This window comes from Musa acuminata, chromosome BXJ1-6, assembly GCF_036884655.1.
Source record: "Musa acuminata AAA Group cultivar baxijiao chromosome BXJ1-6, Cavendish_Baxijiao_AAA, whole genome shotgun sequence".
Lineage (NCBI taxonomy): Eukaryota > Viridiplantae > Streptophyta > Magnoliopsida > Zingiberales > Musaceae > Musa > Musa acuminata.
Window position 1 is genome coordinate 38927679 of NC_088332.1, and position 270243 is coordinate 39197921.

General features: G+C 40.3%; 32 protein-coding genes, 4 long non-coding RNA genes and 2 other non-coding genes across 57 annotated transcripts in view; 25 read left to right on the top strand and 13 right to left on the bottom strand.

The window, feature by feature from the left end:
- Positions 1 to 5884, top strand: part of LOC135676886 (uncharacterized) — a 17480-nt gene extending 11596 nt beyond the window's left edge. For both annotated transcript variants that reach the window (XM_065188577.1, XM_065188578.1), the window contains 3 exons: positions 1794 to 1877; positions 3883 to 4032; positions 5587 to 5884. In XM_065188577.1, coding sequence (XP_065044649.1) covers positions 1794 to 1877; positions 3883 to 4032; positions 5587 to 5700 — 348 coding nt within the window. In that variant the 3' untranslated portion in view covers positions 5701 to 5884. The remainder of the gene's footprint in view (positions 1 to 1793; positions 1878 to 3882; positions 4033 to 5586) is intronic.
- A 681-nt stretch (positions 5885 to 6565) lies between these two features.
- On the top strand, positions 6566 to 8701 carry LOC135676887 (E3 ubiquitin-protein ligase ATL42-like). Of its 2 annotated transcripts, XM_065188580.1 has the most exons (2): positions 6566 to 7221; positions 7291 to 8701. In XM_065188580.1, exons 1-2 carry the CDS (start codon positions 6896 to 6898, stop codon positions 8258 to 8260), a joined length of 1296 nt encoding a protein of 431 aa, XP_065044652.1. In that variant the 5' UTR covers positions 6566 to 6895; the 3' UTR covers positions 8261 to 8701. The 2 variants fall into 2 exon arrangements, with proteins under 2 accessions (XP_065044652.1, XP_065044651.1); XM_065188579.1 differs by having other exon boundaries at positions 6569 to 8698.
- A 1533-nt stretch (positions 8702 to 10234) lies between these two features.
- On the top strand, positions 10235 to 10997 carry LOC103989160 (uncharacterized). 2 transcript variants are annotated; one of them, XR_010514463.1, is made up of 2 exons: positions 10235 to 10362; positions 10437 to 10997. It is a non-coding gene; the product is annotated as an uncharacterized LOC103989160 (long non-coding RNA). The 2 variants fall into 2 exon arrangements; XR_010514462.1 differs by having other exon boundaries at positions 10237 to 10348.
- A 1692-nt stretch (positions 10998 to 12689) lies between these two features.
- Positions 12690 to 14088, bottom strand: LOC103989161 (protein SPEAR1). Its single transcript, XM_009407944.3, has 4 exons — positions 13796 to 14088; positions 13583 to 13666; positions 13368 to 13435; positions 12690 to 13290 (listed from the first exon to the last, which is right to left on the bottom strand). Exons 1-4 carry the CDS (start codon positions 13994 to 13996, stop codon positions 13071 to 13073), a joined length of 573 nt encoding a protein of 190 aa, XP_009406219.2. The 5' UTR covers positions 13997 to 14088; the 3' UTR covers positions 12690 to 13070.
- Positions 14089 to 22500: 8412 nt separating this feature from the next.
- LOC135676888 (auxin-responsive protein IAA21-like) lies at positions 22501 to 26838 on the bottom strand. Its single transcript, XM_065188581.1, has 5 exons — positions 26210 to 26838; positions 24781 to 25010; positions 23914 to 24055; positions 23398 to 23459; positions 22501 to 22929 (listed from the first exon to the last, which is right to left on the bottom strand). Exons 1-5 carry the CDS (start codon positions 26575 to 26577, stop codon positions 22892 to 22894), a joined length of 840 nt encoding a protein of 279 aa, XP_065044653.1. The 5' UTR covers positions 26578 to 26838; the 3' UTR covers positions 22501 to 22891.
- Positions 26839 to 31886: 5048 nt separating this feature from the next.
- On the top strand, positions 31887 to 34947 carry LOC135676889 (glutamate receptor 2.7-like). Of its 3 annotated transcripts, XM_065188584.1 has the most exons (6): positions 31887 to 32167; positions 32248 to 32345; positions 32439 to 33557; positions 33623 to 33929; positions 34019 to 34425; positions 34506 to 34946. In XM_065188584.1, exons 1-6 carry the CDS (start codon positions 31912 to 31914, stop codon positions 34815 to 34817), a joined length of 2499 nt encoding a protein of 832 aa, XP_065044656.1. In that variant the 5' UTR covers positions 31887 to 31911; the 3' UTR covers positions 34818 to 34946. The 3 variants fall into 3 exon arrangements, with proteins under 3 accessions (XP_065044656.1, XP_065044655.1, XP_065044654.1); XM_065188583.1 differs by having other exon boundaries at positions 32248 to 33493; positions 33595 to 33929; positions 34506 to 34947; XM_065188582.1 differs by having other exon boundaries at positions 32248 to 33557.
- An 833-nt stretch (positions 34948 to 35780) lies between these two features.
- LOC135676890 (rac-like GTP-binding protein 2) lies at positions 35781 to 38705 on the top strand. Of its 2 annotated transcripts, XM_065188586.1 has the most exons (9): positions 35781 to 36176; positions 36415 to 36502; positions 36593 to 36702; positions 37058 to 37121; positions 37200 to 37264; positions 37365 to 37430; positions 37552 to 37658; positions 38245 to 38297; positions 38464 to 38705. In XM_065188586.1, exons 1-8 carry the CDS (start codon positions 36078 to 36080, stop codon positions 38276 to 38278), a joined length of 633 nt encoding a protein of 210 aa, XP_065044658.1. In that variant the 5' UTR covers positions 35781 to 36077; the 3' UTR covers positions 38279 to 38297; positions 38464 to 38705. The 2 variants fall into 2 exon arrangements, with proteins under 2 accessions (XP_065044658.1, XP_065044657.1); XM_065188585.1 differs by lacking the exon at positions 38245 to 38297 and having other exon boundaries at positions 35783 to 36176.
- Positions 38706 to 39690: 985 nt separating this feature from the next.
- On the top strand, positions 39691 to 48085 carry LOC135676891 (protein tesmin/TSO1-like CXC 5). Of its 3 annotated transcripts, none has more exons than XM_065188587.1 (8): positions 39691 to 40437; positions 41448 to 41555; positions 43849 to 44026; positions 44903 to 45256; positions 45580 to 45674; positions 45791 to 45885; positions 46909 to 47307; positions 47738 to 48085. In XM_065188587.1, exons 1-8 carry the CDS (start codon positions 40193 to 40195, stop codon positions 47938 to 47940), a joined length of 1677 nt encoding a protein of 558 aa, XP_065044659.1. In that variant the 5' UTR covers positions 39691 to 40192; the 3' UTR covers positions 47941 to 48085. The 3 variants fall into 3 exon arrangements, with proteins under 3 accessions (XP_065044659.1, XP_065044660.1, XP_065044661.1); XM_065188589.1 differs by having other exon boundaries at positions 39692 to 40437; positions 41416 to 41555; XM_065188588.1 differs by lacking the exon at positions 41448 to 41555.
- LOC135676892 (protein CURVATURE THYLAKOID 1C, chloroplastic-like) lies at positions 47938 to 51453 on the bottom strand. 2 transcript variants are annotated; one of them, XR_010514464.1, is made up of 8 exons: positions 51312 to 51453; positions 51034 to 51153; positions 50689 to 50783; positions 49810 to 49896; positions 49620 to 49682; positions 49497 to 49534; positions 48361 to 48485; positions 47938 to 48208 (listed from the first exon to the last, which is right to left on the bottom strand). XR_010514464.1 is itself a non-coding variant. In XM_065188590.1 (7 exons), the coding sequence occupies exons 2-7, from the start codon at positions 51131 to 51133 to the stop codon at positions 48431 to 48433; spliced, it is 438 nt and encodes a 145-aa protein (XP_065044662.1). In that variant the 5' UTR covers positions 51134 to 51153; positions 51312 to 51453; the 3' UTR covers positions 48263 to 48430. The 2 variants fall into 2 exon arrangements, 1 of the variants encoding a protein (XP_065044662.1); XM_065188590.1 differs by lacking the exon at positions 47938 to 48208 and having other exon boundaries at positions 48263 to 48485.
- Positions 51454 to 52513: 1060 nt separating this feature from the next.
- Positions 52514 to 55169, top strand: LOC103989168 (probable protein ABIL5). Of its 2 annotated transcripts, none has more exons than XM_009407954.3 (8): positions 52514 to 52910; positions 53018 to 53100; positions 53230 to 53377; positions 53819 to 53918; positions 54130 to 54166; positions 54350 to 54462; positions 54708 to 54796; positions 54931 to 55169. In XM_009407954.3, exons 1-8 carry the CDS (start codon positions 52593 to 52595, stop codon positions 55024 to 55026), a joined length of 984 nt encoding a protein of 327 aa, XP_009406229.2. In that variant the 5' UTR covers positions 52514 to 52592; the 3' UTR covers positions 55027 to 55169. The 2 variants fall into 2 exon arrangements, with proteins under 2 accessions (XP_009406229.2, XP_009406228.2); XM_009407953.3 differs by having other exon boundaries at positions 52516 to 52910; positions 54124 to 54166.
- LOC135676893 (uncharacterized) lies at positions 53263 to 56413 on the bottom strand. The gene is made up of 3 exons (XR_010514465.1): positions 56278 to 56413; positions 53487 to 53558; positions 53263 to 53391 (listed from the first exon to the last, which is right to left on the bottom strand). It is a non-coding gene; the product is annotated as an uncharacterized LOC135676893 (long non-coding RNA).
- Positions 56414 to 57255: 842 nt separating this feature from the next.
- On the top strand, positions 57256 to 59316 carry LOC103975079 (uncharacterized). Its single transcript, XM_009389989.2, has one exon. The coding sequence runs from the start codon at positions 57256 to 57258 to the stop codon at positions 59314 to 59316; it is 2061 nt and encodes a 686-aa protein (XP_009388264.2).
- A 1674-nt stretch (positions 59317 to 60990) lies between these two features.
- LOC135676894 (uncharacterized) lies at positions 60991 to 64976 on the top strand. Its single transcript, XR_010514466.1, has 2 exons — positions 60991 to 62542; positions 64741 to 64976. It is a non-coding gene; the product is annotated as an uncharacterized LOC135676894 (long non-coding RNA).
- Positions 64977 to 68625: 3649 nt separating this feature from the next.
- Positions 68626 to 68710, top strand: TRNAY-GUA (transfer RNA tyrosine (anticodon GUA)). Its single transcript is given in 2 exon segments — positions 68626 to 68662; positions 68675 to 68710. It is a non-coding gene; the product is annotated as a tRNA-Tyr (tRNA).
- A 100-nt stretch (positions 68711 to 68810) lies between these two features.
- TRNAY-GUA (transfer RNA tyrosine (anticodon GUA)) lies at positions 68811 to 68895 on the top strand. The gene is given in 2 exon segments: positions 68811 to 68847; positions 68860 to 68895. It is a non-coding gene; the product is annotated as a tRNA-Tyr (tRNA).
- Positions 68896 to 71788: 2893 nt separating this feature from the next.
- Positions 71789 to 76467, top strand: LOC103989169 (CBL-interacting serine/threonine-protein kinase 12). Of its 2 annotated transcripts, none has more exons than XM_009407956.3 (2): positions 71789 to 73438; positions 76058 to 76467. In XM_009407956.3, exon 1 carries the CDS (start codon positions 71986 to 71988, stop codon positions 73411 to 73413), a length of 1428 nt encoding a protein of 475 aa, XP_009406231.1. In that variant the 5' UTR covers positions 71789 to 71985; the 3' UTR covers positions 73414 to 73438; positions 76058 to 76467. The 2 variants fall into 2 exon arrangements, with proteins under 2 accessions (XP_009406231.1, XP_009406232.1); XM_009407957.3 differs by having other exon boundaries at positions 71789 to 73430.
- An 875-nt stretch (positions 76468 to 77342) lies between these two features.
- On the bottom strand, positions 77343 to 80653 carry LOC135676895 (uncharacterized). 2 transcript variants are annotated; one of them, XM_065188592.1, is made up of 4 exons: positions 80143 to 80653; positions 78808 to 79997; positions 77912 to 78715; positions 77343 to 77830 (listed from the first exon to the last, which is right to left on the bottom strand). In XM_065188592.1, exons 2-4 carry the CDS (start codon positions 79930 to 79932, stop codon positions 77792 to 77794), a joined length of 1968 nt encoding a protein of 655 aa, XP_065044664.1. In that variant the 5' UTR covers positions 79933 to 79997; positions 80143 to 80653; the 3' UTR covers positions 77343 to 77791. The 2 variants fall into 2 exon arrangements, with proteins under 2 accessions (XP_065044664.1, XP_065044663.1); XM_065188591.1 differs by lacking the exon at positions 80143 to 80653 and having other exon boundaries at positions 78808 to 80126.
- A 1817-nt stretch (positions 80654 to 82470) lies between these two features.
- Positions 82471 to 83494, top strand: LOC103989172 (uncharacterized). Its single transcript, XM_009407959.3, has one exon. It carries the CDS (start codon positions 82664 to 82666, stop codon positions 83162 to 83164), a length of 501 nt encoding a protein of 166 aa, XP_009406234.1. The 5' UTR covers positions 82471 to 82663; the 3' UTR covers positions 83165 to 83494.
- Positions 83495 to 85489: 1995 nt separating this feature from the next.
- LOC103989173 (trihelix transcription factor ENAP1) lies at positions 85490 to 90574 on the top strand. Of its 2 annotated transcripts, none has more exons than XM_065188593.1 (2): positions 85490 to 87010; positions 88614 to 88835. In XM_065188593.1, the coding sequence occupies exons 1-2, from the start codon at positions 86161 to 86163 to the stop codon at positions 88652 to 88654; spliced, it is 891 nt and encodes a 296-aa protein (XP_065044665.1). In that variant the 5' UTR covers positions 85490 to 86160; the 3' UTR covers positions 88655 to 88835. The 2 variants fall into 2 exon arrangements, with proteins under 2 accessions (XP_065044665.1, XP_009406235.2); XM_009407960.3 differs by lacking the exon at positions 88614 to 88835 and adding an exon at positions 90384 to 90574 and having other exon boundaries at positions 85498 to 87010.
- A 6556-nt stretch (positions 90575 to 97130) lies between these two features.
- LOC135676897 (phosphoenolpyruvate carboxylase 2-like) lies at positions 97131 to 103533 on the top strand. Its single transcript, XM_065188595.1, has 10 exons — positions 97131 to 97498; positions 98005 to 98396; positions 98962 to 99046; positions 99189 to 99411; positions 99652 to 99755; positions 99858 to 99945; positions 100531 to 100685; positions 101029 to 102027; positions 102507 to 102893; positions 103038 to 103533. Exons 1-10 carry the CDS (start codon positions 97337 to 97339, stop codon positions 103332 to 103334), a joined length of 2892 nt encoding a protein of 963 aa, XP_065044667.1. The 5' UTR covers positions 97131 to 97336; the 3' UTR covers positions 103335 to 103533.
- A 627-nt stretch (positions 103534 to 104160) lies between these two features.
- On the top strand, positions 104161 to 108631 carry LOC103989175 (14-3-3-like protein C). Its single transcript, XM_009407963.3, has 7 exons — positions 104161 to 104333; positions 104442 to 104748; positions 104833 to 104920; positions 106055 to 106164; positions 106256 to 106404; positions 108155 to 108207; positions 108457 to 108631. The coding sequence occupies exons 1-7, from the start codon at positions 104261 to 104263 to the stop codon at positions 108457 to 108459; spliced, it is 783 nt and encodes a 260-aa protein (XP_009406238.1). The 5' UTR covers positions 104161 to 104260; the 3' UTR covers positions 108460 to 108631.
- A 3419-nt stretch (positions 108632 to 112050) lies between these two features.
- LOC103989176 (ubiquitin-conjugating enzyme E2 36) lies at positions 112051 to 115195 on the top strand. Its single transcript, XM_009407964.3, has 8 exons — positions 112051 to 112241; positions 112390 to 112417; positions 112541 to 112627; positions 113509 to 113567; positions 114125 to 114166; positions 114246 to 114319; positions 114734 to 114831; positions 114985 to 115195. The coding sequence occupies exons 1-8, from the start codon at positions 112206 to 112208 to the stop codon at positions 115020 to 115022; spliced, it is 462 nt and encodes a 153-aa protein (XP_009406239.3). The 5' UTR covers positions 112051 to 112205; the 3' UTR covers positions 115023 to 115195.
- An 8769-nt stretch (positions 115196 to 123964) lies between these two features.
- Positions 123965 to 126570, top strand: LOC103989177 (interactor of constitutive active ROPs 1). Of its 3 annotated transcripts, XM_009407966.3 has the most exons (5): positions 123965 to 124339; positions 124681 to 124723; positions 125045 to 125125; positions 125202 to 125352; positions 125419 to 126570. In XM_009407966.3, the coding sequence occupies exons 3-5, from the start codon at positions 125112 to 125114 to the stop codon at positions 126412 to 126414; spliced, it is 1161 nt and encodes a 386-aa protein (XP_009406241.2). In that variant the 5' UTR covers positions 123965 to 124339; positions 124681 to 124723; positions 125045 to 125111; the 3' UTR covers positions 126415 to 126570. The 3 variants fall into 3 exon arrangements, with proteins under 3 accessions (XP_009406241.2, XP_009406240.2, XP_018682781.2); XM_009407965.3 differs by lacking the exon at positions 124681 to 124723; XM_018827236.2 differs by lacking the exons at positions 123965 to 124339; positions 124681 to 124723 and having other exon boundaries at positions 124730 to 125125; positions 125422 to 126570.
- A 219-nt stretch (positions 126571 to 126789) lies between these two features.
- LOC135676898 (uncharacterized) lies at positions 126790 to 131592 on the top strand. Its single transcript, XM_065188596.1, has 5 exons — positions 126790 to 127103; positions 127270 to 127413; positions 129575 to 129814; positions 131102 to 131161; positions 131259 to 131592. Exons 1-5 carry the CDS (start codon positions 126984 to 126986, stop codon positions 131361 to 131363), a joined length of 669 nt encoding a protein of 222 aa, XP_065044668.1. The 5' UTR covers positions 126790 to 126983; the 3' UTR covers positions 131364 to 131592.
- A 6577-nt stretch (positions 131593 to 138169) lies between these two features.
- LOC103989180 (gibberellin 2-beta-dioxygenase 3) lies at positions 138170 to 139666 on the bottom strand. Its single transcript, XM_009407969.3, has 3 exons — positions 139216 to 139666; positions 138780 to 139125; positions 138170 to 138683 (listed from the first exon to the last, which is right to left on the bottom strand). Exons 1-3 carry the CDS (start codon positions 139617 to 139619, stop codon positions 138444 to 138446), a joined length of 990 nt encoding a protein of 329 aa, XP_009406244.2. The 5' UTR covers positions 139620 to 139666; the 3' UTR covers positions 138170 to 138443.
- An 11088-nt stretch (positions 139667 to 150754) lies between these two features.
- On the top strand, positions 150755 to 161854 carry LOC103989182 (uncharacterized). Its single transcript, XR_010514467.1, has 7 exons — positions 150755 to 150893; positions 150999 to 151048; positions 153089 to 155448; positions 155593 to 158561; positions 158787 to 158887; positions 159207 to 160026; positions 160908 to 161854. It is a non-coding gene; the product is annotated as an uncharacterized LOC103989182 (long non-coding RNA).
- Positions 152863 to 156696, bottom strand: LOC103989181 (potassium channel KAT3). 2 transcript variants are annotated; one of them, XM_009407972.3, is made up of 11 exons: positions 156527 to 156696; positions 156219 to 156434; positions 155922 to 156077; positions 155783 to 155840; positions 155392 to 155709; positions 154768 to 155007; positions 154581 to 154679; positions 154437 to 154469; positions 154168 to 154353; positions 153326 to 154064; positions 152863 to 153118 (listed from the first exon to the last, which is right to left on the bottom strand). In XM_009407972.3, exons 1-11 carry the CDS (start codon positions 156694 to 156696, stop codon positions 153000 to 153002), a joined length of 2334 nt encoding a protein of 777 aa, XP_009406247.2. In that variant the 3' UTR covers positions 152863 to 152999. The 2 variants fall into 2 exon arrangements, with proteins under 2 accessions (XP_009406247.2, XP_065044669.1); XM_065188597.1 differs by having other exon boundaries at positions 155392 to 155618; positions 155710 to 155840.
- A 15798-nt stretch (positions 161855 to 177652) lies between the features above and the next one.
- LOC135676899 (basic leucine zipper 61-like) lies at positions 177653 to 179760 on the bottom strand. Its single transcript, XM_065188598.1, has 4 exons — positions 178868 to 179760; positions 178690 to 178780; positions 178442 to 178568; positions 177653 to 178107 (listed from the first exon to the last, which is right to left on the bottom strand). Exons 1-4 carry the CDS (start codon positions 179359 to 179361, stop codon positions 177980 to 177982), a joined length of 840 nt encoding a protein of 279 aa, XP_065044670.1. The 5' UTR covers positions 179362 to 179760; the 3' UTR covers positions 177653 to 177979.
- Positions 179761 to 183132: 3372 nt separating this feature from the next.
- Positions 183133 to 184232, bottom strand: LOC135677820 (E3 ubiquitin-protein ligase ATL41-like). Its single transcript, XM_065190230.1, has one exon. It carries the CDS (start codon positions 183985 to 183987, stop codon positions 183268 to 183270), a length of 720 nt encoding a protein of 239 aa, XP_065046302.1. The 5' UTR covers positions 183988 to 184232; the 3' UTR covers positions 183133 to 183267.
- A 10768-nt stretch (positions 184233 to 195000) lies between these two features.
- On the top strand, positions 195001 to 196473 carry LOC135677821 (senescence-specific cysteine protease SAG39-like). Its single transcript, XM_065190231.1, has 2 exons — positions 195001 to 195736; positions 195817 to 196473. Exons 1-2 carry the CDS (start codon positions 195208 to 195210, stop codon positions 196410 to 196412), a joined length of 1125 nt encoding a protein of 374 aa, XP_065046303.1. The 5' UTR covers positions 195001 to 195207; the 3' UTR covers positions 196413 to 196473.
- A 2632-nt stretch (positions 196474 to 199105) lies between these two features.
- Positions 199106 to 203928, bottom strand: LOC135676901 (3-deoxy-manno-octulosonate cytidylyltransferase, mitochondrial-like). The gene is made up of 8 exons (XM_065188600.1): positions 203570 to 203928; positions 202863 to 202908; positions 201817 to 201903; positions 201612 to 201736; positions 200457 to 200596; positions 200316 to 200367; positions 200044 to 200154; positions 199106 to 199501 (listed from the first exon to the last, which is right to left on the bottom strand). The coding sequence occupies exons 1-8, from the start codon at positions 203801 to 203803 to the stop codon at positions 199409 to 199411; spliced, it is 888 nt and encodes a 295-aa protein (XP_065044672.1). The 5' UTR covers positions 203804 to 203928; the 3' UTR covers positions 199106 to 199408.
- A 4256-nt stretch (positions 203929 to 208184) lies between these two features.
- On the bottom strand, positions 208185 to 208946 carry LOC135677525 (protein E6-like). Its single transcript, XM_065189884.1, has one exon. The coding sequence runs from the start codon at positions 208944 to 208946 to the stop codon at positions 208185 to 208187; it is 762 nt and encodes a 253-aa protein (XP_065045956.1).
- A 1394-nt stretch (positions 208947 to 210340) lies between these two features.
- On the bottom strand, positions 210341 to 228164 carry LOC135676900 (homeobox-DDT domain protein RLT2-like). Its single transcript, XM_065188599.1, has 18 exons — positions 227394 to 228164; positions 226784 to 227290; positions 224925 to 225004; positions 224268 to 224789; positions 224092 to 224181; positions 223858 to 224022; positions 223563 to 223785; positions 223256 to 223356; positions 222858 to 222944; positions 222025 to 222177; positions 221705 to 221860; positions 219748 to 219957; positions 218969 to 219676; positions 218359 to 218889; positions 215524 to 216159; positions 215309 to 215413; positions 213120 to 213380; positions 210341 to 211709 (listed from the first exon to the last, which is right to left on the bottom strand). The coding sequence occupies exons 1-18, from the start codon at positions 227506 to 227508 to the stop codon at positions 210888 to 210890; spliced, it is 5472 nt and encodes a 1823-aa protein (XP_065044671.1). The 5' UTR covers positions 227509 to 228164; the 3' UTR covers positions 210341 to 210887.
- Positions 228165 to 234739: 6575 nt separating this feature from the next.
- On the top strand, positions 234740 to 238143 carry LOC135676902 (receptor-like protein kinase HSL1). Its single transcript, XM_065188602.1, has 2 exons — positions 234740 to 237390; positions 237463 to 238143. Exons 1-2 carry the CDS (start codon positions 234747 to 234749, stop codon positions 237822 to 237824), a joined length of 3006 nt encoding a protein of 1001 aa, XP_065044674.1. The 5' UTR covers positions 234740 to 234746; the 3' UTR covers positions 237825 to 238143.
- Positions 238144 to 244668: 6525 nt separating this feature from the next.
- LOC135676903 (NAC domain-containing protein 73-like) lies at positions 244669 to 246886 on the top strand. 2 transcript variants are annotated; one of them, XM_065188603.1, is made up of 3 exons: positions 244669 to 245388; positions 245594 to 245828; positions 246221 to 246886. In XM_065188603.1, the coding sequence occupies exons 1-3, from the start codon at positions 245302 to 245304 to the stop codon at positions 246787 to 246789; spliced, it is 891 nt and encodes a 296-aa protein (XP_065044675.1). In that variant the 5' UTR covers positions 244669 to 245301; the 3' UTR covers positions 246790 to 246886. The 2 variants fall into 2 exon arrangements, with proteins under 2 accessions (XP_065044675.1, XP_065044676.1); XM_065188604.1 differs by having other exon boundaries at positions 244690 to 245388; positions 245594 to 245789.
- A 740-nt stretch (positions 246887 to 247626) lies between these two features.
- On the bottom strand, positions 247627 to 257678 carry LOC103989193 (E3 SUMO-protein ligase MMS21). 3 transcript variants are annotated; one of them, XR_001978251.2, is made up of 8 exons: positions 257516 to 257674; positions 257317 to 257388; positions 257141 to 257251; positions 256922 to 257032; positions 251026 to 251165; positions 248272 to 248357; positions 247995 to 248202; positions 247627 to 247871 (listed from the first exon to the last, which is right to left on the bottom strand). XR_001978251.2 is itself a non-coding variant. In XM_009407985.3 (7 exons), the coding sequence occupies exons 1-7, from the start codon at positions 257612 to 257614 to the stop codon at positions 248066 to 248068; spliced, it is 756 nt and encodes a 251-aa protein (XP_009406260.2). In that variant the 5' UTR covers positions 257615 to 257674; the 3' UTR covers positions 247627 to 248065. The 3 variants fall into 3 exon arrangements, 2 of the variants coding, with proteins under 2 accessions (XP_009406260.2, XP_065044677.1); XM_009407985.3 differs by having other exon boundaries at positions 247627 to 248202; XM_065188605.1 differs by lacking the exons at positions 247627 to 247871; positions 247995 to 248202; positions 248272 to 248357; positions 251026 to 251165 and adding an exon at positions 251182 to 251634 and having other exon boundaries at positions 257516 to 257678.
- Positions 257679 to 260731: 3053 nt separating this feature from the next.
- On the top strand, positions 260732 to 261485 carry LOC135676904 (monothiol glutaredoxin-S9-like). Its single transcript, XM_065188606.1, has one exon. The coding sequence runs from the start codon at positions 260805 to 260807 to the stop codon at positions 261309 to 261311; it is 507 nt and encodes a 168-aa protein (XP_065044678.1). The 5' UTR covers positions 260732 to 260804; the 3' UTR covers positions 261312 to 261485.
- Positions 261486 to 264659: 3174 nt separating this feature from the next.
- On the top strand, positions 264660 to 267060 carry LOC135676905 (zinc finger protein NUTCRACKER-like). The gene is made up of 3 exons (XM_065188607.1): positions 264660 to 265025; positions 265109 to 265505; positions 265774 to 267060. The coding sequence occupies exons 1-3, from the start codon at positions 264929 to 264931 to the stop codon at positions 266546 to 266548; spliced, it is 1269 nt and encodes a 422-aa protein (XP_065044679.1). The 5' UTR covers positions 264660 to 264928; the 3' UTR covers positions 266549 to 267060.
- The last annotated feature ends 3183 nt before the right edge of the window (positions 267061 to 270243 follow it).

The following is a 270243-nucleotide window of genomic DNA, read 5'->3' on the forward strand; positions in this document are numbered from 1 at the left end:
ATGATTGGTATTACGAGGACAAATTGAAAAGAGAGTTTGTAATAGTTTGTTTAATCAATTATAAGTAGAGGTAGTGCCATATGAGTTTTAAGGTGTAAGAAAATTGTTTGCTATGGTCTTGTGCATATGCTTGTCTAAGTCCAAGTTGTGAAACTAAGATATTTGGACTTAGTTTTCGTAAGTGACGGACCAGAGAAGACTTGGCCAAAAGAAAATAATCCGTGTATTATGAGAGGGCATTACCTTTAGCAAAGTTAAACAGCAACAGAGATTAATGCAGCCATCACCAGCTTTTCTATGAATAAAGGTTGTCGGTATTCTAATTTTTCATTTCTTTTTGACCGGTGGTTTTAAAAGGCGCTCGGGCATGGCGAGGCGCGAGCACCTCACAGAAATCCCAAGCATTGTGCTTCAATGAAGCGCTACTCGGGTGTTCGCCTAATCTTAGGCGCCAGGCGCCTCGGGTGAGCACCCATGCCAACTTTGGTACTTGGGTTCAATCGTTGGTTCGATTGGACTTATAAGTTGGTTCAATCGAACCAACTAACTTAGTCCAACCCCCTCCCTCACTTGTCCCAGTAAAAGAAAACAAAGGTGAAAGAAACCCTACATCTGTCGCCTTTATTCGCTCTGCCAACCGTCGTTGGCAACCTCCAATCTCGTTCACCGCTGTAGCTCAGCTGCCGTCGTTGCAACTCGTCCGTTGTTGGAGCTTGCCCGCCATTGCAGCTCGTCCGCCACTACAACTCGTCCGTCACTAGAGATCGTCTGCCACTGCAGCTCGTCTAAACCCTAAACCTCTTCCACCGCTATAATTCTGTCCGCTACTGTCGTAGCTCTGTCCGCTGCCGATGGCAACCTCTTCCATTGCCTTCATTCGCTGCCTTTACACGCTTCGTTCGATGCTGCAGCTCCGTTCAACGTCGTCGACAACATTGTCTGCTGCCTTTGTCCGCCACTGCAGCTTCATCCATTCGCAGCTGCTGTTTCGTTCGCCGCCCTTTGCTTCCCCCACCTTCTTGTTAATTAAACTGCTTCGTCCATTGCCCCACTTTCCTGTTAATTAACTGGTTGGCTCTTGTCCAACTTTGGTCAAGAAACTCCCTGGTTAACAAAACATTCTTGGTATACATGAAACTCTCTTAGCTTTTACTTGATGATGTCTTAGAGCAACAAAACATTCCTGGCTAACAAGATGCTTTTGGAGCAGTTTAATTCGAATATAGGTCTTCATAAACATGCTTGGCATATTTTTATTTAGTTGTCTATTATTTTAATTATAATATTTGGGAGTGCCTCACTTCGCTCGAGCGGGCGCCTAGCGCCTTTTAAATCACTGTTTTTTGAGTAACCAAGACTGTAATTGTTCACTATATTTACTTTCTATGGACTACACAATGCTGTTACATATGTTCTGTGAAATAATGTTACAAGTTTTGCATAAGTTAAAAATAAAAATAGCTATATAAGTGATATCTTGTGGCTCAGAGACAAATATGATAAAATTGACATGGGCTTAATTCTAAACACCTTGCTAATTGTGGTTTGACAGATTTGATAGACCTAGGTGTCATTTACTTAAAAGTGCAGCAGTCATATAGAATTATAGACATCATAGAGCTGTTTATATGACACATACATAATTCTGATGCTATCTGTGCCTTGATAATTCAATTGATGGCAGAGAACAGACTAAAGTGTATAGTCGATAAAAATAATTTGCCTAATGTAAAGATTTTGATTTCTTTCTTCCATGTTTTATTCATTAACACTCAGTCGTTTCATCTTTGTAGATCTCAGATATCACATTTGTTGAAAAGAAAGTTGCCCAGGGGATTTTATACAAGCTTTGGAATGATGATTACCTGTATATGCAGGTGAAGTAACTTTTATTGGGACAATATGCACTTTCATTTATTAGCATAGAGATTCATTATTGGCTTGTGTGAAAATCTGTTTCTTGTATGCTTATAACCTTGCAACATGTGTGATTTATTTGTAACAGAGAAAAGGTTATCACAATCATGTTGGCTTCTAGCTTATATTTGCATTTTTTAGGTTCATTTACCTATTTTATTAAATACTTCTTACTGCTTCATTTGGGCATTTGGAATTTTGGTTTGAGGTTTTTAATATATTTTACTCTTTGTAAGATTCTGTGTTTATGACATTGTGTCAGTGCTTGTTGTCCATTGGCTATAACAATGGTGTAAGAGTTTATTCTACATGATGAAATCTGTTAACATCTATAAGGGATTTCTTGTGCAAAAAATTAGTCTTTTATGTGCTAAGTGGGAAGTCTTTTTGGTTTGTTGTTGTCGTTGCTAAGTGGGAATTTTTTTTGTAATAGTCAGCCAGATGTCATCTGTCTCGTTGTTATTGTCCTGGCCCTTTTCAGATCAAGTGGGTTTATATGAGATGACATTATGCAACTTTTGTCAATGTGATGTTAAAATTGCAAAGATGTTAGTAAATTCCTAGTGAGGGTAAAATTAGCAAGAAAGACACCTCTTCAGGAACCCTATAAAAAAGCTAATTTGAAACTGTTTCTTTTTTCTGACTGCCATTCTTTTTCTGACCGATCATATATGTTTAAACCCATCATCTAGCCTTAAGCAATTTCTATCTTCATTTTCATGTACTAAACAGATGATTAGTTTGTGTCGAAATAATTTCCAACTGATCATCCTAAGATTTGTCCTAATCAACTTCTGCATTATTTATTCTTTTTGTGCTTCTGTATCATACTTTATACACAGGCTACTATGAAAAAATCTGATTACTCTATGCATGGATTGTTGAATCGGTCCGTACGTATGTACCGACCATGTGTTGGTACGGTACTTATCGTGCATACAAATATACCATATGTCGGTACATGGGCGTACAGATGATATGCCAAAGATCACCAAAAATGGCTCCAAAAATACTTGAAAAAAAGAGAGGTTAAATTAGGATTCTAAAGTGGAATTTGATCGTTATTGACCTGTACCATTCGATAATTATCGGATTTCGACTGTTACTGATCGGTACAAACCTCGTATCGGACAATATGGGGTCATATAACTGTACTGCCTGGAATAGGGCGGCCCATGTACTGGTTTCCAGTTTGATTGGTACGTACCACTTGTACTAGGCGGTACACATCAATACAACAAACCATGATTCTATGTGAACAGCACCTAAATATGATTTCAAGATGACCTATAATTGAGTTCACTAGCAATGAGCATTTCATAAATTTAATTTATTGATGGAGCAGTGTAAGAATCTAGCTGACAAGCAGTTCATTAATATGAGAGTATATACCGATCCAAACTCCTAGATATAACATTATTCTTCAGCTACTATGTATTAATTGGGTGAAGATACCACACAAATCTGGTCGCAATTGTGCTAGGATCTTAGTACTTGTCCAGTGTGGTATGAAAATTGGAATTTTATGAATATTTTTCAAAGAAAATTCATGTTATGAAGAACAGAGTTGTTTACAACAGTTATATTATAAGGGTCCAAAAATGTCAAATCGAATGACATCTAGCTTGTGTAGGTTCTGTTTTTGGTTGTTTTCAGATTCTTATCCAGTATGTTCTGTGAACTCAGATATATCTAAGTCCTGTTTGCATGTACTTTAACCTCGGAGGTGTGTTGACCAATGTTATTGGTTTGTTATGTTGGTTAAAGTATATTATGCCATGCAAATTATGCACTTTATATTGATTTTGTAAATTATATATACACTCTTAAAATACTAATTGTCTGCACATGACTATGATATTTTATCTACTTAAAGTAAATATGAAATGCAGAAATCTTTTTTGGTAATTCCAAATATAGTAACTCGCTAGTAATCTGAATGGGGTTTCCTTGTTCTGTTCACAGAAAGTTATTTCGATTGGTGCTGGACAGTTGCAACATTTCTTGTGGAAAGTGGAAAAGCATTCACTTTGGGAGCTTGTCCTAAATCATATGTATCATGCTGCACTTAATTTGAATCAAAAGATTGCTCATATAGTTGAACAGGAACAAGAGGTTGGTGATTTTTATTCTTTGTTATGGACTTTTCGTGGTCCTATTTTTCCCACCTGTTCTGTTTATTTTAAGCTACTTATTATAATCAGTTGAATGTCTGTAATAGTAATTATTTAATTCAATGATGGTGTAATGGGTTACTTTGTTCCAATTAGTCATCATGACGTCAAGGCCACTTGATCTATAACAAATAGCATGATGTCAATGCCACTTGACCTATTACAATTGGCCTTTAGGTTCTAGATGTAGCCTTGTTACCATGTCATTTGCCCAACTTTTATAGATGGGGAAAACGTCATGTTAATAGCATGCTGAATTGCTGATTTGGACAGTAACCAAATTGTTAATTTCTGGTGATGGCTGTGCTAAGTCAATAGCTGCAATTGCCTCTGTACGAGGACTGTTGCTTTTCTACCTGACTGTTGAAATCTAATTTTAGCATTTGTCAGACAGAAGTGTACATCTCAAGCTATAGTCATACGTCATCTATTTATTTATTTTTTGGTTTTCTAAGTACTGTAACTTTGATATATTCTGTAATCTTAGATGCTGTATGTTATGTTAATGCTCATTTCTCTTATGATTATTTGCTTTTCCTGTTCTTGACTGCCTTGTCAAAGGTTTGTACTTAATTTTGTCCCCATTGTTTGACCAATAACTTTCGTGAGGATCAGTCCTAAAGGAAGATAATTCTATTAATCTTTTGTACAGCCTTGGAATTTATTGCTCCAGGAACTTTAGTTAAACTTTATGCTGGGATAAATACCATGTAACATTCCAGATTTATATTTGAACACTGTTAAATATATATTTCTTTTGATAGTGCAGCCTTACTCTTGTTTTCTTGGCTTCTGATATCCAATAGGTCTTGTCATGGTTTCTTAGTGGCACTTGGCACACATGGTAATTGGCGAGTGGCTAACCCATGCTGTATGGTGCCATGCTTGCTATGTGCTTACATGTTTTGTATTTATCTACAATGGACCATTGTTTATAATTTTGGTTTAACTAATTGAATAATTATTATCTTCACAACATAGTGTTGATTTGGAGTCAGCTTGTTTGTTAAATTTAGCTTAGTTTGTTAAATTTATCACAACTCCGGTTCAGAGCGTAATTTTCATTTACAAAGGCTTATGCTTGTAGATATGAAATCTTCTCAACTTCCAAAGGTGCTAAAATTGTTAGCTAGCATAAGATATCCAAATTTTCAGGCATGCATCAGTTGCTATTTTAGCATCTACAGGTACTTAAAAGAGTTTTCCAAGAAACGATCTGCTTCTGTTTCTGCCACTTTATGTTGTATCGCTATAGATTTTAGCAATTAGTGAGTTTTCCAAAATTGATTGTTTTATGTTTCATTGCAAATTACGTTGCCATTGACTGGCAATCCAAAAGCAAACCAAAACAACCTGATTTTTGTTTTATGGTGCCTCGTAAATCATTCATATTACTGCTGCAAGTCATAAGTTGGCTTTGACTGTTGTGCTATTTCAAGGAATAGCTTTTCTTCCCCCATTTATGGCGTCACGTTTGCCGACTTTGTTGTGGCAGGTTCTGCAGGCTAGGGAAAAACGTGAACAGCTGAGGAAAAGTAGGATGATATTGGAATTGTCCCTTCTGAAAGTTGATGATGCTCTGATGTTATTCCACGACTTCAAACGTTAGGGCGTGTAGCTTTTGTCATATACGTAGCTTGAGTTTTTTTTTTTTTAATCATATTTGTAAAGGAGGTTTATGACAACTTTGTTGTGGCAGGAAATTGTGCTTAACCAGACCAACAGGGTCGTCGACCCTGGGATACGTTGTTACATCATCAACTTTTGTTTCTGAAAATGATTTTTTCGAATCATTCCGTCGCTGTACTGTATATATATATATATATATATATATATATATATATATATATATAGAGAGAGAGGCTTAAAAGTGGGGGACTGCCTTATAAAACAAGTATCTTACTTGAACTCTGTTCTCTTCTTCAAATGTGTAGTCCTCCTCAGGTGATGGCGGTTATGTCTTTCTTCTTCCACCACAGGTTGAAATCATCATTCGATTTCCACTGTGTTGTGTCAGTTCCATGTTCAACACACTTGGAGGTTGCCCTTTGGTTCCATGTGCGGAACCTGTCATGGAAAGATTGTCTGTTTCTTGGGCAAGTATATATGCCTTGAGTGCATTAGGTAACGTGTTGTGGTCTCCCATTGTCTATAATACATCTAAATTGTTCCCTTGAATGAACAATTTGTATTGGATGCCACAAGTGGGACCTGTGGGAAATCTTCCAGAGACTAGGTCTACTTCTACAAGCTGATTCCCCTACATGTAGTCTATTCCCTGCTACAACTACAAGTCACCCACCCCATGTGCTTTGCACGTTACAAACATTGCAGCAACTTACCATATATATATATTTCTACATATATGCAGTTAGTTCCTCATCAAACATATACTTTCTCCAAGTTTCTGATTCATGACTCTCTACTAATTTTTTTTATATGGTAACAGCAGGAACAACTACTTATTCTTTTGTTCGCAGCACAAATAAAAACCATGTCCGTCGACTTCTCTCCTGTGCGATTCCTCCTCCGTCCAAGCCTGTATCGATGTACATCACAGACTCGTACGAATATTAAGGCAGCATCCTACCCGATGGACGGTCATCTTGCAGAGGACCGGATCCAACACACAGGAGGAGAAGACGCAACACTGGAGCTAAAGGACAAATCATCCACGTTACAAAGAGACGAGAGACAGAGAGACCAAAGCCTCTCCCCCCGCTGCACAAAGCACTGACGCAGGCATAAGGAGAACAGCAACATCACCACCCCCGGCAAGCCAAAACGCCCTCCCAAATTCTTCCATGCCAACCTTGGATCCAACTCTAAGCTTCCCTTTGGCTCACGCAACTCCTTCCCTTGCCATGCCTTTCAACACTTGCGATGTTTCCTTCATCTGTTTCTTCTTCTCCGCCGCTGTCGTCGCCGCCCAGCAAACCGATACCGACACCTGGACGCCGTCCAACGTGGCGGTGTCCTTTCGCCCCAGCGTCGGGATCGTGATCGGCATATTCACGTTCATGTTCTCCCTCACCTTGCTCCTCCTCGTATACGCCAAGTTCTGCCGATCCGCCGCCGCCGCCGCCCCCGAACCCGACTCCCTCGGCGCCGACGCCGCTGGCCACGGAAGGTTAATTCTGCCCCAGCACCGCTTCTCTGGCATCGACAAGACCGTCATCGAGTCCCTCCCGTTCTTCAGCTTCTCGTCACTGCGCGGCGTCCGCGACGGCCTCGAATGCTCCGTCTGCCTGTCCAGGTTCGATGACGCCGACGTCCTCCGCTTGCTTCCCAAGTGCAAGCACGCGTTCCACGTCGGCTGCGTCGACCGCTGGCTCGAGGCGCACTCCAGCTGCCCCCTGTGCCGGTGCAAGGTGGAGGCCGATGACGCCGCCCTCTTCAAGTACTCCACCAGCTCCCGCTTTCTGTTCCCCTCCGACCGGCTCGAGACCAGCGGCCGCGACCTCGAGCTGTTCGTGGAGCGACAGCCCAACGACGACGGCGATCCCCGCGGTTTCTCGAGATTCGGCATCGGCAGTAGCTTCCGGAAGACCGACAAGGTCACCAAGGACAAGAAGGATCAGGACTTGCCGATGCTCGAAGAAGGCGCCGACGGAGGCCGGTTCTTCCACAAGTTCAAGCACAAGATCATCGTCTCCGACGTCGTGTTCAAGAGCCGGTGGAGCGACGTGAACTCGTCCGACTTGATTGCGTTGAACTCCGAAATGCTATCCGGGAAGACGTTGGCAGATGTGTACTGGAACGTGGAGCCAACTGGCGCTGCAAGGATCAGCGGGGGCTCATCAGAGGGAAAAGCTTCGGTCGATGAGAAGGTGCTCAAGATCAAGGAAGAGATGGAGAAGAAGAGACTGCTCGAGATCAAAGCCAGCCAGCTAAACAAGAGCTGTTCGACGGCGCTCCCGAGAATGTCCTCGAATTCTGCTCACGACGCCAATCTAAACAATACCAATTCGAGAGCTCTGATTTCGTCGGGCAACAGAACAATGTCGGAGATCACAAACTTATCGAGGTTCAGGCAGGTCAAAGATCCCGGCAGCATCGGCACGACAGATGAGAACGAAGATGAAAAGGTGAGGAGGCTGTGGTTGCCGATCGCGAAGCGGACCGTTCAGTGGTTCGCCGGAAGGGAGAAGAGGTCGCCACTGGTGTAGCCAATCTTAGCATCAAGATCGACTGCATTCTCTCTGGTTTTGGTTAAAGATAGCGACAAACACATACACACACCTTGTTCCCATTTGTCTCCCTCATCACAGATCTCTGAGTCTCTCTGTCTGAGAACATAAGCAAACCTTGTAGCAATCGGATCAAAAGATAAACATATATGTTATACTAGCATAGATGATCAACACAAATTCATGTCTCCGACGCAGGAGCACATGTCCCTGACTTCTTCTCGGACATCAACCATCAAGTGTCTGTATTTGGGATAAGAGCTCGGTAGAGACGAGCAATTAGTAACGTAAGAAACAACTTGCAGCGCGTTGCCATCAATCACGTAAGAAACAACGCTGTCATCGCCCCCTCCCCAACTTACGTGTTTCCTGGCCTTTTGCTCCTCGGTCGGTAACGGAGACGAGGAAGGCTTGTAGTCTATCCCAGTACGTTTTGGTTGGAGCAGTTGAAGTCTGCAGCGACTTGGTGACACTAAAAGATGCCAAGAACAAAGCTTCTTAAATCAATGGTGGCCTGCAGGCGTGATGGATGAGATATGCTTCGTTGTCCGCTACAACAGAGGATCCAATCCACCATCTCCCCGTGACGCAGACAGAGCTCTCTTCTTCCCCATTCTAATCCTCCACCAGTTCTTCATTGTATATAATGTAACAAAAGAGAGAGAAAAAGTGCACATCTATGGTTGATGAGGAAACGTGGATCCCCAGAACTGCGTGCTCAGACGTCCACACGATCCATGGCGACAAAGATGGTGTTCATGAATGGTAACTAAAGATCTTTTCTCCTTGAGTGGCTTGACTTTGTGCAGCTCGGCTTTGCATGTATGTGACGAGGCTATTGTTTAATGCAAACTGTCTCTATACCACACTTTGGAAGACGACTTGCTCGATAGGTACCGTAACCTACATGTTATTGGATTCGGTATTTGACCGGTAATACCGGTGTGTTGTAGGTTTGAACTGACTTGCCCAATCGAAGACTGACTTTTCATAAATGATTTGCGTCATGAAGCGTTTTTAGCCACAATTGGCCTCCGACAGAAAGATGCTGACTTCCCAGAAATCAAGGCCATAAGAAGTCAACTAGTGATCGCTACATCTCGCGGAAATCCAGGAGTGTCGATATCCTCTATCTACCAACCCAACAAACAGACAACGGAACGCTGTGCTGAGTGGCCCAATCAAGACGAGCCCAACACGGGTTGCCTGGTCGACCGAGTTAGCCGGACAAGTGAGTGTCGCCTGTGCTTTGCATGAGCCTGAGCGCCTGCGGTCTTCTGCTATGTTGCTTTCTCGCTGTCCTAATCGGCTACCGCGCTGTGGGGATAAAAGCGAAGGGAAGCACACGCCGCCTTTTTGACTTGGGTTCAACAGGACGTCGAACACACGTACGACGCCCGCCGTCGGCTCTTGTCCGATGTCATGCGCGCGAGCGACGCGTCAATTCGAGTTCCCCGGCGCGCACTCTGTAGAAAGCGGCGTCGCGTGCCTGCGTGCGTGCGTCTCGCTCACCCATTGTCTCCTCCGTCCGCGCGTGCGTGCGCCCCGCTTGCCTTCTGCGTCGGGCCCGCCCTCTGAAACCCAGCCAATTGCACCATTCGCAGCGGACACTCGTAATCATCAGGTAGCAGAAGAGGTATCAGCATGGAGGCACGTAGCGCTCAGCCACTGGAGTGCCCGCGGTCACCAGAGCAGACCCTGCGCTTCACCCGTTCATGGCCACTCCCTTCCTGTTGTCAGGACGCCCTACATTGGAAACAGAGGGAGTGAGAGAAACAAAAAGGGCAGGGCAAAGAGGAAAGCCCCTTAAACGGGGAACATGTTTTCTGGAGATGCTGGTTGGGCTTCCATTTGGATGTCAACTAGCAGCACGCTGAACACTGTTGCAGTACTACATCACCAAATATATATATATATAGGACCTCAGCGTGTGTCCCCGTCCATCCCTCTCTTCTCCAACTCATTTAGTCCATTATAATTTTGTTCTCCACAGATCAAGGTAAATGGCAGCCATCCTATCAGCAATGCGTTACGTAAGCCATTAAACATCAATCTGAATTCCTAAATGTCCGTCTCGAAACGTAAGAGCAAAGATTTAATTCCTTTCCGAAGAGTCTTGGCTCTCTAACTATTTCTTTCTCGTCTTTGCTTGCAGTCGTATGATCATGGAACCGGCATCAGCTACACATGCCTTATTCGATCTTTCTGACTCCACCTTGACCTCCTTCGATCTCGATGACGCAAGGGTTTCAAGCGTTGATGCACCGGTACAAGCAAGACCAGCTCGATCTCGCTCCCATGATGCTGCCTTCGACTCGGCAAAAGGCTCCGCAGTTGCTGATGAGGATTCTGAAGGAGAATTAGGTGCGGTGTCGAACGCTGGGACATGCTATCATCGCGAACAACCGGAGGAGGGTTCCGAGGAGGCCGAGGATGACGACGGCGACTCCGTTACCGACCTTCTTCACGTGGAGACTGTAAGGCAGAAGATTGAGGTGTTGGCTGCAATGGTGGGCATGGAAGAATCAGATGAACCTGGGGCGGTGTTGGGCGAGGTTGTGAAGGTTCTCAAGGAGTTGGAGAGGAAAGCAGAGCGTGTCGCTTGTAGGATGGAAACAACAGAGGAATAAACCCTGCACTGCAGGATTCCAATGCATTGCAATTGGACCAAATGTAGCTTTATGTTATCTATCCTGAGAAAAATATTGTTCCTTGATCTGTCTCTGTGCTTGTTTCGGATTAATACAATGCATTGGAGTTTGCAACATGATGATCAACGGATACTCGAAGGATCATTACTGGAAACCAAAAGGTAGGAATCAGCTTCGTCACCATTACCATTACATACGTGGACACGGCACAAGTGACACTACCTGTTGCATCATCGGATATCTAATAGCGGTTATGCCACTTCAGCTGTCACAACTGCCCAATGTTCCATCATCCACAATTGTCACCGCTAAGACTATTGTACCACATCATCAACCATCTCGATAGCAATTATGCCACCGCTATCCTAGAGATTAATAGTACTATGGAACCATCACCTTAGTGGTGTAGGACACATCATCATCAAGACCCTTTACTAATTACTCCAATCGTCTTAATCGGAAACCATTAGAAATCTCTAAACTACAAATATTTTTTTTTCTCTTTTGGCACACATAAATCCACTATGTAGGTGTTCATCCGCCGAGTCATAGTTCAACAACAACTATCTAGATCTATATCGATCGAACAACCCTGACAACTTATCGATGTTTTAGGTCAAATCAATTTACTTTTATCTTAGGCTTAGAAAGTCATCTATAGGATTGATTTTGAGGAAAACAAGTATATTCTTCTTGAAAACATATACTTCTAATCCAAATAACACAAAATAAGAGATCATGGAGAAATCATAATCCTTATATCTACATGAATAATAACACTAACAAGTATATTCTTCTTGAAAACATATACTTCTAATCAGAATAGCACAAAATAAGAGATCATGGAGAAACCATAATCCTTATATCTACATGAATAATAACACTATAAATTCTCTCTATTATTAACGATCCTCTTCATTGAACACCTTTCACTGAAAAATACTCATTTTAACCACAGAAGTATAGTGTAATATATCAAAAGAATTCTACAAACAACCAAAATTACTACGAGGAAAAACAATAAACGAATGAATTAATATAATAGTTTATTATTACTTTCAATCTTTCTTCACAATATAAACTCTTTGTTAGATTACATAATTTTATTTAATTAAGTAAGATATATTATATATTTGATTAGATTCTGAACATAGTTATCAGTCAATACAATGAAAGTCTAGGATTAGATGAGAGAAAATTTTCTAATTACTTATTCTAAATCTTCAATTGGCTACGAGAAGATTACATATCTACTTTTATGTTTTCTTAGCTTATGTTTTCTTAGTTACTTATTATAAGTTTTTTGCACTTGCCTATAATTATATGGGACGCGACTATGATATACAAAAGAAGATTATAGATCTACTCTATTTTTTCTTAGTCTTTATTCTATCGTTTATATTAATAAAGGGAACTTTTGAAGGTCTAATAGAGGCAACTTGTAGTAATTTGCTGGACTTCATCTTAAATGCCTAATGATGTGCATAAAAACTAAGTTGGATATTCAAACAAACCACCCATAAGGTATCAAAATAGATGTGTTTGTGTGTGAGGGAGAGAGAGGCACACTATCAACAACACGTACCTGTTGCACCAAATAAATCAAGGAGCCAAGTCCGACGAACCAATGCTTGTGGTTGAGAGAGACCTCAGCATGAAATGCTGATCAAGCGATCAAGTTTATATCTCTTGTCAAGATGTAAATTATCAGGAAATTTACTAACAACATGACCTAAAACCCTACAAGTGTCACCTTTGTATCCTGAGATACTTCGCCCCTGAGTTGAATCCTCTCCTCTCTGGCTGGCCTCTCTTCATTATGCAACCAAAAGCATCTGCTGCCAAACAAAGACGCACAGAGAAAGCTTCTCCTATTCCAGCAGAAAGATTCATCCAGTACCATTACATCAGATCTGTGCTTCAGATTATCGCCCTTTATATGAAGTCAGAATAAGACTTTCTCATGCACTATCATGTAAGACTACTACTACTACTACATGGAATTAGCATCTGCTTGTGCATTTTCTGGAGTTCATTGCAGTTTCTTTCCTGCAGAATATACATAAATGTTCTTAATAACCTCCGAAACTACGGCAACTTCACAAAAATATCCTTAAGGAGGTCCGTATTGCAAGAATTTAGAGTGATAGTTTAAGCTCCAAATCTAGTTCTTGTGTCTGGTTTGGGTCAGAAATTTGGCCGATTGAACCCAAAGAGAGGCTTCGATCATGCCGTCTCCTCTTCTGTGCTGAGTCCTGTGCAGTGAATGCATCCTCGATGGATTGTTGGAAGAGCGGCAGTGCCACAGGATGTGCATGGTAATGGTATGGATAGATACTCGCTTCATTCAATTGTGATCTGTTATTGATGCCATGAATATGTAGTTGAGAGACGATGAGATCTCTTTAGTGATGAAAACTCTACAGCAAGATTACCTTGCTGAAGCATCAGACCAGTGTTCGACATAGTTCAAGCATCTTTTGTCATTGTTTCCATGTCCCACCTACAATTACAACAACAAGAGTTATCGATGCTCATGAACATATGCATGACAGATTCTGAGTTATTGATGCTCATGAACATCTTCTTTAAATCGTGGCTTTTACTTAAATCTGTGCTACTTCATCGTGGAAACTCGAGTTTGACGTACTGTCATGTTTGGATGCAGTGCAAGCGTTGGCGATCCTGATGATGAGGGAGATGATGGAGCTGCCGCTTTTACTTTCGAATCTTCCTGCATGAGACAAGCCATGAAGATGATCTGCATGTGAGAAGCTGTATATGCAAATCGAAGCTACACAAACTCTGGACAAAGAACAACACATATACATGGATGGAGATGGAGATGGAGAGAGGGAAAGACCATGTTGAGATCACTGGGGAATGAGAAGTCAAGCGCAGAAACGTATCCGTTCATCTGGCTTTGTAATCGGATCTTCTCCAGCTGAGCCACCCCGAGTCCTCTCTGGGGTTGCTTTGGTCTCTTCGAGCTGCTCTTCCTTCCCTTCCTCGAGCCACCCGAACTCCCACTTCCGAAGCCAAATCTAAATCGTTTGCTCTCCATCTCTCCTCACCTTTCCACACCTACACCAAGCGGCTGGGAGAGGAAGAGGAAGAAAGGAGAGGAAGAAGAGAGGAGGAAAAGGAAGAGCAGACAGCGACGGAGAAATAAAATACTAAGCATTGAAAAAGATGGGTTGCCAACAGCCATTTAAAGGGTGTGCTGTTCCCTGAAAGCAGTGAATGCATTGCTGGTTTATATTTATGTGGATTTGGGGAGATCTTATTTGCTTTTGGCGTGCATTAATTGTGTGGTCAAGCAAGTATTTTATCCTGAGACAGTAGTAGCATGATCACCTAAAGAATGCTCGTATCCAAACCCAATCACAAGAAAGATGTACTTCAGTTTTCTTTAACATGTCTGTTCTAATGCAATAGTATTAGAAAAATGATGTACAAAACATTATAGTGAATTATTTCCTACGACAAAGAAGTTTCCTTCGTCGCTCCACGAAGCATGTCATGTGGCGAGAATCTCGTCGTGGTTTGGGTTAGTCTCGAAATCTGATGCACGAACGACGAGGTCCGGGCGATATGGGGTTGACTTGATCCTGTTCCACCTGCCTTCTTCTAATGATCTAATCTTCTATCATCGGAACAGTTCTTTTAATGTCGATGGGAAATCTTATCAAGAATATATGTGTGTATAACATTCACATTTTGCATAAATTTATTTTCCTACTTATTTGTAGTTGAATAAAATCTCGAAAATAATTTTTAAGTTTCAAAACTTGAGCACTTCGAGTTTAAAAAATTATTACGTGAAAAGATGATTTTACCCTCGTCATTTTAAAAAATTTCTACCTAACCCTAATCGTATCTCCACCTACACCATCATTGGTTGTGTCTCTGCATCATGCATGATCGCTTCGCCCACTAACTCTCATCGTTGTTGTTGGCCACGAGGGTGAACCACTCCCCGCACCTCCCTTCGCCCTATGGCTAATGACAAGGAGTGTGAGGAGACAACATCGATGAGGTTTTAGCATGAGGAGGTTAGATAGCTCTCATAAGATTCCGTTGGACCCATAACCTTCACCCTACAAAAGTGTTGTACAATACGCCTTTACTCGCGTGAGGACGACGAGGGTCATCGCTTGTGCCCTTGGCCACGGAGGTGCCACACAATACTACCTACACATTTACTTAATTAAAAAGGTGTCTTGTGCTCTACTACGAGAAAAAGATAATTTTTGATGGGGCAAAAAATTAAGTTCATAAAAATTGGTATCTCCATCCATCCATGTTTATCACCGTTATGATCCTTTCCCACTTAAGCGTAGAGTTTGAGGTCGTATTCCTTCCTAGTGTATAAATAATTCACATAAACTCACTTTGATGGCTACGTTATGGTCCTCATTTGATCCATATCTAAAAGAATATTATATCTCACGAGACGTAATGGAAATATTAACAATGGCTTACGAGCTTGTCGAGCAAACAAGGCATCTTCCTCCGTTTGTATACACTAAAAGCTCATGTAGCACTTTGTAGAAAAGAATAAAAGAAAGGAGAATAAGTGTGTTCCTTTATGAAATTATTGGCGTTTCTTTATTATTGTGGGACGAGGAATGATGGGAATAAGTGATGTTGCTCCCTCTCCAGCCTCGATCGATCTTGGAAGACCATATAATTATTTATCTTAGTGTCTCAATCCAATCGAAAGGAACCATGTCGAGCTTATTCTAAACGGGATAAAAACCCTCTCGCATGCAAATGTCTACTACGTAACATAAGACTCAATCGCATACCATTCGTCGTATGGGTGTTTTGGCCTTGTGAAGTTGTCCTGTCTTATCTTGCCAATGAAGAGACGTCTTTTGGAGTGGGAAAGGAGATCACAAATAATAATAATTTGCTCAACCTTTGCTGATCACTAACTTGTTGGACTACGATATGAGCATCCTAACGCGATACCATCAGATCATGCGATGGGGCATGGGTGCACCTCGACCTCCTCCTCCTCTCTCGAGCCAGACTCAATGTTGTAGTTGAGTCAGTGCCACGAGTTCCTTACACCCGCGACATGCTACAACCTAACCTTTACCACGGTTCCCAAAATTTTGGATTTTAGTTCCAATTCGAACCATTCAATTTTTATTACTTTTAACTAAAAATAATTTAAAATATAAAAAAGTTTTAAATTTATTTTTGAATCATTAAAAATGATTTAAAACTACTATGAAATCAATGGTTGAAACTAGAACCATCGATTCCAATTCATAAATTATCGATTCCGGAATCGTCTGAGTTTTGGAATCACTAGATCTAGTTTATGAACCGTTAGTTTCGCAACCAATGATTCAAGTTTTCTTTATAGCCCACTCTTTACTATCGGTAATTCCCTTATTATTCATGTGCGTGTGTTATTTTACTATTTATAATCTCAAAATTATTGATTATATTCTTCTTCTTTTTTTATAATCCTTTATTTCATTTTCATGGTCGTTGAAATTGACGCCACTCGATTGTGTTCTTCTCTTTTCCTGTTACCTCTCGATCTCATCCTCAACGGAAGAAAAAGAAAGAAGAAAAGGAGGAAAAAAAAAGGACGACGAAGACGAGAAAAGAGAAAGGGAGGAGGAATAAGATGATATTTACCTCAATTTAGAAAGGATAGTTTACAAGTATCAAAAAATTTTAAAATAAGATTGTAAATAATAAAAAAATATTACAAATAATAATCTCATTTTCTAAATCTAGAAACTGGAATTGAATTGCTTAGGGTCTAGCGATGGTTCTAGTTCGATTTGAAACCGACAAATCATCGGACTGATTCCATTCTGATTCAGATTAAATCGTGATCAACAGTCAAAACTACAACTAAACTACTCTGAGGAGTATAATTTTCATCGACTTTGGAAACCTTCCATTTTTTGCCAACTTGTGGAAGACTCTTAGGAGGACGATTCCCTGTCAACATCATGGTCCCATCATAAAGAGGTCACGGCACCTAAAATGATCACTAATAGACTTACAAGGAGACTAATCCTTCGAGTCATATCTATCGATAGGTGAATGTCATGATAAGCCGTTTCAATTACTTGTTGACGATTAGGGTTTTCTTCGAGTTACGTGTCGGAGGGAAAACAAACACGTACGAAATGTTCATCTGCCTTATAATTTAATGTCCACTAGAGAGAGAGAGAGAAAGAGAAAGATGCAGGAGTAATAAATTATCATGGCATTATCAAATAGAATAAAGCAATAAGTATCACTGTTGTACGCATGCTTTCGATAGACAATGCACAGATGGAGGCAAGTGTTCATCAACAGAGATGGGGGAGTCTCATGGTGTTGAAGGTGTGGAGTCCTTCGCTTGAAGGTTACTAAAGCAATATTAAACTGTGAACGTGGATAACGTGCTCCGTCATGTATAAACAATTTGATATGGTGATCCGATTCCTCTTAGATAAATTGGAGAGTTTGTGTCCTCCAAAGATGGCTCTATCTTTGTAGCAACTGACTATAATAACAAGGGTTGTGGGTGGAGTGGCCGCATTCCTCTACCACCGATGTTTCCGCTTGGCCCATTTCATCGATCGCTATTAAAGAGGGAAGTAAATAAGCTAGCGGTCAGATTGGACTATTTGATGTAGAAAGAAATTAAAATTAAAAAATATTATTAGAAAAGATTCTTATAAATTCATTTTATAAAAAAAATTGAGAAGAAAAATTAACTCTTTATAATAAAGAATATCTTTAGTTCTATACGAATAGAAGAGACCTTTATTTATATTAGTTTTAGGGGAATAATTGAAAGGAATATAAAACTTAATAATATGAGATAATAAAAATAAAATAAAAATGATAATTGGGTAACTTTAGACTCTTTGAAAATATTCTGTTCCACATTAATCTCGTCTGGAAAAAAACTCGTCTTACAATTTATGTTTGGATATATTGGATTCTTATTTGAAAGTAGTTATATAATTATGCAAGGTTTTTGAGATCCCCTAATAATTTAATAAATCAATTACATATATACTACTATTGATTTTATTTAAGACCTCGTAGGATGATACTTCTTCTTCGTCTTCAATTTGTTATAAGTACTTAAGAGAAATATCTTTTTTTGTAAGTATATCATAATCATATCTTCTTCCTTAAACACTTTCTTTCTCTTGTGCTTATTAATTGCTTCCTTGTATTTGCTATCAGTAGCTTCCAACTTCTTCTTCGCTATAGCTTGGGTTAATTATATCTACTCAGCCATGTTATTAACTGCCACATTCATTCCAAGAGTCTTTGACAGGTGAACGAAATTTAGAGCATGCTTCGACACTTTCTTGTAAATAACAAAGGATGATGATGTTATAATAGAACTATGACTTATGTTGTTATAGGTAAATTTAGCTTGTACAAGTGTAAAATCCCATTGTCTTAGTTTGTCACCACAAATGCGATGAATCAAGTTTTCCAAAGTTCGATTAGTTACCTTCATCTAACCATTAATTTATGGGTGAGCTATACTGCCAAACTTCAAACTTGCATCAAATATTTTCTACAAAGTCGACCAAATATAAGTTAGAAATTCAGAATCTCTGATTGATTTTAGTATCCCATATAGGCACATGACTTCTTAAAAGAATAACATGATAATACGTATCGTATATGAAGTCTTTTGATATGATATGAAATGAGCCATCTTGGAGAACCGATCCAAAACTACAAACACATAATTAACTCCCTTTTGAGTTCTTGACAATTTTAATACAAAATCCATATATAACTTCCCCCGAATATCTTATGTTTTGGAACTAGTAATGACATATATAAACCAATATTTTGTGATTGGCTCCTTGCAATTTAACAAGTCGAATATTTTCTTACAAAATTATTGTCATTCCATTTTAATTGTGGCGAAAAGTATCTCACCTCAACACTTGCTATTGTTGTCTCACTCCAAAGGTTTACTAAGTTCTCCTTCATATAAATATCGAATAATATTTTTTTATAAGGAATTCTTGGAATGCATAACTTATTTCCTTTGAATAAGTAAATATCATGGATATGAAAATCACCATACTTCTCCCAAACATCTTTCAAGTCCTCGTTTTCAGCATACAAATCCTTCCGGCATTTAAACCCTATAATTTTATTACTTAAAGAAACCAGTAAAGTTGCTTTTTTACTCAAAGCATCAGCACATGATTAGAAGTGACTTGTGTTTGATTAGATAGGCAAATTGCTCTATGTAGGAAACTTATCTTGCATATATCTTGTTGAAGTGTTTCTAGTTCTTGAAATACCTTAGGGCTTCACAGTTTGAATATATTATAAACAGATTAAGTAATATTTCTAATTCTATAAAGCTTGTATTATAGCATACAACTCTTGTTAATAAGTGGGACACTTTTGGCATACTTCACTTAGCTTCTCACTAAAAAAAATATAATTAGTCTTCCTTCCTATGAAAGTACTGCTCTAATCCCAATTAGACTTACACCACTTGGTAATGCAAGCACCGGTGTAGTACTCAACTTCTCCTTAATCTCAACTATGCTTTTCTCAATTGCCTCAGTCTATAGAAACTTTTCTTTCTTCAAACATTCAGTGATAGGAACAATAATACTGCCGAAGTTCTTAATAAATCTTTGTAGAAAATAGTAAGATCATGAAAGCTCCTCACTTCTATAACAACCTTTGGTGTAGGCCATTCTCAAATGGCATGAATCGTTTCTTAATCCTATTAGAACCCATAATGAATCATAGAAAGATTAGTCGATTTGTTAAGAAGACACTTCTTCAAATTAATATATAACTTGTTGTCTTGCAAAACAGTTATGACTTACGGTAAATAGTCCATATATTCTTCCCTACTATGACTATACATTAAAACATCATCAAAGTAGACTACTATCAATTTTGCAATGAATGAATGATTTAGTACCTAATTCATAAGCCTCATACTTAATTACTTAATGCATTTGTCTTGAATATAGTCTTTTATTTGTCTCCAAGCCTTATGTAAATTTGATGATATCTACTACGGAGATCTATCATTTGAGAATATCTTGGAGCCTTGTAGTTAATCAAACATATTTTCTAATTGATGTATGGGAAAACGATACCTAACCATGATTTTGTTGATGGCTCTATGCATATCCTCCAACTTCTATCTTTTTTGGGTGTCAACAAAGCCAAGATAGTACATGGGCTCATATTTTCTCAAATATGTTCCTTCTGCATCAACTCTTCCACCTTCTTCCTTAGCATCTCATTCTTTTTTGGGTTCATTCGATAGCGAGATAAATTTGATAGACTTACTCTTGGAACTAAATTAATTTGGTACTGAATATCTCTCACGGGTGGAAGTCTATCTAATAACTCTTCAGGGGTGATCTCTTTAAATTCTTCTAATATCGATTTTAGTTCATTTGAAATCTTTGTTTTAGGTGCCTCTTCTCCCTTCAAACATATTATACTCTTATTTCATTAGAACTAGTAATGAATTCCTTCACATAGTTGAAAATGGATAATAAAGACTTTCTCTCAACTTTAGAAGTATTGGATTCATCTCCTGTTTTGTTAGTCGATAGAATGACAATCTTTTCCCATTCCATCAGAATATATAGACATTCTTTCTTGGGTTGTATTCACATCATACTATCATGGCTTTCCAACTACCACATGATATGCATCCATGTCAACTGCCTCATATATAACTTCCTCCTTGTAGATTTTTTTAATTGAGAGAGGAATTTTATATATCTTATAGTGATAATTGAGCCTTCTTTAATCTAACCTAGCTTATATGGTATTTGATAGCTTTTAAGTTTCTCACTAGTGATTTGAATACACTATTGTCATAGCTTCCATTGTCTATGATCGATGCACATAATTTATTATTAATATTATGTCGAGAATGAAAGATTTTCTTAGAGTGAGTAATAATCTTTTTACAACACATGTAACGTGTTCCCCTTCTTTATCTGTTATTTTAGCATTGTTAATATCATTAATCGTATCATTTTGGGTATCTCCTTCTTCTTCAAAGTCATTATTATGATCAGTTAACGATTTTACGAGCATGACACTCATGGGAACGATGACTAGGCTCCCCACATTTAGAACACTTCTTATCTAAGGGTCGAGCATATGGATTATTTATGGTAGTCGAGATATGCTTAGCTTGCCTTGTTGCTCCTTTGGTATTTATGCCTTGATTTGTAAGTTGTATTGACTCAGTCACAACTTATTTCTTTTTGTTAAAAGTAGATCGTGTTGTCGAAGTAGAGAATTACTAGGTAGCAATTAGACGTTTAGTCAACAATATTTCAGTCTTCAATGTTATATTGTAAGTTTCATCTACTATCTATATAAGAGTTAAAGGTATTTTATCTTTAATTACAAATTTTAGTCTATTGACACACCTGGTTGTTTATTGGTTTTTTTGACTCTAATAAGTTATAATTAGCTGAAAGACGTAAGAATTTATCAGTATACTCGGTTATAGATCAAGTGCCTTGGATATAGTTTAATATTATTGGAACAATAGTTATTCATAGTCTAGGGTAGGAATCTTCCCTTGAGAAGTTGTTTTATTTTCCGTCATGTATATATCGATGCCTTTCTTTGTCTTTCGTATCTTTTATTGTCATTTTCTAAGTCATCATCATATACTATTAGGTGTTGCAGACGGATAATACTACATTGGTTGAAATATCAAGGTTGAGCTGTACATGCACCTCTTCTTGGTTGGTTCTATAATAGTCCATAATTCCTTGGTTTTCATCTGACTCATCACGAACTCTGGTATGATTAATTCTACTATCATCACGAACTCTATTGACGCCAAAACACAAGTTAATGAGCATGTCATGGATTTCTCAAAGTTCCCAATCATCCTTGCTTCTTATGCTTCCCATAGGGCTAGACCTATTATTGAGATTGTTGCTATTGCCTTTATCATGAAGGCCATCAATATCAAAATTGCCATTATTATCATCGATAATATCATCGTCATTACTATCATTATTGCCACTAGACCTCATCTTGATAGATTATAGGATTGTATTTAGCAAATTAAGTTTCGGATACATAAAATCACAAGTGTAGAACATATTTCTTAATTTTCTAACTACAAACTAACGAAAATAAAATTTAAAAAATACTATTAGAAAGAATTCTAGCATACTAAACTTATAAGGGGGATGAGAAAAATCAATTGGAAGAAGATCTTTACAATACTTGAAAAATATTATTTCTTAATAATTATGTAGGTTTAAAAGAAACCTTTATTTATACTAGTTTTAGATGTTAAAAATTAGCTAACTAATAATATAAAATAATTAAAAATATATAAAAATTAATAACGTGAGATAATTGAAAGAAAAATAAAAGTAATTAGTACATAACTTCACATCATAGCAAGAGTTTAACCCTTTGACCTACCGAAAAAAGGATCCAGATTCACACACTGAACTTGCTGATTGAGGGCTTTTACCCCAAGAACACCATGAACATTGCGAATCATCTAATTACAACAAAAACATGCCAAAGACATCGATCGAAATCATCAATGCATTAAGCTTGAGCTTTCACCTTGTATATCGTATACAGATACCGGTAGGTTATAGTCATCTCAGAAACTGAGTGTATAGAATTGGACGATTCACAACTAAAAACCTTCCTATGTGACATAAAAGGGAAGCTCAAACCATACAAGTCGAAAATGACAACCACACTCCTAGAACTTACATATATTTGACAGGAAACAGATACAATGACCAAACAACACTACTATGAAGTCAACTTGATGCTTAACTCCAATGTAACAGACCACAAGATAACAAAACATAACACATAGACACATGTAGCTTTCATTTTACTTCAGGTCAACTGCAGCCATTTGGTCCGCATGCGCTCAAATGGAAACTTCAAACTTCAAACACCGCTAATTCTGGCTCTTGGACTTCTCCATGGCCCTTGGGGCTGCAACAAGTGTACATAGACTATTAAACACATATTACTGACAAGATGATGCTCAAAAACAGAATTTTGTCAGCAAAGAACATTTGCTAACATCGGGATCTTCAGCTTAAATCGATTGTTTCGTTAAATGTGATGCTTTATGTTAAAAAAGGAAGTCTATGGATGCTTTATATATTGAAAAGTCTTCAAAAAAGCTCCATGCCATTTACGTAGAATTCTTTTAAAGTCGCAATTAGAGTTTTGCCAATATTGTTTCGTGTGATACCTGCCGTTCTTAGAAATATAATGCATTTGATATTACATGGATGTGGGGACACAACGATCAAGTATCATAGACAGTTTCTTTCGAGTTCAACAATTAGTTGTCAGCTAACCCAAGAGAGGGTGGATCCATTTATCAATGAAGAACCTGCAAAGAGCTTAATAGCAACCAAACATAGATGAGGGCTAACGGATAGTCTCACATACCGATTCCAATTGCATCTGAACCCTTCATAATCCTTAGCCTCCTACAGGAATCAGTAAACATGCTGCAACGGCAAATGCATACAATCAGTTGCTAAATGAGAATGTAGCATCACTAGTAAAAATGCAGAAATTGAATTATGACAGCCGATAAATCGAGATGGTGTAGTTTAGACAAAAAAAAAATTCTAGACCTATATATTTTGCATCTCACTCATGTATGAAAATGCTTCCAATCTGCATAGATATTAAACATTAGAGTCGGCGAAAGGCCCTTCCCAATCTACCAAACCACAAAACTTGTTCCCACTTTAAAATTGTTATCTTTTAGATGAGGTTGAATCATGGTACTAGCAAGATACCATGAGGGGTTTATGTTTTTGTATCCAAATCTTAGCCTGCTGTTACACTAACAATAAAAATGAAAGGGGAGAGCATAATTACATTTGTGGTAAAATTTTACTGCCCTTTCATCATTTACAACAACTAGGCAGTTCATAAGTCTGATATTTTACTTACTCCCAAGGAACATCACCGACAAGCATCCAATCACTGTCCTTGTCCTCATAGGTAAGAACATATTCGGACCCTTGAAGAAGATCCATCACTCGACCCTCAGTTAGTGTCTCTCTGCTCGACATTCCATGTGCACCACACTGACCTGAAACCGCATGTACAGAAATAAGTAAACATCTCCTTGCATCAAAAATATTTTTCTTTAATAGTCCTTGAATTGGATATGTCAAAAGTCATTAAATAGTACATAAATACAAAGCCTTACATGGAATAAATTATAATGTTTGAACAATCTTATATTTACTAGTAGTGGTTTAAGGATAGAAAATAAAGAACAGGCGGAGTTCCTTGAGAGAACTCTATTAATTAGTGTCTAACATCATGAAGCAAGGGTAATCAAACAATGTAAATTATCTTTTAAAGACAATACTAAATGTCGTCAATATCTCTAAGGTGAAAGAAACTTTCTTTCAAATATTGAAAGTACTGTTTTCACGTAATAGGATTCTTGTTCTCTTTAGTAGGGCATCGTTGTATTTTTAACAGGAGAAACATTAGGGAACTCTCAAGGCATAAAATGCTCCAGGCATCACACAACCATTGGATGGTAGGATGAGAACAAAAGGTCCCCACCAGGATAGCCGATCAAATTGTTATGTGAAACCCTGACTACATATTCTAGAAGTATTGTATTACATCATTCATATCGGCCATGGATCAAGGAATTTCCTGGACAGGATACACAACTGAGATCCAATAGTTGGTGACAGAATATGCAGTAAATTTGTCATGCTTGCACACAATTTTTCCCAGGAAATCACAAAATATGTAAAAAGGAAGTCCATGTGTGTGACAAACAAAAGAGCTTACCAATGGTAAAGCAGGTAAACATTTTCGCAAGAGCCAGTGAGAGATCTTTGTAATTGGCGTATGTTTTTAGGTCAACTTTTCTGAGATATGGAGCTCCATCCATGCTGACCTTAATATAGAGGCAGTCCACCCCTTGTTTACCTTCCGCATCCTCCTTGTTCTTGCTTGGGTTTGCAGCCATTGTATTCCTTCTGTAACTCCGGATGGGTGGCCAACCAACAACTTGTGCCCTGTCACATACAAAATGCTCAGGCATTCCTGATGAAGGAAGGATGTGGCTCTACATATAACGCTGATGAACGAGAAAAGGAATCAACTTCTTGTCAAAAATGGGGACAAGCAACAGGAAAACAAATGCAACTTAAAATTGCACTACATGGACAGATAGGCCTGCATAAATGATTCATGTTTTAGATGTCACATAGCAAAGAACTGAATAGAACAATGTAAAAAAGTTCAACTGGAAACAATCTTCAGATCTGCAAAAAGAAACAAAAAAGACTACAATTTTAGCACCACTGGTAAGGACAGATTTTATAAGAAGATAGGAAATCAAAGCATTCCCAGGCATCACTTTTAATTCACAAAGGAAACAGGGAAGAAATTTTGTATGCATCGGAAGGAGTTGAGCTGCAGAGTTACAGAAGATACAAGTCTTAATGCTCTCCACCCAAAATCAGGAGAGTAGCACTTGAACATAAGACAACTATATGATTGGCATCTTTCAACATAACTATTGCACAATGCAGTCGAGAACTCCATTTACCATTTCTTACCGATGCGCCAAAACAAAACAAAATGGATGGTGCCTATAGATCTAGTTGTCAAAAGAAAATTTTCTGGAGTACATCATTACAGTGGGAGCTGCTTATCTTGATTTAAACTCTATTAAACGTGATGGTTCAAAATCCTACACCAAACTTGCTCCTTCGAGGCTCACTTAACTGATGAGCAAGAAATTAAAGAACTAGATTTCCTTTTGGTTTCGGGACTGGTCCAAATACTCAAGTACTACATGATAAATTCACCATGGGAAATCATAAGTATTATGTTCTATACCGGCATTCACATATCCATATCTGCGTGATCAAAGCTGCAACATGTGAAAAGATGCTGCTAATCAATGACAAGTTCTTAACAACTAGATCAAAGCAGTTGGCATACCAAATAATTAGCAAAAATACAAACATGAATATAAGAGAAAACAACGGAATCAACAGGATTTCAGATTGGTTCCAGCATTATCAACTTTCACCTCCATCTAAGCTGGACAGATAACAGTTCAAACTTTGCATTGCAAACTTCACCATTAATATCTCACCCCGAAAAGTCCACAGAAGAACAAAAAGAACTTTAAAATGTGCGAATAGAAGAATTTCTTGGTTCACACCTATCTACCAAGGCAGTTAACATGAATAGAGAGACTTACTTCGCCAAAGGCGCCACCTTTGCCGCTCCGCCGTCATCCTTCCCCTCGATCGTCGGCTTTCCACCAGCGTTCTCACCCTTCGCCGAGAAGGAAACCCCGCCCTTCCCCTGTTCCACATCAGATCTGTTGACTCCTGTGAGCCCCCACTCCCGCGGCTCGTCGATGGCGTCCGAGAACCCCCTCTTGGAGCCGGAGACGAAGTTCTTAGGAGGCCCAAGCGTCAGGCCGGTCCCTCCTCCATCGACCCTCTCGGGGGAGTCGGAACCCGGGAGCCCAAGCCGGAGCTCCGTGTCCTTGAGGTTGGCGGAGGAGAGCTTATCGGGGCCCTCCGAGAGGCCTATGTAATCGTGCTCCAATGGCGGTGTCATCGAGATCTCTCTCTCTCTCTCTCTCTCTCTCTACCTTCTATTCACTGCGATTTCTGATCGACGCTTGAGCAGGAAACGGTGAAGGAAGAAGAAAAGAAGGAAGCGAGCTTTGAGTCCAACGGGGGAAGATTCCTACTTGTATAGCTCTCAAGAAAAGAAGCTCTTTTGGGTCGACTTATTCTTCTACAACGAAATGATAAGAGCTCCAAACATGGGGAGACAGAGGAGCAGAAGACCAGAAAATAAGAAGTATAATGCCAAAGTGACTTGCGGAGGAGATATTTGTATGGTTTTTAATGGTTGGGTGTGTGAGGCCTTCACCTATCGGGACCGCAAACCTACCGACAACGGATTGAAAGTTCCCGACAGGATGGCAGATATCGCTCCAATTGCAAATCTCCCTACTTCTAACCCAATCTCTCAGGATAATTGATGGGTACTGCTTGTTGATTCCCTCTCATCTTCTCGGTGAAGAGACGAGCACTACCACTAGGAGTCTGGGAGCCACTCGTGCTTGACCAGAGTTGCATTAAAATAAGCGACGACTGAGCGAGGGAGGGATCACATCGGTGGGGGGAGCTGCTCTCTTCTTGGCAGCAGAGCCATTACGAGGGGGAGAGGCGGTAGCAGTCGGGGTTTCTGTCCGCGGTCGACCACGTCATGTTGGCAGCGACAGCGACACCTACCAACCCACAAGGTCAAGAAAAGAGAAGGAAAACCATTAAAAATACATCTTTACAGAGTGTGTCGTCTGTGCTTTGCATGTATTATACGAGCGAGGGGTCGGGAAGAGAGAGAGGGTGGGGGTGGAGACGGCGACACGACCTGCGAGTCTCACCCCCCCATACACGGCACAGCCCCACGCCTGCATCATCCGTCATTATTATGTTTTGGAAGCATCGATCGCCTCACCTCACCGAACGGCTCGCCGTTTGCGGAAAGCCCCCCCATGCGTGCCCAGAATCTCGCCATTTTTCTGGTTTTCTTTGTGTTTTTCTCGTCATATCACTGGAATTTTTCCCCCCAACTTGACTTCGGAATTGAAACGCAGATGAAGTGTTCGATTCATGTCCTCCCTTAGTGGACACGAACGCTGGTAACGTGGTCGCCGAAATGGCGAAGCAGGAAGGTGAGGGATGGTGATCAGCCGCGCAGGGGCAGCAGGATCTTTGGCGTAGCTTGGAAATGGATCCCCTCGCTGCTGCCTCCAGTCTGTTCCTGTCATTTTGCCTGCAGCTCCGCCTCCCCGTGGCCCCAAATGACAACCACCATAAAATAGTCGAGATTAACACAGCGAATTTTGCAGTGGCAACACCATCAATTAGAACTGCACACTGCGAGAATCCGCCACTGAGGGCCTTCAAAAGTGCAGAACATATCATGACGGGCCACCCATCAACATCATCCAGGATCAGGTGGCTGTCGCCATGGTCCACAGGTCACGGTTGTCACACCGGTCAACCCCAAAGAATCTTTTGGGACAAATCGATCAACATAGGAACCTCCAATGCAGCAGAAATTTAGCTTCGTTCAGATGATCTGCGTGCAATTATCTTTAGCTTCGCATAATTTGCTGGAACTGAAACTCTCATCGCTGCCTCTTGAAAGGAACACGACGAGGAGTGCAGAGGGACCAACGACCGGTAAAAGACCGAGAGGATCTGAAGTCATACATCAGTGTTGCCCATCCCTTCTCCTTGATGTCAGTCATTGTCCGAGCACCAAGCATGAACAAATGGTGGGAAGAGTGGTTCGGTGCTCCGGGCAACCGATGGCTTCGACACAGCGATGAGTCTCCATCTTCCACCTATTTCGGTCAACCCTCGAAAGAAAGATAGCCCTCTTTTACAGGCTGCCGATTCCGGAGAGTGGCTTCAGCTACAATGACTTGGGTGCCTCTGCATGTGCACTGCTCTACTACTTGCAGTAATTTGCCATTGCTGTTCCTTGCTTCAGCTCGTTCCTGCAAAAGCTTCTATCTCACATCCCCAGCGAGCAGGGACATAACCAGCTAAATGTCTCTCTGCACCCTTCCGAAGGAATAAAGTCGTGAAAGATTCTATCAAAATGAGCATTGAAGTGTTTGCAGAAAGAGGGTGCACAGTAACTGATGAACGTCAGATCCTTGTTTCTGCAAGAAGGATGGGACAGGATGCCCCCATTTGTCTCTGTCGTTTCCTTTACATGGAAGAGGACTTACACCACAAGTAGCAGACAACCATTGTGGCAATCTCGAGCATCTTTCTTATTGATGACGCAGAGAAGTTAAGGTGAAATCACGAGGAAGAACACATCAACCAAGTGAGTAAAAAAGGATTGCTGTGGGTGCATATAGTAAACACTCCGCGCTGCCACCACATTAAAAGATGATAAAATGGATTGGCAGATAATTTTCACTTTGCTTTCGGATCAAAATATTCTTCTCTTGATTCGTCTTCTTCTCGCAGGAATTACTTGGTTTGACTTTGCTATCCGTTGAAGAGTTTCTGATTTGTGTTTTGGCAGCTCTACTGCAAGAGTCATGTCTTGCGACAACACTCGCTGACCAGTTCACGTCTGATCATTGTCACGCACAAAAGTCTCGGATTACCACCGTTGACTAGCGCAAATGTCCAAACTCGGATGACTGGTAGTGTTACTACGAGACATTAAAGTGAAAAAGAGAGAATCCCATATTTCAATTATAAAGATTGAAATGAAAGATTAATTAATATTGACTTGATTTTATCTCCAGAGGATTTACTTACTAGTCATCGAGTTCCAAGCAACTCAGAGAAGAAGTTCTTCTTCTTTTTATTTGAGGAAAATATAGAGTAAACCTATTAATGAGTTGGACATAAAAGATTCTAAAAGGAAAGAGGAATGAGGAACACAGGATTAAGAAGAATTGCCAGAAAATGGGGGAATTTTTTCTAAATACAATTGTAAAATCCATGCTAATTTAGGAGAACAAGAGAGAAGAAGCAATTACTAATTTGATACTTCACTCACAAGGTTATAAATATTTGGACATTGAAGATTCCACTGAAGATTAATATCTTGGCTTGATATATTAGAACATACTCTCCCAATTTCCTACAAGGATGGTATTGCTTCCTTTGCAGTCTTCTCTTGATCAAGCCATTCCAGATACTCCATTTTGTTTACCAGCGAGAGAAGGCATCCAATTAGATGGACTAAGGTACTGTCACAAACAGTAATTAGATTCCATTTAATCTTTGAAAACGATACAAGTTGATCAAATGCCTGAGATTTAGCTTAGTTAGCCTCAAATCAATGCAGCTGTGAGGCTATCATAAAGGCTGGGTAACTGCAATGGGTCTCCATGCATATACCACAGAACAAAAGCATCTTGAATTGCAAGATTTGAGTACAAGGCACTCCATGCATCTTGTCATGTCCTCATATAATATCCTTTTTCCTCATTCTGCAGTTCCCAGCTTACTGCGTCTTCTGGGCCAATGGCGCCTAACCTGGAGCTTCTCCTCCTGGCCCTTCTCCATGGCGCCGTCATCTCCTGCGTTCTCCTGCTGTTCATCATGCTTCTCCTCGTAACCTTCCTCCTCGCCTCCTATATTCTCTTCCTCGTGATCGCTGCCGCCGATGCATACGATACGCTGCTTCTGTTCTCGTGGTTGATAGGTTCGTTCAAAGCCAACCTGCAGCTGGGACTGGTGCTGCTTCTTTGGAAGGGGCTCAGCTGCACGGTCGGAGCCTACTCCGCTGCGAGGCCTCGGATTGAGTCGATGGGTTCGGAGGCCAAGCGACGAGCTGGGCGTAGCATGAACAAGCTCAAGAATCTCACGTTGGTATCGCACAGGTGATGTGATTACTGGGAGACTTGCATGCGATCGAACGTTAAAAGTTCGGAACAAAGGTGGCAGTATTAATTTGACAGTCTTGCAAGCTGATGCATATTGTCTTCACATGCATGGGCATGTGTACCTTTAGAAATGACATTGGCTTTTGTGTCTTCTAAAACATAGTATATATTTGATAGGAAAATGAAGGTGCAATTATATTCTAAATTTGATAGAAAGAACAATAAATTTTCAGTTTTTAGAAAACACAATGATAAGGCATATTTCGGATCTCAGTCACGTCGCGATCCACGCCATGTCACCCCCTGCAAATTCAACACAAGGGTTACCTTCGTGCCATGTCGAGCTGGAGCGAGGCACGCCCTTAGCAAGTCCCATCCCGGAAAGCTCGAGACGGCATCGCATAGTGCTATTCCGCGAATACTGGACAGCAACCACACGAAGGTACAAACTCGTTACTCGGGAGGATCGATCACCACGCTAAATCTGCATACGACCAATCCTCGGACAATAGTATAAAAGTCTTTGATTGGCATCTGGTCAAGGAACAAAGAACATAAGAAAAAAAAATCACTGACTTAATCTATGAGGGGCCCAAGTCAGGAATCTTCCGATTAAGACCTGTGTACAAGAACATGACCACCCCCGAACAAGCTCCATCCCTTATTGGAGACGGGGTCTCCCCTGATCCAGCTCAACCTCAGTGCTTCTTCCAAATGATCGAGAGACGCATTCTCGAACGTTGAAAACTCTGGACATTAACTCGTGGACCAAGTCATGTTAACTCCTCGATCACGATGCATGAGTTCACTAACACAGAAAATGATCATAAGTATAAAACTCAGAGAATGTGAATAACATAATGTTATTGTTTAGAGAAGAATGGTAACAATTGACATGAAAGAGCACCATTCCTTTTGACCAAAGTTTCCAGTCGTATAACTCGTCATGCCTCGGCTGTTCCGTAGATTCAACTTCATCCATATAAAGACAATCGTGACGTCCCGCGAATGACGTCGGTCCCAAGTTGCTGCCTCACCAGCCGATAACGTTGATGGTAAGTAAACCATACGTTGCCTCCACCAATTGTCACCTGTTGAACATTGTCATGTAAAATTTCGAAGTATGAGATGCCTCGATATCGTAACTTTGGTCTTTTTAATATGTCTTGTGGACGGTATGCGGTGAGGTACAGCTAATATCTACAATTATCTTACAGTAGACACCGATTTTGACTTGTTTATCCCATTCAAACTGACGTGAAGCCCACCTGACATCTACTGAATAGATTCGGTGGGAAGCATGTGCAGATGGAATCAGCTGTTCTGCACTCGTGAGTGCATCTCTCGCAAGATCAGCACCATTGATCATATAAATGCACACTCATTCAAGCACTGCGCGGCTCCAGCACAGTTGGGAGATCTGATGTTGACCGTATGTGTCCCTCGAGTCTTTATAAGTCGGCGTTGGTTGGCGACTCTTGTCGGAGAGGAGAGCTGACGGTGGGGTCTCGATGGGGTGGGCAATTCATCTTCTCTTTGCTTGCTTCTTTGGCGCCCTCCAAAAGGCGATGGTTTCGGCTCACGATGCGGCGGTGCCGGTTAACGTGGGCGTGATCCTGGACGTCTCATCCTCGGCCGGGAAGAAGAGCTGGACCAGCATTTCCATGGCGGTCGATGATTTCTACGCCACTCATGGCAACTGCACCACGAGAGTTGTCCTGCATCTCAGGAACTCGAAGAACGACGTCGTCGGTGCAGCAGCTGCAGGTAGTCCCTTATCCTTACTGCATGGCTTGAAGTTGCAGCCAATTACTCACTACGCTGGTCATCGTTTTCCTTGCATGCAGCTGTGGACCTACTCAAGAACTTCCAGGTGCAGGCAATCATCGGCCCCGAGACGTCCACCGAGGCCAGCTTCGTCATCAACTTGGGAAACCAGAGCCAGGTCCCTGTCCTCTCCTTCTCCGCCACGAGCCCTTCCCTCTCCCCCGCTCGTGCCCCCTTCTTCGTCCGCACCACCCTTAATGACTCCTCCCAGGTCGGCGCCATTGCCGCCATCGTCCGATACTTCGGCTGGCGCGAGGTGGTCCCCGTGTACGAGGACTCCGAGTACGGCGCGGGAGTCATCCCCTTCCTCGTCGACGCCCTCCAAGCCGTCGATTCCGGCGTGCCCTACCGCAGCGTCATCCCCTCCGCCGCTGCTGACGAAGAGATGGACAAGGAGCTGTACAAGCTGATGACGATGCAGACCCGGGTGTTCATCGTGCACATGCTTCCCGCCCTCGGAGCACGCTTCTTCCAGAGGGCCAAGAACCTGGGCATGATGAGCGGCGGCTTCGTGTGGATCACCACCGATGGGATCACCGACGTCCTCGAAGAACTTGACCATATCCTGAGGATCACCGAAGCGATGCAGGGTGTGATCGCCGTCCGTCCCTTAGTCGAGAGATCGGAGGACGTCGTCAACTTCACAGCTAGGTTCAGATCCAGGTTCCGCCAGGAGAACCCGACCATCAAAGCGGCTGACCCCTCGGTGTTCCAGCTGTGGGCCTACGACACGACATGGGCGACCACCATGGCCGTCGAAAACTTGGGCCCCAAAAGATCGAGCTTTCGCAGACCCCAGTCCGGGGATCACTCCACCGATTTGGACGTGATCGGTTCGTCCGAATCAGGGCCGGCGCTGCTCAAAGCCATCCTGAATACACGGTTCAAAGGTTTGGCCGGCGACTTCCGGCTTCTGGGCGGTCAACTCCAGTCGTCCGCGTACGAGATCGTCAATGTTATCGGAAATTCTGCGAGGGTGATCGAGTTCTGGACACCAAAGCTCGGGATCTCGAAGCAACTCGACACCGCCGTCGGTGCCGGCCTAAATTCCATTATATGGCCGGGAATTTCCGCCGCCGTGCCCAAAGGATGGGAAATACCAACCGGTGGAAAGAAACTCCGGATTGGCGTACCGGTGAAGAAGGGGTTCAACCAGTTCGTCAACGTCGGGTGGGAGTCGTCAACCAACCGAACGGTCGTCACCGGCTACTGCATCGACATCTTTAAGGCGGTCATGGAAGCCCTGCCATATGCAGTCACCTATGAGTTCTTCCCCTTCCGCCCTTCCGCCAATTCCTACGACCATTTGATTTACCAAGTATATCTAAAGGTCGGTAACTACGTCTCATGATTCAAATCACTTTCAGATACTTGACCGGCTGGATGATGGTACAGAACTTCGACGCTGTGGTCGGCGACACGACGATCACCGCCGAGCGGACGCTCTACGTGGACTTCACGATGCCGTACACCGAGTCGGGGGTGTCGATGGTCGTCCCGGTGAAGGAGGACCCGAGAAAGATGTGGGTCTTCCTGAAGCCGCTGACACCCAACCTCTGGCTCGTGAGCTTTGCCTTCTTTGTGTTCATGGGGTTCACGGTGCTGGTGATCGAACACTCGAACGCGGAATTCGGCAGGCAGCCGTCGGAGCGACTTGGCAAAGTCTTCTACTTCGTGTTCTCTGTTCTCGTCTTCAGCCAAAGTACGCGCCGCTCACAACATCTTTTCCCGAATTAGCTCCCGTTCTAACCATAGTGTTTCGAGTTGTCTGACTCGGGATTTTGGTTTCAGCGGAGTCGTTGAGGAGCAACTTTTCGAGGATTGCGATGGTGGTTTGGATGTTTGTGGTGCTGATACTGACATCGAGCTACACGGCGAGCCTGACATCGAGGCTGACGGTGCAGCAGTTGCAGCCCACTGCGGCCGATCTGAAACAGCTACTGAGCACCGGGGCGTACATTGGCTACCAAGATGGATCTTTTGCGGCGGAGATACTGAAGAGGATGGGATTCAAAAGCTCCAAGCTCAGGCACTTCAGCACATCCGATCAGTACGCCGAAGCTCTACTACAAGGGGGTGCCAAGGGAGGGGTGGACGCCATTTTCGACGAGATACCGTACCTCAAGCTCTTCCTCTCGGAGCACTGCAACGGCTTCACCATGCTCAGCTGGACCTACAAGACCGACGGATTCGGCTTCGTAAGCTTCTCAGCCTTACATGTCACGTAAGAAAGAACGAAACACAACACGTCGAGGATTCATTCACCTCCGCTGTGTAGGTCTTCCAAAAGGGCTCGCCGCTGGTGCCCGACGTCTCGAGGGCGGTGCTGAACGTGACGGAGGGGGACAAGATGGTGGCCATCCAAAACAAATGGTTCAGAGACACGATCTGTCCGAGCCAGAACAACGCCGTCACCTCCGCGAGCCTCAACTTGTACCAGTTCTCAGGCCTTTTCCTCATCACAGGCGTCGTCTCGACGCTTGCGGCGCTGATCTTCTTGTTTCTGCACTCTCGCAATAGTACTATAAGAGGACCATTGATCAGGAACATTCTCCATGGCCCGCAGAATCCAAATCAAGCACATCCCTGAATCAGGGATGCGAGACCAATCGTGTTGGTCTTTGCTCTTCGTAGTGATGATGTCTCAGAACTTCATTCACTTTCACTTCGAGGCACCAAAATAAAGATCGTTAGTTCTTATGCTTCAGCTTACTCTTGCTATTTGAAAGCCATGTCAGTAAATAAATCTTATATATATATATACATGACTGTCTTTGTAATAACTCAAAAGTAAAGCACGAGGATCCAATGCGAATCTCGATTTAAGAACATCTTCGATTGAGCTTTTGTGTCATAGTTTCAACATAGGATCACAGAAAAGCTCCAAATAAAAGACATATATCAGAGATCAATAATCAAATAATAAACCAAAAAATCAAATAAAATTTCATGGTACATAAAAGAAATCAAACCTATATATATATATATGATTATACCATATATTAATTATATTACTGCAACAATGATAAGCTAACAGCGACATGTTTACTGATTGAGACGGCCACCGAGGGGCATTCTGGGGCTGTGCCACAATGGATTTGGCAGATGGACGACAGCGAACTTGGCGGACACGACTTCCGATGGGACAACACCGTATCTTAAGGCAGCAGGTGGTGGTCGTCTATGTCAGCGAAAGGAGACGCGGCAGCAGCAACGACCGCAACGGATCCCTCGGCCCAAACGGTCGGATCCGATCCCCTCTTCCTCCCCCAATTCAAAATCAAAGGGTCAACCACCCGATTCCAGGTTTGAAAATTGAATCGTCCGACCCGCAAAACAAGCGACCGAGTCCAAGCTTCAAACCACGAGCCACTTTTGCTCTCTCCTTTTCCAGCGCGTGACAGCCGACTCCCGCGGGGCCCTCCTGCGGAGCCACTATCGTCTCTACACGTCGAGCTGGTAGCCAACGGGTCTTCTTTCTCTTTCTTTTTCATGTCAAGCTCCGTTTTCTTGGTCGTAAGTGATTCTTTTTAGGCCATGGAGGATTCGAGAGTTGGATTCGCCGGATTTACGTGTCAGTTCTCCTTTTTGCATGTTTAAGTTAAACTTCATGAACTCCGAGAGCTATACTTCATCTTCTGCTCTTACCTAAAACTCCACTCTCCTTGTCCTGCTGTCCACCAAGAAGAACCCAAGATCGTGATTAGCGCGCTTCTTCTCTTCTCGCCCAAAGCTGCTCCTTCTGACTTCAAATCGAAGCAACTCCGTCCTCGCCCTTTTGGTTTGTTTATAGCGCGGTTCGTCTTCCTTGCTCTCCACCGCCAGGTAGCTCGAGACCAGAGGAGCGAGGATGAGCGCCACCAAGTTCATCAAGTGTGTGACTGTTGGAGACGGGGCTGTGGGGAAGACCTGCATGCTCATATGTTACACCAGCAACAAGTTCCCCACTGTATGTGCTGATGCCCCTTTCCCGTTCCTCTTAAGCTTGGCAAAATTCTGTGTCTGGTCTCTCTGCATTCCTCTCAATTCTGGTCCATCTTTGGTTCTTGTTCTTCTCTTATTTAGTTTCTCGTCAGATAACGTGGTTTCTGCAAAAGCATTCTGATAATTTGCACTTTCTTTTGCATACATTTTGTAATCTGGCGTTGGTCATAAAACCCAACTCGGTGTGTTCTGGTTTTGAGCAGGACTACATCCCGACTGTGTTCGATAACTTCAGCGCTAATGTCTCTGTTGATGGCAGCATCGTCAACTTAGGATTGTGGGATACTGCAGGTATGTATATGTATCTCTTCGACATCTTTCCCCTTACTTAGCTCTGCATCTAGATTTGCTGATTTAACATCGTTTGATCTCCCATTGTAGGACAAGAAGACTACAGCAGGTTGAGGCCGCTGAGCTATAGAGGGGCAGATATATTTGTTCTGGCTTTCTCGCTAATCAGCAGGGCAAGCTACGAGAACGTTCTCAAGAAGGTGTTAATCGAGGGCCAATTTTGTTGTTTCATCTACATTAATGTTTCAGACATTGATTGCTCTTAGAAATTTGGAACTGGAAATAACTTTTACTTATTTCTATCCAAATTATGTTGAGATAATTTCAGATCTAAGCATAAATCTGGTCAGATTGTTGTTGCCCTTCTTGTAAGCTTACAAGATATTAGGAAGCAGTAGTACTATGTATCTGTTCTCATTATGTTTTCACTAAACAACAGCACAACTATAAGCGTATTTTAATCACTGATCTCTGGATTGAATTATCATGATGAATTCATTGGTTTCGGGGATTTGATTCCTCCTCTCACCCTGTTCTTTCCATGTTCTACTTCAGTGGATGCCTGAGCTTCGACGCTTTGCACCAAATGTTCCTATTGTTCTGGTTGGAACAAAACTAGGTGTGTGGTCATCTTGAGTTCCATAATGAGTAGATCGATTCATGTACATAATCTCACCTTGTTACTGACAAATTACAGATCTTCGCGAAGACAAAGGATATCTTGCTGATCATCCAGGTGCAACTGCAATAACTCCAGCTCAAGTAAGTAGCTTCTGCACCAATAATTTTTGGATCATTTCTCTTGCACTGAAATTTCGTAGCTGGTTTGGAGAATTCAGAAGTACAATCTATTCCTTTCTAGGGAGAAGAGCTCAGGAAACAAATTGGTGCTGCAGCATACATCGAGTGTAGCTCCAAGACACAACAGGTGTGCATACAGAAACAACTAGACCGACTTAGAATTACCTATCAAATGATTCAGTGCTTCATAAACAATGGTGAATTACTAATAATTGTGTGTGTTGTATTCTTTGCCTTGGAATGGCTAGAACGTCAAGGCTGTCTTTGATACTGCAATCAAGGTAGTTCTTCAACCTCCACGAAGGAAGGAGGTACCCAAGAAGAAAAGTAAAAGAAGCTCTGGTTGTCTAATGGCGTAAGTAGCTGACTACATAACATATTAATTGTAGTTAGAACGCAAAACAACTTGTCGGCATAAGTAGCTGACTACATAACATATTAATTGTCGTGTTATGATGCAAATTAGTGTCTGCATGCTTATTTTGTTTTTGTACTCAACTTCGGATATAGGCTTGTTTGCTTTGACTTTGCAATGTTGATTTAAATTCATATGTTACATTAGCTCGTTAGAACGCAAAACAACTTTCAATCTGACTGCATAAGTAGCTGACTACATAACATATTAATTGTAGTTAGAACGCAAAACAACTTGTTGGCATAAGTAGCTGACTACATAACATATTAATTGTCGTGTTATGATGCAAATTAGTGTCTGCATGCTTATTTTGTTTTTGTAAACTTCGGATATAGGCTTGCTTGCTTTGACTTTGTGGTGTTGATTTAAATTCATATGTTACATTAGCTCGTTAGAACGCAAAACAACTTTCAATCTGACTGGCCACACTCTTCATCACTCAGAATGAGATGCTACACTTCATATTGTAGTTTTCTCTTGCCATCCTTGTGCTGAAACACCTTCAATTGCAAACTATTTTTCACAGGAACTTCATGTGTAGAGGCACTTGCGATGCCTAAAACAGATGAACTCATCGTGGTATGCCGATGGCAGTAGTAGCATTTATCGTGTTAGATCGTTAGAACTTCAAGCGAAATTCAATCTTACTGACCGCACTCTCGATCACTTAGAGAGAGATGCCACACTTCATATTGTAATTTTCTCTTGCCAACCTTGTGCTGAAACACTCGGACGATTTTTGCAGGAACTTCATGTGCGGAGGCACTTGTGATGCCTAGAACAGAGAAGAAACTCATCTTGGTACGCTGATAGCTGCAGTAGCGAGCAAGTTAGCAGGAACTTGTGACACTACCGGGTCTCATTCCCTGTGTTTCCTTCCCATCGTTTTCGAAGGAATCAGTTCCTTTCTGGTTTCTGTAAGAAGTAATTAATGTACACTTAATAGTGCAATTTTAGTCTCTATTAGTAGTATCTGATATTGATGTATGTGAGTGAAGTTGAATGTGTTGTTGTATTACAAGAATTGCAGATGTCCTTCAATCATCCTGTGATGTATGTGAAGTTGAACCAAACACTGTTTCTAGCTACTTCTCTGCATGCTGCTGATCTTCACACTTCCCAGATGATAAAAGTATCTCTCATTAAATTAGTATACGTTGGCAATCATCTTAGTATTTGTTTAATTAATTAATTTTAAATGATATATATATTTGAGAAGATCGTTATTCTTATAATGATATCGCAATTAAATTTCACAGAAGTCAAGTTAGATATTTAAGCCCACATATCTGCATCTTGACACGCATCTGTTGTATTGGCAGACAGCAGCGGGGCCCACTTTTGGTTTACACGGTGACCGAGAGACACCAACGGATGAAGATAAGAAGACATCGCTCGCATTAGATAGAAGACAATGTGGTCATCTCGCGTCTTATTCTGGCGGCCATGTGGAATCTCATCTTGCTGGCCGACGCCAAATTGGCGCATGGCCCGCGGTTGGCCGAATCCGTGGGCTCCACCGGCGACGGTGATGCTATGTGAGAGAATGGTAATTTTTTGCGACGTTCGGGTTGGTGACAACTCGATATTATGCGGACGGTTTGCCCAAAAATTAATATCTGTCTCATGTAAAAATCGACGATCACAATTATATTTTAATTATAATTATAAAAAAAAATTGTCTTATCTAAATAATCATTTAATCGATACAAGGCTGTAAGTCAGTATTGGTTGAACGACATGCGTGAGTGAAAGGCATATCAATTATTCGATAAACAAAATAATTATTTCCAATAGGAAAAGAAGCCTCTTTCCCTTATTGAATCCGACGGTAAAGAGGGTGACATCTCGAACCCTATGAATGTGGACCACTTGATCTCTCTAAGAGGACTCATCCGTCCGATCTCTCCTAATACCCAAATCCGTCCGTCAAATATTAGAATTTGATTTCAAAAGCAGAGAGGGGGAGTGAGATAGAGTGAGATAGACACCCAGTTTCGTTCGCTTCGTCCTCCGTTGCCCGTCGCGTGCTCGAAAGATTTCGCCCCACCCCAACAAGAATCCCACCCTTCTTCCCCTCCGCCACCGCCCGCAGCTGGTCTTCGCGGGGGATCTCCGCCTGCTTGATTCCATCTCTGACACTGAAGATCCCCCCAACTACCTCGGCCTTTATTCTATTTCCAGCTTCACCGGCGATCTCCGAGCTCTCTTAACGCTCGATCGAAGGGGTCTCCGGTTGTTCGGAATCTATGGAGATTTGGCTTCGTCCAAAATGAGTATAATTCGGTAGGAATTTTTGGCAGTCTTCTTGCCGCGGGCCTTTATTTTGTTCCCAGCTCCTCCGACGATCTCCAAGCTTTCGATAGCTCGATCTAAGGGATCCCCAGTTGTTCGGAATCCATATAATTTATTACTTGTTATAAAAGGAGTAGAATTCCGAGGAAAGTCTTTGGCCGTCTTTTTTGAATTGATCCATGGATCAGCGTTTACGGGCTTCCATGGAGCAAAGTGTTCAACCTGTTTCATCGGCGTCGTCCGATTTCCCTCCAAGAAAGCTTGTTCGCCATCTGGATTTCACGGCCGTGGCGTATGGTGGTGTATCCCCTTCCAACGCATTATCAATAGCCCTTGATTCGCCGCAGCAGCTGCAGCCGCCGCCGCGGGCCACTCCAGCTTCTCTGTCCCTGTCGCGCCCCTCAATTCCCTCAATTACCGCTGGGTGAGTAATGGGTTTTATATAATTTTCGAATTTTGAGTCTTTTGGAATCAGGCAACTCTTTTCAAATTTTAGGTTAGGTTTCGATGCATCAATCATTTGAGCATGTTCCTAGTGTCTAGGTTTATAAGCATGAGAGTTTCCCCTCTTTGTGTGAATTGGTTCCTTCTGTGCTCTTATTTCAAGACTCTCCTTTTTTAATTGTATATATAACTTGAAGACATGGTCTCGGAATGTTCTTTCCTTTCCTTTTTTCCCCCTTAATTTGTTCTTTAGGGTTCCTCAACTTTAGATTACGAGTTTAAATCTTGACATGGTAAAAGATGATGGATTATTAATAATAAGATCTAGTTTATATATATATATATATATATATATATATATATATATATATATATATATATATATATATATATATATATAAAATTCAGAATCAGGAGTCTTTAACAGTTATAGTCATGCTTCATATGGTTACCATTATAGTGGATTGTTTTCCGTAGTAGACAACAGTTTTGTAATAAGACTCCTACTTTCCTTTGGGAATAATGGAGGGGACAAAACGCCCCATAGAAACGTGGGTCAATTACTTGTGCATCACCTTAACAAGGACTCAGTCCCAAAACCCCTTTAACAAAAACAGGGAACCTGTACTTTTGCTTCATATTGTTAGTGTTTAAATTGCTTGAGTTGAATAAGTTCTCTCTCTCCTCAGTCTTCTGCTTATTGTCAGTCAATTGTTAGTGGTTTACATGTAGGTTGTGACTTCTTCAACCCATTTCTTCGTAATAATGTCTTGTCAAGCTTCGAAGTATTTCTGATATATTTTGGTACTGAACATGCCCAGAATATATTAGTTAATTGTATCCAGTTTTTCAGTGATGAATTTCTTGGTATACTTACCTATTATCATTTTAATGGTTGCTTACAGAAGTTTTTACATTTTCCTGATGTCTGTATGTATTATTTTTATTGATTGCAAAGAATCAGCACAGTCTTATAGTTAACCTCTTCAGCAAGCCAGAGTCTCCCAAGTCACGGCCACGATTGTTGTCTGATGCAAAAGATGGTATGCCAGCAAGAAAGAAGAATTGCAACTGCAAACACTCAAAATGCTTGAAGCTGTAGGTTGAATTACCTTTTGTTACAAATGCTTCGACAACTTACTTGTTAATGGCATTTGTGCACTATGCTGTTAACAATTGTATGATTTATTCACATTAAATATCTGGTATTCATGTGTTCTAATACTCGTTGAGCATAATTAGTTCTTCAAGATCATCTAGAGTCCTAGGCATACACAGATGATCGATATCAAATGCCATAAAACAGTGCTTTTTGGCAGGATAGGCCTCCAAAAGTTATGGAATCTGGTAATTTTATCAGGAGCTGCCAATTTTTTCTCCATTATGTTCCTTTAATCCTTGCCCTGCAGGACAATCCATAAAATAGTTGTTTAATAAGGCATCTTAGTTCTGCAACCATTTTCTTATACCAGTTACTATTTGCTTGAACTTGCTACCCAAAGAAAGATATTTCTAGAGATGAGATAAAGAACCTCAGGCTGTGTCTACACCAAAGTTTCAAGTGCTTGCTCAAGTTGGGACAGAGACTTATGCACCTAGCTTAAAGTTTGTCCATTTTCTAGTAAATTGTCAACTTAAGCGAGCTATGAAATACCATGGTCCATGATAATAACTTCATTTTCCTTTTCTTTTTTGACATACCTAAACAGCAACCTGTATGAAAGTGAGGACCACTGAAAATCACCTTGGAGTTCTGTACATGTTTCTTTAACTGCAGTAGGAATTAACAAAACAAATTTTGTTGCACAAATTCATGAGACTTTTCTGAGCATAATCATCAACTGGGTTAATAATGGTTTTTGGATGGACTGGTTGATCAGATCCCAATAGCAGTCTATGTATGGTGATCATGTATATAGTTCATCAAACTACCAGCCTGTTTAACACATATTCCTTGTCTCACCCCCACCCCTAATTTAGCTAGTTGCAGTTGCAGAACATTAAAGTCCACTCATATGAGCCTTGGTGAATCAAGTACAGTGTCTTTCTTGTATAACTACTATTGAGAAATTCACATTGAAACTTATTCAAGTTCATTAATGCAAAACAGATTTCTGATAAATGAAGTGTACAATGTGGTTGTTTAACAACTCTGATAAGACTAATGCAATGAGTTTGAGTTTGTATGGTTGGTCAAGTATAAAATTCTTTGTTTTGGTACTTTTGGATATTTAACCTTGGCATGGGAATAACTTGTTTTCAAGATCAAGCTATGGTGATTTATGAATAATTTTCTGGAAGAAATGTGGTAATGTTTAATTGAACATATCCATTAAATTCATTATCCTTATTATGATTTTTAAATTAAGAGCAATCCAATCACTAATAGCCCACATAATGAGTCAATGATGAATGAGAAATCTAGACAAACTTTAGGTGATTACTGCTAGACAGGGCTGTATATTAGTAGAAGAAAGGTTGGTTATTTCCTTGAATTTATACCAGTAGAAGAAATGTTGGTTATTTCTTGCTTTTCTGAAATAAATTTTGTCGTGCATGTTGAATAGTGTTATGCCTAGAGACTTGCAGTTAATTGTATCTCAAATATGCAATCAAAATATTAGGTTGCTTGACTATGCTAAAGCTTCAATTTTACTGGTCATCTCAAGTCTTTGGGGAAGGAATGTGAAAATATTAGTAGGAAGAAAATTTCATGTTAAATTTGAATCTCAACTTGTTTCTATTAATCTTCTGGAGCACTTTACTGCTCATATGAAAGTTCCAGTGCAGGTATGTGCAGCCAATTTTATGTAGAAAGTTTCATGCTGATGCTGTCTTTATTTACATTGAACTTGGCTTCACGAATTTAATACAACAACAAAAAAAAAAAATCCATGAGTCTCAACTATTTGGGGTTAGCTACATGTATCTTTTGTCGCCATTGAGATATATAAAATGTCATATGTTTAGTTACGTTTAGAGTACTTAAACTTTTATTTATAGTTTCCACTAAAGTCTTTTTAGGTCTTTCTTTATCTCTCCTCGTATCATTAATATTAATCATTTCATCTCTTTTGATTATCGTAGTTAGAGATCTCCTAAGCACATATCCATATCTTCTTAAATGATTTTATCTAATCTTATCTTCTATCGAAACGATATCTAGTGGTTCACAAATAACAGTATTTCTTTTCTTATTTTTTTCTAGTAACTCCATACATCCATCTCAACACCCTCTTATCGGCAACATAATTTTTTTATATATGTTGTTTCTTAATTGCCTGACACTAAGATTCATAAATTTAATGCTTGTTCATACAGCTGCAATTTCTTTTTTTTTTTTGCCAAAATTGCTCATTGTCCTTTTGTTATTTTATTATTTCATGCTTAGATATTGTGAGTGTTTTGCATCTGGAGTTTATTGCGATGGCTGCAACTGTACAAACTGCTGTAACAATGTTGAGAATGAAGCTGCTAGGCATGAGGCTGTTGAAGCTACTCTAGAGCGCAATCCTAATGCCTTTAGGCCTAAGATTGGCAGTAGCCCACATGCATCACGGGTTACTAGGGTATGTACTTGATCTTCCAGAAGAACACAATTTGGTTAAATGTTTTTCTTTCCACAAGGTGCACAAGTATTCAGCATATCTGGCACCTTCTTAAGTTGGTCATCATGTCTTACATGATGCTCAGCATGTGCTGAAACCTTGTAGCAATTCTGACCTGTGGTGGCAGCAGATCTTTGTGAGTTTAAAGTCTTTGAAGGACTGGGTAGAACCACTGGTTTCTAATAAAGCGATAATATTGTAATCATCCCATGTTTGTATGTGGTAGCTTTCTTATTTTGTTCTTGATGATAATTGCTGAATTGTCACCTGCTGACTGTTTAACTAGTACAAATCCTTCATATCAATGATTAGTGACTTCCATGTCTCATCTTTCACCATGTATGCATGTCTGGAATCTCAGTCATAATTTAGTTTTTAAAGGTTCAGGGTAAGCTTAAAGTGCTTAAAAAAGCTTTCTTGTGGCTTGAGCCATTCACGAGCTTTATGGATCTATTAGACACTCCTTTAAATTTTAGGATTGTTTTAATTCTCATTTCATATGAGTTATTGTATTAACTTTTATTTTACAAGGTTGTAGGTTATCTAGATATGAGACTCTTCTTTCTCCTAACTGCTCTCAGAAAAAGAACATAATGTATATGCTCTCGAGGAGGTTTTGATAAATGAAGAATTGATGAAATTTAGAGGAAGATATGTTTCTCGGTATCCAAGAGAAACAGGCATTTGAGTGGTCACACAAATTTTTGGTCATCTTGTTGGGAAAGATCATGTCCTATCATAAGACCCACTTTAGCTTCTGTTAGAATAAAAACTAAAGGTGTTTTTTTAACAATATTATTTGCCAAAAACTTATATCAATATGCTTGTATGTGTTAGGACGAGGCAGGGGAACTTCCTTTGGTGGGAAAGCACAACAAAGGATGCCACTGTAAGAAGTCTGGGTGCCTCAAGAAATACTGTGAGTGCTTCCAAGCCAACATTCTCTGCTCTGATAATTGTAAATGTATGGACTGTAAGAACTTTGAAGGGAGCGAAGAGAGGAAAGCTCTCTTCCGTGGTGATCATGGAAGCACTCTTTACATGCAGCAGACAGCCAGTGCCACTGTAAATGGGGCTATTGGTCCATCTGGATTTATGTCTCCTTCACCATCTAAGAAGAGGAAAAACCAGGAGCTCCTCTTTGGTGCATTAGTAAAGGAACCCATTAAAAGGCTTGCACAACTTCCACAGGTAATTTTCTGATATTCACAATATTATAGAGATTAACTGCACTTATACTTGGTATCTTCAAAAGGTCTGTATTAAAACAGTTTAACAAGAAATTTTCATTCCCTTTATAATTCTGCTGCATCAGATTGTTAGTTTGATAACTCTAAATGATTGCCCATGCGAGGTCTGTCTTAACTTGCTTTGTCACAATGGCTCTTCTAATTTGGCATTTTCTTTTAATTATAATCAACGACAAAAGATGAAACCATGATTTGCTACCACTCTTTTTGACTTGCATTTGGCTTGTTAATCAGTGACATTACCGAGACATCCTATACTTTCAGGCAAAGACTTCAGCACCTTCCTCCTTTTCTGCTTCTGTTCCTGCGGCCAGTGCTATCAATACTGCTCCAGTGGTATCTACTAAAGTCACTTACAGGTAAAGATCTATCCTCCAATATTCTTATTCTTTGATTTGATTTGTTTTGAATGTGGAACTTTTAAAATTGTAGCTTTCTATGCTTTTAACTTGTTACTTTTTTTTATTGTCTGAAGATCTCTTCTAGCAGACATAGTCCAACCAGAGCACATTAGGGACCTGTGCAAGCTTTTGGCGGTGGTGTCTGGGAAGGTTGCCAAAACATTTGCTGGTATGACATACTACACAACAGTGTGCAATAACTGATGCATATAATGTAGTAGTGCATCCCAAACTCAATTGGAGGATGTTGTAGCACAGATGGAACAAGCTACACCTACAAACACCTCCCTCATTTGTTAGCTTGCATAACTATCATGTTACCTACACGTCTCAAGACATTGACATGCAACTCATATTATGAAAAGAATGAAATGAACAATCAAGAGGAGCATGTTTCTCTTTCATTCTTTACAAAACTTTCCAACTATCCCTAATATTCCGCTCAGTGTTTTCAGTAATGAAATAGAAAATCATAAAAGCACCTACTGTGAAATAGCCATTGCTGAACAAGAGGGGGATGCCTCTCATCAATGGGCTGGATAATCTTCTGCTGTGGTTGAAGTGCAATATAGGTAAAGGAAGAGAAAGAGCAGGATTCGTGGAAGCGAGGAGGAAGAGATGGGGACTAAACAAAGAGGCTGAAAAGAGGAGGAAAAAGAAGGAACAAGGGTGATAACAGGGTGAAGAGTGAAGAGTTAATTTGTGATTCAAATTGTCAATGGGAACATTCAAATGATCAAATATTCTGTGAATTTATCCTTTTGGGTCTCACAAATTTAACACAAGGGGCAGTGCTTAATTAGTTTGGGTGAAACAGAGTACAGGACTCAATCTTTTATAACTGAGGGTTCGAAGAATCTTAATGTTGGCAAAAACAGAAGATATAAAATCATTTTTTTAATAAACAAGTGCATGTTTTGTTCCCTTCGATGTCATGCAAGACTTTTAGTAAAGAATGAATTATTTGGAGTTCCATAAATATTAGAATTTAAGACTTCTGATAGAAAGTTTTGGCCTTGGCTATTTTGGTAGTGACAAATTTTGACTTGATCAAAATTTTCTTTTTCTAAATGTTGATGTTAATTTTGTTCACTGAATGCCACCTTTGCCTTGTAATTTTTTATGAACTGCTTAAACCATTAATTTTTTATTCTATTTGTATTCTTATCATCTCTGAGTTCAAACTATCCAGATAGAAAAGCTCAGAAGTTAACAGAGAAGGGAGGCCAATCTGAAAGGTCTCCCATACAATCAAATGATGACATAGATCAGACATGGCATGATCTGGATATGAAGAAAGCACCAGCGGATGAGTTTTCAAGTGAAATTCCTGTGGAGAAAGCTAACACGGAAGAGTCTGGATCTGATTGTAGGGATGGACAGAAGGGTGGAAGGCCAACGTCTCCTGGAACACTGGCTTTGTTGTGTGATGAGCAAGACACAATTTTTATGCCGTCTCAGGCTACCGATGCAGTTTCAAAATCTTTCAGCAACCAGAGCATAACAGAGGTCTATGTGGAGCAAGAGAGGTGTGTATTAATGGAGTTCAGAGACTATCTCCTCAAGCTAGTCACCTATGGACAAATGAAAGGTAAATACTTCTTCCATGTGCAATGGTAGTAGAGATTTCTAATTAAATTTGATGTGCTACCCAGTATTCTTCTCAGGATGATTCATGGACCATTTTGTGATTTTATCTATTTTCTCTTCGCCTCTGAAACAAGTGTCTTTTATCTAGGTGAGGTTCGTGTCGCCTGGACTCCGAACCTGACCTGATCTGTTGTTATCGGAAAGATGTGATTTGTTACCTGATTTGAATGTCCAGGAATTTTTTTAGAGTTTTCATGCTACAACATTATGAATTTTGAGGGTTTTTAGTCCAAAATTGAATTGAAACATAAAGTCATATGTAAAACCATTTTCTCTAGATGATCAAAAGATTCTCTTGGATGATGATGATGTTTTCCTCTTGTTGCAATACAAGTGCTGTAACTAATATTTTCTTCTCCGACTTATTGCAGAAGAGAAATACTCGTCCAGGTCAGCAGAGCATGAGAAACCATGTCATTTGGAATCAGCCATTAATGGTGTTGCTACAACAGTAGTGCCAGTTGCTATGGAGACTCCTCAGATCGCTGCTTACTCTAGCAAGTATTATCGTGTTGGACAGCAAAATATAGGGAATGGTGACATCAAGCCTAAGACCGAGAAATCAGAGGTATGAACAAGCAACCAACACTAGTTTGTTCTGTAATATTTCCAAGGCATGGATTTGCTCAGTCTTATTATTACAAGTCGACTGAGCCCATTTCCAAAGTTTGTACTCGTTTTAGTGCAAGTTATAGATAGCTTTTTCATCTTTCTACAGAGCATCAGATGTAGGGTGGCTGCCGCCACTGGATTGTCTTCTCCTTTTGTAATCACTGGATCTCACAGACTTAATAATTCATATGATAGGGGATTGATATCATAGAAATCCAAGCATAATTTTCCTGCAATGTGTGTCACAGTTATTGATGCCAGGTATAAGATGGGAAGAACAAAAATTGGTCAATCAACACATGATAACTTGGCTAGTTGTATCGATTATAATGTCACACATACTTCCTACATATCAGTACATTCGGACAAAGAACTTAAGTACCCAAAAGTCGTCGAGCTTTGTTACAAGTTCAGTTCTGGCCTTCCAAGATGCTGGTTCTTCAAAGGATACATCACTTGCCAAGAACAGTTGATATTGCATTCTTGATAATTTTTGACAGTTCTTCCCTGAAAAAAGATAACAATGCAACTCATAAAAGTAAAGATCATCAAAAAGATTAGAAAAGACATCCTGATAAATAATGAAGAATTTGAGATATTTCTATCCAAACAGGACTAGTAGCTCTTAGAGCTGCTTTAAGTTCGGCGGAGGACAAACGACAAATAAGGATCAACGTTATGATCCAAATTAAACCACCACTAAACCTCTTAGCCAACTTGTTTAAAAAATTTGAGCCACCAAGCAACTTCAGTATGATTAAGCTAAAAGGAAACTTTCTAATTGTTATTGCATAAGGATTATTGCGAACAAGGGTTTCAAGGGTTTCAGAGACTAGCACGGTGATAGCAATCACTAACGGATACCCAATTCCCTTTCTTCAGGTTCTCTGTGAGAACTCATCCTAACAGAGTTACCTAGGGTCCCTATCTAATTCTAGTGCCAGTCTTCTCCACCTATACTTACTATGCACCGCAAACCACTACCATAATAACTTGTAAAAGAGCGTAATGGAAGGAATTAGAGCTGTTTCATCTCCAAATTGCTTTCTTTACAGGAAATGGGACGAGGATGAATCCAATGCCTTCCACTAATGTGGCGGCTGTGAGAGTTAAGACACTATCTTACCTCAATAAATAGAGAGTCCGTTTCAATGTCTAGCACCTTGGTCACCGAGGTTGCAAAGGAGCAATCTTAATATTATATAAAAGTTAAGTCTTCAAAATGGTATCAATAAGATTACTAATTCCATGAGAATCTGTGCTTTCAGTTGGTTTTCGTTTAATAACCTAATGAAAATTAGAAAATTATTTCACCATGGAAAAATATTCAAGCAATTCTCTTTAATGTTGCTAATGAAAAAGGTCACAGGTCATATGTCATTTCCATTACAACCAGTGGTATACTGAAACAATTGACTAAGTATACAAACTTACACAGTCATTCTATGACAGAATATCAACAAAGATAACTAGGGAATTGGTTATCGAGCAATAATATCAGATCAGAAAGCTTCTCACCTGTCTGGTTTAAATAAAAGGTAGCGATATATAAACCACTGTAAACATAGAAAAGAGTTAGAATGCAAAGAAATCCATGTTCATCTTCTACTCTACAGCAGGGATAAGTTTTGATTAACTCACCCATGAAAACAATATCCCAATGAATTCAAACACACTTGGGAATAGAGGAAGCTTGTCAACAGCCTGCAAATCAACCAGTCCAACTTAAAGAACAAACATCATCCATACTAGCTATTATAGGAGCCAATGGAAGCCTTTCACTGACAAGAACATACACTGTCTTATCAAATACAAAGATAACAACAATTACCTCAATTAGATGACCGGAGGCCCAAACTGCAACGATGGCTGCAAATCCTAGACCAACAAAGGCAATTCGATCTTCATAGTTGCTCCACTGATTCAAAATAACAACAAAAGTTTCAGTTTATAATGCATCCACTACTCTCATACAAACATTTATTAGTTAACCAAGCCAATAACTAGTTTGTAAAGGACCAACAGAATTGTGGTTAGACCTAAAGATGACAAGCAACAACAATGTATATCAAAAGACAAAAATCGAGGTTGTCAACTTGATGCACTCATCCAGCGTTCGCTGGTTTCCACGCAATGAAGGTTTTCACAGTCAGCATAGCACTATTTCCTTGCCTCGATCACTGTTTATAAAAACGATTCACGAGTGTCTGATGATCGAAAAGGACGGTCACAATGCAGGTTCAGGATATGTATAAACTCCTCCAAAATTGGCCGATGGAGGAAACGATTGTCCCGAAATATTTCAGGTGGTTGCTTGATGCACCATCTCCATCATGTTCAAGAATATCTTGGAGACAGATGATTGACATATTGAGAATTCTTCTGCTGTTGATTATGTGACCAATGCAATGAGAGCTATATTTTTGCCTTATGGAGTGGAGATTTAATCAAATTCTAATCCTCCACCCCGCAAGCCAGATTATTAGAATTTCACCCATTTCTGCTCGGTTATTGAATTAGGCTCTGCTGAATTCACACAAGCACACACTCAAATTAAAAAAGAAAGGCCTGCACAAAGATCCTATAACCAGTCCTAATTAATATTAGGTCTTCATTTATGTTTAACGTGCTTGCTCTGAAACAAGAAGCTGAAGAAGAATCATGCTATAAATTAATCATCGAATGAGATACTCAAATGAGTACAACTCACAGCATTCTGGACGTCTTTCACAATGCTAGCATCAGAGGAAGTATCGGAGCTATCTCCAATGGCCTTCACGACAACCGACAGACATCTTCGCCCGCCTAGTTGGAAGATAATCCAAAATCAGTTTGTAGAATCTCCCTCGTTCATAGAATTGGAAGATGCAGATTCAATGAACTTATTTGACGATTACTCCAAAAAGGGAGATTAAATTATTATGACAAAAAATAAAAATTGTTGCTACTTGCTCATATAACAAAACCACATCATCAAGCGAGTGAACAAGATCACATTTTGTGCACCAAAAGAAAATTACACAAAAAGAAACCAATCCATAAAGCGTGGAATTACCCGTTACAGCAGGCACTGGAAACTTTCTAGGGTTCGTGACGATGGGTTTGCTTGGAACCAGAAACAGAGATGGCGGCGTGACGGCAGAGGCAAAGGCCATTACTTTCTACCAGAGAGAATCTGAGAAAAGAAAGGATCGATCATTTCTCACAGGTATTCATGTTGGGTAACCCACAAATCAAAAGAAGAAGAAGAAGAAGAAGAAGAAGGGGGAAAACGAAACCAAAATGAAGTTAGAGATGGCAAAGATTTGACTAGGCGACAGCTTCGATCCGTACCTCGTCGTGGAGATCGGGATGCGGTCTGAGGGCAGCGCAGGCCACTATTTTTCGTGCGGTCCTTTATGGCGAGCAGACCTTTTATCCTACACATTGCAGATTGCGCCGTCACATCGGAGTAATTAACATTTAGGGACAGTTCTTATTCCTCTCCGTTTTGCTTTTATCCAATATTTTACCTCCTAATCTTATATGCCAAATCAACTCCTTTTGCCTAAAAAATTACTCTCATTTTTGCACATAACATATGTAAGAACAAGATTTAGTCCCTATTTCATCTCGCAAAGAAAATATCAACTTATTTATTAAAAAAGAAAAATAATTTTTTTTTCCTAACAAGCCGTGGAATTTTCTTCTTTTCTTTACCAAAGATTTTTTTATGACACTTCTGATAAATAATCTTTTTTTTCCCCAAAAACATAAATTACTTCTAAATTGAATGTTTTCTTTATGGAATAAAATGGATATTGGGATTTGACATAGGGCACCAAAATTAGTACTATGGGGGAATACATAATGTTGATGAATATTTTATTAGAAAGTTAATTTTTAATAAATATAAATTTAATTATAAATAATCTCACGTAATTAATTATTTTTAATATTTTAATATCTATATTTATAAAAAATTATATTGGGATTCCTATATTGTAAAATATTTATTCTTGTTTCTCTTTACATCATCGATTTTGTTGACAAAAATATTATAGGATTTACCACTGTAACATGTACGTTAGTATTGAGCGCATGCAATATTTTCGTCTACAAAATTAATAACGTAATAAAAATAAAATAAAATATTTTTTTAAGTATAGAGATCCTAACTCTTGAAAGTGTAAAAATTAAGATACTAAGAATAATTAATTATGTAAGATAATTTATAATTAATTCGTAAATATATAATATATAAATACTAATAGAAATTATTCCCATGAGCGACAGAACATGGCTAAGGAAGATGCTAATTTGACTGGCTGGCTTGGTGGAGGACCCAAAAGACACTCTGATGCCATTTGGATATATATAATTGAGGCCTGCAGTATCATCAGGAGATTTTGCCTACAGGAAGCCATGTGAGTAGGACTTTGCAATGGCTGTCAGCACCAGAATTTAGTACCTCATATTATCAACCCTTTTAAATCTGATCCAAATATGAAATTGGCATTGCAATGTAAAGAGCAGCCAAGGAAAAGAAATGGACATAAATCTAAGTGTGATATGCGACTTCCATTATATGTTGCTGTTACTGCACCCTTGTGATCCTTTGTGAGCCGCGGTGTCATGTTTCTGCGAACCCAAGAAAAGCTTGTTTGTCCTCTGGCTTCACAGAAAATAGATTTGAAGGGAAGTGATCACGGGGCTCAGAACACTTGTTGTCAGCTTCTTCCCTTCCTGCATCATCTCCTCCCCCCCAATTACTCCATCCTTGCGCTCGGTTTCTCGCTCTTCTTGCTTTCTTCTTCTTGCAGAGTAATGGGGAAAGGCAAAGACACCAGGGACTCAACAGCAGCCATTTCCACGGTGCCATTGACCAAAACCCCATCCAAACAATACGGAGAGGATGAAGGCGAGGAAGATCGGTTTCACAATGCTCTACTGGTTTTGAACCTTTGCTCCCTTGTTCCAAGTGAAGCTTTCTTATCTTCTTCTGTGTCACGGTGTTGCAACTAAGGTGAGTTTCTTTTTGCATGGCTAACTCCTCGTAGGAACTGAAGGACCTCCGCTCTCAGCTCTACCATGCTGCAGATTACTGCGAGACTGCATTTTCAAAGGCCGAGCAGAAGAAAATGTGAGTTGTTTCCTTCTCTTCCTTTCTTTAAGTGTCCAAAGAAGAAAGCTTCTTGACCATTCGGGAAAAGGTTGAATTGTACCATGGCACGACCATAACACTAAGATGATGTTCTCCGGTGACGAGTAGGATCTTGGAGGGAACAAAGAGCTATATATGTGAAGCAATTGTAGCAGTCGTGGACCATTTGGGAAATGTTTCCTCCAAGCTCGAGCAGAGTCTCCTTGCCAATACTGCAGATGTGCAGACGGAGCGAAGGATTGATTGCTTGAAGCAGGTCAGCTTGTTCCCCTAAGAAAACAAACAAAACAACACCAACAGGTTACATGGTTGCTCTGTGCTCTAGCTTAAAAGGTGCTAGTCATACTTTCCCCGGTTGAACTAACCTCAAGTGATGCAGCCATTGATGTTGCGACGATCTTTCTCATTTTTGCTTGGTACTTGTTTCATGTAAGGTACTATCAGTAAGGTCATCAAGCAGGTTAGCACAGTAAAGAATCGATTGGCTAAGAACACACTCTAAAACAGAGAGCCCAGACATCACAATGGCTAAAAACTCATTCTTTTCTAATATCTATAAGACCATGCACTGTGGGAATTTTATTAAGCATGCAATTTTTGCTTCTTCTTTTTTTTCTTTTCTATCGTTGCTATTTCAGTGTCTGTCGTATGCTTATGTCTTTGAGAAAACACAATCTAATGGGCATCATGGCACCAGAGGCTTCTCACTTGTCAGCAATATGCTGTAAGTCTCGAGCTGTCTAGCATGCAACTGAGCCTGAAGTTCCCTCAACATCATGAGCATTATGTTTCAGCAGGTACTGTCTTTTGTTCTTACTCTTTAGGCAGATTATTCAATTGATTTCCTAACCACCAGAAAGGTAAAAATGAATGTTGTTATAACATCATAATACATAACATTTTTTAGCTCAATAAAAGTTTTCTTTACCCTTACTAATAAAATCACCAACTTTTGTTCTTTGATTTACCACATGCTATTTAATCTATTGATGATTTCCACAGAAACAGTGACTCAGCATATTGAAAAGTCGAGTGATCTCTCCAGGTTTGATTTCTTTTTTTTCCTCCAGCTGGTTTGCTCTTGATTCATTATGTCCATCTTCATATGTTCTTTTTCTTTGTGACATTCAAGTTTAGGTTCACGGTTCATTTGATGAGTATTGAAATGCATAGTATAATTCAAACAGAATTTGTCATGCAAAGAATCTAATTCAAGATAGACATACAGGCCTGGTGGATCCGAGACTCCTACCAAGAAAGATCATATGGCTGCGATGGCTCATTCGCTTGAGTCCGGTGCTACTGACCACTTCTTTCCAGCAAGCAACCAAACCATTTTGGGTATGGATATTCTACTGAAATGCTAAGCATACTAGCTTCCACATTATAATCTTTAGGAAATGCTTGATTAACTTGTTGAAAGCAATTGAATCACCTGGATGAACCTCTATTTCTATACACAGAATTAAATCTAGTCTCTAGCTTAGCATCAGATTGCTAATGTGCTTGGTTAACCTAGAATTTTCTGGGTCACTGAAGATAATTTTCTCCCTGTGTGCGACATTACTGTATTTGACTCCTAACAGGAGTAGAGCTTGCTAAGGCAGCCCCAGTTGTCAAAGGCCCATCTGTACTCTCGAGAACAAGAAATCCTTCACTTAAATTCAAGCCTGAGGTACTCCTGAAGCCACTTTCAGTATTTCAGTGGCTTGTCATCTCAATGATAATACTCTTTTGATTCATAAACTATAACTGGTATTACTTTAGCAGAGCTATCTAACTACATAATGAACTATGAATTCTCTGCAGGATTTATATATGCTGGGAGGTGTCTATCAAAAGAAGAAGCCCATGCAAGTGAACAACATCTTGTCATTTTTTAGAGTTAGTAAAAGAAAGACATAAAAAGTGCATTGTGGGGACTTACTGGATCTTTTATCCAAACCTCAAATCACTGACTGCCTAGTTTTGCACTTAGTTAAAACCATCTGTTTCCTATGTTTTTATGAATGTGACACACAATGTGAATGTTTAGCATGTTAAATGCATCCAGGTTGTGATTCTGTCAAGTAACAAGAAACTCCAGCCAAAAGAAAGCCTTAGAAAAACCAGTCTATATTTCTTGTTAGTAAAATCCTCTTATAGAGCCTTCCTAATTTGGTCCAAAATGATTTGCACTTTCTAGTTGTTTGCTCTGGAAGAAATTTTACTTGCCCATTGTTCTTACTATAATAGGTAAGTCATACTTCAGCACTACTTTGTTTTTAACTTCATTAGCAGGCTATTTTGACCAGGTAGCAATGCCAAGTCCAAGAAACTGATGTATCTTTTTCCTTTTCATTCTCACAATCACAAAGGATTATTTGCAGTAATAATCAAATGTCAATTACGATCTTTTCTCCAATACCAATATCCAATAACAACAATCAAGAATGGACCAATATGCAACTCTTGGAACCCTTGTCATCTCTGAGAAACACACTCAACATCCAACTGACCTCTAAATAGACAGAAGATGCAGATTCAAATTTCCTCATAACCCCCAAAAGCAAATACATTACTCTATGATTAATTTGTTGAACAATCACTGCTGTAAATAGTGAGGTGTCCATTCTTCTTCCTCCGGTTCTTGAGGCTTCAGCTAACATGGTATGCTCCTAATCCTGATACCAAACTGTCTATTTCCAGGATGGCACTCAGCTGCGGAGCCTAACGAGTTCATATGCTATCAAATAAAGCCAGCTAGTTTCCCACTTAAAAACAGATGATATAATGCAAGCAATATACTGGCAATTATTAGTAGTTGTGGCAATTATCAGTAGTTGTGATTCTGAAACGTTCGATCATAATTGAGTTGATACATCAAAGTTCTTCTGACACATGAAGACAGATACAAGTCATATATTTGGGGGAAAAAGTAATCGTTTTTCTCTTCTTTTTTTTTCGATAGATCAAAAGGTATCCGTATTCTTCCTAACAGTTTCCGCTTATCTTTCACTGCCATATGGATCATTCTTTGTCCTTTTAACAAACTATAGGTTTCCACAAGATATTCTCTCAAAGAAACAGTGACCAAATTCACAAGAAAAAAAGGCAAATTCTAAGTCGGATTGCACGAAAGAAATCATCAAAAGAAGAGCAGTGATGAAGGTTTACCCGGCAAGGGTCGAGATCCAAACTTCCACTGCGAAACCAGGTATGACCTTGATCACCGTCCGCAGCCCTGAGAACATACCCGCCGTCCATTGTGACACCGCCAGCGTCAACCTCGAGGCTCCGCTACAGGTTCTTCCACGTCATCCCCATCGACGACATTGGCAATGCTCATGCTCTCCGGCTCTATCATCGCCGGAGGTTGAGAGATGAAGCGGACGACAAACGATGACGGATTTCTCAATTACTGGGAACGATTGGGCATCAATGGGTTTCAGAAAGAGCCCAAATATTGTAATGAACCTGATAAGGGAGTCACTGTAGAATCAACAGTGATACCGTTGGTGACGCAAGACATCCCGTGGTTGGTCAACCAAAATGACATCCTCCGGGCAATAATGACGATGCGACATGCCACGACATCAAGCACGCGTGGCCCACACTCTGCCCGAGTAGGAGGGCATTAACGTCGATCCGACGTCGCCAACGTCACTCGCTCTCAGTCAATAGCTCCGTCGCCTGACCCTGCACGCTCGCCCAAGGCAGAGGGCGGCGACCGAGGCCGCCCATACCCTGCGACAGGGTGGTTTGCCGCGCGACCCCAATGGTGATGTCAGATACAGTCAGTGGCACGACCCTGCTCTTACAGGTAGGAACCTCAAGTAACATCAAACCAAAACTATAAAAACCCCAGAGTTCTAAGGGACAAGGGGGAGGGAAAAAGGGAATCAGTTCCTCATACAGAAATCCCCTTCAAATCCCCTGCAAGTACACGGTGACTGCTCTACCCCGACATTACAGCGAGCCAGCTCCCCACGCAACGCCCCGATCGGACTGTCGTGAGCGCCCCACCTGCAGACGCCGAGGAGCGCTACCTACGATCCCCAACATCCGGACCCCTGAACCAAGTCGTGCCGTCCCCGGGACCGCGGTTAGTGAAGGTGCGGACCGCATCAGATTGGCGCTAGAAGGAGGGCCCGAATGTCGAGAGATCATCACACTGACCCCGTCGAGTCCATTGCCCCCGGAGATAGAGAAATGTCGACGTCGACACCAGATCGCTATTTGCGCATGTTCAACGACTTGGGGATGCCGCCCCCGTTACCCGCAGTCGACCCCCCGACCGTACCGCCCGAGGCATTCCTCGCCCTCACTAAGCAAGTACAGGGAATGGCGAAAATAATGCAGACCGTTGTCCCACTCATTCCAGAAATCATGCGACTGACGGACACCTCGGTCGGCCCGACGCAACAAAGGCCGAGCACGGGACAGGATGCGACCGGTGAAACCCGAGATGGGGCTGTGCACCATGAGGGTTCACCCGCACGCGACTCTCCCGCGCCCTCCCAAGCCGCACGACGTCGCTCCGAGCCTGACACCGTATCATCCGACTCGACGGACAGCTTCGTTAAGGTACAATTCTCCCGAGTTAATCACCGCCTGGACGAATTCCGACGTGAACTCCAGAAGTCACGGGGCGAATCAAGCGAGGGCGCCTCGGGCGGATCCCCTTTTGTTCAGGAAATACAAGAGAAACCTGTTCCCCTCAACTTTCGGGTGCCAGCTCTAGAAACATACGACGGCGGCTCCCACCCAGCGGAGCATGTCGCCGCGTTCAGGGCTCAGATGGCCTTTTATGGCACATCCGACGCGTTGATGTGTCGCGCATTCTCGACCACTTTCATAGGACCAGCACACACATGGTTTAGCCGGCTGCGCCAATCCTCAATCGCATCCTTCGACCAGTTCGCCAAGGAGTTCGAACAAAACTTCCTTATCAGTGCGCGACCTCGACCTTCCATAGCCGCCCTGCTCGCATTATCGCAGCATGAGGAGGAGACGCTCGCGCAGTTTGTAACATGCTTCGCCACGGAGATCCGCGGGTACTCGGATACTCACCCTTCTTTGATCATGCAGGCATTCCTGACGGGGGTGAAGCCCTCAAGATTCTTCTGGTCACTGATCGAGAAGTCGTCGGCCACTATCCCTGAGATGCTCCAGCGTGCCAGCCAATACATCGCCGGCGAAGCGTTGGCAGCAGGAAGACGCACGATCGGGAAGAAACCGCAGATCGAGCAATCCCGACCCGCCACCTCGTCGGCCACCCCACAATCCTGTCGGAGGCTCGATCATCCTGAGCAGCGGCCCCCGAGGCCTTCACCCCTCCCACTCAACACACCTCGTACCGAGATCTTCCTCCAGATTAGGGAGAAAGGTCTTTTGCGACCTCCCAATCCCATGAAAGCTACTTACAAAAATCGGTCGAAATACTGCAGGTTCCACCGAGACCATGGCCATGACACAGAAGACTGCCACGACCTCCAGAACCAGATCGAGGAGCTGATAAGAAGGGGGTACCTCGGTCATTATCTCAAGGAACCCCGAGAAGCAACCCCGCGTCCCCGGATGCCCGTCGAAAGGCAGATCGATGTCATCATCGGAGGACCAGCGACGGGCGGCAGCAGCTTGAGCGCAAGGAAATCCTATGCCCGGAGCTCGGTCGAGAAACGCCCCCGACCCGAGCTAGAACCCGAAATCTTTTTCGGGGCCGAGGAGGGGGAGCGTTCCCATCATGACGACGCTCTGGTGATCTCCATCCAGATCGCCAACGCTCAGGTAAAGAGGATAATGGTCGACACTGGGAGCTCCGCTGACGTCCTGTACCTCGACGCCTTAAAAAAGCTCGGCCTGCCCACCGAGGACCTCATTCCCATGAGCTCGGCACTCAAGGGATTCACCGGGGACTCAATCTCCCCGCTCGGCACTACCACACTCCCTGTCACCATTGGGGAGGAACCAAGGACCAAGACAATAATGACTACGTTCATGGTGGTCAACCTGCCCTCGGCCTACAACGTCATCCTCGGTCGCCCAACGCTCAACAAGCTGAAAGCGGTGGTCTCAACCTACCACCGAGCCATCAAGTTTCCCACCTCGGCAGGGGTCGGAGAATCACGAAGCGACCCAGGGGAGTCAAGAAGGTGCTACCTCACCGCGGTCTCTCTCCCGAAGAGAGTACGCCCCCATGTCCAAGATCCCTGAGAAGAGGCCGCAACACCAACGCACCTCGAACCCCCAGAACAGCTTACCTAGGTCCCGCTAAAGGGAGACCAGTCCGGTCAGACTGTACAAATCGGCGCGGCCCAACCCAAAGAAAACCAGCTCCAGCTCGTTGAGTTCCTGAGGAAAAACGCCGATGTATTTGCATGGTCGCCCAAGGAAATGCCAGGGATCGATCGGGCGGTAGCCGAACACCAGCTCAACAACAATCTCGAGGCCAAGCTTGTGAAGCAGAGGCCACGGAAGTTCGCCCCCGACCGGCAGAAGGCGATCAGCAAAGAAGTCGACCGACTAATAGAGGTCGGATTCATTTCTGAAGTAAAGTACCCCCAGTGGCTGTCAAATGTAGTCCTTATTAAAAAGCCTAATGGAAGCTGACGAATGTGCGTTGACTACACCAATCTCAACCGGGCGTGTCCCAAAGACTACTACCCGCGCTCGAGGATAGATCAGTTCGACGCCACCTCGGGTTATGAACTCCTTACATTTTTGGACGCATACTTGGGCTACAACCAAATCCACATGGCGACAAAGGACCAGGAGAATACCGCCTTCATCACCGACAGAGGAATACATTGCTACAAGGTGATGCCATTCGGCCTAAAGAAAGCTGGGGCAACCTACCAGAGGATGGTCGACAAGCTGTTCAAACACCAAATCGGCAGGAACATGGAAATATATGTGGACGACATGATCGTAAAGAGCAGAACCGCAGAGGTGCACTTGGCCGATTTGGCGGAAACACCAAAAGCAATTCAATATGCATTTGAACCCCGCGAAGTGCGTCTTCGGGGTTAGCTCGGGAAGATTCCTCGGCTTCATCATCCACCAGAGGGGAATAGACGCCAACCCGGAAAAGGTGCAGGCCATAACCCGGATGCACTCGCCCCGCTCCATCAAAGAGGTACAGCGCCTCACGGGGAAACTGGCGGCGCGTAATAGACTCATAACCAAGTCGGGCGACAGATGCCTGCCCTTCTTCCAGGCCCTGCAATGAGTCAGCGACTTCGCCTGGACCCCGGAGTGCGAAGGAGCTTTTGAAGACCTAAAGACGTACCTTACCCTCCTGCCCCGACTCACTTCCCCTGAGCCAGGAGAAACCCTGGGCCTTTACCTAGCGGCGTCAACGCGAGTAGTCAGCTCGGTGCTGGTCCGAGAAGCACCGCCGAAGCAGTAGCCTATCTACTACGTCAGCCACGTCCTCGCCGGAGCTGAGGTGCGGTACCCCTCGATCGAAAGGCTGGCTTTGGCGTTGGTAAAGACAGCGCGAAAGCTGCGCCCATACTTCCAGTCCCACACAATCAAAGTCATCACTGACCAGCCGCTGTAGCAAATCCTATCCAAATTCGACGTATTAGGCCGAATGTTACGGTGGTCGGTCGAACTCGGCGAATTCGACATTCAATACTCTCCTCGGAGCGTCATTAAAGCCTAAGTATTTGTAATATCCCTCACTTTTGAAAATTATTAATAAGAAACTATATGTAAATTTGAGGACCTATATGTAAATATAAAAATTTGAAAGACTAAACTGCTAAGATGCAAAATGAAAAGAAAATAAAGAAAACCGAAAATTTCGGTTTTATCCCACCGCCTCCCACGCTCTCTCTGTTTCTTCGAGAAACAGAGAGAAGCGGTGGGGCGTGGGGAGAAGAAGTAGAGAAGTAGAGGGAGAAGAGAAGAAGAGGGAATAGAAGAGAGGAGGAAGAGGGAGAAGAGAAGAAAAGAAGAAGAAGAAGAAGAAGAGAGGGAAGATGGAGAGGAGAGGGAGAGGCAGCAGCAGCAGCTAGGGCTGCTGCACCTCTGTTTCCTGCAGGTGGAAACAGAGGAGAGGATGTGTGGGGCGTTGAGGAGGAGAAGGGAAGAAGAAGAAGAAGAAGAAGAAGAAGAAAGGAGGATAGCTGCGGCAAGGCTGCAGCGAGGAGGTGTGTGGCGTTGGGGAGGAAAAAAGGAAGAGGAGAAGAAGAGAAGGAGAAGAAGAGGGAAAAGAGAGGGAAGAGGGAGAGGAGCGAGAGGTGGCAGCAGCTAGGGCTGCAGCACCTCTGTTTCCTGCAGGTGGAAACAGAGGAGAGGTGTGGGGCGTTCGAAGAGGAGAAGAAGAAGAAGAGGAAAAGAAGAGGAAGAGGAAGCAGGAGAAAAGGTTGTGATACCTCTGTTTCCTGCAGAGGAAACAAAGGAGGGAAGTAGAAGAGGAGAAGAAGAAGAGAAGGGAAAGGAGGAGCTGCGGCTGCGGCGGTGGAAGCTGCAGCTGGAAGAGATGGTGAGGAAAAAGAGAAGAAGTAGAAGCGGGTGAAGAGGCGGCACCTCTGTTTCCTGCAGGAGGAAACAGAGGAAAGGAGGTGCTGTTCGTCGGGGAGAAGAAGGGGAGGAAGGAGAAGAAGAGAAGAAGAAGAAAGGAAGGAGGAGGAAGAGGAGAAGGGAAAGAAGTAGCTGCGGCTGCGGCTGTGGCAGCTGCAGCTGTGGCAGGGAAAGAGGAAGAGGAAGGAAGAAGGGAAGGGGAGGAAGAAGAGAAGGGGAAGAGAAGGGGCTGCGGCTGCTGCGATGGCAGCTGCAGTTGGAAGAGAAGAAGGAGAGGAAGATGAGCAGGGGAGGAAGAAGAGGTTGTGGCCGCGGCTGAGGCTGCGACTGCAACCGTGCAGCTGGGAAAGAAGAGAAGGAAAGGAAGAAGAAGAGAAAGGGGAGGAGAGGAAGAAGAGAGGAAGAGGAGAAGGGGTGGCAGCTGCGGCAGTGACAGCTGCAGTTGGAAGAGAAGAAGGAGAGGAAATAGAGTAGCGGAGGAAGAGAGGCTGCGGTTGTGGTGGCTGCGGCCATGGTTGCGACTGCGACTTTGACTGCGGCAGTTGCAGCTGGAAAAGAAAAGAAAGGGGAAAAAAGGGGCTGCGGACGGGATTGCGACCGCAGCGGCTGCGTATGCAGAAGTTATTGTCTGCGAGAGAAGAGGAGGAAGGAAGGTAGTGCGGTGGAAGGGGCTGCGATTGTGGCAGCTGTAGCGGCGGTGGCGGCTGTGACAGCTGCGTTTGAGAAAGAAAAAGAAGGAATGAGAGTAAGAGAGAGCAGGTGACTGTGCCTCGATGTTCGACACGTGGTGTAGTTGCGAAGAAAGGAAGAAAACGGGAGCACAAAACGAAACAGAGAGAGGACACGGAGGAAAAGTAGAAGGATTTGGGCTAGCACCTTCTTTGGATCTTCGGATCGAAATCTTTGAAAGGCAAGTTCCCTGATCGTTTCTCCTATAATTGCTTTGATATTTCTTATTGCAAGTTCCCGATTCGTTCCTCCTGTAATTGTTCTAATCTTTCCTATTGCACGTATCCTGATCTTTCCTTACTGTAATTTGATCTCTACATTTGATTTGAATATGTGGAACTTGAATTGTTCTAGCCTTGCATTTGATATATCTCTTGTTTAGACATATCGATCCGAATCTATGCAACTTCTGATATTCTGACCCTTCTACTTTGTTATGGCTATAACTTCATGTATTGACCTCTGATTTGGACGAAACTTATTTGATCAGAATATAGACTCATAAACCTTTGTTTTGATAGCTTATTTTAAGAATTCGGAATAAGTTTGTCTGCCCAAACTTCTGTTTCAAATGAGCCTACAGATTTTGCAAAACAGGGATCGTAATTTCTGACCTTTTGATACTGAACTGCTTATAAGTCCCTGTTGCAAACATTGATTTACTCAAAGCTTATTTCATTGGAAACCAGACTCATAGATCTTTCTTTTGATATATGGATTGAAAGATTTGGAATCCAAACACCTGCCCAGTTATCTGTTGAATCTGACATTATGAATTATGCCAAACAGAGATTTTGTTCTACGACCCTTGTTTACCAAATTATTTGTAACTCTCTCTATTGGACAGTTCAATTCATATGAAGCTAGTCTTATCTGAAAGTATAATCCAATGATATATTTCTGAGTCAATTGGAGCACGATTGATAGTTTGAATCATTTGTTCAATGTGCCTCTTGTATTTTGCCAGAAATCGAGCTTTGGTCGATTTCTAATATTCTGGTTTCATTCCTTTGGAAATTGATATCCTTTAGCTTTCTTATTCAATTGAGCTTTATAATACTGCTCTGATTTCTTGTATGCTCTTGTCCTTAAAGTTATTTGCATTCTTGAAAACTATTGTGTAACGTTTAAGCTATATCGTATTGACTTCTATAGGCACATGTATAACCCATGATTCCGCATTTGCTTTCGATGTGTGCCTATTCTAGTTTCATTTCCTTTGGATATTTGAATTCGTCTAACCTTCTTATTGGAATTGAGCTAAATATGATTGCTTGGAATCCCTGTACACTCTTGTTTTCATTTCATTCCAAATCTGAATACATTTGTGAGAGATTTGTTCTTTGTTTCCTATTATCTCGAAAAGGCACATGCACGTTTCGTTGTTCCGCGTGTGTTTCCGATATATGCTACTTATTGTTGAAATTGCCCTTTTGTACTCTGGTGTGTGGGATTGTCTGGACCTTTGCCAGAAATGGTAAAGGGTATGCACTATTTGCCCGCTATGTGGGGTCCCGTTATGTGGGATATTCTGGACCTTTGCCAGAAATGGTAAAGGGTATGCGCTTGTTGCCCGCTATGTGGGTATATGATTAGAGCCTGCGATGCTCTGCCGACCCCCTTTGACTTCACCTAGACGTGGGTGGATGGAGCTCCCAGACGTGGGAGACTTTTGTCAGGTGGTCATTCAGAAATGGATGAATCACATTCTGACTGAGATCCCACTACACCTTCTGTATGTTTGATATGATATCCAGAGCTTTGGTTATGTGTTTTTGTACATGCTTTGGATAAGATTGATATGTTTGCAACGTCAAAGACGACGTTTGAGCTTCTGTACGACATTTGTTATTGATATGCTCTGAAATGTTTCATCCACTGTTGATATATTTCGAAATGTTCCATATGTCGTTGATATGCTCCGGAACACTTCATACGCCATTGATATGCTCCAATTACTCTGTGCTTCATTTGCTATGAACTGATATGTTCTGAAATGTCCTATCTGCCATTGATATGCTCCAATTACTCTGTGCTCCATTTGCTATGAACTGATATGTTCTGAAATGTCCTATCTGCCATTGATATGCTCCAATTACTCTGTGCTCCATTTGCTATGAACTGATATGTTTTGAAATGTCCTATCTGCCATTGATATGCTCCAATTACTCTATGCTCCATTTGTTATGAATCAAATATGTTTTGAATGACCTGATACATATGATTTTGTATCTAATGAGATGGTATCCTTGAGAATTTTTGTATTCTGCCTTACATCATGATACCTTACTCGTTTGAAACCGTTCCTTTTGTTCTGAATATATTTTGTCACTTGCTGAGCCGTTTTTGGCTCACTCCGTTGTTATATAAATCTTTCAGGTCAGCGTGTCACTCTTCGAGATGTTTGATTTGGGCTGAGGCAGTGGATAGCTATTTAGAATTATGGGCAAGTCTTATTGGTTGTTATGTTATTGTTGCATAAGCATATTTTGTATGTAATGAAATGTTGTTGATGAATCGAAATGGATATACTGTGTAAAAGTGTTAGAAGATCTCTCTTATGTGGAATTTCGAAATGTTAAGCCTAATTTATGATGATATGAACTTGTGGTGAATAGTCGGAGTTCTGATTGTATAATTTATTTAGCTTGTGGATTTATAAGTGTTGTTCATGTTTGTCAAGTTGGCTTGGGTTACCATAAATGTGAATTATCGAGTGATGTGATATATAATTATAAACTGCACAGGTTTTATGGATGTGAATTTGATAGAATGTTTTTCAGTATCCTCAAATGTTAGTTCGGATCCTGGATTGGTCTGTGATGAAAATTTTAAAAATTATGGATATTTTGAGGAGCGTGACAGTATTGGTCGACTTCATCTCTGAACTAACGCCCGAGGATTGTGCAGATGGACGGAAGGATATCGACCGCGCGTGGACCCTGCACGTCGACGGCTCGGCCATCACCGGCGCAGCCGGGGTCGGACTCGTCCTCAGAAGCCCTACCGGAGAAATCTACGAGAGGTCCATCCGGCTACAATTCCGAGCCACTAACAACGAAGCCGAGTACGAGGCGCTACTGCACGGCCTACGCCTCGCCCTGGAGATGCAGGTAGACAACCTCGAGGTATTCAACGACTCTCAGTTGGTGACAGGACACGTGAATGGGAGCTACGAGGCCCGAGACCCCACAATGGCATCATACCTGGCAGAAACGCAGCGACTCACCCGCCTCTTCAACCGATTTTCAATCACTCAAGTACCTCGGGCCCAGAACGCATCGGCCGACGTCCTGGCGAAAGCAGCCTCCGCACGGGGTTTAGAAGAAACCTCCGCGACCGAGCCCATAGCGGCGCCAACCATACCATCCTGCGACGTCATCGAGACTCAAACCACGCCCGACTGGATGGAGGAGATACTCCGCTTCAAGAAAGATGGGACGGAGCCCGACGACCCGACGGCAGCAAGACGACTAAGGCAAACACAGGCTTGGTATAGCTTAGTTGGTGGGAAGCTGTACCGCAGAGGTTTCTCACAGCCCCTCCTGCTCTGCCTCGCACCACCCGAGGCCAAGACCGTCCTCGCCGAGCTTCATGAGGGAATTTATGGGGAACATATCGGAGGTTGAACCTTGGCCTTCAAGACCCTCCGATAAGGATACTACTAGCCAACGATGTGTCGAGACACCGCATCATACGTGCAACAATGCCAACAGTGCCAAAAGCACGCCCGACTGCAACACCAACCGGCGGTCCCTCTCACCCCGATGGAAATTGCTTGGCCTTTCGCCCAGTGGGGACTCGATATCCTCGGCCCTTTCCTCATAGTCGGGGTTGATTACTTCACGAGATGGGTGGAAGTCGAACCCTTGGCCTCCATCACTGAGAAGCAGGTCTAAGGCTTTACTTGGAGAAACATCATCACCCGATTCGGGATCCCGAGGGCTATTATCATCGATAACGGGGCTCAATTCAACAACGACAAATTTAAAGCCTATTGCGGGTCGTACGGAATACAGTTGAAGTTCAGCTCGGTGGCACACCCCCAGACCAACGGACAAGCCGAGGTGATGAATCAAGCAATTCTGGAAGGCCTCAGGAGAAGGATCACGGGCGCACACGGAACCTGGGTTGACGAACTGCCGAGTGTCCTATGGGCAATGCTGACAACCCCAAAGACCGCTTCGGGCGAATCCCCGTTCAGCCTTGCGTTCGGAACTGAAGCGGTCCTCCTGCCCGAAATGGTGTTACCGACCTTGCGCACCTCAGGCTACAAGCAAGAGGATTCCGAGGAGGGCATGCGGGCACACTTAGACCTCCTCGAGGAAAGGAGAGCCGAAGCACACCTACGCGCCTTAGCATATAAAAAGGTCGTGGCACGGATATACAACCGAAGGGTCCCCCCCCAACCAATCAAGATCAGGGACCTCGTCCTACGCAAAGCGGAGGTATCCAACCCGACCCGAGTGGGAGGAAAGCTCGCACCCAACTGGGAAGGCCCGTACAGAGTCTACAACATGGTCCGAGAGGGGACCTACCGACTCGAGACCATGGAGGGAAACCGCTTGCCAAGGACATGGAATGCAGCAAATCTGAAGAAATTCTACCCCTAAAAGGAAGCCAGATCGGCCGGCCCCAGAAATCCCACCAGGGTCGCGTTCAAACATATCCCGAGCCGCTCCAGTTCACTTCCCGACTTGCGGCTCGGCGATTCAGTCATATTACGAGTCGCTCCAGTTCGGTTCTCGACTTGTGACTCGTCGGTTCAAACATATCCCGAGCCGCTCTAGTTCACTTCCCGACTTGCGGCTCGGCGATTCAGTCATATTACGAGTCGCTCCAGTTCGGTTCCCGACTTGCGACTCGTCGGTTCAAACATACCCCGAGCCGCTCCAGTTCGTTTCCCAACTTACGGCTCGACGATTCAGTCATATTACCAGTCACTCCAGTTCGGTTCCCGACCTGCGACTCATCGGTTCAGTCATATCCCGAGCCGCTCCAGTTCGGTTCCCGACTTGCGACTCATCGGTTCAAACATACCCCGAGCCGCTCCAGTTCGTTTCCCGACTTATGGCTTGGCGATTCAGTCATTACGAGTCACTCCAATTCGGTTCCCGACTTGCGGCTCGGCGGTTCAAACATTCCACAAGGACGTCCTTCATCCACGAAACTCTGAAAAACCAATACAACACACCTCCGCATGGGGGGGGGGGGGGAAGTGATAAGGGAGTCACTATAAAATCAACAAGGATACGGTTGGTGACGCAAGCCATCCCGTGGTTGGTCAACCAAAATGACATCCTCCAGGCAGTAATGACGACGCGACATGCCACGACGTCAACCACGCGTGGCCCACACTCTGCCCGAGTAGGAGGGCATTAACGCCAACCCGACGTCGCCAACGTCACCCGCTCTCAATCAACAGCTCCGTCGCCTGACCCTGCACGCTCGCCCAAGGCAGAGGGCGGCGACCGAGGCCGCCCATACCTTGCGGCAGGGTGGTTTGCCATGCAGCCCCAATGGTGATGTCAGATACAGTCAGAGGCACGACCTTGCTCCTACAAGCAGGAACCTCAGGTAACATCAAACCAAAACTATAAAAACCCCAGAGTTCTAAGGGACAAGGGGGAGGGAAAAAGGGAACCAATTCCTCATACAGAAATCCCCTTCACATCCACTAATTGGACCATCGGAGGGGTCGGGCCGAACTTCCGGTCTGACCTGTGTGCAGGTACACGGCGACCGCTCTACCCCAACATTACGGCGAGCCAGCTCCCCGCGCAACGCTCCGATCGGATTGTCGTGAGCGCCCCACCAGCAGACGCCGAGGAGCGCTACCTGCGATCCCCGACATCCGGACCCCTGAACCAAGCCGTGCCGTCCCCGGGACCGCGGCTATTGAAGGTGCAGACCGCATCAAAACCAATCCAATAAAGGTCGGAAGGCCTACGTCTCAAGACTACGAATCCTTTTATCGCCGTCGAGGCCTCCATGTTTGAAACCCGCATCAAATTGTTTCTTCCGATCGCATCGCAAGCTCGGCCACCAACCCACACTTCTCGTGCCGAAGATAGGCACAGTCTCTTCCTCTGATCGTCGAGCCGCACCTCTGGTCTGAATCGATTCAGATTCGAGCTACCTTACTTAAATCGAACCGACCCGGAAAATTAATTCGGTTTAGTTCCGGCTCAAACATTCGTGTAAGTTTAACCGTGGGTGGAAAGTTTCATCTAATCTAGATTAATGATCAATCAAAATACACTTCCGACCTTAGCTCAGTTGGCAGAGCGGAGGACTGTAGTCGTTCAGATAAATCCTTAGGTCGCTGGTTCGAATCCGGCAGGTCGGAAATTTATAATTACAATTTTTGTCTTTTTCTTTGCCACTTCTTATAGGATTTGGGTGGAAACTAAATCTAATATATATTAATGATCAACTAAAATACACTACCGACCTTAGCTCAGTTGGCAGAGCGGAGGACTGTAGTCGTTCAGATAAATCCTTAGGTCGCTGGTTCGAATCCGGCAGGTCGGAAATTTGTTATTACAATTTTTGTCTTTTTCTTTTCCACTTCGTATAGGATTTGGGTGGAAAACTAAATCTAATATATATTAATGATCAACTTAAATACACCACCGACCTTAACTCAGTTCGCAGAGCGGAGGACTGTAGTCGTCCAGATAAATCCTTAGGTCGCTGATTCGAATCCGGCAGGTCGGAAATTTGTTATTACAATTTTTGTCTTTTTCTTTTCCATTTCGTATAGGATTTGGTCCTGCATACTAATTTGAAAATCTTATAATTAGATTTACATATATTTTCTACGTTTACTTAATTTTTGTTATTATTATCCCTCGTTTGGAACAATATAAATCATACATTGAAAATCTTATATTTTTTTAAAAATAAGATTTTTTATCTTGTATATTAATTTGAAAACCTCGCATAATGAAAATGATGGTCAAAAGCGACAAAGAAAGAAGGGCAAAGGGCAATGGGTGAAAAGCACCAAGGTCGATGATCACAACCCATGGGGATGATCGAGCGACCAATATGACAAAAGGCAATGAGACCTCACGATAAGTGATCGATAATGACAAGAGACATTTATGAGAATATAAATATCGAGAATATCATTTGAAAAAATTGAGAATAAGAGCATCTTCATAGAAAAGGTCCAAAAAGAGAGATTTTTTTAAAAAATTATCCATTATATATATATATATATATATATATATATATATATATATATATATATATATATATATATATATATTGTACTTCATTTGAAATAATATAAGAGACTTTTCTTAAAAAAAATCTTTCTTGTTTATTTTTCTCAAAAGGCATTCCTGTTTTTGTTTTTTCCAATTAATATTCTTTATTTTGAGTAATATCTAAATTACTTCTCACCCATCATAGTAGTATCTTTTTGATTTGTTATAGTGTTATGGCTTGTTATAATGTTTTTGATCTATTGTAGAATTTTGACTTTGTAGCATCTTGGCCACCGTAACAAAATACTATAAAGTCTACTTAAAAATATTATAAATGATACAAATAAGCTCATGACCATAATAAAATCAACTTTGAGCTTAAAATTTTAGTATCATAATGATTTGAGCCATAACAATCAAAGTGAAAAATATGATATCACTTATCATGTTTTTCAATAGTTTTACCATGTTTTTAGCACCTCAACCAAAATAGGTAATAAGGAAAACATTAAAAATGAGTTAAATGGGATCAAAACACACTAAAAGGCATTTAATATATGATACTAAGATTCAAATAAATATTTATAATACTTAGGAATAACATAACCTAAATAGGAATAAAAAAATAGTTTGTTATAATATTTTGACAATCACAATAAAAACTCCATAAAACATACCCAAAAATACTATAAATGATCTAAATGGAATCTATTATAAGCCTAAAAATATGATATCATAAATTTACCTCAATAAAAATGTTGTGATGCTCTTGAAAAATCATTATAAATGAATCAAATGAAAACATTATAAAAATTCAAAATTTATGAAAAAAATAAGGACAAGAGCCTATGGGTATTTTAGATATTATTCAAATTAAAAGATATCATTTTTCAAAAAAAAAATGTCTGTCTGTCTATGGGGAAAAAAAAAGAAAAAGAAAAAAAGAAATATTTTTTTTCTGAGGTAAATCATCCAACAAGCCACAAAGCAAAATCCTTAATTGCAGAAGTCACACAATAAATTCAAAAACCAGAGAAGCACCATCCATCCTACCATTTGATTATGTTGGCAGATGTGAGTAAGAATGGTTAGGAATTTGGGCGAGATGAATTGTATTACTTGTATTCAGAGTTGGTAGATTATTTTAGATTATTTCATTTATGAGTCATCACCAATTGTGCAGTTGCGTGAGTAGTCACAACTCATAAATTCAAGTGTTCTTTGAAATGCCTAAGTTTGCTTTAATCTTAACAATGAATTATCATAAAATATTATAAAAAATAGTTTATACGAAATAATGTTGGATCTAAGAAGAGGCATTTCTTAGTCAAAACGTATTTTAAAAGAACCCTAAAATAAAGTCAAAGCCAGAAGCTCCATTGCAAGCTAAGTCTAAATGTCAATCGTCCAATGGCCATCTACGAACGACGAGATCATGCACGCCTCGTAAGACAAAAAATATAATATCCAAAATCGATTTATTTATTTATTCTGATCTATCCTTGTGGTGTCCACGTATTCAACTACTAAAAATACGTATATGACGTGTATTTGACTGTGTATTTCACCTTATCCAAAATGAAGTGGAGACACCTAAGCAGTCTCAGAGTGACGTAAAGGTTTCTGAATCGTACATCAATTCAAAATCCCAATCTACAAAAAGGAAAGGATATATTAATTCAGTAAAATTCGATAATCAATTATAATGCAATATACACTATGATAACTATCTATCTATTTTCTCGAGATTCAAATAAAATATGTAGGAAGAACAATATTTAGACGACCAAATTAAATTGAAGCAACAACTCACTCTTAACGCACCGAGTTTGTCATGCGTTGGCATCCACTCACTCGTTGCGCCGCTCGTCGTGCTTCAGGGCCAGTCGCGAGCCTTCTTGGGCCAACTTGAGGCACGAATCACCTCTAACTGGGGGGGGGGGGAGGGCGGGGTGTGTTGTGCCGTAGGTCGCGACTCAAGCCTCGTTCTTCCGTGATCCCGTCCATGAATCGACACCCGCACAATGTACCAATTCCCCACTCGCCGAAGAAGGTGGAGCCAACTGTGTGTTTGTACACAAAAATATAGGGGGTGGAGAAGATATCCTTAAAGAACTGCTAAGGCGGTGGTGTGTCCTAAAGAGTGGCACTCGATGACGACTTCTTTTCCGTCCCTTCCGATTCAAATCGGCCATTTCTTCTTCTTCTCGCTCTCTAATCTACCGCCGTCGCCTCTATACATACCACCACAAATCCCCACCTTTTCCCAATCTCTTGTTCCGTTTGCTTTCTTCTCCAAAGCCCCTTTCTCAGTTTGGGTTCTCAAGGAGAAGAAGAGGAGAAAGGGACGGAGCTGCTCCTCGACAGCTTCGAGGTCGTCGTTGGAATAGCAGAGCCCTCGTTTTCCATGGCGGCGTCCTCGACGGCTGCGGGGAACCATCCGGAGAAGAGGAAGAAGGAGCCCAAACTCCTGCTCGGTCGCTTCGAGGTGGGGAAGCTCCTGGGCGCCGGGACCTTCGCCAAGGTCTACGTCGCCCGCAACATCAGCACCGACGAGCTTGTGGCGATCAAGGCCCTGGATAAGGAGAAGATCATCAAGTGCGGGCTCGTCGCGCACATCAAGCGCGAGATCGCCATCCTCCGCCGTGTCCGCCACCCCTACATCGTGCAACTTTTCGAGGTCATGGCCACCAAGACTAAGATCTACTTCGTCATGGAGTACGTCCGCGGCGGTGAGCTCTTCTCCCGCGTCGCCAAGGGCCGGCTCCGGGAAGACACCGCCCGCCGCTATTTCCAGCAGCTCATCTCCGCCGTGGCCTTCTGCCACGCCCGCGGCGTCTTCCACCGCGACCTCAAGCCCGAGAACCTGCTGGTCGACGAGAACGGCGACCTCAAGGTCTCCGACTTTGGGCTCTCGGCCGTGGCGGAGCAGAGCCGCGGCGGCGACGGCCTGCTGCATACCTTATGCGGGACGCCGGCGTATGTCGCGCCCGAAGTGCTGTCGAGGAGGGGCTACGACGGCGCCAAGGTCGACATTTGGTCCTGCGGCGTCATACTCTTCGTGTTGATGGCCGGCTACCTCCCGTTCCAAGACCAAAATATCGTCACGATGTACAGAAAGATCTACAAGGGCGATTTCAGGTGCCCGAGGTGGTTCTCGCCGGACCTCGAGCGGCTTCTACACCGCCTTCTTGACACCAATTCCCGGACCCGGATCACCATCTCGGAGATCATGGAGAACAAGTGGTTCAAGAAAGGCTTCCGCCATGTCCAATTCTATAAGGATGACGACCAATTACATACCCAGGACAATCCCCAACTCCAGACTAACGATGAACTCCAGGGCGACGCGACATCCGTGTGGGAAACCGACTCCGACTGCTCGGCTGTCTCCTGCTCCGCATCATCGTCCGCTGCGAAGCGGATGCGGCAGATGCCGAGGCCGCCAAGTCTCAATGCGTTTGATATCATCTCCTTCTCCAGGGGGTTTGACCTCTCAGGGTTGTTCGAAGAGGCCGGAGAGGAGACCAGGTTCCTTTCCAAGGAGCCTGTATCAGCGATTGTATCAAAGTTGGAGGAGATCGCCAAGGTGGTGAGTTTCACGGTGAGGCGAAAGGATTGTCGAGTGAGCTTGGAAGGCACGAGAGAAGGGGAGAAGGGGCCGTTGACCATTGCAGCAGAGATATTCGAGCTCACACCATCGATCGTGGTGGTTGAGGTGAAGAAGAAAGCAGGAGACCGAGGGGCGTACGAAGAGTTCTGCAACGAGGAGCTGAAGCCTGGGTTGCGCCATCTCGTGTACGAGTCGGCGCACGCACTTAAAACCGCTCATTAACAGAGACAAGAAAGAAGGTAAGAAGGTAAATAACTTCTTTCAATACCACAACATTTATGTTATTTCACAGGTTTTTCATTTATGCTGTTACTATTTTTTTTTTCTCTTACCTTTAATCAATGTTTAATATTATCGATTAGATAATAGGAGGGCTATTACTTGTACTTAAACCCTATTAGCATCTCGATCTCGGTTCTTAAAAAAATTATTAAAATTTTATAGTTCTAAAAATAAAATAAATAATTTCATTTGTTCTAATAGAAAACACAAATACCACACACTAGATAATTTCAATATTTTCTTCATTTCTAATTATTTTATCAAATAATAATAATTTCAACGTCCCAAGAGATATAGAAATTATTCTTTTATATATCGCTTTTGCATTGATCAAACACGTAGTGTTACGTTTTATATTTTTCGTCAATGCAAATGATCACGTTAAGATAAATAAAATTATTTATTTCACTTTTAAAATTATAAGAATCTTAATATAATTTTTTTAAGTATAGAAACTATGTAATTAATTTGATAATAAGAAGAAGAATCTTAGTTTGTGCATGCACACCTTAACTGATATAATGAGGATCTATAATTTCACTTTTGGTAGAATTTGAAGAATATACAATTAAATTATTTTTTTGCATTGTGATTTTTCAGGAAGTCCACATCCTAAATCAAGAATAATTTATTTATTTTTATTTCTTTAGTAGTTGAGATAATGACTCATTCCTTCACAACCACAAAAGGTTTTTTAGGCACTATAGAATCATGATTCTTACAATTTCAGAATTATGTTGATTTGTCAGAAAATTGTTACCTTCACATCCTAAATTAGTAACAACATATTTTGTGATTTTTTTAAATTTTTCTTTAGTTGATGAGATAGTTACTTATTCCTTCACAAACAAATAAATAATTATCAACAATATGATTATGTCTTAGTGAAATGACCTTCAAGACCTCATTGGAATTGATGACCTATTCCTTTGATGTGATAAGACCTTAGTAATGCTTATCAGAGATTCCAAATGATAGTTTAGACAATCACTTGAAGTTTAGGAATAAGCCACCTAAATATATGATTTAATTTTAGCTTTCTTGATGAGGTATTAGAGTTTGTATATTCAAGTGTATTTTGTTTAGCCAATTTGTTCCCTGTAGTTAAAGACTGCATACCATCTATGAAATAGTGATGCCAATAAAGTTCTGAGGATAGGAAATAGATGATGCTGTGCCAGGATTATCGAAGATATGAAGAAGCCAAAAAATCCAACCTCTTAAAATTATTAAACAAAAGTTCATATCAGATAAGAAATATTCGGTTGTTAATTACAAATTACTTTAAAACACTGGAAAGATATCCCTAGAAAATGACAACTCTTCACTTAAAAAGTAGTGATTGTGCTAAGACAGAAGTGCACAAGGATGCACCTTTTTAAACAATGTCATGATAGAAGGAACTTTGTGGTGTCATGATTTTTCTTTTTGATCCAATTAATTTACTATACTGAGTTAGGACTCCTGAAGTTCCATACATGCTTAGATCTTTTGATAAATGATTTGTTTATATTGAAGACTTAATAATTTGAAATATCCTAGATATTCCATTTATTTCATGTCTCTTTAAGCTATTAGCTGCATAGTCTTGCTGGGCACACAGGATTACTTTGAAAGATTCAACGCTGGTTATCCCGAGTGTCAGACTTCCAAATTTATAGGCAATCCTTTCAATAGGGACTCTGCAAATAGCTTTAGACCTATCTGGATATCTGGCCATTTATAGTCAGCATGCATTTCTTTTTCCCTCCAACTTGTACAACATTACTGTTTTTGGAGTGATTATTGTGTAAACCTTGGCATGTATAAGACAGTTTGCCTCTGCTCATTGATTATGGCTACTTGCAAGTTGATTTAGCAGAGCAAAGATAAATCAGGTCGCCTCATCTGATACTACTGAATCTGTGGCCTTGGATTCTATTAGCTTTTGTTCTTGGAGAAATTTGTTTAATAAAGGCAGCAGAAAAATGCAGAAACACATTCTAACATTCCTTTTATTTCTAGATTTCCTTTTCTATCTTCCTTTTGAGCACCATATGGATTATTGCACCGGAAGTATATCAAGTGGATACAGACCTCTCATTAGGCCTTTAAGACATTATCATCATTTCATTCTTTTTTTTTTGGCTTTCAGATGGGAAGATAACTCAAATTTTGTGAAATTTCAGCATTATTGCCAATGACAATCAATCTAGTTAGTTCCACATAAGATTAGTTTGGGCCATCTTAACAAGGCTTGAGTGTCTCAGGCTGCAGAATACATCTGCATCCCTCTAACTTACCCTACATTGCACATCTGGCATGCTTGAAAGAGTCTATTCTCATTTAAAGCCTTCTTATTAATGTCTGCTATGACAATTGAAATGGTTGATACATGCATTGGATGGTTATCTTTTTAAGCACAACCTGACTTGGCTCTGCAAGCAGCTATTGAATTCTAACCTCTTTGATAAGTTGATGTGGTTCCGACTAATCCCCATCTTAAACTACAACATTCAATATTATGCTTTGCCCTTTTTCCCCAAAATTTTTCCCCTTAAATAATACTCTACTGACTATTTAACAACTTCCTTCTATTCTACAGGTTTATTTGAGGCCTTCAATCTCAAAGCTTTGGTTGCCAGTTCAGCCATTGACACAGGAGCTGGGGAGGTGTTTTTTTTCGGTCGATGACCGGTTAATTCTAACTTGGTGCACTAGACCGTTCTCGGTGAGCCACTTCATGCTCGAAGCCATTGGGGGAGCTGCCATCAGTACCCTCATATCTAGCACTACCTGATGAAGAACTACAAAAGCTTTGGGAAACTACTAATATTATGATGTTACAATGTGTTGATCTTTGTGGTTGTCTATCATGGCCTGGTGGTTTTATTTTGAGCCATTAGTTGAGGTCTACTTGTGATGTTGCTGCTTGCAAGAAAACAAAGAGATCTGTGTAGATATCATTTGAATGACATGAAGAGTTTTTCTTGAAAGGATCACAAGAAGATACAAGCTGCTATGACACTGCATTATAATCTGAAATTGGCATGCATCCTTCTAATCGCGCTGCTGCTAAATCTAACATTTACTCAAAATGCCTTCCTAATCATGTCTTCCTCCAACCTCAAGAACTCATCATCTCTTTTGATGAGCATTTCTTTTCCTACTTACATGTAGTTAATGCTGCTTCTATCTAGAAATCAGCTACTGTCTACTGGTTATTACTGCAACTGTGTTTATCCTAATCGCCACTTCCTTACTGCAGAAGCCATCATCTTCCGAACTCCAAAAAGCTGCTCTATATGGTATGTATAATTCTTATGTGCTTCTTTATTTGCCCTCTTGTACACAGATGTATCTGAGTAACTCTACAGGAAGGATCCTTTAAAATGTCAAAAAGACGGATAATATGAATTTATCCCATAGATGATCAGCCTTTTTCAATCACAGATTAGATCATCTAATCTACTAACTACGATCGACCAGTCCACCAGAAGCATTCTAGGCTGGTTAGACCTTATTTGCAGATCTGCACAGCAAAGAGTGCTTTTATCCAAGGAAGATACAACAAGAAGCAGTTCATACAAGAAATCTAACAACACATCCTAAAGAAGGATGTGTTTGTGGTCAAATTGTCTTTGAGAATATGGGTGTGAATTCCACCAGTTTACGAATGCCCTTTGTGAATGGATTTCTACAGAGATGGAGGTGGTTCACACAGTAAAGTGATTTTGTTTCTATTGCTAGGCAGAATCAAGGCTTGTTCATGATTATTTGCAAATGGTATGTGAATATCAGCTAAAACATTTCTAATCTTCAATACTGCCAGCAAAAAGATATCTGAACTTCTCAGTAACTCATGTTATGCAAACATTTTCTGCCATATGTGAAAAAAGGAATCATATGCATTTCAACAAAATGATTCATAAATACACAATCGATTCATGGAAACATATACATCTTCTAGTATATTACGTACACCCAGTTGAGAGTTGTAACTGGATTACAATGACACGCATATTGTATTTGTGTTACAGCTTTGATTAACTTAGACGATGTGTCGAGTTATCCTTTCCTTGAAATGTATTCATAATTGTACAAGAAATTTTATATTGTTGAGTAGCTATGAAGTGGAAACATAACCTGGCAAGTGCATTTGAGATTACCAGATGGAAACAAAATAATTTCATGCCATTTACAATTATAGTAGTTAAGTACAGAGGAATGTAGAATCCAAGTCAAAATTGGATTCTGTGTACCTTTTCCTGTCCTTTTGGTATTGCGACTAGCAGGTGGCGTATCGATGCGCCTATGCGAGAAACCAAAAGCTTGCACCTCAATTTTCTGACTTTGGAGATTCATATTTGGCCAGCACCTATAGAAGGATACAAGAACAGACTGGTTAGGCAATTACAACATCTCATAGCCATAATTGGTTCCAGAAAGGAAGGAATACCTCAGCAAACAGAATCTGGCGACGTAGTGGTTCTGAAGGTTCAACACTTGTTTCCTGTTTAATATCAGCGGAAGATGCCTGCAAGGTTTGTTTCCTAGGCAGAGGTTGAACACCTAGCAATGACCGGGGAGCTGGATTTTTAGACCTCACAGAAGGCAAAGTGCGAGAGAGCCAGGACTCAGATGGTGACTTGGGCAATGGTGGAGGCAGAAGTGACCGCAAAGGATTGAGGTCATCGTCGCTCAGATGCAGTGGATCTCTATCATTATCAACATGCTTATGGTTATCATCACCATTCATATCCATATGATTTGGTTTCTCTGAAGAGAAAGGTAGAACAGGCTCAGCAGCCTTGGGGACTTCACAAGCTTCAGCAACGAAACTCTCATCCATCCTCCTACTTCCTGCACCAACCTCACCAGAGCTCAGCATACTCCTTGTATCTTTGACAGTGTTGAAAGAACTCGACTTCGAATCCGAAGATCCTGGCCTATTCGCTAAATCAATATAAAGAGTCTTCTCCAGTGCAGGGCTCATGGAGCCCAAACCAATTCGGCTGCTGCTATGATTTGTTTCCCAACGGTTGATGTCTTTATCACCCGCATCAGAATCATCAGTCTTGCTACTCTTGCTTCTTGGATTTCCAAGAAAACCATTCCCTTCATTGTGATAAGGAGATGACCCTCCAGTCACTGAACCATCAGCTGTCTGGGAATCAGATTCACTCCTCAATTTACTCACTTCTGCCACTCGAGGTCGATAATTCTGCCCTAATTTGTGCCTATAAACAGTTTCCCACGAATTCTATACAAAAAGGTTGCAAAATCACAGTGATCAATAACAGGCCAAAGCAAAAGCAAATATTCAGATAAACCAACATCTACACCACTAATTACCTCATCTTCAACTGGACCAAGAGAAAAGCGATGCAAGTTCCATATCTGAGGGTCTCTAGTTCTTCCCCTTGGTGGTGGAGGCAGGCGTCCGCGATCCTTAATTCCTGAGACTGGATTTAGCAGACAAAAGGAATTCTTTAGACAAAACCTGGAAAGCAATCCACAAGCTTTCGATGGCAAATGGCCAGCATCATCATCAGAGTACTCGTCATCCTCATCGTCATCATTGCTATCCCCTTCCTCAAGCTCCTTGGCATACTGCGGAAAGTAATCAGGCTTGTTATGATAACGCATAGGAGCCGGTGGCCTCCTATTGCGATCATTGATTGCAACCCTTTCGACGGGTTTGGTGGCTTCACGTGGAGGCCCAGCGGCTTTCCTGAAGGTGTATTGCGTCGACTCGCAAACCATCGCCTGGGCAGCGGGCAAGAACCTCTCCATCATGAAGTCCCGGACCTGGGGATCCTTTGGAACGCTTCCAGAGAGCTTGGCCGCATCTGGCATTCCACTGACGCCACTGACGCTGCAATTCATTAACAAGGACTCCGCCCGTGATAGCGTATCGAGCGCATCGGAGAAGGCATCGTCGTCGTCATCTCCTCCTCCTCCTTCTTCTAGGTTGTTTGCCGCTGGAACCGACTCCTGTATCAGCTTATTTTGTACCTTCCGAACCTCTACATTCTTAGGAGCTTCTACTGGCGACTCGGGGGATATGGCAGTGCCAACATCGCAGGCAAAGGCCACAGCTTTACGAGTCCGGACGCTATTGCCAAACTTCGCTGCCGACGCCGCAGCGGCTTGCGATAAATCCGGCTCCTTTTGTTTCATAATCTTACCAGGAGGCGGCTTCGGCGACGGCAGAGGCTTCCCATCGGAGGTGGGAACGGACCCCTCCTTGGGCTGGCCAGGCGTCTGCTCCCAAACGAAGGGGACGACACCGGGGACGCGAACCGGGCCCGACTTCAAGTCCGACTTGTAGAAAGGCAGAGACGACCTCCTCGGTGGTGGAGGCCTTTGATCGCCCTCCTCCTCTTTGGACACGGACGGAGCCGGAGAAGCCGCCCCGGCGGAGAATCTCCGGACGGAAAGGAGCGGTGCATCCAAGTCGATCCTCTTCTCCTCCATCAGATTCTTCAGAATCTCTGCGCATCGATCAGTATCCAAACCCTAATCCTTTATTCGATCAAATCCTGGCAAAACTAGGACCAGATTACTCCTCAGATGGAAGGATGGAGAGCAATCGACGAGATAAAAGATTCTTTCTAATCTCAACTACACATTAAAAGGAACAAACAACGGGAAGGAAGCGACGCAGGATAGTCTCCTTTTGGTCACCTCTTATATTGATGTGAGTCAATCGCCGGGACAGAACAATAGTCGCGGGTGGAAAGGGTGCAAGGAATATACTGTTACAGTGTTCGTGGTCCGGTTCGTAAAGGCCTAATGATCGTGTCGAAGACAGACGACCTTCACAGTGTTTCGTCGTTCCAACGGCCACGTCCCAGACCACTGGGCGCCACCAGATCCTGCGAAGAGACGGCACGTGAACTTAGAAATCACCTGGAAGCGAGTCAACGGTAGGAGGAAACTTTGACTTCGGCATCCATTTGAAGTCATGGTGCAGTTATTCCCGTCGGTCGTGAGCACGAGGTTACCGTTGACCGACGACGATTACTCATTCATCTGATCTCCATGTTTGCAGCCCAAATCGAACATTCCGGGCTGGTCCAGATTCTATTGGATTATCCCTTTCTTCGACGGCTCCTCTACCGTACAAATCTCAAAGCACGCACATATCTCAAAGCACGATCACCGGATGCTGTTCCGCCAAATCACAGGAGTATGGAAGCCAGACATCTCATCGCCGAAATGGATCCTTGCCCGCGTAGTACGTACTGCTCTGTCACAGTCTTGATCGTTGCGCGATGCAAAAGATATTATGCTGGAGGTTGATGACAAAGAAGAAATAATGCGATGGGTTAATTGCGAGAGATATGTCCATATCTAAAACAGATATGAAGCTGCAAGTTCATCCATAAATGCAATGTAATCATGGAGATGCCGGAACATTATGAGCTATAAAACACGGCAACAACTTTTCTCGGATTCTTGTGGACATATCGGTAGATACTTGTCTTCTTACACCGTCAATGGTGACCCCGAGTTCTGCAAGCAAGATCACGGTTTGCCTGCAGTGCTGACTTGCAGCAGCTCAGGGAGGACAAGAACAGGAAGCTGCTGCTCCCCACCAGCCTTTATTTCTGTGCGATCGGTGGCGTCTATCAATCAATTTTGAGGCTATCAACAATCATGGAGAAGAAGAACAATTGAAGTCCCCACAGGCAAAGGTGAAAAAGGGAAGAAATGAACCTGAGTTGCCACCAGTACCATCTTTTCAAAGAGCATCGCATCCGAAACATCAAAAAGCATGGACCGATACATCAACCTCGAATGCAAATATTATCTGGGAATTTAGTGTCATGTTTGAAAGACGAAGCTTGCATGCAAGGAATCGAGGAAGAGTGCTGCCGTGAAAGCAACTTAGAGGATTCATATCAAGAAAAGAAATATATTTCAATGAAAACGAGGAGGATTCAAATACGAGAGTCGAGCATTTCGAGTCTGAGACATCTGTTCCTTCAATTCCTCCATACTTTATGGTCACAGAGTTAGGCTCGATTATATTGAGACAGCAATAAATAAATGATGATGACAGGCTGTGCTTCGAAGCATGCCAAGCAAATCTGTCCAAGACTCTTCGCTTCAGCCACTGGGAGATGCATCAAAAATCTATGAGGATAATGCAACATATACATAGATGAGTAATTAATTATACGGTAAATATAGAGCGAAGATGATGCATGAATAGAACGCCAATTGTTTGGAAGAACTAATGATATTAATTCTCCATTATTGCCATCGATTTAATTGGTGTTGACGAACAAGCAATGGACATGCGTCTAGTAGAACGCGTATAATATATCTCGGAAGAGGGAGACGATGGGATTTTTATATAGAATCTTCTTGGTGGATCAGAAGCACTAGCATGGAAGCAATAAAATACCATCTAAAGTAGTACTACTTGTGCACTACTGTTCGTCCATCATGTACTATCGGCTTTCGATTCATGGAGTCCATTAAAAAGGACTCAGAGATTTCAGTGCTCCAATAGCTGTTCCTTTGCTTCATCATGGAATTTAGAACCTTCTTCATCATGATGGATGTTGCCGAGAGAGTTGGCAAACTCCTCATGATTCACAAACCATCACCTCCACCCATCACTCGCCGCGTTTGTTAATTGGTTCAGATGCATCGGTTTCGCCACATCCATGTGAGCGACACCACAAGCGCGGCTTGTCGTGACGACTGAGTCGGCCGAGCGTAGCTCCATCCGTCGGCGCGAGTCAGTCCATCGATCGACACGTTTGCACGCGTTCTCTCGCTGCCATCTTTCGGAGGAAGACGCAATCGAGATGGGATGGTGGTCGACTGAGCTTGATTGTCCTTTCGAATCAACTCAATGTGACATGAACTTTCTATGGGTCCACAGTGTTGTGACCTGGTTGAGAGAGATTGATGCCTATCTCCTCACATTCACACTCTATCCTTCCTCCACCAAAAGCAAAAGAGCACGCCATCATGTTTGGCAAAAGCTCATCTTTCCAACTATAAAACCTGGAAAAGGATGGAGGAGAGTTGAGGACACTCATTCCCTCTTTTAAGGATACCTTTTTCCTCGGCCATTTCTTTCTCCTCCTAGTCTCCTTCCTCTACTGTCCACTGTACTGGATCTTAGCCAGACCGAGAGAGGGGAAGCGGAAAACGAGGGAGGAGTACATGCAGAGAGATAAATAGGATGATGAGGGACACCATAAGGTGCTGCATCTCCTGCATCCTCCCCTGCGGCGCGCTCGACGTGATCCGCATCGTGCACGCGAGCGGCCGGGTGGAGGAGATCAGCGGCACGGTCAGCGCAGGCGACATCATGCAGGCTTATCCAAAGCACGTCCTCCGCAAGCCGCCCTCGGCATCGCTGGACGGCGTCGAAGCTCCCAAGGCGGTGATACTGCCGCCGGACGCCGAGCTCCAGAGGGGGAAGATATACTTCCTCGTGCCTGTCGCGTCGTCGGCGCCGGTGAAGGAGACGACAGCGGCGAGGGGGAGGAGGAGGAGGAGAAAGAAAGAAGGAGAGAGCAATGCGGCCACAGCTGATAAGACCATGCTTCTCCTCAACGAGCGGTATCTGTCGGAGATCCTCTCGGAGAAGGCGTCGAGCTATCGGGACAAGCGGCGAGGAAGAGTTGGCGTGTGGCGGCCGCACTTGGACAGCATCTCCGAGGGCTCGAATGAGCTCTGAACATGGTCGTCTACCGCTTTCCTTTGTTAGCTCTTGTTTCTTCAAGCTTCTTCATGAGGTGATGATATGTGTCGCTATAAAGATCCATACACTTCTTGGATTCTGTTCCATCCTTCTTCGATGCTACAAAACTTTCTTTGGTGCTTATTTCTGTCTCGGGTTTCAGAGATCCGAAGAGATTGTTACACGGAGGTAGATTTAAACTGAGAGACAGAGAGAGGCAGGCCAGTAATCCAAGGCAGAGATAGCATGGTTAGGAAACCCCACTTCACTGTTCATCTTCTCCTTTGCTCAGTACCTGAATACAATAAATGAATCATTGTTCTTCCATTGGCGCATCGTTCTCTTTACGAATCTGATACCATATTCTGTAAGCCATGAATTTACAGCAGAGAGAGAGGGAGAGGGAGGGAGAAAGATCAGATCTAAGTAGATTCTAATGGAAGGATGAATCTAGAAACTTGATATGATATGCTTCTGTATCTTTTCAGGTTACAAGAAAGACCCAAACTACTACTAACTAAACAAAGAGATTTATGTATATTATATAATGATAAAAAGTAGAGGAGCCACCTTTTTCTTATATCAAAGGAATACTCTGATCTTAACATAGTTTTCTATGTATAGAGTTGCTTTAAACTGGGTTGGCTAATCTAATAACAAGTAGAGCAAGTTGAGAAGATGACCAATTCAAAATGGTGCCCAACTTGACGTTTATCCCACCTCTCCTACATTATGCATCTCTCGTCCAAATCTCCTGTTCAAATTCCCAATCCATGGTTCATGTATATGCCATGGAGACCTCAGACGTGAATGGCGATGACTGAAGCTGATATCTGAGAACGGATACTATATCTATCCCATATAGTACACCAAAGGCAGTTCCACATTCTGGATCAGAATGCACACAGCTGGACCACAGCCGCAGCAATGATCATCTCCTTTACACCCTCCACTGTCAAATTGGAGTCCCTACGTCTCTCTCTTCACCTTTTCCATTATTGATTTGTATACATTGCAACCCCACTGCCTGCTTCCTATCTCCTTTTCTTGATCTCGTTGTGGTCCTTCTTACCAAGATAAAATCCTGCTTCATGCCCGAAACCGATGCTCCTCTGAATCCATCCCACTGGCCATAAGACACTTAGAATTACCCAAAATCTGCCATCGTTTGACACTGATAGCCACTATGCCCACAGGCTAATGGAGAAGGCAGAGTAATATCAGATGGAGACCATGAACCATGGCCACCGATTCCTGTTCCAGGAAGTCTGCAGTGTTTAACCATGCTACTTACATGCTTTTGCTTCGAACCATGGAAGAGGTTTCCTCTGCAACCAAGCACATCTAACAAGTGTTTAGGGTGAGAAGGAAGGAAGGAAGGAAGGGAAAGCGAAGGGCAAGGCGGACTTGGTGGACCATCCGAAGAGAGGAACTCGAATCCAATAGAATATCTTACATGTGCGTCACACCAGCTCATGTCTGCAGCGACATGAAACGTTCTTTTCGAGGCTTTGATTACAGCTACCTCAATAATTTGACTCGTCCTTCGGCGTTCTCCTTCCTGCCATCTTTACGACGTCCCTGTCGCGAACTTTAAAGCAATCAGAAGTCGGTATATCTTGTAATTTACTGTTCACCAAACCATGGTGTACAGGGATCTTGTTTTACACATGTCAGCTGAGTCGATCGTGTTACGAGTATAGAGCGTGTCGACTGCCGACATAGACGTACCATCTACAGCACGCATGCCCATCAATATTTGGGTGTACAAACGAGGTTGGATTCATGTCGACTGGACCACTTGCACATTAGAATTTATGCCATGACAGTGCCAGCACAACCATCGTCTTCAGTCTACATATTATGCGTGTGCCAAGTAATCTGAATCCATTTCTGTGAGGCGCACTGGAATAGCTATAAAACAGGCCCACGATAGCTCAAATTGGCACAACGTTGCGATGTGGTCGCCGTCACTCAATTTGAGACTATAATGAATCCATCCATGCAAATTACTAATACCAACCTAATTAAACGGGTCGGATTTTAAATCCGACCCGGAATGAACCTTAATTTTGAAGCAAGATCTCGCCATCCGAGCCGTGCCGTTACCGGGCAGAGCTGACAGAGAAAAGGAGTGTTGGCCAGCGTCAACCACTCTGAACCAGACTGCGCCGGTTACTCGCCGTGGTCTCGGGTGCAGGGGGCCCACTTCTCCCGACTTCCCTCGCTCCGTGAGATGCCCATGTCTCGGTGCCCCCACGCGCGCGCAAAACAAGCCGACGACAACCAAACGCCAACCCAACCACACCCCCCCCCCCCCCCGCCCAATCAACGGCGAAAGGTAACAGCTCACGCTTCCGCCTCCCCACTCCTTTGTCTTTCTGTCGACAGGCGACGCAACCGAGGCTCTCAAGGCGTCCACCCACCACCCATCGTCCCAACTCTGCCCCTCGCTCCCCCGCGCCGTTGACGCCCTCTTCCGCCAGCCTCCGTGATACGTGGGGGCAATTACGTAATCTCCGACGGCACCGCATGTCCCCGGTGCGCCTCGTCCTTATCCCATCGTCGCAACCGAAAGCAAATTTTACTCCCCATCATCGCCCCCCTCCCGCCCCTCGATGATTCCCCCCGTCAACCCACCCGCCCGTCCCCCAAAACCAACGGCGGTGATGCCCCGTCGCCTCGATGGACCCCGCTCCCCGTCCTCCACTGACGCCGTCCCATCACACGCCCCCACCCTACCCGCGCGAACGTCGGCGCACGCGTCCGCCCGGCGACTCCCAACCCTCCCTCGCACGCCCCTCACGTGCCACGCCTCGCCTCGCCAGCCGGCGCCCCCTCCTCGCCGCTCTCTCTCCCCCTCTCAACCCCACTCTTTTATTGCTCCTCTCTTCCCCCTCCTCCCTTTCCGTCGCCAACACGCCAAGGGAGGGGGAGACGAATTAGAGAGAGAATAGGTTTGGATCTGAGATAGATCAGAGTATTTGGTGGTGATGGAGGGTAGGGAGACGCCTCCGACGCGGCCGCCGAACCCGGCGCTGCCGTACCGGGAGGACTGCTGGAGCGAGGGGGAGACGTCGACGCTGGTGGACGCGTGGGGTGACCGCTACCTCGAGCTCAAACGCGGGAACCTCCGGCAGAAACACTGGCAGGAGGTCGCCGACGCGGTCAACTGCCGCCGGGGTGCCTTCGGCCGCCGCCCGCCCCGCACCGACGTCCAGTGCAAGAACCGCATCGACACCCTCAAGAAGAAGTACAAGATCGAGAAGGCCCGGGTCACCTCCGCCTTTGCCAGCCAGTGGCAGTTCTTCTCCCGCCTCGATGCCCTCATTGGATCGGCCGCCGCTCCCCCGGCGAAGAAGCCCTCTCCATTACCCCCGCTCGCCGTGCCGCTCCCCTACCATCGCAAGGGCTCCACCTTGCCATTTGCTGCCGCCGCAGCAGTCCGACCGGTGGACCCGAGGGAGAGGCGCGGTGCGGCAATCTCCATCTCCGTGGACGACTCGATCTTCCAGCGGGCTGCCGCCGCCGCTGCAGCGGCAGGGGATGACAACGGCGAGGAGGATGATTTGGAGTCGCCGTCAGGTTCTTCGTCCAGGTCTGGAGGTGGATTGCGAATGGCTCGGGGCAAAGAGGGGGATGGGATCCGTGAGCTGGCGAAGGCGATAGAGAGGTTTGCTGAGATATACGAGAGGGTCGAGGGGGCGAAGCAGCGGCAAATGATGGAGATGGAGAAGAAGCGGATGGAGTTCGCCAAGGAGCTGGAGTTCCAGCGGATGCAGATCTTTGTGGATTCACAGGTCCAGCTTGCAAAGATTAAGCGTGCCAAGCGATCAGATGCTGGTAAGTCAGCTGGATCCTCCATCTTCTTACCCTGTTGTAATTGATGCATATTATCATATTTGGATTTTTTAGTCTCGTTTGTTTGGTTGCTGCTGCAGATCGAGAGTCATATTATTTTCCTCCAAGTAACTTGTTTTTCTTTTTCCTTCTCCATTTTGGTCGTGCAGTATTCATTTGTGTTAGGCACATCATTTATATGTGATGGTGGTGGATCACTTTTTAGTTTTAGTTTGTCAGTGAGAAATGTTCTAGCTTTAGTTTGATACTCCTGAAAATAATTTATTTTAGCTGCTGTGCTGCATGATTATTCTCAGAAGAGCTTATAATAATTCAATTGACAATCAAGCTAGTCCCTACATACTGAGTTTATCGTCTTCAGGCTGTATAATGGATGCATATAAATGATAAAGCAGAGGCACATGGTTGGATACGTTTTTCTATTATGTGATTGGTGATGGTGTGCTTAGCATTAACACTATGAATGGACATATTGTTATCTACTCTCTTTCTGACAATTTAGCGAAATGAAGCGAGATCATTTTCATCTTGTGTTTTTCGGAGCTTACATTGGATTTCCTTGGTCAATCTCTCTAGTACGCGATAGACAATGGAAGTCAAATACAAGTAGTTTCATGGTGAACAAAACAAACTTTACAAATTGTGTGTTTTAGGATTGATTGAATTTTGTTAACTTGATATTTCTTTTACCCCTATTTTCTGAGATATCTATGTTCTAACGGGAAGCATGATCCGGTTTGTTGGATCGGTGCCAACAATAATAAAATAGCTCCAAAGCCACTAAATTCTTTACATTCACAATGATGAAATTGTTGTACATGTTAATTATGAACTGTTTAATTAATTGGTGTTCAAGTCAATATTGGTTTGGATGAGAAGTCTAAAAATGTACATATAAAATTTAGCTTAAGTAGGACTGGCAAGGCCTGCTTTTCGTTTGTTGAATCGGTCTGTTATGAGCCAGCCTGAAATGGCATATTTTCTGTGGCCAATGGAGACATTGTGTGCATTCTCACTTCAGCTTATCACAATGATTTTTGGCAATAAGGTTATTCTTCAAGTGTTTATGTTAAGAAATTCTTTGGATTTTTTTTTTCTGCTACTTCAAATATTCTGCTGAATTGTTTTATTAAGGAATCAACATAGTAGATACTAAATAGTACTTCTGATGTATCAACGGCTGAAGAGGGAAAATGATGTCAGAATGAGAAAGTGGTTCATCCAAGTTTTGATTTCAAAGATCGAAATTACTTCATGAGAAATGTCGTTCATTGATAAAGATTTTGTTGAGATGTGAATTCCTAATGTCTAAATCTAGCTCTTTATTGTACTCGTTGGCTACCTTATGGATGTGAGAAATGCTCTGTGGAGCAGTTAAATTTTGTTCTCTTAGTATTGTATTTCTTTCAAACCATCCAGCAAGAAACAATAGTAACAAACTAAATTGTAGATTGAGTATCTGGGATTTGAAACGATTTATTATTTTGAAACATTTTTACCATCTACCTCCTATTTTATGGTTCTCGTTCTCTTGGCATGGAAGAGATATCTTTGAGTTTTTATTTCTTTTCATATGATTCCACAGGGTTGGGTCTGACTATGTACCAATCTTGGTCTTGTACTTGATTCTTCTTTCGTCCCTTGATAACTGGAGCAGCACCTACACAAGCGCTGATGCAATCATAATTGAATTGCCCTTGTTCAAACTCTGTGCTGGTTTATGTTTTGTTCAAGTTGTATCAGTGATAGGTTTGGCTGATATTAAGTTTAGACGAGCCCCCCTCACCCCCCCTCCTCCAGTTGACTTGAGCTAAAACGACATGATATTGATTGTGTCAAATGAGTCCAGCCTTTGTGCAATCATCAAAGATTCCGCTACATATGACAATGAAGTATCTCTTATTTTCTCATTCCATTGACCTTAAACCGCAGCAATTTCTGTGAATATATCTGAAAAGGTTAATCTCCTTAGAAACTGTCTCCCAGTTCATTCTAATGGCCTCTTATAATCGATCTTTTGGAAGTTGGTCTTAGAAAAGTTGCTTTTCTGATTAACATCCTCTTCTTGTCATGCTATGTGGCAAATTCTATTTACTAGTCTAACTAGCTTTGTCATTGAGATTTTTCCTAGATTGCCAAAATGTTACCTCCGCCTCATGAAAGCAAGTTCATGCAACTCTTTTGCTTGTTGTTAGAACCAAATTTGATAGGATCTCACTTGTTTTAGATGAAAAGCAGAACAGTCCCAGTGGCAAAGGTATAACAGGAACATTGTTTAATGTTCATGACATTTTTCTCGGGCTTCTTGTGTGCTGATGGATGTGCATGTCTCTGTGTGTCACAATGTGCTCTTCTGTTGCAATCAACCATGTATTTTCTGTGATTTTTTCTCTCATGTTTTTGTTTCTGAATCTTGAACACTTTAGCTAACCTACCATTACCAGTAGTTATCTGTTTTATTTAAGGCAGACCATAGAATATGAATGTCTGAGTTTTAACAAAGGCTAGTTAGTGATGGATGTGGCTATGTTCTGTGTGACCTTTCCTGCATCATATTTGCAGTGGTTCTATCATTACTGACTGGGTAATGATGGTCCAGTCATTCTTTAATTGAATAGCATATATTATTTCTACGTATCTTTCACAATATCCTGTTACCTTGGTGTCACATAATGCTTTCACGATTTCCAATTGCCTATGCTTCCCGACAGCCAAGCAATTTAAGTATTTTCTCATTGTTTTTTAGGATTTTTTTTTTCCAATTAGTCCCATGTTCTAAAGAATCTAAAACTATTGTCTTTTTATATTTGCATATATGTCCATGCTACGAGGTTTGCATTTCCCTACCACTCGTCTTTGTCTTTCTGTAAAAGAAAATTTGAGCATGTGTCTTCTTTTATGTGCAAATTCTACTTAAGTTCATATGATATTTCTACATATTTGAGTTGGGGAGATTGTCCTTTATTAAGGACATATTAACAACTCAAATTTGACATAGGTCACTTTAATATACATGGTACCTTAGGGCATATTATGACCCCCATAGATGCTAATCTCATCTTTACAAGCTTTAGTTGCTCTTGTTGTGTAATATGTGTTTCGAAAACAACTTATTGGTGATTGTTGTTAAAGTAGCATATATATTATTGGTAATATGTGTTAAAGTAGCTTGTGCTGGACCTTTCATTTGGCAGAAAACTTGCAATTTATTTCTCATGCCATTGCTTTTTCTGCCTTTTGATGGTTTAGATTGTTATGGTTACTGATTAGTGGAAATAATTCGAGTTACCGCCGATTTTGTTCATTAGAATTCTACATGATTGGTACTGATAAATGATACTTGCTCATGTTGCAGATGGTTACATGTAGGTCTTTGGAAGGAAGGGTTCACAGTTATTCTGCTACTTGGATGTGTGTTGAATCCATGGTGCTCCATCTTCATCCTCAACTTGGAGGATGTGTTTGACATCATAACATCGCCACCACTTGTTTGTTTGTATGCACAATTATTGACGACTTTTAATATATTTTCATTAGGCAGCAGAAGAGGCAGAAGCAGATGCACAGTTTGCATTGCATCTGTCAAGACCACGAGTGCAGGTATGGTTTTTTTTTTTTTTTTTTTTTAATGTGAGTATATATTATTGGATAATTTACTTATAAAATTTTCACTAATTTATTTTTATCAGATGACGTTCTTAGAATTCACTTAGGGTCTATTTTTCTTGTAAATCTCAGTTTTATCTTTTATATTTTACTTATTTTTTTGAAAAATAAAACCCATTCGTATTAGTTCTTCTTCCTTTCTTGTTCTCCTCCTCCTTTCTTACCCTTTCTTCTTCCTCTTCCATTCCCTTGTCTTTCTCCTTTTTTACTCTTTTCTTCCTTCTCCTCCTCCTCCGACTCCTCTGAGAAGAAATGGTGGAGCAACATCAGAGGAGGAGGAGACGGAGGGGCAGAGTGAACAGAGAAAGGAGAAGATAAAATCAGATCCATCTGGTTTGGTTTGATATAGTTTGTTTCTTTGATTTTACATGCATCATGTAAAAAAAAAAAGAAAGATGAATGACATATTTGTTCATTTCTGTAGAAAGGAGGTCTCATGGGTGGTATATTCTCAGTAAAGATCAGTGACTTGTTGTTATGATGGTTTGACACATGATCTAATGACTCATTAATAATGCATATAATCGTAGTTTCAAATGTTTTGCTATGTATGTTCTTAGGGATTTTTCTTCATTGGACACTTTTGTATTTGATTGAGTCATTGAAATGATTTTGTTAAATATATCTTCAAGATAGTAGTATTTTATAAGATTTTCATCGGGATAAGTAAATCTTGATTGATTCTGAACACAACCCATCTGATGCACCATCAGATTAGGAGGCCAACATGCATGTCGTTCAGATAAATATGGTGATGAATCTGTGAGATCCAATGTTTTGGCTGTGCACTCGAGAAAGTCCATTAGATCGAACACGTGTGCACCGCTTCGACAACGTTTTGGACCAATCACTCGCACAGCTCGCTGTTGGGTCAAACACGTGTGCCACACGTCGCAGACCCCTTACTTAGCATACGTGCCGCTATCATGCATTTAGTTGTTGAATATGAATAAAGGACTGCGAAAGGTCATCTCTACGTATAACATAAGGCACGTGATGGGAGGTGACGTCCAATAATTGAGACCACGTGTCCCACCGGACACTTCGGGAAAGTGATTAGAAAGAAAACTACGTCTCCACCTTTCCCTGAAATGGTCACATCGCAGGAAGGTGGGCAGTCCACCGGAGGGTGTGGAAATGCATTCGAAGGGTATATATATATATAAATTGGAATATAAGATTCTAAGAAAAAGAAGCAAAAACTTAGATGCACTTAGTAAAGTAAGTTTGTTTGATGGAGTCACTTTCTAGATTCCAAGAAACAAGAGGTCCAGATGCAGATGAATGACAAGTATTATAGATTTCTGACCTACTACAGGCTGTCCTTGTGACTCTAATAACAAGTATTATAGAGTGGCACGGGTCATGAATGATTGGACCGGCTTCTGTATCCTTAGCAGCAAATAAACACTCACAAGCAGATGCATAAATCGCTGTCACTACTGACATCAAATGTATCATCAGAAGGTAAGTCTAATAATGTCTAACTGTGTTCTGTCGATGTCACGAAAACGAAAACGAAAGAAGATTAAATAACCACACAATGGTTTTTGAAACGAGCACGCAATTCTCTCTCGACTTATCTTCACGTACGACAAGTGCAATCGGTGGATGTCTTGCTCGGTGTCATGTTCCAAGAATTTTCTATACGTATCAGAGGGTGCTTCGTCAAACTTGCCTGCTTGCAGTTTAAAGGTCACAAGAGGCTGCTGGCTAAGCTTTCATTTTCAGACGCACTTATTCTTCCTGTGGTGGTGGATACGTAACTTTGCCGCCACACCGAAGCTAAAGCTGAGCTGACTTATTTGATAAGAACTGCACTGCTTTCTGATATCCTATCGTGGCTGCAAAGAATCTGATAGTTGGAAACACGTTTTGAAGAGCTATCCAGTGAGAATTTTTTATAATGTTATGGTTCCTTTTCTTTGTCTTTTTTTCTTTTTCTTGGGCTGGAAATTGATGGTACGGGATGCAGTCAAAGTTTGACCACATTTTCATCCATATCGTCGCCATGATATTTTTAGGATTGCTATGTCCAACCAATTAGTCAAGCCAATTAATTTATTTCTAATATTAAAATATTAATATCTATAGTACATCACGAATTGGTAGGGAATACATAATCAATCATTCATCGCTTGCTACACAAGGATCACATAAGGTCCGTGAGTAAAAAAAAAATCAGACAATATGTTATCCGCTTGCCCATGCAGATAGAAATTTAAAGGGTAATTTAGGATGATTATAAGATACATACGAGAATATTCATGGGAATCTAAGGGGTAGATCGGGATTATTACAAATCGTCTCCCTCGTGAAATCTTTGTAGAAATATTTCATTACTCCAAGGTTATGTTTAAATATACACCCTCAACAGGTAGGGGGCATTGCAATCGAGAACATAGACTCACAAAAGTTGACCCCTGGACTAACTTAAAAGTCAAAGGGATCGACTCTAGAAACCTCTCCCTACTTCAATCTTCGTATAAGTAATATCTCGAGAAAATACGCTTTCTACCTTAGACGACTCTATGCATACAGATTAGAGCCATATTGGGTTGATAAGGACGTCAACGATATTTTTTTTAACACGTATGATATTAAGCATGACAGAAAAATATTAAAATAATTTGTTGAAAGAACTAAAATGTTGAAAATTGAAGCATCTATCATATATGCCATATCAATGAATGTGATATTTTTTTTTATTAAATTAATATGTATAAGAATGAAGTAATATAGATCAATCTTTTTAGATATATTTTTCTTAAAACTGAATAGACGAACATATGTAAGCTTTACATACGCATATTAACTTGATTGTTGGAGGGTAAACCCTTGACATAACCTTCTACATAAAGCAAGATATTAAATACAGACATCTTTGACCATGAACAAAACGGGGAGAAGAGACCATAATAAATAAATATTTTTTAACTTTTAGAAAAGTTTTTTCCTTACCTAAGTTCCTCGTTTAAGGTCAGAATACTCAATGGCCTCTTATGTTTAAACCAAATTTGATTAAATTAAATTGATGATCAAATTTTTTTTCTTATATAATACTCGAAAAACAAGTCAAATAGAATCAATTTTATCAAATCAAATTTATGATCAAACTTAATCTTATCATCTGCATTGGATTCATGATCCAAAGAGAAGAATAAGTTTGACAATTTTTGTTCGATGGAGTAAAAGAAAATATTCATCTCGGATTACTAACTTGAGAGTCAGATAGATCAGGTCGGAAAACCTCTCTCGACCTCAGTTTTTGTGACATCTTAGGAGTTTAGTGTTTTCATCTCGAACAATCTTTTGCACATGGGTCTAGACTATATTAGACTGACTAGGATGTTAATAATTTTTTTATAATATTTTTAGCTCTAGAGGAAGGGTTGGATATCATAGGAATGATCCCCTACCAACCATCTTAATGAATACTCGAGTGAAGAGGCATTGCCCCCGACCCATAATACTTTCACCTAAGGGAGATAGCAACCACCTTGTCCGCACATGAGTGCATTCACCTCGATGCAGACATGACTTGTATCATGTCTATTCAACGACCCGAGTCTCTCATCCCTAGGGATGACCTCGAGCCACATGATCGTCCCCCGTCGAGGTGTTCCTAAATCTCACTCACAAGTACAAAAACTAATATGTATGATATAAATCATCGCTCCACTTTTGTCTACGTTAGCCCAATAGGCAATGCCATCAACTCAATTATGGCCCTCGGCTCAATTGCCACCAAGATTAGCACTCGTTAAGGGAGCTTCGAACAACCCCCCTTTGCCCGACGTGGGTTCCTTGGTGATGGAAGGGTAGGTTGGCTATGAGGAGCTTTGCATGATCCTCATTATAGATCTGTTGCCTAATGTGGGTCCCTCGGGGACGAGCAGAGGAGCCCACCTTAACACTACATGCAGCTTATTTCGACTCCTCTCATAGCCCACCTTGACGACATAGAAGAAGAGGAGCAGGTCAATGATAAGGAGCTTCACAACATCCCACATGGGTCCCTCAAGGATGAACAGGGGAAGTGCCCACTTTCGCAATACCTACAACTCGCCTCGACTCCTCTCATAGCCTACCTCGATGGCAAGCAGAAAAAGTGGGGTAGGGTCGGTAATGGATAGCCGCCAGTAATGCTTGCACCCCTCGCTTGTAGTCCTCACTAAATTAGGGAGATTAGAAAATCCAATCCACCCCTTCGCTTGAGGCATGATGGTTGGGAAACATGATTAAACCCAACCTGATTAGGAAGAAACGACCTCCCCTCTACTTGAGGTTGGTCTCTCAATGATGGGAGGGGCTAGTTGGTAATGAACCATTGCTAACAGTAATTGCACCCCTCGCTTGCGGTCCATACTGAGCTAGGAGGTCAGGAGACTCGACCTCCCTCCCCTACCTCAACCCGAGACATAGAGGTTGAGAAATTTGACCCCATTTTCTATTCGAAACATAGAGATTAGGCACCCAACCCTCCATTTTTTCTATCATCGAGCCATGAAGGTTAGGAAATTGACTCCATCATTGTTGACCATCCTGAAGGAGGGTCGAGTTCATCTTAGCAAAGGTTGATATACTATTGAGGAGGGCCTATTAGCAAGGAGTGACCTCTTACCAAGGGACAAAAGTCATCGATTCAAGGTGCAGTCGAGGTACCCCTCGATCATATTAGTGTTTGTCTAATGCATAGAATCGGAGAATCAATAAAAAAGACATGAGCTTAATGTATCGGATAAATTAAACGTCGCACTTCAGATTTCTCTTATAAGAGCCCCCTGCCTTGGAGAGAGGCAAATGATAGAGAGAGCATCGTTAGCTAGTCTTCACCCGATACATGATTTTCATGTGGTGTTCAAAATGGAATGAGAAGACATAGGCCACATTCCGCTTATTTGCCACATGTACAAGGGCTCAAGATAAGTGATTACAAGCTATTGCCCTCATGGATAAAAGATTAAGGGAAGATTGTTAGAGGCAATTAAAGACTGCCTCATTGTAAAATATTTTATAAAATAATTTATCCGACTATGTATTAAAGTTCATCTTCAATATAAGGGAAAAGAAAATTCATTTTTTTGATAACTCATATCTATACTCATGTATATCATTTTACTAATTTGGACATCGAAGTGATCAAGTCAAGAAACCTTTTTTTATCTCAGTCTTAATGTAGGTGACACCTTGAGAGCTTGACGTTTTCATTTCAGAGGCACCTCGAATAATTCTACATATACGAGTCCAAATCATATCGGACTGATTAGGATACCAACGATATTTTTTCATAACATATTCTAATCTTACCCAAAAGAAAAAAAAAATCAAACATGAATAGAATGTCGTCATCATGCGCTAATGATAGCTTAGCAATAAATAATTAAACGTTACGAGAGCTTATCATAGTCCCATATGAATGATAGGAGCGCATGCTATCCACCATCAGCATACACGACCACTCCATTCACGGTGGTTAGCATACATCAAGAAAGAAACTGTGTAGTCTTGTACGAACTAAATTATCACGATGATAATAAAAAATCTATAAAAAACCATCCAAATGGTCAAAGCATTACGTACAATCACAGTAGACCTACACTTCGAATGACATATAAAAATATATTCTTTATCAATAAGTAAAATTTTAATTTATTATTTGGTTATTGGTTTTTGAGAATTTTTTTTGGCTTCGAAACCTTCACTTCCCAATAATAAATAATACATATTATAAATCTCATACACTAAAATATATTTTTTAACCCATAAAAATAAATAAATATATTTTTAATCTCTGAAAGAAAATAAACTGGGCTTTTTTTCCGTCTTGCTTAGACATGTATGCGGGCCACACAGTCACATCCAATGGTCAACCATAGTGGGCCCGACTTGGTGCCGTACTCTTTTTATACTCGTTTCGCACATGGGACCTGTCAACGTGTATCTGTCGCTTCTGGGGCCCACGACGTCTTCCATTCCCATAAGCCGGGAAACGTACGTCAGTGCGTACCAAATAACGCCGTGGCCGAAAGGGATGCCCACGTTGGGAAACGGCATCTTCCATGGCATATTCCCCCTCCCCCCTCACTCCATCAGTTCATGCCACCTGCCTCCGTGCTCCGTGTATGGAATTCGCCGGCCCCACCACACAACAGGAATCGTGTTTCCACCCAAAGTAGTTGTTAGTGTCGTGTTGCTTAGCCGGGCGTCTCTATGATTCCGACATAATCGTGCCAACCCGGTGAACCTTGAACGGGGCCAAGTATCGAGACTCTTTCCCTACCGCACCGAGCTTGGAAGTGGCATCTGGGTCCCGATCACCTCGTAAAGGACGCGCGTAGGGTTTGCCCGTGGAAAGATGCCAAAGGAGAAAAAAAAAGGAAATAAGTGGTTGCTCTCTATAAATACAACCCCACCCCCCACCCCCAACGCCCCAGTATACTGCCGTCAGCTTCCTTTTCCCATTCCCTCTCTCTCTCTCTTCCTTCACGGGCTTCTCGCTCCTCATCTAGAGAAGTGATCTGGGGCTTGGAGGCGGCTTTCTCGCACTCCTCGCCTTGTTGGTTTAGAGATCATCTATAAATCTATTCATATATATTTTGACTCAGAGGGAGAAGGGGTTTTGGTAGATCGGTAGTGGAAATGTCTCGCTTGGAAAAGATGGCATCCATTGATGCCCACATGAGGCTTCTTGCCCCCGGGAAGGTATCCGAGGACGACAAGCTGATAGAGTATGATGCCCTCCTCTTGGATCGGTTCCTCGACATCCTTCAGGATCTCCACGGCGAGGAGATCAGAGAAACGGTAGACGAACTCTGTTCTCGTACCTTATCCTTTTTACGATTATGATTTTCATGGCACTTTCTATTGCATGAGGTTGAAAAATTATAAATAAATTGGATTTTCAAAGATCTGATCTATTGGTCGGTTGAAGTGGGTGATGACTAATACTTGGTAAAGAATTGGATCTTGTTCATTGTTTCAGTCTCCGCTAAATGGTTGTGGAGATGTCATTCTAGGTATTGAATGATTTTGTATTTGAATTTAACTACTTATACTATCTTGTATAGACTGATCTAAGATTTGTCTGACTGGTGTCGGGAAAATGCTAATGCCAATTCCGATGACATCATCGTGACTCTTTAAGTAATTATTAGCACGAAAATGAAGCGTTTTACGTGATTTTTTATACTTTTTTCTAGACATTTGTTTTCTTTCAATTTCACTCTTTGATCTGATCATTTGATATTGTCTTTCTTGAATCCTGATAGAGCTAGTTGATTTATTGTGGGCTGTGTTTACAATGTTAGGTTCAAGAATTATATGAGCTATCTGCTGAATATGAAGGCAATCATGAACCTGAGAAGCTAGAGGAACTGGGGAATGTTCTGACTAGTTTGGATCCAGGTGACACAATCGTGGTCTCCAAGTCATTCTCACACATGCTTAACTTGGCCAACTTGGCTGAGGAGGTGCAGATTGCCTATCGAAGACGGATCAAGCTAAAAAAAGGAGATTTTGCTGATGAAAATTCTGCAATTACTGAATCGGACATAGAAGAAACACTTAAGCGTCTTGTTGCGCAGCTGAAGAAGTCCAAAGAAGAAGTTTTTGATGCTCTGAAGAACCAGACAATTGATCTTGTTTTCACTGCACATCCAACTCAGTCAGTCAGAAGATCCTTGCTTCAGAAGCATGGAAGGTTTGTTAAATTATTGACAGTAACCTATTTGCCAAAATGCTTTTTGAAGATACACTTTTGAACTCATGTTCAATTAGCCGTCATGGAAGCATCGCTTGACCTAGCCCATTGTTGGTTGAAACATCTGAAAATGATGTCTTAAAATTTTCTTTTTTGTACTATTTTCTTATATCAACCTATTCTTGTACATCTCATGATGATATCTTAGCTTCATCAACGGCGCTAAATTTTCTGGCATAGTTTGTTTCTTTTTTAAACATTCTATTGCAGTTATAACTGGACAACATTTGTTTTAATCGTCCAGCATGTGTAAATTTCTAGTATCCAAGAAGTTTTTACTCAACAAATTTATCTGCAAGTATACCATACTCATGTTTTAATCTTCACAATGCATCTAAGATGCAGAGATATGACCGATGTATCTTTGGAAGTCTTAGAAATGCCTCCTTGTACCATTCACTGTATCCTACTTGTGTACCAATGAAGGGAAGTTGTATGATAAGGAGTCAGCATATTCTAAACATACGATACCTGGTTTCTTACATGTGCTGGATGTTTGGTTCAGGATAAGGAATTGTTTGACTCAGTTGTATGCCAAAGATATTACTCCTGACGACAAGCAGGAGCTTGATGAGTCGCTTCAGAGAGAGGTAATTATTTTTAACATGCACTTAATCAGTAGATCCTTGTAAATTTTCCTTGAGCCTGAAGCTACATTCTAGTATCAAGCCCCTTTAAGTCCTCTTATGTATTCACACTTCTTCTTATTGATTGGTTTGATATTTTATGTAGATTCAAGCTGCCTTCAGAACTGATGAAATCCGAAGAACTCCTCCAACTCCTCAAGATGAAATGCGGGCTGGGATGAGCTATTTCCATGAAACTATATGGAAGGGTGTCCCTAAATTCTTACGTCGTGTTGATACAGCACTGAAGAACATTGGGATAAATGAACGTGTGCCTTATAATGCCCCTCTTATTCAGTTTTCTTCTTGGATGGGTGGGGATCGTGACGGTATGATTCATCTCCCTGATTTCTAGACGAGTCCTATATTTGGCTTATGATTACTTGTCTAAGACTAAGTTTTGTACATAATTATGTCAGGAGAAAGGGATACTTCTCTTGAGTGTGAGATAATTCAGAATCAGTAGTCAAATTAACATATTTTTTTGCACACATCTAGAAAATAATCGATGAATTTATGCTGTATGCTACGTATTTGTTGTCCTTACAATTTTTTTTTTATGCATATAGGCAATCCTAGAGTTACTCCAGAAGTAACTAGAGATGTATGCTTGTTGGCTAGAATGATGGCTGCAAACTTGTACTACTCACAGATCGAGGATCTGATGTTCGAGGTACTAAAACTTTCTTGTTGTGGGATATCTGAAACTTCCTTTGATCTTTTCCGAGTGCAAGATATTTATGACATATATTGTTGGTTGGTATTTTTCTTATAGCTGTCTATGTGGCGCTGCAATGCTGAACTCCGGATACGAGCAGATGTACTAGACCGTTCCTCCAAAAAAGATGCAAAACACTATATAGGTACTAGAAAGATATATTCACTTTGTTTTATGTTAGTCATATGATTTTTACAAGCATAGTTTGTATTTCCTTGCAGCCATGTTCTTAGCTTATTTTGCTTGACATTTAGTTTGTATACTTCAGTGCATCTTGATATTCTCATTTTTGTTAGGACAATTCAAACACTTGAAAGGCATTAAACTTCATGTATCTGCTTAAGACTATTTAGCCTGGGAATTTTGTTTCGAGTGTGGTGTCCTTGATCTCCCTGCCAAAGACTTCTCCTGGATTCCTTCGCCATCTGCCAGAGATCTTGTTTTCTTTGTTCTCCTATGCCTGTGCGTCAGACAAATTGTCTGCTGTTGTTATTGTATCTTACTGAAAGGCTGGATTTCGTTTGTAGTAGTATGTGTAATTATGCTGCACATTTGGTGGTAAAATGACAAACTGTTGCATTGCTTTGCTGTTCTTAGTGGTTGTAAAGTCCATTGACATTTCTGTACATTGATCTTATCTGTTATGTACTATATTAGAACAAGTGTCTTGATGAATGTAACATCATTATGGATGTTAATGTATGCATTACTCTTTTTTTTTGTGACACAGAGTTCTGGAAGCAAGTACCTCCAAATGAGCCATATCGTGTTATTCTCAGTGATGTGAGAGATAAATTATACAACACACGTGAGCGCTCACGCCATTTACTTTCAAATGGATATTCTGACATCCCTGAAGAAGCAACTTTCACGAATATTGAACAGGTACCATGTTGTATTTGTATTTAATGGTAGCTAAAATAGAGTTGTACCAGTATTTCTAGCTTCCAAAATGTATCTAGAGCTGCATCTATCTGGGTAGGTGGTGTTCCACATATGTGGTGGATAACAAATAGTCTGAATGGCTGAAAGGAGTTATGTATTACTGCACTTACGCTATGCTTAATGAGTGTTCTTTCGTATCACATACTTTTTGAAGAACTGTTGTGTCACACATTTGTACAGCCGAGAAATTAATAGCCAAAGAACTTGCCAATGTGTTCAGTTTGGTGTTTGATTCCTTCCAATTTGCTGTTCTGTTTTAAATTTTGCATTGGTTTTCCTGCAGTTTTTGGAGCCTCTTGAACTCTGCTACCGATCACTCTGTGACTCTGGTGATAGACCGATTGCTGATGGAAGCCTTCTTGACTTTTTGCGCCAAGTGTCAACCTTTGGCCTGTCGCTTGTCAGACTTGATATTAGGCAAGAATCTGACAGGCATACTGATGTCGTTGATGCTATTACCAAACATCTGGGAATTGGATCCTACCGTGACTGGCCTGAGAAGCAACGCCAGGAATGGCTGTTGTCTGAACTTAATGGAAAACGCCCTTTGTTTGGTCCTGACCTACCCAAGACAGATGAAATTGCTGATGTTTTGGATACTTTCCATGTCATAGCAGAACTTCCTTCTGACAACTTTGGGGCTTACATCATATCAATGGCTACTGCTCCTTCAGATGTTTTGGCTGTTGAGTTGTTGCAGCGTGAGTGCCATGTGAAAGAGCCATTGAGAGTAGTCCCTTTGTTTGAAAAACTTGCAGATCTGGAGGCTGCCCCTGCAGCTTTATCCCGACTTTTCTCGATAGAATGGTACAGGAACAGGATTAATGGGAAGCAGGAAGTCATGATTGGATATTCGGATTCAGGGAAGGATGCTGGCCGATTTTCTGCAGCTTGGCAGTTATATAAAGCTCAAGAGGAGCTCATAAAGGTTGCGAAGGATTATGGAGTGAAATTGACGATGTTTCATGGGCGAGGGGGAACTGTCGGAAGAGGTGGTGGTCCTACTCATCTTGCTATACTATCTCAGCCACCAGACACGATCCATGGATCTCTTCGAGTTACAGTTCAAGGAGAAGTCATTGAGCAATCTTTTGGCGAAGAGCATTTGTGCTTCCGGACACTCCAACGTTTCACAGCTGCTACTCTTGAACATGGAATGCACCCCCCTATTTCCCCAAAGCCAGAATGGCGTGCATTGATGGATGAAATGGCTGTTGTGGCTACCAAGGAATATCGATCCATTGTCTTCCAGGAACCACGTTTTGTCGAATATTTCCGCCTGGTAAGTAATCGATCACTTTAATGATAGCATACCTTAAAATAGTTCATTGAGCCTGTTGTTAGCATGTGTTGTACATCATTGAAGGTGACCATTATGTTAGTGGTTTTGATACTTGGATAAATATGAGAAATCTATCAATTTAAATTTAGCTATGGGAGCCCCATAGAGAGAACTAAGCTGCTGAGCATGATAACATCAAAATCTTCGACAAACACGAACGATCATAAGCGGTTCTTTTGGTGTATAACATACTTAGATTTGATGAACATTATGGAAATTCAAAAAATAGCTGTGTGCTGTTCAAAAGATTTAGATTAACATCCCTGTACATATTTTGGTGAGCAAATAACTTTTGCATTTTTCATGTATCTTGACTCATTGAACATCCATCGAATCATATATGCAAAACATCCACAAATACATATCTTGTTTTTAGTTCCTTCCCCTATTCATATATGCAATGTCGTAATGTTTTACAGGCTACACCCGAGCTGGAGTATGGTAGGATGAACATTGGTAGCAGGCCATCAAAACGAAAGCCCAGTGGGGGCATCGAATCATTACGTGCAATTCCCTGGATTTTTGCGTGGACACAAACACGGTTTCACCTACCAGTGTGGCTTGGTTTTGGTGCAGCATTTAAGCATGTTATACAGAAAGATATCAAGAATCTTCATACTCTCCAAGAGATGTACAATGAGTGGCCCTTTTTTAGGGTCACAATTGATCTGGTTGAGATGGTCTTTGCTAAGGGAGATCCTGGCATAGCTGCTTTATATGACAAACTGTTGGTTTCCCAAGATTTGTGGAAATTTGGGGAGCAACTCAGAGCCAACTATGAAGAGACAAAGCATCTTCTTCTTCAGGTAGATTCTTCACGACAATTTTTGTAACTCCAATTTGGGTTAATACTACAAAAAGTGCAAATCCAAAACATGAAATGTTATTCGCTCAATTTTTTTAGCACTTGTTCCAGTTATCAAATGGCAACAATGGTTCTTTTTTTGTAGGTTGCTGGTCACAAAGATCTCTTAGAAGGGGATCCATATCTGAAGCAGAGACTACGCCTGCGTGATGCTTACATTACAACTCTGAATGCCTGCCAAGCTTACACTTTGAAGAGGATCAGGGACCCTTCCTACCATGTTAATGTCAGACCTCATCTCTCCAAGGAGATAGTGGAATCCAGCAAGCCAGCTGCAGAACTAGTGAAGCTCAATCCGAGCAGCGAGTACGCCCCTGGATTGGAGGACACCCTCATTTTGACCATGAAGGGCATTGCCGCTGGACTGCAGAACACCGGTTAAATTATGCATTCGGGTACCATATCAATAAGGCATTGCAGAAAACTATCATATTATGTGATCAATTTTTGTCTTGCTGTTTTCTTCAGTCTTTTGAAGATTAGCGTAATTGACAGGAACAATTTCAGCTTTGATACTTGTCATAATTAGCAAGCAATAAGCCTCCTACAATAAGATGATGGCAAAGTTTATGTTTCCAGTATTTACAGTTCTATTTGCACTTTTGGTCAGGATGATACCATTTATGGAGTTCTCAGTGAAGTTGTATCGTAGGGACGATTATATTTCGCTTGCGTAAGTTAGTCGAAGAAGCGGCATTTTCTTCGAGTCATGCAAGTCGATCGAAGAAGCAAATGACAATGAAAATACTGCTTCGATCCTTTTTAATTTGTAATTTTAGAAATTTAATAGCCATTAGGAGAAAATTGATAATTTATGTGATAAAATATGTTTTAATTGTTTAGTTATGTACATTAACGAAGTGAATAAAACTGTGTTCGTTGAAGAAATGAATCACGCCTGATGAAAATATCATTGACAAATAGTTAATACATAAAAAGTATTATAATACATACGATTTGCAGATGTGTGATGCGCATCTGTAATCATCTTCGCTCATCGAATAAGATGAATAGGAATGTATATAGACGTATCGACACCACGGGATTTGATTCAGCGAATCCGTGTGGGTTCTACACGCTCCCTCCCTCCCTCCGTCCATCCACCCACCCATCCGAAGCCTATGCGTTCGCGCGCACTTCCTATTCCAATCCCGTCCCACGGTCAATCCCCAATGGCCATAAATAGCTCCACGACCGTACCCATCCCTCCCTATTTTTTAACCATCCCTTCCAACTATTCTCTTGTTTCTTCCTCGAAACTGAACCAGGAGGGAGAGATCGAGGCGACGCGCTCGGAGTGGATCGGCAATGGCGTCGCAGAAGGAGCGCGAGAACTTCGTGTACATCGCCAAGCTCGCGGAGCAAGCCGAGCGCTACGACGGTTGGTGTTTGCTTCCCCTCCGATCTCGAAGCCTAGGGTTTCCATCTCTTCCCTAGATCAGGGCTTTTGCCGCCCGCCTCTCGATCCGATCCGTGTCGTTCGCTGCAGAGATGGTGGATGCGATGAAGAAGGTCGCGAAGCTTGACGTGGAACTCACCGTGGAGGAGCGGAACCTGCTCTCGGTGGGCTACAAGAACGTGGTCGGCGCTAGGAGGGCTTCGTGGAGGATCCTGTCTTCGATCGAGCAGAAGGAGGAGGCGAAGGGGAACGATCACCATGTCAAGAGCATCAAGGAGTACTGCCAGAAGGTGGAGTCGGAGCTCTCGAACATCTGCACCGATATTATTGCCCTGATCGACGAGCATCTCATCCGCTCTTCATCGGCCGGGGAATCCTCTGTCTTCTACTACAAGATGTGGGTCATATCTGAAATCATCTGATGCTGTGCCATGGATGTTTCTGTTTTTGGGGTGTGAAGGTGTGTTATGTTTGATTACAGGAAGGCCGATTACTATCGTTACCTGGCTGAGTTCAAGTTTGGCGATGAGAAAAAAGAAGCTGCAGAGCATTCTCTTAAAGCTTATCAGGTTGAAAATCTGGTTTCTTCTCTTTCCCACATTTGAATCTTATGTATTTTGGCTTTACCTTCAATGGGCTTTCTGCAGAGCCGTTTAAATCTCTATTTTCATTGAAATTTGTTGCTATTACTTGTTTTTTTTTTTTTAATGTTTTATTAGAATATGTTACTGGAATAATTTATGATATCTAGAAAAATTTTCTTGTACGTTCGTATTTACAGTTATAGAAGCTTTCTTTACTAGTTAGATTGCTATCGGCATTACTGTTAAAAAATAGTTTAATCATGAGCAGCAATGCCACACTAGTTTAATCATGAACCTATTCTTTTGTCCCATTTCTTTCATTAAAGTTCACATTTATTTTGTTTTCTTGTGGAGACTGAGTGTTCCAGAATGCCACTAGTTTCAATGGTTTCATTGTAATCACTTCTTCCTGTTATCTATTGATGTCTGAGGATTTTCATGTTACCCGAGGGATTAGTAGCTGGTTACTTGGTGATAATCTCTTTCAGTAGTTGATGGATACAGTAATATTTCATGTATTTTCAGAAGCGCATGACTATTTTTTATATTTCTTGTACTCAAGGAACTGAAGCTTGCATATTTTATTGTATACAAGTCGATTGGAGATGCTCAATTTTGCTTTTGGATTTGCAACTTAGTCTTAAATGTAATTCATGTTCATTTCTGTGGCGAGCTGGCCGAGGCAGACCAGAAATTGTGGGAACTAGGTACCTGTCCCTTTTATGTAGCTAAGTAGCAAAGTGCAAATTTTGTGAGCTTCAAATTTGATAATTGATCTGTAGTTAAAACAGTCACTTGGTTTTGACTCAAGCTCATATTGGCAATTTTTAGCTGCTGGAGGTTTATCTGTTTTATGTTATAGTTTGCCCAGTACATTTGTAAATACGACCACCCCATCTATAAAGTGGCTTTGTGATTCTTGAATTGCTCTTAGGATGTTTGTGGATCATGCTTTTTGCAGTCTTGTTTGATGTGTAGTCTTTGCTTCTTGATTTTCAGGAGAAAATGTTTTCATGTTTCGTGGACTTCTTGGATTAACATTTCTATCTCCAGTGAATTTGATGTTGCTCTAATATGCTTGCTTCTTTTTACTTAAGTATTAGCTCTATGTGTTTGCAGGCAGCTACGAGTACAGCTGAGGCTGATCTGCCTCCTACTCATCCAATTCGATTGGGATTAGCATTGAATTTCTCTGTATTTTATTATGAGATCATGAATTCACCTGAACGGTATGGCATACATTCTACTATACAGTGAATCAGATGTATGTCCATTTTCTGAGATTTTCTCCTCCTTTCTAAAGAACTTGTCTATACTCAGGGCTTGCCACCTTGCAAAACAATCTTTTGATGAAGCTATTTCTGAGCTTGACACACTGAGTGAAGAATCATACAAGGACAGTACTTTGATCATGCAACTGTTGAGGGATAACCTTACCCTATGGACTTCTGACATCCCAGATGATGGAGGTAATAATAAACCTAATGCAAAGGAAAATTTTCTGATATCCGAGAGAGAATGCTTTCCTGATTAGCTTTCTTTAGATTATTGTTGTGCCATATTTGGAAGCAAAGCTCCATGTATATGTATAGATTTTTACTATACTAGTAGTATCACTGTTATTTCTAGAGTTTTATTTTGACGTCTTTCGTATCTTTCAACATAAACTATAAAAGGTATTGGTATACTGTTTTGCATTTGTCCTTTATGGCCAAAATATGCTTCTTGGATTCAGCATCTCTTAACTTTGTGGCTCAAGAACATGTTGGTATGTTTGGCTGTTGCTAGTTGCTCAACTATTTGCATTCTAGGTAAAAATTTCTACTAGGCATGTAAAAACTTGATATAGGTTCAAGTCATCATAACTTTCTATTTCTGTCCTTAAGCATCAAATGATATTAACATATCATTCTAAAAGCATTGGTTTCAAATCATTATATTCTGGTGTGCAAATCATTATATATGGAGTACAGTTGCTATTTGTTTGACTTTTGAAATTCGGACCCTACTCTTTCTTTTTAGGAGATTTACATTCTAAAACAATGTCCGGTGCTTGCATTGAACTTTCAAGTCTTCTGTTGTGTGTTCTTTTAAGGATTTATTCAAACTATATACTGATGCACGAAAGGGACCTTCTATTCTACTTAAGAGGAGTTGATCTATGGTTCATGGAAGCGGGCCTTTTAAGTCTCAACATAGTTTATTTGATTTTCTGCATCGTTTAGGGTCATAGTCATTGTAGTCATAACATGACATAGGGCAACATGTAGAGAGCAAAGGCCATGGAAAGCAGATCAGGAGGGAGGACTAGGACAAAATAATCAGCAGGATAGTTAATGCCATTTGACCAGCAAACTCAAGATTTTTAATTAATTTATCATGATTATGACATTCTAGAAGACTCCAACTTGGTTAACTCATATGAAGTTATGAACCATCAAGAAGAACGAAATAATGAATTTACAATTGAATTAACTATTTCAGAGCTTTCCTTTCTTGGTCATCGCAAAATAATGAATATGCGGCTGATAAGGGAAGGCTGGATTTTTCTCCCATGTTTTCTCCTAAGAAAATATATGTTAACTGTCCCTCTATTGATGTGATATGATCTTTCTCTGTGTAACTGTGATCTGATCTTCCTTTTTCTGGATGTTTCATGCTATCCACTACCCTGTAAGTTAATAACAAGGTCTTGGATGATCAGTTCATTTGCTTGATGTTCTCTGGAGGTGGAATAACAAATACTGCAAATATATAATATCATCAACCAGAACTACATATATAACGAAGGCGTAGCATTTCCATTTTAATGATGCTTCTTCCTTTAGGATCTATGCTATGCGTGTATAAATTTAAAGAAAAGGTATGAAAAGAAACCTTTTACATCTTTTACGTTAAGCGGATTGACTCCTGAAGCACAATGATTGTTTGTTATATTGGACACAGGATTTCTTGGTATGAGTTTCATGGCATGTTATGTCTACAAGGCATTCCTAGGCAGCACAAATAATCTAAGCTCTTGATGCAACTTTTTTTCATCTTCATGTAAAAGCTTTTTCATTATTGCAGTAAAAGCTCATCTTTGATCTTGAATTTTTTGTATATTAAATACCAAAATGATTATTTCAAGTTTTGCATCAGCATTTGTTTGATCTTTGATGGGTTTCATTCATTTGAGTCTAAAATGCTCTATAATGTTTTGACCCCAATTCTCAACAGATGATGCTATCAAGGAGAGTAATGGGAAGCCTGCTGCAGTTGAAGATGCAGAGGTTGGTTTATATATTTGAACTCAATTAAGATACTGATCCAATTCACTCTTGAGTTCTTGCAAAAGCAGGAACGTTCATCATGAGTTGGAATAGACCTCATCTATGTCCATGTTCCCCATAAATACACAACCCAGTGGTGTCTGCCAGACACCATTGTACTAAATAATTCCCGCAACATGTTTTTATATTATCGTAATTAATGGCATGACATGAAATCTAACTTTCGGATGTTGGAAATTTTTTTTGCAGTGAAGAAGATGGAACCTGGTGGATGACTATTCAGATGATGTCCTTGTCGTTTCAGTATCAATGGTTCTGGTTTTTAAATTATCTGTTATTGGTTCCTGTTCCTGTTCTCTTTTAATTGAACTTAATTTGAGAAATTTATCCCAACTTGGAAATTGAAAATCCTGTGGCTTGTGCATCTCTTTTGGATTCTGGCATGCGTACTAGTGTGGCCTTTCCTTGAAAGTTGCACTAATTCCTTGATCTTTTCTTGACCCTTCTTTCGATTACTCTTATCAATCAAAATGTGACTGCAAGGGCAGTCGTGGAGGATCCGTTGCCTTGCTTTCACAACAAGGGATATGGAAAGCGCGTTGAGATGCTTAGAGTACGAGCAATTATGAGCTGCTGTTGGCGTAGGACAGACGTCATCTCCTTCACTCATTCTGCTATGGATTCTTAACCCATTTGGAGTAGGGGCTCCGAATAGAGACTCCTCTTTTCTAGTGTAAGGTTGTACATGAAGTGTATTAGGTCCACATAAAACATATATTTTTGTCTTCTAATTTTTCTTGATTTTCAGATGTTCCATATTTAATTCAAAAATATTTTCGAAATATATACAATTACAAATTATATATAGTAAGTTTTTTATATATTAAAATCAATAAAAAGTAAACGATCTTAGATAAAATAATTAATATAGAACTAATCTTACTCCACCTCTTGTGCTCGCTCAGCTCTCTCCTCTCGGATTAGAAGGAGTTGGCACACCTTTTTCTTCCCCATGCTTTGAGACGATCATAAGCATATTACCATGAAAGTTCATATCTGCAAAACATAAGGCACAAGGGTCAGTTCCACTTAGATCAATAGCAGACCCCAAAAGCTTCAAGGGGAAAAGCTCGAACACCAACTCCTTACTTCAAAATTTAGTCCTACTTCAACGAATCACACTACTTACTTATCTGCTAAGCCCTAATACCAACCCCCCTGCTTCAAGAATTAGCCCCGCTTCAACGAGTCACTACTTGCTTATTTGTTGGATGATAGTGGACTTAGAGAGAGCGTGAGCAATTGCTCCTCGTCGAACTTGTGCCTCTTTGGAGGATGCATTGACAAAACTTCTGGGCAGCCTGCCCAACGTAAGCTTAGGGGTCAACCTTTTCTTGTAATGATATAAAAGAACATTTCTTTTTAGTCCTTATTGAGGCTCGATACCACTTTGACTTTTCAATCATTTTGGACTTAAAGTATAATGAACTCATGAAGCAAATGTTAAAACACAAATACAACAAGAGCATTGTCAAGGAAATACCAATCCTTTTAACATTCCCCAACAAAGGCCACCGGAGGAGGAATTAGAGCTCATCCTCTAATACATCAGTTTATGTGTAGAGATGTTGATTGGATGTGTAGGTCGATCACTTACCGAGTAATAATAAGCTTGAACTTAGTTGGAATGTAGAAAGTATTCCTAATTTCTTCCAAGTCCTTGGTATGAATGCACGAGTCAAAGTTAAACGATCCTATCAAAGACTGTGGGATCTCACTACTAGAGGCATTCGATCTTGGAGGAACAACCTATCTTATGATAGCAACATCGACCCCTTCAAAGGAACAAGTTTGCTCTATCGATATCGAGGTAATGGCATTGATGACTCACCTGAGTTAGATCTTAAAGTGAAGAAGGAAGAAGTTGAGCTAGAAGACATCTTAGACCTTAGTCTTTTGAGAAAGTTCTAAAATCTAAAGAAGACACTTAACTCTAAATCGAATGCTTTGAATGTGCTTAAAAGTATGAAGAGAGAAAGAGAAGGGAGAATCCGATTTATAGGGCTCGAGTGATCCTTTGGCTACCAATTATCAAATCCTTCGGTTATCCAATAATCCATCACGATTAAGGAGGTGATAACCTCCTATTGATCAAAGATTATTCATCATAGAAATTATAATCATTCTGGATCTCTAATCATATGATGCATCACTATATGGAGTTCCCCAATTGAGTTACATATGTGAAATCTAACTCATGATTATGACATATTACGAGCCAGGCCTCCCTTGGCATAACTTTACATATGATATGTTTATTGAACGTTGAGGCATCAAAGGTAATTCACATAAGACGGTCAGACCTCTTAGCAAAATTATCATGAAATCGCTCTCTACAAACAATAAAAGCCATGAGGCATGCATAGTAGGAGGATCATGCCCAATAAGCCAACTCCCTAAAGAGAGATTATCTTTGACGATAACGTGATTAAAATAACTTAAAGTGCTATTTTTGATAATAATATAATTAAAATGATTCAAATCATTATATGTGACAACAATACAATCAAAATGGCACCGAGTGCTACCTTTGATAATAATACGATCGAAATGACCTAAAATGCTATCTTCATCAACAGTACAATTGAAATGACCTAAAGTACTACTTTCAATGACAATGCAACCAAATCGACCCGAAGTATTATCTTTGATGATAACATGATTGAAATGATAGGAAGCACTACTTTTAGCAAAAATATAACTTAAAACGACTTGAAGTGCTACATTCAATGATAACATGATCGGAACAACATGAAGTGCTACATTCAATGACTCCTTTATCAAATCGAGCCAAGGTGTTATATTTGATAATAGCACAATTGAAACGATCCAAAGTGCTACATTCGACAACAATACTATCGAAATGATTCAAAATACTACCTTTAACGGTAGCACAATCAAATCACTTTATATCGCTACTTAAGTAACCCAAACAAAATTACATTAGTTGCAAACTGTGTATCCCACCACTACTTCATATGCCAAAGCATGAGAAGTGATAATGGGAAATGATACACGACAGGCTATTGACATCTTAATAATACATGATTGATAATTTAATATCGTATTAAAAGGTGATACTTGTACTAACGAGTAATTGTGATGACTCACGTAAATACCTTATTGATAATTTAGTATTGTGTTTGGATTCAACACATAATTAGACACATAATAATGATAGAATAAACTCACGTAAATACCTCAAATCTATAAATTCTCACATACACTCATTAAATTATCATAATCATCTATCCTACTATAAAAACCTTTACATATATTGTCACCAAACAAACTCCATCCCTATTTTAGATTTTAGTTAAATTCTCTTTTGATTTGATATTATCTTCCAAACCCTACTCATATCATAAATATTAAAGGGATTTTGTTAGACATGCTCCGAACATAATTTTACAATACGAGGATTCAATGCTTTTACCCCTGATTAACCTATAATATTCTCATAAAATGATCGCGATTGAATCAAAGTCCCATTCCAAATCGAACGACTTGAATTTATCATAATAATACTTAACATAAATATCCTCTAAAATAAATAATAAGAAGGAACTAATTTAAAGGTATTTAACTAAAATAGACTATATTATAAAACAGGATCAATTTCCATTCTAACAATAATGATGCTACCATCAAAATTTGACACAAATTTAAAGTTCACATTTGCCACAAAAAAGATTTATTATTCACGTCAAAGATCACCAACTGCATAGTCCACAAAAATAGAGTAATTAAGTTACCGGCAAGGGGAGAGATCTATAAATACCACCGCTCTTCGCCGCAAGGAGGCCGCGGCGGCCTTCCCTCGTTACTTATTCCCAGCCAAGCATTCGGTCACGTTTCGCCTCCTCACTTCCTCCATCGATCCGAGAGAGGAGTGCTTCAAGCGAGTACGATTGAAGCCGGGGCATATCGCTGTCTCGATGGCGAACAGAAATCTTCCCGGACGGATCATCAAGGTAAGCCCTCGATCGATGCGTTCCCGATCGTCTTTCTTCATCTTCTCTCCGATCTGGAAAGATCGTTTGTCGTTTGTTAGGGCTTTGATCTCTTTGTTTTGGGAATCATGTGGTTTGATTCATCTTGGCTTGTTGGTTCTATTGGCAGGAAACCCAGCGGCTCCTTGGCGAACCAGGTACTTCTTTCTTCGTTGCTTTTCGGAATGTTTCGTGCAGTTTCTAATTGTTTAGATGCTTAGGGGTTTGAACATCGCGACGCTGGAATTATAGGGTTTGACGCATCTCTTTATTTGCTACAGAACCTGGCATAAGTGCATTGCCGTCCGAGGACAACATGCGCAGCTTCAGTGTGAAGATCCTCGGGCCAAATCAGTCTCCATATGAAGGTGATTTCTTTGCCATGGGTCTTTTGCCTCTTAGTATTATCAATTCCGTTGTTTGATGATCCTTCACATGATTTCCTCAGAAAGTGTGAGGTGATCGTCACCTTTTGTTTAGGAGATAACGTTCCTTCGGGAGGCAGAGTATGAGTTGTAACTATTTGATGCTTATTTGTGGCTACACTGATAAATATACATATTGCAAATGATGCTGCTTTATATGGTGCAACATCCAGAAAAGGTGCTTTGATTGCATAATCGATAGTTTTCAGGACCAGAACATTCACAATGAATCAAGCAAATGCTAGATGCAGCTTTCTTTTCCTTGTCACAACGTTGACCTCTGGCTTAAGCAATCATTCCTTTTACTAATGTAGATAATTGGTGTGCTTTCCACCAGACTTTTACTTGGAAGTGAGAAGGTTCATTCTCTCAGTTCTGTGTTCATTATTGTGCTCTGAGAGTTATATGTAATAAAAGGTTTATTTCAATTTATTGATTCTTCGAAACTAGTTTTCGGTTACTTTGCTGCTTCCTCCTCATAGACATGTGATTAGAATCACTCCTCCATTGTGTGAAACTAGAATATTATGTAGATATTTGCATGATTAGTAATGCTAAACCTAAGTTGAATATTAACTAGAGTAACATAAATGAAAGATTTATATATATATATATATATATATATATATATATATATATATATATATATGTTGAAGTGCTATTTCCAATCTTCGAAAGGATATATATGTATATATATATCGAAGTGCTATTTCCAATCTTCGAAAGGATATATATGTAAAAGCCTCAATTTTCTGTTAGCATTTTTTATCATTTATTGGATACTAATATGAAGCATGATTCTGTTTTTGATAACCTTTAATCAGGAGGGGTTTTCAAGCTTGAGTTGTTTTTGCCTGACGAATATCCAATGGTTGCCCCAAAGGTAAGATAACCACAAGTTAATATCCTGCCAATTGTGTGTGACTGTTGTGGATATTTATAGATATTGTTCCTTGGTCACATTACATTTATGGAACTTGTTCATTTAAATTTAACCAAAATAGAAATAGGATATGACTATTTACTTGTACAGGACCATTAGTCATGTTTTGCTTCTTCGTAGGTGAAGGTTGTGTTGTTATATGGGAAAATAATGGAAAAAGAGAAGTTGGTAGTTTGTGTGTAATTACTTGTTGCCATTATTTAAGATTTTTTCTTATCGGCTTGCCTTTTAAAATTTAATGCAACCTAGGTTTTTTCTTTTTATTCCTGTCATCCATCACTACACAAGACAGCCTTGTTTATTCCAATTTAATATGTTCGGTTTTGTATTTTATCCTCCTTGGATATAGGGCTATATTTCTCCTTGTCACTTGGCATGACAACAGAAATTCTACTACCTAGCGTTACTTTCTTTTAGCAGCCTTTGTTTATCTTGTTATGCTTGTTTTATCTTGCTAATTCATCTATGCCCATTTTTCTTTAACGAATTTGGAACAGGTCCGTTTCCTCACCAAAATTTATCATCCTAACATTGACAAGGTAAGAAGTCCTACTATATTCTCTTTTTATCTTTTTTTTTCTTTTGTAGAAAATGCAATTCTAAGGATTTGATTTGCAGCTTGGAAGAATATGCCTTGACATTCTGAAGGACAAGTGGACTCCGGCCCTCCAAATTCGAACAGTACTACTCAGGTGATGTGACTGTTTAATTCATCATTATAACTATGCTGCCACCAGAATATTATCGTTCTCAAATAACAGATACCATGATACGATAGAATTTATTTTCCTTGTTGAACTTCTTTTTGGTTTACTGTGTTTGCTTATGGCAATCGAACAACCATTGGTGAATATTGTAAACCGATGGATGTCCTAATTCCTTTACCTTCTCCCGACTTTTCAACCTAGGCTTTTGTTTCCGAATAAATTGAAAGAAAAAGCTATGATAACCACATACATCCGTCCCTTTTCCACTTGAAAATACTGTTGTTGCAAATCTACTTGATAAGACTTGTGTTAAGATCGTACCTCTCCTTATCTTGGAAAACGATAATAATTCTCAAACTTTGTTTATCTAATCTTTCGTGATTATTTTTTCCTCCTCAGTATTCAAGCACTTCTTAGTGCTCCAAACCCAGATGATCCTCTTTCAGAAAATATTGCTAAGCATTGGAAGGCAAATGAAGCAGAAGCTCTAGAAACAGGTAAAATTATGTTCAGGTTGTAAATTATGTGCCTTGACTAATTAATTACTCAAGCCCGTACTTTTAATTGTTCTCAATACAAATAACAAAATTAAGGTTATGTCTCTATCAAGCTTCTCACCATAATTCCGTTTGTGATGTTGGTCAATGCAGCAAAAGAATGGACGCATGTTTATGCTAGCGGTGGATAAAAATCATTGCAGACAGCCGTAATAACATGTTCACAGGGAGGTTATTCATCCATTACTAACTATTAACAGTAAAAACACTGCTGACATACTGCAGGATGTGTATACATATATATGTTTGTATTAACAGTAAAAACCAGAAAGGTTTATTATGGCAATAACATGTAACTTCTCTAGTCATTATCTGTAATTTATGTTGTCACATGTTGCAATCTCTTGCCGCATCCTAATGGCATCCTGGTAGGCAGGAGCATTGACATAATTAATATCCAAAGTAATAAGACTGTAGTTGGGCAATGAAGCCCTTTTTTTGTTCTCCAAAAACACTTCTAAAATTTAGGATGCGGCAAGAGATCTCTTCTCATCTTTTATGTTCTCCAAAAACACTTCTAAAATTTTTAATTAATTAATTAATTAATTTTATATATATATATATATATATATATATATATATTAGATCATTCAATTTTTTTTAAATGAATGAGTATTATAATTGAACATCCACGTTTAAGGTGTCTTAAATAGATTTAATCGAAAGACACTTAGATTGCATAATCCTCAATTAAATGAGTTATATATTCTAGTTTAAATTTTAGTATAACATGTCAATTTAAATCAAAATATCTCAATCGTTCATCACTCTACTATGATGTCATTCTAACATCATTAGTAATTTTTTTTATTTTTAAAAGATTTAAGGATAATTAATTATTGAAACTTAGATTTTTTTTATTAGGTTTATAAATGGGTATATTTGAGTTTATTTTCGAGCATACCCTATGTTAAGATCGCAAAGGCAGTGGGAGGGTGAATTAACAATAAGTGCGTGTAACTTGTATCGGAAATGTGATTAACAATAAGTGCGAGTAAGGATTGTTCAGTAAGTTCGTTCTTTTTTACCTACGTCCACTCTAGATTATTCTTCATTCGAGACCATCGACTTTTACTATTGATCTTCTTTCAATGGACGAAGATTAACTAACCTTGTTAAAACTCTTTCTCCTTTTTACAAATTTAGGAAAGAACCCTTATACCCGTCTTTTACAAAAGACCTCTCACCTCAGAATAACTTCTAGAATCAAGGAGGAAGAGACTTGATATTTTTTAAGAGTTTATAATACTTTAAAATCATAAGTTTTTCATACTCTTGCAAGCAAGCATGATAAAAATATTTATAGGCCCAAAATAACTTTAGAAATGGAGTCAAAAATTTAAATCCCCAGCTTTTCGAGGTATTAGCAGTACCACCACCTAGCCTAATCTCAGGTTCTTTAATTGGTCTTCCAATATGCCCAATTCAATCTTGATTTAAGTCCAATGGCTTCTGATTAAGTTGACAAAGTTACACAAAAAAACTAACTCAATTAAACTCTAAACTACTTCGATCAAGACATAACAACTACAAATCATGAAGCCTACGTTGTCCGACATATCATTAGTTCATATGGTACTTTGTTTGAACTTTTGATTGTCGTCTTTTCTTTCGGTATATTGTTTGATCCATCGACATATTAACCTTTTGCAACATTCGATCTTGACGCAATGACCGATCCTTCTAGCCTAATGCCCGATCTTTGACATGAACCACTCCGACCCAACGTTTGATTCACCTGCTTCAATCGATATCTTTCCATAATCGAAGTTTATCCTACGTCTCTTTTATTAAATTTTAATTAGTTCACAAACTTATTAATTGATTTCATCATCAAAATCCGAGATTCAACACCCTAGTCAATTTCAACTAAACCATCTCAAACTTTTGCTCGTATAATAGGATATAATTCTAAGAGGTCAATTTCGATCAAATCATCTCAAAGTTTCACATTTCTACTAAAAGATGATTCTAATATCATTAGTAATATTTTTTTTAAATAAAAATTGTGATAATTAATTGTTAAAATTTAAATTTTTTTATAGGGTCTATAAACAAGTCTATTTTTATTTATTTTCGAATGTAACAAAGTCAACTTCAATAAAACTATCTCAAACTTTCACTAATTTACTAGGATATCATGCTAATATCATTAATAATACTTTCTATTTTTAAAGGATTTTAAGATAATTAATTTATTAAATTTTAGATTTTTTGGATATAATATGTGAATGTGTATTTTAATTTATTTTCAAGTATAACATGGTCAACTTCAATTAAACCTTCTCAAACTTTTAGAATTATACTAGAATCTGATATTTCAGTTTAATCCCAAGTATAACATAGATTTTTCTATATAAATTATGAATATGAGGTGAGTGATGAAGTGTAACGAGAGAAGGAGGAGAAGGCGAAGGTGGACAAAGAGCGGGAGGAAAAGGAGAAGGAGACGGAGGAGGGGATTTAAGAATTTGACATGAACCGATTCACAAATTTTATAATGGTATAATTGATATTTATAAAAAAAAATCCTCGGATAAAAATGAATATGTGGGATTTTATTTTGTAAATTGTCTAAAAAACTTTGTAAGATCTTTAATGGCAGATTTATTTTTTTCTTTTCTATTTTTATGTTTTAAAGCATTTTTTTTTTTTTGCTCATAAATATTTCAAGAACATTAACTATTTTTAAGTATCAGAAAATACATCATGTTTCATATTGTGAATTGGTATGTGTTTGTTTCATATTGTGAATTGGTATGTGTTTGGATGGGGTCTCTGAATATGCTCCTTCTTCTGATCCCCAAACCAATCTGGTTAACCCCACGGCTCTGTTAGTGAACAAAAGTATTGTGACTGATGAATCAGTATGGTTAGGTCCGCAGGTCGATATCGGGAGTTTCTTGCGGAGTGAGTAGGATGATGAGGTGGCCGGGCCATCGGGAAGAAATGTTGGTCGACGTTGGTCGAGATCCGAGCCGGCTCATTGCTCTCCCTTGTGCGATGGAAGGTATCTCTTGGGTCGAGACGCTCGCCAATCAGGGGTGTCCGCCTTCCTGCAAAATGACCTTCGTCGAATGTTTTTCGACTTTGGCCCTTCTGACGAGTAAGTCAGTGGAGTATTTTTATATCGAGTTTTTTCCTCTCCTCTGGTCGGGCGTCGGCCAAGGGCTTATATACTATTGTGCGAAGAGTGGTTGTGCCTCGGTTCGGTGTGGCCATTGACCTTTGTGGGATCGAACGGCTTTTCTGACGAGCTAGTGCCTTGGGGGATGCCTGAGCGGCATCAGATGACATCGTCCCGAGCCCTCGGGATAGTCGTGTCCCATAGTGTCTCGGTACGAAACTTGACTTGACGTGTTGTAACGGACAAACTTCTAAACAAGATGTTGGATGTAATGCTTATGTCTGTCCGTTGTCTTTTGGCATGTTCATGCCTTGTATAGCAGGTAGAGGGGCGGCCGAAGGCTTATAAGTCCCATTTTAGTTGGGTTGGTGGCCTCTTTAGGCTTGTAAATAATGGTTATGTCATGTGGACACGTTCGAGAGCTTTTCGGTCTGTAATGGACCATTTTACCCTTTGTTGTGCAACTATTCAGAGCTTGTAAAGTCTGTTTGTAATTTGCATTGTCTATGAAGTGTTTTTCGGACATGTTTGCTTGTGGATCCCGATTGAGGCGTTCTCTTTAACCCGTTCTCTCTTTTGTTGGTCCTAAGGGACAATGGGAGGCTTCGGGGAGGCTGACCTTTGCGGACGGACGCGCGAGGGTGCCGCACGCCTTAGGCAAAACCAGCTAAGGTCGTGACATTATGGTATCAGAGCGGGACAAGCACTCATAGAAACACTTGACATGCAAACGTGGGGGACCTAGCGGGGCTGCGTTGAGGGCAGTCAGCACACGCGCGACCGTTTGAGGGAAAACGGGCATGGAGATGTAGGGAAAAGAGTCGCTCAGAGGAGCGAGCATCCGAGATTGGCATTCAGAGGAATGGCCAACCCTTCGCGCAAGAGGCACCACGAGAACAGGCAAGCTTGGTTGAATTTGGAGCTCACAAAGGTTGGGATTGCTGAGTTTGAGCTACGGCTCAACGTTGACAACTATACTTGATGGTGCTCTAGGCAGGCGAGGCGCTTGGCAAGAATGAGACCATCCAAGGTGGAATGAGTTGCTCAACGACCAAAAGAGTTATGCAAAGCTCACAGAGGTGAGGGAAATTGCTAACTCGAAGAATTTGGTACTCATGCATGGGCTTGTATGCGGACGATGGAATGTTCGTGGCCATCCCAAGGCGATCGAGACTCGGCGCCATGGAGCATTAAAACTTTCTCTTCGGCATGTGAAGGATAAGTCCGTAGGAGGCTGAAGTGTGCAATGAGTTCAGCATGTTGCTAGGCCTTGAGGGGTGCAGCGGTGGCTGTATTGACGTGGAGGCGTAATCTAGCAAGTGCGTCTGCAAGAGGCAGAACAATGCACAGTTTGTTCAGCAGATCGGAGTAGTCCAAGGGGATGGTGGTCTCCGTAACGAAGAGAGATGTTGCTCCAACGGGATAGTTATCCAGGAGGGATAAGTCTCAGCACTCCAGAGGGAGAATCATGTGAGACGGACTTCACATATTGAGGAGGAGTACCTCACAAACAACAACCCCACGAAGCTCAATGGACTGAGCAAGCAGCGAGGAGTTGCTGCATGATCTCGCTCGAGAGAATGCATTGGTGGATGCATTGCGAGATCAAGTGGGGGAGCGACCTGAAGCAACTTAAATGAAGGCACACTTAGAGTCGATATGGAGATCGGACTCAAGGGAGGGCTGACCCGTGGAATGGTGGGCGCGAGGGCCACCATCGACTCAATGCAAGAACGAGGAGCGGAGCAACTTGGGTGTAACTTGGCGAAGTACCCAAGCCGCATGAAGGGAGCCAGCAGTGAAGTTCGAACATGGAGCAGAAGCACAGTGCTTTCCTTAGACAGAGGTCAAAGACATGAACTCTTGCAGAGGCAAGGGTAGGATCATGTTGTTCCATGGGTCCTTCTTTCTGACGGAGCGGACTCATCTTGCATGGTGCCAAAGACGAAGGGAGCTTTGCGGCACATGCACCTTAACTCAGAGAAGCATTTGATGGAGGAACTAAGGCGACTCAATTTGCGGAGGCGAAGTTGGGTTGAGAAGGGCCTTAGCACGGGGCAAGAGGACGCAGAGGCGGGTACTCTTGAAGAATATGCCACAGTGTTGCCATTTGAGTTGCTATGAAGGAAGCAGTGCGCAGCGGAGATTGTGCTGGTAGGGGCAGAGGCCCAGGATCCAGACAATGGTGCACAGATCAGTGAAGTCGGTGGACTTCGAGAGCTACTAGGCGACGGACTGTCCTAGAGCGGTGCTTCATCTAGGTGTGACCCAGGAGTGGGTGGATGAAGATCGATTGCCAAAGGAGCGAACAAAATCGAAGGTGGAAGGGACCCTACGATGTATTTGCAGAGGCCACACATGGAGGGTTCACAATTCGAGTTTATTCCACAAGGATCAGAATGCAATGGAAATGTCACCAGGAGGCGACATGGTGCAGCGGATCGTGGTGGAACAGTTCGTGGCAATGAGATACACACAATCTGTCCCGTGAGGGATGAGATCATATGGAGGTATGATCGGGAGCTACTGGGAGCTCCGCTTTGGTGAACAACACGACGGCAAGAAGGGCTATGGATTCAAGGAGTGAAGGCCATGGTACCGCAGAGGCGGGTCTTCCAGGCGTGCACCGAATTTTGCATCGGATGAAAACCTTGGTCATCAGCATATGGGGGCTGGGTTCCACCAAGGGAAAAGTTCGAATGCAAGTACCAGTGAGTTCCATGGAAGGGACTTGATCATGCAGAGGTATGATCGAAGCAGCTGGAGAGTTGGACTTCTCCAGAGCTCATATTCGCTTAAGGGAGCCCGACAAGTCAGAGGACAAGGTTGAGTAAGCGAACGTTGCTACCAAGGAAGCTAAGGAGAACAGAATCGGTGCAAACTCTACAACATGATGGCAGAGGCCATGCATGGGAGTTGTAGTCTGTCTTTCCATCGACCAAACGGACTGCTTGGAGAACATAGTGGTGTTGAAGCAGGGGGTCGAAAGGGGCGAGGAAGCGATGACGAGTCCAAAGGGACTTAGCTACCCAATATCAAGCATCAGTTAGAATGGAGGTGGACTCAGAGGAGTGCCACGGAGACATCTCTACTGATTGTGAAGAAAAGGGATACAGAGGCGAGGCGACGGATAATAGGGCCATGGGCATAGCAACGCCATGGTACCGTAGAGGCGGGACTTCCGTGCAAGTCATTGATCCCTTGCTCTCATGGAGTGAGAGCGCTTGGTCGTGAAAGGGGCCGAGGAGGTGGAGCATGCAGAGGCAATCTCCAAGTACCGAGACAAGGCTGAAGGGCAGAGGCCAAGAAACTTCGTAAGACCGGTGTCAACAAGTTTCTCATCAAGATAGCCGTAAGTGAAGGACTTCGGGTCATGCAAGAGTGCACGACCAAGGAACGAAGTAGGCAGTACGCGGTGCTGTACCTTTGCTACTCAGTGGAGTAGGCGGCAGGGTTGATGGAGAAGACGGTACAATCCCAGAGGCGACCTCATCTATCAGAGAATTACTCCAAGTTGGGGTGAAAACTTCCTGCATTCCAGAAGTTCAATGGCATTGAGAAGGTGAATCACAGTAGCCAACTCAACGCAAGGAGTGCAAACACTTCAAGTGCTTCAGAAGTGTGAGCAAAGAGCGAGCAGGCGAAGACTAGTAACCAGCTCGATGCATGAAGTACAACCTCGAGGAGGCGGGCGAAGTCAAAGTAACCTTTGCCTTCTCAACTCTTAAGAGAATGGGCGAAACCGAGTACCCCAGTTCTCTTATCTATCCAGCAGAGGAGCTCTGCACAAGTTCAAAGACCCTTCGAAGATAATGGAAGACAATAGTTGTCAAATCCTCACCAACGGTGATCAGTGCTACTGAGAGTAGATCGTCCGCTTCATTTCCCAACGAAATGCCAATCGAAAGCGGAAGTGATGCGAACCTACTTGGATGTGACAACTAACTGAAAGAAGAGTCAATGAGCAAATTTTGTGGAGGAAGGACCCAAAACTTCAAAAGTTTGCGAGGCGATGCTCGTTAAAGCTCCAACAAGCATCCACCCAGTTCAAGCAGCATGTGGAAATTTTGAGAGACTGGCGCAGAAAAGATGGTCTTTTCCTTCATTTGGTGGATCCGCAAGAATCGACAAGGATCAACACAACTCAGCCAACCCCCCAATAGAGTCATAGTCATTGGTGAGTTGTAGCAGCATGGCGGATTAAAGGGTTGACTACTCAAAAACAGCAGCGTAGAGCAGCTGGGAGCCAGGAGGCGCATTGCAGCTGGAGCGGAAGATTGAAGACTCAGCAAAGGCGAAGAGTTGCAGTGTTCACAAAGGCTTCGACGAGGACGTCGAAGGGATAAGTGGGGGAGAATGTAACGGACAAACTTCTAAACAAGATGTTGGATGTAATGCTTATGTCTGTCCATTGTCTTTTGGCATGTTCATGCCTTGTATAGCAGGTAGAGGGGCGGCCGAAGGCTTATAAGTCCCATTTTAGTTGGGTTGGTGGCCTCTTTAGGCTTGTAAATAATGGTTGTGTCATGTGGACACGTTCGAGAGCTTTTCGGTCTGTAATGGACCATTTTACCCTTTATTGTGCAACTATTCAGAGTTTGTAAAGTCTGTTTGTAATTTGCATTGTCTATGAAGTGTTTTTCGGACATGTTTGCTTGTGGATCCCGATTGAGGCGTTCTCTTTAACCCGTTCTCTCTTTTGTTGGTCCTAAGGGACAATGGGAGGCTTCGGGGAGGCTGACCTTTGCGGACGGACGCGCGAGGGTGCCGCACGCCTTAGGCAAAACCAGCTAAGGTCGTGACAGTGTGTCACGGGGTTCTGATAACGTGTGACGTCGGATTCTGACACTGGTTGGGATGTAGCGTGTGACATCGGTGGTGACTCTCATCTGGGATCAAAATATGTCTTATCATGTATGATCCAAGTCAGTATTGTGTTGCCGTTATCTCTCCAGTTATGCGTTGTTTTGTCAACGCAAACGCCAAGGAGGACAAAATGTTGATCTTCCCAAGCTTCAATCGTCCACCCTTTTTTGGTTCGCACCATTATAGTTGGTGAGCTGCTGCTAATGTCGGGTGGGGTAGTTCTGCGACTGTGTTGCGAGAGTAAAGAGAAGGACCATCGTACGCTGCTACCACATGCAGCGGTGGCCTGGAATCCAACCCTCCAGCTTCGTATGCTTCACTGTTCATCCTCACTCGTTTGATCGAAGAGCATAGGGTTATTCGTCACATCCTTTGACGGAATTCAAACGGCATGGGTTCCGTAGCCCACAATTAACACAGGTTTAGTCGGATATCAGTCGAGAATGGAAAGCCCTACAAGCACATGCCTCCATGTTCACCGTCTCCAGCTGCATGATGAGCTGCAACCATGGCAGAGGGAGTGCAGTGTCCTCGTCATGAACAAGAAGTCCCCGTGGGGACACTACTCGATTTGGCCCTCCGGCCAGCACTGACTCCCTTCGTTTAAGCAGGTGATCTATACTTGGCAGTAAGTGGAAAAGTAGAGGAAGCCACAATCGTCGCACCTCAGTCTCTCTAATCACACAGCAATGAGTACAGATTAAGGCTTATGTCTATCACGGAGAGGAGAGCGCAACCTCTCGCGAGCAGAGCTTCTTGGAGACCTCTTTTCTCGACGTAAGATGCTTCCTTCCCTTGAACTCTGTTTGTACGTACGTCCTTTCCGGTCTGCTGTGATTTATTATTGCTCACGGAGATCTCCCCTGCTCTCATGCTTTTAGTTGGGGCGTAGGAAGGGAGCGGTCTACTCGAGCCGGCCGGCTGGACGAATCGAGACGATTGCCGGAGGGTTTGGGTCAACACGTACTCTCACGTTGCAAAAGCCGATGCGCGCGTGAGAGAGAGAGAGCGTCGGACTCCCCAACTTTCCAATAAAGGAGAAGGAACAGAGGCACGAGGAGATCCTCTGCAGATCTATCGCTTTCTCTCTCTCTCTCCCTCTCTCTTCAAGGACACTTTTGAGACAGCCTCGACCGCAAGGCACGGCTCAGTCCGCGAGCCACCATTACGCTGTTTGACGTGGAACAGCGAAGGCGGTATTCACCGCAATCACGACCATCGATCGTCCTCATCTCGTCCGCTGCTCGGTGTTCCCAGAAAGTACACAGCAGTGGATCCATTTGCTTGGGGAACCCCAGCTCATTGCCACTGCTGCTCCCTCTCTGAATCTCTCCTTTTAATGCCTTGCTTCTCCTCTCCTCTCCCCCACAAAACCCCAGCCTGGACAGATAACATCATATGAGGTGAACTGGCTCAAGGGTTTGAGGAATCAGTGCTGAGAAGCTCATTCGATAGGTGAGTTGACTTGTTGGTTTCTTTTTCCCTTTGTTTTCATCGATCTTTTCTCTGAATAGAACATGTTTTTGTAGTGTCTTTCTATAATTTCAGCATAAAAATATGAACTTCTTTTCAATTTTTCTGAGATGAAGAGTGACACAGTTCTGCATTTTGAACACAGTACCGTCGTAGATGCCTAGAAAGGATGACCTTTAGAACTTTGTCTAGCATCTAGACGAAGTAGATAAAGTTGTCTAGTTTTATTTGCATTTATTCCTTCACATCTCCAATGTCTTCATCATTAATCTTCTCTCATCTGGGTGGGCATATTCCCCTGTTATTCCAATAATTTCTTGCAGTAGGCAACCTTCTCTGAGAAGACCCAAAGCAATAGGCCACGAGGTATGCGTTGATGGTTCATCATTCTTCTTTTGAGATGCTCAAAGCTGTCTCCCAGTCTCTTATGTGATCAATGGAGAAGCCATTCAGTTGTTCCCAACCCATTTCATTAGTTAGAAATGGAATATGGGATGTGATCAAGTTAGATCTATTACAGAGTACAAACAGTTCCTGCTACATTGTCATTTTGGTGGGTAGCTTTCATGGCTGATGATCACCAGCTCCGGAAGCTGTCTAAATCTCTTTGGCAATTGCATAACCAATACTCACCTTGCCAATTCTTGTTGTTGTTGCTCCAAAACCAAATCTTGTCGTTCTTGGCAGCTGGGAGTCGAGTCGACATTGTTGAAAGGAAGAAGTGGGAGTCCTTTCATCTTTGAGCTTCAGACCGATGTCGTGGTCAAGGTAATCTTTGTCTCAGTAGGTTTTTTTGGTTTGAACTATTGATCCCTCAAATGTCTTGGGGCTTTTGCTTCACCAGAGGGTCAGATTTGCATCAGCAGCAGTCCCCGCGAGCCCCTCTTCACCTTAAGACTAGTGTTATCTCTGAAGCCAACATCCTTCACCGGATGGTTGTCGACCGCAGCCCGAAGCTCGAGGATGGACGGTCCCCTCGAAGTCCCCTCCATGAGGTATCTTCTGTAATTGTCACTCCCAATTCTGCGGCATTTTCTTCTTTCTGACAATAATTTCTCCAGCAGAAGAAGCGAAGCACCAGGGTGGCAGATTTGGAGACCAAGTTGAGCAAAGCTCAGGAAGAGCTCAAGAAGCTCAGAGACCAGTTGGGCTCTGCTGAAGTTGCCAAGGTTGATGCCGAACAAGCTCTCGAGAAGGCAAAGAAACAGGTTTTTTCTGTGAACCGGAACTCTGAATTAGACAAACAGAAACCTCTTCCTCAGGAGTCGGAACCGGCATCAGAGCCTAAGCCACAACCAGCTCCCAAGTCTGAAGTGGAGGATGTCAGCTCTTCTACCGCTTCTGATGTTTCCACACTAGCAGTGCAAATGGAACCACTTGGTCAGGTTAAACACGAGGAGGAGGCAGAGAAGGAGAAGGACGAACAGAATATGGAGATAATCATGAAGAAGGATGATGATAACAACATTGGGGGAGGAGTGGTGGAGAGAAATGAGTTAGTAGATCTTCCTGAGAGCCCAGAGGAGGTCAAGCTCAAGTATATGATACTGAAGAAAGAGAAGGAAGTGGAGTTTCTGCTGGAAGAGAACATGAGTTTTAAGAGAAGAGCAGAGGAAGAAGCCGAGAACCTTGCTGCGGATGCACGAGCCAAGGAAGAGGAGCTGAAGGCAAAGATAAGCTCAATGGAGGAGGAACTGAAGGAGAGCAGGGCAAGAGCAGCACATCTGATGGAGCAATTGGCGGCAGCCGAGGGAGCAAAAGCGACGCTCGAAGTGGAGATGAAGAGGCTAAGGGTGCAAACTGGGCAGTGGCGCAAGGCAGCAGAGGCAGCAACCGCGCTGGTGGCTGCTGGGGACAGAGCTGCCACGGAGATGGGAGGGAAGAGAGTAGCGGAACGGTGTCGGTCGATGGACGGTCATCACGGCGGATTTGACGGATGGGATTTGCCGCTGGTGGGGGGCGAATCGGAGCAGGATGGGGTGGTCGGAGGGAGGAGGAAATCCGCAGGAATTTGGATGTTTGGAGACCTGTGGAAGAAGAGACTGCAGCAGAGGTGAGCAGAACCAGTATCCGGGGGGGAATAACTGGAGCTCCTTGTTAGTTAGTTGCTCCGTTAGAGTCCTGTTTTGTTTTCTTTGGTTTGGTGGTTGTGCTGTTGTATCTTGCTGCTAATGTTCCTGAGCTTAGTAACGTACTGTGAAGGTGTTGTTACATCTGAAAACTATATATATATATATATATATATATATATATATATATATATATATATATATATATATATATATATGTGTGTGTTGGTTCATCCTAAGCTATATATATATATATATATATATATATATATGTGATTTTGCTATTGAAATAAGAAATATCTACAGGATTGATTGGTACGATCACACGTGTACATATGGTTCCACTCTCTTCTCCAGAATCTTCCCGCCCTTCCTGGTGACCGAAAACTCTGGAAATTAGGAGGTAGCCGTCCTCGCTGGTCCACGTTATTAGCCCACCATCTCACCGGCCCCCAAATCTCCGATTGCATCCCTTCGCGGAGAAGCCGAAGCGAGCAAGCGATCGTGACGAAAGCGTGTCGGAGTAGAAGCTGTCCAAGAAAGAGAAGCGGAGGGCGATGGCGGAGGAGCAGCAGCTGAGGCTGGACTTGGATGAGCTGAGGCACCTCGAGAGCATCGCCAAGAGGCCCCGTGTCCTATCCCTCCTTTCCTCCGAGATCCGTGACCTGGACGCCAAGGTATCCTCACTTGCTCTTCCCCGTTCCATCCGTTGTCCGTTCCTTTCCGATTATTCCACTTTTGGTGTGGCTTCTTAGCACACCATTCCGATGTTGCATACTCGAATAGGGTTCTGTAGGTCTATGACTCAGTTGTCTTGGTGGATTGGATTGGTTGTTCTGGCAGTTGTCGAGGGTGACTGCTGTGACTGCAGCGGCACGGCAGGCTGCAGTCGCTGCGGAAAAGGTACCCGTTAATGTTGATGCTGTGAACAGAAGCTATGTCACTCTTGGATCGTTTAGTTGGGATCAAGACAACGATAAAATCAAGGTAGGTCCGTCTTTTCTGTTTCAATTCAGCAAACTCGACCTTTATTTTTTTTTATTCGGTTTATTTCTTCCTTCCTCACATATTCTAATTTGGTTTAATTTTGTTATTGCTGATGACACTGATAATTTGATTTCTGTTTTGCGTGTGCTCTCCTGCACGTAGATTGAGGATTCAGAATGCGTACACTATATTTGATATTTTTACTCATCGAATTACCCTACAGACTGTTTGATGTTTGTCATGGTGTGTTCGGTGTATTCAGAAATTGTGAATCAAATAGATCCATTTCATACCATCGTAAGATGATGTATTATGGAGAATGGGGTGAGGTGAAAGTTTGAAGTAATATTGAAATTGGATGGATTTTCAACCATGAACTCTGGGTGATTATCTGTACCCTATGTCCATGTGAAAGCTTTCTACCTTGGTAGGACGACTGACATGGTGTGACATCCACTTCAAAAGCATATGACATCATGCAAAATGCAGTACATGTGGTTCATGACGTGCTTAGCATGGGCCTTGCTCACTGTTGTTGCCTAAATTAGATTGTCTTTGATAATTGACATAAAAGATTTATTGGTTATAAAGAGCTTTCATAATCACAGACATAGGAAGATGAAAGTATGAAACTCTTCTTCTAAAATCTAAGTTTGTAGGATGATTGACATTGGATGCTTAAAAATACGAGCAACTTTGTCCAGGAGTCTGATAAGATGAACCATGAAAAATGTGATTGTGCATTCTCATTATTCCCTATCCTTACCTCATGAATTTCAGGCAAGCCATGTAGCAGAACTAAAATTGTGAAGGCCCCAACCCTACTGAGAGCTTTCATGAGGGCAGTTTGCACCTGATATCAGCCTCTTATGTAGATAGATTTATTAATACATCCAGTACAGATTTGAATAGAAAAGGATTGTTGAAGGTTGTAAGAATTGAAGAAAAAAAAAAAACTGTAAACCTGAATGGTTGTGCCTGCATTAATGGAAACTTTTGACATCTGTAAACTTCAAGGTCAAGATTATTGTGATGCAGATAACAGCTAATTAGCTTTCATAGAAAATAACCGCCTGTAACATCTCCTGCAAAAACGTTTTTTTTTTATTCCATGTGTTGTGGGTGATGATTATTTTTGTATTAGAAGATGGTATACTTTAGTGTTTGGTCTGATGAGTTCTAGAGCTAATGTCAAAAAGGTATAGGGACTTGGTCAACACATTGAGACCTTGTTTTTCTTCTTATTATGATTTTAGATTATTTAATTTACTAGCTGCTGCTAGTGGTGTTGTGGAAACACCTCTCTGCTTGTAAGGGTATGATTGTATAAACCTCATACCTCATGTTGGTAGGAGGCTTGGACATTATGCTTCCCGTTTATTTTTTTTATCCTGTTATTGGTGTTCCGAATTTCAGTGACAGAACTTTCTACATGTTAGCATGCAAGTCGGATGTCAGCCTCTTATGTAGATTGATTTCTTAGTACATCAAGTACAGATTTGAAAACAAAAGGATTGTTGAAGGTTGTAAGAAGTAAAGAAAAAGAAACTGTAAATCTGAATGGTTGTGCCTGCATTAATGGAAGCTTTTGGCATCTGTAAACTTCAAGGTCAAGATTATTGTGATACTGATAACAGCTAATTAGCTTTCGTAGGAAATAACCGCCTGTAATATCTCCTGCAAAAAAAGTTTTTTGTTTGATTCCATGTGTTGTGGGTGATAATTATTTGTGTAATAGCAGATGGTATACTCCAGTGTTTGGTCTGATGAGTTCTAGAGCTAATGTAAAAAAGGTATAGGGATTTGGTCAACACATTGAGACCTTGTTTTTCTTCTTATTATAATTTTGGATTATTTAATTTACTAGCAGCTGCTATTGGTGTTGTGTAAACACCTCTCTGCTTGTAAGGGTATGATTATATAAACCTCATACCTCATGTTGGTAGGAGGCTCGGACATTATGCTTCCCTTATATTGTTTAATCTTGTTATTAGTGTCCCGAATTTCGACGACAGAACTTTCTACATGTTAACATGCAAACTGGATTACATTGACCACTGATTTATTTTCCCATCTTTCATTTCACTTCATATTCCTATTTTCGAGTCTAATTCTTTGTTTGACTACTCTAAAAGTGCGAAGATTTATACTTTTGCTTCAGATTTATATATCTATTGAAGATGCAGAGCAAGAGAAGGTGGATACAGTTTTTAAGCCAATGTCTGTTGACATCAAATTCCATGACATCCATGGCAAGAATTATCGATTTTCCATTCCAAAATTGAACAAGGAGATATTGCCTGAGAAGTGTAAGCTAGTGGTCAAGCCCAATAAAGTCATAGTTACACTTGTTAAAGCTTCCAAGGGAAACTGGTTAGACCTGCACCTTAAGGAAGACAAGGTACTCAATTCTGATAATTTATTAGATATTCGCATGGTAAACTTAATTCATTTTGTTTTATTTTACTGGGGAAAATACGCATTCATTTATAAGATATTGTCATTTGAACTTCCCATTACATGCATTACTACATTTATTTGCCATGAGTCATCTAGCATGAATGAAATAGTCATCATGCATTTTCTTATTTTGTAACTTATGGTGTAATAATCTTTTTCAAGGTGTGTTGAATCATTACTCTTTGTGGATGTTTCTTTTAGTCAGCAAAATGTATTTTTAAGTCCGTTGTTAAGATTTAGAAACAGATATAGAGTTGCTTAAGTCTGTTTTAAGATTTAGGAGCTCTAGCACCTAATTTGATTGGATCTAAGATTTATGGCCTATTTTCTGGAATATGGTTGGTTCTGATGGGGATTAATTCCTTTTCTATCACTTCTTGTATGTTTGTTGAGCTTAATTGTGATATTACTATGATTTGACTATTGCACTAGTCACCTCTGTTTGCAAAAATTATGCCATTAGATCTCCTCTCGCTTCTCTTTTTACACTGTTGGTCTTCTCACTTTGCAACCAAAATTTCTGAACGAAATAGGTCAGCTTGCATCAGGCAGACTGAATGTTTGTTCTCAAGGACATGTATTTCCATGGCAGCCTTGCTCGGTTTAACAAGTTTTATATGTGTGCCATAGGTCTCTATAAAGCATCTAGCTAGGTGCCTAACTCACACAAATAAGATGATTGACTTCTTTATGCATGTAGGTTTATGTGCTTGCATATGGGCAATTTGTGTTTTCCCTTGTGTGTGTGTGGGAAATTCACTTAGGTGCATAGCCACCTCCACAAGTTTATGGTGTTGGTCTGTATTGGTTACTGTGCTTATTGAACTGTTTATGTTTTCTCCTTGGAACATCACATGCTTATAAAAAAGAAAGTGAAATTCATGACAACATTTCTCGTTAAATTCTGAGAAAACAATGTAGCTCCTGTTCAGAACGCTATTTTACTATGTTTTTCACATTAATCCTGCACCTCACCACTATCTTTTCTTTTGTGTGTGTGGATGTTGCTGACAATGCAATCTTAATATTATCAGAATTTTCTTTCTAAAGTGACCTTGGGACTTGACATCGGAATTCGAGCACTGATCTTCTTTTCCTTTTAATTTTTTTGTTCCCTAACAATGATATTTTCCTAGTCAAACAAAAGTCATTTTCAAGGCCGGCCTCTAAACCTTCTGATATACCTATTACAAACTCGTCTGGGCTAAATTTACTTGATGATTTGCAGCTAAAGTCGAACCTGGACAAAGATAAGGACCCAATGGCAGGAATCATGGATTTGATGAAGGTGAGTTCTTCATTCACTCTTAACTACCGTCGCCTCTTTGGTCAAGTTTAGTTGTGTAGGTTTGCATTTTAGTTTTGCTACTTTGGCCTCTTTGCAGAACATGTACGAGGAAGGTGATGATGAGATGAAACGAACAATAGCCAAAGCTTGGTCTGATGCAAGATCTGGGAAAACAGCTGACCCACTGAAAAATTGCCCATGAAAAATCCTGATCTCTGTAATCACTGCTGTGGTTCTTTTGAGCGTCTACTCTTATCGCCAGCATGGGCTGAACTGTTCTTGAACTTATGCCGTGGTTATCCTTGCGACTGTCGCACCTTAGGTGGCCTTGCATGTGTTTATATTTGCAGTATTCCATGCTCCTTCCACGTTCGATGCCTGGGAGCTATAACTTGTTGGTAATTAAAGTGTTTTTGGTGCTTCCTGAGTGAGAGAGTATCTTTTATTTCTGATTGAACTGTGGATTCTCAAGTTCCAACGTTAAGAGACGAGTCTTCTGCCGATCCATTTCCAACCATATCAAAATTGCACGGTGCTTTAATAGCTCCATTGCACCAATCGAATCACGATCTACATGTCCGTCAGCCTGCATTAATCTGTCTACGGACAATGAGGTCAATGTTCTTTTCTTATGTATTTTTCTTGGCGAGAAATCAATTCTAAGCCTTTAATTATGTATGATTCGGAAGCAATCTACTATGCCTCATTATACTAAAAATTCTTTTTGGAAAATCAAACTAAAAAAGGAAAAGAATCCAGAGAATCTAAACTTTTTCCGCCTTTGGAGTGCGATACTCATGTCAAACATTCAGTCCCGAGCAACGATGGGGACAACGATGGGGACGACGACGACGAAGTCAAACCTCAAGACCAGTCAAAACCCTGAGGGGTTCCAATCGCAAGCCTCGTCCTCGCACTCGGTACGATTTCAAAGAACTGCAAATGTTTTGGGAGGAACAGATGGCAATCGGCTATCGATCCCAACTCGCGCGCGCCCACTGACTTCGCTGTCTTTGACTCTCCGCAGCCACGAAGCAAGCTGGCGAAGAAGATATGGCAGTGTGTGTGTATGTGATGTCTCGGTCGTCGTTTCCTGCCGCACCGTGGCTGTTGCCATCACAGGCAGAACGGTCGACATGGGCGTGACACCGAGTTACATTCTTCCCTCGGGAAGTTTGCTGCGCCGTGGCGGTCGCTTTCGGAGACAGAAACGTGAGCATGGGTGTCGGATTGAGCTCATTGGTTCTTCCCTTGGAAGGTTGAGGGCAGCACAAGAAAGCTTTCTGCTCTCTTTGTTCTGGAGAAGTCAAAAAGGTTTGCGTCGTGGGGGAGCTTGCTCTGTCTTCCGTCCATAATGATCTCAAGAGCTTTCAATTGCATTCCGAGGTTGACACATGCGTTTGGGTTCAGTAGCCTCTCTAAGCTCAACACCAAACGTCATGAAAAGGAGGCACTTCGGCATGACAAGCTACTTTGCCTCCAATAATTGTCACCTGTCGGCGCCAAGTTATTTAATTTGGCTTCTCTACCGTTAACATAACGAGCCATATGGTCATTATTTTGGGTTAATCATGATTTCATACACGCAATCCAATTAATGTTTATTGGACATACTACATGTCCGATGAATACTTTGTTAGACATGCCACATCAACAGAATATCTAAAGAACATATACGCTAATTACAAAAAAAAAGAAAGATGTGTAGAAAATAGATTACTTTAATATGTTTTCACATTCATAAATCACAAAACAATTGTGGACTTTTTATGCTCGTATGCTAATTTGGTCGTCCAACATGTTTTATTGGACACGCTCTTGACATAAAATTTGGCATGAAGAAATATTCGGGATACAGGATATATGCCCCCTTTAAGAAATTTTTTTTATATTCCAAGTTCATCATACTTGATAAGGATAAATCTCGATACCCTCTAGCTTCCCGTGCCACATAGGTAACATCTAAACGAAAGCCTGGAACCACCTACTCCCTACGAATGCTAACAGAATGTCATATCGCCAACCTTGACTTCCTGAAGTGAGCTCACAGGACCCGCTCCTCAATGATCTCACAGTTAAGAAAATAAACTTGGCTCCGCATTAATGATTGATATCATGGCTCGGCTTTATCAACCTTCTCTTCCAAACGAATGATAAGAGGACCATGCCTTGCCTAACCCAAAGAAGCAAGAAAGCCTGACCGAAGGTGTCATGCTAATAGTCCCCAGATGTTGTTCCCGGGAGCACATGTCGACAAGCCACTCGCATTAAATGTTTTGGCTATATAAGGTAATAAGGGTCTCAATGAAGGCATGTCTACTCCACCCAATGCCCAGGTATAAAAGTCATGCCCCGAGCTAAGCTGGGGTGAGTAGGCAAAAGAGACTCTTTACTCACTTAATTACACTACTAATACTGTTGTCTTTCTCCTTCTTTGTTTTCCTGACTTAAGCATCAGGGGAGTCGAGTCGGGACACTCCTAACGTAGAATTGTTATGCAAGGTCATTGACGTAGCCCAAAAGCATAGCTAGAAGACTACTCAACAAAGGGGATCATCCAACTCCCGAACTAAACTTCACCGCTCCTAACGAACCACCTCTCCTAATAACTTTCTTTGTCCTATCCATAACATTTGCTCTCCCGATAGAAAATCAACCGGGTAGATGGTATCTGTGTATTAACAATACTTAATAATATTAAAAAAAATAAATTAGATCGAAATAATTTTGACAATCTAACTAATGATCGAATTTGGCCTATAAAAAAGTCTATCTATCTAAAGCCTGACCACTACCCACATGTAGTTTGTAGCATCCACTTCCACCTCATTGCGAAAGAGAATTACAAGGTTATAATACATAATAATAACTTTCCTCACGTTAGTTAGAATAGGAAAATCTAACATATTCATATTCATACTGATAAGGGGAGAACTCACCCCCAATTGCAGCTCACCATGTCACTGTCAACTCAGATGACATGATCGGGCTCGGATGATATAGCGATTACCCAATGGTAACAATTTACCTAAAAGAAAATATTATATGATATTTCCTTCTGCTACAAAGGCTCACTAATTTACTGTTACCAATAATTTACTGTTATGGTCTTATTACAGGTTAGCCCATTTAGCAAACACTTGAAGCACTTTCTCTTAATCATTTTTAGAATTGTGCACACATGACTCAAGAAGAGTCACATATTGCAAGACTATATCACAGACATTCTCAATGAGCACTTAGTGCGAGTGTTTCGCTACCGACCATAACACATTCAATATATATATATATATATATATATATATATATATATATATATATATATATATATATATATATATATATATATATAAATAATATTTTAATAATAATAATAATCAAAAGAAATTATATAATGTATTGCATGTGTAATCACTTATGTAATTAGTTTGTAGGGCAACCTATAATTGGTATTTATCAAGTCATTAAGGTGATTTGAGATGAACCTATCATCTCATAATGATAAAAATTATAGGAAAATCTAGGGGTGCCATCATATGCGCAGTGGAAGAATAGAAAATAAAAACCTCAAATTTTTCAAAAAGGTGTTCATTGTCGTGCAAAGATTGGTACACAAAAACTCATGAAACCTAAATCCACGTGTGAGATAGTTGTGTTTTATGTAGGGAGATCTTATATCCCTGAATGCCTGCAGATCTGTAGGAGAGGATGAAGGAGGTCAAGCGCCCTCCTCTCTAGCGGTGATCTATATAGCAAGGCTGGGATGATGCTTCCCAAATCACTATCCAAATCTTCACACCTACTATCTGAGGAGGAGAACGAGAGAGGAGAATAGGATATGGTAACTAAGAAGTCTCTAGGTTTATGAGTTTTTGATCCCCTCCTATTTATAGAGGTCCACTGTCTACTTAACCCTTATGGATCTTATCCTATTGGGTATTTGATCTCCATCTAACTACCCAAGTCTCTTAGATTAGTGAATCTCTATCCAATAATCTTTTATTAGCTATTATTGTATCTAGTCCATAGGATCTAATAATTTATGGGCTTATTAAATATCCAATAAAATATGGGCTCCGATGGATATCTTATATCTGAACCTCTACTCGATGCAATGCCTACCATATGTGTGTGACCCTTTAAGCTTAATATCGAGCTAGCCATGAGTCATACCTATCAGAACTCCTTTTGAGCCATCGACTATGAATGTACTATGCTACTACACCGCAGCCCCCAAATAATACAGGGGAAATCCAATTCTTTGGACATATTTATCCTCAGTTACTATGTACCTATAGTCTCTCATCCATCTAATATCCTAGAGATCAGGGTATAGTGCTATCAAACTCATATGGTTTCTACTCGAGTCTTGCTCTAATTGGATTATTTCGAAGAACTCTTTCTCTCTCAATCCGAATGACCATAGTTAGGGATTTGTCTGAGCAAGAATACATGAGATATTTCTCTCATAACACCGAGAGTGGATGATCCTTTATCAATACTCAATAGTCCTCGTAAGATTGATTGTCACTCCCGATGACCGGCTATCCTAGATCTGAAATTTCTAAACTTATAAGTTTGATATCAAATAGTAGAGTACTCATATAGAACATCCTTGGTATCAAAATCTAAAAACTGATTGAGGAGTACAATCACTCATACTATCACTCATATTATTATAATCTCAATACTATTGACTTGAGAGTCGGCATAGTCACATTCGTCCTAAAGACGCAAGCTCATCCTAGAAGCCCTCCTATCACTCTCAGATGTTGATGGGGTGGGACGAATCGACTAGCACGATCCTAAGGTGCTACTTGTTCGCTCGAGGTGGTTGGAGCTTCCTCGGGATTCTAGAGTTGAACCAAGGTGTGCCTTGGCTTCACTCAGGTTCTTTCATAAGAGGTTAGCATCGAGAGAGTTCTTGACTCGACCCCTCCGTTGGTAAAGTCAGTAGCAGGAATGAGAATAGTATTAATTTTTTCTTATCCCCCTTTTAGGTTTCGAGGGTCAGCTTTTATACTTGCACGGTCAATGGTAAGAGATTGATGGCTCCTATCTTAATCCGTGGTCCTTCGAGGGCTCATTTATAACGATGGATGGTTAGTTCCTTTCCTTCTCAGTGAAGGATGATCATACGGGGCACTGTTTGTTTGGGCTCATTTGTTTGTTTGACCTTTTCCGAAATCGTGGTTGACTAGGGTGAAATCTGTGGTCCTTCAAGGGCTTATTTGTTTGTTTGACCTTTCCAATCGTGGTTGACCTTTCTCGCTGCTGGGCCGCACGGCAGGGGAGGTACTTGAGCTCTTCTGCCCTAATTACTGTAGTGGTGAAAGTGAATCCACCGTTCACGTCTCTTTATTCCCTATCATATACTTGCGTGGGACGGGGACTAAGTTTTCGTCCCTGAAAACCACCACCATGCCATTTGCCATGTTCCAACGTGTTGCACGCATGAGTTGTGGTACGTCGGACACTGCAACAACGCATGCAGACCATGGTACGTGCCACACTATATAGTGAGAATGCAGGAGATGTGATGAAGTTTTAGGTAGTGGTTGCATGTCCCTCCCTGTGCATGCTCATGGTAAAAATACGAGGAACACTGCATGCAACTCCAACCGTGCATGTTACCACATACCTTCTTTTACATCTGAGTTAATTATGTGGAAGCAAGTGCTGCATGCACCGATGCCTTGCCAAAGTATGGACTACTATATATGTAACAAATTGTACTAATGAAGCCATAGTCACTGTAATTCTTGTTGCAGAAATAGCTACTAGTCTGCAAATTGCCAGGACTAATTGGCCATGGAGAGAAAGAAAACAAAATTGCCATGTAGATCTGAGCAAATAATTAGTTCATTTATATATATATTTCCCATATGATTTTGATCTTATCCAATTCGATGAAGCACTCGGCAATCATTGCATCTCCCAACTCAAGTATGTTTTGGAATGTCAACTTGCTGTATAACTATTATATCGAAAATAATCGACCATGAAAACGATGGACGACCAGTCATGCTGCAATTGGATCAAATATTAGGGTCTTTTATGTATCTTCTTCCGAGGAATTTCATGATGTTTTCGAAGCTACAAGTGGATTGAAATGAACGAACCCTAACGGGTTGAAATGTTCATCTAGTTATAAAAAAGATATTGCTCGAATAATGATCAAGTGATTAGATCATTTGCAAGTAATCTACAAGTCTAATCACATCATAATAGTTCTCTCTTTCTTCCTGTGTCATGTTCGTTATTATTCATATCATTCGTGGGATGTGCATTTTGTCCACAGAACCTTCATCATCTCCAGGATTATGGCAGGTGGAGACAAATGTTCGACGCAATATGATCAGAGTCATGCATGCACAGTAGCTTCTTCTTCCTTCTTCGCCATGAGTCCAATACTCTTTCGAGTGTCATAAAGCAAGGTGGTATTGGAAGAGGATGGATGGAGCTTTGTAGCCTAACCATCAATATGGCGAGTTAAGAGGGTTTCAATCAGTACTTGCATGTGCCAGGGGTCTACACTGTGTTGACTCCATTGACAAACAAATAGACCACCACAACTTGAGGTAGTAGCCAATGGTCTAAAGGAGGTCCTCATCTGAGTTCTTCATGAAGATCCAAAACTTCGACACACACATAAATGTCTTGTTATCCATCTTTGAACCCTAACCACCACCATATTTATTGATCTGTCTGGTGTAAGCATGGCCAGTTGCTCCCAGCCAGCTTGCTGCTGCAACTCGTCCCCCGGAGGAGAAACCATGCCTTCTTCCTGTACGACTATAGATAGGCTGCTTCATGGCAAGACAACCAGCTTTTATGACACTAATTTGACTGGCCTGATAAACAGATATATATATATATATATATATATATATATCTCTCTCTCTCTCTCTCTCTCTCTCTCTCTCGAGAGAGAGAGAGAGAGAGAGAGAGAGAGAGTAAATAATACAATGTGTTAGAATTATTAAAAGAAGGATGTGGACACTTAGGTTTGAGAAGGACCTCTCTGAGGATTTAGTAGTAAAAGGGTTGGATTTGTACATGAGAAAAAGGCTTCTCCTAAGGAGGAGGAGAAGGGAGGAAGAGGAGGAAAAGAAAGAAACAAGGAGAACATATTTGTTGCTAAATTTGGTGAGAAAAGAGCAAAGCCATGTACCCGCGCCTGCCTTTTGACCGACCCAAAAGCTGAGCGCAGGAAAGCTAGCACAGAACGGCACGGCAAGGCACGGCACGGCAGCACCAGCGAAGCATCAATGGCCTCCTCCTACTTCTCGAACTGGCCGAGCCTGTCGTCGCTCAGCCTTGATTTATAGGAAGCCTTCTTGTACTCGCCCCATGTGAACTCCCTGTACTTGCTCTGCTCCCCTTCCCCCATCAGCTGTGGCAATGGTGCAATCCTCTCTGCGGGAGATGGCCCAAAGAAGTAGATCATCGACACCCTCGACTTCAAACCGTTGGCCAACACCCTGTGCCTCACGCTCCTGAACCTCCCATTCGTCAGAACCTGCGTACCAGCCATCACATACACAGTCTTATAGCTGAGGGCTACAGGGAAGAAGAACATAGAATGATCGATAAGATGGATGGGTTAGATTCTTGCCTGGAGAGCGTCGCCGACGTTGATGAAGAAGGATTCTTGGTCTGGTGGGACTGCAACCCAGCTCCCATCCTTCAGCGATATCTGCAGGCCGGTGCTACTGTTCGATCTTAAGACGGAGATGATCTGCGGGTCTGTGTGCTCCCCGAAACCAGTCAAGCTGCAGTTGAGCTTCTCCAGAATAGGGCATTTTGGGTAGTGATTCAGCCTAAATATTCCATCACTCTGTTCACCCATCACTAACCTGCTAAAAGCATCTCTTGGTTCGATCTTTAGCCCTTCGGCCATCAGCCTTAGCAGGTCAGAGGCCAACTTCCTCATAGCTAGTAAGTACTCCTTCAAAGCAGAGCTGCAGCGTCGTCCACAAAACAAAGCAACAAACTAAGAAGAAAGCAGTGGTTGGCAACTTAGCAGTGCTTATTACTCTTGCTGTTCTTACCGAAAGGAACACGCCGAGGGTTCCTCGAGGAAGGACATTGATGTATAAGACAAGGGCGCCGAGGTGATGGCAAAGAGGAGGTACTCGACCCACCCGACATCACCATTAGGACCAATTGTCTTATTCCCATAACCGAAAGGATTGGGAGGACCGGACTTTTCCTTGTCCAGCTGAGGCAAGGCGAAGAACTTGATGGCCTCCGCCTCCAACCTCTGCGCGAGCTCTACGGGGACCCCATGGTTGACGACCTTAAAGAAACCCAACTCTTCGCAGGCCCCGACGAGAGCTTCCGCGGATCCAGGCATCGATAGGTCGACGACGGGGATGTCGGAGACGTTAGACCCGTGTTTCGGAGACCTAATGAGAGGTATCTGATCAAGTACTTCGTCGGCTAAGACCACCATGGCTGTAGAAGAACAGAGTAAGGACAGAGGAAGGTGTTTGTGTTGGAACGCTGGGGAAGGATTTGCATGAGTGAGGAGTGGTTTCCTAGGCCTTATATAGGCAAACCATACATACCGGTGACAAAAGAAGATTATATCTTGTAGATTATACTGCATCAAAGTCATTCTAAAAAATTGCTCATCCTAATCTTAATCTTTATTTTGACCAAAATGAATGGTCGAAACGAAAAGTAAAAATATTTGGAAGAAATGTCTCATTTATTGCACCATCAACGCTCTCAAATCCTCGTATATCATCAGACTAATATTTTAAGTATACTCATAAAAAAATTCAAATTGAATGATTTTAAGGATTCAAGTGGACTTAGAATATAGCCGAAAATACACTGAAATCCATAGTCATTCAAGGTTTGATGGTGAAGAAAGATTCGGCATGTTGAAAACTATGGTAACGACATCTTAGAATAGGAGTAAATAAAATGCTAACGCAGTAGGAAAGATTAGGTGTTGAATGAATCAAATGTCTCTTCTCGAAGATGCAGTGCGGTAGTCAAAAGCATATCGGATAACATGGAGTCATCCGCTGGCAGTCAACTCACCAAATATTCACGTGTGTAGAGATGCCGATCCGTAAAGAAGGGAATGTTTTCTTGTTTATGGTTACGTAATCGATTCAGATTAATTGCATTCACAGTCCACACCATCAATGCACAAAGAAATGCCGCAACCTTCGAAGCATCCGAAGTCAACACAGCTTTCTGCCATGAAGTGCCCATCACTGTCCTCCGTGACTCGCAGAGTGAGTCATAGTTTGACCTTCTTTTACGTAGGGATAAGTAGTCGTTGCAAACAACCGCGCACACACAGCAAGTTCCTTATGCTGTCATTCTCCATGGAATTGCACTGATCACGGAGTGTCGTAATGGGATGGAGGGATTCCTACCTTGCTTACACTCCTCGTCTTCTCGAGCCTTTATTAATGCGGTTCTGAGATCTTCCATGGACCTCAGAAGTCAACATCCCGAGCTCGGCGTGAATGGCTTGGGGGTCAAAAGGAGAGGTGGTCTTCCTTCTTGTTTGACCGGGGGAATCTCCGCGACACCCATAAGGAAAAACCACATGCTCCGAGTTGGTAGGGATTGCTTTGACCAAGGAATGCAATCGGCTTATTACTCGTTACCCATCCTATCCACGTGTTGTGCACGTATTGAGTGTGCTATAGGTTAAAAAGGAGTAATGTGTAATCGCTGAGATCTCCGATTGCAAATGTGTAATCACATATTAGTAATCGTATACTAATTAAGCTTTTATGAATATGCTAATGTCGGCCTTCCACATTCGATTTGGATTAAAATAAGATATTATCATCATCCTCATTTCTGGATAAAACACGATCAAGTAAGATGTTACAGTCTTCCTTATTTAAAGGTCAATGTTTTCGCTAATTTACAAACATAACTCATTCTAATAAGTAGGTTTGGTCGCAAAAAAAATGTATAATTAAGGAAGAAGCAATTTTAGCGTTCTTTATATTTTCATATGTGGTTATAGAAGTAAATCTTTAAATTCCAATCATATGTTTATTTGGTGTAAATGAGAGTAATATTATTTATTTAGACCCTTATGACCAAAACTATTTGTGTAATCAAATCAAATAATTAAGTTAGGAATTATTTTTTTTCTTACGAAAAATCTTAATATATTTTTCTTGTTTATTAATATAAATTAGGAAATAACTATTAAGCATTTCAAATAGGGTGATATCATATTTGTTAGTATATTAAATAGAAATAATTTATATTAAATAAATATTAAAAAAAAATCTTTAATAACCTCCTAGGGAGAGACGAGAAGTTACACCTTGCTGACGAAAGTAGGTTTCCCTATCTTTCTTAAAAATAAAAGTTTTAGTTTTTATTTTGATTCTTTAATATTAAAAGTTTTATAGTTTGAAAAATATTTATCAATTTTTTAAATGTCAAAATTTATATTCTTACATTAAAGTCAATTAGTTGAAGTTTTTATAATATTCTTTAACCCATGTTTAAGGTTTTTATTTTTATATTTAAATATGTTAAAATGTTACATATTTTATGTATTAAATATATGATATTTCCTGGCATTATAACTTATCTTTAATCTCATTTGGATTAGAATTTTTATTAGATTAAAATTTATTCTCTAAAATTTTGATATTATTTTATCTAAAATTTAAAATGTGCTATTTTGAATGATTTAAAATTTATTTGATTAGAATATGTTGAAATTATATATGTGTTAGAAAGTATGATTTCTATTTGAATTTAGAAAGTTATTTTCTTATATTAAAGCTTATCTTCCGATCTATCTTTTAATGTGTTATTATACTTTTGTTTATATAATTATTAGTTAATATATATTGTGATATGAAATTGAATATATATTAGATTGAAATTGCTCATAGGTCAGGCCCAACCCATAAGCCAAGCTTAACCTATGGATCAAGCCTTGGCTTGTAGGCTAACATAGCCCAACCATTATGGGCGGTCACAGACACACATAACCAATCCATGGGCTAGGGCTTGACCAGCTTAATGTGATGCATACCTAGTTATGTGCAATGCACATGACCAGTAGATGGGCTGGCCCAATCTAGCCCAATATTGTTGTTGGATTTGAGTTCAAATATTAATTGAATTAAACTAGGCTTGATTAGTCTAGATCGATTTAGGGTGATTCCGAATTGATTGACTTATAAGTTAGTTTTGTTGAATCTCGGATTTTGATGATGAAGTCAATTGTCATTTGTTATCTAATCTATGTGTTGAGATAAGTGTGCAGGATTAACTACGATGAGAGTAAGACAAGCAGCAGGTGTTGCGCCGGAGTCAAGATCATGATCACGTTGGGAGTTCGAGAGTTCGACGGAAGTTCGGATGGTCGTCGGAGGTTCAGCGAGAACATATCCGAGAAGTCCAGAAGCTTGCCAAGCGAAGCTCGTCGGAACTCGCCAAGTGGATTGTCGCAAAGTCCAGGAGTATGCCGGATGTCCGCAGAAGGATCACCGAGGGCTATCGGATGATCGACGGAAGTTGGCCGGAAACTCGCCGGAAGAAGCGATTGACGCAACGGAGCAAAGCTGCAGAAGTTGTCTTAGAGTTAATCGTAGTTAGCATGATGATTAAGCATGAAAATGGGAGGTGATCCCATTAGCTTAATCTTGGGGCAATTGGGCCCCTGAAAAGATTCAAATTGGGCCGAATGGAGTGAACCATTCGGACCCTGATTGCACCAGGAGGTGCAACCGCCCCAGCCAGGAGGTGCAACCGCCTGGGCTGTGGGGTTGGGAGGTGCAACCGCCCCAGCCAGGAGGTGCAACCGCCAGGGCTGCGAGGCTGGGAGGTGCAACCGCCCCAGCCGAGAGGTGCAACCGCCCAGAGCTCAGTCTTCGAGCTAGACTGGGCGGTGCAACCTCCTCTGCCAAGAGGTAGCACCGCCAGAGCTCAAGTTTCGAGCTCTGCCAGGCGATGCAACCATCGAGCTCAGTCTTCGAGCTCTGGCAGAGAGGTGCATCAGCCTGAGCTCAGTCTCGAGCTCTGCCAGGTGATGCAATCACCAAGCTCAGTCTTCGAGCTCTGGCAGAGAGGTGCATCAGCCTGAGCTCAGTTTCGAGCTCTGCCAGGTGATGCAACCACCGAGCTCAATTTCGAGCTCTGCCAGGTGATGCAACCACCAAGCTCAGTCTTCGAGCTCTGCCAGGTGATGGAACCATCGAGCTCAGTCTTCGAGCTCTGGCAGAGAGAAGCAATCGCCTGAGCTCAGTCTTCGAGCTCTGCCAGGCGGTGCCACCTCTCCAGTCAAGAGGTGCAACCGCCTGATCCCAGAATTCTGGGATTTGATCGATTTGATCGTTTTGAGCTCGAATTTTGAATTGGGTTGGGGCCTATAAATACCCCACCCATTCAGCACTGAAAAGATACAGACCTACACCGAAATCTTGATCTTTTCTATGATTCTAAGAGCTCAAAAGTGTTGTAAAGCCTTTAAGTCTCCTCCTTCTGTTCTTCAAGTTTTCAGTTGTAAAGTGAGGAGAGAAAGGTCTGTAAAGGTTGTCTCCTGAGCCTGTCAAAAGGAGAGAAATTGTAAAAGGGCAGTTTGGCCTTCGCCCATTGAAGGAAGGCACCTAATTGATGTCGGCAACCTCGTCGGTGGAGGAAGCCAAAAGTGGAGTAGGTCAAGACTGACCGAACCACTCTAAATCTCTGGTTTGTGTTTATTTTCGAGCACTTTATCATTACTGCAAACCTCCCTCATTACTACTGCTCTCTGCGCTTTCACGAACAAGTTCTAAGTGCTGTTCTTCCGAATCTGCATTCAGACGTAAATTCGTATTTTCATACGTTACTGTTTACGTTTACATTTGATTCTGCAGAACTGTCTTCCGTGCTTTTACGAACGAGCTTCTTTGCAGTTTATACTTACATTTTGATCCTATTGATAACTGCAAACTTTCCTCTACGATTTTACGAACGAGTTTCAGCATTTAGACGTAAAACTGCATTCAGACGTAAATCGGCTTTCCTTGCTCAATCATCAGATCTCAGTTCACGTTTACGTCTTGATTCCAACTGCATACTGCCTTCTGCGAGTATACAAACAAGTTTCAAAGTTTAGACGTAAATCTGCGTCTAGACGTAAATCTGAGTTTAAGACGTAAATCTGAGTTTAGACGTAAATCTGCGTTTAGACGTAAAACTGCGTTTAGACGTAAGTCTGCGTTTAAACGTAAATCTGCGTTTAGACGTAAATCTGCGTTTAGACGTAAATCTGAGTTTAGACGTAAACTGCGCTTAGACGCAAAACTGCGCTTAGACGCAATCTGCGCTTAGACGCAAACTGCACTTAGATACAAACTGAGAATTTGCTTTTGCATCATAACAGTTTTTGAACGAACGCAGCTTTTTGTTTTTTAAATCGTTGTAAGATTTCCGCTGCACTAATTCACCCCCCCCCCCCTCTTAGTGCTCTCGATCCTAACAAGTTTAACCTAAATTAAACCTAATTTAGTCTAAATTATATTAGTCTAGGGTGGTTCTAGATTAGTTAAATGAGGATTAGAGATCGATTAAGTTATGTTCTAGTAAATTGAGTTCAATTGGATCGATTGAACAAGGATTCAAGTCAATGAGGGCTAATTTGTATTATTTGATATTGATAATATTTGAAAGATATATTTTAAACGTGTTCTTTCATCCCGATATGTATATGGCCAGTGTGAGATTATGTTATTTCCCAACCGAGAGCAGGTAGGGCGATTTCCTTCGGGGATTAACGGGCCGTCAAACGTGGTGGCTGGACGACTCCTCCATTCGCTATTAGAAGGAATGTGTCCCCACTTTGATGGGCGAGGGACACCACTCCATTCACTGTTGGGAGTGCGATATTAGTTTGCCTCCATCCACTATTGAGATAACACAAACTCATCCCGTAAGATAAAATCTCTCAATCCGCTATTGGTGGAGTGCTCGTTCGCATATTTAATATATGTCAATGGGATGATTGATTGAATTTTGATCATATATACATTTTGAGTTGACTTTTGGGGTTCCTACTCAGGGTTGTTATTTTTTTTTTTTTTTTTCAGAGCAACCTCCATCTAGTACAAAATCGAATTCCAATAGAGATTGGACATTTCTCTATCGCTAGGTAGAGCCACTTGGATAATTTTTGAAGTTAACATCACTATGTTTATTTTTCTACTTATGATTTGATGAATAAAATATAATAAATATTTATAAATAATAAATAAAGTGATGTTTATCTACTTGACTCTGAATGTATGGAAAAAAAAAAATTCAGGATATGACAATTTATTTCGATAATTTGATATGACTATTAAAAGTCCAACATAACCTAAAATGAAACTTCTATTCTCACTTCTAATAATATTTTTGTAATCAAATCCTTTTATTTAAGTATATTTTTATTTTTATTTTCTTATTAATAAAATTTAGAAAATATTCAATATTTCAAGTTGAGTGATTCTAATGTTATTTCAATATTCTTATTAATAAAATTTAAAAACTAGATATAAAATGAATAACATATTTTTTTTATTTTTAAAAGGCAGTTACTTTATGATATCAACCACTTTTTCAGTCCATTAGGATTTAAGAATAGCTCCCTCATATTATTTTAGTCTTGAGTACTACTTAACTATTATTAAATGAATGTGATATTTAACCTTTGTTTCTGGATAAGAATCTAAGAAATCAATATTAAAGAATATCCTTATTTTACGAGATTTTTTAGATATTTTTATTGAATATCTACTTAGATTATCACTTAAATGAAGATTGAATTTATATTGATCTTCTATGTAATACTTTATCTATTTTTAAATCTCCTTATATAATGATATTAATTGAATTGAAGAAGTTAAAAGAAGTAGATTTATGAGTTTTTATATAAGAGCTTTATTCAACTCAGTATTGTTTGTGAAAATAAAGGATGAATCCATGCGATTATGCATTGATTATAAACAGCTCAACCAAGTAATAATAAATAATAAGTATCTTCTTCTTTCAATAGATGATCTATTTGATCAACTTTAAGGTACTCAAGTATATTGGAAGATTGATTTGGGGTTTGCTTATCATTAATTGAAGATAGGAAAAAGAAGATATACAAAAAAATATTTTTAGAATAAGATATGATTATTACAAATTCTTACTAATGCCTTTCAAACTCATGAATATATTAGTTGTCTTCATCGATCTCTATAAACAACTATTGGAGGAGGTCTACAAATCAAGATTTACATCAAAGCTACTAATAGTGTGGTACAAAGAGATACGGTAAAATTTATCTCTAAATGTTTGGTTTGCAAGCAAAAGCGGAACATTAAGTACTAGTAAAAAGATTACAAAAGATTTCAATTCAAGTGGGAGCTTATTGTTATGGATTTTGTGATAAGACTACCTAAGACTATAAAATGATATGATAAAATTTATATAGTAATAAACAAACTCACTAAATTTGTTCACTTCCTTCCTCTTAACAAGAGGTATCTCTCAGATAAATTAACAAATTTATATATTAAAGAGATTATTCAATATCATATGGTATCAGTTAGTATTATCTCTAATAGAGATCAAAGACTCACTTACTTTTAGAAAATTCTATAATAATCCTTGAGCACACATTTAAAGTTTAGTATACTATTTTATCCTATACTTAATTTGAGAGAATAATACAAACTCTTGAATACTTCTTAAGAGTCGTGTCTTAGACTTTAGTAAAAGTTAGGATATACATTTATACCTAGTTAAGTTTACTTACAATAATAACTAATACTCTAGTATATATATGATCATATTCGAAGCTCTTTATAAGAGAAAGTGCAAGTACCTATGTATTAGGATGAGATGGGAGACAGAAACCTTCGAGGCCTCATTTAATTCAAATAGATATTGATAATGTTTAAACTATACATTAGAGATTATTAACAATCCAAAATTATCCAAAATAAGTTATGCAAATCAAATAAAGTTTAAAGTTGATGATCACTTTATTTTTTTAAGGTACCGTCAACCAATGAAATCATGATGTTTGGTTAAAGAAGGAAGTTAGCCCTTAAGTTTATTGATCCATTTGAGATCTTAAAGAAGGTTAAACATATGGTATACAGATCGACATTATTGCTAACTTTAGCTGGTATCCATAATATAATTCATATATCTATACTTTAAAGATATATCAAAGATCCATCCTATGTCATTTCTTACCTACAGCCGTAACTAAAAGATAATGTCATATTTGAAGAACAATCGATCTAGATTTTGAAAAGAAAATAACATGAGAAATAAAGTTACACCTTTGATAAAGATTCATTATCATCGTCACTCGAGAGATAATATATTAGGCCAAGTAAGCAAACTAGGCTCCAATCGGTAAGCTAGCTCAACCCAGCCCAACATAGCAAGTAATGTATAGTGCACATGACCAAAGTTATAGGCTGGCCTAGCTTGATATAGTACATGCATAGTTATGTGTACATGATCAATACATGGGCTGACCTAATCAAATCTAGTGTTATATAGTCTAACTCATTATCCTTTATTTAATTTGGGCTAGTATTAATTTAGATTGATTCAGGATGATTCCGAACCACTTTGACTTATTCAATACTATTTAACCTAAATTAAACATAATATAATCTAAATTATATCAGTTTAAGATGGCTCTAGACTAATTAAATGAGAATTAGATATTAGTTAAATCGAGTTCAATTAGATCAATTGAGCTAGTGTTATGTTACAATCAATTGAGGAATTAATATTAATGATATTTAAAAATAAATTAAGATATTTTAATATATTATTTTATCTTAATATGAACATGTCTAATATGAAATGATTTTATTTTTCTATTAAAGGCAAGTAAGGTGATTTCCTTCATGAATTAATGAGTTATCAAACATGATGATTGGACAATTCCTTCATTCACTATTGAGAAGAATGTATCCCCACTTTGATAAGTAAGGGACACTATTTTAACTATTGTTAGGAGTACAATATGAGTTTATATTATATGTTGTTGAGAGAATATAAACTCTTACAACATGATAAAGTCTCTTTATCTATTATTTGGAGAGTGTTTATCTTGGTATTTGATATATGTTAATAGACTAATTAACTTTTGAACATGTATTCATATACATTAATAGAATATTTGATATATTCTACTTAATGTTACTGAAATCTTTTTTTTTATTTTTTATTAAATTTTAATGAAGAGTAGACCTTTCTCTATTATTAGATGAAGTTAATTGGATTTTTTTTAAGTTATTTCTAAATAAAGTCTATAACTACTTTTGACTTGTATTTTGATAAATAATAATAATAATAAATATTTATAATTATTATATTAATAAAAATAATATTTATTTATTTGACTTTTATTGTAACTATGGAAGATGTGACAATTTTCATAACTCAATACAATAGAATAGAATAACCATTCTATTAACATAAGGAGCATCAAGCATTGACTAAAATGTTAAGTCCAAATTTATTCTAGTAGATTAATTTAGCGTTTATAGATTGTCTCCTATCATTTTGATGAAGATGATGAATGCGCACTAGATTTCAATTTACTTCGCAAGATGCCCGCAATCACTAATGACGTAAAGGCTGTTGTGAGCTGTACTTTGTAAAGCAAAGGAAATGCGCATCACTAATAATGTAAAGGTTGTAGTGCAGCTGTACATTCTCAAGCACAGGAAATGTGGCTGTGTTGACTTGCAAATGGCGATGCTAAAGAGAGGTAAGACAGCACACGTATTCATGAGGAGAACCAAGTGGCGAGTTAAACCCTTTGGATAGGGACCGTGCAGGATGTGGATCTTGTGGCGAACAATATTGGCCGACGCAGTTCATGTGGTCGGATGAAGAGTCTGTGAAGATAGACACCGGAGTGCAATCCAGCATTCCTGAGATGGTGGGACCATTGACAATATCATCTATCAAGAACATAAGTAGGATGTGAAGAGCTACTCATCCTGGGCTTCACAATACGCAGCACTTGTAAGCTACAGGAACTTATCATCAAGTCAGATTCACCTACAAGATGAACTCAAGTACGAAATATAGTTACTATTGAGGCCAGCCTTTGTTTTGGATCTAATAATTTTAGACTTGTGAAACACTGAAAACATGTCTTTGTGTGTATTTAGGATGAATCTGTGTTATCAGATCATATTCAAATCAAGTAAATGGATCCTCAAGACATATTAGAAAATACATCGCATTAGCAAAATGTGGTCAATATGGATAGTATATATATAAAAAGAAAGCAGTAATTTTTTTATTTAAATTGCGTTTTTAAATTAAAATTGTTGCTTGGACTAAGTCCAGTGTAACCTATTGGGCTTTCAACATCAGCCCATTCTCCAACATGAGGACTTTGTACTTGGAATTATGTAAATTTATCAGTATCAATTAACTGCATATTCGGATTTTTCATCACCCATACACTGTATTTTTCAGAAACAAAATAGTTTTGCAAACTTGAAGCATATTAATTGAAACGGGATCAAATAATTCCTACACAAAGCAGCACAACAGACATGTAGTAGTATAGCCGCACAAGAACATAACGGGCGCACAGAATCGGTGTAATCCATGTGGAACGAGCCATGAGAGGATGGCCCTCAGCGAGTCAAGGCCGCGAGCAGAGAAGCCATGGTGGTGAGAACCAGCACACAGAGACCAGGTACCGCCGCGGTCGATCCGCTCTCCATGGTCGGCGCTGGCGCTGGAGCTTCCTGCGCATGAACGACTGCGATCGATACAAGTAGCAGAAGAAGCAGAGGTACCTTCATGATCAATGCTTCCATTTCTCTCTGATACACCAGTGCCAGAGAGAGAGAGAGAGAGAGAGAGAGAGCGCTTGGGTTGTTGTGAATGTGAGAGAGCTTGGGAGGCATATATAGATAGAGAAAGGATGGGAGAGGACGAGACAGAGCCGTTGGGAAGGGGGAAGGGGCGAAAACTTTCGAACGACGGCGCGAGAGTGGGACCCTCTTTTGAGTGGAGTAGCCGTTAAAACTAGCACGCGTGGCGCGTCGTGAATGGTCCTACGAGAGGGGGATCAAATGACAGCTGAACGAACCGTTGTAGAAACGTACGGTTGTAGCTTTAGGTGGAGGGGGCCAAAGTTAAATATGAGACCGGAAATTAGGTGGGCGGAGATTACCTCTCAGGCTGAAACAGGAAACACAGTTTCTCTCATGTGTGGGGAGGACCCACGTAGCAAAGTTTCGTGACATCGCCTCCTATTGGTTGCCAGCGTTGGGCTCCTGTATTCGCATATCAGCATTACAACATTCTGTAGTGTGGTGTCCGCATGGAGAAACACCCAAAAATCACATCATTAAGGTGAATAAGTCAAGTGAGATCCTGTACAACTGAGCCTTCAATTAGAAGCTTCGAATTCCAACCTCGATAGCCTTCAACCATGATCTTCAAATACTACCGAGAAGATCCCAACTCAAGTCGTGCCATTACATCGGTGGTGCAACCTTGGTGTGGCGAAATTACACAGATCCCTGCACGAGATCATCAAGACTCGAACTTGTTAATAGACCACACGATAAAAGAAGCCCAACGCCCACCCACTATAAGCCCACCTCGATCGCTCGAGCCTATGTCGAGTTCGCCCCACCTCGACGCTCCCGGAAGAAGAAACGGAAGCTGTGGCGATCGCGACACGTCCAGGACTCGAAGCTGCTTGGTGAATACTTTTTCTTTTTCTTCCCCTTCCTCGTCGTGTTCGTGCTTGAATGATGGGGAAATCTTTAGCTCCTCATAATTCGTTCTTGTTGCTGAATCGCTGTAGCTGTTACGCCTTCTCGATGATCTTGGTGGGAAGAATCTGAATCGCTACAAGTTAGTCGTTCTGAAACCTGCCATCTCTCGTTACCCATCGATATGTTCTTGTTGAACCCTAGGAATATAGAGTTAGGTTTGGCTATTGTGAACTAAACGTCGTTGTGCTTTCTCCGTTTCATGTTTGATTGCTTAACATTTTGCTGTAGGATAAAGGCAATCAAATAATGGTAAGTCGAGGAACTCGAATTGAGTAAGAGATATGTGATGCATATTAATTGCTTGGAATACTTTTTTCTTACCAACTATCTATAAATGAGAATTTGTTAGCTGATCATTGAGTCGTTTTCTCCTGTAATCGATCCGGAGTTTCTCCACGTCTTGGACGCTTGATTTTCATTTTTCTTTGTCTCTTTGCTTATTCAAGATATCATTTAGCGAAAACGACAAACATCAAAGAGTAAGAAAATAATTAACTGAGCGTCAGGCAAATTATATTCATAATTCATCTGTAGGTGCACACTACAAGTCGATTTAAGCTGGAGTACTGAAAAGGGGGGCCGCTGAGACAGAAGAAGTGTTTGACAAAGTCATGTAGAAAACGGTGATGACATTTAATTCTTAACAAAGCAGTTTCATTATCTGCTTTAGTAGGGTTTTACTATCATTATCCTAGTTTATTAGGATACTTTGCTATTATTTCGGTTCATTTAGGTAAAAAATCTCAAGGAAATATCTAGGGATGACAAGAACATCATTCTTGTTCCTAGAGTGAATAACATTAGATTACAATACAAAAATGTTGAAGATACGTAACAATAATAATCTGATATATACATATATTAGCGGACGAATATATGGAATTAATACATAGCCTAATAGCTTAAGATTTTCAGGTATAGTATATTTTCTAATTAGCATGTTAATGCCTCATCCTATTTGGCATTTTATCTACAAGGATATCTGCCAATCAAGTGATGTCAAAACCCAGAATTCTGCTTTAAAATGGGTAATGGTGGACTGCCTTAGCCACATATAATTGTCTTCTCTGCAGTTACTGTACATCTGTATATGAAAATATATAAAATGAATTTGTGCCTGTATATGACTACATGCACATTTATCTACTTCTGAATGATCATACCTACCTGCATGCTCATGTTCAAAATGATATTGATCACTTTATAGACTTAATTATCTCTTATAAGTCCTATTACTTAACATAAAACAATCATTTGTATCTATGTCTGCCAACTATGTTGTATTTGTAGTCAGCTATATCTATATATTATATGTTTATGAAAACATTTGCATGCATGCATGCATCCTGATATATGTATAATCACTACAGCATTCTATTCACAGCAGTTGTAACAAAAATATAATATCTGATAAAAAAAGCAAGGACATATATCCCATGGGAAAAATATATATTTGCAATTGATATGTGTAGGCTGGTTAATTTTTTTGACAGTACAGAAGTACTCATGTAATCAAACTTCTTTTCTGGTAAGTTTAAGGTTTGAAGTATCCTGATTTAGCCTTATAAGACATAATGAGCAACAGTCATCCTATCATGCAAAAGTCATAGTCATTTGATTTTTTTTTTTTAATCTTCATAAAGTCTTTCTATGTGCTAGGCTCTTTATATGGAATGTCCACTCTTAAATGTGTGGGTTATAAGTAAATTGTCTTCTTTTCTGAAGTGACTGGAAGTAACTTATCCGATTTGGATTATTTTTTAATTTAACAAAATGTTCTAGCATATGATTTTTATTGGTTTATCGTGTTGCCCACAAGGAATAATCTTCAAGAATGCATAGATCATATAGTCTAATAGCAACTATTCATTTAGTTATTACAAGCAAAGATAATTTAGTTGGAAATTGTGACATAGTCTGGCATTTATCATAAACATTGCTCAACTTTACATCTTTAAGTGTGTGGGAACAATGCCTTTGCGTTGAATCTTAAATGGGTCATAACCTTTCTGACAGTCTTGCTATTACTCCTAAATCTCTAGGAAATATAAATGATCCCCATCACGAACTACACTAATATCATCAATTTCTGCTTTCTCTTGGTTGATCACTTTTGTAGGATGATGTCCCACAAACTTCTCACCTGCAACTTTTTGCAAGACCCTGATTACAGCAATGAAAAATGTAACACATGAACTATTTCTGACTTACACTTTGAAGCGTATTTTTATTCTTCTTTGTCTTCATAGATTATTTAAGTTAGAAAATTAATACTAGCCTATAATTGTCCAGTAGCACTTGCATATTTTTCTTCTTTTTTTTTTGCTGTTGTTAAAAATTAGGTCAGAATACTCACCACCAATTCTTAGGAGCTCCTCCATTGTGCCAGGTAATTTTATCATCTTTGCAGTTGGCTGTCTTGCTGGATTTTCCTTTTGAGAGTACATTTGAATGGTCACTCTTTTGCTAGATAGTTTCATGATATTGTTCTCTGAAACATGGCTGCCACTTTGTAAATAAGAAGTTATCAACATTTGATTAATATTTGGATAATGATACCAGGAATTCCTTTCCCTGCTGCCATGGCTCTTAAAGTTAATTCCATTTTCAGATGCTATCATGTCAACAGATTCTAGTTCATGTTCTCCAAGGAAGCTTTTCCTGTGTCCAATACTTGATAAAAGCTCAAATGCACCCTCATTGTCATATTTCTCATGTTTGTCTTTTTGTCTCCACCTGATACTATCAGCTTTGTCAACTGCTTCTGCTTGTTTGAGTGGAATGTTGTTGCTTTTGTTGTGTCCTCCCCATGTAGGGAACCCAGTTTGTTGATCAGCATGGTCTACTTTTGGATTGGCCTGACCAATTGGAAGTTCATCAACAATGCTGATATCCTTGTTATTTTCTGCCTCAGATAGCAAGTTTCCTCCATCCATCTGTTCTAGTGCATGTAGGTTCTGAACTTGATTATTAACTCCATCTTGAGCATGGTTCCCGTTCATGTTCGTTGGTCCTATGTCAAACCATTCTTTGAGGAGTGCTCCTGGGTCATTTTGCTGTACTCCGGGATATAACCTTGCATGTAGCCTTAACTTCTATAAGATTTAAAATAGAGAAACATCAACTCCTACAAATGCCAAAAATGCTAAATCATGTTCTATATTTAGTTAAACTGTTCTGGGTGATTCTTGAATATACCTGGAAAAGATTTCTCATGACAATAGTTGCATCCTGTTTGCTTTCTCGAATAGTGCTGAAAAATACAGACCTGCTCAGCCTGAGAATTTGTGCAAGTTCAATGGTTCTTATGGTGAATGGCTGTGGTATGTGACAGAGAACTCCTATCTCCCCAAATACTTCCCCTGCAGTTACCCTCTCATGAACCTGAAATTGGTATGTGGTCACACTTGATATTGTCAACATTGGACATCCTAATGTGCTATCGGTACTCGTTCTATGAGTCTTACCTTGTCAACCCCATCCACATGTGTTCTCATCTCCTACAGACAAGATGTCAAGCAAAAATTAGTCCTATTTATGGGAGGAATTGATTCAAATATCTTCACGACAGGCTTAAGCAAAGAATGCAAAAGAGACGAAATTGTACTAACCACTGTTCCCGATACTACTATATATAGATCCGTTGGGGCTTCATTCTGAAGTATCACATCTTCTTTTGGTGGAAAATACTCCGCTTGCATTTCTGTCACCTATTAGTTTCACAATGGTCTTATCAGCACAATGCATAAATTCAACCTGCCTAGGTTGTAATTGATCACTTGGGATTGTAAGCCTCACCAGTTGAAAAATGAGATTGTAGGAGACCTCCTGGAAAAGATATACTCTTCGAACAATGGGAAAGAATAGACATTCAGCTATGCTTGAGCGAATGGCCTTTGGGAGACCATCAAGAGTCTCTTGCTGTTTGAGTTCCTCTGTCTTGAATCTTAAGCATATGTGAGATAGCATCTGTTCCCCTATGTGTTTTGGTAGCTTATTTCTTGATGCAAATTCAGAAGCAGCGTGAATGGTGTCCCTCTGAAGATCATAATGAACACTTACTAACAGAATATGAAATCCAAATCCTCTGTTGAATAGTTCTGGTATATATTCTTCAAGCTATTTCAATAGTTCTCTTAACCCTTTGCCAAAGTGATCATGCATTTCAATTGATCCTATCAATGAAATAGATTTAAGAAACAGAAAATCTTTTTTATTAGACTAGTTCTCTAGAATGACTTGTGCAACCAGATGATTAAAAACGACACACTTTATGTTCTGGGTTATGGACTTTTTACAGTATCTTGCAAGTACTGGTGATGCATGCTATGATATTTATTCTTATTCTAGTAAATAAGCAGGTATAGGGTAGCTGACGCAAAATAAGACAGCTATAACAAACTTGGAGGAGATAGGACATACAAAGCTTTTTGTGCGACTTGTCCCATGGACAACAAGGTTCGTCATATTTCCAATGAGGTAAGCTGTCAAACCCAGATTGAAGAACATGTAGAAAATATCAAATAGCATTTCTCTTGTGTTTTCAGCATGCAAATCACCATAACCCGTAGTTGTTAGTGTTGTAATTGACCAGTATATCGATGTTACATATCTGCTCCACAGGCTATCTTCCCTGAAGTTTGGTATCACTGCACCGATCCAGGTTCTTCCTGGGTCAGGGTATCTATCGGCAATCATATAGTTAAAGCATCCAGAACAGTGAACCGTGAAAAGAGTCACCTGTAGTACAAAAAGTTATTGTACTGAGAACTTGTGGAGTTGTTTGAGGCAACACACTGAATAAGAAGCTTACAGAGAAAAGCTTTGTGCACCGTGTCCAGAAATAATTCAACCGAATATCCTTCTCAAGTCTGAGGAAAGAAAAATTATCAAAATAATATTTGTTCTTTTATTGGTGATATATATACTGCAGAATGGGAGGAGAAACAGACCTAGCAAACAGGGAACTGACACGATGCAGCCGCCACAGCCTAAGCATACTTAGAAGTTTAAAGCCAAGGCTATTACCATGTCTATTGAAGAAGAAGCTGATTGTTTGAAAGGGAAATGTCGAACATACATCAAACATGAACCATGTGGACAGGTACCTGTGAAGTCAGATTGTATGAAGCTCAAACAGCATCTAAGCTTCACGTCATACATGATTCACATAGAATTTAGACACTATAGTGAAGTAAATATTAGTACTTTCAAAGAAATAGAAGACAAGTAATAGTTAAAATGCTAACCTGATCGCTATTCTTTTTGGATCATCAACAAGGAGATAGGATTTGTGGTCGATGAAAGCAACAAAGAAGGTAAGTACAATGTCAATTGCAAAAAAACTATTGACTATGTTGTCCACAAGAAAGATTGTGCTTGGCAGGTATCTTAGAAATGCAAACTCAAATGGGCAGATCCAGGCTGAGTAGAGAACCAGGAGTATCAGAAACATCTCCCACAATCTGAAAGTGATTGGTGAAAATGGAAGAAAATAAACTGCCTGATTCTACAAAATGTAAATGTTAGAAACAAAGGGGCTGTTGAGTTGGTATACCTGTAACGAGGATCATATGGCGAAACAATGTGTTTCCTGAGCTTAATTGTATTGTTTATTGTTGCCCCAAGTGATGGCAAAAGATCACTGTGTGGACTGTATGCCCCGTTTCCCAATTGGAAGCCATCGCTGCAGAAGTGCTGAAAGTAGTTTGTGCAAGAGAATAGCATGGCTGCACTATGATGCTTTTGTAGTCTGATTGATATTTCAGTGGTGATGGGAGTGGTTGTATATATAACAAAGTGAAACTTGCTGTCTGTCTGTTGCCCTCTATATTATGGGCTGGTTGGTAAATGCAAAGCAAGGGGATGAATAAAGATAAAGGTCATGAGAGGGAAAAGGCATCAGGAATTTACTTGAATTTAATCATTAGGGGCAAGAAAAACCACAGATTGTGTTTTGAATTGACGTCAGAACATTAATTTTCTTGAAACAATGGATGGAGGCTTTATGTGAAAGATACAAGTTATGTGGTGGTGGAAACTCTACTTACATGTTTGTGGTGGATGTAATTTTAGAATGTCCATGTAAATTGTTGATTTGAAGCGACTCTTCATGAAACGTCATACCATATTGAGGCCTTGTGATGTTAAGTCGCTTTGGAGTTAATTTTGAGGAATTACATCATTTTAGAGTTTCTGAAACATGTCAGAAGATGGACGTGGCACCACATTTTACAATGATGCATGTTTAGTTTAGATTGCACCAACTCTCAGTAGAGGTATTCAGCTTATCGTGATGGATGGTCACAACAGAAAGACTTCATTTTCTTGTAACTCACTCACCATTTTTGAGTTTCCTGAAACTTGCCAGAAGATGTTCATGGCACCACATCTGGTGATGCATGTCTAGTCTATGAATGTTCCAAGATGCTCAGAAGAGCTATTCGTCTAATCCTGATCGATGGTCATGACATAAAAACTTCATTTTCTCTCTTCACAGTGAGCTTCATAAGTTTTCCCTGAACCATATTGTTCTTCTTGGCACAATGACATTGCATTCTGATGGCAGTAATCTAGCAAAGTTCTATTATATTTCTAGTGTTGGCCTTGGAATTTGTGACATTGTGAGAAGTAGCAATTCAGTTCATGCATCATAAAACAGTAATTCGAAGATCAAGTCAGATTATGTGGCAACTCAAAAGGGTTACAAGTGCCACTTAACTTTGTGAAGCCATGTACTATGTCGGCAGATGGTTATCACAGAACTTCAATCCCAGCCCTTTTGGATGAACTGTTGCTCAATGAAAACCATGTGGTCGGATCTTTGTGAAGATCTATCTATCCATCCATGATGAATGTCTGCATAATGTAGAATAACTCAGATGTCAAACTTCGTGGTGGGTGTCATGACTCAATGATTGATGCAGAGGAAGAATGGGACATCACCTCTTTGTCACAGGGTCTGTTGCTAAGGTTGTCATGGTTATCAGGAAGAGCCGAGGGTTTACAGCATTCAAATGCGACATTTGAGTTCTCTGTACTGACTGAGCACACAGGATACAGCACCTTAGAGCTTTTACCATATTAACAGCTTATGTTCCCTTCTGTCTTCCCCTCACTGGACAAAGAAGCTAGGGGAAAGAACATCTTAAATGCCATAGGTCTGGAACCTGATCCACATATTGGTTGGTTGGTTCTTTTATTTTTAACCTCCATCACTAAATAGCTCGAGTCCCCGATGCTCTGTACAATAATTTGGGATATCTTCCATTCTTTGGTTAGCTCACCTCTCATGTCCCATCTCATGGTCCCTCAAAGTGAATTGGTCCACATAATTGAAAGGTTCTATGGCCTAAGGATTAGCCCACTGCTTCATTAGTGCTTCTGTTATCATTCAAATGGATACTGCATAACCTGATCGAGATTTGTAGATTGGTGTTATTGTTTTCTCCTTCATTTTTGGTGTGAGACGAATACGGTGGCAAGACTCTCCTTTAGCTCTTTGTGGTTGCTTTTTGAGATGTACCATGACATTTGACACAGTGTAGCTTGTGAGTTCTACATGGCACCCCAGTTACCTCATCTCAACTGAGGTAAGAAGGCTGTTGTTACGTCGGTGACTAGTAATCCGCTGTTATTCCGCATTATCCACTGTCAGCTTCATCTTGTGCAATGTATTAGCTGGGGATGATTGATCATGAAACATTCTCTTAATCTCTGTTGTCTTTCATCAGGCACGTTTTGGTGCCGTAGCATGTTCTTATATTCTATATGAAAAAGATGCACCATCATTAATTTTTTGGCTGTTGTCTTAGCAGTGGAACTTGGTGGACAGGCAAAGGCAGGGTCAAGGTGGACCAACAAAGTATGGCTTTCCCCTGGAGTCCTGATGTTTGGTGGTCCTCTTGGAAAATTGGAGGTGCAACTATTATCATGCCTCAATATTCCTTGGTACTGTGACATGGATTTTTATATCCGCACCTGCAGATATTGTGTGATATTTCATGATTATGTCGACCCAAAGGACTGGTTCATCCTTATCATAGCTATCTAATATTGTCTCTAATGAATGTTGCAGCTCGTGAGTTCCTTTCTTTTACATATCAGTGAGATGCTGGACCATTAGTTTCATTGTTTAGGTCATCTACTGTTAACATCACAGTTACGCGATGCTTATAAGAACTAAAGTGGAATATCACTACCATCAACTAACAGTCCTTTCTTTTTATATTTCGCAGGAGTACAACACTATTCATCAGCAATCTTTGACGGTCTCTTGAGCATTTTAGCTTTGCAGAGGTGTTGTAGCGAGGACCGTTCACCATGCTGGTATCGAGTGGTTTGATCATTCAAGCAACCAATCTCCCTCATCCTGCGTGGCTCTCTCACAAACCGCAAACCATTCATGTGCTGCTCACAAGGAGATCATGCCTACCCCTCGTCCCATGGTGGCAGGTGGGAGTTGACATAGATCACTTTCCAAGATTTCTGATGTTTCTGTGGAGTGAATCAGCACCCAAACATTTTGTCACCTCTCACCAGCTTGATGAGTGGGATTGATCTAGTGGATTTCCCATCCCCCAAACTGGATAAAGGAAATCATCTGTTGAAGACTGTTGATTGGACTAGATCATGAATGACATGGAAAGCTTGGTCATCTACGCAAGAGGATTGAGTGTTGATCGCACTAGATTATGGTATTAAGTGATGCAAACACCTGCATGCGACAAGTGCCGGATTTGTTGCAAGGAATAACATCACGGAAACAATTATTGTGATGACTACCCAACACCTAAACAGCACACTACTCATGGCAAAGACTGTTGTGGCTTGGGATGACGGCCAACCACCTTCATGTTTAAACTCCTGCTGTGGAAGGAGATTCTATCACACAGATTATTTATGTCGAAGAAAATGGTATCCATGTGCCTACCACATGATATTTCTGAGTATGGTTTACCATGGATCATTGTCGTCGGCATCCGACTGGGCTGCAACTTTTGGGACCGCCATGACCGTCTCCAGAGATGGACCGTTTGTTTCCCTGTGGATATTCGGGTATGAATACTTCTCTTAGCTTCGCAGTAAAATTCATTCCCTCTCTTTTTCTTTCTGAAATAGATGTTCCATATTGTCATCCTCTTGCATCCTTAATCGTCTGTCTTTTCCTAGTGAGCGATAACTAAGATAGAATTATGCGAAAACTGGAGTCACATAGATTACGGTGGCAAGAACACTCGTAAGCTTGCAATTTTTGTTGGAACAAGTGGAAGTGGTCTGATTGACCTAAGGATCTTTTGGAACATGATATGTAAGAGGAACGATCATATGCTTGCTGGTACTAACTTACCTAGGGATCTTTTGGAGCATGATAGATATGTATTGTTGATTAGTCATTGAATGAAGTGATTTCTTTTCAGAAAGTGAAATATTGATAAAAACACAACAGTAGAGTGGATATTTGTCATGCAATCCATAAGAACTTTAAATGCACTATGTAGTCAGAAAAAACACAACTTAGTACCACCCATACGATGAGAGAGAGATTTTATCTTGTTCCAAGTTGCATGTACACCCGAAAGGTGTGATGGTCAAAGAATGCATCCGGAGGACAAGTCATCTTTGTGCATACAAGTCATATCAATGTTCCAGTGTTCCCCTTTAGGTACAAGTCATATATATCATCTCGAAGCATCGTAAAATCCCCTTCCTTTTGGTTGATGGCTTCCTACGCCATGCATCTTTCTACAGCATCGGTTCATGTTAACAAAGGTACCTAAGGGACTCGTCCAAGCTTTGCCGTACCTAAAACGGATGGTTTTGGTTCATCTACTTCTTTTTATATCTAATCCATGCTCTCCATGTCTATGAATTTTATCGTTTTCAATGTCTAATCTGTGGATATGACTGCATAGTTGACCTCCACTCAAAATCTTCAGGCTCAAGATTAGCTTGTGTCGGTGAGATTACTGTTTGAGCCCCAGGAAAGTTTCAAGATTTCCCAACTCCGAGTCGGCTCGACTCCTGCCGTGCCGGACTCGGTTCAGAATGGCGTCGACGTCGTCGTACCACGACGACCAGGACATCAAGTGGTCCGTGTTGCCAAGTTGAAGTAGAGTACCACCTGCTTGTCAAAATGCCACATTGGAACCATATGCTACGAGTCCTATTCACCACTGCATTATGGAGCGAACCCGTCCATGGTGGACGGCCGTCGTGTTGTAAGAGTCCAACGTGACTGTTCCCTCTCTCTGGAGCCAATGGAGACTGTACTCTCCACTTCTTCAAGGATTAGGCAGAGGAGTGAGATTCGACTCTCCGGGCGCCGAGAAGCTGTGTTCTCTTTGCTAGCTGTGGGAGAGGACTGCAACCAGCAGTCGCACAAGTAAATAACAGGGTGCATCTAATTGAGGTTCTCTTTCCACCTTCTAGTCATTTTGGAAGTAAGCTGGGGGGGAAGGAGGAGGGGGAGTTGACCTATGACTTAAGGTGGTCCTACCATATCTACAATAATTTGCCGAGCTATTCCCATCCACCTTCCATTCCATGGGAAACCTTATTTTGGTTAACTCGTGCAATAATTGAAGGGATACCACTAACTCTGGTTCATCGTCAGGTTTAAGGTCACATCTATAGTGGGTGCATGTTTCGCTTGATCGAGGAACAGGACATTTCTCTTCTCGATAAACGTGCGGCGGCAGACGACCGGTGATCATGGCGAAATCACCCTCGTCACTCACCTTTGTCGTTGTGACAGTTCATATTTTGTTCGTTGTCATCCTTCTCCGTCGTATGATTGTAAGTAGCAAGGCTAGGCTTGTGACATCCGGGGACTTTCTGCCATTTTGAAACTGCAGCTGCCGAATTAAGTTCTTGTTGCAATCAATTATTGCACCATTTGGAAGACGATAATATTTTGTATGTCATTTGCCTCTTCGACTAACTCTTTACCTTTTTAGATGGATGTTTTGGGACTACATAAGGTTGAAATCTAGCTAACGCATGCTAACAAGTGTTGCAGAGGTGTCTCACTACTTATAGAATCGTAACGAAGGTCCGTGAAACATGTATTTGTATAGATGTTTCAACATCCACTACTTAGCAGAGAAAGTCTCACTGAAACACCCAACTGCAATGCATAAAGTATTTTTTTGTTTCCTAGTAGTATACGATCATATTGTTTGTTTCACTTTAAGAGTGCCTTCCTTCCTTTCCTCCCCTCTCTTATTCTTCTCTTGGCCACCGTGACCATTGCTAGTGTCCACGACCAGCACTCGGAGCTGGTTACAACCTGCTCTTCACGTCGATGGTCTCTGCTCATATCTGTTCTTCGTTGTTCTGCCCTGACGATCTCCTTCACACGTTGACGGTCTTCCTCGTAAGCTGGATATGCCAAGTTCTACTATGTGGTCTTTGTTTTGCTTAGCGATCATAGCAATATCTCACCAGAGGTCGACCTCGATCTGATCATCATGACTCTCCTCCATAATAGATATGTCGAATATTATTGCATCTCACACGACAATAGGACTTCTTGCCACTGCCTCGTCATTTTCCTTCATTGCATCTTCGATCTTCCTCGTTAACATCATATCCCATTGTCGTCCTCTCAAATCGAGAATGGTAGACGGGTTCCTTCTTCATTGCACATTATCGAAGCCTAGGTTGTTGGTCTTTCCACATCAACTGGTGCCTCCTCATCTAGATCCGTTCCACCTCATAAAATCTGATCAGATTAGAAGATAGACAACAAAGACCACTACTTTATCAGATCTGATCTATTTGATCTCTTCTAGATCTAAGCTACTTTAGATTTATTCCACCTCATTCATCATATATGAACCATTCTAAATCTGATTGAAATTTATCAGAAGGTGACATCACTCATCATCAAATATGTCTTCTTCCTCTCACATTTCAATTATTATTTCATCCAAAAATAATAGTTCTTCTCGATCTACTAGGCTCAGATTCATTAATGCAGCCACTCTTCTTTCTTTCAAGCTATCTAAGGATGGTAATTATACATCATGACAAACACAGTTCACCAACCTTCTCATCCGATATGATCAATTGGGCCACATTGATGGCTCCCTCAATTGTTCATCCAAATATATTCAAATGCTATGAGAACTAATGTTAATAATAAATCCTAATCATAAATTATGATTACATCTATTTTGTAAGTCGTTCAAGCTTTGATTATTGGCTCCATAGCATCACTAATCTCTTCATATAGTACTATAGCATATGCATGGTCTAAGTCACAAACTACCTTCGTCAATCGTTCTCGCACTCGAGTCTTTTATTTACTATGAAAAAAATAATATAAGAGTAAAATAATGTTACTTATTATATTCAAAATCTAAAAGTTATTATAGGTGACTTAACTTTAATATATCATCCCCTAAAAGAAGTCATTGTTCATATCCTTAATAGCCTCGGAATATAAAGAATTGGTGATAACAATTTAAGCACGTGATCCACCAATGTCATTCAAAGAACTATATGATAAGTTAATTTATCATAAAACATATCTGAAATAAGAAGAGAGAAAGACAAGACCAACTATCACATATCAATTCAATTAAAATCTAAAGAAAGAATAATCAAAGCAACATGAACTGATTGAGCAAGATGTCTCCTAGGCACATGGGTAACACACAAAGTCATCATCCTTCATTACACTATCAACTCTTCAATTATAATGGCAACTTTAACTTAAATAACTTGGAAAATAACTTCAATAATAATCACTATAACTATCAATAGTTCTGACATCCTAACAATAATAATTAGTAAATGGCATCTTGAATGGCAACTTTAACTCAAATAACTTAGGAAATAACTTCAATAATAATTAGTATAACTATCAATAGTTCTTTAACTCAAATAACTTAGGAAATAACTTCAATAATAATCACTATAACTATGAATAGTTCTGGCATCCTAACAACAACAATTAATAAAAAGTCATATGTTAGCTTTGTGATAAAATTGGACATAATAAAAGTTTATCGATCTCGACCTAAGCGTACTACTACATCGTACTAATCTCAAGAAAACATCATGACTATTTCGATTGCTCATCCAAGCAATTAGATAGTTAACTCTGGTGCTTTCTACTAGTCATAGGTGTCATGCAAACCAATCATGTGAATGATGACACGTGTGACATAATACACACTCTTTTTCTTATTATTTATTTGGTATTTTTCTCACTTTATATTGTTTGTTGCATGTATTGTGCTATCCATGGATCTATGCGAGAATCAGATTGTGATGAGATCACGATAATGAGGCTGATTCGTCTTTAAACATAGACCCTAAATAATCCCGGTCATAGGTTACTCAATGTCCCGTTGCTCATATGGGGACACTAGGGATGTAGTGTAGGTGCTCATTGGAGAATGAGTTCACTAATTAATCCGCTTATGAAATGTTTAATAGTTGATGATACCTCATTGTCAGATAGTGATTTCGTCGTCCTAGTTATGTACATGATCCTTAGACTTGAGACACCAAGGATATCTTGTATGAGTACTCCACTCTTTGATACCAAACTTATAGGTCTGAAAGTTTCAAATCTAGCACAGTTGGTCATCAAGAGTGACAACTAACCTTACGAGGGCAATTGAGTGTCGATAGAGGATCATCCATTCTCGGTGTAATGAGAGAAATATCTTATATGTTCTTGCTTAGGCAAATCCCTAGCTAGGGTCATTCGGATTAAGAGAGAAAGCGTTTTTCGAGAGAATTTGATTAGAGCGAGACTCGAGTAAAAATTGTACGGGCTTGACAACACTATGCCCGATATACGGTCTCTAAGATATTAGATTGATGAGAGACTATAAGTACATGGTAACTAAGGACAAACAGGTATAATGGATTGGATTTCCCTGTATTATTTGGGGACTGCAGCATAGTAGCCTAATTCGTTTGTTCGATGAGTCGAGTGAATTATTATGAAAATAATAATTCACTAAGTTAAAAAAAGTTTTGATAGGTATAACTCATGGCCAGCTCGATATTGGGCCTAGAGAGTCACACATATATGGTAGGGTGCTGCGATAAGTAGATGTTCGGATATGAGATATCCGTTGGAGCCCCTATATTGTTGGATATCCAATAAACCCATGAATTACTGGATCATATAAATGAGATCCAATAAGAGCCAGTGAGAGATTATTTAGTATAAATCCACTAATCTAAGAGGCTTGGTAGTTGGATGTAGATCCATTACCCAAAATGGCAGGATCCATTAGGGTTAAGTTGACAAAGGATCTCTATATATATTAGGGAACCAAATGACCATAAGTTAAACCCATTTTTGGTTGTCACCTCTTATTCTCTTCTCCCCTTCTCCTCCTCAGCCAATAGCCCTTATTTGGGGCGTGTGGAGATTTGGGTAGCGATATGAGGAGCATCTTCATAGCCCCTAATGTATGAATCACCGTTAAAGAGGAGGACAATTGACCTCCTTCATCCTCTGATCTGTAGTATTTCAGATATATTCGATCTCCCTATGTAACACATCTTTCTTATCTGTGTAGTTTTCGGTTTCACGAGTTTTTACGCGTTAATCTTCACACGATGATGAAACATTTTTTGTGGAAATCTAGGATATTTTTTTTTCTGTTATTCCATTGTGCATGTAATGTCGCCCCAAGATTTTCCAACACTTCCCATCATATCACTTATGATCTATAGATTTTATCTATCTGCACCTAACTATGGACACAATGTAGACATCATTATTGGTGATTATAATGAAACCTCTATCACTCATACTAGTTCCACGATACTTAATTCACACACAAATACTTTTATACTTGATGATATTTTTTGTACATCTTATATAAAAAAAAATTTATTTATATCTCTCAATTCTGTAAATAAAATAATACCTCTATTTAGTTCTTTCTTGACTCTTTTCTTGTAGAGGATTTGAGCATCGGGGTATCTTTAGTCCGAGACAAAAAATAATAATAATAATAATAATAATATCTACATATGACCATCAACTTCACAAATCACTCAACCAATTACTCTTGTTTTAGTTGTTTTTCTAATAGATGTGTGGCATCATCGCTTTGGTTATCTATTATCTTTTATTCAACAATAGCTAATTTCTCATTATTCCCTTTTAACTTTCAAATCAAATAGAATTATAACTTAAAATTCTTGCTCCAAATCACATAAAATTCTTTTGGAACGTCTTTGATAATTTTAGATTTTATTATATTTTTTAGATTACTTCACTAAATATACATTAGTCTATCCTATCAATCATAACTAAATATACATGGTTCTATCCTCTCAAATATAAATCCGAAGTCACTATAGTCTTTACTTGTTTTAGAAAGGTGATAAAAAAAATTAATATACAATTAAAATAGTTTACTACCCTCATCATATGATGTACAACATCTCAAATCACTATTGCACATACCTCAACTAGTTGGCTCTATCAAACGAAAGTATCGTTATATATTTGAAATTGATTTCACTCTTTTACACCAATCATTCATATCACTAATCTTTTGGTCAGCAGTCTTTTACACTATAGTATAATCATTAACTATATGTTTACCCTAATCCTATAACACTAGTCATCATTTGAAAAAATATTTCATAAACTTTAAACCTTCAAAAACGCAAAGTATTTGATATTTTATATTATCCTCGGCTATACTTCTATGCTTCTCACAAGTTAACACTAAGATCTAAGCCTTGCATCTTCATCGAGTACTCCCTTGAACATAATATTTTTCAATGTTTTTCAATGCTATGATCCTTAAACTCAAATAATCTTTTATACTACTATCTACATCATGAACCGCATGATTACCCCAATTTTACAACATCAGTCATCATTTGAAAAACTATTTTACAAAACCTCAAACTTTCAAAAACTCAAAGTATGTGATTATTTATATTATCCTTGGCTAAGGTCATATGCTTGTTACAAGCTAACACTAGGATTCAAGCCTTGCATCTTTATCAAGTAATCCCTCGAACATAATATTTTTCAGTACTATGATCCTTAAACTCAAATAGTATTTGTATCATGTCATATTATTTTTGTTGAGTCTATCTTTCCTTTTCAAAATATTGCTCATTCAAAATACGAGCTACTATAATAATTATATATCACTTGGTTCATATAAGTACACCTCAAACCCCCCTCAAACGTATCTCTCATTGTACCAACCAATAATTCTTCTCTAGACTTATACTCTCTTATTTCTTCAATTCAACAATACATCGCCTCTTCTACAATTTCTTCATCTACATATCCACCAAGTCACTCTATAATGCATAATAAAACATTACACTCGATGCTATAAATGATATTTTTGTCCTTTTCTTGATTAAGTGACACCAAAATGCATCAACTTGATTAGGTATATGTCACTAGTTAGCTTGATTAAGTATATATTACTAATTCTTCACTAATTTTTATACCTTTAACACGACTAAATAGCATCACCAAACATCACATGACAATATGGTTTAAAAATGATATCTTCAAACTACGTCAAATCTTTAATCTCTACATTATCGTAAGCTTTCCATTTGGCCCTACTGAACCCACAAGTATCACCCAAGTCCAAATATCTTCACACTAATGTAAAGTCATGTGTGAGAAATATGATGTCTTTTCTCCATAATGTTACATGGAATCTTATAATATCTCACCTTGTACAAAATATTATCAGGTGTAAATGGATCTTTCGAATTAAACGAAACCTAGATAGATCTATTGTCAGATACAAAACATGTTTAGTAGCTAAAGCGTTTCACCAACAATTGTGTTGATTTTACAAAGATCTTTAGTCCAATTTTTAAACCAATAATAATTCAACTCATTCTAAGTTTTGCTATCAATCAAAGTTGGCATGTACATCAACTAGATATTAATAATACTTTTTTATAGGAACCTTAACTAAAGATGTCTTTATATAGCAATCTCTTAGCTTCATCCACTCTCAATATTTAAATCATATTTGTAAATTATGAAAAACTATTTATATACTTCGTCAAGCTACAACAGCCTAATATATCGAACTCGACTCTTTTTTTATGTTAGTCGACTTTGTAACTCAAAATTGATACATTTTTATTCCTACAATAATAAAAGAGATGTATTATATATCTACCGGTATATGTGAATGACATTATCATTACAAGTAATAATTTCATAGAGATCAAATAATTCCTTAAGTAATTGGTAAATCGATTCTCCATCAAAGACCTACGAACCTTAAATTATTTTCTAGGAGATGAAGAAACACATATATCTTTTGGACTTTTCCTATTTTAAGAGAAGCACATTCAAAACTTATTATCATAGACAAATATGCATAATATCAAAAAAGTTATTACCCCACTCTCCACCACTGAGTTACTCAAAATATATAATAATAGCTCTAATAAGGATCCCACATAGCATCGATAAGTACTATAAAGATAAGTACTTGTTTATTTATAGTACTTATTGCTAGTCATAGGTGCCCAGCAAGCCAATCACGTGAGTGATGGCACGTGTGACTTGATACAGAATATTTTTGCTTATTATATTTTGGCGTATATCACTTTATAACTATTGCATAAATGCATATATATATATTGTGATGTCCTTGGATTTGTGCAATGGGAATCGAATCGTGATGAGATCACGATAATGAGATCGATTCACCTTTAAACACATATCCTAAATAATCCCGGTCATAGGTTACTCGAGAGGGACATCGTGATAACCGGATAGACTGGTGTGCTGTATACCCGTCCATATGATGGATGCAGCTGGTCTCATAGCTGCTCGTGTAGGGACACTAGGGATACAGTACAGGTGCTCATTGGAGAATGAGTTCACTGATTGATCCGCTTACGGAATGCTGGATGGTTGATGATGCCTTATTGTCAGACAGCGATTCCGTAGTCCTAGTGGTGTATCTAGTCCTTAGACTTGAGACACCAAGGATGTCCTGTATGAGTGCTCCACTCTTTGATACCAGACTTATAGGTTTGGTTGTCCCAGATCTAGTACAACTGGTCATTGGGAGTGGTAGTCGACCTTACGAGGGCTATTGAGTGTCGACAGAGGATCATCCACTCTCGGCGTCATGAGAGGAATATCCCATGTGTTCTTGCTCAGACAAATCCCTGACCAGGGTCATTCGGGTTGAGAGAGAAAGAGTTCTCCGGGAGAATCCGATTAGAGCGAGACTTGAGTAGAAACTGTATGGGTCTGACAGCACCATGCTCGATATACGATCTCTGGGATATTAGATGGATGAGGGACTATAGGTACATGGTAACTGAGGACAGACAGGTCCAATGGATTGAATTCCCCTGTATCGTCTGGGGACTACGGCGTAGTGGCCTAGTACGTCCGTAGTCGATGAGTCGAGTGAATTATTACAGAGATAATAATTCATTGAGTTAGAAGGAGTTCTGACAGGTATGACTCACGGCCAGCTCGATATTGGGCCTAAAGGGTCACACACATATGGTAGGCATTGCGATGAGTAGAGGTTCGGATATGAGATATCCGACGGAACCCTTGTCTTATTGGATGCAGATCCAATACCCACTAGGGAAGGACCCATTAGGGTTTTGACAAAGGATCTCTATAAATAGGAGGGATTCACAGCCTCATAGGCTAGAGTCTTTGCTTACCCTTCCTATTCTCCTCTCCCTCTCCACCTCAGAGTAGGCCTGGAGTTTTGAGGAGCGTCGTCGCAACCCTGTTGTGTGGATCACCGCTAGAGAGGAGGACGCTTGACCTCCTTCACCCTCTCCTAAGGATCTGCAAGGAAACATGGATATACGATCTCCCTAGGTAATATAATCTCTATACGCAGTTTTGTGTTTTGCGGATTTTTGCGCACCAATCTTCGCACGACGACGAACATCTTTTTGGGAATCGAGGATTTTTGTTTTCTTGTTCTTCCGATGCGCATATGATGTCGCCCCCCATGATTTCCCAACACTTATCTTTTATACGTTTAAACATTTCATTTATAATCAACAAATTATCATAATTTATGCATCGACCCTCCACTATGCATTAGTCTACACTAAAATATATCATATGATGTCTTAAAGGGACTCTCAATCATAAACTTCGTAAACACTCATCATTTCATCTTCATGCCTTCGTCGTTGCTTATTGGTAGACAACATTGATGATATAATATCTACATCAGCTTATATTATCTTCGTCAGAGTTCCAAAAAATAGAATACAATCACAATATCCAATATTAAAGCTGAATACTAAGCCATTACCACCATAGTTGTAGAACTTGGTTGGGTCGCCACTTTCCTACATGAACTTGGCATTATCTCCTAATTCACTCATATAATATACTATGATAATATAGATGTCATCTATCTATTTCTAATTCGATGTTCCTACTCTCGAATGAAAGATATTATCACCGACTTTCACTTTGTTAGATATTAAGTTATCAAACATTAATTACATATTTCTCACATTCATACTTTTGATCAACTAATTGACTCACATCCTTAATCTGATAGAGATATGATAAAAAATCATAATAGAGACAAATATAAAAATAATAATTTTATATTTATTAAATATTCTAATCCTCAATTAATATATAATTTAAAGATTAATCATCAAGATATATATTCATGATTTGAACACATGATTAAAAAAAATTCTCTTTTAATCTATATAAATATTTATTATCTCAATAAATCTTACTCTGATGCCACCATCGCTCTCTCTCTCTCTCTCTCTCTCTCTCTCTCTCTCGTAGCCACACATTCCATTCCTTTCATATGCTTGGTTTGCCCTGGTGTGGTCTTGTCAAGACTGCAGGGAAGTGGGAGGTGGAGGAATCCACAACGAAGGATAGAGAAGTCTCGGAAGGATTCACACCCCATCGTGCTGCTGTCTCCCTCGAGACCCATCTCAAGGCACAAGAGAAAGAGATGGAAGGTTCAAGGCCTTCGGGTTCACAATTCTCTTGCCCAGTCCCCTTTCTCCCTACGCCAACTCCTACTCTTCTTGTCTGCTCTTTCCCGGATGGTATTAGCACACCATTTCGTTCGAACCACACAATCCATGCCTAGATTTAAGCTGGATTGTGTCCTGATGAAAGTTCGGTAAACGTGTTCTTGCTGGTCAAATCTAGCAATTATATTCTCTCTGGGAGCACTAGGTTGTGCCTTTAGTGGGGCGGCACAAAGCTGCCAAACCCGACACGACAACACGATGATTGAGTTAGATTTCTGGGACCTATATTTGGGAAATCTTAACTCGGGTCGGGTTGGGTTAGAGTTGGCTTACGAGGCATGATTTAACCATCAAAATCAACTTGTCGAGAAAAGACGTGTTGCCATCACGTGTATTACCTACCTAGTACTTTTATGACATAAGTCACCCGATCCGATCCGACCCGACAAAACCAAACTGATTGGTTGTTCATCCGATCAAACCATAGCTTTTTGCATGGCTCGAAATTTACTGTTGCATGGAATAAAATAGATAATCATGAAACATTAATGGACCTAAATATTATATTATGAATGAATTGAGTCTTTCTTTTGTATACATTTATAATGAAAACACGAAGGTTACATGTTGTTTTTGTTAGGTCGGACAATTAGGCTTATTGAGCTCAAATCAACAATTAAAAGAGAAAGATGTGAGATAGAGTAAAACACTGTAGAGGAAAGTTTTTTTTTTTTTTGTATGTGCACGATCGGTGGTCAAACGTTGTTAGTTTTAATCCAACTTTTATATGGAGAATCCTTGCAACTAACTCTACAATCTCAATGGTGTTATCTATAGTTTACTCTCTTTGAGATACTTTCCTGATATACCCACTTTATGATACCTAGAATTCTCTTTTGAGAAGATCCATCCTATATGATGATATGCTAGAGCCAAGATCTATGTTCTTGATGTTATTATGATCCTCTAGTTATTCTAAAGAAGATTTACCGTAAACCTGTTATTATTATTATTGATAGTGAAAGTTTGAGGTGGACTACGGTCCCGTGGTTTTTCTCATATTGGTTTTCCACGTTAAAAGATTTAGTGTGATTGATTAATTGTTCTATTGTTTATACTGTGCTGGTTGATATTTACATTTTGATATCAAGTTGGTATTTTGATAAGGAATACATTTTGATACACAAAGAGGGAAAAAAATTATTTCACTTTAACAGATTTTTCCCAACAATTTTTAAACATAAAATAAAATCGTTATGATGGAATTATGACGAATTAAGTGGGGAACAGTCTTGTTTGCCAATTAGAACGCCGTGATGCATCGTCTTTTACAGGCTGAAAAGGCCCAATCGAGCCCGGCCTGTAGGCCAACTTCTTAATTTGGGCTTCGGAGGTCCTAAACAAAGCCCAATCCCAAGCATCCTAAGAATTCTCTCTGCCTCTGTGGCTTACGATAGACATGGAAGAATCGAACCAAGTAAGCATCTTATTGGTGGTTCACTTTATTATTCTTTTATCATCAACATCTTTGTCATGGAGTTATCAGCACACAGTGGTAAAACACTGTGTTGAGTACACTATCGATTCAGTCCGGTGTGGATCGGATTTATAAGCAAAAAAAGATGATATGAACTGCAGGAATATCTCACTTTCTCCATGGCAAATTCTTTCCTGGCATATCATCTAACCTGTCAACCTCATGGGATGAAGAGTCCTCGGGGAGGAATCCGTGTCTCTGGGCATCTCTGCAACCATGGAATAGTGCACCAAAAGCAAATACCTTGCCGGTCAAATCTGCCACCCCACCAAGTGTTTGCTATGAAGTCGAGTGCCTTCAATAATTAGCACCAAGCGTAAAGCAAGAAATGTGCACCGATCGTTTCATATTCTATCTCGATTGTGCTTGCACAACTCCAGAATAGAAGCTTTCCTTGACGTAACAAAGTCTGTGCAAGATTCTGAAGGTATCAGAACGAAAGCACCGAATCTACTTACATACAATTGAGATGGTATATGCTATTGGCTTGACGTTGGAAACATCAAAATTCCTTTTTATCAAGGGACCTCCTCATAATAGAAAATAAATATTAATAAAAAAGCATAAGAAAAGATCAAGCATAGCTAGATTATTTGTTGTGAGAGCATAGACGTTCCTTTCGTTCCCCTTAAGTTCGTCCTTCTCTTTGAGTCTATCGACTGTTGGCAGATCAACGAAAACTATCGCGATGAGAAAGTCTACCGACTGTTGGCAGATCAACGAAGACTATCACGGTGAGGAAGATAAGGATTGGCCTTGGTCGTTGGCCGAAGGCAAAGGCGAAGCCTTCGCCCTTGTTTTTCTCAGCAGCGTTGGTTGCTGGCCGAAGGCAAGAGTGAAGCTTCGTTTTTTTCACTGCTCTGATACCATGATGAAAATAATAGAAGATAATAATAATTATTAAAAAAAATATTATTGAAGAAGTGAAAAAGCTTAAATACATTAACATGTCACTCCCCTCTACAGAATAGAGGATTTTTCTCAACAAAATAACACGGTAAATTAAAAGATAAAAGAAAAATGTTTTCAAATAACTTAATATTTTCCGAGGTGTTATGCTTTATAGATCAATTCGGAAGATTTGGTACAAACAACTTTCATAGACCCAATTGGATAAGAATATGTACTTTCGTCATGCATATCCATTCATTCGTGCTCTTATAGTTTAGTCTCTAATATATATAATGAATCATACTAGCTTGAAGTGGCAATGATCTTTGTCCAACCGCAGATATACTGCATCACTATATCTCCCCTTAATCAAAATAACATATAGAATTGTTAAGATAGATAGATTTTGATTATCTAACACGTTAATGTGGTTTGAATCTAATCTAACACGTTAAACGATCCTTTAAACCTATACTAAGGATGTGCTCGAGAAAAAACTCTTTGATATCTAATAAATTTAGAAGATTCAGTGTCGGATAATAATGCATCCGAAGAAATCTCACTTTCTTTCTTTTTGAGGTTTTCTCTTTGACATTACTCGGCAAATGCATCCTTTTAATCGTACCAACCACCCTATGGATCCTTGACCTTCGATTTGTCTGTGGTGCTGTCTAAACCTATGCCATAGACAAATTCAAAAGAAAGGATTTGGTTGACTCCTTGCTTTCTACTCGAGATGGACAATTAGAATCCAACCCATCATGACTAATAATGGCTCGAATTGTGTGACGTTTTATCAACCATTATGTGGATCTTATTTGATGAAAAGAGACACTTCAGCTGCTCAATGATAACTACAAGTAAATTTTCGCAGCAGGAGGACAACTTAAAGAAATTATTGATGCCAAATATTGAGCGAAAAGGACCAGTCAAGCAAATTAAGAACATTGAAGTGCAGTAGTTTACTCTTTTGCCTCCGAAGACAACTTTCTCCGTCCTTTGACATACAAATATTCCATGTTATCTATCCTTTGGTGCTCCTCTCACACTGCTTGGTTTTTATATGTTGGATTCTCTCCCAAAGATTACTACTCAAACTGTGTCTACAGCTCATTTGGATCTACAATCTTAAAGTGAGGTTCTATTTCATAGGACGAAAGCTACTAAAAGAACCAACCACTCTGTCGGCAATACTGATTGGTTTTCCTTACAGGAAGAAGACATGATCTGACTTTGTCTTGTAGTTCATGCTAAATGGAACTTCTCTTCCAGATCTGCAGTTGAAATTGCTCATTAAAGGTAGGATATCATGGTTCTTCCCATGCGGATCCAAGCCCGGGTCTACAGCGACAGAAACATAGTGCAACTCTATAGTGGGACTCGTACATCTCCATTGATGAAACGACTGCAGCCACTTAAAACTCCGCAAGTACGACAGGTAGCTGAGCTGCTTGTGATGAAGGCTCCATGATGGGCGAGGAATGGGTTGGTGGGTTCACGTCTCATCGATCCCTCGTTGCCGCCAAGGACATGCCATTGGGAAGCGTCCTCAGCTTCTACCCACCCTCCCAACATCATCACGTGCTTCTGTGTGCAGACACACCTCAAGCAAATTGACTCACTCCATGGAAAAGCTCCCATGTAAACCGGTGTGTCTCTTGATCACCATGGTGGTGTTACTCACCGCTGTTTACTTGGTGATAGGAATCCGACTGATTCATCAAACATCACCCACATCACTCGCTAAAGCTTGCATCACTCTCTTGACAGCTCTTTGGGTTTTTCTTATATGATTTCTGAATCTTTGACTCGGTCAAATAATTATGAAGCCAGTGCCACTGCCTGCATGCCTTCCATTCCATTGTCTATTTGCGGTGTCCCACCGGCTAATTTATTCCTGTGCCTCGTGATGCTTGCCGCCCCTGTCACATGCGTTTCCAGACCCACTCGATACTGAGCTGTGCTGGAAAAGCCGGTCGGGTTGATGAATTAGGCTCTTCATCCATCATCTCTCCACATGGAAGATGGCTACCGAGTTAGGTGCACGTCGCTTTAGCCATGTCAGTGGGAAGTTACCCATGATGCTTGCGTTGGAAACCCTACCTGCTCACCATTATATATGGCACCGGAGGGCTGGTCGTGGAGTCATCATCATTTCCTCATCTGTCCTTGGTGATCCTTCTGCCAGTATGGAAGCAGCTGCCGATGATAAGTTGTGGGATGATGAGGGCTTGGATGTGCTGACAGAGCTCGATGGCGCCCTTCTCATGGAGCTGTTGGATGAGCAACGTGGAGAAGACGGCGATGACGACAAGAAGCTCGGGTTAGCAGCCGAGATCTCGGCCGCCGGCCCGGTAATGGGTAGCAGCGGTGAGGACATGCTGCTGGAGTCAGTCCGTCACCAGGAGGAGTTCGAAGACTGCAGACTGGACGACGTTCTCTCAGGTCTCGGGAGCCATGGCTTCTGGGCGGCGACTGAGTCGGCGGCCATCGAAGCTCCATGCAGTGACATGGTTGATTGGTATTTGGACGAGTACATCGATGAGCAGGTTGGGATGGTGGGTTATGGCGAAGCAAGAGATCACCCTACTTTGTACTACAGTGGGGATACCTCCGTAGAGCAATACACTTCCTTGTGGGAATAAATGCTCATCGCTATAAGTATCTCACTTACACCTCCGCAGAGAAAAACACCTGTGGAAATAAATATTAATATTAGTTTTATATATCCTTATAAAGTTTCAAAACAAAAGATTTGACGTTGTAAAGTTGGAATATATATATATATATATATATCCTCTGCAGTAGCCACTGCAAACCATAAATTTAGTACATCTAATTGTTTTTGTATCATATTAATGTATTATAAGCATTGATATAAATTAGAATTACAATGAATAATAAGTAAGATCGAATGCAACAATGTATTATATGCAAATTTTTAGGTTGTGCAAAGATGCGTCGATGCTGCTAAACTTAAATTTAATCAAATAGTTACGAAGATCACAGACTTTGAAGATACATATTTTTATATGAAGTCAAAATATTTGTTTGACTAATTTAGAGCGAATCACACCCATTGTTATTCAAATAGTCAACGGGTTTGGTATTTTAACAAAAGAATAAAATATTAGAAAGTAATAAATATGAATCCGCAGACACGAGCGGCAGATCTTATCTCACCGCACCAATCTCATAACGATGGAAATGGGTGATGTTATTATTATTATTATTATGGGAAGGAGTGCATTTCCATTAATTTTAGAGATGATTCCTTTTCTATCAGCATTAATCGAATTGTAATCAGCAGTAGCGGACTATAATGTTTTAACTGTTGATGGACCGGCCTGTCATTTTCATATAACAGTGGCTATTAATGGGCCGGCCCGTATCAGCCATGAAAATTCTTCTGATTTTATATGTGAAAAGATAGATGATAACTCAGACGAGCTTATAATTTATTTTTATTCAGTAAGAAATTTAATTTATTATTATTATTTCGGAGTCTTTATTTTAGTGTTGATTCTCTCAATTATTATTATTTTTTGGTATGAAGATTTTGCCACTTACAAATGAAAAGGTGTCATAATTCTCTTTTTTCTTGTGCTTACTTTATACATCTTCTCAGTAAAACTAGCCTCCAACTTTGCTGCATTTGTATCTAAAAGAAGGGTTGCTTTCTGCATCCAGATTACGTGCATTAAAACAATGGGAAGTGTCTAATGGTGAGAGGAATCCTTCCTTCTTCCCTGGCAAGTGCAGCCAGCTAAGAAGATCCATGTTCTGTTCCCCAAAATGCACATGCAGCAAGGTGAGGCCACAGTTCCATGCAATAACAAAGTCCAAATGGAAAGGGCATGTCATGGATAGATAGATTGGAATCTCTTAGTGCATTCCACATGAAGCCTATGAGGAGGAGGTTCGTTTGGTGTGCACAAAATTTGAATTTTTTTTGTTCTTCTTAATCTGTGAATATCAACTTTGTGTATGTTTATCTTGATTATAAATATTTGATATAGCTAGATTATAGAACTAGTGATGTATATATATATCTGTCTATCTCATGATGTTTTACTCTCCTTCTCAGAATTTACAGAGGAAAAAATAATGAGCTTTTGAAGATGATGGAGGCAAGCAGCGGCCCAACAAAGTTTTCATCAATAATTATTGATGGAGGTGAACAAATAAGAGAAAGAAACAAAGTTCATACACTTATTTGTTTTGCTCGGTTTGTCACTTCATTATCTGGATATCAGCAGATTCAGCAATCGAAAGCGTAAACAACAGCATACATTCACAACATGGAATTAGCTTATCAACAATGTTCAATTATACATCAAATGCTTCACAGGCCTCCACACTTGCAGCTTCAACATCCAAAGGCTTTCATTGTTTTAACTTTCATCCTGTTTTTGTTCTTTGAATCGAATGAAATGCACCAAAAGAAAGAAAGAAAAAGATCCTGCAGAACCACCAAAATCACAGAGGCTTTTTCTTCTGGGGCTCCAAATCGATGAACACTACCAGGATCACTGCAGTGAATGGACGAGCATTCTCCTGCTGCCATGCATGATGGCCTGCGCTGCATCAGCTAAGCAGCTCTTTTTCTGTGCTCACGGTTGGTTCCGATGTGGGCGGTGCCATTTTCTTTAGGTTTTGCTGGTGATAGACTTGTCTGAGTCTCTCGATCTCCTTCTTTAGTGCCTCCTGGTGTGCTACAGCATCACGTAAAACCTCATCCACTTGAGAACATTATGAATGCAAACCAACAACAGCTTTACAATGGTTAAGGCTTTTTAGTAGCTTTCCTTGTGTTACAGTTAATATAATCACCTAGGGTTAGGGTTACATTTAATATAATTACCAAGTGGAAACATGTATGCAGTCTGATCTTGAAGTTTACGCTATAAACAATTTGAATGGTAGATCCACCGTCATTGTAACGTTCACCATATGTTCTTCTATGTAGAACAACAAGCACAGAAGCAGCTGTGCGTAAATAGGCTTAATTTTCATCATATTAATGTCCAAGGATAAGCAAGAGCTTACCATCCTTAAATATCTTGTCCTGCGCCAATGCCGCAATGCGTTGCTTCAGGTGGCTATTGCCCAACGTCAGCAGCGATCGCTGGTGATCGAGGAAGGCGACTCGAGGAGACAATGCCGATACTTCGGTCTTCGTTTTGGCACCGCCGGATCGAGTATACGAACAAAATGGTTAGAAGAGAAAAACCTAGAATTGCTCCAGCTTCCACACATTCTTGTTTTGAACAGAGGATTCTGAGAACGAAGGTTACCTGCAGCGTCGTCACGCTGCGTTCGAGCTCCGAAATGTACTGAAGCTTCCTCACCCGCGACCTCTGCGCCGATTGCCGGTTCGCTAAGATCCTAATGTGATGCAAATAATGCAGCGGCAATGCGTCAGAAATGGAATGGCCACAACGAGCTGCATGCGTTGGTGTACGTAATGTTTACCTCTTCACCCTCTTGGGATCCACGATTGTCTCCGTCCCGGTGGCCGGCTGAGCCACCGCCTGCGGCTCCTCCTTGCACGCGCTCTGCGCCTCCTCCGACTCGTTCTTGGCCTTCTGATCGGTCGGCTTGTCCTCGTTGAAGCTGTTGTGGTCCGAGGGCGTGGACGACGAGGAGGCCGGGACGGCGCCCGAGAGGGACGACGGGGGCACGTCGTCCGAGAACATGGACATGAGCTGGTCGTCGTCGAAGCGGTCGAAGTCGGAGCCCTCGCCCTCGAGGGGGTGCTCGAGGAAGGCGATGGAGTCGCTGACGGAGCGGCGGTGGTTGCCGCGCTTGGCGGAGGAGAAGTCGAGGAACTCGTCGACCCAGGAGGGTTGAGAGCCCGGGGCGAGCGGCGGCGCGATCGGAAGGAAGGATGGAGGGATCGCATGGTGGCCAAGGTTGGGCCAGTTTGGAGACATGTTGCTAGGGATCTTCGGAGGTAGCTGTGCCATTGCTCTTCTCTCTTCTCTCTGTGTTTATATCTCTCTCTCTCTCTCGTTACAGAGAGAGCTGAGAACGAACGCTACGCAATGTTGTTGGCTACATAGATGTAACAACAGCATCTTGCATTTCTAGTTGATGATTGAACTTATCCTTGAGACAATTAGAGTCTCTCTCTCTCTCTCTCTCTCTCTCTCTCTGGAGTTTGCGATACGAAGTTGGAGGTGTTGGTGGCAGGTTAAGTTAGCTTTGCTGGGGGAAGGAGGAGAGGATTTAGAGGAGAGAGTCACATGACAAGGGAAAGAAGGAGGAGGACAGCTAGCACCAGCTGTTATAGAGAGAGAGAGAGAGAGAGATAGAGAGGGAGAGAGGGAGGGGAAGACAGAAAGATGAGTAGAGGCGAGGCGGAAATGGAGGGGAGTTGGAGAGATCAACGGTATTGCAGGGAAGTCGCAGCATTCAGCGACCACGTGCCGATGTGACCGTACCTTTTGGCCGTCAGAAACCAAATCCTCCTATAGACATCTTTACAGTTTTGGTGATGGCGTCCGATAGTTTACAAGCTCATTGGGATCCGAGAGAGAAAGGTGACGGACAAAAAGTAATCCTTGATGATACGCAAATGCCTAATGGGACGAGTTCACTCGCCACCCTTCATCAAGTTCATCGGTAACGAGATTGTATTGTGATGAAATAGCGAAAAAGTACAACACCATTTGTTCGTTCCGACGTCTTCTCATTTTTGGTAGATGTCTGATAGAGTGCATCTTGAATGATCCATAAGCTACTTGGACATGGCAGTAAAAGGGAAGAGAGTGATTTACCATAGTTGTTGGTTGGGTAAACTGCAACCAATGATTAAAGATGGCATCCATCTGGGGAACTGTATCGAAACCAGCGTAAACATCTGATGCCGAATTCACCCAACAATCATGTCTTTGTTCCGTATCTACAATGCTTTGGATCTACAATGCCACGTTCTGATAGGCGCAGGAATCCCGCCATTGATGTTCTTCTTCTGTTGATGTTGGGAGTAGATAAATGAGTGCGCAAATGTAAGTTATTGGAGTGGGGGATGAGCTGTTCAAGAGGTGGAAACGAAGAGGAGCGCAGGTGCATGTGGTAGTCGTAGAATCGCATCATGCCTTCCCATGTGCACAGTTTGCCTTGCTGCTGCATGATGCCCTCTTCAAATGTGCTTTTCTTGCCCAAGAAATGCGTCTCTCACATGCACCACGCCTTGGATCTCCGTCTGTTTCTTCATTCTTCTTCTTCTTCTTCCATTTCCGCTCTATTCTCCCACTCATCTCGGTGGGTTTCTTGGCAACTTCGGGCTATCTTGTTGGCCATCTACGGCTGTTCTCGGGATTAACAGTGTTTTGCGCCGTCGTGGGAGAGTGGTTGTGGTGTGCACCTTGCTGCTAGTTTTATAGTAGCCCGGAATAATTGGCAGTACGACCATACCAGAAAGAGAGAACAAAAACTCAGAACTGCAAAAGAGAGAAAGGCAGTGCATCCCTCTGGATATTCTAAGATTTGGAGAATACAATATACTCGTAAACCATTCTGATGGTACAATATGTGGTCAGAGAGGCATGTGTGATGAACTAGCATTGCCAGTATCGTTCAACCTGGTAGCACGGAGAAGCTTAGATACACAAGTTGAAGAAACAAACCTACCCAGTGATCGATCAAGAGAACCAAGTCTTTTTGTTCTTCCGCCTTACGAACAAAAAGAGATTAAATGTGAGAAAGGTGGCTGCAAGGATGGCCACGAGAAATGGTGTGTGTGTGGGAGCAGCAGCACAAGAGACCAAAGGGGGGGGGGGGGGGGGACATGTACACCTTGCTGCATCTAAATGTCTTCCCACGTCACACGTGAAAAAGTGAAAGGGCAAAAAGCAAAGGAAGAATACTGGTTCTGAGCGGGATGAACATGGCGGTGTCGGAAGCACTGTTTGGGGTCCCGTTCCATTCTTATGGACAGACACTTCGATGCATGATGTTGTTCATCTCGCTCTGCGTTCTCTCTGGAATGAGCATGGAGCACCCTCTAACAAGCATTAGAGATTGTTATCGATCACTCGTATCACCTACTTCATTAGCGTTCTATTATATTGTCTTACGGTCGACCATCTTCTCGTACAAGCGGAATTAACTTACTTTGGATCGATGTGGGGTCCGGTGAACACAAAATTGGTAATGGCTGGGCGCGTGGGTGGGGGCCCCAAAGGAAAAGGACAGCATCGATGACAGCTTGCGAATAGGTTATCAGAAAAGATTCGGCCTTTTTTGCATACTGCACATGTAAATAGCAGCCACCACAGGATCCAGCTGTTCGCCGAACTGCACCATCTTGTGGTGGTGGCACCAGATGTCGACCTCTTACAAGCTGACACTTCTTAGAACGAATATATGTCATATTTTCTTGTCACTGCCATTTCACTCTTATAATGAATCAAACTTAAACTTAATATATGACATTTTAAAAAAGATTTAGTTATAATCTTAGCTCAGAAATAAATCATACAGGAGTATATTTTAAAATTAAAAACTCATATGATAACTTACAATCTTTTAGATATCTGATTTCTGATCTTCTTTTGACTCTATCTCATCTCTTCTTGATTCTAAAATATTAATGATCACTTTACTAATAGAAAAATAAATTCAAGACTTTGAATCCATAGAAACTCCAATCTCAACTAAAAATCCTGAATCAAAATAATATCTAATAAAAAAAGTTTGATTTAATATTCAAAATAGAAGATAACACCAAATGTTTTATCTACGATCAATTCAATCGGGCCTCAAACAGGTGGTCAGATACTTGTTGCTCACAATCGGCCCGCTATTAGCCCTGTCAAATCTAGAGGATGGCTTCAGTGCTTCGGATATAGAATAATGCTTCATCTCTCAGCTTGATTCGTTACCTAATTCCCGACTTGTATATAGAGTCTTAGATTCTGGTAGGACAAGGTGGCATGCATCAAGAAGCGTTCTGCCTGATTCCACCTTATCTCTCTCTAAACGCAATTGGCTACGTAGGGGAGTTGGCGTGTTTCATGGCAACGGAATCTGAACTCCACATCAACTCGTGTTAGATTAAGATTACTCAATTTCGGATCTTACACAACGTGATCCGACAAGGCGACATTCAAATTGATTCGATAAAATGTAGGAAATATTGCATACATCCCATAAATTTTACTTACAGTTGCATCTTTACATAAGATATGTTGAACACGAATAACCTGACTCGATTTCCTTGATGTGATCCGTCTCATCGTTAATCTAATCAACCAGTTTGGTTGGGTCGAAACTGGAGTTGGTTGGGTTTCGATCTGATCCAACCTACTCTAGTTGATGGCATGAGCAATAATGTATCTGCGACATAGACAATACACATGGTATTAATTATACCTAAACTATGACAACACAAAAGAATCGAGAGCTGTGGGTTGGCTGTCATCCAATCAATATCAGCGTACATACAGCTGGCTCGATGTATTAACTCTCAACCTCACTGTTGTTAAAGCAATTGGAAATATACGCAATCACAAGGAGTCCGAAACCAGCATGGCAAAGTCCACCTTACAACTAAGCCATGTGAGTTAACTATAGAAAAGGTAACGAAGTGGTCTCTCTCTCTCTCTCTAAGTCTATATATCTATCTTTCTCACCCTCCCACAACGGGCCCCACACATTTCCGTGGGAGGCCCCATCTATTAGTCCTATTGACTAACGAGGAACTCTGCAGTCGTCGATATGTGCCTCACCACAACAACAATCTGCTGTTCGAGGGTGGTTGCAATATGTTCATGAGTCAGCAACTCCAGTAAAGAAAGAGAGAAATGTAATCCAACAAGTATGGAGTAAATGCATTGTGTATGTGAAACAAGTAACATATGAGGTTTTCACTGTCTCTCCATGTCTTCCAACCCTTGCCCTTGAGCCCTCCTCGCTGTTGACCTTTCCCAGCTCAACATCATCCTAAACGACGAACTCAGTCGCGAGGATGCCGAGACCAAGTCCTTCCGTCCCGACGGTGTGCTTTCCTGAGACGCCGGAGCTCTCTCCGACGGGTCCTGCGTATCTCTTGCAGGTGGCACGGTGGATGCCTCGTCGACATCGACTGTGGTGTTCGGTGGATGATCCACGGCCGTCCGACACACTGGGCATGTGGAGTGGGAGCCCAGCCACATGTCGACGCAGCCGACATGGAACAGGTGCTTGCAGCTGGGCAGCGCTCTCACCGTCTCCCCTTCCTCCACTGCGCTCAAGCAAATGGCGCACTCCGCCCGTCGCCCTTCGTCTTGGCAGCCGCCACGCTCGCCCGCCATTCGATAAGGTTGCGTCGGGAGGGCGGAGATGGCAGTGGGATCGAGCCCCTCGTTGCTGGGCTCGTCGTTAGCGGGGTTATTCACGTAGAAGCGGAGGGAGTGGCTGGTGGTGAGGCCACCGGACCGGCGCCGACGTAGGAGGAAGTGGCGGACGTAGAGGTGGAGGAAGACCATGACGACTAGGGCGGCAGCTAAGCAGATGACGGCCGTCTTCAGGATCCTCGTGTTCAGGTCGTAGCTGTTGTTGCTTTCGTCGTAGACAAGCCACCCGTCGGATGGAACGTTAGTAGACATGGCGGCGCTTCCTGGTGGCTGTGGCGGGTGCGGGAGCGCCCAACTCGTCCCTCTCCTCCGGTGTACGCCTGTCTCCTTGCAGCAGTTCGATCTTAAACGCTAAATGTGGACTAGACTTTGCTAATTCTACCATAACAAAAGTACTAAAAAAAAGAGAAGTTTAATTGACTAACTAATCCATCAAATTTCTCTCTTTAAAAGGGGAACTATGATTGCTTTCTTTCGATAAGTCTGACCAATTCTAATCTTTCGCATCAGTGGAAGTGCGACATCCGCAAATGGTGCAACTCTTTAAATGCATATGCATCCGTGGAGCGACAGTGACACGCCGGTCTTAGCTTCTAAGAAAAACAAACAATTAACAAAACAATATCGTCAGTCTTGGACCCTTTTCGTCCTTTTCGATTATATATATATATATATATATATAATGGTATATCTAATTATTATGTTTTCAAAGGTTCATATAACAAAACACATACAATAATAGACCATTATAAGGTGATTTGGTACATGTAAAAATGGTAAGTTCCACAAGTTGGTCTTCTGAGGAAACGGTACCCTTTCATTCAATCCACTGTGTTACAGCAGCGTTATAGGAAAAGAATCATAGGTGGGCCTGATTGAAACTTCGTGGGCCCAACACGATCTCTCGGCTCAGCGTCCCGAAACAGATCAGACAGTCCAGAACGAAGGACAATTCTTCTCTCGTAGAATTATGTGGCATATTTGTATTCTCCGGTTAGCTCGACGCCCGTAACCAAAACACGGGACTTTTCCCGCCTCTCTCCTTAGCCTATAAATAGGACGGGAGGGCAGCTAATTGAGAATGTTATCTTTTCTTTCGGCCGTCTCCATGGCTTCCAGTGAAGTGGAACGAACAGCGAAGAGAAGGCTACGGTCTCAGGTTCGCCATTCCCTCTTTCTCTCTTTCTTCTCCCTCATCAGATCTCTGGAGAAGTCTCTGTGTTTTTTTGGCGATCTTTGATGGAGATCGGATGGATCGTGATCGAAACCCTATTTTCCGCATCTTCAAAGTAGAAGATACCAGTAATGCCGCGTTTCGTATTCTATTTGACACGGATCGAGAATGATGTGGCAGAGGATCGTAGGACGTTATGGGCCGAACTGGATTTGTATGAACTTGAGGAATTGTGTTCTTTGTTTTTCCCGGTGGCATTTGGTTCGTGACGCCCCAGACACGTTTAATGTGCTCTATGATTTGATATGTTTCTGTTCCTTTCTCAGAATCCCTTTGCCATTGTTAAATTGATCCGAGTAGCTAAGTGTTAGTTACATTTTCTGACATTGTTAAATTATCAGTTTTCTCGGTTGATATACTTCAGGAAAGCCTTAGATCTAATTTGGTTCTCAGATACCCTGTTTTCTTTATGTTGATTGTAGTTTGCAGTAAACGCCCATACAGAGAAAACATTTGTTCACAGAGAAAAAGTTATCGTAAGTAACCCATTAAATTTGTCGGATAGCTAGAAATCAATCTGAAGGAAGACTGCAAAATGCAGGAACTGAGATCCATATATCAATTAACTAGCTCCCTAACCTGAAAAATTCAAAACAGTCCTTTTGGAGGCCAATATTGTATTCCCATCGGTTTAGTCTTATAATGAAAATTGGGAATTAATAAATTAAATTATAAGAGCTTGATGGATGTATTACTATTAACTTAGGCTTAAGTATCTATCTCTAGTTTCACCATATTATCTTATGTGGGTTTTAATCTTCTTAGGTTGTACTGTGATTAATGTGACTGAAATAAATTGGCATTCTTTTGAAAGTCCGCTAGTTTTACGAACTATGATTTGTCGTGTCATGTATTCGTTCGTTACTGATTATTTTTTGTATGTTTCTGAGAACCCAAATAATGTGTTTCAGGCTTTTTAATGCTCTACTGTCTTCTTTCAGCAGCCAGTGACAGATCCAAAGGATGCCAATTCGTTAAAATATGTACTTCACTAAAAGGAAGGTTAGTTGATAATACTGAAACTTTTTTTGTTTTTAATGATGATAAACGTGTTGCCATTACATCATGTAAATACTTAAGATTTATAAAGTTGATCTTAAATAGTTGTGACTCATGGTCTTATTATTGTAGTAGATGTTGAAATAGTATAAATACTTAGATATTTGAATTCTTAATTTTTAGATTTCTTTTCGTTGTATTTGTGTAAGAATGCAGAAGATATTAAGTCTAATTTACTATTTGATTGACCATATTATCCAAAATTATATTCTTAGGTTCAATGTGTTCAAAATTTGGAAGATGCTGAGCTAGAAAACGTGGATTTTGAATTGCATAGGAAATCATGGAAATGTAGAGAAAACTGAAGCCCAAACAAGGTAACCTCATGATACAAGTATAGATACTACTACAAAAGGTTCTTGCATGGTTTCTTACGAGTCGATAATCAATTGCTTCATATACACATATTAGCACCTGATAAATTAAAAATTTCTGTTTTACTTTTGGCATTTGATGATTGCATTTAACAAAAAATTTTGGACCCCGTTTGTTCGAAACCTTTCGATTCGACTGCACATTTATTGTTTATTCACTTATTTCTCACGTCATTTCTCTTTAGAGATTTTAGTTAACTGCAACTCCCCCATTCTTATATTAGCAGTTGATTGATTATCATTATGTCGGTAAACTTCTTATTTTTCTCTGCACAACTGATTAGTGTACCTCTGATTGATGCATGGTTCATTATCATGCTCTCTATGAAAAATGTGTTTCGTCCTTTTTTTTTGCTCTTTTTTTGCAGTCTTCGTGGTTGTGTATATGCACTTAATTTAGTAGTAGGATTACAGGACACTGAGTGTATTCATTAAATAGTTGGTGAGGATCTTTAAGCACTTTAACGAATTCTGAACAGAGTCGTAATAGGATTAGAGAGAAAAAAAGGGGCAACTTTGCAACAGATGTATCTTATTATGAATATATGTTTATGCCTCCTGTCTCATTTATTGGGTTTAAATTTTAGATGGATTGAGGAGGATCAATAATTTAACATACTAGTAAATTAGAAGGGTTGTGTTCAAATCTTACCATTCACTTTAAAATTAAGTATAGGGGTGATAAGGCATGTTTTGTCCCGTGAACACATCACGTCAGAACTAGTACCCTCAAGACATTGTTTGACACACTTGGTCTTGCCAATCCCGAGACGACAACGTCCCGCACATCAAGTCAGAATCCGTACTAATGTCGTGCTGTGTCTACACCAATTCATGTATAATCGACCCTCTCACGTCAGTATAAAGACCTTTATCCTCGCCTCCAAAAGGGAAGAGAAAAAAAAAGTGAGACAACTGACTTGCTCGTCGAAGGGGCCAAACTCTGGGAACACCCGACGAAGGTTATTTTTGTAGGAAGGTAGCCTAACCTCGAGAGTCGTGGATCGGTGCCCTCGTGGTAAGCCATCAACCAACCTACCCCCTGACTCGAGGATCTAGTCGGCTCCGACAACTAGCTCAACCGGCAGGAGGCTCTCGACATCGACTCGTGGACCAAGTCGTGATGAGTAACTCATCAGCCACATTCGTTCCCCGACAAGGGGCATAAATGAACAAGTTTTAATCTAATTTAATATTTTAGATGAATTGAAAATAATAAATAATTTGACATATCTGTTCAAATCTCAACCTTAATATTTTATATGATCAAGGCCCATGTAAATTATGTGCTCTAAGGCTGGGTTTAGTTTACCCACCAGAATGATGCTCAGCTTTGGTGTATATTCAGGTTGAGGTATTAAGGTTATCACAATTAGATACATGCTCCGTCACCAAAGATTATGAAGGTAAATAAATTTACAATAGGAATATTTACTGAATGCCTTATAAAAGTCAAACGTAAATTCTAAAAAACGGTTGTAAATGGCCTCTTCAAAATAGCTCAATTTCCTGAGAAAAAATATCATATTTTGGGTTCCTTTGGCATGGTGCCACTGTTTTCGTATAGAACTCCTATATTTTTAAAATACCAAAAATACCCTTTTGAAAAAAAAAACTATTTTTTTTTGCGTCCAAACCTAGTCAGTTGAAATGATCAAGAATGAACCAAACCGATTACAGTATATTTAGTATATTTAAATGGAGTTGAAATGTCTTAGTTGATTGGATTGATTATCGTGTTTTGGTTGGTAAAAAGAAAATTGAAGAATACTACAATCAAAATTCAATTACCTTAAATCCTCGTCAATCTTAATTATTAATCTTATCATATATTTTTGAGATTTATACAATAATTTGTTTTTGAATTTTTTAATGCTTTACAATGAAAATTAATAATATTATAATATATTTCATAATAATTGATAAATCCTCATTCTTTCCACATAGTTCTAAATTCAAGCATATATTCTGATTTTATTTATTATAAAAATAATAATATTAGAGTGTGAGATACTACCTATCTATGACGTTGAACCTGTATACTTTTTTGGTCACTGCACTAAAATATTGTAACCATATTTAAAAAATACTGTGATCAAGTTTTGATTAATCTAAATCTCCGTCAACTTTAATTAGTGGTTTTAGATGAAAATTAAGATTTTGATATATTTCAAAAGAAACGAGGATAAAAATTCTTGCCTTTTCTCACATATCTTTAAATTTAGATCTATATATTTATAACCAATTATTATGAAAGAATAAAAATAAATAAGGGCAAAGCATTGTCTAATTATAATTTTTTTTATTAAATAACAAAATAATTATAATTATATTCAATAACAATATCTTAGATGAGTCTTAGTTAGTTTACATCCCATAAATCTTAGTTATTAACCTTAATATAAGTTTTAAGATTTGATAAAAATAATTTCTATTAGAGTCTTAGTGGTTTTGATGGAAATAATGAAAGTTTTGACATATTTTTAAAAATAAAAATGATGTTTTCTCACATAGTTTTAAATTTAAATTTAAATTTTAAAAATATTATAATATTTGTATTGATTCATTGTGTATAAATAACAATAATAATGAAAGATAAGTTGCATTTTTGTTAATATTGAACTAAAACATTATAGCTCCATTTGGCTTTGAGTGGGAAAATAAATTTTTAATAGATAGTCATTTTGAATATTTAAAGAAGGTAGGATGTTTTTGCGGGAAATTTGAAAATAAGAGCACCATTCTGAAAAGTCCAAATGTCGAGCTTTTTCCCGGGAAAGTCTAAGGTGGCATAAAGTCATAGAGGGTCATTTACAACGGTCCATTTCAAAAAAAAAAAAAAAAAACAGGAGCGCGATGGAGTGTGGTGGGAAACTTTTTATCACTTTTAATTCGACGTCACGAAGCAAAATTTTTTAGCGCCTGGTGGCGGGAGCGGGTAGCTGGACCTACGAGGGAAGGCGGTTGAATCTGGAACACCTTATTGAAACATCTTTCGTAACCGCAGTTGCTTAAGCGGGACACATCGGAATTCGAAATTCCACTCTCATGCATTCCAGTTTCAATGAATCGGACCTGTGAATTCTTTGGCTTCCTTCCCGGCAAGAAACCAAAATGCAAGCTCCCCTTCGTTTCCCTCTTCTCTCCCGACTCCCGAACTCCCTTCATAAGTACACCGCAATCCCCCCCCCTGCCACCTCCTCCTCCTCGTCGCTCTCCCCACTCATCCAGTATCTCATCCATCTCTGTGCCCCTTGGCAATGACCTGCGACTCTCTCCAAGACAAGGAGAATGTCCCTCCCTCAACGTCGAGCGCCGCTGCTGATGTTCTTCCATGCAGCGCTTTGGGTCTCTCCCTCAAGAAGCCGATCTGTAAGCGGAGGAGTTGTAGGAAGAGGGTGCCCCTTGAGGATATCACCCACCTCTTCCTCAATCTGTCATCGCCTCCCATCCCCTCCTCCTTCGGGTCCATCTCGGCCGGCGCCTTGGCACGGTCCACCGTTCTGGCATCGTCGCGCCAAGCTTCCCATGGAGGGAGCCCTCGAAGAAGAAGAGCTTCGGATATCTCAAGCGCGGCTTCTCGTGCGTCTCTCCGCAAAGGATTCCGGTAGTGGCGCCTCCGGGATATCCACCTCTCGATTAGCTAGCATACGTCGGGCATGCAAAACAAGTCTTCTACTGGGGACATCTCCGAATGAATCTGCATCCGTTGGGCACGCAAAGACGAGTTCTTCAACTTGTTGGTATCTCCGAGTGAATCAGCCATCCATCTCAAAATTCCAGTAACGCCTGTCTATGGGATCTTGCTTGTTTAAATAACATTTTAGATTATAGTTTAGGTGTTGTCCTACGGGTTCTTTTTAATCCCTTAGAGATCTTTAGTGATCAATAAAATCACGGTAGAGTTTCCAATAGAATAAAAAAAAAAATTGATTGATGGGATGCGATGACTCGAATTTGATCTGAAGTTTCCGAGTTCGCAAGACTGATGTATAAAAAGTTTCTCTATAGTTCTTAGGCTATATCATATCTACTTTTGATAGATGCTATATGGGCTCGAGTGGGAATGATAGCATAAGGTTCATCATCCATTGTCGGTGACGCTGTTTGTTTTAAGCGGTGAAATACCGCTACGAGATTTATTTCTGAATTGGTACAAATGCTAAAAAAAAAGAATTAGGTGAAATCGCCCCCCTAAGGATTTTCAGGGCTGATAAGGCGGGGCCCGCATATATGTATATATCAGACTTGTGAGAGGTGACATCGCCCCTAAAAATTGTCCGGGGTGATTTGATTCGACCAGCTTGTCACGGTCCGTGTCGCTCTTGGAATTTCCCACGTCGGGCTGTGTCAAGGCTTTTGGTGGACTTTGGGCCTCCGAATGCATTTCTTGTAGGCTCTGAGAAGAAGCCCGCCATGGGAGAAAATTTCTTGTAGAACTCAAACCAAAATTTTCTTTTAGAATTATCAAACTTTTCTCTATCTCTAATTTAATTTAAATGAGTCTTAGTGCTTCCCCACCAGCAGTGGGGAAGACGATTATAAATGTTTCCGAAGGCTCCCAGCGACCCCCATGAACATGAAAGACGACACAGATGTTGAGATGGCGCCTTGGAGTCGCTGCTTTGCTGCTGCTGCTCTTCTTCGTCGCTAACACTGCGGAGGCCCGAGTTCTCCCTTTGGAGGCGTCGTCGTATGGTGATGGCCTTGTTAGCTCGAAGACGAGAAAGCAGGTGGCGTTGGCAACGGGGTCGGTGCACGGGGAGATGGCAGAGGTGGTGGAGGGCTCGGAGAGGCTGAGTCCCGGAGGGCCCGACCCTCAGCATCACTCCATGAATCCATGAACGTGGATGTTTTTGCCATTGTGGTCAGTTGGCGGTGGGGATGTGCCTCTTATCTTACCTTGTGACTCTATTAAAGCGCAGAGTTGGCATTTGTATTCTACCTTGTGATTCTATTAAATAAGCCACCACTTTCCCCTCCCCTATCTACAAAGATTGCCTTCTCAGGGTTTCCACTCCAATCAGCATTCAAAACAACAAACACGGCTCATTTAAATATTACATAAATGTATCTATCTCTTATCAAAATTTTCTTGAAATATCAAAATAGTCATTTAAATTATGATTATCATCATTTAATTTGAGCTAAAAGATAGATACAAAGTAGTATTAAAAAATAGATAATTTAACATCATAATATTCAGCAGACGACTTTGTAATTTGCCTAAGTCTGTTAACAAAACACTTCACTTCTTTAAGCCTCACACACTATCATAGCACTCAGTAAAAGAGAAGAACAAATGCAGAAAAAAGAAAAAGACTGTGAGGACAATTACTCAATGATCATTTTGTCCTTTTGATAATCTCTGTCTTTTTGTTGAATTTCTTACAAACTTAAAAGGGTTACAATATTTATTACTAAGGAGATGAGATGTAAAAATATGATATGTTAAGGAAAAAAAAGAAGAAGAGGAAAATTATGTTAAAACGTCCACAAGAATTGAGAAGAATTATTGTAACTATATATGTGTTATAAATAACCAATCTGGTTGGTAAAAACTTTGATAAATCATCATAAGTCATTTATTCTTTACAGATAGAAAAATAAAAAACACCTACAAGACTATCAATACTTGAGGATCCAACTTTGAGCATGAAAGATCAATCCATTTTAACTGAAAGTGCATGGAATCCTCATACGTAAAATGAGCAAAATCCTACGACACATTATCGAGACAAAAAAGAAGATACATAGATTTTTGTTATGCATAACGATGAAAGCCACAAATGAATAATTGTGAGTGATTCACTCTACCTGGTGAGAAGAGGATAACCATTTCAATTCCGTCGAACGCTTCCCGACCTCTGACATTAACAACGTTATCCACATTATTCAATGCACGATAGAAGATAAGATGACTTTGTTTTCTTGCCGTCCAAAGAACAACAGAGGCCGAAGGAGCAAAAAAGATTTGTAATACCAGGAAAAATAGTTGATTAGGTTGGTTTCATACAGGAGGGTTGACGCACGTACGGACAATTATGAGACCTTTGCTGGCCACATCTAACTTAATTGGAGACGCATGTGAATTCGGACGCTGCGCAGATAAGCTTTGTTATCAATTGCAATGTGGCGGATTAGTCGGGTGCTTAAACGGATGATGTCGTTATATTCATGTGGAGGCAACGCGAAGTGGGGAGGTGGGATGAGATAAGAAATGGTGGTGTGGTACGAATCATGTCAATTACTAGTTTGGTTATAAAAATTCAGACACCTTATCGTATTGTTTTAATTTTATTTTCATTATTTATTATTTATAAAGAAAGGAAGAGATTGATAAAAATAATAGAAAATAAGAACAATTATTGAAGAAGCTTTATTGAAGATGTTTTAGCTTAAATACATTAACATGTCCCTCTCCTATTTATATAAATTAGGAGGAAGAATTTCTCTTAACAGAATAAAGGATTTTTCTAGATTTTCTCGTATAGCTAGGGAAATATTATCTTCTATAAGAGATCCTTTTTAAACAATAGTAAAAAGGTATTACGAGCCCAAGATCAAACCAGATAAAAGAAAAAACTAAGATTTATATTAATTTTTTTTTTAAAAATTTTAGAGAAATCTTGAATTATTGTATGAGCTTAAATACTTGATAAATTTGTACACATAGATGTCATCTATTTATAGATGTGAATTATAATTTAAATCGAGAGTCCCCTATCAATGTAACTCTATTTAATCAACTTATTTTAGATCTTTCAAAAGATAGATATACTTTAACTTTTTTTACTTTTTATAATTTTATTATAATTTTTTTTTATTCCTAAGATATATCTTCATAAATAGACATAAATGATGTCTATTCCTAAGATATATCTCTATAGCTCCCTTATCCCTATAATTCTATAACTTATCACTTAATTCTAATAAACTCTTTTAACTCCTTCCACACAAGCCGCATTGGAGCAAAGTCTTCCTAATCTCGCTTATTGTTGGAGTGGAATCGGACGATGGAGTCTTCCTCTTTTACAATGTGGTGAGTGACAGACAACGTATGGTAATGGAGTTTCTTCTACAATATAATGGGATAAGAGATAGGTGGCATCCGACAATAGAGTCTTCCTCTTCTAAAATGTGGCAAGCAGCATCCAATAACGAGTGACGAGCGAAATCAGTATTATAATGGAGTGTATCATAGTTCAATTTGAGGATAACTTAGTCAATTTCTACTAAACCAACTTAAACTTCCTATTTTTTTTAGAATTTTATGATTAATATCATTTTTATTTTTCCAAAATTTTATGATAATTAATTATCAAAATTAAGATTTTTTTTTTTCGATTATATTATATGTTTTAGTGTAACTTAGTTCAGTTTCGAGTATAACTTGGTTAAGTAGGAACTAGACTAAATTGATTCATTCTAAAAGAATCGATTTATATATTATGACTAAGTTCGAAAGTCATTTAAACAAAAAGTTAGAAGCTATTTTATCCAAGTGAAAAAAAAGGTGCCACCAAGTAAAAAAAACGAATATGAAGGCTTCGTCTAATAAAAATCAATAGTGAAAATTTTTTCTGATAAAATACTCTATATCTTTCTCTTTTACTAAAATTTTCAACAAAAGCTAGAGAATTTTTATTTCAATTTGTAGCTAATAAATGAATAAAAAAATACTTTAATATTTCATTTTGAAACAAAATAAATAATTTCTATAATTTAAAAAGGCAATTATCGTTTAGTTTTAATATAGATTCTTGATATATTTCTTAGAAATAAAAGAAAGCATATGTTAAGCATGAACTACCTATAGCCATTGATCACACTAGACTTCTTTCGTTAATTAGTAATGTATGTCTCCCTAATATATATGTGATAAGTATGCTTAATCGCATATCCGATTGAGACATAGATGATGAATTAATACCTTATAAATGTTAGAGTCATCCTCTATTCTTAGATCGATTATTGGATTTACTCAAATAGGTAAATAATTTCTTGGAACCTGACAAAAATAAATAATAACTTAAAAGGAGAATACCTCGATTCCCCTTCGTCTATGTTTGTTGCGAAAGTTGAAACGACAACACTCAAATTTGTTGGGTGCTCGATTGTTAGTAATCCACATAAATCATGAGGATTTGAAGTACACGTAGAGAGAACAGTCGCGTCGGCTACTGTTACATGCCATCCAAATCGCAAATCGATATCCGGATGATAGCGGACGCTCGTGGTGGAGTGCGCGAGGGATTGCGGCCGCGTGAGTTGCAAGGCACGACGGACCGCTGCGCGAACATGCACAAGGCAAGCGTGGGATAGCCAGCCCCGTGGTGATTCGTGCCACAAGTTGGGATGATCACGCAAAGGACCACGTATGATGTGATGAGGTGGACCATCCCCTATCTTGTTCGTCGACAACACCCGCGCGCCGAAGAGACGGCTATGACGGCCGGCTCCATCCATCACGTCCATTGGAGCCCATGCAATATCCGACATCGGCAGCTCTCTCTCTCTCTCTCTCTCTCTCTCTCTATCAATCTATCTATATATTCACACCAACGAACGTTCTGTGATAGGCCACCAGAGATTCGAACTCACGTAGGATCTCCCAACCTCTTGAAGCTACTACAGCTTCCGGACAAGGTCGAGCGTAAGAGTCGGAAACTATGTTCTCCGCATGACGACGGAGGAGGAGGAGACAACATTACCCCCATCCCCATCCCATTTCATGCAAGATTTCAAACTCTGCGGCTCTGAGAAGCTCGTCCTTCTCGTTCTTTGCATTCCCTTCCGTCGATCATGCCCTCCTCGCTCTATATAATCGCCATCTCCGCAGTGTCATCGCCTACCGAATCACTTCGCTCTCTTCCTTCCTTCCTTCCTTCTCCGAACCAGTATAACATCATGACATCGGCAAATCGCCTGTGTTTCTTGTTTGCCTTCATTGTGTTAGGTTTCAGGGCGTCCGGTGTCGCTTGCCGCCGCACCGCTGCAGACATGGCCATGTCCCTCAGGCACGAGCGGTGGATGGCGCAGCACGGGCGCGTGTACAGGGACGCAGCGGAGAAGGACCGCCGGTTCCAGATCTTCAAACGCAACGTCGAGTACGTAAACACCGTCAACGACGCCCACCGCAAGTACAAGCTCCGCATCAACCGGTATGCTGACCTAACGAACGATGAGTTCAAGGCTTCGTACGGTGGATTCAGGCCGACGCCTACGAAGGCGGCTCCAACCTTCAGATACGAGAACGAGACGATCGTGCCTCCCACCGTGGACTGGAGGAGTAGGGGAGCAGTGACGCCTGTCAAGAATCAAGGAGAATGCGGTATACTACTAGCAACGGAAAGGAGTGTAATTAAGATGCTGTTGCATTTCCTGAGTCGAGCATTGCTATTAAAAACGCAGGATGCTGTTGGGCCTTCTCGGCTGTAGCCGCAGCAGAAGGCATCATCAAGCTCAAAACCGGAAAGCTGATCCCTTTGTCGGTACAAGAACTCATAGACTGCAGCGTCTACGGCGAGGACCGAGGATGCAATGGGGGCGCAGTCGAGGATGCCTTCGAGTTCATCATCAGCAACGGCGGGTTGACGACCGACGCAAACTACCCTTACACAGCATCCGACGGCACCTGCGACGCCGTCAAGTCATCCTCCAAAGAAGCCACCATAAGCGGGTATGAGAGCGTGCCGGGGATCGGTGAGCCGTCGCTGCTGAAGGCAGTAGCACGCCAGCCCGTCTCAGTCGCCATCGACGCCGGCGGACCGGAGTTCCAGTTCTACTCGAGTGGCGTGTTCACGGGCAAGTGCGGCACCAACCTAGATCATGGAGTGACCGTCGTCGGCTACGGTACGACGGCCGATGGAACTCAGTACTGGCTCGTGAAGAACTCATGGGGTGCGTCGTGGGGCGAGAGTGGGTACATGAGGATGCAGAGAGGTGCTGCTGGTGCACCGGAAGGGCTCTGCGGCATTGCTATGTACGCTTCTTATCCAACCGTGTGAGGAAGCTCGGAGGCGTCGCCTTCGAATCCAAGTCCAATAAAAGGGCATTGACTGTCTGTCATACGTCATCCATAGTAAACCATGGTGCTGACAGTTATCAAAGTGGCACAAGTACTTTGGCTTGTGAAATGCGTAAATGAAACGTTGAATGCCACGTCGACACCAATCCGACACCAAATGGGATGGCTAGTCAGCCATGCGTGTCAATTCCTACTCCATCAAGCTCAATGATCCAGACAACTCTTCACGTCAGAGTATTAGTTCAATGTTTCAACATTTCTATCGTAATTGCCAACTAAATTTAAGTGATTACAGGTCAGCTCATCGAACACTATAGCTAATAAGCTTTCGGTGTTGCCACAAACCCTTAAAATTCATTCTAACTTGAGCATCGATAGAAACTCATCGGGTGCGCTCCTAATTAGTTTCTTGTAGGTCATTATTGATCGAATCCTCCCCTGATATTAATCATCTTGTGATGAATGATCTCAGAACCGATTAGCTTTGTGACACTAATCGGCATGTCAAACGATCAAATAAACTTTATATGCTTACAATTACCAAATTCTAAGTAATAATTGCAACACAATTCTCTTCGACTTAACACTAATCGCCAACAAATGGGAATTGGGAATTCTAAAGCTTTGCACTATACCTTAGTTTTGTTCTGATAAGGCTGCAAGATGGCCTTTGGCGTGTGAGCGAGGTCAAGTAGAAACCAGGCGTGGAGAAAGGGTCGGTTGTACGAGGACAAAAGAGGAAGAAGATCCTCGGCAGATTTCTGTACAAAATTTTATTGCACGTTGGTGTGTGCTGAAACATATTAGTAGGTGATCGCAATTGCTGTTTGCCATAAGAGCAAATTGGGTCATAAAAATAATAAAAGTGGCCTTCTCCAGTCTGTACCACCTTAATCTCGTATAAGGTGGCGGCTCTTAATGATCATGATCCAACAACCTATAGCATTTAGCTATAGCTAACTATATTATCATTATGTATCACACGCATTCTGTCAAACAGGTGATGCGCACCTCGACATGGAAAAGCGAGGAATACGGTGTAGGGGCATACCTCGTCTAGAAAGAAGCAATGGACCTTGATCTCCATCGCGTGCTTAGCATCTCAACGAGCTACTGATTGTTTATGCATATAGAGAGAATAATGGAGACTCACGACGTGGTGGCGATTGCGGCGGGAGCGTCGGGTTCGTGCATCTGATGCATCAAGTGTTTTGTTGGCTGGATTTTTCTGGAGCCCATGCCGCCATAGACCGATGGAGACACTGCCGACATGCTTACTTATATAAGGAGAGAGGGAGGCATGGATGTACCATCACAACTCGGTGCAAACGTCGCATGGCGGCTTGGTGCAAAGCTGCGCTCTTCCTGCTCCTGTGTGTTGGTTTCCTGCGCACGGATGAAGCACGGCTCTATCATTGCGGCGGCGAGCGTTGGGATGAGAACATCAAAGTAAGTGCGATCGAATACCACAGCTTAGCTTGGAAGCTCGAGTGGAGGGGGAGGGCTTTGATAGTCGGTGACAGGAAGAGAGAAGTCCCGGGAGGACCAGATCCCCAGCACCATTATTAGCCCCACTACGGCCATTGCCGACGACGCCTTCATCTGCGTGTTCTTCTCTTCTTTCTCCTTCTCTTTGGCGTATTTCTTCTTCATAGTTTGTCTTGACGTTCATGCATCGACTTTTTAACTTTCCTTTGCCAGTTAGTTATAACGATCTCGAGATTTGTTGGAGTCGATGATGATGCATTCTGAAGGAAGAACAAACACCATAGAATCTAATTAAATGCCTCTCTTTTACGATGATGAATCATTCATCTTACGGCTACACAACAACGCACAACTGACGGCCGAATCATTCAAAAAGAAGCACTAAGGAGTGAAGCGAATCAAATTGCCTTAAAATACAACTTTCCTTCTCCCTCGAGATTAAAAATAAGCTGCACCGAAAGACAACTCACAGTTCATTAGTCTATAAAGCAGTCACAAACCGTTGCATTAGGCTCTAACACCTCCGCATAAGAAAGGCACATATCCTGCAAGCTAGTGGAAGTCTCAGAATAAAGCAATGGGATTAAATAGCAGCATAACGGATGATGCCAGGAAGCTGGTGTTGGATCCAGAAGATCGAACGGGGTTAAATTCTATGTTACTAAGCACGACAGTGATGGCGCACGAGGACAACAAACATATGAACTTTATGAAGCTGGAAATGTTTGATATTATATCTCGAGTTGATTACCATAAGGCCTTTTGTGCAGATGGACTTTATAGAAGATATATTATTTTTATTTTGATGCAAAGGAGGACTACTTTGACAGATTATTAAAAGATAAAAAAGATAACTTTCCTGCATTGTCGAACACCACTCTTCCGAGAAACATGCGACCGTCTGACAGTATTCCTAACAAGCATCACTACTATCTATCACCATCAAGAGCAGTCAATGGTTTCTTTACGGACAGGAATCATTTTTAAGTAAACTCATCATATACAAAAATTCGAAACAAGTTGCATCTAAACTCGTATGACACAAACAAAATAAGAGGCTTAAATGAACAATTCTGAAGCTGCTGAGTTATTAGAGATGTTGATTTGGCACATGTTTTCTGTAGACCAAATCTACCATGAATCATATTGCAATTTGGCTAGGTTAGTATAGCATGGAAGCAAAGGTTCGAAAGAAGATGCAAATACAGAAGTTTTCTCATTATAATCTCATACAACATAGCTCACCGAGCAATCTCCCTTATTTTGATTGAGTTGGTAGTGCGATACTACTACCGATATGATATAAAACATACCTTGTCAAGATAAAAGCTACAAATTGAGTGAGCAACAACAATGGTATAGTCGCTAAGAGGTAGAGTAACATATGAATCATTTGGTAAAGATGTTGATCCACCCTCTGAAATGCTCGTTTCGACGCTTAATTGCATAGGAATGCATCAGATCTCTCATACCGTTTCAGCCATTCCACTATGCAATATTTCTTTCTCGCATCAATGCTTCTATTTTTGCAACATCCTCGGGAGTGTCTACACCATGGGCGTCATGATTCACCTTGATTACCTGCAATACAGAAATAGGAAATTATGGGATGAGTGACTTACTTTCTCAAACTAAGTGGAAAGAAGAAGGCCAAATGTGAAAACAAATTTGCAGCATAGAGAAGAAGCATTGTCACGTATATTTATGCTTGTGAACAAGTCCAAACCAACTAGTTCTAAAATGTTGCATGTGTTTTGAGGAAATATAACAACCAAAATGACGTATCATCTTCTGTGGAGAGTCATTCGAGCATCATATAAAACTAGGCAAGCTATTCTCGCAACAACTATAGACCAGAAATTGTTGACATGTCAGTTTTAAGATGGTCAAATTAATGCTTTTTTGTCCTGCTTGGAAAATGTGAGTATGTCAGAAAATTTTGAAATTTGAAAAAGTATACTTCCATTGCACCCATTACACCAAATTTATTCATGAAATGGTAGCAAGCATTCATTATCATCAGGTCAAATGGTTTGAGAAGACGAAACTCAGTTCTCGGAAAAGACATAAAAAACCTTCACCCGGTAATAAGCCCTCTAATAAGAGATTGGTATCTCAATTACCTTCATCTTGTACCCATTTTCCAGCACTTTAAGTTGCTCCAGGTCTTCTTCCAGTTGCAGAGGAGTAGGTGGTAGTTGTGGGTAGATCTTCAAGAACTTTGCATCAAAGCTCTGACCAGACAAAAAGCTTCAACAATGAGAATAAAAGAAGTAACATCAAGATATCAACCAGAATAATAGCGGATCAAACTTAGGAGGAACTACCATTAGAAAACTACCTAATGCAAAATACTAGACAACAAATAAGCATCTTCAAGGAGTAAGATATAGACCTGAATGCCTAAATGAAGTAGATAAGGAAATTGTGGATTAACTTTCCCTGACCTGGATTACACAAGCATATGATATTAATAACAAAGGAGCTATGAAACAATCCAAGATGTGTTGTTATATGAAAGAAAGATAACACTAACTTGTTGAATGGGATCAATCCCCTTGAGAAGTAGATCGCATAACCATGATTATCAACCACACACTTTACCCTGTTGGGATCAAGTCCATCTTCAAGTTTCAAGGACGTGACAGCAGTACTGAAAACAGCATCAGGAGCTCCCTATGACATACAACATGCTCCAATAAAAGTAATAAAAGGAAAATTATCCTGTGAAATCATAATTAGTAAATTGTATAATAGAAGTATACAACATAGAACAGTCATAATGATGCAGGCAAATGAATCTAACTGTTGTACAAAATTCTGAAAATTGGTATTGATAGATCTGAACCAAAGGTCCATTTGTGAGAATAAGGATATACCAGTGAAGTGAACTATTAGAAAGAAAGAAAAGTTTTGCATATTCAAGGCAAAATGTCTGAATTTGTTGCAGCTTGCAAATTTCTAACTTCTACAGTGTAATATGGCACCATTGTGTTTGCAACAGCACATATATTTTAAATACAAGATCATGTGTACCATATGTCACTACTGTTAAAACAAAGCAATTTACTCTGTTGCCATAACTCATCATCGACGAGGACAAAATAAGAAAGATGTGATTATTCAACAAGTTAACCAGGGGATGGAAGGCAAAAGGAAAGTTAATCAAAAGCAAACATTTAGTTATTGATGAAAGAAGATATATGACTAGCTCTAAGCAAATGCAAAGCACACTAGAAAAAAGATGGAGGCAGCTAAGTTATTCATGGTTACACTTACATCATCAAATAATAAGTGAAACAAACCCTTCTAATCCAGCGTAGTCACTGATATCTCCCGAATCTATTGAAGATACTGGATAATGCTAGATTTTTTATATATTTTTTTAATTACAAAATGTTGCACAACCATAATATCATGAGTTCTTTCATTTTATCTCATGTTTGAGATTTTTTCCTAATAATTGCCACATCAAACAAAGAGGATCTTCCTATGTTCTTATAACCCTTATTATCTAGGATCTGCAATTTGCAGGGATCAAATATTTAATCATTTTGGCCTCTGTGGCTACATATAAAGTAAATCCATCACCCTGTTTTTTAGTGATGCATGGTATTTTGAAAATGTAGCACTACTTTTGCAAAAATAAGGAAAAGAAAACGAGTCAGCAGAACATAGATGTGGTGACCACCTGCAATGCTTTAACAATACCATCTATTATCTCAGGCTCAATAAGAGGCTCATCCCCCTGGATATTGACAACAATGTCATAATTCTTTCCAAGTTTTTCAAGGGCTTCATTGCAACGCTCAGTCCCTACAAATCGAACAAACAGTAACATAATAAGCAACTAAACTTAGGATTCCATGGAACATAAACAAAAAGGACACAATTACCATTTCTGCATCCAACTGATGTCATTACGACATCTGCTCCAAATCCTCTACAACATTCTGCAATATTTTCATCATCTGTTGCAACAACTACAGATACAAAGAAAACCAAATCAAAGAGAATATGGACTTCAGGAAGAAGAGAGAAGACAAACTTTCAAATAATTAATAGTTGCATCATCATACTTTAAGCACGAATTCTAGGAAATTGCTATGTAAAAATTTATGTGATCTCATATAATTAGGACATTGATAGAATATGATTTTCAGTGAACAAACCTCTGATAATACTATGTGAGAATTCTTTGTCCTTGTTTTGTAACTCAAAAAGAATGACAAACATGAGGATTAGTGTATGGAATGTCACATATGTAAAATTTAAAGTCTTTAGAGAGATTGTAACTGACACCTTGCAGCATAGCTCTAGAGAAAGTAATTGTCTTCCCAGAATCATCTTCTTTGCAGAAGAAGATTTAGTTCTTACATCTTTCTTATATTAGTGTACAAGATTAAACCACACATTTTTGCTTAACTGACAATCTACTTTTGAGTCAACAGCAAGTATCAATCTTGATATAAGTATCCAAAAACTTTCCATTTCTCAAATACTGGATTCTTCACCAAGTAGACTGCCATAGACCAAAATAGAGAAAGAAAGCGATACTATTGGCTGTTAAATTCATAAAATGACTTGGATGAACGTATGATAGAAATATATCTTGAAATAATTAAAATTCCATGGAAGCTGACACAATTACCACTATTTTGTGACAATAATGAGACGAGAGCCAATAAAATGACTGAAAGAGCCCTTTTCTGTCATAAGAACTCATACTTATATGTAATCCAAGGTCTAGACATGTGAAGACTTATTTTAGCATTAACAAGTCATTTTGAATTTTGAATGTAGTAATAAATTTAGCACATAACACATACCTAAAATTCATCTCCATAAGAGAATATTACCATATACAGTAAAGAGAACCATTGATGTTTTCTTTGAAAGGAAAGATATATTTCATGAGATGTACTTGTTTACGGACGCTTACCAACATTCTCCAAGGTTGAAGCCAACTTTGCTCTCTCCCATGTTCTCTATAAAGATATTGTAAAAACATCACAACATAAGCAATAAATAGCATTCAGCAGATACTTAACATAGAATTCTATCCAAGAATAAAGAGTGATTTTTAATTTTTTTTTATAAAAAAGATGAAGATAATAGTACAATTCTTATAACAATTCTAATTCTTAAAGATATACAGTTATGACCCCCGTATTGCCATGAACAGAAGTCCGCCAGAACCTCTAGGAGTTAGCCGAATGGAACAAGTAAGCTTATAGATGGACATCGTGGAACAAACCAAGATTAAACCCATTGACTCACATACATCCTGCCTCACCAGCCTAATTCTCAAATATTCAGTGTTCTCATCCATCTTTGTTCCTATTCCCCACAAGCAGCCACATTCCTACATGCAGAAAGCATGGATGAAGCTCGTCACACGCAGAAAACATGGCGCCTACCGAGTTCGAACACCCAACCCTTTCAGCCAAGCTGAGGGATGCCTTTCCTATCGTTAAGTTTTTACTATAACAAACCCACTGGTCTTGTACATCTCAAGATCATCTTTTCTAGCCCAGTAACTTCTCCAAATCCCATCTCGGAAGAGAAATCTCTCCAACATGAATGCATTACCTGGATCACAATAAGCAAGATCTGAAAGTGAAAACAGATCAACGAGGGAAGTGAGACCTGGATCATGGGCTTGCCGAGGATTTGAGCGAGGGGTTTGCCCTGGAAGCGGGAGGAGTCGAACCGGGCGGGGATGATGCCGACCACCCGGCTCCGGAACCCGCTGGACCAGCGGCGGAGGTAGAAATGTGCGCCAGCCGCCGCCGCGATCGCCGCCCCGAGCAACGCCGCGTGGACCACCCACGCCCTGGATCCCGACGACGAATCCGAGGAGGAGGGAGCGCAGATCGCCATCGAAGAGCAGACAAATCAAGATTCGGAGTCGACAACGCGAGAGGAATAATTGGATCAGAGCGTCGGGGAGATATGGTGACGCAGGCTCCTCGGTTCTATGACGTCGGCTTGGGTTGGGGGTGTCGATGGATCTCCTGTAATGTCTGCTGTTTCATGAATCAGTACAATTCGTGTGGTCTGTTAGGATGTCCGGTTTATTCTAATTGGCCCGAAATAATTTTGGAGTGAATTATAACTCACTTTTACAAACAATAATAATAATAATAATAATAATAATAATAATAATAATGTTCAGTACACTATATGATATGTTCTTTTATTATAAATGATCATTTTCAGAACAGTTCATCCAAACAACTATAGGATTTAAACAAAATCAAATTTTGCCCTCCTTAGTGTTGTCACCAAAATTTGTTTTATGCACAGAAATAATAACATGAGAAAACTTATCAAAAAGAACAGTATGAACATATCCTCACCAATATTTTCCATAACTGATATGACACGTTTTGACATTATCCACATAGTAGCAGACAAAGAACTTTCGAGCTGATGAAGAATGATACTTCATCGACGTCGTACAGGTAGGCAACCAAGCGACCTCCACGTTATTCGACGTCGTACGGGTAGGCACCAAACACCCTAAAGTCGCTCCACAAAATACAAGACGGTGTCGAACGACGTCAACCCATACAACGTCGGATACCCCAAGGTTGTTCCATAAAACTCAAGACGGCGCCATACAATACTGACCCATACGGGTCGATCAGTTGCAGGGTACAAGTCATCCTCCCGAGGAGTCGATGATCATTAAAGGACTACGTACGACTGATCACCCTACCACAGGTATAAAAGCTAACTCTCTTACCAATAAGAGGGGACTTCGAACACTCAACTCTCTCTCATTCCATCAAAACCTAACTTAAGCTTCGGAGAAGTCTGAGTCAGGAAATCCTCCTCTCGACCTTGACCTATGTGCAGGAGTCCAGCGACGGAGAAGCAAACCACTCACCAAGAGAGAAGGTTGTACTCAGGGGACGAGGCTCGAACCCGACCCGATGCTCACCCTCACCACCCAAGCATCCACATGGGCAACCTTATACATCCGGGACTCAATCGAGCCGTGTTAACACCTCGACCACGGCGTAAAAGTTCACCTACAATAACCAAACTTGAATAACATATTTGTTGACTTTGCCGATCTAATCAACTTCAACCCGCAATGTTTCATACCAGCTGCTAAAATATAATCAACCGTTCCGATATCTGCAAAATATGAGAAAGAAATTACATGAGACAGGAAGCTGCAGCCAATTAATGAATATGACCACAGTGCTAAGAGAGGATTTGGAGAATGAAAAATCTCTGTTCCGAGACACTTTCCCATGCTTCATTCCACGGCACTCTTAATGCTCACCTTTACCTAATATATGTCTCGACTTTTAACATCTTAAATGACAATCTATAATATAGAGTCTCTTCCTGGGCAGCGGTTCATCATCCCCATTCTCAAACTGCTGGTTCACCTGCCCCAAAAGCAGGTTACTAAAGTGAGATAGATGTCCACCATTTTTGTCTCTCCGACGTAAAGGCAGTGTATCTGGTCTAATTATTGTCCCTAAAATGCTCCTTCGTGGGTCCAACCGTGAGATGGCTTTCACATGCGTTGATGCAGAAAAGCCATTGCAGAAGCAGACTTTACCTGTAGCATCTAAAATGTTAGAAAGTTTAGCTTCGAGTTCGGGATTAGAAAATGAAGTTACATAGGCAGCAGTTTAATACTTCAGAAAAAATGGACAGTAATGCAGAGAAACAAGGCTCATGGACCAACACAGAGAACCGACATATCACAGAACAGAATAATATGATGATAGAAAATAAGTGCTCTGTTTAAATTATATCCAACCATACAATGAGAAGGCATTTGAAATGTTCACAAACACCAAAATTGTTAGAATTTAGCGACACAGCAGCAAATCCTGCATTAATTATGATATAGCAACATAATTATAACCATGCATGGAAAACTCTAAACAAATGTCAAAATGCTCTAATGCAATTAAAGATGTATACTTTGTTATTGCATATACTATATCAGAAATTAGGCAACCACCCTCCAAGGTGGAAGTTCCAACTAAGCCACATCAGAAATTTCTTAAAAGTACAGTTATCTGACCATCTCATGACACACCACAGATCAGGAAAACCCTCAATGCATCGTTCCATGTCCTAAAGCAATATAAAATAAAGCACGCAATGCTTTAGGTGCTCAGAGCCACAAAAACCAAGTTAAGCCTCAGTATGCATATTATTTTGTCTATCGGAAACATTGTCATTCATTTGGACTTTAGGGTAGCAGATGTTAGTTACCTGTGACATTGTAGATTTCCCATTTATATGTACAGCCGAATATCAAGAATCATCGTCAAACGGCCATTCAGGTTGTAAGTACTTGGAAATGTGTGCCGTTTGGAAGCCTGCTGATAAGGGTGTTGGAGTAGCCTGGAGGCACCGGACTAACTTGACCATCAGATGATGTGCGCTAAGGTCACACATTCCCCAATAAATGTGGAGCCATACAGCAATGAATGAAGCTCTTAATGGAACTCATGGCACTCCATTTTACATGTTTTAGTCTCACCATATTTGATCTCAAATAAACCTGAGACCGCTATTGACATTGTTGACTACAGTGCAAAAGCAACCGAAAGGAACAAAGAAGACGTCACCTGCCTTAGATTGATGTGAAACTATGTCAAGCTTTGTACTTAGTAGTATTGATTGTGCAAAGCAAATTTCCACATGAATATTAGTGTCTCAAACATTAATAAAAAGTGTGGTCATTTGGAAGACCTCAATGAAAAATATGTGGTGGCACTAGGGTTTGCCCTAATTGTCCAAAGCATAGATGAGCGATTAACAATGAACTACCTAAGTGAACCAGGTAAAATGTGTTGCAAAAACACAGACCTAGAGCTGCAAGTGCAAGCTTCTCAAAATGCAGCACAAAAATTACAAAAATGTATCAAATTTTGCAGCAGAGAAAAATTATGTTGATAGGCTGAAGTACAGAAAGCTTACCTTACAATAGTTGCAAGAGTTCCTCCTGATGTCATTGTCTGGTGCCTAGTTCATTTTTATTGAATTCAAATAAAATAAATATTCATTAAATACAATTCACCCGACCAAGCTAAAACTATATCTGAGCAGATATGGTTTCTGAGTTTCGAATTCCATGTATAAGATGAGGACAAAAGACTAGCAAGCATTATACAACGCAATAGGATCAAGCAAGAACACATGGAAATGAAGGATATTGAACCCCCTAACATAACTTGATTTTGCAGAAAGAAATTCACTATACCCTTTTATCACTCTGGACCTGTTCCAAATCTTAAAAGTGAGGTTGTTCCTCCGGAGTTGGAGTGGTGAAGTCAGAAAATTCAATTATTTCTGCAGCAATCGCAACATGTTCGAATGATATCACCATTTGCAGGGGCAGATTTTGCATGCATAGTGGTCAGTAAAGTAATAAAAAATCCATATCAGATGATGACAAGAAAAATAACCATAAATGTGAAAGAAAGTCGATGAGTACACTAGAAAAATAGACGTCTCAATCGACCTACTCGATAGATTGATTCGGATTGAAAGACCGTAGATGCACAAAACCTAAACTCACGATAAACGGAACACCATCTCACGGTCAGCTTCCCACATCTCTAAGAAGAAATCAGTAATCATGATTAAGATAGATTAAAAAACATTAAGAACAAATTGGAATCAACACAAAGCACAACCCGATCGATCTTCTGATAGATAGATAGTTTAACCTTTTGGGGCCGGATCATGCGGCTCCCGGCCGCGGGGAACGTGGCGGCGACGGGGGTCCCAATGGGGCCGAGGATCTCGTCGAGGGAGAGGTAGTCGGTGGCGGGGATCTCGGCAGCGGAGAAGGCGAGGAAGCGGAAGGTGTCACACAAGAAGCCCTCCTCTGGGCGATGGGAGAGGGGTCTGGCGCGCCGAGGCCGTGGGAGGAAGGACTTCGGCGGCCTCGTCGTTCTGCCACCGATGACCAAGTGGATCGTCTTCACCAGATCGAGCCGACCGTGAAGGGTCGGACTGGACCACGGTTCGAGTCGGGTGGTCTCCGGTTCGCAAGATTTAATCGAAGCAAATGGCACGTTAGTCTCGCGTCTCTATCAATCGACGAACCACTGATACTTCTCGATATCTGAAACATTACATTTCGATCGCACTACCCAAATGCATGATGAGAAGCATCAAGAAAGAAACATTGAGAATGACTCGAACCATCAACACACTTGCTGAAACCAAAGGCTATGGAGAGTCATTAGCTACTACAATGGCGGCGGGTCTATCAAGGAACGGAGTCCTCTTGGCTGCCCTGGTACTGTTCCCCGGCATTGCTGTGTCCGTAGCCGCCCCTCCAAGAACCATATCTTCTCTCGCCATAGCCGCCAGTTCTTGCGCCGGTGTACGGCTCATATCCTTCAGGGTTTCCCCTCCACTGGTAGGAACGCTGTGCGTAGTGTTTCCCTTCGGCATTAACGTCGTAGAAGTACTTGCCGTTCTCCAAGAACCGGGTGTCGCTCATGCCGTACAGATTGGTGGGATCGGTCTCGCCCTTCCACTCCGCCGGCGTCGTCGTCGTCGGCGTCGTCTCGTACTCGTTCGAGAACGACGAGGGGCGGTTGTTGTCAGGCTTCCATCGCGTGCCGTAGTTGTACACCGCATGATACTCCTCCCCGTTCTCGAATTTCTCTTCGCCGCCCAGCTCAGTGCCGGCCGGGACGCCGGATTGGAAGGTAGAATCGCGATTCCCACGGGCGCCGCCGTTGTAGTTGTAGGTGCCGTAGCTGCTCGTGGTGGTGGGCGAGAACCGGTAGGGGCCACGCCCGTAAAGGCCATGGCCATTATGGCTTTGGGGAGGGAGCGCAGGGGGGTCTTCCTTCTTGGTGGCCGCAGGAGCCTCTCCCTTTGAGGGTGCAGCGGCTTCCTTGGGTTCTTCTCTTGAGGTCTTACTGAAGAACTGGCTCTCTCTTGCATGGATTGATTGGGACGCAGAGAAGGCGAGGAGGAGGAGGAAGAGAAGGGGCAGTTGCTTCACCAAGGTAGCCATTTGGAGTGGAGACGATGATGCTGGTGGGAGGGACACCAACACTTATATAGATGATGCTGATGATGATACTGTATGGTGTTATGGGTGTAATTAACGTAGGGAAGTGGCAATCGTCAAGGCCGGGTGATGATGCGAGGATTGTGGGGGGAAGTGGGCCGCACATCATGGCCTTAAGGCACGCTGCATGTGCTCTTCCATGAACCTCATTGGCCATAACTAGAAAGTCCACATCTTAGGAATAAAGAAGGAGGAGGAGGAGAAAGAGGACATATGAATCACTCAATTATCCTGAAAGGAAGAACACCCCTAACAGTGAAACCGAGGCGGGTGTTTTATATATGGTATTATCTGCCCTTTCTTACCAACTTGAATGATTATAGTGATCAACCATGCAATCGAAAACTTAACTTAAAACTCTTAATGTGGCCCTTTAATTAAACACATGGATACAGATGTGTTGGAGGATAGTAGTGTAAAGCTAATGGCGGCTAAAGGGCGTAACAAATCTAACTTGACCTACATCTGAGCTGGGGCAAAAGAAAAGAGAGAGAGCAGATACGTGACTGGCGGAGAGTAGTTTGTTCGCAGTTTGAAGAAGAAGGCATATGTCCCAGAGGACTGGCCATTGGAAGACAACACATCATTTCTTACTATAGTGAGCAAGACACTATTATTATTGGCGCATGCAGCTTGTGGAACCTACATGCCCAAGCCTAGCTTAAATATATTTTCTATATATAAAAAAATGACAAAAGGAGTGTAACATTATTTATAATCCGATTCGATTAGTCTGCGACATGCCAGAAGAGGTTCGGATCCAATTCTGAGTCGGATCGGGTCACACATACGAATCGAGCGCAAATTAGAAAGCGATCGCATAGAAAGAAAGATGGATAAGAGAGGTAGGAAGAGGAAAACAAGAGAGATAGAGAGAGAGAGGGTGGCACGGCATGGATGCTTGCAGGCTTGCCGGTGGCCGCCCTCGCGCTCGTCTTCTCGTCTGTGGGGTCCTCAAGCTTCTTCTCACGGTGATGCTTGCTTTATATCCTCTGTGCCCACGCCAAATCTGGCCATGGACCTCGTTCAGCTGCCCCGTGCTTCATATATCAGATTACCTAGTAATGGCAAGACTTCAGGAGTGCATAGTTGTTTCAGGATGCATTAGTACTAGTTGATGTTTGGAGGTCGATGCTTTGTTTGATTAGTGTTTACAGGAACGGTATCATTTCTTCAACGTTCACGAGAGGAATAATTAGTCATCGACTACCGCAAACATCTCCTATTTTGATACAAAGTAAATGGAGCCACAGCGCAAGGACCATCAAGTCCGCTCATGTCATTCAATCCCTTCTTTGGGCTCAGGTTTGTGTCCAGTGTAGCACGAAACGATGGCCTTGACGTAAAGCATATCATAAATCTTACAGAATTAGAATTCATTCGATACTACATTTATAGGACCTCAGTTAAACTCAATTTGCTAACACAAATACAAGTTCACCATTGTCCCCCTGTTGAACCCCCTATCGAAGTAACACGGCTGAGTTCTAACCAAAGGTTGCCAGTAGATGCGAGAGCAAAATTCTACAAGAAAAAAGAAAAAAAAAAACATGAAATATCTTACTACTAAACGAAGAACTTTCAGAAGGTGAAAATCACCCCACAGATTGGACTTAGGAACCTGACTTAATAAGCTTATATGTTTCTCACAAAGCAGTCTCCCATGGCTTTTTTCTGGGGCACACGGTCACCTTTATATGTTTCTGACAAAGCAGTCTCCCACAGATTATATGTTTCTCACAAGGTGAAAATCACCCCACAGATGGCAGAGAGGTAACTTTCCTAGTCCTCTGGTTAAACAGCCACCTTTTGTGAGAGAGAATCTTCATATTCATAGTTATTAACTGGACTGCTCCATGCCTCTGATGGTCTGTGCTCCCCCTCCTAATCACTGTACTCCGAAGAAGCTGACCATGCTACATCATCATCTTCATCTCCATTTCCCTCTGCATCCCCAACATCATCTGCATTATCCCCAATCTCTACATCCTCGTCATCCATATAAGTATTCAAGTCGTTCCCATCGTGATAATCATCATCCGCTTCACCCTCTTCATCCCCCTCCATGTCTCCTAAGTCATCTTCAGTTTCATCATCAACTAGTCCTTGAGGCTTGTCTGCATCACATTCATCTCTATCAGAGGATACTACTGCCTGATCATCATAATCCTCTCCTGAAGCTTGACCATTTTCACCAGATTCCAAACATGGACGGCTGTCATCGTCTTCAACGTATGTCTTTTCTGTTTCACCGATTCCCCACTGTTCACCATCTGAGCTCTCAGGGGATGCCTCAATTCTGCACTGCTTAGAGCTGCTGCTTGCAGTGACAAAACTGCCCAAACGAGAACGCTTGTCAATTGTAGCTACCCTGTTCTCAGATCTTTGTCTAGGCCTAACAGTTCGACGACCACGACTATGACCTTGGCCACGTGTTCGACCCCTTCTGGTGTATTTTCTTGTGGCCTTCTCAAAACTACAATTATTTTCAGTCCGAAGCTCAGTTCTGGAGGAGTTTCCACTCCCAATCAACCTTCTCCCTCCTCGTCCACGACCGCGCCCTCTCCGACCACGACTACTTCGGCCCCTGCCTCCTCTTCCCAAATGCAGCCACCTCCCTTCATTTTGATGGTCAACTTGGTCAGGTGTTCCCATTGACTCTACCTCTTGCTTATCGTGGACAACAACATAACATGATGGAAGCGTCTGCAGAAAAAGATACTCCAGACCATGAAAAGCAACCAAGAAATGCAAAAGATACAAAATCTCAACGAAGCATAAACGATAGAAAAATAAAGAATGACCCATTTTTCTCTCCATCAATTCAACCAATTTTTTGATGGGTAGAAGAGATTGTGCATCTCCCATATTCACATGGTACCATGTGGAGTCAATAGATATAGAGCATGGCTATAGGGTAGTAAAACATCCATTGCCTCTTGGTTGCAACAAAATTTTTGAACATAAGAAATTGTCATTCTAGATTAGATAAAAAGCATTAAATTTTTGAACACTTAAGTATCATCTGAAGGATAAGTATAAGCAAGCAAGACCAAAAATTACCCACAATGGCAGCTATAATGTCAATTAAATGTATGTCAAATGATGGAAAGAAAAATGCATTAAAAGTGGACTTCACCAAAGAAGAAAATGGCTTTTCTAGATAAGGAATCTATAGACCAGCCCATATTGAGCATTCAGCCCACATAATGCTTAAGATTATCAATATTATAGCCACAAGACTACAAAAAGTTAAAATGAAGCAAATAAAAGTAATTTTAATCAGAGAGTACAAAATAGGAACTTAGTGGCATTTCCCTTTACTTTTAAGGTTATGTATTGATATTGTGGTGTTATTTCCTTTGTGATAATAATAGGATTGAAAATCAAATCAAAATTTCATCATTTATAGACAAAAAAAGGACTATAGATGTTGACATACAATTTCAAGCTTATACATGTAGATATTTATTAACACTCTTGCATGTTGCCACAAACCACACTTAGAAACTGAGAATTTCCACTAAAGATTTCTTGCAGGTAATCGAGGAATATAGCATAGAGTTTATAAGCTACCTGATCTGTAGTCTGTTGAAAGTTGTGAATCAATTCTTGCAAAACTCATATTTCTCCTGATTTCTGAATGTTCTTCATTAATGGAAGACCTCTTACAAAAAACCTGTAATGGCTTAATAGAAATACATCTGACCTTATCTAGATATTGCTGAGTTTAGGATGTCTTTGGCAGAGAAGGGCTGAACAGACTTGGACAAAGTTGCAAAATGAAATGTCAGCATATGTTCAAACTTCAATTTTCTTAGATGCCACCATGGGATGGTATCACTTCATTTAAGGTGAAAAGTGAAAGATCAACATAGCTCAAACTTCTATTTTTGTGTAGACACTACCAAGGGTTGGTAGGAGCAAAGATCCATTTTACAAACTAAAAGTAACAAACAATGAATTCTATAAGTTAATCTCTATCATTAGTAGATGAAAAACTAATAATCTTATAAAGTCAATGCTCTACAAACATTAACTATTTCCTCATTCCACTCCACAGAATATCAAGATTGCAATCCCAGAAGTAACAAAAAAGGAAAAAGGATAACTTACAATATAATCTCCTTCCTTTCCTTTATGAGACTCCAGCTTCGGGTGCAGCATATAAGAAATTGAAGAATCAAGATCCAACAGCCTTAATGCCACAGCTGCCGAGGTACTAGGCACCCATGGCAAAACAGGAACTGATCCCGAATGAGCAGTGTTGTTGTCTGCAGCAACTCCTGGATTAGCAGAACTCAACAATTCAGCTGTTGTTTCAAAGGTTGTAGAAAGAACACCTCGTTTTATTGCACCCTCCAACAAAGTTAGAATCTGCAAGCAGGGAACACTAAATATGATAAGTTCTAGAGTTCCTACTTAAGAAAATATTACCGACAGACCAGAAATATATATAAGCACTGAAAAATGTCAATACTTGCATCAATTAAAATATCATAATACAAAGAGAATTTGACACCACAGGAAACTGCATTTCAAAACCAGCAACACCAAGTAATTCAAGCAACAACCGTAAATGCAAGACAAATAACAACTCATGTGCTTAGGTAGATCAAAAACAAAACAAAACAAAACTTTAAGCTAAAAAAATGTCATCTAATTTAGACCATCACTGGTAAAATGTTAAAAACATTGATGTGCTCCTTTGCAATCTGGGAACTAGGGTTTAAGTCATGTAAACAGCTTCTCTATATTTGGTGTATAAGCCTGAGTGACCCTCCCCAAATCTTGCATTGGTGGGAACCGTATGCCCTTTTATGTAGATATTGAAAGCTCTGTTAATTATAACTATTAGACGCAGTTAGAAAGCCAGATTACTACACATTCTTCCATGTTGAGTCTTACCTGTGCTTAGATGTAATTCACTTGGGAGTCACATGAATCCATGAACTTTTGTAGGTTCATTAACAATTTCCTAGTCTAGAACATGATCAGGGAACATTCATTATTCATCCCATGCACACTGAATATGATGCTAATAACTGTTTTTCATAAAACATTGTTTATAAATAAGTTTCCAACTGTGCAAGCAATGCAATGATAACAAGGACAAACTTTGCCTTATTGATAAAGAATTATTAATCTAATGAATCAGATTACTCAAAACTATCAGATTAGAGTATAATCACCATACTTTGAAGTCATCCAAGTTCCAAATAGTGTGGAAACTCAGAGTGATTACATTACCATGCCATTCTGCTTGATCTTTTGCCATTAATTTGTTAAAATTAAAGATTTGTTAGATTAGAGTCCCAGCCACAATATACATGCCCTAGGAGCAAAGTAGTAAACAAATAACAAAAGAGACAAAGCTCTAAGACTGGAGAATGAATGACTGAAGAATTTCAAGGCCTGTCAACATGGCAAAGATCTTATAAATTATAAAACGAGATGGCTTTGATGCAACTATCAATAAGTATATTCTAAATCTAGAATTTTATGCCTCCATCTACTCTGTACAATTTAGACAATATATCATATATAAATTTAACAAGCACAATAATAACTGACAAAAAAATGTCAAATACAAAAATATCTATAAAGAAGATTATCACATTTTTCATAGTGAGTCAAAAGGCCAAAATACATTGGTCACAAGTATTTGGAACACTGAGAAGCTTTATGCAGATGACACAAGTGTTGTACATATATGCCATTACCAAGTTAATATTATTGTAGATGATACAGCATACACAATAGTTCTGAAACATCCAACACAAGAGGCTTCCAATAACACGGCATGAACATGTAAAACATTTTTATGTGTTCTTGCTTCATAGAACAAAACAATGGATACAATTTTTTGCAAATTTCAAAAGAAAGATAAACATATTTCATTGCACATTGTTCGACTTATCAGTGACCTTGAGAGTGCTATACAATTATCGCAACAGTAAGCAATTGCTCCCAATCAATGTAAAACAAATAGCTTATAATGTTTTTTTTCAATTGCAATGTTATAGAAACGCTCCAACGACCAAACAGTTGCCCATATCATTACAGAACAGGTATCATTACTGTTGCATTTACTTCAGGAAAATAAAGAATGGGTTGTTTAAAACCTAACATTTGAAAATTAGCAAAGGACATCTCGAAAGACAAAACTTGAACTGATAGCACTAAAGAAGTCATTGCTTCATCTGTTTGTTACTTTCAGCATTTAATATACAAAATCCATTAGTTGTTCTACAGTGGGGTAGAAAAACAAGTTTCTGCTGTTAATTCATCAAACAATTTAAAACCTGAAACAGTTCCTCAGCAGATGATGAAGACTGCAATTTCACACCCCAAGATTTCCTATATCCCTCGGTCCAAAATGCCTGAAGAGCTTCTGCTGGAATTGAAACCTGTAAATTTTAGAAAATTTAAAAATACAAAATTAAACAGAGATGCAAATTTAACAATGTAAAATAAAACAAAGGTGATAGAGATTTAGAAATCAAGAAGGGTTTCCCACCTCAATCATGGATAACTGTGCTTTCAACAGTCTGATCCCTATGGAAAGAGAGGAGTCAGAGACTTGGAGTTTCCATTCAGGGTCTGATTTTCTTTTTTGTTCACACAAAGGCATATGCTCTGAAAAAATTGCATCAGAGTTATGGAATGCCTTAAATGTCTTGTGGCAAGAAGGGCAATGCCTTTCTTCAGCAGAAAAGGACTGGAAGCAGGAATCACAAGTATGAAGCAGCTCAGAGCATCTTTTCTTCCCATATTTCATTGCACACAATTGGTAAGGATTATAGCATTCTTTCCACATCCATCTGAATAAACCTTGGTATCTCCTAACAGCAGCACTTATCTCAGCTTTGCTCTGCCCAAGTTCAATTCTGAAAGATGATGAATTCTCCAAAGCATCAGAAGCGAGACCACAGAGGGAACTGCTAGGACTGTCAAGTTCCATGCTGCAATCTGGACTTGATGACGTTTTAGTCAGCCCTGTTATAACCGGATCTCCAACTAAATCAGAGCTGACAAATTTCTTATTCCTTCTGATTGCCTCTTTGAAGGTTGACTCTATTCTTTGCAACATTGAATGCAAATGTGATTCTCTAATCCCACGTGTATCCAGAGCAGCTAAAAGAGCATCAAATGCCTGTTCGCATTAAAGACCACATAAACCTCAACATCATGAAGACAATACGGCACTTATGAAACTCATCTAACATGTTAACCTAAGTTTATCTGATAGTAAATTTAACTGGTCCTTCACACTTACATTATTTTCTAAAACGGAACGAGATTTTCATTTTTGTTGCCATGGACATTTTCACACTACTCAACAAGAGAGTGGGAAGTTTTCTTAAGTAGTAAGTGATACACTATAAGTGGCAGAAATTTCCAGGCAATAAGTTCAGCAATCCATAGAACTACTAACTGTTAAATCGAGCTCCATTATGTAATATAGCTATTACATCAATTGATATACTTAAGAATTAAGATCTAAGTATTCAAATATAGAATTTACATCTGTTTAGAAGTTCTTTCCTGAACTTGTCACCCAAACATAACTGATCGAAACTTTACTATTCTCATATCTATTACAAAATATAAGGGACAAGAGAACAACAGTACTGAAATAGTAGCAGCAGATCCAACAGCATGTGGATTAAGATTGTGCTAACTTGACATTATTTATTAAAATGTAAATAATATTATAGTTCCAAGTACATGATGTAAAAGTAATGGTACCATTGTGAAGAGTGGAAAAAAGCACAGACAAGCGTAACAACTGGAACAAAGGAAACAAGGAACGTAATAGCCAAGGAGGTTTTAAACCAAGGCTTAGCAAAAGCAATGGCAACACAGAAAAGTTAATCAAGCGAACAACATTGCAATTTTTATGGCCTACACACCAGCCATCCAAGCTGATGCCATCCAGGCAGATATCAAACTTATCAATCACTGCCCAAAAGCTGATGGTTGGCAAAATTAATGACACATGTAATAGTGGTTTGCCGTATCGAGGAGTACCACTCGGTATGAGCGATATATACCGGTCTGACAGGGGACCGGTATAGACAGTACATATCGGTTTATCGGTATGTCCCACTGTATCATGTGTTGGTATATTGATACATACCATACAGATAGCCGATCGGTACACGGTTCAGACCGGTAATGCGAACTATGAGTGGGATGTCCATGAAGATGATGAGATTGGAGGAAGAAATGGATGATGGAAGAGCAAATACTACAGATTCCAAGTGGCCACAAGGCATAAGCCAAAAGCTACAGTGTCCAAGTGCATAATGCAAATAAAGGATTCATGGATAATATGCATATGCCATGATAATTTTAAAATGTTTTACTTGAAGAATCAATTATAAATTGAAACCCAAAACATAAAATTGCTAGAATCTCAAAGGAACATGCATGGATAAACCACTTAAGCCGAGAATCCCACCAAAACTAAACCAGTGAATTGAAATATGGATCTAACCATTTATTTCATGTAAATTATAATGAATAGAGAATGAGAAAAGCAATGACACAAACACAAATAACAAAGGCATTTGTCTGACAAATAAAATTGTATGTACCACCTTACATGATACCTTTACATGACAGTATTATATACACCAACTAGTCTAAATAATATCTTGTTGACCAGAACTAGGAAATATTCTTCATCGTTCACATTTGACTGACTTCAGTTATTTATAAGTTCCAAAAGACAAAATAATAAGGTTGATGCTTTATTACTTAATAATAATAAAGAAAAATATTTGGATATTTGCAGGCTAATTAGCAATAAAAGTCTCACTGTTTCCTTCATTAAAAACAAGTGCCAAGTCCCAAAATATGAACTGGCTGAAACTAATCCTAAAAGAGATTGTCTAGGACCTAGATGCTAGTATGCACCAAGTGTTAGAAATGTCTATAAAATGGTTATATTTACAGAGAAGTTTGGTAAATAAGAAACTAGTTTGACAGTATCATGTGAGTATTGTATTAAACTCCAAAAACTATCAATATCATCTATTCTTTAAAAATTGTGGGCATTATCAATAAACTGAATCTCATATGGACTACAAGGCTGCAGTGCATAAGCACAGCCCCAAAGTTCCCATCACTGAAATTACATATTGCCACTGACACTTACTGGCTTGCAGTTTTGTTTCCCATTTATGATTGTGGGCAATGTAGCAGAATATGTATATAGTTGTATCAACTGCTCCAGCTTAATGTGATCATACATCAATAACTACATAAATGTATAAACCACCAAAAAGATTTAAAGTATAACAGGATATTTCAAACATATTTAAGGAAAGGTTGGATATAAAGCTACCTCCTCTGAATCGATAAGCCGCCAATGGCCATCTTTGGATTCAAAAAAGATTCTCCCAGAGCCAGGATCATTTGGTGAAGAAGATGTTGAAAATTGCCAATACCGATTTCGCCTGCGGTCTTGACCTAGGGGTAATGATCGGTAAACATAAAGTTGCTCTGCCTTGTGACCAATAAATGCTTTTAATTGGGAACGTGACTTTTCAGTAGCATATACATGCTGGTGAACTGGATGAACATCCGCAGTTGTAAGTTCATGTCCTATAGACGTGTTACCAAAATTAACCCGATTCGGTTCAAAAAACAGCTCATTGCTGATGGCTTCTAGATTACCATCATTACCCTTATCAACATTGTCTAGTGCCATTTGACTTCCCACTCTTGCACCATTACTTACAGCTGCCTCAGCTTTATTTATACTGAAGGCAGTACCTTGTAATCTGCCAGGACACTCTTCTTTAAAACGCCTTTTATCAAGTTGTGCCTCTGCCCACATTTGTTTTTTGAGAGCACTTGCAGCTTCCAAACGTTCCTGTAAGTCCTTGAGTCAATTACCTAATGACAAAACAGAAGGAAACAAAAGGGAAAAGACATTATTATCTCATTAATACCTCAAGAACTATTCGTATAGAGTTTCCTTCAACAGCCACTCCTACCAAAGCAACAAGAGCATGCAAGCGTTCTTCAACACTCAGTTCAGAATAATCGCCTTCTGACAATCCCTGAACCCATGGTTCACCAAAGTTGCTTTCATCAATTTCTGTGTCCTCCATACCAAGGTTACTTGCTTCAATGTAATTTGAGTTGCCATCTGGAAGATGGGAAACACCTGAAGTGCTTACTGTTTTTGATTTCTCCGAAGGCATTTTAGGACCTTTTTCCACAATACCAAAGCTAGTACATGCAGTTACTCCATTCTCTCCCCCTTCTTCCTGACATGACAAAGTCAATGTCATAGAATCTTTTAACTCGCTTGCAAAAGGATCATTCTTATCCAGCTTTGCATCAATGCAAGCATCATCAACTTCAGGATCATCAGCAGCATCACCTTCCGAATCTTCATCTCTTTCAGCTTCATCTACATCTTCTGTATCCTTTTCAGCTTCCTCAGAGTCTGAAAGTGCACTTAGAAATACTTGTATCTTTTCCCGAGCAGCAGATAATACAGCATCTGCATCAGCAGGATCCTTCCTGTAAGGTGATCTTACACAATATGTTGAAGGAGCAGTTCTCTCAAAAAGTTTTGTGTCTCGCGATAATGCTGCAGCAATAGATGCCTCTGGTGTCTTGCTTGTGGTTAGGTCCCGTAGTCCAGAATTCTGATAATGTGGCAAAAAATACAGGTTAACCAAATCAAGAACAAGCAAACAATCTTACAAAAGACATTTACCTGAATCTTGTCTGCAACTTCTAGTATAGTAAGGCCATTGCTTCCCTCGAGAGAAAGAACATGAAAAGCAGCAAATTTGACTGTTCCAGGAGTCAAACGATGCCTAGATCCACGACGATGAGTATAGCCCCTTTCTTTCATCAAAGCGAAAGCATTTTCAGCCGCCAAACCATTCCGTAAATTGGAAATAATGTCCTTGCCATTGTTACCCTGGGTAGAAATTGCTTAAGAATTTTACTTAGTAACACCATATATTAGCTTTTTGATAAGTAAATACTCTAACGAAAACCAAAACATGAGCTTAATACTTGAACTAGCAAGATTCAACATTTCATAGAAATAAATGCTGCAGAAACTGTGAAGGTTTCAAGAGGCACAAGGTTCACCAAATAGCTAAATGTTCTAATAGTACTCCCAATTGGTTATACATTATACAATCAGAACCGAAATCAGCACAAGAGAACTATCCACATATCTAAAAATGCTCCAAGCAGAGGCACAATACCCTCACCTGTTATAGTTTGCAGTTAGTTCGACAATAAAAACAACCACTTTCACATGTAAGACGTGCAAAAGTGAGATGTTCAACCCTGAAATTCAATCTTTAAGACAAAGCAAGTCTGATAGTTATCCTTATTTTCTATTATATTTTCATATTATTATCTTTTACTTCCTCTCGTTTTTTCTTCCGCCATTCTCGAATTATATAAAAAAAAACTTCCTCTATTTGTTACGAACTTATCATCAGATTTGGTATTTGAACTTCTACCCCACATCACTATCCTTATACACCATCATAAAGGTTGAGAGGCCAACAACTAACGACACAAGTTTAAACATTTTATGCCACATGATTAGATATCCATTTTAGGTTGGCGAACCTATTAGGTTGCATCATGACACAAAAAAGTTCCACATATACTGAGATCATTGGCATCTAGTGATTTAAAGAAGATGATAAAAGATTTGGCAGCTTTTCCATTAGCTTTTTTCTTCAAAGAAACAAATAAATAACCTAACCTCTTTATTAGAAATATTAACCTAATGACTGCCGGCTGTGAAGTGAGACTATTTCAGTTATAGCTACTGTGCCCCAAGAGCAGCTCAAGATGGATGCAACCAATTGCATCACGACATACAGCTTGCTGCACTAGCCACAATGCAAGCCACCTCAAGCAGGATTTGTCATCAAGAATGGCATCAGGATGACTGGCTGCCACAGGCAGGTAAAAGGACAGAAGGAAATAAAAGAAGAAAGTCAAGTTTACATTCAAACTTCATTCCTACTCATAGGCCCTCTAAAGCAGTAAAAACCATTCAAAAAGGAAAAAGTACTTGAGCTCCTAGCTGATAAGCCTATCATGACCATTTGATTTATTAAAAACACAAAAAAGAATTATGACTTTAATAGGGAACATCTTAAGAAACTCTTCAATTTACTACTGAACATGCTTCAACTGTCTGGACTTAAGTAAACAATTATTAAGTTCTTCACCATGCCGAATCTCATTAATGTCATGTATATGTGCAATTCCTTATTTTCATCATCAACAGTCAAGCCTCCCCAATCAAAACGAGATCAGCATCAACTAGGCCTATAAGTCATATATGTGTAAGTTCCTATTCTATAATTTCCAAATAATAATCTTGGCATATAGGATTTGGGCTATTCATAAATGTGCATGTACACCAAATGATTACAGATTATAGATACCATAATGGATATCTTAATGTCCAACTAGGGTATAAAAGGTGACCAAAAGTTTCTTTTATATGAACATCGTAACGCTAGTTAAACATAACTGATGACTCACGTAAAAGGTCAAAAAAACAAATGTTACAAAAGGAAATGTCATGGCAACAGTCAGACTATCTTCGTAAAAGGTCTGCAGAAAGAGGAAAGTTTATATGGGTGTAGCTTTTCTTTTTTTAAAAGTTTTTGCAGAAAACTAGGTACCTCATTCTCATCCCGAGAATATACACGGTCCACATTTCTCTTCTTCAATTGTGGCCCAAATCCAGCAGCCAATGCAAATTGTCGCAGTATCTCAGGCCATGTCAAATAATTCAAATGCCGTTGCCAACCACGAATGTTAAAGCCCCATGCATATGCCTAAAAAACAAAAGCATAATAATGGGAATATGAGATGAATAACATTAACCAGAAAGCAGCAATCAAGAAAGTATGAAGTTGACGAAAGGGAGTATCAACCCCCTCAACATTAACCAGAAAGCACTAATCAAGAAAGTATGAAGCTTAGGAAAGGGAGTACAAACCCCCTCGATAATCTGTGGATGGCCACCTCCTGGATTAACAGTGCTACTTTGGCTAGCCCCGAGTGTGCTAGCAGGAGTCCTTGCAACATCCTCAATGTCCTTAATAATGGATTTAAGTAGAGCAACATGCACTTCTCCCAGAAGTCTTGAATCCTGTGAAAGCTTTTTATTAGATCATCAACACAACAGAAAAGGTAAAGCTGCTTCTAATGGTCCCTTGTGACCAGTAATGCAGAAATCTGCAGCATAGTTGTACCCATATGAATGATTTTTAAATTCATTATTGGACTTCCATGATTTACAGCCCACATGGTAAATGCAAATTTATTGACCAAATCATTTTACATAGCTCCTCATGTTTCTGGTCCTAGTGAGGCAGACCAATGAAATTACCACATTATTCACCACTCCAAGAGGCAAAAAAATATGAGTTATTGCCATATCAAGTATCAACAATAGGCTTTAGCATACTCCAAATATTCTGGTTCGTAAAGACTAACTTCCTTCAAGTAATATGTAGAGCACATGCAAGATTCAAATAAGGCAGGCATGAAGAGTCCTAAGGTAACTGAGGTCAGATTCTGTAAAGAAACTTCAATCACTAAAAAGTTGGTTTTAGGGAAAGAGAATGGCCCTAACCAGCCAGAATAATTTATCCAAGGCCTAAAGTTTGGAGACAAAAGAAAATGAGAAATAAGTTCAAATTGGTCTCTGATTACAGCATATTAATTGTGGTCTGGAATCTGGATAACACCCACCAAATAATTCCGGTATTCATAAAGCATGAGATGCTCACATTCAAAAAAGTAAAGCAAGATTCAGAGATCACTCACGTAATCATGGAGAGACTGCACAAACTCATCAAGAGTGAATGGCCAAAGGCCAAGCACGTCAGCAAAGGTAATTAGAAACTTCCAAACCTGAAATTCCAACCAATTTGCATATTATTGATGTGTTAGGGAAATTCCAATGATATTACCATAGCAGCGACTGAATATATATAATGGGAATTTGCGAGCACATAGCTTCAGAAAAATAAAAACTATTTTGATAAGTAAAACACACCATCATTTTTTTTAGAAAGTTGGACTTTTGACTGATAAAAGGTACTTGCTATTTGTTAGTTAAGAAATCTAAGACGAAAGTGAGACATGCACATGAAATATATGACAAAATAGCATGATTATGGAAATTTAATCAATTCTAAACATGAAAAGATTAAAAAATGCACCATAAGAAGGTTTGCTATCTTCTCATCAGAATCAGCCCAAGGCTGAATTGCAAAAGGCTTTTTTAGTCCTACAGAAATTGGCGGAAATGCAGTCAGCATACCTGCAGTGGAAACAGACAAAACTTAGCTTACACTCCATTATAGTAAACAGTGAAACTAATATGACCGACATCTATGAATACATCAGAGCATTGAATCGTTGAAATGTTGTATACTCAGTCATATAAAACAGTTGCCAACAAAGTCAGAAGGAATCATATCATGCAGATTTCTAGAACTAAGCTGAATAAAGTGAAGAGAACTGTACTTCTGAATGAATCGAGTTGTTGCAAAGTTTCATTTTCGAGAGCAAATATTGAGGAAAATCCTTTATTTGCTGCAGCCAACTCCATTAACTCCAAGCGCTCATCCTCAATAAGCTCCATATATTCCTTTGCGATTCTACGGGCAGTAGCCCTCTCAGTAGCAGCTTTCAGTCTTGCTGCCTCCTTGTCTCGTCTCAGTTCTTCTTTCTGCCTCAGCTTCTCAGCCTGAACTCATTCAAGAAAATGTTAACAAAGTATTTGAAGAACCAGGTGTAGAACAATACTTCCGGAACCTACCCTACGAGATTCCTTCAGCAGGAACTTCTCCCTACGCTCATTTTCACGCCTTTGTTCACGTTGAAACCTCTCTTCCTCTCGCTGTTTTTCACGCATCATCCGCTCTTCTTCCTTTCTTCTTTCACGATCATGTCTCTCAATTTCCCTCTGCATTTGTTCTTCTCTCTGAAGATTGACAATTTGTTTCAGTACTGGATATTGAACGCGCAACGACAAACTCTGAACAAAAGGTACCTTTCGCCTCAGGTTATCTTGTTTCTCAAGCTCTTTCCGAATCCGTTTCTGATGGGCTTCCTCCTCCTTAGCAGTCCTTGCTTCATCACTCTACATATGGTAAAAATAGTTCATGACAACACTTATCCCAAGAAAATCAGATACACAACTGCACTATATTACACGATTGTAAGTACCTTACGTTTCCTCCCCAACCAAGAAATATTTTCATCACGGGAAGTCCTATCAGATGATATATGTGGGTTTTCTAATCCTACAACCTGATTGGTATGAAACTGAGTATCACTTGCAGGAGACGGAATGGAGTCACTACATGCAGCACTGCCATATTCCATCAGGTCAGAAGGAATTTTTTGTTTCCTGCTTTGTTGGGACCTGAGGCTGGCACCAGACATTTGACCTTGGAAGGTATAACTTGGTGCCTCCTGATCATTTACATGCAAATTCTTTCCACCTAATGGTACAGATGTCACCCCGTTATTAGGCACATCTATTGAAGAGTCATAATAGTGAGATTGAGATGCCATGTCATATGCCTCTGAGCGGGCACTTGGCTGCTCAGGGAGAAACCGATATTCAGGAAGAGGTCTAGGACCCATATGCAGATGGACGGTATGAGAACCCCCATTTGCTGGTTTCCTCTTCCCTTTAGATGAACTTGTTGAGAAATGTTCAATGCCAGAGGGAAAACTTGATGCCTGCAAGGTAGAAACAGTCAAAAGAAATATACAAATAAAATCATATGACATAAAGCACAAATCAAACTCATAATCCAACTATAGCAGTCAATTTCCAGCAGAACTTTCATCAGGAAACTCTAAGAGACAATAGACCTTTGTTGTCTTTATGTCATGTCTCCCACACACAGTGCCATCATAGGGCCAGACAGGCTGCTTCTGTTGTGCCGATATTTCTGTTAAAATATTAAAAAATAAATAAGTAGGAGAATGGAGGAAAATTTTGATATGTGGGCAAAGTAACTGCAGCCACACATAGCTCCCAGTACAAGGACCACCTAGTAAAGAAAAAGTAGCAAAGAGAGAAGAGAAGATTAAATCTGGAAAGATAATTCCAATTATTTTAATAACTGATTAAGCTATTGGAATGTAAATTCATTACTTGGAAAACTCATGCACATAATATTTTCTATAACTGAAACCTGTAAGAAAAATAATGAACCTAGCTTTTAATACAAATAAAAACCTGAACCAAGAAATCTACTAGGTAATGACCATTGTTTCATTAGACAGAATGATCTTCAATAAACAACTAAGGCACCATTTGATCTTCACAATCTCATATCAAGAGAAAAGTTAATTCTATCAATCAACAGCAAAATGAAAACCAGCATCAAAGCCACGATAAATAAAACATACAAGTCTCAAATAGAGACCAGGAACATGCAAACCACCAAATCCCACTACTTTAAATGCATACTATCAGATTGGTGAGGCAAGAATGAACCAGCAAAACAACATGATGGCATGATGACAGAGACGAGTGACACACTACTTATGTCTGATATACTACACCCGAGAAAGGGCTAAGGTCTGGATAAAATATCAGAGCTTACTCCACAAAATAGGGTGAAAACCATAATAGAAAGAATTTGAATAACCCAAGTTTGTTCAAGACAAAAAAAAAAAAAAAAGATCTACCCAGAAAAGCTCAGCATAATCAAATTCCATATGATAAGTCTTTTTATCCATCATTTGTCTACAATTGCACATTCTCTGGCACAATAGCTCACCTCAATGTCACTTTCCTAAACTTATATCCATGTTAACCTGTTCTATAACTACCCAGAGCTTTTTTACATATGCATATGCTAACTAAATTTCCTCTCGTACACAGATACACTTCAGCTTCAGTTAGTCAAACTTGTACTCTTACTCCGACATAGAAATTCCAACCTACCAGTTTTTGTGTTATCAAATGTTAATATTGACAAATGAATCTCTTGCTTGCACATAAAACATTCTTACAACCCCCTTAATTACCTTAATCTTTAAAACACATCATCTTGCTCAACAGCATTTGACAATAATGCAATATATGCAATTCCCATAAAACAGACAATATCTGCATTGTGATGTAGATGACCTTATGTTTTAAATGTAGAAGCATCTAAAGGATTAGAAATACAAGGTTATAGGCTATTGTATAATGACCAAACAACAAGGTCATGCTCATATTGTGATATGACCACCAACAGCAAAAGCATCGTTCTAGTTTTACAATCTCTAATATCCAAAGTAAAACAAAGATTCAGTCATCAACTAATGCCAATCACATATCTTTTCTTTTTTTTCCCACTAAGACTGTGATGTGCACAAATTACTGTCTTCCAAGCTAGAAAGACTTCCACAAGCTACATTAGCATGCACTACAACTACTAGTATTAATAAACAGAAACTGTCATCATATTTCTTATATGCTAAATTCTAAATGTCAGCCAATTGCAATTGACAATTGCACCAACAAAACCTAATCTACTGAAAGATCAATAACTCAACTAACAAAAAGGAAACCCAACAAGGAACTACTTGAAATTGGAGCAACTCTAGACAGCAAAGCAACATATGTAAAACTAGCATGCCGGTTGCAATACCAAGTTAGGATGTACTATGCACCAACAAGATAGCATGGCCATAGCAGAAGATGAATATTTGGTATCACACTGTAATGATACCTATTGGGGCTCCGAAAGCACCAGGCGGCAGCGGATCAAACTCGACACCAAGGCCAGGCCCATCCTGCCGCAGCGGCTCGCCAAGCTGTGCTTCCACCGATGCTAGTATCCTGAGCTCCGCCATGGTCAGGCGGTTGAGGTGGGTTGGCGGAGGCGGCAACACAGGATCGTAATACTGCCTCCCGACGGCTGACATATCTGCACCAGTCCTTGAGACGACCGCCGCTGCCCTTGAAACTGCCCTCCTGGACTCCACGCTGCTACCATAGGGGCTGGAGCTCAACCCGACGCCTCCCGACTCCGAGGACGGCATATCATTCTGAGGAGGCAGCACCGGTGGCGGTGGCGTCAACGGCAAGGATTCCTCGTCCCTCCGCTGCCTTCTCGTCGGCGGCAACTTCCGGTCCTTGAGCCTCCGATGGCAGAACCACATCTGTAGCTGCCGATCCGAGAGACCGGTCTTCACCGACATCTCAGCCCGCAGCGTCTCCGACGGATGCGTGTCCACTGATCAAAAACAAGAATCGCAACAAAAGAACCCCAAATCAACACCAATCGAGACCGATCAAACGATGGGAACCCTAATAGTAACAAATCGAGATCAACAAACCAGCATAGGCCTTCTCAAGAATCTCCAATTGGTAGGGGGTCTTCATCTTGCGCTTGGGCGGCTTGTCTCCGCTTTCCGGCGTCGGCTTCTCCTGATCTCCCCCCCCGGCCTCCATCCCCTAACCCTAGATCGGTAACAAGATTTCCCCCCCGGCGAGGCGAACAACAACGACAACAAAAAATAGAACTAATTCGTCCTGCCTCGCATTAATTTATAGCACGCGAAAAGGGCGAACACGGCGTGGCAAAACCGATGAAAAAAAAGAAAAAGCAATCGCGAAAAGGAAATCACGAAGCGATGTAGGGTGAGATCGCAGAGAGAATAATACGAAGAATACCAAATAGGAGGAGTCGCAAGAAACGATCCAACAAAGAGGGGAAAGAAAGAGGGACGGATGAGAGAAGGAATAAGAAGAGAAAAATAACACCAGTGAGTATTGAGGGGAGGGGAGGGGAGGGGAGGGGAGGGGAGGAGAACGAAAATGGGAAAGAGATTGGGGGAATTGGGAGAAATAAGAATAAGATGGGGTTTGATTTGGGAGTATCGTTGAACAGATCGAACAAACGATCCATGTCATGCAGCGATCTCGTGGTGCAACAACAACAACAGCAACAACAGGGCGTTTCCATGAGGGGGGTGTATTGGGCTGGATAAAGGGTGTTCTTTGGCTTTTGGATTCCCCCTCGTTCCTTTTGGGTTTGTGGGAAGGAGTGCGATCGAAGACCGGGGGGCGACGGTAAGGTCGATTTGGGTTCGACTTTTGTTCTTCGTGCACTCCTCCTTTGTGGCGCTCCTTTCTTGTTCCTGCCCTCGAAACCGTTTCTTTTCAGGGGCGTGTTTTTTTTCTGGGTGGTGTGTCTGTCGTGTGTGCGGCTTCGCGTACCCGTTGGAGTGTGAGACGGGTGGGACCGGGTACGGGCTGGGGCCCGCCTCATCTTCCGGTGGGAGCCCTGTGATGGAATAAATATAGAGCTATTTGATGTCCACGTTCTTACCCTTCCCAATCGGTTTGATGGTTCGTCGACTTTAGATCGAATCGTTTGACTTTTGAAATCGGAACCAGTAATCGGTGATTTCAGATTTCTTCATTAAAAGAAAATTATCAAGACTACTTTCATCGATAGTTTGAGACTATTTAATCCTAACGGTCCAACAATCGACATTTAAAGGCACAAATGATCAGCTTACGGTTTATCCCCTTCTCCCATTAATATATTTTTAATTATTTTGGTACATAAAATCTATATATTCCTATTTGGAAATAATTAGTTTTGCAAAATATTACGCAGGTTCTTCTACAATTTATTATTTATATGACTTTTCACTAAAAATATATTAAATTGACTCTAATATATTATAAATTCTCCGATCTCTCTCTCTCTCTTGATCGTTCTTTTTTTTTTTCGGTCTGTAATGGATCATTTTACCCTTTGTTGTGCCACTGTTCAGAGCTTGTAAAGTCTGTTTGTAATTTGCATTGTTTACGAAGTGTTTTTCGGAGATGTTTGCTTGTGAATCCGATTGAGGCGTTCTCTCTAATCCGTTTTCTCTTTTGGTGGTCCTAAGGGACAATGGGAGGCTTCGGGGAGGTTGACATTTGCGGACGGACCCGCACGACTTAGGTAAAACCAGCTAAGTCCGTGACAGATGGTATTCTCATTAGTTTATTTGGTGGATACATTGCTAAATAATTAAAATAAATTGAATTTAAATCATAGGATCGAAGAAGATTGCTTTGCGAACGTACTGGTTTGACGAAAAACAATGTGGCGAGGCACATCGGACAACCATCCTAATCCTATTCAATACTGTGGTGTGACGTTTCATATGATGTGTGTTATGGTGTAGCCATCATAGGGCATGGAAATATGAAATGAACTTTGTACTGTGCACATAACATAGGTATAGATGGACCCCGGAAGGTACGTACGTAAGTAAGAGTGAAGAAATAGAATAAATGTCAAAAAATATGAAATGAAGAAATGAAAAGGGATTGAATTTTATTTGTACTGTGAGATGCATTCTGTCTATTATATTGATAAATATGATAACGAGAGGACTTGTTTATATATATATATATATATATATATATGAATTTCAACTCTATAACTTAATAATGAATTTCAAACTTTATAATAATGTTTACAAGATTTTTTTTCTTTAAGTTTGTATAGAGTAAGATAGGATGACTTATTTTTAATCCAACTAATATGTTTAAGCTCGTAGCTATAAATTATTGATATTGGAAGTTAATACAGTAATTAATCACAATCAACTTGGACTCGACAAGTTAATCCGATAAAAAGGATAACGTGCCAATTACATAGATATATCACGTCACTATAACATATAAAGTAAAAGGCTTTAATATTTATTTGCTAAAATTCCGTTTGCTACTTATCTTTTGGGCAACAAAAAGAACACTTGTCTTTTGGGCTTTAATATTTAGTATTTATAACGATCGTTATAAATACTTTAAAGGAAGACTTGTTTATTATGCATATTTTAATGTCAAAGTCTATATAAGTTAATAATGAATTTAGATTTTTTTTTATACCTGATAAGATATATTTAAATTACGAGACACGTCACAACCGATGCCACGCCGCGCTACAGCCAAGTTAGTAGGGGAAGCACCCCCATGCGTCAAGTTAGAACCCGTACGAAGACATGGTTTGGTATGTCTCATCCTAGAAACTCAGGACGACGCCGTTTGGCGCCATTCCGCGCGTCCCAAGACGACGGCCGCACAACAATACTGTCTCATCCCTCGAGGATCGGTCGTCATGCTAAATCCGCGTACGATCGACCCTCGTACAGTAGTATAAAAACCTCGACTAGTATCGGACCAGGGGGAGAGAAAAAATAATTACTGACTTGCTCATTGGAGGGACCAAAGTTGGGAATCATTCGACGAAGATCATTTTTGCAGGAAAGCGATCACCCTCGAGCTGCGAGCGTCTCAACCTGAAAATTACCATCCAGTGTATGAAGGCAAGCTGCTAACCGGCCTAGAGACGGAGAGACGCTACTCAACACAGACGATGCCTGGATCAAGAAACAATGATCAACACTCCGTCGCGAGGGCCCGACCTACCTTGGCATCCAGTTCAACCGACAAAAGACTCCATTCGTGGACCAAGCCGTGCTAACTCATCAGTTACGATATATTTGTTCACCAATAATACCAACGTATAAACCAATAATAATTTGAACATAAAAGTTTTATAATATTTATTTATAGTGAGATCGAGACGAAGAATTTCTCCCTCGATCAAATCAAACATGTTTTGGTAAAACCATTTTGCTGTATGAGGGTTTCCCGAATGTAATAACACAAGTCTTTGCTATATCGAGTTAACAATAAAAATTGATATTAGTATAATTATATATATATATATATATATATATATATATATATATATATATATTAGCCTTAATATTGGCCTTGAAACAAGTATTGAAAAATTCAGATATTAATTCATTAGCATTTTCTAGATATAAATACTATAAAATTTAGGTGACTTTTGGTTTGATTTGATTGACAGAGACTTGATGCAGCAAATTACATGATGGATTATCACTTTTAAGTCCAGGACAAATAGCAAAATTAAATTAGGTAACAGCGAGAACCTAATGGTCACAAGAACTTTGTCCTCTTCCTCGGTCGTACATTTGTTTCCAAAAGCAAAAGACATTTGGAATAGAGTTGCCAACCACCCAATAAGTTTAAGTTGTATCATTATCTGAGGATGAAGAATGCTCGTATTTAATATTTATCTCATCCGTATTTATTATTATTATTATTGTTGGTGGATGGAAGGACAAGTATTTAATAGTCATAGTACGATTAAAACTAGATCGTATTATGAATTTAAGTAGGAAAAATATCTTGTATGATTTAATATTTATTTATTTTATTAATATGTCATGCATCTCGATATTTTGATGACGGAGTAAGATGCGAGAAAATATTTTGATGATGAGAGAAATAGAAATGATACATCGAGAAAGGTATAATATACCTTTGTTAAGAATTTCTATTTAAGTTAAGATATAGTGTTTATAAATGATGAAAAAAATTAATTTTTTTCAATGAATGTAGGTAGGGGTTGTCAAACCACATTAATGTTTACCAATTTTTAATATATTTATTGTTTCTTTTTTTTAGTTTCAAAATCTTTTCTTCCTCCCAAAAGTGGAAGAAAAGACTCCGGAACAAAAAAAAAATCAATGATAAATTATATATATTAAAATTGAAGTAAAATTTACGTAATTTAATACTTTCTACCCACATCTACAAAGAAAAATCAAAATTTTACCATGTGAAAATACAAATAATATATCTCGCGAGTTAATCAAAACCTAAGCGGAAGATCCACGTAAGAATATTTGAAGAGTAATCAAAGTGTCTTTCCCCATATCTCTCTCATTGAATTCTTGAGTTATATGATTTATTTATAACAATAAATTTTAATTTATCTTTTCTAATTACAAAATCCAAAAAAGTTTAAATCTAATTAACTTCGATGAGCATTTTGAATCTTTTTGGTTTTATTAACGCTCTACTATCTAACTAGATTAAGTGTGTGTACAAGATTGATACCTCTTGTAACTTTAATATGAGGTACACCTCATGCGTGGCCGGTGCATTATTATATTCTTAGGGTAATGCGGCAGCATCTTTTCTATCTTTGATCGATACTCGACACCAAAATTGATGCATGGAAGGCGATAGAGATTCGATGCTTGGAAGATTTCGGCTCAAGTGATTCCATGCGTTCAACGTCAAGAGGAGAACAAAGGAGCATCCAATAAGTCATTGGTCCCATCCTTAACCCATTCATCCCCAAGCGGACAAGCGCTGGGCTTCCATCCACGTGGACTCGTATCTACCAATACATCTTTATCATTCTATTTTTTTTCTTTCTTTCTCTCTTTTTTTTTTCAAAAAAAATTCAGATAAACCGAATTCTTTGTTACGTAAAATCAATTATAATATATTTAAATTATGCTCATCATAATGTAATATAAATTATTTATAATAATAAATCATAATTCACTATAGACTTTTTCTTTTTTCTTTCGCTTAGAATTTGAAACGAATTGAAATAAAATAAGTATAAGCTTGAATTAGTGATATCATGTTCGATGGATATAATGAGCGAACAAACGGAGGAGCTCACGAATCATGTTGGTGACAAGCCATATCAATCTAATCCGATAATATGCATGCATGACTTGAAAACGATACATGTGAGAGGCACAATAAGATAACATGAAATCTCTTAAGACTATTCCATCCACCGTCTCGTAAGACTATTCCATCCACTGAGCCTAGGATTTTGTTTTGGTTTTATTCTACATGTCTGTTCTACGCATCATCAAACCATTATGATTGTGTCGTTGATCACATCTCCAAACATGTCATTTTCGAAAGGAAAACATCATGAGGTCAAGAAATATTGGAGCTTCTTTTCTCACATCAGTATGATTGTGTTGCTCATCATTTAATTTGGCAAAAGTATTTCATTAGATCAATTAGAGATTTCCCGTATTTTAGAATCATTTCGGTAGTAACATAGTGCTAAAAATATCGAAAGAAAAAAGTGATGATAATTTAGCGAGGAGGAATGCGCGAGGTACAGTTCGGTCAGAGTTGCGCGGCAGGATTCGGAACGGTGACGGCTGTTGGCTTACCGTAGTAGCACCTGAAGAGAAGGTGATGCCGGTGACAGCGGCGAACGCAAACGCGTTGTGCTCCGTCTCCGTCACCTTTCCACGCGAAAGGTGCAGCGGGAGGAGTGCCATCATTGGTGGCGTGAACGAAGAGCCGCCACCGACCATCGCACTCTCGCGTCGAAAGGACCTCCCGATGATGGGAACCATGGAAGGTGGCACCTCGGCTGCGTTAACTTCTCCTCTTGTCGGTCGAGAATTGATACGTAGAAAAATATGATATTATAAGATAGTTTTAATCATTTTATGAGTAGTTTCATCTAAGTAACGCTTAATTCAAGAAGTTATTACTAAGAAGATAATCTTTATACCTAATTTAATCATAAATAATATGATAGAATGAGATAGTTATCATTATATTTTATAAATAAAATTAGTAAAGACATATATTTGAAAAAAAAAATAGTTTTATCATTTGTTTAATATTTATTTTATTTTATTTATTAAAACTATTCTCTTTTAATTATATCGTTGTATTATATTTTTATCATTTTCTTATTCCTTCATCATTAATATTTAAGGTATTAGAGTCAAGTTCAATCTAGTATTATGACTCTTAATAATAATTCTATATCTCAACTCTTTATCCTCATTTTATCAAGCAAATGTTATGAATATTGAAATATCAACAAGAGATTTGGATGATAAAAACTATAATTAAGATAATATTTTAAATCTTGGATCGTGAACTATATCTCAGAGTTTAAAAAAGTGAGTAACAATTGTATTATCAACATCACAAGTAGAATAAGTAGTTGTAACATCAACAACTTGTCAAACAATATGAATTAGATGATTTCTTAGATATCTTCATAAAAAAATAATTAAAATATTTTATGATAATAAAGTCACAATTATAATGACGAAGAATCTAATCTTTTATGGAAAAATAAAGAATATAGAGATTCATTATCATGGAAAAATGAAGTATTATAACACATATAAACAAATTACAAATATTCCCATCAAATTATTTTTATTTCAAAAATATGTTTATTTTATATCTAAAATCGATATATGTAATTTTAAATCAAAGGAGATCGTTGAGAATTACATATGTAGCTATCATGTTTTAGGTAGCTCTAGTCATTTTCTAATTAGTTATACTTAGGTGACTCATGATCTAGGAAATTATTATATGAGTAATTTCTATACCTAACTTAATTATGGGTGACATGATAAAACGAGATAGTTACCATTAGGCTTATAAACTATCCCATGATAATAACTTCTTAGATCACAAATCACTTAGGTATAACATGAGTAAAGCTACCTAAAATATGATAACTATATAAGATATGAGACATTAAATAATAATGTCACGGGGATAGTTCTTATATCTAACTTAATCATGAGTGGCATAATAGGACGAGATAATTATAATTAGGTTTTATAAATAAGGCTATGATTCATCAAAAAAAAAATCTGATTGAAAAAATATATATAAATATTTTTAAATTTATATTTTATTTAATATTATTTTAGTTTTTTATTAAAAATATTTTTTTACCTACATCTCAATATTTTGTTTTTATCATTTGTCTTCCTCCACCATCCGAAGTAGATCCCCCGTTACATAAAGCACGGTGCGTTTTTACTGATCCAACATAATTGATGGGCCATTACAAATCATTTAAGCTTGGCACAGAGAACACCACCGCCATGGCGGCGTTCCTCTCTCTCTTCCTCCTCTTCTGTTTCCTTCCCTGTCGTTCCCTCTCCCTCACCCAAGATGGCCTTCACCTCCTCGACGCCAAGAGCTCCCTCGACGACCCCGACAGCTCCCTCTCCGACTGGAGCCCATCGGACGCCACCCCCTGTAACTGGACCGGCGTCACCTGCGCCTCGCCTCCCCTCTTCCCCGCGGTCACAGCCCTCGACCTGTCGGACCTCGGCCTTGTCGGACCATTCCCTTCCCCGCTCTGCCGCCTCCTCGACCTATCCTCTCTCTCCCTCTCGCTCAACTCCCTCAACTCCTCCCTCTCCTCCTCCTCCTTCCTCGGCTGCTACTCCCTCACCCGCCTCGACCTCTCGCAGAACTTCTTCACCGGGCCTCTCCCCGCCTTCCTTCCCTCCCTCCTCCCGCGCCTCTCATATCTCGACCTCTCCGACAACAACTTCTCTGGTCCGATCCCTTCTTCCTTCGGGCAGTTCGCCTCTCTCCGTAGCCTCTCTTTGGTTGGCAATCTTCTCTCCGGTCCCGTGCCTGCTTTCCTCTCCAACCTCTCCTCTCTTCACGAACTCAACCTCTCTTACAACCTCTTCACTCCCACTCCACTTCCTCCTTCGTTGGCCAACCTCACCTCGCTTCGCGTCCTCTGGCTCGCTAGCTGCAACCTCATCGGTAGCATTCCGCCGTCTCTCGGCCGCCTTTCCAATCTCACCGACCTCGACCTGTCTTACAACTCGCTCTCCGGGGACATCCCCAATTCCCTCGCCGTCCTCTCCTCTGTCGTCCAGATTGAGCTCTATTCCAACCATCTCACCGGTCCCGTTCCCAGCGGCCTGTCGAACCTCACCGAGCTCCGGCTCTTTGATGCCTCCATGAACCAGCTATCAGGGCAGATACCTGAAGACGTATTTCTTGCTCCCAGCCTCGAAAGTTTCCACCTTTACGAGAATAACCTCACCGGAGCAATCCCTTCCACCATCACCCGCTGCGACAACCTCGCGGAGCTCCGGCTGTTCTCGAACCAGCTTGACGGGCCTCTCCCAGCCGACTTTGGCAAGAATTCTCCACTTAAGTTCGTCGATCTTTCGGATAATCTCCTCTCGGGAGAGATTCCGGCTGGGATTTGTGGTGGTGACATGCTGGATCAGCTTCTTTTGCTTGACAACATGTTCTCCGGTTCTCTGCCGGAGAGCCTAGGCCAGTGTTCAACGCTTACGCGAGTCCGACTGCTGAACAACCATCTCTCCGGCGAGGTTCCCCCTGCTTTCTGGGGCTTGCCACATGTATGGCTTCTCGAGCTTGCTGGGAACTCCTTCACCGGTGGTATATCCCCGGCAATCTCCGGCGCCACCAATCTCTCTAAACTCGTGATATCTAACAATCAATTCGAAGGTCGAATCCCAGAAGAAATGGGAGCTCTGTCAAATCTGTATGAGTTCTCTGCTGCCAATAACCGGTTGACAGGGCCGCTCCCTGAAGGGCTCGTGAACTTTGCATCGCTCGGGCTGCTTGATCTCCATAACAATTCCCTCTCGGGCGAGCTCGTTAGCGGAGTTCGATGGTGGAAAAAGCTCATCCGGTTGAACCTCGCCAACAACGAGTTCACTGGCTCGATACCCCCAGAACTGGGCGACCTCCCGATGCTCAACTATCTCGACATCTCCGGAAACCAGCTTACCGGGACGATCCCCCTTGAGTTGCAGAACTTGAAGCTTAACGACTTTAACCTCTCAAACAATCAGCTTTCCGGTACTCTGCCTCCCCAGTTCGCAACGCGGATCTATGAAAACAGCTTCTTGGGCAATCCGGGACTGTGCGTCGACGTGAATGCGCCTTGTGCCGGTCAAAGAAGAGGTGGCAACTCTATTCGCTATGGATTCCCTTGGCTGCTTCGATCAATCTACATCCTCTCCGCTGCGGCCCTTGTTGCTGCAGCGGCCTGGTTCTACTGGAAGAACCAGAGTTCCAAGGAGGTGAATCGTGCTTCGGAAAAGCCCAACTGGATGCTCACTTCTTTCCACAAACTGGGTTTCAGCGAGTACGAGATCTCGGGCTGCCTCGACGAGGACAACGTGATCGGTAGCGGTGCTTCCGGGAAGGTCTACAAGGCAGTGCTCAGCAATGGAGAGGTCGTGGCAGTGAAGAAGCTCCGGGAAACGCCCGGGAAGACCGATGTCTTCCAAAGCGTGGACGACGGATTCGAGGCCGAGGTTGCCACTTTGGGGAAGATCAGGCACAAGAACATCGTCAAGTTGTGGTGTTGTTGCACGCACAAGGACTGTAAGCTGCTGGTTTACGAGTACATGCCCCATGGGAGCTTAGGCGACCTGCTGCACGGCAGCAAGGGCCGGCTGTTGGACTGGCCGACGAGGTACAAGATCGCGGTGGACGCTGCCGAGGGTCTGTCGTATCTACACCATGACTGCGTTCCTCCGATCGTTCACAGAGATATTAAGTCGAACAACATCTTGTTGGACGATGAATTCGGGGCCAAAGTGGCAGATTTTGGCGTTGCAAAGGCCATCGTCGGTAAGGATCCAATGTCCATGTCCATCGTCGCTGGTTCGTGTGGATACATCGCACCAGGTTAGGTTCTATTTCCATCCACGCCACAGATCACAAGTCCATTTCCTCAATCATGGTCTTCATGCGATGCAGAGTACGCATACACACTCCGCGTGAACGAGAAGAGTGATATATACAGCTATGGCGTGGTCATTCTGGAGCTCGTCACGGGGAGACGTCCGGTGGATCCCGAGCTGGGAGAAAAGGACATGGCGAGATGGGTGCAGAGCACGGTGGAGCAGAGGGGAGTGGACCATGTCCTCGACCCCAAGCTCGACGTGTGCTACAAGGACGAGATGTGCAAGGTCCTTGACATTGGCCTCCTCTGCGCCAGCATCTTGCCCATCAGTCGTCCGTCGATGAGGACGGTCATCAAGATGCTGTTCGAGGTGGGTTCTGAGAACAAACAGCTCAAGCCTGCAGAGGACCGCAACCAGGTCTCCTTGCTGCCATGAAGATGCCTATGGTCGTGGGGACTTTTCCTAGACGTGGCTGCGGAGGCAAAAATGCCCATGGTTTTGGCAATTGCAAGAAGGTTGCTGATCCAGAATCCCTATGCCCAGGTGGTAAACATACACTATTATATAAAAATTTTTAATATCAAATTTTAAAATTAAATAATAATATATATTTAAATTTATGATGCATATCTTTTTATGTTGTTCAGAAAATCTTTGTCGAATAAAATAGAGATGAGAGAAGATATGTAATCTCTGTTTAAATAAGGAGATGAGAGAAGATAAGATCTATAATATCATATCAATCTTGTTTTGATCTCTTGCGTAATTGTGTAACATGAGTATATGATCTAAGATAAATAATTATGAGAAATTATATTATGATTAGACTTCTTTTGAAAAAAAGCTCATGGTTTTGGCAATTGCAAGAAGGTTGCTGATCCAGAATATCCCTATGCCCGGGTAGTAAACATATGCTATTATATAAAAAAATTTAATATCAAAATTTAAAATTAAATAATAATCTATATTTAAGTTTATGATGTATATCTTTCTATGTTGTTCATAAAATCTTTGTCGGATAAAATAGAGATGAGAGAAATATGTAATCTCTGTTTAAATAAGGAGATGAGAGAAGATAAGATCTATACTATCATATCAATCTTGTTTTGATCTCTTGCGTAATTGTGTAACACGAGTATATGATCTAAGATAAATAATTATGAGAAATTATATTATAATTAGATTTCTTTTGAAAAAATGCTCATGGTTTTGACAATTGCAAGAAGATAGAATCCCTATGGTCGGATAGTAAACATATACTATTATATAAAAAATTTAATATCAAAATTTAAAATTAAATAATAATATATATTTAAATTTACGATGCATATCTTTCTATGTTGTTCAAAAAATCTTTGTCGAATAAAGTGGATATGAGATAAGATATGTAATCTCTGTTTAAATAAGGAGATGAGAGAAGATAAGATCTATAATATCATATCAATCTTGTTTTGATCTCGTGCGTAATTGTGTAACACGAGTATATGATCTAAGATAAATAATTATGAGAAATTATATTATAATTAGACTTCTTTTGAAAAAATGCTCATGGTTTTGGCAATTGCAAGAAGGTTGCTGATCCAAAATCCCTGGGTAGAAAACATATACTGTTATTGAAAAAAAAATAATAGCAAATTTTAAAATTAAATAATAATAGATATTTAAATTTATGATGCATATCTTTCTATGTTATTCAAAAAATCTTTGTCGAATAAAGTGGAGATGAGATAAGATATGTAATCTCTGTTTAAGTAAGGAGACGAGAGAAGATAAGATCTATAATATCATATCACATATATCGATCTTGTTCGGATCTCTTGGGTAACTGTGTAACACGAGAATATGGTGATAAGTAATTAAGAGAAATTCTATTATAATTAGATTTTCTTCGAAAAAATGCCCATCGTGAAGGTTGCTAATCCAGAATCCTTATTTTTTTTCGATTGGATTATAATCATGATAAGAATTAATATATTTTACCTAATTAGATGTCATATAATCTAGCATGAACTGCCATCTAGAGAATTTAGGCTACTAACACTTAGCCACTCTATTATGCATATATGTGTTATGGATTCAATCACACTACAGACATTAAGGATGGATTATATGTCTCCTTTAAAAAAAGCTTTATCTTTTGAAACCAACTCTGAGAAAATATTTTTGCGAGATTTGAATACATGAAAGAAGCTTTATCTTTTGAATCCAACTCAGCGAGAGTATTTTTGCGAGATTTGATTTGAATAGATGAATATTTTCTTTCATGAAAACGAAATCGATGATACGATATAAGTTCTATTTGCTACCACTCAAATTTTGAGTGGTAGAAGGGTTCACCAGTCATGACATCGATCTACTAATTTATCGAGAGTCTGAATCATCAACCTGACATAATTTAATGATAATATATTCATCTAATTTTTATAAGTTCATTCAAGTATTCTCCCACTTTCAATGTGTTAATTTTAGGTTTGGTTATCGATGAGTTTGCACTGCATTAGACTCCATCGCTGACAAAAGAGCAAATGATGCATCATCTAATTTAATTTATGATAGATGAATGGGATTAAATTGATTCAGCAGAGGAATTAAGATTCTATCTGAAAATTAAATTAGAATTCTAAAAGAAAAACCTAATTGGATGAATAGATTTCATTCATATGGTGAGATGGGTAAATGTGTCGGGGCTGACCATTCTACGAACGGGCCTTAGTTAGTTAGGCCGGCCCACATTTTTGTAGATGGCAACAAGTCCTGTTCAAAGGATCCATAAAGGGGACGAGACAAAACAGAGTATTTGCCAAAGCTCCCCTCGATGCGATTAGATTAGATTAGCGGAGTCAAGAACTCCCAAATTGGGATTCGTTTGCTCGGCCAATCACCACATGAACGGACGACCAATGCGAGATCAAACAGGTATCGCCTCCCATCGAGACTACGAACAATCTTGAATTCTGTATTAGGTGTTGTTTGAGGACGACAAGCATATAACTGTCCTCCTTTGTATGTTGAAAAAAAGAAAAAGAAAAAGGAGAAGGGATAGATCTAAAAAGTAGAACAGGATTAAATATTTCATGATCCAACGTATCGGTTTTATATAGTCCCGTACATACATTATATTAATTATATTTAAAATAAATTACTCTTTTCTACCAAACCCTTTCAAGAATTAATAATTGGTTTATCTTTTTCTTGGTATTTAATCTATTTCTCCTTTTGATAAAAAGAACCTCTTTATGACATCTTAACAAATTTAATTTCAACATTCTTCCCCCTTAAACTTGTTTCATCTAACATCTCATGTTTCTTTCGAAGTTATTGAAATATTTTAAATTTAAGAGGCTTTGTGAGTATATCGATCATTTATTTACTTGTCTTGACATAAGTTGGTCTACTATTTTGTTTTTAATATGATCTCTTATAAAATAAAATCTTATCTCGATATGCTTCGATCTTTTACGATAGATTAAATATTTAGCTAAGACAATAGATGATTTGTTATCAACATAAATCTTAGTTGATTTCTCTTGCAACATATAAAGTTCTTTCGGTAGTCATTTTAGCCATATTGCTTTACAACTTGATAAAGCAATGATATATTATTTTTTGAAGACATAAATGTAGCTTTACTAAAATAAAATACAAATATAATTGTACTCTTGTGATCATAGTAGCTTTCAGCTCAATCACTATCACTATATCTAATGGGTTCTAACCTTTTAGATAACGAATAGAACATTTCATATTCGAGTATCACTCTAATACATCTTAAAAATTTTTTAGGGACACTTAAATGAGATGTCTTAGGAGCTTCCATATATATACTTATTAAACTAACTCCAAATGGTATCTCACGTAGAGTGCATATTAAATATTTTAAACATTTAACTAGACTTTTATAACAAGTTGGATTAATGTATTTACCTTTGCCTTTCTTAGCTAATTTGGTGCCATATTCCACTGGTGTATTTATAGTGTGACAATCTTTCATACAAAACTTCTTTAGAATATCCTTTGTATACTTTTCTTGTAAGATAAAAAATCATATATTGTCTTGTATAACTTTAATACCGAGAAAATAAGTCATTAGGCTCAAGTCAGTTATCTCAAACTCCTTTTTCAAAGAGTATTTAAAATATTTAATCATTGAGATATTATTACTTGTAAAAATTAAATCTACATACATGCATATAAATAAGATATTATTGCTTGTCCCTTATAGGACTTGTTTAAGCCTATAAAAAGCTATCTTTAACTTATATATATTATCTTCTTATTCATAAATAATAAAATCATGGGGTTGTCGAATATACCTCTTCTTCAAGAACTTCATTAAAAAATATTAATTTGATATTAATTTATAAAAAAATATTTTATTTGAATTGTTAAGAAAACATTTTCTTAAACTTCAGTAACCGGTGTGAATACTTCTTTATAGTTAATTTTATATTGTTGTTTGTATCCCTTTGGAACAAATCATGCCTTAACATCAGTCACTTAGTGGTCTTCTAGAAGTATAGTAAGCTCTCATGTATCATTTTTATTAATAGTACGAATCTATTCATTCATAGTTTGTCATCATTTTTATTCTTTATAAGCTTCTTCAAAGATTAATGAATCATATCTTGAAAAAAGATAAAATAAAGAAAGCTCATCATTGTTAGTATCAACCATTCAGTTCACATTATATAGCTCCTAAATCATTCTTGTCCTTCTTACAAGCGAGCTTCTTGAATTATGTGACCGGGGCGATCTAGGTGATGATTCAGACAAATACTATTCGGTATTTGCTTGTATTATATCATCTTCTTCTGAAGCTATAGCTTTCTTTTGCTGCAAATCACTTTTTTAGCTTTAAATCTATTGTTCATTAAACTCAACATCTCTTGACATCGTAACTTTATTTGTGATAGGAATGTAGAGTTTGTAACTACTGAAATTCTCAACATGACAAGATGTATTTCTGACTTTTATCCACAAGTTTTATTTTCTTTTCTTCTGGTATCTTAGCAAATGTAACATTTCTAAAAATTCTTAAATGATCGACTTTTAATTTGTTATTCTTAATTTGAAAGGCTTTATTTTTTGCTTGTCCAAGATATATACTTCACGTAACTTTGATGAATGATCAATTTTTGATATTCGTGTCACCATATTAAAATTTTCTAGAAGTTTTAAAACCTTAAAATTTAAATGAGCATATCTAAGATGTCATAATGTTGAAATTTCCTCAATACCAGTTTTAAAATAATTTGACCAATTAAAAATACATAAATGTAGATGAAATATTTTATTCTTCATTAATGTTTTATTCTTATCACAAATTGAAAGAGTTATATCATTAATCTCAATATCATAACCTTTTTTAAGTAATTACCCCAAGCTCAAAATATTATTTTTCATATCGATAACATTATAAACATTTGAAATGTATAATTCTTTGCCATTAGTGAGACAAAAAAAAAAATCTTTATCTCCTACTTGTCTTTGAGATAGATCACCAAATATAATATTTCTGAAATAACTTGTATATATTTTCAAAAATATTTTTTTGATGCCACATATGTGATTTGAAGCTCTATAGATACCATGTCATAGACTAATCTTTCTTTAAATTATTATAAATCATTAGTAAGACTTAATTTTTATTTTTTTAAATAAAATTTGCCTTATCATCTTAATTTTTAGGATTATAATAACATTGAAAAGAGTAGTCTCCATACATTTTGCAAACATAGCATTGCATTTCTTATATTTTAGAATTTCTACTATGGTCTCGGCCACATCCTCAACCATAACCTCAATTTCTTTAGCTAGAATTTTCTCTATCATTTTAATTGTTTTAAAATTCTTGGTTGATCTAATTTCTGCCACCTCTTCTTTTTTGAGATTTTGATTCACCTTTCAAAAGCATGCTTAGTTTGTAATGCTTGTTCTATAGAATTTTTCTCCTTCTCTTTTTATAAGCTTTTGTTCATGAACTAAGAGAACTTATTAGTTATTCTTAAGACATTTGTTCCAAATCTTTAGATCTAGAGATCTTAATATTTTTCTATTATTTTTTTATTATAAATTTGTTCATCATTTTATCTCATTTGATAAATAATAGAAATAATTTTTGAGAAGTAATCATAAATAGGTTTAGAAGTATCTTGCCATAGTTTTTCAAGCTTAGCTCGTAAAACTTATAGATAAAGCTTTTTTATCTTATTTAGACCGCTAAATACTTTTTGAAGCATTTGTCAAGCCTCTTTTGAGGTATTTGCTGAAGCAATGATCTCAAATATTGCATCATCAAGCCCTTGGTAGATCGTGAACAAAACTTTTTTTTTCTTTTTTCTTCTACCTGGCCATAGTTTTTCAAGCTTAGCTTGTAAAACTCTTTCTTATGTTGGATTTAATTTAACAAATCTATTTTCTACAAATTCTCTTATATCTTGGGAGTTTAGAAGGACCTTTGTTTGAATGTACTATATATCATAATTTTTTTATCGAGAAGAAGTCATAGTTTAACCCGAGCAAACTATAATACCAAACGTTGAAAATAGATAAAGAGAAAAGATAAGTTTATCACACAACGGAAGAGTACGACAAAGTTAAATCTTCTATGTTTTTTTTTCAAAAGTTTCTACAACTTCAAAAACTCAACCTTTCAAAACCGAGATTTATACGGTACATTAATTACATTTAAAATGAATCATTCTTTCGTAAGAAATCCTTTTAAAAATAATGGTCAATTTGATTTATCCTTCTATAATCATTTAATCTATTTCTCAAAGAACCTCTTAATACCTAAACAAATTTAATTACAGCACTATATTACTCAAGGAAAAAAGAATCCATTTTACGTGCCTCTTTCTTCAAGAAGGTCGTCATCCCTCGAAAGGGGAGTCGGCATCTTCTACATCTCCTATTTTTGGAGGACTACCAAACCAAACACAAGCGGACGCCTTTCTCTGCAAGCCAAGTCGCGTACATGTCGAAGACAGCATCACCTACCCATCGTTCACGTGTCTTTTACAACCCTCCCCTGCATCTCTGGGATTCACCATGCCACATTCTTTCCGATTCCATGCGTCACATAAACAATGAGAAAACACATATATGGAGGTCACACTGAGACACACATGACATATGCAGAGAGAGAGAGAGAGAGAGAGAGAGAGAGAGTCGGAAATGGAGAAATGATAGGTATGTCTTGGAAGACACTCTAGGGCGACCTCGGAGCTAAAAGGAGGCCACCGTCTACTACTCCTCCTCCTCTCTATCTAACCATCTCATTCAAGGAGGTGAGACGTCTCATACGAATCAGGTTGCTGGATCCCCACTCAACCCGGTTGCTCCTTTGCCAAAAGGATTATGGAGAGATTTCCATAGAATCGCTCGAGTAATAACATTAGGTATGTATGTTTGGTCACAAGGTTGAGTTATATCGGTGATGTATACAGCAAGGGCAAGCTTGAGGGTCAAGCAACCTGGTGTTACTTGCGGAGGTCTCCCTCCTCTCTTCTCTACTCTTCTCTACATATGGCCTTGTTTTTGTCTTTTTCCTTTTCCCTTTGTGCGCGGTTTGTTGTCTTGAGGAAGCGGGAGGGACCATCGGAGTTTTGCTGCACTTGTCCCTGGAGGAAGATGATGAACCAAAGTTGAGGAGAATTCTATTCCTTCCCGGATATCAAGGGGAAAACTGTGGGAGGGAGGAGGAGAGCTCGGTAGCTTTAAGAGGGACAAGCTTCTTTCTTCTTTTCCTTTCTCGCCTTTTCTGTCCTCTTGTTTGCCTTCTTCGGTCGTCATTCCCTTCCCAGTCTTTTGCCTGCTCCGAACAAGAGACAAGGAGGAGAAGACGAAGAGGAAGAAGATGACACATGACATGGTGCGGTAGCTGCTGGCCGGCATCAATCCGGGCTCTCCGATGGTTCTAATCACCAAGAAATCACACGACATCATGATCAAGACGTGCCCCTCCTGCGGTCATCGCATTCAGTATGAGCAGCAGCAGGTCTCTCTTTCTCTCTCTCTCTCTCTCTTCTTGTGCAGTTTCTACACACAACAAAATCATTTCATCTCGAAGCTGATAAGGTTGCGACGTAGCATCTTCTTCTTGGCTGCCTGCGGCAGGCAAAAGCCAAACCTGTTCACGCTTTCCGTATGAAACCTCTTTTGAGAGGGAGACTAATACACGTCCGGATGTGGATTGAATCCAGGCGTCTTCCTCCATACAAGACTTGCCCGGGCTGCCCGCAGGCGTGAAGTTTGATCCCACCGACCAAGAGCTGCTGGAACACTTGGAGGGCAAAACGGGGTCGGACCCTCACAAGCTTCACCCTCTCATCGACGAGTTCATCCCCACCATCGAAGGCGACGATGGGATTTGCTACACGCATCCTGAGAAGCTCCCCAGTAATGATCGATCGATTGACACCATCTCTTTATTTATGAGTGAGCCAATGAACATGTTCCGATTCATCTCTCTCTCTCTCTCTCTCTCTCTCTCTCTCTCTCTCTCTTTGCCTCTTACTCATTTGAGATGATTTTTGGAATCACAAGTTCCGATATATAGTGGCATAAAATGTTCGGATCGGATTTAATGCAAAACCAACCTGGTTTTCTGATGACGTGAAGATTGGAAGAACTTTTCTCACTATTTAATTACTTGTTGTGACCTAACAATAATAACAAGCAATAAATTAGGTTGTATAGAGTGAGGCCCATTGGGAAAGCTATGTAGACCTTGCCTTGGCTTCAACTCCTCCTCACCTTTGAGATAATTGGTGGGATTTATTGCGTTTCGTATGTGATTTTAATCGTGTGTTTCTTCTTGCGATGCACAGGAGTGAGACAGGATGGTCTGGTTCGGCACTTCTTCCATCGCCCTTCCAAGGCATACACGACGGGGACGAGGAAGAGGAGAAAGGTGCACACCGACGCACGCGGAGGCGAGACGCGGTGGCACAAGACCGGGAAGACGAGGCCGGTGTCGGTGGGTGGGAAGCTCAAGGGGTACAAGAAGATCCTCGTCCTGTACACCAACTACGGCAAGCAGCGGAAGCCCGAGAAGACCAGCTGGATAATGCACCAGTATCACCTGGGCTCCGACGAGGAGGAGAAGGACGGGGAGCTGGTGGTGTCGAAGGTCTTCTACCAGACGCAGCCCAGGCAGTGCGGCTCGGGAGCGAAGGACTCGTATGGGAGAAATGTCAAGGCTGCTGTGGATGACGACGATGACGATGGCGCCGCCACCGCCGCCGCCGTCGTCGTCCTCGGGGAAGGAAGTGCCGTCGGCGACTACTACGCTCCGTCGCTCATCGGGTACAACCAAGGCGGGCAAAACCGAGTCAGCTCCCCTCATCTGCTGCCTAATTTTGCCATGCATACAGGAGGTGCCTCCTTTCTTTCTTGAACAGTTGAAGAGTATCATCGATCTCCCAATGATTACCTGTGAATAATTAACATATATGGACTCCTACACTGCAATTTACGTGATCGCATTTAACCCTCGACGTAGAAAAGGATGACCGTATGGATCAAATAACAGATAGCTTCTTCTTCAACCAATAAAGTTGTTCAGCTTTTCCCTGAAATGGCTGTAACCATGTCGAAAGAAGAGCAAAACGGCAATGGGTGAGCCGAAGATTAAATGATGATGAGTTTGACGACCAAAGTTACTTCATCTTTGGCTTCGTCATGATGTATACAGGCTTTGTCCTGCATCAGATTTCTAACTCGCGATTTATGTTTGAGAACTGATGATTGCTTCCAATCTTTTGCTTGGTGATGATGGTTTGATGATTCGAACTTTGGGTTGTCTGAGACTTCTTCCTCCTGCAAACATATGCTCTGACGAAACAGGAACGCAGGAATATTCTTACGGATTGAATGACATGCTTTGTCATACACAGCAACGGCTTAAACTTCACCCCCTTTCAGTGAAGCCATGACACCATTCCAACTTATAAGAACCGAAACCAAACCACAAGAACCCGATTCCGGTTCGGTTCGATTCGATTCAACAACGTCGAACCGTTGACCCAATTCATTTTTAGTTATTGACCAATACGATTCCATTTCAAACTATGGTCGAGTCTATTCCAATGTGCTATGAATATATATTCATTTCACTAAAGGTCAACTCGTATTGACCAATTCGATTCCATTTCAAACTATGGTCGAGTCTATTCCAATGTGCTATGAATATATTCATTTCAATGGAGTCCAATGATTGAATTGCTCTTCCACATGCTTTAAAATATAGAGAAATACCCATATATCAACTTAATCAAAATATAGAGTTTGCTGAAGCCGAGCTTCATTGAATCCAACCGATTTGACATCAATTTTAAATCAAGTTTTCTGCAGTTAAAAGACCACCAATTAACATACTGTTTGTCGTTGAGCGATTTGAAGATCGATCTGGCTCTTGTTCAGTTGCCATCTTTACCCTTCTTGTATGGCCAGGAAGTTCCATTGATTGGCCCACCAGAACTGAGAAAGATCAGATGGGTCGATAAGCAGCTCAGTCCTCTACACGACTTCTTGTTGTTTTGGTGTTAGTCATGCACAAGTTCTCGCAAACAGGTCTTCTACACAGAGACAGAGAGAACGTACGGTGTGTAGAGCTTGGAGCTGCATGAAACCATGTTGCACTATTTCATAGCCATGCGCTTTCAATGGCTTCTTCAGTCGTCATCGACTTCAGTGAAATCCTCTACGGCGGTAGCATCAGCGACACCTTTAACTGAGCGCATTTCATCGATTTCGATAGGAAGCAACGCGTCACATATAACCCGTCCTAACTGGAGAATTCTGGGGCAGCCTGAGAAAACAAAATTTAGTGAGCAACTCGGTGAACATGTAAAATAAAATGACAGAAGAGGTAACTTACCTGCAACTGGGCATTGAGGATGCGGCTTCTTTGTTCTTATGTAGTGCAGTATGGGATCTTTCTCGTAAATGTGTTTACAGTCCATGCTGCACCATGAATAACAAGTCACACAAACAAATTAAAAAGAGAGGATTAAAGTGCACCCAAATCTTTAAATTTTGCTGTCTTTAATAGTTCTAAAGTAACGATCAAGTTCAGTCAACCTCTAGGTGAAGCAATGGAAATCAAGTCAAGGAACATATTCTTTCAATTTGAAAGAACTATATCTATCTATCACCTGTACTAAGAAACTTGACAGAAATATAGGAAGCACAAAAGTAATACACTGTTGTTCATACTGCTAACATATTTCTGGGTGATGGACGAGGGCTTTATCATATGGACACTCATCCCCAGAAGTGAAAATATTCATGAAACTCAATTGCTCCAAAAATAGACTTCACATTTAGTTGGATTACCAAATTGACATGGGGCAAAAAGGAAGAAGATTTGAAGAAAACTAAGGTTTCTGAAGTTTAGTATGAACCAAGAATTTGCAGGAATTTAGTTTTGGTAATAAATATTCATAGAGTCATTCAGATAATATATATGGACTGAAATTGGAAATTTTTGTCTCAAATAAAGCATGAAAGGATTAACAAGGTTGTCAAAATTTTGTAAAAGTTGCAGTATTTGAATTTTTAAACGATTTTCTCACATACGATGCCTGAAGGCAGCATTCAGAAGGTATAATTGTCTTAATTGCAATACCATGATTAGTAATTAATCAAGTTAATGTATCAACCTAAAGGTTAAACCTTGATCAAGATTCTTAGGCTGATGTTTCTGGTGCCGAGAGAAGATCAGTCATAAATTGTTGTTTAAGCAGTAACAGAAACATGCCAAGGCTTTATTCATGTCCTAGGTGTATCCGGTTAGGCTGTGTTGTTGGACTGGAGAGTCAGGATTTCAGCTATGATTTGTGGAACAGGACAGATTTAGGTTTTGTCAAGGCTTAGCCCTTGTTTAATATTGTTTGGATTTTAATCACATTTAGCAGAAGATATCCAGTAACAAAAATACATATAGAAACATACATGACCTCATCAACAATAAAATTACAGCAGAGGCTAATTAGACATACAAAGGATAGGATGATAGTTACAAGCACACATTTGATACCCCTATAAATCACTCTGTAGAAACCGGTCTCACACCAGTTTTTACAAACCTTACACTTGATGCTAGCTTCACAAAATGAAGGGAAGAAAGCATCCAGAATTTTTCTCATTCCATTGAACCTACTCACTTCACATAATAATTCTTAGAATAACACAACATAAATATTTTTCAAGCACTATTTAGGTTGTGGGCTTGTGTCCATTACTAAGATCAAATATACAGTGACAGTTGCATCCACCGAAACAATGATCAGCGAGAGAGAAAGGACAGTGTCATGCTGTTAATCAAGTCTTGTAAGGGTCCTGTCTCCTATCTATCTAACTCATGCATACAAAAGAATATCCTACTACATATACGAAATTCATTATCGGGAAGCACACACAATTTTTGAATTTCCACATGGCAAACCATGTATCACGTGATGGGAGAGGAAAGCCCTGGAAACGAGATGCAGTATCAGTTTTTCAAACCACATGTCACCAAGAAATTCACATGTATGAAACATGCATGAGATATAGATATACTAAAGGTAAGGTAACAAAAGAGTCCTCAGACTCAACTTGCCATGTCAGATTAGTGTGAAAAACTCCTTGAACTTGAAGTTTTAGGCCAGACACAAAATGACATTGATTTCATATTTAAACACATGATGTGAGGCTTGTCTATCTGCAAATTGAGAGTCAATTCTTGATCAAATTTAACTTCAACTACATCTACTACGACTGCAGCTTGTTCTTATCTGTAATGCTATATTTTGTTGTCCGCTTATGTTTTACTCTATTTCCTCCTCTAAATCAACGGACAGGTGACCCTTCTTCAGCAAGTACCTAATCGTGCTACATGACCCAGGACTGCCGTACCACCCAAAATGGTATGAAATGGGTGATATGTGCCATTCCAAGAGTAGACTGGTATGTGGACTGCTCCATTTCGAGCGGTCCGGCCCAACTCAGTTTTAAAAGAAAAAAAATTAAAACAGCGGTTAGGACTCGCAAATAAGAGCCCTTTCTTGTGGAAACCCTCTTCTAACAATGCCGCTGCCATCGCCACTACAATTCACTGTCTTTTTCCCTGGTACACTCCCTCCTCTTCTTCCTTCTCCACCTCCACGGCTTCCTCTTCTTTCTTCTTCTACCTCTTCCTCCACCATCTCCCCTTCTTCCTCTTCCTACTTTTTCCTCCTCTGCTGCCTCTTCTTCCTTCATCTTCCTCCTTCCTCTTCCTCCATTGTGCCTTCTCTTCTCCTTCTTCATCTTCAAAAGGGTGGTACATGCTGATGTATCATGTTGGTGCACCAGTACACAGCCAGCAACTGGAATGGGTCCGGTACATGCTACAACAGTCCTTGGAATGAACAATGTTCCACATATCTTATCTTTTGAGCTTTTGATCATCCCTCCTACACAATACATCTGACTCCTGTTGCTCATGCATCACAAAAGCACCAGCAAAATTTTCCACTTAATTGTACAGTTAACTTTTTTATATTCATTTACCAATTAATAACTATTGCAATTGTAGTTATACGACGCACAAATTTTCCACTATAAAAATTTCAAAACTGCAAGTTGTAGAAATAGTGAAATAACTTACCAGCGAACTGGATCTTGCAATTCTGTAAGAGGCTTTCCTGTTAATGGGCATGTGATATTTAGTAGGTTGTTCTGGGTACTGGTCATAATAATGTCTTCCTGCTCCTCACCAGGCATTGGTTGACCTGCATGATGAACATTCTGTAGAAAATAATGAAGCTATCTTAGCTGGCACTAGAAATACTAAAAGTTCCCAACAGAATACACAAAAAAAATTTTAGCCTACAACAGCAGCAAAATCTAGTTGTTTCTTGGTTATGTCTACCCTCAGATGATTATTATAGGTAAGACTACCTGGTAAGAGCACCATAGTGCCTGAAGTGCAGTACAAAGAAGATGCAGGAAAAGAGGAGTATACATTAATTAGCTGCATAAGATATGTTAATTATTTCACCATTTACAAGTATGTTAATAAAAAAATCAAATGAGATATAGTAAAGAAACAACTCATAAAAGATATGAACCGCTTAACCAAAGTATATACGGTCTTCAAATCAATGATATATGAAAAACAAAGATGAAACAAAAGACCATATGAATCAATAAGTTCGAATAATACCAGGTCTACAGAAGGCAGTACAAATTGCATGATGCAGCAAATACGACAAACCTGTAAAACTACGATTGAATAATATCTAAAACAACAATGACAATTAGGAAATGAGCACAGATCCAAAATGTATCGGATACAAGAATCAGGTATTATGGACACAGCCAATTTGAACAATCCATGCTTCATATTCTCACAAAAGTTTTATGTATTAAAACAAGACCCAAACAAAATCTCTTAAGATGTGGTGAAAGAAGAAAGCCCACATAAACAAGCATAAAAAACAAATTGAGGAACATGTCCCAGCTTAGTCGTACATCGAAAGTAAGAAAAGAATTTCATTGATTTATAAGGACTTGATGAGTGGATTATCATTAATTTGGGCTTAAGTATTTTGAATCACTGATCCAGATTTATCAAGTTAAAGTTAATGAGACATTATCTTATCAGGTCAGGTTATGACCAATGGTACCAAAGAGAGAATAAACATTGGCCATAATGAGAGGCTTGCTAAGGAACTACTCCCAAATGAAGACGAAGACACTTCACGACCCTCACGTACAAATTAAAATAAACTCTCTTTATATCATATTCATTGTTCAATCTCTCTTAAGTGGTATTGTCAAAGGCACTCATCACTAAAAGGCACCAGGCCTAACCCAAGCGCTCACTCGAGCGAATCTAAGCACTCACGAATAAAAAAGATAAAATATATAATTAAGGATAAAGATAATATTTAGAATAAAAACTAAATAATTCATGAGTTTCATATCATTACATATGCAAAATATTACCACTAAAACCTCAAATCACATAAGTTTAATCATTTGTAAAAGTACACATTTATCAAGGCAAAATGGCGCATCTATCTTTATGTTTTTTTCGGATTCATGATGTCTTTTCTTGTATAATTGTTTTCTTTTGGGTAAATGAGAAACTTTACCACTAATATAAGTCTATGCTCTCCAATTTATGAATTGGCTACATAAGTTTCTCCCTTAATGCACTTAATAATCTTAAATGGTCAACTTATAAAAATGCAAGAAAAGGACTAACTACATAAACAAGAAATAGGTAGAGGTATTATGGCGTGTCTCCAATGGTGAAGAGTCAATAGCCAAGACAACGAAGAATTGATGCTGAAGCAACAAAGAAACAAGGTGATGGAGAGGGAGACAACGAAGGAGGTAGAGAGTGGCAACAAAGGAGATAGAGAGGGTGGTGGAGACTCGACAATGGAGAACCAACAACAAAGAGACGAGGAGATTGACAGAGATGGAAATGGGAGTTAGCGACAGAAGAGAAACTACCAGACAACGAAACGAAAGGGCAACATAGGAATGGTAAGGGAAAGAGTGGAAAGCAACATCATGTGAAAGAAATAGAGAGTGGCACGTTGATCAAGGAAATTAGTTAGGTTGCAACTAGGCATCGACGAAATATAAAAGAGAAATGATAGTCAAAGGAGATTAAGGTAAGAGTCTTTAAGTGCAAGAAGGCGGGGTGGGGCGAAGGATATATTTCACTATTCCATAGGTGGTTGAGCCAAACAAAGATGCGATTCGAGCTTGGCTTTGGCTTAGCTCCGATTGATCAATTGATCTACAGTTGGGCTTAATGCAAACTGGGTTGAGCTTTGCTTGGTTCAGTTATGGGTCTAGCTAGGGTATGACTCGAGCTAAGCTAATTGTCCAAGCACGAGCACGAATCTAGCTCAGGACCAACTTGGGTTTGGCTCATTGTGCCAGGTTTGCTCACCACTCCTAAGCAAGCTCCAGCAAGTGCTTGGCTGTAGATAGGTGTTGTGTTGTTGTATATATTAGCTTGTCGATAGGTGTTATACGCAATTGTAGCTCTATAAAAAATTATATCTGCCTATTAAAGAGAAATCTTGGCAAGTCACTAGGAAATACATCAAAATACTCCTCAAATTATGAAATACATCATTGGTTTGTTAGGATGAACTATCTAATTAATGTTTCTACTGATAAGAGATAATCTATGGGCACATGATCTTTGTTCAACTCAAATGTAAACTATGGTGAAATAAAAGAATGTGTGAAACTCAAATCCATCAATATATCAAGTGGCACATAGCAAAGGACAATAATAACTTAAGTACCCATTCTGAGGCCCGAGCATTCCGATAAGTCAGAGTAAAATCCCGAGCTTGTTTTCCTAGTCATCCCCCACATTGTTGTTGATGTGGAGACCTCAACGAACAAACCTTTAGTATGTGATGAGGTTGTTGACAATGAAAACACATTCGTATTGTTGGGAAACTCAAGGAAACATGGTCCATTTTTCCACAGTTATGCCACCTCACTACCACATGTCTGGAAGCACTCATGTTTTCTTGTTGTTGATAAGGTTGCGGTGAATGATATTGAGCCTTCTTTGAAAGTCTCATACCATCAAAGTTAAAACTTCGTCCTTGCAATGGCATAGACGAGAAGTTGTGCCTCAAATCCTTTCTTTTATTATGCTCCTCAAGTACCATCTCAACAATGAGAGCTTTGTTTACCACTTCTGCATAAGTCAATAACTCAAAGATGGCCACTCATTCTCGAATAAGTGGCCGTAGACCCCTTTCAAAGTGCTTAGGCTTCTGTTCTTCATTGGCTATCATGGGCATTAAAAGATAAAACAGCTACTCAAAATAATTTCTATATTCTAACACAGACTTGCTACCCAATTGAACATTGATGAATTCTTGCTGCTTGTGAAGACGCACATGAGATGGAAAATATTGCCCATAAAATGCAACTTGAAATTGTGCCCAAGTCACAACATCATCATTAGCTTCCAAAATCATCCGTTTAGCGATGCCTTAATAGACGATGACGATGACGATGTCGAGGAGTCGATGGTCCCATCTACACGGTTTAAGAGTGGTGCATAGAGCAACAATACATAAATAATTCAATATTAATGGAAGGACGATCCGAAACATACCACAAAGGTACTCCTCAAGGCCCGAAAAAAATGTCACTATTCTTTCCTAATTTACATTATTTTTGCTAAAATTATACTAAATTATATTTATTTCCAACTTAAAAACTCTAATCTAACTTTTTTTTATTTTTCAAAAAAAAAATAAAGTTGTTTTCAGCTTTTTTTCCATGTCGTCGATGCGCCCTGCCATACCGACACACAATATGTCAATACAGAGCAATATGCACCATACTACCGATCGACCGATACATTGGTTCAAACCGATAACGCAAACATTGATTCAAAGGAAATTATTTAAGTTGGCAATACATAGTAAATAATTTAGCAATTCGAAGGAAACAAAATAGGCAAAAATATACAACATCTGCATACACAACATATTGCATAGCATGCACATAAACACATCAAACAATCATTAATGGCTCAACCAAATACCCAAATTCTCAAGATGTATAGCACCCAAAAAAACAAATGGAGAGGATTCATATTGCACTTTGATGAGGATTGATGTCTCTCACATGCCACGATAAAGATTTATCACTCCCAATAAGGAGGTCGTCTAGTTGTCACATCTAACGATCTCCTAATCCCTAAAGCAAATCATCTACTAGTGAATTGTCTAACAACACTAAGTCTTCCTGTTGATAATCAAAGTCCTTAAATGATATAATAATTAATGATGAAGGGTTAACCGCTCGGTTTGGGGATTGTTCTATGGGGCCGAGTGAAGAAGGGCCAACCTATGGGTCAATCACGTAGAGATGGGAAGGTCGAGCTTGTGGGCTACCCAAGTGAGTTGGATAGCTGGGTTTGTGGGCAAGCCGTATATGGAGACGAGGGCGCTAAGGATTTCCCATATGAGAAAAAATTAAAGGCTGTCCATTCTTAAGGAAAGAATATGTGATGTGGTTTTGCCCATTTGAGAGCCCATTAGAGGAGAGAATGAATGGCTGTGGGCTGCCCACTTGAGGGCTCATTTGAAAAAGAAGGGGTGGTTATAGGCTACCTATTTGGTAGCCAAATTGAGAGGAAAAGAACTGGCTTAGGTGAAGCCATGTAAAATGAAATGATGACTATCTTTTTGTTGGTTTCAATTGATAGACAACATAAGAAACAATGATTTCATCCATCATGATATCCTTATTTCCATATATTAAAGATAAAATTCACAAAATGTGTCATTCCATAATAAGACATTAATATAGAAACATAACAATCATTCAATCTATAATAAATAAATAATTTTCCTCATGTTTAGGTCATTGATTAAATGATTATAAGATGATGAAATTATGAATCCAAATAAAAAGATAGGGCCAGAGCCTCCTATCATAACCCTTTAGGGCAACAATCTTCTCTCTGAATCTTCTTCCCTTCCACATTAATCTTCTAACATCACAAAACAGGATTTCAAATAAAGAATATGAAAACGCAGAGCACTCCTCTAAAATCACTAGCTCCTCAACTGTATGATAAGGCCACCATCCCTCATTATGCTATAACCGTTCATCATGCTTTTTTTTTTATAAGCACCATTACATTTCTACCCTTAAAGGTAAACAAATTAAAATAGCATCATATGCCCCTTTCTTTATTCACATTTTGTTTCTTTTGGTTTGGTTTTCTCCTTTATTTGGAGCAACTGACACTATCATGGAGGCATGATGCCAACATGGAGCATAGAGAAGGTATGTACCGAGCTAATCATATGCTAGTACAAAGTGTGATGCTTTTCATCATTACAAACTCTACAACATCCAACACCTTCACCATAGCATACAGTCCAGACATCAGGCCATCTAAAATTCCATCCCCATCTTTCACCATCCAAACTCGGATTATAAACCTTTGCCTCACCTTCTAACCTTTTTCAGCACCATTTCTCAGTTAGAAAATGTTCGTTTGGACAAATAGTCTTGTATTATGAATAGCTTCCGCCGTTTCATAAAGTTAAATGTCATCACAATTATCTCATGCAAAAGTTTCCTCTTCTTTTGCTCCTTAATTAACACAAACCACAATGTCCATTTCCACTCTGCCTCGACTCTGCTTCTCCTACCATGCATTTAGGAGGTCATTCCAATTAATGTGCATAATAAAAGAACATATGATTTTATTATCACTAATTTCAATATGGCCTAAATAATTCTGTGCCAATTTTAGGATTTTTGTTCCATCAGTCTTGATCATCAAAGAAAGCCAAAGTCACATCTCTCTGCGTGCCGCTGAACATCCTAAATTACCAATCAAAGTAGAGAAAACTTTGAGCGACCTGTAAGTCCAACAAAATCTGAGCATGGAGAGATAGGTTTAAACCGCGATAAGCACCAGTACACCCAGAAAATTTTGAATATAGTTAACAAAAATCTGAACCATGAATCAAGAAACGTACCCAGATGGCTTCCTTGAATTGCCGATAAAATGGATTGTTTTGTGGGACAGAAGGAGACACTGCTTTGCTTTTAGCAATCTCATCCTCTAATAACTTGTTGAAATCAGTCAGCTGCATATCGTTAAACCAAAAATCACAATAGCGTGATCAGAACATAAGATTTTCTAACTCATTCAGATAGTACGGAAGCATGAAAAGAAAAGGAGTAAAAGAAATTGCCTGCTCGGATGGCTGGTAGTTGCCACCAATGGTTTGGATCGCCTCTGAGAAATGGGTACAGTCATCGTACGTATCCAAAAGCTCCAAGACGGCAGCTTCCAATTCCTTAACCTGCATCGGCGCTCAAATAAAACCTAGGGCCTTCTCTTTTTAGCCAATAAATAACATATCTTAACCTTGTCGGACTGCTCCTGCTTCTCGAGGTCCACCGCGATGCTCCTCATCATGGATAGGGCTTTGCGGATCTCCTACAACATGAGGAGGAGGAGGAGAAGAAAACAAGGATTACTCTTCAGAAATTAGCCTTTAAAGGGCGGAGATTGGGCATCAGGGTTTAGGGTTTATGAATTTGGGGGGAAGGAGAGGGGATCTTACAGCAATGACGTGTTGATTGTCGGATGAGAGGGTGGCTGCGGTAGCGGAGATCCTGGCGGCGGTGGAGCTCTGCGGTCGAGAGCCAGAAGACACCGGCATCTTGCCGTCCGGATTTCCAGGGGAAGAGCGCGGTCGCGGGCGCACGGCCTTTATGAAGGTGACGAAGGTTCTACGTCTTTATTTTGTCTTCCTTAAATGGCAAGGAACTTTTCTACGATAAATAAAAATGATTTGATTGGATTACTGTAAAAGAAAATAACATTTCCCTTCCAAAATAAATAATTCTTAATGGGAGGACAACTTTTTTATTTTTTTCAGATTAATTTAAAAACGATTTATTTTGAAATCTAAAATAAAATTCTTGAGTTCTTAATTATCTGATAAATAAGTAGTTATATCATTTTATATAAGAAATCAAAAACTTGTTAGATTTCTAACCTATACGTAATCATAAGGCACAAAACATACAAAAGAAGACGAGAGATGAGAGGGGAGAAGATAGTTACAAACCTTTATGACTTGTAACCGGCAACCTAACGGTCGATACTTCAGCCGTTATTCCTCTCTCTCGCGCTCTCTTTCAATCTATAAGTAGACTCCTAGACACAAACCAACTAATTAACTAATTTTAGATGATTAATCACATATTACATTTGGTAGTTAAATATATTTAACATTTTAAATCTTAAATTAAAAAAATTTCATGAATGCATGAATAACATGAAAATGATTAGTAAAAAAATGTTTTCAACAATAGTAACTGGTGATGACATTGTAGCGATCGACCTTATCGGTGTCACAAATGACGAGAATGGCGTAGCGGTCGATCTTATCGGTGTCACAAATGACATAAAAATGATAAACAAAAAGGTAATTTTGACTCGATCTATATATTTCCTCGGTAAAATTGATGATGTTATGATAAATAAGATTAAGTATAAGATTTTAATATAATTTTTTAGGTCTAAGGATCAGTATATTAAGAAGATCTAACTGCATAAGATAATTTATAATTAACCTAATTATATACGGTAACATATAATCCTAACGCCTACTAGAGAAAAACTTATGTTATAATTACATGTTCTAACAAAACTATTTGGATTGTTGGAAAATTAAAATATAATTCATGCTAAATTTTTTTTCTGATGAAATTGTCAATTTCTACTTGATTTTCTCTTTTCAATTGGTAATAGATAAAACAATGGGACGTTCTCATGCTCCAATATATATTTGTTTGACATTTTATCGGAAAAAAATCAGACTATAAATCTTTTATCATCGAATAGTTCATTTGATCCTATCATCACCTTTTATATCAAATTATATTGAAACCAATAAATAAAATTATGTATGGTCAATTTTCTCTCACATTAAACAAGTCCGATCCGATTTGGATCAAAAATTTTAAGCCTCTAACTCAAATTTCATTCTCTTTGGTATCTTCTTTTTCTTTGTCTTGGCTTCTCCTTTCTTCTAATTTGATTCATTCCTTTCGTTTTTATTATTGTTCTTTGACTCCCCTTTCTACTTTGATTCATTCCTTTTCTTTTTATTATTATTCTTTGACTCTCCTTTCTTCTACTTTGACTCATCAGTTTCCTCTTTATCATTATTCTTCACCTCCTTCTTTGTCTTATCCTTCGTTTTCGTAGTCTTTTTTTTTTTTTCTCTACCTTCTCTGCTTATCTCATCCTCCTCTTGTCCCTCTATCTTTTTATCCTCTCTCTCTCTCTCTCTTCTATCTTGATTCTTCTTCTCCTATTTTATATATGTCTCCACCCCTTTAATTGAATTTGGATTGGTTTAATGAAAATTAATCAATTTATATTTAAAATTAAACTAAATTATTTTAATCACAACACTGATTAAAATTTTATAATTTTTAGTAATTAATAATTGTATTTAAAAAAAATAAAAAATAATATTAATCAACTTAGAATCATATCTTAATTTTTATATAAAATTTTGGGTTGATTTATCGATAATACTTTCTCGAGTTATTTCTTCGACGTTCAAGGCTTGAACTCGAAGTAATAGTGAAAAATTAAAAAGGAATCAATAATAAGAAAGGAAAGTCGAGGGAATGTCATTACCCTTCATTTACCATAGTTATATTAGGATTACACTCAGTATAACCCAAATTATACAATGGGATAAATTTAATTCAATTGAGTTTGGGTTTTGATTTTTTTTTAATTATTTAAATATTATTTTTCACGTAAAACACAATAATAATAAGTCATCAGTCAATTTTTATTTTCTTTCCCGATAAAATGCACTCGATTGGCGCTGAGTCCTTTGCTTATCCACCATTCCATGTCGATGCATGTACATCTTTTATTTATATCTCCCAATTTTCTCTCTTTCGCGAACAAAATTTATGACGATCCCATCATGCGAGCTAATTATATATTGAACTGAGGGTTTGGGGACAATTCCATGATGACCGGCGATGTCAGCAAACCACAACCCAACACCGACCGGCCCGCCATATGCGGTAGACGAGCACGTGATAACCTTGACGCTAACGTGAGCTGGCCCTCGCCGGCACGCCTTTCCAGCCGTCGGATGACACATCTCCACCGTAGGACGGGTGGTCCGTGGACGACGGCACGCAAACGGGTCCTCGTTCTCATCCCCGCCGCCGTGACGAGAGCGTGAGCTCGACGCTGCTGCATGAGCCCACTTACGCCGACGTGGGTCATCGCAGATCCTTGTGCATTCGACCGGCTTCGTCCACGATGTCTTTTAATTCTTCCTTGCGATCCTTCCACCGAATGACCAGTGGATGGAGTTTGATCCACCGGTGGACTGTTTGGTGGCGTCACGTATTACGTTCTTTGTTGAACCCACTGATGGGATCGAGGAAGAGGGAAACGTCTCTCGGCCGAGCACAGAAGCCATCAAAGCCACGTCATCAGAAGGCGTGTTTGCTGTTGGACGGCAGAGATAGGAGATCCCGCGCCGGTTCACCTAAGGCCTGACGTCACTAGAGCCCGGCAGGGCCCGTTGGATGCCGTGGCTGACGCGGCCACGACGTCAGCCACAGGTTCGGAAGATGCGTGTCTCGGCGTACTTCGACTCACACCACACGAAAGAAAAGCAAGAGTCGATGAACAAAGGGCCAGAGACGGCGAAGAAGAATACGAAGAAAGCTTCTTACGGCTATCAGTGACGTGAGAAGACGCTTCTCATGACGTCAACCGCGCGCCCATCTTTCCTATATAACCTTCCGTCCCCGGTCCTCTCCCTGTACTCTCTCTCAGTTTCTCCTTATATATCGAAAATGACGACCAGACCAAACGAGAGAAAGGGAGGAAACAACCAAATAACGCCGGACGCCGTTCCGTACGGATCCACAGGATCGTGCGCGGCCGTGAAACTTCGCACTCCGGCGGCAGTGGACGGCCCATACACGTCTCCCACTACTACTACGTCGTCGTCCTCCTCCTCCTCCTCCTCCTCGGCCTCTTCTTCCAGCGGCGTGGAGGGTAGGGGGATGCGGCGGATGGTGGCGGAGAATCCGGTGGTGGTTGTGGGGCGGAGGGGTTGCTGCATGTGCCACGTGGCGAGGCGGCTGCTGCAGGGGCTGGGTGTCAACCCCGCTCTGTGTGAGCTGGGCGAGGAGGCGGCGGAGTTCGAGGTTGCCGGCGGAGATCTCCGGCGGCCAGATATGCTCCCGGTGGTGTTCGTGGGGGGCAGGCTGCTGGGTGGGATCGATCGCCTCGTCGCCGTCCACATCACCGGCGAGCTCGTGCCCATCCTGAAGGATGCCGGCGCTCTCTGGCTCTGATCCTTTTCCTTTTTCTGCTTAGCATATAAATTAGGAGATATGGTTCGAAAGGGTGATTGATTTGCTGTCAACCGTTTGATTTTGCATCAATCGTCGCAAAACTTATCCTTTGCAAAATCATGAAAACGGTAAAACTAAAACAAGAAATTTGTCTTTGCACATGCAAATTAAAAATGGTGTTTTTCTGTTTTTTTTACTGCACATGTGGCAGGTGGCGATCGATCGATCGTTCACCTGCGGCTCACCGTTGTCGTGCCGGAAGTCGGTGCGTCAATCAGGTTAGGCTTCAGCACGTGCGCTTGCAGGTGCCATCCTCCGGGTTGTACGTCATTGCTTGCATATAAAAGCAACAGTCACCGGCCACCGTCTTCTGTTTAGACAAGCGCCACGTGGTGGCCGTCAGTGTTCCATGCGGGACGAACGTCACTGCATGCGCATCAACGCATCGGCATGTCACATTCCAAGGGCTCCATCTCATCCTTGAAACCACGTGGTTTTCTCACTCGATGTGTTCCATCGTCGAAAGATGATAGGTGAGTCGGAGGCAAAAGGGTAGCCCACGTCAAACGGAAAACACGTGACGAAACACTGTGGCTTTGGCACCAAAAAGCCGTTGACGGTAGACTTCCGCGCCGGCGACAGGCCTAGCGACGACGTCTGAGCCAACCCGGGAGAGGTGTTATCCTACGGTGTAAACGTAGAAGACCAATTCCCGCATGGCCTCACTGGCGGCGGCCGCATTCCCGTCAACGCTGTCTTAGGGCGACGAGATTTCCATCGCAATCGACTCGGTTTGCGAATGAGACCGATATCTTTGAGACTTGGTGCGCACAAGGCGTCATCGAGAGAGAGTCGATCTATGAGCTTGTCAAAGTCGTCAAACTCCGTGTTCTTGACGTGCATTCTCGTTGGCTGGCGCTGATGACTCGTAGAACCGGAACTCTACAGGCTTGTTAGGCCTTTCGTGGGCTAATTCCTGGCCAACACGACACGGTTTAATTTGCATCCATTTTTCATTATTTCCTATCGGCAAAATTGATGTTTACTCTCGAATATTTATTGGAGATTAATGTATTTTTGAAAGTATAAAGAATAACTCAGAATAATAATAATTCATAAAATTATCTTGGAAATGGATGTTAAGGTTCCATGGATTCCATTAATCTTTGATCAAACAAACTTGTTGGGCTGGCAGCCCACAAATTCAGTACATAGTGGGCTTGGGCAGCCCACAGCTCATCCCTCTTAACTTAATTCTAATTAACATTAAGGGGTAGCTACGTTTTAGAGGCAGAAAAGGGTATAAATAGGATAGCAGAAGGAAATAAGGACAACGCAGAGAGGTTATTCTCAATCATCTAACAGTGTTCTCATCTCATGTTAGATCAAATCTACAGTAGACTCTTGCTGTGATTACTTGAGGAGATTTTATGTATTATAGCCAGTGACGTGATCCTTGTATCCTAGTTATTCTCTTGTGATTGTTGTTAGGGTTTAGGGCAAGAGATTGAGATTTGTATGTTCATTATTCTCATAGTGGATTATCTTTAGTTTGCCCCATAGTTTTTACTCTTCATATTGATGGAGTTTTCCACGTATATCTTGATGTTTTATTTGATTGTGGTTCTATTTAATTTCACTGTATATTATGGTCTTTTAGTATTTGTTCATATACAAAAGTTATTTCAGTTTATATTCCCATCAAAACTCAGCTCGAGGAGATGAGCACCGATTATAGTGATTACTATTATTAGATAAGGTTGTTTATATATGCCCTCGTTAGGTTTGCCATGTTAACGAGACCGAACTCGTGCATGATGAGTGGGCCATGGCATCGGTCTCCTTGGAGAGCACATCGACAGCAGCAGCAAAAGATTGCCAGGTGTTATTATATGAACAGATGCATGTGGTGTAGGCGCATATATTTAGGCTGCATTATAATAATACGGAGATCCATGCATGATTGTGCCCATCTACGCATGATACAGAACTACTGAGCCATCGTTTTGTTATTACCGCTGTTAGATTGGAATTTATTGCGAATAATAGATGAGAATAAAAGGCAATCCTTAACACAAAATAAAGAATAATAAGAATGGAATTATGCGTATCATAAAAAGATTGTTTCTTTATGATTTTTTATGAATGTGATTCGAGTGACAATACTATGAATAATACTGTGTTTGTGGATGCAAACCCCTGTTGCTTGTACTACTCTTCTGTTCCAAGGTGTTGTTGAGTGCAGGATCAAGGCAGTAACATGTAGGAGTATAATACTGCATTAGGATGCTGATCTTTTACTCTTTCGTTCCTCAGCACCTACTGATACAACTCCAAATCAATCCAAAAGAAACATACATACTCTTGGTGACGAAGTCTCTCTCTCTCTCTCTCTCTCTCTCTCTGTGCAGCTCCTAAGACAAAGATATGAGGAGGCAGTGCACCCTGACCTAAAAGGGCAGTAGATTTGGGCTTGGGAAAGGAACCTATTGTCGGAAAGATGTTGGGAGGTAGTGCTTGAGGCTTTGGACGAGGTGAGAATATTCTGGGAGCCACTGCAGTCCACAAGCTAAGCTCCAAGAAGCTCCCATTACAATAAAAGCAACTCCTTTTGCAAAGCCTGACGTGCACACCACGCATCATTACGGTATCATTGAGCCTCTCTCGGAGAAGTCAGCTCACAGGCCGACGACCTGCTCAAGCCCAAGTCATGGGGGGAACAACCCCCTGTTTCTTTTGAGGATGAATAGCTACGTGATGACTGTCTTATGATCCGGTGTTTGGATGAAATGGTGGAGGAGTTTCTTCGGTCTTGCATTTACAGATCAATGGCTCCTCGAACTACGAGACAGCTGCGACAAGGAGAGCAATATTAGATGTGTGCTTCCAGGTCAGGAAGGCTTCCATGTGTGAATAAGATAATACCGAGTCCGGAGGAGAGAAAACTGTGACCACAGCGAGGGTGAAGCATACCAATCACGGATCGAGTGAAGAACACACAGGTTTTTGTTAGCTGATATAGCGTTCGTCTCTTTGTCTCATTAGGCGTCGTGTACCTGTGACCACCGTAATCTTCTCGTTGGAGGCACCTGAAATGTTGACCCACTGGAACTTTCAAACGAGTAGGAAAGACACCTAATTGATCACAGTCATTTTCTTAGATATATACCATTCATTTCTTTGGTAACCGGAGGAGATAACACAGTCAGCATGCAAGTCAAAAGAATGAGATAAGAACTCAGTACATGATAATTAATTGGACCTGATCTACCTAATACCTTGGGTAGGCTTTTTGAATGGGAGTAGGCACAAGGCAATGCCCAGCTTGTGCTCAAGTTGACAGGATGAGTGCTTGCATCTTGACATGTGTTGATCACCTGGGTTGCAGCAAAAGAAGATTAACTTAGTATGGGATGGTGACTCCTAACAGGAAAGGCACCGAGCCACAGCTTTTGCCCCTCCTTCCTTTCTCTTTCCTCGGCTTCACCCGTCACTCTCCGTCCACCTTTCACCACCATTCCTATAAGAAAATGATTCTCTCCATTTCATAAGCACCCCTCAGGCGAAGCAAAGGAGTTCTCTAATCTTTGGATCGAGTGAGAAGGAAGAAGAGAGTGATGGCAGGAGAAGCAGTCTCAGCCTCCTCAATCCAGAATCCGAGTTCCAATCCTCCTCCTGTGAACAAGAAGAAGAGAAGCCTACCCGGAACGCCAGGCAATTAATGATAGGATATGTCTTCTTCTCTATTTTGTTTTTGTTCTGATAATGCTAATTATGAAGTGAATTGCACGCAGCAGATCCTGAAGCGGAAGTGATCGCTTTGTCTCCGAAGACTCTCATGGCCACCAACCGGTTCGTGTGCGAGATATGCGGCAAAGGTTTCCAGAGGGATCAAAACCTGCAGCTCCACCGCCGCGGCCATAACCTCCCGTGGAAGCTGAGGCAGAGGACGAGCAAGGAGCCTAGGAAGAGGGTGTACGTGTGCCCGGAGAAGACCTGCGTGCACCACCACCCATCGAGGGCGCTCGGCGACCTCACCGGCATCAAGAAGCACTTCTGTCGCAAGCATGGCGAGAAGAAGTGGAAGTGCGACAAGTGCTCCAGGTGCTACGCGGTGCAGTCGGATTGGAAAGCCCATTCCAAGACCTGTGGCACCCGGGAATACCGCTGCGATTGTGGAACCATCTTCTCCAGGTACTCTTCCAGCAATCATTCCCTAAAAAATATGAGCTATCGCAGCATCCAAGGATACGATCGATCCTTTCATATCTCCTTCTTGTTCTTGCTGCTATGTATGGTTGTATGTATGCTATAACCTAACACTAATTTTGAAGCAAGCTTGTGACACTAATCAACATAAATGGTGCATGTACTCAGCAAATTCAAGCCCACACCTCACGATCGTTGCCTTGCTTTGCTGCTGCTGCAGCTTTCATATCGTTGTATGTTCTTTGATGAGCAGGAGGGACAGCTTCATAACCCACAGGGCCTTCTGCGACGCCTTAGCGGAAGAGACGGCACGAGTTGCAGCCTCACACATGAGCAGCAGCGTGACTTCCATCCACAACGGCAACTTGAACTTTGCTGACGGATTGATGAGATCAAACGTGGTGCAGAACTTCCCTTTCTTTCTGAAGCCTCCGGTGGTTGAGGGTGAAATGGTTGATGAGGCACGATCTGGGCTCTCTCTCTTGATGGGCCAAGCACCTCCTCTAGAGACCTTAACTAAAGCCGATGATCCCTTCGCATCCCAGTTGAGCTGGATCTATCAAAACAAGCTGGTTCCTTGGGGCTCAGATGAGCTAATTAGCAGCATCACACTTCCGATGAGCGGCATGAAGGAAACTGAAGACCCATACTCCCTTCTCCTAAGTGCTCCATATCACTACAGCACCCAGCATCACCACCACCTAGTGCCGCCGGCGCCGGACACGTCTGCAACTGCGTTATTGCAGAGAGCCGAACAGATTGGTGTAACAGCATCCCGTCCAACATCAGAGGCGAAGAGCCCTGACAGTAACATCCGAAACCTCAACACGAACCGTTCATACTCAGCTACTCATCCAGGAAACGCCATGGAGAACGCTGCTGATCCACTCAGGATGATGTACTCCACGAGACATCATGCGGCGCAGAAGGACGAAGGACCCGAAGGAGAAACAAGAGACTTCTTAGGTGTTGATGAACCAACCATTCGTGCATCATCATTGAGTGGGTGGATACGAATTCGAAATTGACACAACTTATCCTGTTCCCCACCGAATCATCAATCGAGAACGAAAACGCAGTCGTGGAGGCATCTAAAAGTTTCATGAAAATGTGATTCGTTTGCATATTCTTGCAGCGAAGACTGGAAAGGAGGAGGGAGAGACTGATGGGGTGGGCACCTTTTGATCTCTGTGATTGCTTTTTCTTCTGGTTTGCCTCCTCAAAGTAAAAGCATTGATGAGCAATACTTTCTATCTTCAAAACTGGGTGGCTACTAGTCGTCATGCAGCTTTAGAAGACCTGTAGAATATGGTACTGATTAGACGAGGAGTTCTTCGTGACATGATTTAAGCTTTCTCAAGATGGACGATGAAGTAAAGTAACAAAGTTCTTACAGATGATAGAGCACAGATTAAGGTTATTCTGAGGTGTAAATGATGTGTTTGTTCATCATGACAATCTAAAAGAAGTGTAGCTCTTTTATTCTGCTTTAGCATTTTGACTAACAACAGGACTTTTTACCGTGCATGCATGACATGTCACGCGTTCCATTGTTTTTTTGCATTGTATTTAGACTTTTATCTTCTCTCTGTCAGGATATACACACTATGACCTAAGCATAGCGAGGATTCTGAGGTAATTGCCATAAAAAGCTACTGAAAGTGTGAAAATTAAATGAACCCAAAATATATGAAATAATATTTTAAATAAATATATGAAATCTTATATTTATTCTGAGGTAATATAATATTTTTAATAAATATTATATTTAAATATATGAAATCTTTATGCATTTAACACGTGCTTTCGAACATGCATAAATACCAAATACTTTCTTCAAGCTTATAAATTTTATAAAATATCAGTTTCATATGCATTTCAAATAGCTTGCTAATAATATTTTTCAAATGTAAAATAAATTTAAATGCATAAATATAACTAATGTCAGCATAAACATTATAGTCTAAAGACTATTATTAACTTTTCATAAATAAATAAAAAAGGTGTATATGTTTAAACAAAAGTCATAGCAGTATCAATGGTTACAGTCATATAATATCTTCATGATAAGATTCAAAATCATATTCAAGTCCCATATTATAGATAACATATATCTCTAAATAAATATCAATTTATAGCATATTAATTATTTTTTGCCAACTTCCATATTACGAAAATATCATATCAATTATTTTTTACCAAACTAAGGTTTTCAAGATATCTAGTTTTGCATTTCATTTCAATACTGATGCAATCATATCATTTAAAATGAATAATAATCAGATATTTTTAATTATTTGTAAATATAATTTTGGACATATATTTTCATATAAATTTTGATAAGATAACTTAACAATTTTATAAAATGAATAAAAAATAATTAAAATCATATGCTTTTCCTAATAATTCAAATAAAATAATAATAAACTAGTATTTTTTGTTAAAAAGAAAAATTATGAATAAAAATCAAATGCTTCATGGGATACAAATCTAAGTTGTGATATTCAAAAATAAAGATAATAAGTGTTAGGATCAAGAACGACACTAAGAGGCGGGGGTGAATTAGTGCAGTAGAAAATTTTTAGATTTTCGTATAAAATATTTCGTACGTTCGATAAAAACCAAATCGGAAGATAGTAACTTGAAACGTATGAGAGCATAAGAGGAGAAAAACAATTTGCTATGAAATGATTTGTAGTTAAAGTAAATTACACTTATAAAAAGTAAACCAGAATTTAGAGTGGTTCGGTCAACGTGACCTACATCCACTTTCGGATTCCTCCTCCGACAAGGTCTTCGACATCCACTGAAGGCCTTCCTTCAATAGGTGAAGACCAACCATTTTTTACAGCGCTTTTTCCTTTTCAAGGGTTTAGGAAAGAACCCTTACAAGTCTCACACCTTTCTTGAATGATATCAAAACTTAGAAAGTGATGAGGAGAACTCTAGCACTTTCTTACAACACTTTTACACCCCAACAATTAAAGAATATCTCAATGCTTTCATGCCCTTTCATGCAGAAAATGGTAAAGTTTTTATAGGCCTTAATAGCTTTAAAAATAAAGTCAAAAATTATATAATCCCAGATTTCTAGGGTCGTGGCGGTACCATCGCCCGACACCCAACATTAGGTGATACCACCGCTTGATAGAGCTCGGAGACTGAGAGCTTTGGCAGTACCATCACCTGACAACAATAACTACCGGTGGTACCATCGCCCAGACCACTTGGGAGACAGGGTCTTCTGAACGGTGCCACCGTCGTCCATGTTTCCAGCGGCTGATTGGGCTGTTCAATCTGGCCCAAATCAACCCTGTGAAGGGCCCAGTTGGCCTCTAATTAAGTTAGTGGGATTATCTCTCAATCTTAATTTAATTTACGCTATAACTATGATAATTAAGACATGTTTACTGCACTTCTTATTCCGGTGCATCAATTACTCTTTCGGTGAGTTTCCGTTGTACTTCCGGTGAACATCCGACGAACTCTCAGCAATGCTCCGGTGGACTGCTGGCAAGCTCTTGGACTTTACGACGATCTTCTTAGCAAGTTTCGATGAGCTTCTTTAGCAAGCTCTTGGACTTCTCAGTTGGTTCCGGTAGAACTTCCGATGAACTCTCGAGCTCCCAACATTATCTCGATCTTGACTCCGGCACAACACTTGCTTTATGTCTTACTGTTATCGTATTTAATCTTGTACATTTTTCTCAACATATGGATTAGATCAAATAAATTACAATTGATTTTATCGTGAAAATCCGATATTCAATAATAAGTACTAAACTATTAAGCTCGACATGACAAAATTTAGTGAGTTGGATATAGTGTCAAAGTTTTAGAATATATTAATATTTTTTTAATGTATAGTTAGAGAAATGAGTTTGAGTGACTATGTAATATTGAAATGCCTTTGGTAAATAATATATAAAAAATGTATTTCAAAAATTAATTTATTATTTTATAAGAAATTTATCAGTTTAATTTGTAATATTTATTTAAAAATAAGATTTTTTTAAGTAAATATATATATATATATATATTTATAATCTTATAAAAATTTTGTATAGTCCAAATATATAATAAATAAAAAATATTATCAGATAAATAAATATAAAATAACCTTTAAAAATAAATAGATAAAGTTTCACCTTATAGAAATATAAGTTATGTTAGTTTTTTTACTAAATCATGTTTACGATCTTATAATTTTAGATAATGTCATGGAATACTTTAAAATTTTAAATACAAAAAGTCCCGAAGTCTCGCGAAAAAGGGAAGCCCATAAATAGCTGCTCACCGAGTCCTAGGCGCGACAACAAGTTCTCGTCAAGGCAACGTGCGAACTTGCGAAGGAGTGTTCAACGCCCAGTATTATACCGAAGCCCCATCCAACCATGTGCCACCCGGGGGGTTCTAATGGGCTGAGATGGCTGACGTTTTGGTGAGCGGAGGCAGATTCCATAAATTAGCCCGCGACACAAAAAAACGGAGCTGTTTTGGGGCTGTTTTGCTCGGTTCGATGAGCGATCGCTTTGTAACGCTGCAGCTTATTTGAACTTACATTTTTACAAGCAAAATGTCTCAACACTAAGGCAAAACAGGCTGCCAAGTAACTGTACATATAGATGAGAGCGACAAACGGTTCATTAAACGGAGTTGTTGCGGGTGCACGACGACCGTTCATGACAGAATGTCCGGATTTCCGACAAACTCTCGAACTTCC

What these genes read in the sequence shown, in the direction of transcription:
- LOC135676887 (XM_065188579.1), top strand. Translation starts at nt 6,896, where the DNA reads ATGCCAACCTTGGATCCAACTCTAAGCTTCCCTTTGGCTCACGCAACT.
- LOC103989161 (XM_009407944.3), bottom strand. Translation starts at nt 13,996, where the DNA reads ATGGAGAGCAAACGATTTAGATTTGGCTTCGGAAGTGGGAGTTCGGGT. An exon ending in TCCCCAGTGATCTCAACATG is followed by an intron (nt 13,667 to 13,795) that starts GTCTTTCCCTCT and finishes TGTCTCATGCAG; the next exon opens with GAAGATTCGAAAGTAAAAGC. An exon ending in CACTGCATCCAAACATGACA is followed by an intron (nt 13,436 to 13,582) that starts GTACGTCAAACT and finishes TTGTAATTGTAG; the next exon opens with GTGGGACATGGAAACAATGA.
- LOC135676888 (XM_065188581.1), bottom strand. Translation starts at nt 26,577, where the DNA reads ATGACACCGCCATTGGAGCACGATTACATAGGCCTCTCGGAGGGCCCC. An exon ending in AAGGTGGCGCCTTTGGCGAA is followed by an intron (nt 25,011 to 26,209) that starts GTAAGTCTCTCT and finishes TGTATGTGACAG; the next exon opens with GGCACAAGTTGTTGGTTGGC. An exon ending in TTCAGATGCAATTGGAATCG is followed by an intron (nt 22,930 to 23,397) that starts GTATGTGAGACT and finishes CACTTGTTGCAG; the next exon opens with CCCCAAGGGCCATGGAGAAG.
- LOC135676889 (XM_065188582.1), top strand. Translation starts at nt 31,912, where the DNA reads ATGGGGTGGGCAATTCATCTTCTCTTTGCTTGCTTCTTTGGCGCCCTC. An exon ending in CGTCGGTGCAGCAGCTGCAG is followed by an intron (nt 32,168 to 32,247) that starts GTAGTCCCTTAT and finishes CCTTGCATGCAG; the next exon opens with CTGTGGACCTACTCAAGAAC. An exon ending in AGACCGACGGATTCGGCTTC is followed by an intron (nt 34,426 to 34,505) that starts GTAAGCTTCTCA and finishes TCCGCTGTGTAG; the next exon opens with GTCTTCCAAAAGGGCTCGCC.
- LOC135676890 (XM_065188586.1), top strand. Translation starts at nt 36,078, where the DNA reads ATGAGCGCCACCAAGTTCATCAAGTGTGTGACTGTTGGAGACGGGGCT. An exon ending in GTAGCTCCAAGACACAACAG is followed by an intron (nt 37,431 to 37,551) that starts GTGTGCATACAG and finishes TGGAATGGCTAG; the next exon opens with AACGTCAAGGCTGTCTTTGA. An exon ending in AGCTCTGGTTGTCTAATGGC is followed by an intron (nt 37,659 to 38,244) that starts GTAAGTAGCTGA and finishes TATTTTTCACAG; the next exon opens with GAACTTCATGTGTAGAGGCA.
- LOC135676891 (XM_065188587.1), top strand. Translation starts at nt 40,193, where the DNA reads ATGGATCAGCGTTTACGGGCTTCCATGGAGCAAAGTGTTCAACCTGTT. An exon ending in ATTCCCTCAATTACCGCTGG is followed by an intron (nt 40,438 to 41,447) that starts GTGAGTAATGGG and finishes TAACCTCTTCAG; the next exon opens with CAAGCCAGAGTCTCCCAAGT. An exon ending in TCTACTAAAGTCACTTACAG is followed by an intron (nt 45,675 to 45,790) that starts GTAAAGATCTAT and finishes TATTGTCTGAAG; the next exon opens with ATCTCTTCTAGCAGACATAG.
- LOC135676892 (XM_065188590.1), bottom strand. Translation starts at nt 51,133, where the DNA reads ATGGCCTTTGCCTCTGCCGTCACGCCGCCATCTCTGTTTCTGGTTCCA. An exon ending in TCCAGTGCCTGCTGTAACGG is followed by an intron (nt 50,784 to 51,033) that starts GTAATTCCACGC and finishes TCTTCCAACTAG; the next exon opens with GCGGGCGAAGATGTCTGTCG. An exon ending in CCTCCGGTCATCTAATTGAG is followed by an intron (nt 49,683 to 49,809) that starts GTAATTGTTGTT and finishes GTTGATTTGCAG; the next exon opens with GCTGTTGACAAGCTTCCTCT.
- LOC103989168 (XM_009407953.3), top strand. Translation starts at nt 52,593, where the DNA reads ATGTTTCTGCGAACCCAAGAAAAGCTTGTTTGTCCTCTGGCTTCACAG. An exon ending in AAGGCCGAGCAGAAGAAAAT is followed by an intron (nt 53,101 to 53,229) that starts GTGAGTTGTTTC and finishes GGTGACGAGTAG; the next exon opens with GATCTTGGAGGGAACAAAGA. An exon ending in GGATTGATTGCTTGAAGCAG is followed by an intron (nt 53,378 to 53,818) that starts GTCAGCTTGTTC and finishes TCATGGCACCAG; the next exon opens with AGGCTTCTCACTTGTCAGCA.
- LOC103975079 (XM_009389989.2), top strand. Translation starts at nt 57,256, where the DNA reads ATGTCGAGAGATCATCACACTGACCCCGTCGAGTCCATTGCCCCCGGA.
- LOC103989169 (XM_009407956.3), top strand. Translation starts at nt 71,986, where the DNA reads ATGGCGGCGTCCTCGACGGCTGCGGGGAACCATCCGGAGAAGAGGAAG.
- LOC135676895 (XM_065188592.1), bottom strand. Translation starts at nt 79,932, where the DNA reads ATGGAGGAGAAGAGGATCGACTTGGATGCACCGCTCCTTTCCGTCCGG. An exon ending in TTGGTCCAGTTGAAGATGAG is followed by an intron (nt 78,716 to 78,807) that starts GTAATTAGTGGT and finishes CTTTTTGTATAG; the next exon opens with AATTCGTGGGAAACTGTTTA. An exon ending in GCCAGATTCTGTTTGCTGAG is followed by an intron (nt 77,831 to 77,911) that starts GTATTCCTTCCT and finishes ATCCTTCTATAG; the next exon opens with GTGCTGGCCAAATATGAATC.
- LOC103989172 (XM_009407959.3), top strand. Translation starts at nt 82,664, where the DNA reads ATGATGAGGGACACCATAAGGTGCTGCATCTCCTGCATCCTCCCCTGC.
- LOC103989173 (XM_065188593.1), top strand. Translation starts at nt 86,161, where the DNA reads ATGGAGGGTAGGGAGACGCCTCCGACGCGGCCGCCGAACCCGGCGCTG. An exon ending in TGCCAAGCGATCAGATGCTG is followed by an intron (nt 87,011 to 88,613) that starts GTAAGTCAGCTG and finishes ATGATTCCACAG; the next exon opens with GGTTGGGTCTGACTATGTAC.
- LOC135676897 (XM_065188595.1), top strand. Translation starts at nt 97,337, where the DNA reads ATGTCTCGCTTGGAAAAGATGGCATCCATTGATGCCCACATGAGGCTT. An exon ending in GCGAGGAGATCAGAGAAACG is followed by an intron (nt 97,499 to 98,004) that starts GTAGACGAACTC and finishes TTACAATGTTAG; the next exon opens with GTTCAAGAATTATATGAGCT. An exon ending in GATGGGTGGGGATCGTGACG is followed by an intron (nt 99,412 to 99,651) that starts GTATGATTCATC and finishes TTATGCATATAG; the next exon opens with GCAATCCTAGAGTTACTCCA.
- LOC103989175 (XM_009407963.3), top strand. Translation starts at nt 104,261, where the DNA reads ATGGCGTCGCAGAAGGAGCGCGAGAACTTCGTGTACATCGCCAAGCTC. An exon ending in ATTCTCTTAAAGCTTATCAG is followed by an intron (nt 104,921 to 106,054) that starts GTTGAAAATCTG and finishes ATGTGTTTGCAG; the next exon opens with GCAGCTACGAGTACAGCTGA. An exon ending in TGACATCCCAGATGATGGAG is followed by an intron (nt 106,405 to 108,154) that starts GTAATAATAAAC and finishes AATTCTCAACAG; the next exon opens with ATGATGCTATCAAGGAGAGT.
- LOC103989176 (XM_009407964.3), top strand. Translation starts at nt 112,206, where the DNA reads ATGGCGAACAGAAATCTTCCCGGACGGATCATCAAG. An exon ending in ATTCGAACAGTACTACTCAG is followed by an intron (nt 114,320 to 114,733) that starts GTGATGTGACTG and finishes TTTCCTCCTCAG; the next exon opens with TATTCAAGCACTTCTTAGTG. An exon ending in AGCAGAAGCTCTAGAAACAG is followed by an intron (nt 114,832 to 114,984) that starts GTAAAATTATGT and finishes TGGTCAATGCAG; the next exon opens with CAAAAGAATGGACGCATGTT.
- LOC103989177 (XM_009407966.3), top strand. An exon ending in CTCGAAGTCCCCTCCATGAG is followed by an intron (nt 125,353 to 125,418) that starts GTATCTTCTGTA and finishes TAATTTCTCCAG; the next exon opens with CAGAAGAAGCGAAGCACCAG.
- LOC135676898 (XM_065188596.1), top strand. Translation starts at nt 126,984, where the DNA reads ATGGCGGAGGAGCAGCAGCTGAGGCTGGACTTGGATGAGCTGAGGCAC. An exon ending in AAGACAACGATAAAATCAAG is followed by an intron (nt 127,414 to 129,574) that starts GTAGGTCCGTCT and finishes CTTTTGCTTCAG; the next exon opens with ATTTATATATCTATTGAAGA. An exon ending in GAATCATGGATTTGATGAAG is followed by an intron (nt 131,162 to 131,258) that starts GTGAGTTCTTCA and finishes GCCTCTTTGCAG; the next exon opens with AACATGTACGAGGAAGGTGA.
- LOC103989180 (XM_009407969.3), bottom strand. Translation starts at nt 139,619, where the DNA reads ATGGTGGTCTTAGCCGACGAAGTACTTGATCAGATACCTCTCATTAGG. An exon ending in CCCTCGGCGTGTTCCTTTCG is followed by an intron (nt 139,126 to 139,215) that starts GTAAGAACAGCA and finishes ACGACGCTGCAG; the next exon opens with CTCTGCTTTGAAGGAGTACT. An exon ending in ACGTCGGCGACGCTCTCCAG is followed by an intron (nt 138,684 to 138,779) that starts GCAAGAATCTAA and finishes GCTGGTACGCAG; the next exon opens with GTTCTGACGAATGGGAGGTT.
- LOC103989181 (XM_009407972.3), bottom strand. Translation starts at nt 156,696, where the DNA reads ATGCTATTCTCTTGCACAAACTACTTTCAGCACTTCTGCAGCGATGGC. An exon ending in GTCAGTTCCCTGTTTGCTAG is followed by an intron (nt 155,841 to 155,921) that starts GTCTGTTTCTCC and finishes TTCTTTCCTCAG; the next exon opens with ACTTGAGAAGGATATTCGGT. An exon ending in GGTGCACAAAGCTTTTCTCT is followed by an intron (nt 155,710 to 155,782) that starts GTAAGCTTCTTA and finishes TTTGTACTACAG; the next exon opens with GTGACTCTTTTCACGGTTCA.
- LOC135676899 (XM_065188598.1), bottom strand. Translation starts at nt 179,361, where the DNA reads ATGGCACAGCTACCTCCGAAGATCCCTAGCAACATGTCTCCAAACTGG. An exon ending in GATCCCAAGAGGGTGAAGAG is followed by an intron (nt 178,781 to 178,867) that starts GTAAACATTACG and finishes GCATCACATTAG; the next exon opens with GATCTTAGCGAACCGGCAAT. An exon ending in GGACAAGATATTTAAGGATG is followed by an intron (nt 178,108 to 178,441) that starts GTAAGCTCTTGC and finishes GTGATGCTGTAG; the next exon opens with CACACCAGGAGGCACTAAAG.
- LOC135677820 (XM_065190230.1), bottom strand. Translation starts at nt 183,987, where the DNA reads ATGTCTACTAACGTTCCATCCGACGGGTGGCTTGTCTACGACGAAAGC.
- LOC135677821 (XM_065190231.1), top strand. Translation starts at nt 195,208, where the DNA reads ATGCCCTCCTCGCTCTATATAATCGCCATCTCCGCAGTGTCATCGCCT. An exon ending in CAAGAATCAAGGAGAATGCG is followed by an intron (nt 195,737 to 195,816) that starts GTATACTACTAG and finishes TTAAAAACGCAG; the next exon opens with GATGCTGTTGGGCCTTCTCG.
- LOC135676901 (XM_065188600.1), bottom strand. Translation starts at nt 203,803, where the DNA reads ATGGCGATCTGCGCTCCCTCCTCCTCGGATTCGTCGTCGGGATCCAGG. An exon ending in TTCAACCTTGGAGAATGTTG is followed by an intron (nt 201,904 to 202,862) that starts GTAAGCGTCCGT and finishes TTGTATCTGTAG; the next exon opens with TTGTTGCAACAGATGATGAA. An exon ending in AAAATGGGTACAAGATGAAG is followed by an intron (nt 199,502 to 200,043) that starts GTAATTGAGATA and finishes TCTGTATTGCAG; the next exon opens with GTAATCAAGGTGAATCATGA.
- LOC135677525 (XM_065189884.1), bottom strand. Translation starts at nt 208,946, where the DNA reads ATGGCTACCTTGGTGAAGCAACTGCCCCTTCTCTTCCTCCTCCTCCTC.
- LOC135676900 (XM_065188599.1), bottom strand. Translation starts at nt 227,508, where the DNA reads ATGGAGGCCGGGGGGGGAGATCAGGAGAAGCCGACGCCGGAAAGCGGA. An exon ending in TCTTGAGAAGGCCTATGCTG is followed by an intron (nt 227,291 to 227,393) that starts GTTTGTTGATCT and finishes GTTTTTGATCAG; the next exon opens with TGGACACGCATCCGTCGGAG. An exon ending in GGTTGGGGAGGAAACGTAAG is followed by an intron (nt 224,182 to 224,267) that starts GTACTTACAATC and finishes TACCATATGTAG; the next exon opens with AGTGATGAAGCAAGGACTGC.
- LOC135676902 (XM_065188602.1), top strand. Translation starts at nt 234,747, where the DNA reads ATGGGCCATTACAAATCATTTAAGCTTGGCACAGAGAACACCACCGCC. An exon ending in GTGTGGATACATCGCACCAG is followed by an intron (nt 237,391 to 237,462) that starts GTTAGGTTCTAT and finishes CATGCGATGCAG; the next exon opens with AGTACGCATACACACTCCGC.
- LOC135676903 (XM_065188603.1), top strand. Translation starts at nt 245,302, where the DNA reads ATGGTTCTAATCACCAAGAAATCACACGACATCATGATCAAGACGTGC. An exon ending in TTCAGTATGAGCAGCAGCAG is followed by an intron (nt 245,389 to 245,593) that starts GTCTCTCTTTCT and finishes GATTGAATCCAG; the next exon opens with GCGTCTTCCTCCATACAAGA. An exon ending in CACCATCTCTTTATTTATGA is followed by an intron (nt 245,829 to 246,220) that starts GTGAGCCAATGA and finishes TGCGATGCACAG; the next exon opens with GAGTGAGACAGGATGGTCTG.
- LOC103989193 (XM_009407985.3), bottom strand. Translation starts at nt 257,614, where the DNA reads ATGCCGGTGTCTTCTGGCTCTCGACCGCAGAGCTCCACCGCCGCCAGG. An exon ending in ACAATCAACACGTCATTGCT is followed by an intron (nt 257,389 to 257,515) that starts GTAAGATCCCCT and finishes CTCATGTTGTAG; the next exon opens with GAGATCCGCAAAGCCCTATC. An exon ending in AATTCAAGGAAGCCATCTGG is followed by an intron (nt 251,166 to 256,921) that starts GTACGTTTCTTG and finishes TATTTTCTACAG; the next exon opens with AATGTTCATCATGCAGGTCA.
- LOC135676904 (XM_065188606.1), top strand. Translation starts at nt 260,805, where the DNA reads ATGACGACCAGACCAAACGAGAGAAAGGGAGGAAACAACCAAATAACG.
- LOC135676905 (XM_065188607.1), top strand. Translation starts at nt 264,929, where the DNA reads ATGGCAGGAGAAGCAGTCTCAGCCTCCTCAATCCAGAATCCGAGTTCC. An exon ending in AAGCCTACCCGGAACGCCAG is followed by an intron (nt 265,026 to 265,108) that starts GCAATTAATGAT and finishes TGCACGCAGCAG; the next exon opens with ATCCTGAAGCGGAAGTGATC. An exon ending in TGTGGAACCATCTTCTCCAG is followed by an intron (nt 265,506 to 265,773) that starts GTACTCTTCCAG and finishes TTTGATGAGCAG; the next exon opens with GAGGGACAGCTTCATAACCC.